The following is a 285,393-nucleotide window of genomic DNA, read 5'->3' as shown; positions in this document are numbered from 1 at the left end:
CATATATATTTATATATAATGCGCGCGTGTGTGTGTGCGTGTGTGTGTGTGTGTGTGTGTGTGTGTGTGTGTAGAGAATAAAGCATGTGTCTAGATTTGTTTTCTTATGTAGGGTTTAAGGTCTGTGTCCAGATTTATTTTTTTCCAATACTAGGGATTAAAACCAAGAGCACTCTACCACTGAGCTATATTCACCAGCCTTTTTAATTTTTATTTTACTTTATTTTTGAGATAGAATCTCACTAAGTTGCTGAGTCTGACCTCAAACTTGTGATTCTTCTACCTTGGCCTCCCATATTACTAGGATTACAGGCATGCAGTGTCACATCTGGTCCCGGTTCATTTTTTTTTTTTTAATTCTTAATTCTTTTTTTTTTTTTAATATTTATTTTTTAGTTATCGGTGGACACAACATCTTTGTATGTGGTGCTGAGGATCGAACCCGGGCCGCACGCATTCCAGGCAAGCGCGCTACCGCTTGAGCCACATCCCAGCCCCCCCCCCCCCCCCCCCCCCCCCCCCGTTCATTTTTTGGCACGTTTGGATATCCAGTTTTTCCAGTACTACCGGTTGAACAGACTATTTTTGCTCCATTTTAGTGCCTTTGCTTTTTGGTCAAAGGTCAATCGACAGCCAGATGCTATGGTACATACTTGTAATCTCAGCAACTTGGGAGGCTGAGACAGGAGGATCCCAAGTTCATGGCCAGCCTCAGCAATTTAGTGAGGCCTTAATCAACTTAGCAAAACCCTGTCTCAAAATTAAAAATAATAATAATGTATATTTAATTTCCAGTACCTTGACTATATGTATATAAATCTATTTCTGGACTCTCAATTCGATTCCATTGGTCTATTTGTTCTTTTACCAACACCATTCTTGTCTAGATTTACAGGAAATCTTGAAAGTAAGTCCTCCTATATTTTCTCCAATATAGACTTGACTATTCTGGGTCTTTTTCTTCCCCATATAAATTTTAGAATAAGTTTGTCAGTATTAGCATAATGGCTTGTTAGGATCTCAATTGGGATTATGTTGAAATTACAAATCAAATTGGGCAGAACTGACATCTTGACAATATTGAGTGTTCCTGTCTATGAACATGGAATATTTCTGAATTTATTTAGTTCTTCCTAGAGATCATCATCAGAGTTTTGTAGTTTTCTTCATATATATCCCATACATATTTTATTAGATATATACCTAAGTATTTCTTTTGGGAGGTGATAATGTGAATGGTATTACAGATTTTAAATTTTGTTTTATTTTTGCAGGGCTTGGGATCAAATCTGGGGCCTCACAAGCTCTACCACTGAGTTGCATCCATAACCCTAATTGTAATGTTTTTCACTTCAAATTTCAGTTTTTCATTGCTGGTATGTAGACAAACACTTGACTTTTGTTTCTATGCATTTGTGGTGTAGGAGATTGAACCCTGGGCCTCATGCATGATAGACAAGCACTCTACCACTAAACTGCATCCCCAACCCAACAGTCGATCTTTTTTTTTGGGGGGGGCGGGGGTGTACCAGGGATTGAACTCAGGGGCATTCGACCACTGAGCCACATCCTTAGACCTATTTGTATTTTATTTAGAGACAGGTCTCATTGAGTTGCCTAGTACCTGGCTTTTGCTGAGGCTGGCTTTGAACTCCTGATCCTCCTGCCTCAGCCTCCTGAGCCACTGGGATTATAGGCATGGGCCACTTTGCCCAACTACCCAACAATTGACCTTTTTATATTAACTTTGTATCCTGAAAATTTGTTATAATTACTTATCAGTTCCAGGATCTTTTTTTTTTTTTTTTTAGTTTTTTCAGATTTTTTACATAGACAATCATGTTATCCATGAACAAAGGCAGTTTTATTTCTTCTTTTCCCAATCTGAAAACCTTTTATGTCTTTTCTTTTTTTTTTTTTGGCACTGGGGATTGAACTCAGGGGTACTTAATCACTGGACCACATCCCCAACCCTTTTTTGTATTTTATTTAGAGACAGGGTCTTGCTGAGTTGCTAAGTGCCTCGCTGTTGCTGAGGGTGGCTTTTAACTTATGATCCTCCTGTCTCAGCTTCCTGAGTGGCTGGGATCACAGGCATGCACCACCATGCCCATCTATGTCTTTTCTTACTACATTACTAGGACTTCCAGAATGAAGTTGGAAAGAAGCGGTGAGCGGGCTGGGGTTGTGGCTCAGTGGTAGAGCACTTGCCTAGCATATGAGGCACTGGGTTCGATTCTCAGCACTGCATATAAATAAATGAATTAAATAAAGGTTCATAAATAGCTAAAAAAAAAAAAGAAGAAGAAGAAGAAGAAGTGAGAGGAAGCACACTTGCCTGTTTCAGTTCTTAGTGGGAAGTTTCAAGTTCTCTTCATTAAGTATGATGTAATCTACAGGTTTTGTTGATTTTTTTTTAAATCCAGTTGAGCAAATTCTCCTTACCTCTCTATTCTTACTTTGATAAAAGTTTTTTTTTGTTTTGTTTTGTGTGTGTGTTTTACTGGGGACTGGGCCAGGGGTGCTCTATTACTGAGCTATATCACCAGACTCCCCCACCTTAAAATTTCCTTTTATTTTGAGACATTCTTGCTAAGTTGCCCAAGCTGGCCTCAAATTTGCAATCGTGTTGCCTCAGCTTCCTGAATAACTGGGATACAGGTATATACACACCTGTTTATTAAAGAGTTTTATCATGAATATTTTTCACTTATTTATTTTTATTTGGTGCTGAGGATCAAACCCAGGGTCCCACACGTGCAAGGTGAGTGCTCTACTGCTGAGCCACAACCCCAGCCCCTTATCATGAATATTTTTGAGATTTTTGTCAAATGCTTTTTCTGTATCCACTGACATAATCATTTCTTATTTAGCCTTTAAAACATTTTGCTGTTGTTAAGAATTGAACTCAGGACTTTGCACACACTAAACTTGCGCTTTACCACCAACCTATGCCCAGAGCCCCTTCTTTTATCTGTTGATATGATAGATTATATTAATTGATTTTCAGATGTTTAACCTGACTTACTTTGTCATGGTATTATATAATTGTTTTTTATACTGCTTTACTAATATTTAAATATTTAGTAAGGATTTTTGAATCTATGTTCATGAGATTGGTCTGGGGTTTTCTTTCTTTTTTTTTTTTGTTAAATATATTTTTATTTTTCAATTGTAGTTGGACACAATTGAAAAATAAAAATATATTTATTTATTTATTTGTTTACCATTTATTTATTTATTTGTTTGTTTATTTATTTTTATGTGGTCCTGAGGATCCAACCCAGGGTCTCGCACATGCTAGGCAAGCACTCTACTGCTGAGCCACAACCCCAGCCCCTGGTCTGTAGTTTTCTTATAACATCTTTGTGTGGTTTGATTTTAGGATAATACTGGCCTTATAGTATAAGTTAGAAATATTCCATCTACTTCTATCTTCTGGAAGAAATTATATGGAATTTATATATTTTATTTCTTGAATATTTGGCAGAATTCACCCATGAACCTATCTGGGCCTCACACTTTCTGTTTTAGGTTATTAATTATTGACTCAATTTTTTTTTCTTTTTTAGTGCTGGGGATTGAATTCAGGGTCTGGCATATGCTAAGGCACACATTCTAACACCGAACTATACACCCAACCTGACTTTAATACACCCAACTTTCTTTAATAGTTCCAGACTTATTCAAATAATCTATTTCTTCTGTGTAAATTTTGGTAGATCATGTCCTTCAAGAAACTGGCCCATTTCATCTAATATGTCAAATTTGTGAGCATAGAGTTGTTCATAGCATTCATTCATTATCCTTTTAATGGCCACTGATATTTAGTGATATTCCTGTTTCTTTTTGAAATTAGTAATCTGAGTCTACTGTCTCTTTTCTTAGTTAGACTGGCTAGAAGTTTATCAAATGTATTAATTTTTAAAGGAAATTGCTTACATTTTCTCTATTGATTTCCATTTTTAATTTCATTTACTTATGCTCTAATATTATTATTTTATTTCTACTTATTTTATTTTAAATTTATTTTTTATTTTTTGGAACTGGGGATTGAACTCAGAGGCACTCAACCACTAAGCCACATCCCCAGCCCTTTTGGTATTTTATTTAGATACAGGGTCTCACTGGGTTGCTTAGCACCTTCTTTTGCTGAAGCTGGCTTTGAATTTGTGATCCTCCAGCCTCAGCCTCCCAAAATGCTGAGATTTTAGCCATGCGCCACTGTGCCTGGGTCTTCTCCTTATTTTAGATTCAATTTGCTCTTCTTAGCTTCTCCATACTTTCCAGATACACCCAGATTTGGTGAACTACCTGAAGGTAACCAGTCTCAAACACGCTTATCCCATTATCAACCCTGAAAATTTACTTGTCCTTTGAGATAAAAATATAATGTGTTATACTTTCCAGTAGTGCCACTGTATTTTGTCTTCTAATAAAATATTATTGTAGTATTTTTTCACAAAAATTCTAAACTAAAATTATGCAGCTTGTTAGAGTGTGGGAATAAGATGTAAAGGTTAAATTAAAATCTATAGCCAGACATGGTGGAGCATGCTTGTAATCCCAGCAATTCAGAGGGTTGAGGAAGGAGGATCACAAATTCGAGGCCAGTCTCAGCAATTTAGCAAGACTTTGTCTCAAAATAAAAATTAAAAGGGGCTGGGAGCCATGGTGGTACATGCCTGTAGTACCAGTGGCTCCAGAGGCTGAGGCAGGAGGATCATGAGTTCAAAACCATCGCTAGCAGAACGAAGTGCTAAGCAACTCCTTGAGAACCTGTCTCTAAATAAAATACAAAATAGGGCTGTGGATGGACTTAGTGGTCCAGGGCCCTGAGTTCAATCCCTGGTACCCCTCACCCCCCAAAAATAAGGATTGGGGATGTAGCTCAGTGGCAAAGTACCCTTGAGTTCAATACCTAGTACCAAATATACATATATATATATAAACATACATACATACATACACACATATAATAATATATGTATATATATGCACACATATGCATATATATAATAAATACACACACATATATATATATATATATATATATATATATATATATATATATAATGGTTTTTTTTTTCCTTTTTTTCCCCTATGCAGTACTGCAAAATTGATTGAACCCAAGACCTTGTGCCTGCTAGGCAAGCATTTTACCACTGAGCTATATCCTAACAAACTGTGCTATTTTTATAATTGCACAGTTTTTGTAGATTTTGTCTTATTTTCAAATTCCAGCTTATCATTATGAGGTCACAGAAATATACTGAAATGTTAACAATGTTTAAAAAATAGAAAAGTACAGTCAGTTGTGGTAGTATGTATACTTGTAATCCCAGCAACTCAGGAGGCTAAGGCCGGAGAATCATTAGTTCAAAGCCAGCCTCACCAACTTAGGTGAGGCTCTATGCAATTTAGTGAGACCCTGTCTAAATAAAACATAAAAAGAAATGGGGATATGGCTCAGTGGTAAAGCACCCCTGGATTCAATTCCCAGTACCAAAAAAGAAAAAAAGAAAAGCACGGGTGTTGGAAATGATTTTTAAGATTGTATTTTATATCGTTTTATCTGTTTTTGCAAGTAGTCTTCATGTTGGAGATACTTCTAACTAGGCACTGTGGCACTGTGGCACAGGCAATCCAGCTGCTCAGGAGCCTGAGGCACAAGTGCAGGAGTGCAGGAGTTGGAGCCTGGCCTGGGCAACATGACAAGGCCCCAACTCAAAAAAGAAAAGAAGAAGAAGGAGAAAAATAAGGAAGGGGAGGAGGAGAAGGGGGCAGAGAAGGAGGGAAAGGGGAAGGAGAAGAAGAAAGCAACAATTTTTTTTTTCTGGGGCACTCCCTGGTTGGAGGGTGATATTTGTAATAAGATACAGTACATTTCCTCTGTATGTTAATTAGATGGGATAATAGAATTTATAATTCACCATGTTCTTTGCAACGTTATGCCTTTTCACAAATAAATTAGTTTACAGACAGGAAGTGGTTATTTGACATTTTGACATCAACTCATTTTGCAAGGCTTAGACAACTAAACATCGTTTAAAACAAAATATTCATTTATATTGCATCTGTGTCTATCGTTAGTTGGTTATCTCTCAGTTTTTGAGGTATATTATTTTAATTATTCCATGCATTAATATGCTTGCAACACACAATTCTTCAGAAGGGTGAATACCAAAAGGCTTTCAATGTTGAGAATAGAAATCTACAAGCACTGGTGGGAGCCAAAACCTGTAGAATCATGATAAAATTGTGTCATATCTAAAATAACAATTGAACCAGACTTAGCAACACATTTTCCACAAAGGAAATATTGTTAGGTGCAAAATAATTGCATATGTTGTTTTATGCAACACTGCATTTACTAAAAGTATTGAAGGGCTGGGGATGTGGCTCAGTGGTAGAGCTCTTGCCTAGTCATGTGGGAGGACCTGGGTTCAACAACCAATACTGCAAAAATAAAAAAGTAAGTAAATAAAAAAAATAGAACTGTTGAAAAGAAAACTATGTATGATTTTAAAACTTAAATTGATTTTTTTCTCACTCTTATTTTTTGGAATACTGGGTATTGAACTCAGGGGTACTTTTTACCCTTGAGCTAAATCCCCAACTTTTTTTTTTTTAGTTGTACTTGGACACAATATCTTTATTTTATTTATTTTTATGTGGTGCTGAGGATCAAACCCAGGGCTTCACATGTGCTAGGCGAGCGCTCTACCACTGAGCCACAACCCCAGCCCCCCCAAACTTCTTTTTATTTTTTATTTTAATATATGGTCTTGCTAAGTTGCTGAGGCTGACCTTATTACTTACAATCCTCCTGCCTCAGCCTCTGAAGTTGCTGGGATGACAATGCCTTACTCTGCCTGGTTTGTCTGAATCTAGAAAGAAGTACTACTTTGTGAAGCAATTTTTACAGTTTTGTTATCTACCAGCTAAAAATTTTTATATATTACTGTCACTTCTTGTCTTCCACATTCTATTGTCCTAAATGTACTGTTTTCTGATTTGTATTTATGTGCAGATACAATCGATTTTGGAATAAAAATAAACCTACAGTTAAAAAAATGATCTGCTCTTTCTTTTTTAGTTTCCTACCTAGATGATTGATTTTGTCTTTCTTCTTTTCAATGTATGTACTTGATACTATAAATCTCCTTCTAAGCACTGCTTTTGATGCATCCCACTTTTTTAATATATATATATTTATTTTTAGTAGTATATGTATACCTATAATCCCAGTGACTTTTAAACATAATATTTATTTATTTTTATGTAGTGCTGAGGATCAAACCCAGGACCTCGCACATGAGAGATGAGCACTCTACCACTAAGCCACAACTCTATTTTTTTTTTTTTAGTTTTAGATGGACACAATGTCTATATTTTTATTTATTTTTTTATGTGGTGGTGAGGATCGAACCCAGGGCCTCACGCATGTAAGGCAAGCGCTCTACCACTGAGCCACAACCCCAGCCCCATCCCAAGTTTTTTGATAAGTGTATTTTCATTTCATTTAGTTCAAAACATTTAAAAATTTCTCCTTTGACTCATGTGTTATTTAGAAGTGTGTTATTTAATCTCCAAGTACGTTGGGATTTTTCTACCTATCTTCCTAAATTTCTTGTCTAGATTCATTCCATATGATCTGAGAGTAGATATTGTATAGTTCTATTCTCTTAAATCTGTTAAAGATGTATTTAATGGCCCAGAATGCGGTTTATCTTGTTGAAATCCTTGTGACATCTTTTTTTTGGAGGGGGAGGGGGTACTGAGGATTGAACTCAGGGGCACTTAACCACTGAGTCACATCCCCAGCTCTATTTTATTTAGAGACAGGGTCTCATTGAGTTGCTTAGCACCTTGCTGTTGCTAAGGCCAGCTTTGAACTCAAGATACTTCTGCCTCAACCTCCTGAGCCATTGGGATCACAGGTGTGCGCCACCATGCCTAGCAAAATCCTTGTGATCTTGAGAAGAACATCTAACAACTTGCTGTTGTTGGAAGTAGTCTATAGATGTCAATTATATCCAGTTTATTGATGGTGCTGTATCCTTATTGATTTTTTCGCTGCTGGATATGTCTATTTAATACAGGGCTGTTCATGTCTCCAATTATAGCCTCTGCTTCATCTAGTTCTCCTTACAGTTCTATCATTTTTTACCTTACATTTGATGCTCTGTTGTTAGGCATATAGACATCAAGGATTGTTTTATTTTCTTGACTCCTTTATCAATGTGTAATGTTGTCTTTATAACTTTTCTTGTTTTGAAGTCTGTTCTGTGTTAATTTTTGCATAAATGTGATATACCTACTTTATGTCTTATATTTAAAATGGGTTTCTTGGACTAGGGGTGTAACTCAGTGGTAAAATGCTTGCCTTATAGGTGTGAGACCCTGGGTTCTATCCCCAACACTGCATAAATAAATATATAAATGAAAATAAACAAAGTAGGTTTCTTGCAAATAACATATTTGTGTCTTGTTTTTCATTTTCTTTTCTTTTTTTGTACCAGAGATTGAATCCAGGGCTACTTAACCACTGAGCCACATCCTCAGCCCTTTTTACTTTATATTTTGAGACAAGGTCTCACCAAGTTCCTTTCAGCCTCATTAAATTGCTGAGGCTGGCCTTCATCTTGTGATCCTCTTGTCTCAGCCTCTGGTGTTGCTAGGATTACAGGCCTGTGCCACCACATCCAGTTTTTGGATCCACTCTGATAATCTGTCTTTTTTTTTTTTTTTTTTGGTACTGGGGATCAATCTCAGGGACACTTGAACCCTGAGCCACATCTCCACCCCTATTTTGTACTTTATTTAGAGACAGGGTCTCACTGAGTTTCTTAGCACCTGGTTTTTGCCTGAGTCTGACTTTGAACTCGTGATCCTCCTGTCTCAGCCTCCCAAACTGCTAGGACCGCATGGAATGTACCACTGCACCTGACTAATTATCTGTCTTTTAATTAGTGTATTTAGACCATTGATGTTTAAAATGATTATTGGTATAATGGGATATAGCATTTGTTACTGTTTTCTATTTATTGCCTTATTTTTTGTTCCTATATTTTTCTTCTTACAAAGTAGTTATTATAGTGGCAACAAGTTCTCTCAGTTTTTCTTTGTCTGAGAAAGTCTTTGTTTCTCCTTGGCTTTTCAAGGGTAAGTTAGCAGGGTACAGAATTCTAGGTTGGTGTGGACTTTTTCCTGTCAACTTTTTTTTTTTTTTGGTACCAGGGATTGAATCCAGGGGTGCCTAACCACTAAGCCACATCCTCAGTCCTTTTTTTATTTATTTACTTATTTATTTAAATTTTGAGACAGGGTCTTGCTAAGTTGCTGAGTCTGGCTTTGAATTTGAGATCCTCCTGCTTTATTCTCCTGAACCACTGGGATTACAGGCATATGCATAAACCACTGCACCTGGCAGTGGGATAGGTTGCTAAGAGATCAAAGAACCACCCCCCCCACCCCCCCACCCCCCACCCCCCCCCCACCCCCCCCCCCCCCCCCCCCCCCCGCCTCCAGTACATGGCATGAGGCTTTATTGAGAAATGCTCATGGGGAATGCTCAAGGGTGTCAGTCTGAATAGCACCCCTGTCCAGCACGGTGCTTGGGCATACAGTGCCTCCTCTCCTTCATGGTGTTTTGGCCAGTGGCAGCCAGCTGGATGAGGGACACACATTCTTTCCACTGTGACTTCAGTTCCCTGCCCATCACCACTGAGAGAGGGGTTTTATATTCTAGGCTGGAGAAGCAGTGACATCATCAGCATTAACTTGCTTAGTTTTCTTGTGTGACCAGCATCCCAAGGAGCTACTATTCCAGTGTGCACGCAAGAAAGTAGCTTTCTACAGATAACACTAACTCGCCCTAGACCCCAGTGTGCATGAGCAGAAACCAGTGTTCTTCAAGATAGTATGTATCTTGGTAACTGGTCCACTCTCATACACATTGATCCCTTAACTTGGTGTTTTAGCCAGCTTTTTCACTACTGTGACTAAAAGACCCAACCAGAACAATTGTAGAGGAGGAAAAGTTTATTTTGGGGCTCATGGTTTCAGAGGTTTCAGTCCATAGGAGGCCAGGTCCATTTCTCAGGGCTGGAGGTGAGGCTGAACATCATGGTGGAAGAGTGTGGTGGAGGGAAGCAGCTCACATGATGAACAGGAAGCAGAAAGAGAAAGAGAGACTCTATTCACCAAATACAAAATACATACCCCAAGCCACATCCCCAGTGCCCACCTCCTCCGGCCACACCATACCCTCCTTTAATTCCATTCAGTTAATCCCCACCAGGAGATTCATTCACTGATTGGGTTAAGAGTCTCACAACCCAATCATTTGTCCTCTAAACCTTATTGCATCATCGGACACATGAGCTTTTGGGGGACACCTAATATCTAAACCATAACATTTGGTTAGGTTTTGGGGAACATAAAAGGGGCATTCAAGAACATGATGTTTTATTCTCCCTGTTTTCTTTAAGGGTGATGCATACATCTTAAGGTTCAGAGATTCTTTCCACAACCATGTTCACTGTTCTAATACCATCAAAAGTATTCCTAAGGGCTGGGGTTGTGGCTCAGTGGTAGAGCGCTTGCCTGGCATGCATGAGGCATCTGGGTTCGATTCTCAGCACCACATACAAATAAATAAAATAAAGGTCCATCAACAACTTAAAATTTTTTTTTTTAAAAAGTATTCCTCATTTCTGTTATAGCGTTTTGTTTTGCTTTTGCTACTGAGGATTGAACCCAAACATGTTTTACCGCTGAGCTACATTCCCAACCCTTTTCAATTTTTTAATTTTAATTTTTATTTTGAGGTAGGGGATGTCAATAAATTGTCCATGCTGGACTCAAACTTGCAGTCCTCCTGCCTCAACCTCCAGAGTAGCTGGAATTATAGGCATGTACCACCAAGCCTTGTTGGCCCTTCCTTTCTTTAGTTCCATGGCAAATAACATTTGTCATCTGACCAACATGAAACCTAGAATTAAAATGCAGAAAAGTAATGTGTCCTGTTTGCAAAGGAAATGCAGGTGCTGGCCCCAGGAAGTCAGGGTTCATTAACATATTCTGGGAGCTCTAGCGAGGAAGACCCCACCCAGCATGTGAACTTCCTGCCCATTGTTTCACTATACCCCATTTTTTTCCTAAAGGAATGCTCTTTCCTAAAGGAAAGATTTTTTTATTCTTTTATGGTGCTGGGAATTGAACCCAGGACCTCACACGTGCTAGACCAGTGCTCTACCGCTGAGCTACATCCCCAGCCCTGTTTGTTTCCTTTTTTATTTTGAGACAGGGTCTCATTAAGTTGCTCAAGCTAGAGTAAAACTTGGGATCCTCCTGACTCAGCTTCTCAAGTAGGTGGAAAGGTGAGATTATAGGCACATGCTACCACCCCAGAATAAAATAGATTTGAAATGTAAAACCTCTTCTAACTTAACTTCTTCCGGACTGAACTTGAATAAGATGGATTCCTGTCCCCATCTTCTCTCGCTCAAGTTTCTGGTTGAGAAGAGGGCAACACCAAAAAATAAATAAGCAAATAAATAAAATAAAAAATAATAAAATAGATAAGTATGTATACATATATATACACACACATTTTATTTTTTAAATTTTTAAAATTATAGTTGAGCATATTTTATTTGTTTATTTTTATATGGTGCTGAGGATCAAACCCAGTGCCTCACACATGCTAGGCAAGTGCTCTACCCCTGAGCCACAACCCCAGCCACACAAATTTTATATGTACAGAATATATACATATAATTTAAAATTTTTGTGTGTGTGATTCTGAAGGTTTAACCCAAGGATGCTCTGAGTTATATACCTCACCTGTTTTTGGGAGGCAGGAGGATGGCAAGTTTAAGGTTAGCCTGCTCAATTTAGCAAGATGCTGTCTCAAAAATTAAAAAATAAAAAGTGCTGGAGAGGTAGCTTGGTGGCAAACTAATTCTGGGTTGAATCCCCAGTACCACACACACACAAAAAAATTATTTCACTTAAGATTTTAGCTTTGGTTTATGGATTATTTAGAAATGCATTGTTTAGTTTGCAAATATTTGGATTTTTTTCCATCTGTATTTCTGTTATTTGTTTAAAATTTTTTTGTTTAACAAATATGTTTTAGTTGTTGATGGACCTTTATTTTTATTTATTTATATGTAGTGCTGAAAATCAAACCAAGTGCCTCATCCCTCGGTTATTTATTTTTAATTTAATTCCATCATTGGCATAGATTATATTTTCTAATATTTCAATTTGTTTTTAATTTGCCAAGGCCCTGAATGTGGTCTATTTGGTGAATGACCCATGTGTAATTGAGAAGAATGTGTATCATGCTATTGTTGGGTAGAGTGTCCTACAAATGTAAATTAGGTCAAGTTGGTGGATAGGGCTGTTCAAATGTTTTATATGGTTAATAATTTTCAGCTCTATTAGTTTTGTTTCATGTATTTAAAGCTCTGTTTAAAAACTATATATGCTCTGCGGGGTGTGGCAGCACAAGCCTATAATCCCAGTGACTCAGGAGGCTATGGCAGGAGGCTAAGAAAGGGCTGAGGGTGTAGCTCAGTGGTAGAGCACTTACTTAGCATGTGTGAGGCCCTGGGTTCAATATCTAGTACCACCAAACACACACACACACACACACACACACATACTCACATATATAGTCCATTAAATTATATATGTAAAGTACTGGGCGCAGTGGTGCATATCTCTAATCCCAGCAATTTGCAAGACTGAGGCAGGAGTATTGCAAATTCAAGGCCAGCCTGGGCAACTAAGTGAGACCTTGTCTAAAAAAAAAAAAAGAATGACTGCACAATGGTAAAGCACCACTGTGTTCAATCCCCAGCATGGGGGCAAAAAAAAAGGAGGGGCATTACAGGGCTCCTGGAAGGAGCTGCTCTGTTACAAAGATACATAAGTTACAAATAACAGAAAAGAGAGGACCTTATTATAGACCCTAAAGACATTAAAAAGAAAGACAAGGAAGGAATACTACAAACATAAATAGCCATAAATTTGACAACTTAGATGAAATTAACAAACCTCTTAACACACACAAATTGCCAGCCTCACTCCAAAAGAAATAGAGGCCAGCCTTGGTCTTGGCAACTTGCCAAGACCTTGTCTCAAAATAAAAAGGGCTGGTGAAGTAGCTCAGTGGAGCACCCTGGGTTCAATCCCCAGTACCAAAAAAATAATTTATATGTAATATATGTGTATACACACATATGTGAATTAGTGTTTGTCACACAGAGGCAGTGGAGACCTCCACTTAGAGTTCCCAAGCTCTTGATATATTGCAGAGAAGAATTTAAGGACACTTCAGCTTTTAGCCAAGAGGAAGAGCTTTATTAGAGTGTGAAAGGTGAAGGCAGCATTCTCAGAGCAGATTGCCAGCTATGCTCCCTCTATCTAGAGAGTGACAATTGCTTTTGGGATCTTTTCTTTTAAAGGAAACTCTGTGAGAGGTAGGCATAGGAAGGTAGGTGGGAACCACAGCCTGGTGACCACAGGAGATTGGTGGTGGCCTTGTCTTCTCCAAGATCTTTAGGTTGGCATTATCTCTTCTATCTAGATCAAAGAATGTGCCTATATTATAGATATTTAAAAAAAAAATTCAACTCCCTAGATTTGATCTATTCTGAAAATACATTGTGTAGGCTAACTGAGTGCTTGAGCTCTGATCAAAACGAAGCACTTTTCACAGATGGGTGAATCTGCAGTAACTCTAGGACTTGTCGATTTCTCGGAAATTTGGGAGTGACGGGTCTGCAGGAAAATATAGATCTGGGGAGTAAATCTGTTCATGGGCTTTTGGATTTAGAGCTACACTCTTGTTTTCCTTCCCTGTTGTCTATTTTCTACCTACTTTTATTCCTTCTATCCTACCTCAGCATTCACATATAAATAAATCTGGAGGAATACACTCTAAATTATTAACAGTGGTTACTAAGGGCTCTTAATTCTCTGTTAAATAATTCTATAATTTGAAGTGTTTTATAATGTACACATATTATTTTTAAAAGCCGAAAATATAAAGGTATGTTTTAAAGGAAGGGGAGATGACTGCGTCTGTGAATGTGTCCCCTCACCCAGCAAAGGGCAAAGTGTTCTCTGGTCCACCTTGGAAAGATGTCAGCCGAGCTCTGCCTGTCCCTCTCCCACCAAGCTCTCGGCTCACAGCCCACACTCCCTGCGTCTGTGGCCTCACCAGGCCTTCCTTCCTCACCTGCCATCTGGCTGTGGGCCCAGGCACCTGGGAGAGAAACAACTTTCTGAAGTCACCATGTGGACTGCCAACCCAGCAGGCTTTCCATGATGTCACTTGGCTTTGCTGATCAAATGTCACCCCTTTTATCTTCAGGATATATGTCAGATGTATCCCATTTTACAGACCCTTATTTCTCAGGACATTCCCCTTTCTTGTCACTGAGCCAATTCTTGCATGTCTCTTAGGGGACAATATCTCTGACTGCAAAAGGCCTCGCCTAGCACCCCTCACCCCACTCACTGCACAAAGCTCATCACCCTGTTGAGCGCCTGGCCCCACGCTGACTGCAGATGCTAGAAAAGCCTGGGCTATGTCCACTTGCCTCGCCTATTGACTCACTGACATGCAGAGATCACCAATTTTTCCTCCTTACAGCCATATCTGCCAGTATGTAGCTCCCAGGTAAATCATTTTAATCATGTCATTCCCCAGCTTAAGAACCAGCAATGACTTCCTGGTACCTCCTGAATCAAGTCTATGCTCTTCCTCTTGACATTCAGTGTTCTTCAAACCTGACCTTGCTCTCCCTGTTTTATAGTAACCTTTCTCCAAGAAGGACTTGCCTCTGCAGCCAAGACCTTTTCTGTGCTTTCCACATATCATTTCCACTTCCCTGCCTTTGGCCAAAACATCCCCTGCATATCCGGAAATCACCCCACCCATGACTCTATGTCACCCAAGAGGCCAAATTGTATTCTAGCTACTGTTCAAAGTCCAACTCTTCTCTCCAGTTTCTGGACATCAAGTACACAAGTCCATTCGGGCTGCTATAACAAAATAGACTAGGTAGTTTAGAAACAAGAGTTTTTTTTTTTTTTTTTTGGTAGTGGTGGGGATCAAACCCAGGGTCTTTTTTTGCGGGGTGGGGTGGGGGCGGGTGCCAGGGATTGAACTCAGGGGCACTTAACCACTGAGTCACATCCCTAGCCTTATTTTGTATTTTATTTAGAGACAGGGTCTCACTGAGTTGCTTAGCACCTGGCTTTTGCTGAGGCTGGCTTTGAACTTGAGATTCTTCTGCCTAAGGGCTACTGGGATTACAGGCATGCACCACTATGCCTGGCTAAACCCATTCCAGAATTAAAATCTTTGTGGTTTAGTGTAAAATTTGCTCTCAGTTTTATAAAATTTAAGATTAAGAATCATGGGCTGGGGAGGGGAGGGGGGATAGTAGAGGATAGGAAAGGCAGCAGAATACAACAGACACTAGTATGGCAATATGTAAATCAATGGAAGTATAACTGATGTGATTCTGCAATCTGTATAAGGGGTAAAAATGGGAGTTCATAACCCACTTGAATCAAAGTGTGAAATATGATATATCAAGAACTATGTAATGTTTTGAACAACCAACAATAAAAATTAAAAAAAAAATAAAATTAAATTAAAAAAAAAAAGAATCATGGGCTGGGGATGTGGCTCAAGCGGTAGCGCGCTCGCCTGGCATGCGTGCGGCCCAGGTTCGATCCTCAGCACCACATACAAACAAAGATGCTGTGTCCGCCGATAACTAAAAAATAAATATTACAAAATTCAAAAATAAAAAAAATGAAGAATACTGCACAATCATAAGAATGAGCACAGGGCTGAGGTTATGGCTCAGTGGTAGAGCGTTTGCCTAGCAGGTGTGAAGCCCTAGGTTCAATCCTCAGCACCACATAAAAACAAACAAACAAATTAATTAATTAAAGGTATTATGTCAATCTGGGAGTCCAGTAGTGGTGCCTCTGGGGACACAAGGGGAGATTTGATGGAAGAGGCACCATTTCAGCCTTGGCATTTGGACTTGGGAAGATGGACAATGGAGTCTCTCTCTCTCTCTCTCTCTCTCTCTCTCTCTCTCTCTCTAATACTAGGGATGGAACCCAGGGCCGCATTACCACTGAGCTAAATCCCCAGCTCTTTTTATTTATTTATTTGTTTTTGGTTCTGAGGAATGAACCCAGGAGTGCTTTACCACTGAACCACATCCCCAGCCCTTTAATTTTTTTTTTTTTTTTTTTAATTTTGAGACAGTTGCTCAGGCTTCATTAAGTTGCTGAGGCTGGCTTTGGACTTGCAATCCTCCTGCTTCAGCCTCCCTACCTGCTGGGATTACAGATGCTGCCACCACATCCAGCCCCTTTTTATTTTTTATTTTGAGACAAGATCGCAATAAATTGGTAAGGCTGGCCTGGAACTTGTGAACTTTAAACAAAGTATAAAGTAGGGTTTGGTTGAAACATTTTAGTCTGCAGTGAATATTCATGTCCATTTCCGTTTGGAATTTCAGAGGCTCTTTGGAGTTAAGTGGGGCCATGTGACTAGTTGTGGCTAATGGGCTATAAGCAGAGGGATTGTGTCATTGTCTGGCCAAGTGGTGTAAGGGCCATATGCATCCTCCAGCCCTGCCTTCTGCTGCCACAGTGATCTGAGAGTTAAGGAGATGTCATTAGCCTAGATCCCTGAGCCTGGCATGGAAGGAGGCTGCCCAGGAGAGGCGCCGTGGATCTTTGTGAAGTGCAAAATAAAAATTTGTGGATTAAGACACTGAGATTTGGGGTTATCACCATGACACAACCTACCCTATCTTAACACAAGGGGCACTTGTATTAGGTGCTTCTAGTAGATTATATGGTACATTAGATAATGCCAAGGTGTCATTGCCAATTTTGGTTGGGCATGATGATGGTGGTTAAGTGAGAAAATATTCCACACTGGCGGATGTATAACTGAAGAACATAGGGATGGAATGGCAGGCAGTCTGGATTTGTGTGTTGCCGCAGTCTGTCTGGCTGCAGCAAAATAACCGGGGGGTGACGAACAACTTGTGAACGTTGATACAGCAGGAGTAGGAGCCGTTTATTGCAGGACAGGAGCAGTATTTATACATTCCACACAGCTTATCTAATTAGCATAAACTAGATACATCAGTCAACCAATAAGGAATCTCCACACTTAATGGCTTGTTTTTGTTACTTCTCAAACCACTCCCTCTGGCATTTTGCCAGGCACCATCCAGACTTGTTTACAGACTCTAACATTCCCCTGGCAAAATGCCAGGTGTTATTTTTGACTTGTTTACAGACTCTAACATTTCCCCCTTTTGTTTAATTTAAATAAGGACCATAGTGGTTTTTACAGAAACACCATAAATAACCTGCCACAAACAGAAAGGGAGGATACAAAATGCCACAATACCAAGCCAATTGATGGCTCCATGCAAGAAGCCCTTGGAAAAATTATACCAGCAATGACACCATTTGTAAAGATACCGAGTTACAATTTGTTATAGATTACAGTTTGTTGTCTCAGTCCAGGTAAAGCAGTGTCTCAATAGATTAACTCACAGTCCAGGTAAATCACAGTCCAGGTAAGTTCTGCAGGCAGCTAGCTTAAATCACAGTCCAGGTAAGTTCTGCAGGCAGCTAGCTTAATCCGAAGTCTCGTCCGGTTCTCAGCTGAAATCTCAGTCCGGTTCTCAGCAACACGGGAAATTTTTCCATCCTCGTCCTCACCGGCACTGGGACGAAGGCAGGAACTCCGGATGGCTAAAGAAAATCCTGTAGTATTCTACTAAGAAAACAACCTTCTGAACAATTTAGTACATTATATCAAGGTTTTTTTGCATTTGAAATAAGCATTAATAGTGCTCATTACTCATCAGCTTCCAGGTGTGGGAGAACCATTGTAGCTTAGTTATTGGCATTGAAAATGACCAAACATCAGGGACACCAGTAGCGTCTTCTGCTGGCTGTAGTGCCTGGACAGCCCCAGATGGCCCTGGGGAGTGTCCCGGACTCAAACTGCTACTGGGCACAGGGAGCAAGAGCCTGTGCCTCCAGGTCAGGTCTAGATTTGGGCTCGCGGCAGTGGAAGAGCCAGCTCCCCGGCCAGGAGGCGGGGAAGGGCCAGTCGCGGCCGCCTCTTGGAAAATCCTTGCTGCGCTGTGACCGGCTTGCACACTCGGCAGCCGCCTCTCCACTTCACGCACCCTCCGGTAACGAAAAGTATTTAGTAATAGCCTTTTGCTGCAACTTTTTTCCTGATAATCCTTCTTCTTCTGAACTTTCTTTTTCTTTCTGACTAGAGTTCCTGGGCTCTTATCAACACATGCCCTAACTATTCTTGGTTCCACTGGGGTGCCTTCTTCCCTTAGTAATTTACTTTTCACCCCTTCCATATTTTCATCACAAAGACAATACAATACACTGAGACAAAACAAGACACAAACATACTGTATCAATCTTCTCCATTTTCTCGAAATGGTCATTTTTTCCTCTCGCCCTATCTGCCTAGGGACGAGCAGATTTGCTCCCGTCCTATCTATGGACGGGCAGCATTTTTCGTCACTTACCCCCGAGTGTCCCGGGGCTCCCCGTAACGGGCCACCATCTGCAGAAGGCCGGCTGGCTGCAAAATAACCGGGGGGTGACGAATAACTTGTGTACGTTGATACAGCAGGAGTAGGAGCCGTTTATTGCAGGACAGGAGCAGTATTTATACATTCCACACAGCTTATCTAATTAGCATAAACTAGATACATCAGTCAACCAATAAGGAATCTCCACACTTAATGGCTTGTTTTTGTTACTTCTCAAACCACTCCCTCTGGCATTTTGCCAGGCACCATCCAGACTTGTTTACAGACTCTAACATTCCCCTGGCAAAATGCCAGGTGTTATTTTTGACTTGTTTACAGACTCTAACAGTGTGTGTGTGTGTGTTTCTGGTGACACAACCCAGGGTCTTACACCTGTCAGGCAAGGTCTGCACTGAGCTATACCCCCAGCCCACAGAGATAAATTTTTGTCTACTAATTGTCAGCCCTGGGCCAGGACTCCTAGGTATGCCATGTCGTTTTATCCTCTAAGGAACACTGTGAGGAAGGATCACCAACTTCCTTTCACAGATGCATTTAACTGAGCTCAGGGATTAGGCTATGTGCCTGACTCCTACTGAATCACAAAGCCAGCCTCAAAGGCCCAGGATTATGTGGTTGCCCCAAGTTGATCCAATGGCTTCTTCATAATTATTCTTTTGAAGGCCTGCCTAGTGGCCCATTTTATTGATGTAGGATAATTTACTGTAATTTACTAACTGCTGTCCTGTTTCTGAATCTTTGGGTTCTTTCTAGTCCTTTGCTTTCATTGATAGCTCTGCAAGGCAACTTCAGATTCAGAGATTTTTGATTCTATTGAATTATTCCCTTACCCAGGTAGGCTATTTTGTGCGCACACACAATCATTAAAGCAGTTTATTCCTGGTGAAGTAGTTTTTGTGAAAGGGCTGATCTGGCCAACAGGATTAGAAACTGCAGAAATATTCAGGGAGTGAGTGGTGAGGATAGGCCTGGGCAGGGCAGATAGGAGGGGCAGGAAGTGAGGGCCAGGCCAGTCTGGAAGTCAGTTCACATTTCCCTAATGCTTTCCTGGCTCACGCTGTTTGGGGTTTGAGGTAAAAGAGGGATTAGGCTAACTAGTCCAGCATCCCTTCTTTGTCCTGATACCCAGCCCCATCCCTGGAGCCCCCCTCCATCTTTAAGAGAGGGTTGATACAGGACACCAACCCTCAGAATCTTCCCTAAGTGAAATGGGTAGAACAGAAGACTGAGGTCCACACACCCTCGGTCCTTCCCCAGTCCTCCCTTTCCCTAAGGCCAAGATTTCCCCACTGATTTGTGAATGCAAATGGCCTGTGGATCTGGTTAAAAGCAAGTTCTTATCCATCAGTTCTGGAGCAGGGCTTGAGATCCTGCATTTCTAGCAAACTCCCTAGGGGTGGAGATGCTTCTGGTCCTTGGTCCCACTGAGCAGCCATGCACTAAAGGTTCTGGCCCAGGTTCCTGCCTGGCCCACAGCCTGAGCTCCAGGTACTGTTTCAGAATTGAGATAAAAATTTAGAAGGAAGTGTAAGCCTTGGCAGGGGCAGGAACTTGTCTCCAAAATCAAGGCAGCATTTGTTTTGCTAAATCCAGCTCTCATGAGCTGGTTTTGCAAGAACAAGCCCAGCAAGAGGCTGAGGCCCAGAGAACCTCTGGGGTGTCCAGGGCTGCAGAGTCTGCCTGTGAGAGGGGACTGGGGACACCCTGGGCCTGAGTCCTCGGCAGGCCTGTCTCAAAGACTGGCTGACCAGTACTTAGAGGTGGGGAATGGGGGGTCTGGCAAGCTCTGGGGACAGGGCCAACCCTGTGGGGAAAATGCAGCTGCTGTGTGTGGGAGGTGGGCACTTGGGACCGCTCTCCTGAAGGCCGAATCAGCACTCCGACCTTTTGCCCAGGCCAGCCTTGGGAGGGGTCAGTTGGGGAGAGGCAGCAAGTAAATATAGATCCAGGGAAGGAAGCCAGGCAGCCCAGCCCTGCACTGACCTCTTGCTGAAGGCTGGGGAGGGCAAAGAGGGAGCAGATTCCAGCCCCCTAAGCAGCCCCCTAGAATTGTAGGAAGCAGTTGGAGCCTGTAAAAGGGCCCCAGGTGAGGCCAAGTGAAAGCTGCTCAAGAGATGCTATTCTGGGGCTGGGGATGTGGCTCAGGGGGAGAGTGCTTGCCTAGCATGCAAGAGGCCCTGGATTGGACCCCTAGCACTGAAAGTGAGAGTAGGGAGGGAGAGAGAGAGAGAGAGAGAGAGAGACACACACACACACACACACACACACACACACACACACGCTGACCTTGTGAGGCCTTCAGCAAGCCCCATTTCCTCTCAGGGCCTTAGTGTTCTTTCGTGATTTCTCAAAAGTGCTGTCCAATTTGTTGAATGGAAAAACAAACAAACACAAAAACAACTGGTCAAAGGGATTTGGGGGCTGGAGTTGTGGCTTCATGGCAGAGTGCTCGTCTAGCACATGTGAGGCACTGGGTTCGATCTCAGCACCACATAAGAAAATAAATAAAATAAAGGTGTTGTGTTATGTCTATCTCAACTAAAAAAAAATTAAAAAGGGGGCGATGCTGGGGTTGTGGCTCAGTGGTAAAGTGATCGCTTAGCACACGTGAGGCACTGGGTTCAATCCTTGGCACCACATAAAAATAAAATAAAGATATTGTGTCCACCTAAAACTTAAAAAAAAAAAAAAAAAGGACTTGGGGCCGGGCGTGGTGCCACATGCCTGTACTCCCAGCAGCTCAGGAGGCTGAGGCAGGAGGATGGCAAGTTCAAAGCCAGCCTCAGCAAAAGCGAGGCACTTAGCAACTCAGGGCTGGGGATGTGGCTCAAAAAGGGACATGGGGATCAACAAGGGGCAAAGGGTAAGAAGGCCGCCCAGTGTGTAAATTCATCTCCCCTTAACTCTCCCACTCACTCTCAGGGTGCAGGCGCTCGTCAGGCTCAGGCTACCCCCAGCCTGGCTCTCCTTGCCCCACACCATGCCTGCCATGTCTGCCTGGCCCAGTGAGACGCCCCGGGCTCTTGTTTCTGGGAAGGGAATTCAGGCGAGGCAGCTGCTCCAACACAGACGCATTTATTGGCAAAACCTATTCCCAAGCCTGGTGGAGGGAAGGGCACTAGCTCCTTGGTGATGTTCAAGGGGCAGGGGGAGGGAAGAGGTGGGATGTTCCAATCAGAGTAACCATCCCAGCAGCTCCCATCGAGGCCAGGCTCTGCGCTGCTAAGCAGGGTTTTACTTCTACTGTCTAATCCTTTAACACCCCTACAGGTAGGCACCATGAATGTCCCCTTTATACAGATGAGAAAACTGAGGCATGGTGCCATGAGGTGGTGAGTGGCAGGTGGTGGCTATCAGGGTCACCCTGAGAGCCTTCTGTTGGGAGCCTCCAGCAGCCTCTCTGCCAGCAGATTCTCCGTGTCTCCATTTCTCATCACTTGATGTTCTTTCAACTCTTTTTTATATTTTTGTTTTGTTAAAAAAAATATTTTGCCCATGTTCTAGAAAAGACACTGTCTCCTACCCCATAGGATCAAATCTGGGTTCTCCCCAAGACTTGGTTTGGATAAGGTTAGACAGAGTGGGTCTCTAAAGGGAGACAGAGGTGTGTATATGAAGCCAAAATACAATGAAAGCTCTGAGAAAATATACAGTTAATAAGTTACAAACCTCCCTCCCCTCCCTGACTCTACCATACCCTCCCTACCTCCCTCTATCCCCTATCCAAATCTAGAATAGACTATTATTGTTCCACGACCCCCAACCCAGGGCAGGGTCTTGTCTCAGTCTCCCCTGTGTCCACCGGGCCCAGGCCCTCAGTTAATGTGTGTGGAGTGAATGAAGGAGCACTTTGTGGGAAGGAGCAAGCACCTAGGAGACCCCAGTCCAGGCCTTCCCTGGAGCTCACCTGTACCCTCACCAGGACACCTCTCTGGTCCTTGAGAAGAGGGTCTCAGGTAGGGCTGGGACAGGAAGGGGAGGGATAAGTCAGCCTATAACATGGGTATTATTATGAATGTACCCACTTTACAGAAGAGGAAGCAGAGGCTAGAGGGGTCAAGGGACCTGCCCAAAGTCACAAAGCCAGCCAGCAAAAACCTGAACCACCCCCAACATCCCATCTTTGTTACTACCCACATCTGTACTTTGAAGAGACGGGGCTCAGACCTAAATCTTCTAGCACGTGAGGATCCCCACGTGGCCATGTGGCAGCAGGAGGGACTATTGGCTGGATCCCCTGATGTGGGCCTCCTGGCCATCTCCAGGCAGAAAAACCAGTGTAGTTTTGTGGACGGTTTCCTAGGTACCTCCTCCCTCCCCACCCACAGGCTTGTGTCATGAGATGCCTCTGGACTTCTGCTTTCCCTGAGAGGGTGGAGAAGTGGAATGGTTGCAGGGGTCTGGGCCTGGACCTGCCTGTCACACAGGCATGGGCACCTCGTCGTATTCATCTCGACCTTCCTCTTCATCAAAGGTCACCTTGGCGTCATTGGCATCCAGCTGAAGCAGAGAGGAAGGAGAAAGGGTGAGAAGCCCCAGGCCTGAGCAGGTACTTAAAGGCCCCTCTGCATTTACCAAAGGGTCTGGTTGTCCTTGAAGATTGGACAACTTGTGTGTCCCCCCCCACACATCTCTAGGGTTGTCTGAATGAGTGGTTTCCAAAGGACAAGGAGCCCTGGGGATCAGGTACCCCAGCTGGGAGGGACCTGGAGAGGGTGAACAGAAACCTCTTTACCACTGCAGCCCCACAGTGACCCGAATCACATCATGGAGGAAGTCTATTCATGAAACTCTGTCCCAAATGATTTGGAAGGCTTGAGGACTAATGGCTCAGGGGCTGAGGCAGTTCATGTAACACACAGCCCATGTTCCTTTTAACATTTCCACCAGCCCTCTCCTCTCCTTATTTCGCCATTCATAGCAGAGGCACAGAAAAATGAGGCCACTTGCTCCAGATGATGTTAGGACACAGCAGGCCAGGATTCAGACATTGTCCCCAGGCCCAGACCTTAAACATCATGCTTTCCTGCCTCTCCTAGCTTCAAGATCCACCTTCATATTCTTCCAGGCCTTTTGCTGTCCCCTACCTGTCCCCAGTCTGGAGTCCTGCCCCAGCCTCTGGCCTCCCAGGATGCACTTGTCTGTGCCCTCCCTCCAGCCCAAGGCCCAGACCGCCACTCACACACTGGAGCTCCAGCTTGCTGAAGATGCAGGGCAGCAGGAAGTGCCGCAGGGGCACAGTGAGGATGAGGATGAAGGGCAGGGCCAGTGACGCAGAGGTGGACTTCACCGCCCACAGCCCTGCCAGGCAGAGGATCTGGATGCAGGTGAACATGTGCATACGCCAGGTCCTCACCTGCAGGGAGGCTGGGGTCAGTGCCTGCCCTGCTCCAGCAACCCCACCCCACCCAGGCTGCGCAGCCATCAGGGCCCTGTACCCGCTTGACGAAGGGCACGTCCGGGTGGTACTTGGGAGGCTTGCATAGAAGCAAGATGCGGTCAAAGAGCTGGATGCCGCTGAGGGACGTGACCCCCATGTACAGGAAGATGCCAAACAGCACGGCCAGGGGGATGCGGGACAGGATGGGCTCCATGAGGATGGACAAGCCTGTGGGGAGGACCACACACTCTCAGCCATAGGTCACCCAGAGGACCAGCACCCCTATTTGGGGTAACATGTGGGCCTTTTCTGTGGGTCTTCTTAATAGGTATTATTCCCATTTTTCAAATGAAGAAACAAGTTCAGAGAGGTTACCAACCCACCTAAGGCCACACAACTAGCAAGGAATCAAACTCCTACTTGCCTGCCTTAAGTCCACACTTTTTTGGGGGACGGTACTGGGGGTTGAACTCAGGGGCACTTGACCACTGAGCCACATCCCTAGCCCTGTTTTGTATTTTTTTAGAGACAGGAGCTCACTGAGTTGCATAGTGCCTCACTTTTGCTGAGGCTGGCTTTGGACTCATGACCTTCCTGCCTCAGCCTCCCAAGCAGCGGGGGTGTGCGCCATGTCACACGGCTGGCCCACACTCTTAACCTAGTGGGATTTACTGAGTTCAGAGAAACCCATTCTCCTCACCCCACCCCAGAATATCTCCACCACTCTCCACCTATCCAAATCCTAACCCTCTTCCAACTTTGCTTCCTTTAAAAAACTTCCTGGGGCTCTAGCTGGAGCTCAGTGGTGAGTGTGTGTCTAGTACCAAAAAAAAAAAAAAAAAAAAAGAGAGAGAGAGAGAAGAAGAAGGAGGAGGAGGAGGAGGAGGAGGAGGAGGAGAGGAGGAGGAGGAGGAAGAGGAAGGAGGAGGAGGAAAGAAAGAAACTTCCCTATCTTCTCCAGTGACTATGGCACTATTGCCCACATTAAGCCCAGATGAACTAGTCTTCTCTGAACTCAGATGGAGCCCAGTGACCCTTTGTCTTCTGCCCTTTGTCCCTGGAACATCACCCCTTGTGCTAGTCATGAAACAGCTGAGCTGGAAGAGAGCTCAGAGAGCTCAGCATCTAATGAATTCCCTAACTGTACAGATGGGGAAACTGAGGCTCAGAGACCAGGAGGAGTACTGAGTCAGCAGCAGGGCAGGGCAGGGCAGGAACTCACAGCTCACTAAGCTTCTGTAGGGCGAGCCCAGGGAGTGGTCTACAGAAGCCTCAGGGCGGAGCCCCTTCCTCCCCTGCTCAGAAGCCCAGCCCAGTGTGTCGGCACTGCAGGAATTTCCTCTAGGTTTCCCTCCTGAGTCGTTGATTCTGGGAGAGGTGGGCAGTGCATGTGTGGGGACCTGGCTTCAGGGTGAACAGAGCTAGAGGGAACCTCGGATCCTTGGGGCAGGGACTGGGAGCAGGGTGGGGGGGGGGCAGGATGATGGAGGGCGGGACCAGCCCTCACTCACCCACAAGCACAGACACCAGGAGCCCGCTGATCCTCTGCTCCTTGACCTCCTGGATCTGGGCTGCAGCCCCTGGCGCGCTGGCCTTGCCCATGACGGTAAGGGCGTTGGCATGGGTGACTGAACGCACCGTGGTGGCACTGAGCCAGGGCATCCCAAAAAGGGCGGCCACTCCACCCATGCCCACAACTAGCAGCAGGTCCAGGTGAAAGCCGGAGCCCTTTATCATCTTGCGCTCGGGTTTGCTGACAATCAACCTGGGGGAGCGGGGAGGTCTGGTCAGCCCCTATCTCCTTTGCCCGCTCCTTCCTTCCCTACGGTGGGGTCTCTCTGCACCCCAGTTTTCCCTGCTGTCCTTGTCTCTCTTTGAGTTCTTCGCTCCCTCCCTCTGGTTCATCTTGAGAATCTAGACTCTGGGAGTAGAAATGTCTTCAGAACACCCAAAGGTAGATTTGCTAAAGCTTAAAAAGCTTTGATTTCAGGGGTTTTTGCCTGTATGGGCCCTTTCTGAGAGTCAGCACCAATTTCATAGTTCTCATTTTCGCATTGTCATAAAAAGGGGCCTGAAAATTATGTAACTTCAGGAGCCACAAAACCACAGTCCAATACTCTTACTAGTGGGGTCACCTGCATGCTCAAAGCCTGCCCCCTTTCTCTGCCTCGGACCCTCCCAGGCCCAGCTCCCATCCAGGCTCTTACGTGGTGATCTGAGACTCAAGGAATATGAGGATGAAGACCAGCAGGGCAGGCAGGGCAGAGGCGAACATCATCCAGATGGGGAACTCGGAGTATAAGCCCAGTGGGTGGATGACCCAGCCTCGGGCTGAGGAGTTGGACACTTTGAGGCCATCAGGCACTGAGAGTTTCTGTGGGAGGAGGAAGCTGGTGAGAATACCAGGGGCTGGGGGATGGGGAGAGAAGGGGATAGCTGGAGTCAAGGTCCTGGGGGCCAGGGAGTTGAGTGGGGTGCTTGGGAATGTACTTATCTTGAGCACTTACTCTGTACCCAGTCACTGCACTAAGTTGCTCCCAATTTTATGGATGAGGAAACAGGATCCAAGAGGTTATGTAGCTTGCCCCATATCACAGAGCTATTCAGCAGCAAGAGCTGAGTTTTATATCCAGGTCTGCCTGGCTCAAAGTAGGCACTTTTCTACTGCCTGAACTAAGGAGTAAAGAGGGTGATCTGTTGGGCTAAGGGGTCCTTTGGACTGTAGGAAGAGAATGGGGTTCCCAGGGGAGGCAGGAAAGAGTAGAGGTAGTTCTAAATGGGGACAGCTGATCTGGGGAGGGGCATACATGAGGAAGGAAATGAGAAGGGAGCTGTCAGAGGGGAGGAATAGGAGGAGGGGTCACCTGGGTGTAGGTTATGCCGGTGAAGTAATCCACCAGGACCATGAGGAGGATGGAGATGGGAACCCCAAAGTCCCCGATGATCCGACGCAGCTAGAGACAGATAAAGGGACCAGTGATCAGCATCCAGTTGCTCCCCACTTCCTGCCTCCCACTTGTCTTCCCTCTTGTGCCATATTTATTCAGGGAATCCCAAGGGATCTATCAATATCTAATGGCCTTTCCTCAACTCAATTATATCTTCCTCTGGTTCAGCCCTCCCCCCCATGGTCACCCCCCACACACTCCACCAAGAACTTTCCCTGGTTCCTTGCCGGGACATGCAGAGGGACCATGGGCTTGCCTGCAGGGTGAAACCCTGGCATGGGGGCCAGGGAGGCCTGGAATTGGGGATGGGTAAGAAGGGGAGTTAAGGATAGGGGCTGGGGGTGGCAGGGGGACTTTGGCTTGAGACAAGGTAGTGTAACAAGGACAGGGAGGGAGGGTGTGCTGACCTTGCCAGGGAAGTAGGAGCTGTTCTTGAACTTGCGTAGAGTCATGGCAAAGAAGAAGGTGCCAGCCATGAGCACAAGGGAGAAGAGGGCTGTGTTGGGCAGGGCCACCTGAGGTTTGGACTTTACTATTACGGGCGGTTCATACTGGTCCTTCAGCGGGTGGTCCTGGAAAATCTACAACAGAAAACCAAGACATTCTGCTCCCTCCCAGCCTTGGCTTGGGACGAAAAGTAGCAGCCAAATCTACCAGCCCTATCATCCATCTATCCATCATCTATCCATCCATCCATCATCCATGTATCTATCCATCCATCCATCCATCCATCCATGCACCATCTATCCACCTTCCTCTTCAATTGATGTAGTAACAGAGGGGATTCTACAGCTTGGTTTTCAGGGATGAACACCAGGTTAGGCTTGGGCAGATGTGGGCCATGAAGGCAATTAGTGTATGTGTGTGCAGACAAGCTTTCCCAGGTCTTGGAGGACACAAGAAGCCCGGAGGGTAAGAACAAGTAATCCGGGCACAGTGGCGCACACCTGTAATCCCAGCAGCTCAGGAGGCTGAATCAGGATCACAAGTTCAAAGCCAAGCTCAGCAATTTAGTGAGGCAAAAAAACCACTCAATGAGATCCTGTCTGTACATAAAATACAAAAAATAAGGCTGGGGATATGGTTCAGTGGTCGAGTGCCCTTGGGTTCAATCCCTGGTACTTCCAAAAAAATTTTAAAAAGGGGGCTGGGATAAGCTCAGGGGTAGAGCACATGCCTAGCATGTATGAAGCCCTGGATTCAATTTCCAGCACTGTGATAAATTAATTAATAAAACAGGCTGAAAAGACCTGGAAAATAGAAAGATCCACCAATCAGTAGAATCAAGGGGAGACATATAGCAGAGTGAAACCCTCCATATAACGTGCAGATGCAGAAGCAGGTGTGGTGACAGAGGCAAGGTAAGGAGCACAGTGTGCCCCTGGGTTCTTGAGTGCTAGTGTGTGTGTGTGTGGGGGGGGGGTCAGGGCCTCACTGTGCACGCACATGCTGTTTCCCACACAGCCTCGCTCACACACTGGCCCACTAGTCACATTGTGTGTGGTCATGAACATGGACATGGGTCCATAGAAGCGCCTTTTCACATGTAGCCACTCTGCAGAGTTAGCAAAAACACCGAGTCCCAGGCAGCAGGTATGTGGTCACCGTCAGCAGATGAGTGAACACACAGACGTGTATGATCTCACACTCATGCACTGTCACACGGTTATGCACACAGGTGGAACACGGCCACACAACACTGTACAGATGACACACACAGTCACTTCTCATAGACCGTCTTGAGTGGTGTTAATAACAGCACAGACCCACACCTTGATCAGCTTGGAGAAGGTCTCGTAGATGAAGATGAGGGAGATGAGGAAGGAGAAGATCTCCTGAGTATAGCGGGTGATGAAGCGCACCAGGAAGCTGCCCTCGAAGGCTACCACCAGCACCACCAGCAGGATAAGCCAGAAGCCGATCCAGGCACGGCCCACGATGTACTCCATGTTATGGTTCTCGCAGAACTGCAGGGTGGTCAGAGGACACCGAGTCAAACCAAGAAGGCTCAGGCACAGGTGCATCAGGCAGGTGGGGCCAGGGTCAGGGTCAGAGAGTTACCGAGAAGAAGGCTTCCTCAAACACCAGCAGGGGTCCTGAGAAGCCAACCACCAGCAGCGGCTGAGCCCCCAGGAGGGCAAAGATAATGCCCTGCACCGCAGTAGAGATGAGCAGTTCCGACACCCCTATCTGGTTCTGGGTCTTTTCTCCTGTGGGGAAAGGTCAAAGTAGGGTCAAGGTCAAGATGTTATTTCCAGGGACCACAAGAGCAGGTCATAGCCAGGCTGATGCAGGGGTCCAGAGGGTCAGATCAGATCACAAGTCAGGGCTGAAGCAGAGGCAAGAGGGTCAGAGAGGAGAGTTAGGAGGACAGTAATTGGTACTGACCCAGGAGGCCACCAAAGGTGATGGCAGGTGACAGGGCAGCAAAGTAGATGAAGATGACAGCAGCCAGGACCTGGGGGCTGAGTGCATCTGTGATGTCACTCAGGTAGAGGGGGTAGCGGCGCCGGATGTCCCGCACCAGGCCCCCAAAGAGCCGGCCTGTGCGCTGCAGAGGGTCATCTGGGCCACCAGGGACCCCTGGGCCCCCATTCAAGCCTGTGGTAGAAGATAGAAACATGATTAGAGGGGAGTCAGTGGGAATGGGGTGGCCACAGAGGCTGGGAAGCAGGGGCAAGAAGTGAGAGAGGGTGTCTTATGGGAAGGGGGCAGGCTGTGCCAGGATGTCTGAGGGCTGTTGGGGGCTCAGGAAGCTTTGGCCTGGGCAGGACACTACCTAGGTCCTTGTAGAAGTTGGGGTCTGGCTTGGCAGTGCTGGACAGGTAGCGTCTCCGAAGCAGCTCCCTCTGCACAGGCACCAGGCTGAGCAAGGCCTGCTCAGAGGGGGCATCCGTGGGAGGCAGCACCAGGCTGCAGTCCAGAAAGCCCTCCAGGGAGTGCACCAGCTCCCTCCGGCTCTGGGCGAGGTAGGCATCTGTGCGGAACACCTGGGGGCAGGAGAGAGGATCAGGGTGGCCCAGACCTGCTGAGCAAAAAGATCTAGGAGTCTGCCTACAACAACCAGAATCCTCTCATCCAGCTCCATTGCTAGGATCTGCTCTTCCTGCCCCTCCACCCCTATCACCCAGTAAGGAAGGGCCCTGGGGATACAGAGACTCTGGGTAGGGAAAGGGGAAGAATCTAAGGCAAACCTGGGGGGATAGACAGTAGACCTGGCCAGCACAAGCCAGAATGACCAGGTAGAGCTGGGTCAGAGTGGGTCAGACTAGACTAGACTAACCAGGCCAGGCCAGACCAGAAACAGTCCAGACTAAGCACACCTTAGGGTCTGTCTTGGCAGTGCTGGACAGGACTCCCCTGGCCAGCTGGAATAGAAGTGGCTGAATGAGACCCAATGAGCCAAATAGAACCTAACAGAAGTCAGCTGGGCCAGTCCAGCAAGAGAACGAACGTCCAGCCTTGGCTATCACCTACTCCCTGGCTCCCCCAGCCCTCATAGACCCCTCCTCACCCTTTCTGACATGAGGGTGGCAGCAGCCCGGCCAAGCTGAATATAGTCGGTGTAATAGGGCTTGGGGCCCAGCAACACAAAGAGGAAGCGCACAGGCACAGAAGGGTCGATGGCGTCCAGCTCCATGGCTTCTTGCAGCCGGACAAAGCCCAGCACTGGCTGCTTCAAGAAGTCGGCGCGGCCTGTGGGGGGACCAGGTGGTCAGACCAGGCTGAGGGGCACAAGGTGCATGTACCCAGGATAGGAGGCTGTTAGGTCTAGGCTCAGGGAAAGGCAGGCTGGGCCAGGACAGGAGACAGCAGCTGTGGGTGTTGAGGGCTGAGGAGCTCTTACCCACTAGCACCAGGGTAGCCTCGGAACCCGGGGGGATCTTTTCCAGAATTCCAGATGGTGAGGAACCTTCTGTGCTCTGCTCTCCCTGTAGGAAGGAGGGTGGTAAGGAGAGTCCTTAGGCTGCTCTGGACCCAGGAGACCTGAGCGTTCAGCCCCTTCCTCTGCTCCCCACTCTCACTTCCTACCACAGCCCAGCTCCAAGGAACTTTCCAGCTTTCCTATGCACCCCTGGTGCAGGCTCACCTGTTCACAGAAGAGCTGTGTCTCTAGCGAGGGCTGTTGGGAGAGCAGAGGCTGAGAAGGCTCCCCAGAGCGTAACAGGACTGCGGGCTTCACCCCTCCCAGGTCCTCCAGGTCTCGGGCATGGCTGTAGGACATACAGGGGGCGTGGGCTCCGTAAGTTGTTCAGGTTGGGCTATCAACACACTAGAGACTAGGGGTGGTAGGGAGCAAAGGTAGACATCAAGTAGAACTCTCCAGCAACCAGAGCAGAGAGACCCTGGCGTGGGAGAAGCTCCAGGAGGCTGGAGAACCCCCTCTCACAGAACACTGTGAATGTAAGTGGGTGGCCTCTGCTTGGAATGTCAGGACAAAAGAAAGGACAGCAAAGAACCTCAAGGGTCTAACTCTGAGCACAGTGGCAGGGCCACCCCTTGTGAGGTGCCAGAGGTGGGAGTTGTGATGGAGGAAAAGTGGGGTCCTGCCTGGTGGGGACGGGGCCCCTTGGAGCAGGGGACATGGGGCCACTGGGCGAGAAGTCCAGGCCCTGGAAGGTAAGGGCACCTGTGTTTGAGCAGCAGGGTCCGGAGCAGTTCCTCTCTGTCCTCAGGCCGGATCTGCTCCTCGTAGATAAAGCTATCCAGCAGCTGGTTGGCCACTCCAGCCAGGGAAGTCTCCTTCAGGTCCAGGAGGACAGTACCTGCAGGCAGTGGGGGATGAGCAGGCAGCTGGACTGTGGCCCCCCCAACAAGCCTCCCATGCAAGGGTCAGGGGGGCCCAGTAGGGCTCACTCTTGGCAAAGATTTTCTGCAGTTCCAGGAGACTCCAGAAGGTATGGTAAGACAGGTGCCGGCGGCCCCAGACCCCATTCTGCCCCAGGTTTTCCTCCAGTAGCATCCAGCGCGCTGCCTCCATCCATTGTAGCTCCTGGTTCTTCTCATCCATCACTAGTTCGTGAAGCTCCACGTACACCTGCGGCCCATGGGCCTGAGTTAGTCCATCAGGCCACGGGCAGGATCAACGGGAGCATGAGACCCCAAGGCCCAGTGGGTACCCAGAAGCTCCGGGAAGATTCTAGTACGAGGCCCAGGGCCCCGGAGGGTTCAGGGCCAGACCCTGAGCTCAGAGTATGGGGACAGCAAAGGGCCCTATAGGTCTGGTCCATGCTGCTGGCTCTAGTCCCACGTTTCTCCCTAGGCCCTTACTCCAGCTTAGAAGGGGCTTGGAGAACCTCTGGATCCTTAGAGAACCTCTAGGGGTACTAGAGTGGCCACTTGGGGGAGAAAGAGAAAATTAGGGCCTGGGGGCTGAGGATGAAGGGATCTGGGGGAGCCAGTGGTGTGGTTTCCTGTCTCCAAGGCTTGCATGAATATGACTCAGCATGTCCTTGAGGCTAGGTGGCCACTTTCAGGGCCATAGCAGAGGGCAGGCCCAAGTTCCTAACCAGCGGGACAGCCTGGCAGCCAGCAGGGACTCGGGGCCTGAGCGGAGGAGAACATGTATTTAATTCTTTGTGTCCCCACCAACCCAGCCAGGACCTAAGGGCCCCAGGCCTCACCCCTCAGCCGCCAGGTCTCTGTCCAGGGAGCTTCAGGAAAGGAACCCTGATCTCCCTCTTTGTGGGGGTGTCCCCTTCCCTTCCCCATTTTCCAGAACCCCACTCCTCTGCCTGTTTGTGGGGTCTCCCTAGCCTGAGCTGCCTCTGTCCTCCATAGTGGGTCCCAAAGGCAGTCTAGTAAAGAACTGGGGAGGCTGCGTCCTCACCTCGTGGGTGCCCGGGCCTGTGGGGACGTGGGTGTAGTCTGTGGCTGTTGGCAGTGGCTCCTCGGGGAGAGCTGAAAACCAGAACCCAGAGGCTGGTGAGCCCTGCCTGGCCATCTCCCTCCCTCACCCCTCCAGGCCCTGCCGTACCACCCGCTGTGAGCTGGGGAGACCCAGGCCCACTTCACTGCCCATGGATGGGACCCTAGTGTCTCCACTCCACGCTTGCTACTCAATGCGATGTGGCTCCCCATGCCTGGTCGGGGCCCAGCTTGGCTCTGTCACTCCCCACCTGAATCTTGTTGAGGATCCCTAGAGCAGGATAGACCCAGGGGCTCCTCCCTCCCCTCCCACCTCTGGGACTAGACTCCTTTTCCTCTTCCCATATGTCTCAACCAGCCAGCTGGGTAGAGTCCCAAAGGACACCAAGTTGGGGTGAGCCCCTTATATCCCTCCCTTCCACCCCACCCTAGCCCTTGTTCTCCAGCGGGGCCTCTTAACTTTAATACCAATTGCCTGCACTTAAGTCCTGTTGACAGTAAACAGGTCCCCGCCTGGGGCTCCCCACCAAAGACCTTGGACAGACCAAGGAGGGTGGTGTGGGCTCCTAGGGTCTCTCTGCTCAGGGGATCCCCACTGCACCCTCCATTTCTCAGGCTCTCCAACCCCCAAGACAGAACGATGTTCCCCAAATGGGCCCAACACCAGGCCTAAAGCTGGCATTGGATAGGTCTGGGTGGCCGGGGGGTTCGTGCCCTTGTCCCAGATAGGCCTGGCTGCTCTCTGACATGTGAAAGGGCACTGCGACGGGTGACTGGCCCTGCCCCCCCCCCGTCCGCCCCCAGTCACCTCCTATGATCATTTCAAACAAAGTGCTGTTTATCCTTCAATCAACCAGGATTGTGGGGAGAGCCGGCCTGGGGCTGGGGAGGTGGGGTGGGGCTGTGGAGAAGAGGGGAGAACGAGTTCCTCCGCTGTCCCTGCTGGGGCTCAGCCCTTCATCCTGGCAGAGGGCAGGAGAAGGACTCACCTTCTGGCTCCTCCACCTGCTGCACGGGGATGCCTGGGTCCTCATATTCCTCCTGCTCTAGTATCTCCTCCAGCACTTCTTCATAGTCCTCCTGTGGGAAGCGGCTCTCAAGACTGGGCTGCCACGAGGGCCCCTCAAAACCACCTGAAGGCAAAGGCCAGGGCTGGCCTCCCAGAGGAGGAGCCCTGCGGATGCCAGGAGAGACCTACCTGTGAGTCCCCCATGGTGCTGTCCTGAGTGTCCACTTGTCAACGTGATCTGAGCCCCCAGCATAACCCGCACTGCGGGTCCCTGCAGGGGAAGGGCACAGGCTGAGTGAGGCCCAGGGCATCCTGAGGTCACCCCATTTTTCTCAGTAGGTGCATAGCAGGGGTAGGAGATTGCAGGTGGTGGGAGACAGTGGGATCCGAGGAAGGAAGCAGAGGTGGGGCGTTGGGAGGAGCTGGGTCTCCAGGGCAGGCAGGGCTGGGGACCGGCATCACAGGGAAGAAGAGCCTGCCTGGCATCAGTCTCAGCGTGTTTGGGAAGAGGGGGTAAGAGTTCAAGCCCAGCTCCAGCCTCCTGCGCTAGCCCTCACCTGGCTTCTCTTCCTGCCTGTCCCCAGCACTCCGCCAACGCCTGGGCACCACCTGACCCCTTTGCAGAGGGCTTGGCTCCCCTGAGGGTCTCCACGTCAACCCCTCTTCTCCCAGAGATGGCTGCTTCCCACAGGGCAGGAGGTGGCAGCGCCTTTGGAGTGGCCCACAGAGCCTGAAGGATGTGAACCTGCTTCTCTCCCCACCCCCATCCTAAGTTTTGGATTTAATTTAATTAATTAATTTATTTTGTGCAGGAGATTGAATCCAGGAGAACTTTGCCTCACCCCTAGTCCTTTATATTTTTAATTTAGAGGCAAGATCTCACTAAGTTGCTGAGGGTCTTGCAAAATTAATAAGGCTGGCCTCGAATTTGAGATCCTCCTGCCTCAGCGCCCCGAGTTGCTGCGATTACAGGTGTGCTCTTGCTGCACCCAGCTTTACCTTAGATTAGGGTTTGTTTTGTTTTGTCTTTCAGTACTGGGAATCCATCCAGGGCCTCACATGTGCTAGTTAAGCAATTTACTGCTGAGCTACATCCACAGCCCTCTTATTGTTATTTATTTATTTTTTTAAAATTTTTGAGACAGGGTCTCACTGAGTCTCCCAGAGTGGCCTCAAACTTGTGATCCTCCTACCTCAGATTCCTTGGGTAGCTAGGTTACAGGTACACTCTACCAGACCTGTAATTTCCCCACCCCATCTTGAACCCTCTCTTGCCCACTCTCCACCTAGCTTATTGGCCTCCCTATGGTTTCTAGAACTCGTCAAGCCCTTTTCTGACCCAGGACCTTTGCACATCCAGTTTCCCACATTCTGAATGCACCTGCTGCCAACACCTTCGCCCTTCTCACATTTCAGATCAAATGCCACCTCTTCAGAGGCTCTCCCTGACCTCCCTCTAACATTCATTAACCCAGTCTGGTATTTTCCAGTTCTTTGATTTATTTATATATACATTGCATGACAAAGGGAAGCCACATGAGTGCAAAGACCCTGGATGTCTCAAACCCATGAAGTCCCCCACTCCCAGCAGAGTGGTTGCCACATAGAAGGTGCTCAATAAATATTTGTTGAATGACTATGGTGATGGCTCCCCACTGCAGGCTTGGGGCTCAAGGTCTGAGGAGCCAAAATGACCAGGAACCATCCAGGAGGCTGCTGAGCCCTGGGCCTCAGTTTCTTCAGAGAGTCCCCGATGGAGAGGAAGTTATGTCCACGGGGAATGTGAGGACAGGTCCTCGGGGAGGGCAGGGGTCATCTATGATGGCCTAAAACTGGGTACAGAGGGGCCTCCTCTGCTGCTCTCACCCACTGCAACACAGAACACTGGAGCCACAGGCGTTTGGGTCGGGGTCCACAAATGTGGCCACTCTGCTGAGTGCTGGGGACGGAGAAGAACAAGGCTACTCTCAGGAAGCTTCCAGCCCTAGCTAGACGGAAAACCAGGAACACAGGGCCACCTAGATGACGTCCCAGAAATGGACCCAAGTTAGGAGGCCAACTGTGCTGGACGCCAGCCCTCTGGCTGTGTGGCAGGAGGGAGAGCAGGACCCCGGGCGGCGGGGGGGGCATGTATGGTGGCGGGGGGGGGGGGGGGGGGGAGATCTGGACGCACAGGTGGGGTTTGATGGGCTCAGAAGCGGGAGGACAAGCCCAAGTATGAGAGTGTCTGGGGCACAGAGACAGAGGCAGGGCTGCACAGGGGGCCTCGAGCAAGTCAGGCAGGGGGTTCCTTCCGAAAGATCTGCACAGGTACAGCATCTGCCTAGCTGGTGAGAGGCCCATTCTCAGCACCACAAAGAAAGAAAGAAAAAAGGGGGGAAAAGAAAAGAAAGAAAGGCAGAGACACCCCTCTGACAAAGGGGTGGTCCTGCAGTCCTGGGGAATAGAGAGAGGCACGGCTGAGGCCCCTCAAACTGAGAGATGAGAGGCGTTCCTGCCTTGGGGTAACAACTGTCAGTCACAGGAGCATCCCAAGCCTGGGAGTAGGGCCACCCCGCTTAAGGATGCTCCTGGAGGGCTCTGTCACACAGCTGCCCTGTCTTCCCGCTCCTCTACCCCTTACTCTTCCTCGCCCATTTTTATTCTCTCTTTCTTCTCTGGTCTCGCTCGCACAGTCTCTTCAGCCTCAGATCCTGAGTGACCTCAAGAGCATCTGAGCCTTAGGTGCCAAAAGTCCCCCTGGTGGGGCTGGGACCGGGACCTTGGTTTCCCAGCCAAGGGATGGGATGGTCAGAGCCAGAGATTCTGGAGGTCAGGGCAGCCTGTGCTCAATGGACAGACCTCTCTCTGGGCTGTAGGCTTGGAGGGGCTTCCCACCCTGGCGCTGAGAATTCAGTCAATGACAGGAGGGGAGAACGGTGGTGCCGGGAGCCCAGCTGGGGCCTCAGAGGGTGCATCCAGAGCCAGATTGCTACCCCTGCCTGGCCCAGCTGCCCCCAGCTGCAGGCCTCCTGCTTGGTGCTGATAACCGCCCCTTCCCCCTTCAGCACTGCTCTGGGTTTGGAAGTGTGCCAAATACCTGCCTGGTGGGCCAGCCAGCCAGGGCCAGGCCAGATAAGGGTGAGCTGGGCATCTGGAACCCAGGAGGGGGAACACAGCTGGGGAGAGGCCGGGGGTGACAGATGACAGGGACAGCTTGTGTAATCAAACCCACACGGCACAGACAGCTGAACTGCTTAAACTCCCATAATCCCAGACCTCTCTGTGAGGTGGGTAATGTCAGTAGCCCCTTTTCACAGATGGGGAAAGCTGAGGTCCAGAGGGGCTGGCCTGCTTTAGTGGCCCAGCAGGCTGGCCCCAGGAGCAGGATCGAGCCCTGGCCTATCTGACTTCTGCTACATCTCTAACCATTATGCTGAGTTGCCTCCCAGAAAAGAGCTCTTAGTTGGTTTCTCATCAGTAGTTAAGAGTACAGATTCTGCAGTCGAATGACCTGTGTTTCTATCCCAGCCCTACAGTTTACTAACTGTGTGACCTTGGGCAAATGACTCAACTTCTCTGTGCTTCAGTTTTTTTCATCTGTAAAATGGGACTGATAGTAATGATACCTATTTGATAGACCCATTGTGCTCATTAAGTTCATGAGGCATTTAGCACTGTGCCTGGCACATAAAGTCTCTGTATCAGTGTTGGCTGTCATTATCCCTGCCACCGCGAACAAGGTCAGACTTACCAACTCCATCCCCTTCTGATTCCCCTTCACTCCCTGTGGAATCTGCCTGAGCTCAGTGTTTTGCAATCTGCAGGTCCTGGGGAGGATTTCTCCTTTCCTCCCAAATATTCTCCAGGCTGGAAACATTGCCAGGACCCCCAGATAGACCCCAGGAAGTGTCCCAAATGGGAAGAAGTGCTGACCATCATCTTATCTCCCAGGTGGGATGTGGTGTGGCCTGGGAACCCCCATACTTGCAGGAAAGAGGGGTCTGGGGTAAGTGAGGTCAAAGTTTGTGGGATCCGAGGGGCAGGTAAATAGGAACCTGCCAGGACCCAGCCCTGAGAGGTCAGCTCTGTGCCTTGACACACACATTAGCCACACACACACCTGTGTTCCTGAGGCCACCTGCAGCCCCACTCCCCTGCCGCAGGTGCTGCTGGGCCTGCGCCCTGGGGGGGCAGCATGCACCTCATGGCATTCCCATCCTACCCTCCTGCACCTCCCTTTGGGCACAGATTCAGCTGTCCACTTACACAGACCCTCAGGACAGGACCACCCGAGCCCCTTCCTGTCCAGCCTACCTGCTTAGGAGCCTCAGGTCCTTCAGCAAAGCCCTGCAGCTGCCGGTGCCCTCTGTGACCAGCTGAGCTCACAGCTGCTCGAATAGCACCGGGCCACACTCTGGCGCCCAGGGGCAGCTCCCAAACCCCTGACTCATGCCCCCGCCTCCTAATCTGCCCGCCCCACAGCTGGAGCCCCTTCCCACCCCCTGACCTGCTCCCACCCGGTGCCCCATAAACAGAGTTATCTTTCACCCACATCTGGACAGCTGTGCGTCGGGTTCACCCCACCCCAGCCTGGCCAGCCCCAAGGCCTCCCATGGGGCTCCTGGCCCCTAGGATTCTCCTGTGTCTTCCTCTGTGGACTGAAGGATGGTGGCTGGGTTCTCAGGGCTCTTGTCCTCTGCCCTCTGGATCTCTCTGGCTTGCTTGGTCCTCCTGCGCTCCCACCCAGGCCTCTGCTCTGGCCCCCAAATGCAAGCGCCCTTCTCTCTCCATCTTGGCGTCCTCCCTCAGGACCTTCACTCTGCAGCCTTCCCTAGGCACCTGCCGAGCGCTCAGGGGCAGGCTGCCTCCTCCCCTTCTTCTCCAACCACCTCCTCTCAAGACCCCGGCTGGCTCCCGGGAGCTGGCCTCTGGGTGCTCAGACACTGACACTCAGTCAACCTGAAGCAACGTCAGGTCGACAAAAAACACCGTCCCATCCACACACCAAGTTCAAGTTCCAAGCTGACAAAGCCCCAATGTCTGGGCACACTGGCTCCTCTGTGGGCAGCCCAGCCCAGGCCCTGGGGCCAGAGCACCTGCATTCTTGGCCCCACTGGGCCTCTGCCCCCACATCCAGGGGGCAGTCTCTCTGTTTCTGGGAGGGTGACCTTGCCAGAGTACCCGTCCCCGACTGAAAGATGAGTTCAGATGGGCTGGGAAAAAAAGGCTTAAGCACACACAGATGGGTGCTGTGGACACTGGGCATGAGGGAGGAGTCTGCCCCAGCCTGGCTCTGACAGTGACAGGCCGTGGGAACTCCAGACAGTCCCTGGCTTCGGTTTCCTCATCTACCAAGTGTGAGTGTTGAAGACACCCTAATCAAGGCTCAAACAATAGAAACTCAGAGACAGGGACAGAGAGACAGGCACAGCCCAACAATTCCAGAACCTTCACTGGTCTCGCCCACGAGCCTGCTCCTGGCTGAGTCCTGGTACAGAGCTAAAGGGCAGTGACCCGGATGGAGCCAGACCGCTCCAGTGTGTTGAGCGCTTCAATGCAGGGACCATGCCGGGTTCACCGCAGCCACGCTTTCTCCCCAACTGCCCGGTCCACAGGGGAGGGAACTAAAAGGACCAAGAGGTCAAGTGGCTTCTCTTGAGCAGAGTGACCAGTGGACCATGCAGGCACCGTGTCAGCTCTCCACCTGCCTCATCTCGCTGAAGTCCTGCAGGCCCACGGTGGGGACACCGTCTATTATATGTTTGCTTCTTACAGATGAAGGCAGCCAGGGCGGAGAGAGGCGACTTGCCCAAGGCCTCTGGCCGGGGCAGCTGGAGATCTGCCTGCTCTCCCTCTTGGCCTGCGGAGCCGAGGCTGAGCCTAGGCAGGAGAGGAGGGCTCAGTGGCACTTCAGTGAATTGTCCTGTGCCAGGGGGCTTGGTTACAAGGTGTCCACTTAGCCCTGTGACCCCTGAGGGCAGATCCATCTCATATTCGTGCATCTCTTCTTCAGTGTCCAGTGGGTGACTCTCGGCTGCTGTCCTCAGGTCCTCTGCAAAGCTGTGCTCAACAGGAGCAACTGCCTCGGCCACCCCCTGAAGGAGGAAGGGAGGGTCTGCGGCATGGTGGGCCCCGGTGTGCAGGGCATGGCCATCCAGATCATGTGGGGTGTGGTGGCCCAGGCCAAGAGGCTAAACGGAATGGGGTCGGGCAAGGGCTATGTCCCTGGATCTATTGTCTTCTAAACATATGGCTTCCTGGGTCCCCCTGGGCTGGGGATCCAGAACCCCTAGGATTTTGCATTAAAGGGAAATGGCCCAAAGTTGGGCCATTTGGAACTGCTGGGGCAGGAAGCTCTGTCACCTGGCTGTGTGACGTTGGCTGGCCACATCCTCTCTCTGGTCTTCCTTTTCTTCTCTGGGCTATTGGTACCAAATGGGATGACAAATGGGAAGGAGATTGAAAGCTCAGCTTCATGGGCTGGGATTGTGGCTCAGCGGTAGAGCGCTCGCCTAGTACGGGCGGGACCCGGGTTTGATTCTCAGCACCACCTAAAAAAATAAAGACATTGTGTTGTGTCTATCTATACCTACAAAATAAATATTTAAAAAAGAAAAAGAAAGCACAGCTTCTGTCCATGCAGGTAAGAGCCTGGAGATGCCAGGCAGCAGCTGCACAGCGCCATCCTCAAGAGCTTCTGTCCAGTAAGAAGAATGTTTGGCAACACATAATAACCACCCAGGGGGCTGGGGCTCAGGTAGAGCGCTCATCTAGCACGTGCAAGGCCCTGGGTTCGATCCCCATAACCACATAAAAATAAATAAAATAGGGCTGGGGTTGTAGCTCAGGGGTAGAGTGCTCACCTAGCACGTGCAAGGCCCTGGGTTCGATCCTCAGCACCACATATAAAAAAAATAAATAAAGGTATTGTTTCCAACTACAACTAAAAATAAATAAATATTTTAAAAAATAAATAAATAAATAAAGATATTGTGTCCAACTACAATTAAAAAAATAAATAAATAACTGCTGGGTGAGGTGGTGCGTGCCTGTAATTCCAGCAACTCAGAAGGCTGAGGCAGGAGGATTGCAAGTTTGAGGTCAGCCTCAGCAACTTAGTAAAACCCTGTATTAAAATTAAAAGTATATATATTTGGTTGGATGTAGCTCAATTATAGAGAGGCCCTGATTTCAATCCCTATTTCAATCCCCAGCTCTACAAAAAAAAATATATTTTTTTAAATTAAAATAACCAGTGTGCTGACAGGGATGTGGAGAAAGTAGGGGCTGAGGAACAAGCAATCGGGAAGTAGGAGATGTCCCCAGAGAATCACCTCAGCTGAACTTTGAAGAAATTCCTCAGGGGAAGAGGGAGTAAGGCCTCCCTGGTGGTGCAGGGACCAAAGGTGTGACAGACGTGCAGCCACTGGGCTTGAATGGAAGAGGGCAGAGCACACACACTTAGGAATGGACGGTCATCATTGCAGCTGAGTTGACGAGGGGTCTGGAAGGGCCACTCCAGTCCTCCTCCAGACCCCTGTGCCCCATCACCTGCCTCGCCAGCACCCTCAGGGACCTGAGGATATGGTGGGAGGAAGGAGGCTTCTGTCTGTCTGAGGATAGTCAAGCAGAATGGTGCAGAGATAATTCCCCCTGCGCATCCTTCCAGAGACACCAACCGGAAGTTCCTCAATGTCCCCTGAGAGCTGAGGAAGAGGATGGTGGGGAAGGGAGGTTCTTGCAGGGTCTGGAAGAATGGAAGGGTTTTCCCCAAGTGGCAAGGGGAAGGGCTGTGGGGTCAGGACAGCTCCCTGGAGCTCTGCGAGGTGAGGTGTCCTGGGACACAGGGTCTGCTCAAGGATCTCGTGGTGGGTCTGGGAGCTCTTGAGCCCGACACTTGCCTTCTCGGTTGTTCTCTGTTCTCTTGGCTTCTGGATCTTCTCATCCTGAGACATCCTTCTTTTCTAAACTTGCTGGGCCTAGGTTTTGCATCCTGACTAGGACATCTGCCTGCCCCACCCCAGCCCTGGCGACAGAGGGCTCAGCTCAGAGCCCCCTGCATTATCACCCCTCTGTGCTCTACCAGGTGCTCCATGATCTTGCCTCTCTCCTTCAGGGACCATCAGCTCCAAGGACAGGAGCCCTCAAATCGGGCCTGGGGCTCTGGCAGTGCTTGCTAGTTGCTAGGTGTTTGTTGACTTGAATGGAATCAATGCAGAAATGGGTTCCTGCCTCCCAGCTAAAAGCACAGATGAGACAACTAATATTTGAGGAAGGCCATATGAGTGACACTTTGACAAACCCAGCCTCCCCTCCGTTCAATCTCAGTCCATTCCACCGGGTCCACCTGTTTCTATCTTCTTTCCCTCTGCCCTTCACTAGCTCCCGCCTTTCCTGATTACCCCAGGAGTTTCCTGCTTCCTGGATTCACTTAGGTCCCAACAGGGCAGCTGCCACACAGCTCACGGCCCTTTAGAAACATCAGTTGAGCCAGGCGTGGTGGTGCTCATCTGTAATCCCAGCAACTCAGGAGGCTGAAGAAAGAGGATTGCAAGTTCAAGGCCACCCTCAGCAACTTAGCAGGACCCTAAGCAAGACCCTGTCTCGAAAAATATAAAGGGCTGGGATATGGTTCAGTGGTAAAGCACCCCTGTGTTCAATCCCAGTACCAAAAAATAAAAAATTAGAAAAATATAAATCATATGACATCACTCCTGTAAGATCCGTTGTGACTTCCCAGTGTATGTGACGTTCACTCCCTACTCAGGGCTCTGCCTGTCCTCTGTTGGCCTCCCTCTTGCTGGTCCCTAAGTGCACAGGTCTTTCCTGCCTGGATGTTCCTCCCAACCTCCCTTTGGCTGCTTCTTCTCACCACTCAGGTCTCAGGTCGAACGTCACCCTCACAAAAGGCCTCCTTTGGCCACCCAATTGGACATAATCCTAGCCACTCCATTGCTGTGTGTCAGGAAAATCAGAATGTTCCGTGTGTGAGAGAAAACTCAAAATCTTAGCAGATTAAGCAAGATAGAAATTTATTTCTCTCTGATTTAAAAGTCTGCAGGTAGTTGGTCTTGGGATGCAGGAGTGTTCTGCAGTTCCTTCGATCTTGTGACAGCTTCAGCAAGGGCCTTTCTCCTCATGGTCCAGCATGACTGCCTGAGCTTCAGCCACCATCTCTGCATTCCAGCTAGCAGGAAGGAGAAAGGAGGAAAGAGGGATTTGTCCTCTGTCTTTAAGGGCATTTCCTGAGTTGCTTCTGCTTCTACTCCATTGATCAGAACTTAGTTAGATGGCTGCACTTTGCTTCAAGGGAGCCTGGGAAATTTTTAGTTTTATTCTGGGAAGTCTCTGGGAATCAAACTCAGGGCCTCGCACATGCCATGCAAGTGTTCTACCACTAAGCTACACCCCAGCCCTGTCATCTGCTAATTTATCTTTTACTTACCAGCAGATCTCTGGTCATTTATTTGTTCACTATTACCTTTCTCTCTTTTTTTTTTTTTCTTTGTGGTGCTGGGGATTGAACCCAGGGCCTTGTGCATGCAAGGCAAGCACTCTACCCACTGAGCTATATCCCCAACCTCTCATTCTCCTTCTCTTTCTCCTTCTCCTTCTCCGTCTCCTTCTTCTTCTTCTCCCATCTTTGAACCCAGGGGCGCTTAACCACTGAGCCACAACCCCAGTCCCCATTTTTTTTAGTTTATTTAGAGACAGGATCTTGATGAGTTACTTAGGGGCTTGCTAAATTGCTGAGGTTGGCCTCAAACTCTCTATCCTCCTGTCTCAGCCTCCAGAGCCACTAGGATTACAGATGTGCACCACAGCACCTGGCTACTATTATCTTTTGCTACTAGAGCATAAGCTCCATGAGGACAGGTTCTTTGCTATGCTTGTCCAGAACTGCACATCCAGTGCCTAGGCACAGAGCCCAGCAAAAAGTAGTCCTTAGGCCCATTGAGATAGCTTGAGCCTGTAGTTCCAGCTACTTGGGCTGAGGCAGGAGGATCACCTGTCCAGGAGTTTGAAGCCAGCCTGGGCTCTAGAGCAAGATCCTATCTCTTTAAAAAAAAATAAAAAAAAAAAAATATATATATATATATAAAGAATTCAGAGCCTAATTTACATATATACATATGTAAATTACACATATGTAAATTAGGCTCTGAATTCTTAATGATTAAATGACAATGATTTGAGAAATACATTCTCAAATTCTGCTTTGAGAATGGGTTCAGAGAGAGTATTCAGAGGGTAATTTGTACTCAGAATACTAGAGTAACTAGTCTAAGGTCAGACAGTTGGGCAATAAGGTCAAGATTCAAACTGCTCTCTCTGACTCCGGTGCTCATTCAGTTCTTTCCACTTCACAGGCTGCTCCTCCAATCTCAGCTCCACCCTGGATCATGTTAGAAGCCAGGAAATGGTCACCAGCAAAGTGCCAGTGCCTTGTCCCTTGGAAATTCCATGCCAGGTTCTCACTTCGTGCATGCCCCTAGCCTCTAAGGGGTCAGTGTGATTCATGGATGGTTGGGAAAAGTTTCTGTAACCTTGCTAATCCATGGTGAGATGACACAGAGAACTCACAAAACAAACCTAACACAGTGGCACATGCCTGTAATCCGGGCTACTCAGGAGGTAGAGGTGAGAGTATCACTTGAGTCCATAGTTTGAGACCATGAGAGGGTAACATATTAAGACCCATCTCAGAAAGAAAGAAAGAAACTCCTATTGGAATTAAGCACTGGACCAGGTTTGGAACTTTACATGAGCTGATAGGTTTCTTTCTTTGAGACAAGGAAAAAGTGTCTAATTCATCAGGTTTCCCTTTTTAACCTTGACTTCTAGGAGACTTAGCCTCAGACTGTACCCAGCTTTGCCCACTTTTGGCCCAGGCAGCTGGGGACGGGCCTGAGTGTGAGGGGGGACCACACCTGAAAGATCTGATATGGGGCAGAGAATTTGTGGGGGTGGGGAGGAGAGCCTGGGGGGAGGGACCTATAGCTGGGCCTAGCAGGATAGGGGTGACCTGGTGACCAGGATCTGCATTGCAAAACCTGCTCCCCTTCTGAGCTCTTTCTCATCTCTGCCCTTCCCAGCTCCCTGCTGTGGTCTCCACATTAAGTCCCAATTCCTCCTCTGGCCTGGCGGTGAGGTTGCTCTTGGTCCCCAGTCCTGCCCTGCCAATCCAATCTCCTCTTTACCAGGTTCACTTTTAAATTGAGTTCAGTCCCTTCTGTAGCTCAGCCACCTCCCCTTCTGTGACTCAGCCCCAGTGCAAGTTACGGGGCCCTCCTCTTAGAGTCCACTGAAATCTGCGGGGAGCCCCACCGCAGTCCTCCTTCTGTTCCTCTGGGTCCCCATGGCCTGCCCATGAGTCAGTAGGCTTCAGAGCAACCACCAAGTGGTGGGAGCTCAGAACTAGATGTGGAAGGGACAGACGCTGGTTTGCACTGGCTGTCTAATGCCCACCAGAAAGTGCCTTGTACCCTAGGCCTGTGCCTTGGAAATACTTAGAACCACCGAGCCACCTCCTCTGCTGTGGGGACCAAATGTCCTCCCCAGGAAGAATCCTGATGCCAGGGCCCAGGGTGAGGAGGTGCCATCTAGAAGGGCACACTTGGATCTCCTGGCAATGCTTTCTTTTGTACAGGGATTGGACCAAGGAGCGCTTAACCACTGAGTCGCATCCCCAGCCCTTTTTATTTTTTATTTAGAGACAGGGTCTCGCTAAGTAGCTGAGGCTGGCTTTGAACTTGCAATCCTCCTGCCTCAGTCTCCCAAAGCCACTGGGATTATTGGCACCATGGCGCTTGGCTTCCCTGGCAACCCTTGCTGTGCAAAGGGAGCCCTGGCATTAAAGAATGCCTCTCCCCACATGCACTTCATTTAAAACCAATCAAACACTGTTAAAATATGTACCGTTGCAGCAGAGATTCCACATGACACCTTAGAGCATGACCCAGGTGATGGGTCAGGCCCAGGTCCCCAGCTCCCTGGCCAGGTCTGGGCAGTGAAGAGAGAGGGCAGGTGGGGGGGAGCAGGCTTGCAGGGAAGAATGGGCTCCTGGTGTGTCCATTTCTCCCAGTGTGAGTCTACATAGCAAGATAGCTGCTGGGGCAGCTGAGGACAGAGGAAGGACTTGCAGGAGCTCAGTGTCCATCTCTCCAGTCTTGCCTCTTCTTTTCTCTCCCACCAATCTCCTGGGTTCCCTCTCAGTGACTGACCCACCTGCCTCAGGGCAGGCGGGTCCCTGTCAGTCCAGGCCTCCCCATGAGGTCTCTTTCCTTGCTGGGAAACCTTTCTTTCTGCCTCTGCTAGAGAAGGAGAGAGATGGTTCCCCAGAAAAGGACACACCCTGACTTGAGAGAGAGGGCCCCTCCCTGGGGATCAGCGGCAGACCCTCTTGTCCCTTCTATCTGCTGAGCCAGATGTTTGGGGCCCCAGCCTGACAGCTGATGGCAGAGTCTGTCACAACCCTGGACTATGGGTGTGTCCCCTACCATTAGTATGTTTTGGGGGGTGTGGTTGAGCCAATGACTCTGAACAGTTCTTGCATCTGAACTAACTGTGTGACCTTGAATAAGTTCCCAGAGGTCTCTAAAGTCTCAAGTTTTTCACTCCTGGAGAGTAGAACAGCGCGTGGGAAGCCCTTGGCCCAGCACCAGGCACATGGGGACGCTTGATGAATAATAGCTATTGACACTTTTAGGAGAAAACCTCAGTCAGCATAGGGGTCTCCTATAGGAGCCCTCCATCGCCATATGCTAGACCCTGAGACCAGTGACCTCTGCCGCCTCATGATACTTCCAGAAGGGAGAGAAGGGAGATGCCCAAAGCCTGATTGAAAGGAAGGGAGAAACAGGGTTTCTGGGTCTAGAACCCCTCCCCCGCCCATCCCGGCTTCTCCTCTTTTGTGAACTGTCTCAAAGAGGAGGCCTGGAGCTGCCCATGCCCAATCCCAGCAGGGAGGTTGAGCTCTAGGGAGACTTTGCAGGGAAACCGCCATTCCATCTGTGTGGCTCAGTCTCTGTGGGATGGGGGAGGCCGATCAGACTCCAGCAGACTTGCCTCAGTGACTCAACTGTCCCTCTAAGGGCCTGGAAGGGGCTAGAGGACCCCCAAGTGCAAGCTCCTCCTCCCTCAGGTCCCTTGTTTCTTTTTGAACAGATCTTAGAACAGCCAATCAGGACCCAGAGCCTCAGGCGGGTCCCTGCCTGGGTTCATTTCAGTTAGCTCCTGCCCAGTGGTGCTGACGGGCCCTGGGAGGGTGGGGTGGGGAGTAGAGCACGTTGTCTTCAGGCCCAGGTCCCTATCACAGGACCCAATGCTGTCAGCTGTGAGACTTGAGATGTCCTGCCTTGGATAAAAAAAAAAAAAATACTGAGTCCCACAACAACCTGGGAGAGGAGGTGGGGCGAGGTTTCCAGTCCGTGCCTCTGTGTATTCTGTAGAAATAGGAGGAATGGGATTTCCTCGCCTCCACTTTGAGAGGATGGGGAGTTCCTTCATGTATTCCTCCATGGAGTCAATCCACAGTCGTTGATCTTGCACCCTCATGTACTGGGCACCACATGGGGAAGGACAAAAGTCAGAAACCCCGGCTGAGGGGCAGGGAGCCTGGGGAGGGGGCCTAGGGGAGCAAGCACACAGTCCTGGGCCTGTGCAGAGGAAGGCAGCAGCCCAGGGCCGTGGGGGCCACGAGCCACATCTCCCTTTGACCAGGAAACCCCAGGAGGGAGCAGGGTTTCCCTCCGGTGACTTAGCAGAGAGGTAAACAGTGTCGCAGGTGCACTGGGGAGGGATGAGTGGCAGCTCGGTAGCTCCTGCCATCCCTTCTCCTCCCTCTCAAAAGGCAGAGCCTGGAGAGCAGCTGCTGTGTTTGGCAGCCCCTGCTGGATGGACACCTTCACCTTCAGCCTCATCTGCCCAGCAGGCCCCCTCCAGGGTGTCCAGTCACAGCTGGGCTCCTCTCTGCAGGAGGCCATGGCTCAAGCCAACTTCCGCCAACACCCAGAGTGGCTCTCTAATGTATTCCAATGCAAAGGAAATGAGATTCCCAGGACACTCATGGATTCTCCATCCTGGGATAGGAAAAAGAAAGTGAGGATGGAACTCAAATATCTACTTGGTCCCAGGAAGCAAGGGAGCGGCCCAGGATGGCAGGGGAAGGACCGAGAAGGCCAGGTTGACCCGAGACCATTTTCTCATCAGGGAGAGGAGAGTTAGGCGACCTGACATAAACCAGGCGCAAGAAGTAGCGGGACCCACAGACAGGGCGCCCAGAGGAGGAAACATGCTTGTCCCCAGGGACAGGCTCCTGCAGGAGCCCAGGGACATGAGATGAAGGTAAAAAAACAAGCAAGAACAGAAGTGTTGCCTCTACTTGGTGGCATTGAATTCCTTCTCAACTGTACTGTAAAGACAGTTTAGATCATTAGAAGTTAACCACTGCAAAAAAGAAAAAAAAAAGTCTTTAGCTTTTTTTTATCATTTCATTTCTTTATTTATATTTATAATATGAAAAAATTGTATTTGTGTACATTTTACCAATTGTGTAGGTGTTTAGAGTGTTTAGAAAAATCAGCTGTTATTTCATTATAGAGTGTCAGTGAAGCAGATTCTCTGGAACCCAGGTAACTGAATTCCAGTCTCAACTCTAATACCTACCAACTGTGTAACCCTAGGCAAGTTACTTCACCTCTCTGGTCCTCAGTCTCAGCTGTACAAGGGGAACCAGGCAGAAACCATAAAACATTTTTCATAGTATTGTGAGGATTGAATAAAGAATGCATGTAAGGTTCTTTAGACAGTGCCTGGCATGTAGTAAAGGTGATACAATATTTTTATTGTCACTTTTCTTCTGGACTGGGGATTGAACCAGTGAAATACATCTGTAGCCCTTTTTATTTTTTTTTATTTTGAGGCAGGGCCTCCATCTGTTGGCTAGGCTGGCCTTGAACTTGTGATCCTCCTCAACCTCCTAAGTAGCTGGAATTCCTTTATTGTCATTGTTTGGGTAATCCATGTTTTAAATGTTTGGAAAAATTTGTCAAATTTCTAAGTGTTAATTTTTATTTTGGGGAATATTAGAGAGATATGGATTGTTTAAAAAGCTATCAAGATTCAAAAAATTGGGGCTGGGGATGTGGCTCAAGCGGTAGCACGCTCGCCTGGTGTGCCTGCGGCCCGGGTTCGATCCTCAGCACCACATACAAACAAAGATGTTGTGTCCGCCAAAAACTAAAATAAATAAATAAATATTTAAAAAAAAAAAAAAAAGATTCAAAAAATTCATAAGGTTAATAAATTGGACATGAAACCAAGTTCAGGTAGCAGTGAAGATTTCTCTTCACTCAGCAAACGCCCTGGGATATTGAAAAATGTAATAAATCCTCTCCCCTCCCCCAGCACCTGTCAACTTGTCTATAATGACACCACCTGTCCTCTAGGGGGCGTAGGCTGTTCCTTGCCCCTCGGCATCCCACAGCCCATAAATGAGCGAAAGTACAACCAGACAGTGTTAACCCCAGAGCTCCTCCACTTCATAGCTCAACTCCTCAGAAACTACTGGTCTCCTCTTCCTCGCCTCTCCTTCCGTCCTCGGTCCTAGGCAACTGGCTCCTCTTTCCCCCCTTTCCAAGAATAATCTGCTAGTTGCCATATCCCCTCCATGCTTCCCAGGTCTGCAGCTGGGTTCTCTGTTGCATCTGACCTATGCAGAGTCTCCCTTCTTAGAAATACCTGTGCCCGTTTCCCCTCCTCTATCTTCTTGGCTTGCTCATCTTCCTCATGTTGGTGTTCTCCAAAGCTCCTCCTCCCTGAGCTATCCCTTCACATATCCTCATAACCACCGTACCCTGTCTTAGCCAACTACACCCCAATCCACCCATTGCTCAAGCCAGCAAACTGCAAGTCACTGCAGAATTTCTGGCCTCCCTGGACAATCATCATGGAACCATCCATTGGCTTCCTTATACCTGGATGACCTTTTGAAGCCCAAATTAGAGCTGGTCACTTCCTGCTGATGTTCAATTCATTTAGCTTCAAACTTAGAGCTTCATTCTTCCTCCTCACTTCTTCCCTTCTTTATTAACTTACAAAACTACATGTAGATCCTATACAATTAGCACAGAGCATGGCATATAGCAGATGTTCAATAAATATTTGTAGAATATGGATGTTGAAAAATAATGATAAGAAGATGGGAGCCGGGTACAATGGTGCATGCCTGTAATCCCAGCAACTAGGGAGGCTGAGACAGGAGGGTTGCAAGTTTGAGGCCAACCTCAGCAACTTAGCAAGGCCCTAAGCAACTTAGTGACACTCTGTCTCAAAATAAAAAATAAAAAGAGCTGGGAATGTGGCTCAGTGGTTAAGCACCCCGAGTTCAATCCCTGGTACAAAAAAAAAAAAAGATGGGAAGAATGTATCACGTAGTTCTCAATGGCTCACACTAGAACAATTTGAACAACAAAACAAAGTAGTGCCAGATAATAAAATGACAACAATTTAGTTCAACAATCTTAGTTGGCACTCTTTTTGATTCTAGAATTGGGCAGCGTTTCATTCCTTAAGATAGGATAAATGTTCCAATGGGCCAAATAGAGGAGATTGGTTTTATTGATGTGGAAAGGCTGAAGAAAGCAGAAACAGGGGAATAAAAAGTGGAGTGACCATTTCAAAGTGACTTTCCTTGTAAGATAGGGACAGGAAGAGAGAACAATAGAAAAATAAGTAATTGCTTAACATAACATTATATACTTTTTGTAGAGATTTAAAAATGTAAGGATTGGCCTGGGTAGTGGTAGAGAGCTTGCTTAGTGTGTGTGAAGCACTGGGTTCAATTCTCAGCACAACATATAAATAAATAAAATATAGGTCCACCGACAACTAAAATTAAAAAAAATGTAAGGATTAAAGACGGAGGAGAGTGTCTATGATCTGTCTGTCTATATCTATCATCTGTATCTATCATCTGGTAACAATCATCATTGTTACCGTGCCAATCAAAACTAACCTATTGGGGAAATTTGACTGTTATTTCTTTCATTCTGATTTCTTGGAAGGTCAGGTAAGCAGCCTAGTTTCAGCTTGGTGATGTGGAACTTGATCATGAGCAACTCCATTTTGATTTTTATGCAGATCTGTTGGGCCTAATGAATGAGTTTAGGCCAACCCAATGGCCTCTTGTAGTTTTTTTCTTTCTTCTCTTGAGTTGCTGGGGATTGAATCCAGGGCTTGTGCATGCCAGGCCAGCTCTCTGCCTCTGAGCTATATTCCCAGTCCCTGTTGTAATTTTTATTTAACACCAACACTAGTGTTGGATTATACCCCAACGTGCAAAATAAATATTAATGAGTCCATACTGATATATTTAAGTGATTGGATGAATTAATAAAAGGGAGCAAAGAGACAAATATCTCATGTAGAAGAATTCCAAAGAATATGCACAGATACCCTCAAGGATGGGAAGCATAACTCCCTATTCATTAAGGATATCTGCACCTAGAGTTCAGTTTGAAAAGTTGTAGGGGGGGCAAGTGGCACTACGGTGACAATAACTAGCTCAGCCCGAAGGCTGGGTCAGCTTCCTTCATCATAAGTTATGTTGATGGTATTTCTCTTGATGTGATGGCACAACTCTGTGATCTTTTTTCCTTCTCCTCCCTACCCCCTCCTCTTCCCCTTAGTGGTGCTGGGGATTGTGCTGTATCACTGAGCTACATCCCCAGTGCGTCTGAGGCAGGATCTCCCCAAGTTGCCAAGGCTGGCATCCTTCCTCAGCTTCCCGAGTAACTGGACTACAGATGTGAGTGGCTGCGCCTGGGCTCTGGGCTCTGTGATCTTTCTCCTCAGAACACATAACCCCAGTCTAATCATTAGAGAAACATCAGACAAATTCCACTAGAGCTGTGTGATGTTCGGTTCTAGGTCCACTTGGCAAGTTGACAGTATCCCATTATTCAAACGCTACTCTAGGTGTTGCACGGGAGGTACTTGAGATTGGCATCTATAATCCACTTCAAGTACAGGGAATTATCCTTGATATTCGGGGTGGCCCTTGTCCAAGCAGTTACCAGGTCTTAAGAATAAAACAGGGTTTTCCCCGAGGAAGATGCAATTCTGCCAGGTTCTAGCTTGCTGGCCTGCCCTGAGGATTTTATACTTGCCTAACCAGCCCCCACAGTTGAGTAAAACTGCCTCCTTGGCAATAAAGGAGTCAATCTCAATAGAAGGACAGATGATAGATATAGACAGACAGATCAGAGACATTCTCTTCTTCCTTACTTCTCATTCTATCCACTGCCCAAAGCAGCCAAACTTCTCAAATTTCTCTCCTATCTCATTTTTGGAATTTGGTACTGAAGATTGAACCCAGAGGTGCTCTATCACTGAGCTAAATCACCAGCCCTTTTTATTATTATTATTATTATTTTTAATCTTGGGACAGGATCTCCCTGAATTGAGAAGACTGGCCTCACATTTGTGATCTTCTTGCCTTAGCCCCTCTTCCCAGTAGCTGGGATTACTTGAGATTATAGGTGTGCACCCCCCTCCCTTCATATCTCTCAACGAGTAATCTGTTAGTTGTCAAATCTAATGGACAGTCCCCAGAGTTGCATAACTTTAGAAAATTAATTAATGTAAAAATCCACATTAACAAAGAGTAAAAATCACACATCGATCTCAGAAATAGAAAAAGCATTAATAAAAATAATCACTTGGGGCTGGGGATGTGGCTCAAGCAGTAGCGCGCTCGCCTGGCATGCGTGCAGCCCGGGTTCGATCCTCAGCACCACATACTAGCAAAGATGTGTTGTGTCCGCCGATAACTAAAAAATAAAAAATATTAAAAAAGTTCTTTCTAAAAAAAAAAATAAAATAAAAAATAATCACTCATTAATGATTAACACTTAGAGCAAACTAAGACTAGAAGGGAACTTCTATAACCTGTTAAGGGCTATCTATAAAAACCTACAGCACTGGGCACGGTGGTGCCTGCCTGTGATCCCAGCAACTCAAGAGGTTGATGCAAGAAGATCGCAAGTTCAATACCAGTCTGGGAAATGCAGTAAGACCTTGTCTGATAAAGAAAAATAAAGATGATAGGAGGAGGAGGAGGAGGAGGAGGAAGACGAAAAGGAAAGGGAAGAGGAAGGAAGGGGAGAGGGGAGGGAGAGAAAAAGGAAGAAGATGAGGAGGGGAAGAGAAAGATGAAGAAAAGAGTTGAGGGTGTAACACAGTGGTACAGCACTTGCCTCTCATGCACAAAGCCCTGAATTCCATTCCCAGAATGGCAAACACACACACACACACACACACACACACACACACATATGTGTATGTATATGCAGATAAACACATATATTACCAAACATCACATAATATTGAAATGTGTCCTTCTGAGGTGGGACATAGGACAAAGATCCTCACTATTGGGGGTGGGGGGAACAAACCTGTTATTTGAAATGACCCAATTGTATAGGAAAATCCAAATGAAACTTTGTTATGGTTTGGATATGAGGTATCCCCAAAAGCTCTTGTTAATGCAGAAATATTCAGAGATATAATGATTAGATTATAAGAGCTGAGACCTAATCAATCCATCCAGGATGTACTGACTGGGGGGTAATGATAGGTAGGAGGGGCATGGCTGGAGGAGGTGGGTCACCGGGTTGTGCCCTGGAAGGGTCCCTCTTCCCTGTGGCCCATCCCATTCCACTATGTGCCTCCTCCTCCCCACCCCACCCCACCCCATCCCCGCATGCATATGTCTGTCTGTCTGTCTGTCTGTCTATCTGTCTCTCTCTCTCTCTCTCTCTCTCTCTCTCTCTCATTGGCTGCCATGAGGCAGCTTCACCTTGGCCCCAGAGCAATGGAGACCACCATCTATGGACTGAGACTCTGATAGTGGATTATAGATGTCTAAATTGTTCTTTTCCTTTTTTTTTTCATTTTTTATTTGTTCTTTTTAGTTAATGACAGTAGAATCCATTTTGATATAATTATACAAGCATGGAATAGATCTTAGTCTAATCCAGGACCCAGTGCCTCTCCTACCCTCCCCTTTCTTTCCCTCCCCCTGCTCCCTTCCCCCTATTGATCTTTCTGCCATTTATCCATAATTATTGTTTTTCTTTTACTTAATGTCTTTTGGATGTACATGATGGTGGGATTCACTGTGGTGTATTCACATATGTACACAGGAAAGTTTTGCCATCCATTCCACTGTCTTTCCTTTTCCTGTCCCCCTCCCTTCCCTTCATTCCCCTTTGTCCAATCCACTGAACTTCTATTCTCCCTCCCCAGTTATTGTGTGTTAGCATCCATATATCAGAGAAAACATTTGACCTTTGGTTTTTGAAATTGGTTTATTTCACATAGCATGATATTCTCCAGATCCATCCATTTACCAGCAACTGTCATAAAGTCATTCATCTGTAATATTCCATTGTGTATATATGACACATTTCCTTTACCCATTCACCTGTTGAAGGGCACCTAGGTTGGCTCCATAGCTTTGGTATTGTGAATTGTGCTGCTATAAACATTGATGTGGCTGTGTCACTGTAGTATGCTGATTTTAAATACTTTGGATATATACCAAGGAGTGGGATAACTAGGTCAAATTGTGGTTCCATTTGTAGTTTTTTTGAGGAATCTCTGTTTCAATCAGCTTTTTCATCCTTGTGACTAGAAGACCCGATCAGAACAATTGTAGAGGAAGAAAAGTTTATTTGTAGGCTCACAGTTTGGGAGGTCTCAGTCCCTTGACAGCTGGCTCCATTCCTTCAGGTCTGAGGTGAGGCGGAACCTCATGGCAGGAGAATATGGTGGAGGAAAACAGCTCAGATGATGATCAGAATCAAAGAGAGAGAGAGAGAGAGAGAGAGAGAGAGAGAGAGAGAGAGAGAGAGAGAGAGAAAGAGAGAGAATCTCCATTGCCAGAGAGAAAAATATACACAAAGCCACACCCCAAAGGCCCCACCTCCTCCAGCCACACCCCACTTGCCTTCAATTACCACTCAAATAATCCTATCAGGTGATTAATTCACTGATTGGGTTGAGGCTTTCATAATCCAGTCATTACTCCTCTAAACCTTCTTGCATGAGTTTTTGGGGGACATGTCTATCCAAACTATATCAATCTAAAATATAACAATCTCCATATTGGTGGGAGGGAAAGGGAGAGAAAAGGGAAATTGCATGGAAATGGAAGGAGATCCTCATTGTTATACAAAATTACATATAAGAGGTTGTGAGGGGAATGGGAAAAAAAACAAGGAGAGAAATGAATTACAGTAGATGGGGTAGAGAGAGAAGATGGGAGGGGAGGGGAGGGGGGATAGTAGAAGATAGGAAAGGTAGCAGAATACAACAGTTACTAATATGGCATTATGTTAACCGATGTGATTCTGCAATCTGTATTTGGGGTAAAAATGGGAGTTCATAACCCACTTGAATCTAATGTATGAAATATGATATGTCAAGAGCTTTGTAAGGTTTTGAACAACCAATAAAAAAAATAAACAATCTCCATATTGCTTTCCAGAGTCTAAATTGTTTTTGTTGGGTATTTTGGTCAAAGAGATACAAAAGCTGATGAAAACAAACCTTCAGATAAATTACTTGAACTTACAGAAATGTTTAGTAAATTAGCAAAGTCAGTTTAAAAATTAATTACAGAAAAAGACAAACAACTCAATTAAAAATGGTCCAAAGAGTTGAACAGAGTTTCTCCAAAGAAGATGTACAAATAGCCAGTAAGCTTATGAAAAGATATTCAACTACATCATCAGCCATGAGGGAAATGCAAATAAAAACCACAATAAAGGTTTGAGAGGGGCTGGGGATGTGGCTCAAGCGGTAGCGCGCTCACCTGGCATGCGTGCGGCCCGGGTTCGATCCTCAGCACCACATACAAACAAAGATGTTGTGTCCGCCGAGAACTAAAAAAAAATAAATAAATATTAAAAAAAAAAAAAAAAAAGGTTTGAGGCCAATCTCAGCAACTTAGCAAGACCCTGTCTCAAATTTAAAAAAAAAAAGTGGTGGGGATATGGCTCAGTGGGAGAGTGCCCCTGGGTTCAGTCCCCAGCACCCACCCCCCACCCCCCACCCCCACCCCCACCCCTGTCACAAATCTACAATCACCCTGAAAAGAAATCCTGTACCTGTCATACCCCATAGGCTACCACTATTCTACTTTCTATCTCTATAGATTTGTCTCTTCTGGACATTTTATATAAATGAAATCATACAATCTAAGATTTTTTTTTTTGGTGACGGCTTTTAACTTAGCATATTTCCCAGATTCACCCATGTGTAGTGCGCATTAGTACTTCATTCATTTTCACTGCACATGCCGTTGTATGACTATAATACACTTTGTTTATCCATTAATCAGCTGATGGACTTTCGTGAACTGGTATAATGCTATAGATTATGGATTGTGATGAGTTATTCCTGAAGGGTTTGAGTCTCTGGTTTCCATACCAACCCCAGTCATGGTTTGGGGGCAAGTGCCCATTCCATTGCCATCAGGCACCACATCAACAGGGCCCCAGTGAATCCCCTGAGTTCCAGACATACTCTTCCTTGCTCCTATTACAGAGCAGAAATCTTATCTCCTCATGAGAATCAGGGTCTATTGCCAATGGAATAACTCCTTTCTCTGACAACCTGCATGCACAACATGATCATGAGAAAGCTTTAGGCTCAGAGGAATCCTTAGTGAGTGTCCTGGTAGAAACATTTCCTCCATGCACCTGTGGGAATCGTGATCACTAGTTTACCAAAGAATGAAATCATGAGTGGGAAATACAAATCCCAGTGTATCCCTGGGAATGGTGGTGAGAGGACCTTTCTGATTGCAATTCCGGGGTTCTTAGAATCATGTGTTTTAGCTATTGTGGGCACGGCAGCACCACAAAATGACCTCTAGTTCACAGTGAATACTGCCTCCTTTTTTTTTTTTTTGGTACCAGGGATTGAGCTCAGGGTCACTTGGACACTGAGCCACATTCCCAGCCCTATTTTTTGTATTTTTATTAGAGACGGGGGTCTCACTGAGTTGCTTAGCACCTCGCTATTGATGAGGCTGGTTTTGAACTCGCAATCTTCCTGTCTCAGCCTCCTGAGCCACTGGGATCACAGGCGTACCCCACCGTGCCAAGCAGGGCATCTTTAAGGACAATACAGAACCCCAACTCCAGATACATGGGTAGGGCCCATGTATCTTATAGTCATGTGTCACATCTCCTTTATTATAAAGTGAGTTTTTTACTCCAACATGGGCTTACCAGACACTCCCCAAAGCATCTTTATAAATCAAAATTAGAATCTGCTGGGTTATAAGTGCTTAGGTAGCCGGGACATTTACATCTTGACCTAGACATGAAATCCTCTCTTATTGGGGACTTCACTCAAAACCAGCAGCCTTTTACATTACCTGATAAATAAGTGGAAGCAGTATTTTCATGTGTGGCATATGCTGTCTCCAAAATCTGAAGGGACCCACCTCTGCCTTAGTGGCAGTAAGTACCTGGTGGTGCCAGACCACAGGAACCCTTCAAATTTTACAAAGTCCCTTGAGTCTTCGTAGGATTTATTCTTGTTAGCGCATCCAGAGTGTGTGTTACTTCCTGCTCTCCAGGTTTGATTAACTCAGTGTCACCAATACAGTAGATCAGTGTGATGTTCTGTGGAATACCAAAGTGATCAAGGTCCTGTTAGACTATATTGTGACAGAAGGCAGAGAGTTAATCCCTGGGTAATTATTGTAAACTCCTACTGTTGTCTGTTCCCAGGGGAAGGGAACTGCTTCTAATCTTCCTTCACCAAATTAAGGGCACTTACTAAATGGCAGGGGCTATGTCGGTTTGTTCTAAGAAACCTTTCACGTCTGCCTCGGCAGCTCTGTTGGGGCCACTGATTGCTTATGTTCACCTCACCTGCAATGATTCATCTGGTTTTTGCAAGAGTCAGAATGGCAAGCTAAATGGAGATATTGTAGGGACCACTGCTCCTGTATCCTAATCACCTGAGAGGCTCAACTATTTTTGATTTACTATCATAGTAGGAAGAGGGATTAATTTCCTCTGGGCCTTTCCTACTCTTATTTTAGAAAACCAACTGAGAGTTCTGCTAGCTGCAAAATACATCAGTTCCAGTGATGTATTCCAGGACCAGGAAATAGCTACCAGGTTGGTCTTTGGGTCAGGTCTCCTTTGATCACCTGGTCTCTGTGATACATCCTATTCTAATATATGTCTGTGATGGCATTTTGGGTCCCCTATATCAGTGTCAGCTCACAATATCTAAAGGCTTTCAAGATCTGAGTATTTCCCTTGATCCAGTGTTTTCGTCAGCTTTTTCGCTGCTGTGACTAAAAGACCTCATCAGAACAATTGTAGAGGAGGAAACATTCGCTTAGGTGCTCACAGTTTCAGAGGTCTCAGTCCATACCTGGCTGGCTCCATTCCTTAGGGCTCAAGGTGAGGCTGAACATCATGGTAGAAGAAAATGGCAGAGGGAAGCAGCTCATGTGATGATCAGGAAGCAGAGAGAGAGTCCACTCACAAATATATACCCCAAGGCCCACTCAGTGACCCACCTCCTCCAGCCACACCCCACCTGCATTCAGTTACTACTCAGTTAATCCGTCACAGAATTAATTCACTGACTGGGTTAAGGCTCTCATTACTCAATCATTTCTCCTCTAAACCTTCTTGCATTGTCTCACATATGAGATTTTGGGGGACATCTCACATCCAAACCATAACACTCAGGGTACAGTTTTTCTGATAAATGACTGTTAGTCAGTACCTTAGGGAGAAGAGGGCACAGGCACACAGCACATTTCCTGAGTAAGCTATAGGGAAGGAAAAGTGGGATAATAACTATGAAATAAACTCATTGTTTTTCTTTTTTTGCAGTGCTGAGGATGAAATCGATGGCCATGTGCCTGCTAGGTAGCATCCTACCACATCTCTAGTCCCTATGATATAAACTTGTTGTGGCTTAGGAAGAGTCTCCTTGAATCAATGAGCTCTGCATCTGAAAAATGGTCTGGGAACCAGGTAAAGGATTGGGATCTTCCTGTGTGGTGGCTGACAACAGCTTCCTGCTCTCTCCTTCTTGCTTGTTTTTGGTTATATAAGAAATAACCTCATTTGCTGTCCAGCTGTCTAAGAATGCCATGGTCTCCTGGCCATCAAAGCAGATCCTTGCTAACCGGTCTGGTCTTTCTGCACATTGTGGTAATTATGTCTGTCTTGCCTCAGATGACTCAGTGTGTCACCTGGCTCCTGTTCTAGATGCCCATCATACTCACTGATTCCAGGAAGCCCAGTTCCTCAGAAGTTTCCACTACTATCAATTCGGGCCAGAAGAGGGTAGCTACTATGGACCTGCAAAGATGTCAGTGGCCCTCCACCAACTACTACATTTCTTAGCACATTTTTGAAGTGAATATTTCTGAACCCTCATGAGGAACACAGTTAGATTAGAGGGTTCTCTGCCCTTCTATGGTAATAACTTCATTCGGGCATGCTCACCTCTCTGAACCTTTTGTCCTCTTCCCCAGTATTCCACTAAGGAAATTCTAACCTCTCCTTCTCATTAGCTGTCACCCATGTTTTCCCCAAACTTTTTAGATCTTTCTCAGTGGCACATGGCACATTACAACTGGCTTCCGATATCTTGCCAAGCCTTTAAAATGTTAAATCCTTAGTCATGATAGAGTATCCCACATCAATAAACTCCCCCTTATTCATCCGGTATTCCATTCCCTGACTTCAGTCCCTTCCCAAGCATGTTTTCCCAATTTCTGCTAGTACATGTTAGCCAGCTCCTATAGCTCTTTTGGTGGATAATATACTTCTTCCCACAGCTGTGATAGTACTTCCACACTTGGTCCATGATGAGACTTGACCAGAATGATTACTCTAGTATCATGAAGAGGAGCCAGGGTCAGGCTTTGAAGAAGGCAAGTATCATCTTGTGAGGCATCTGTCTCAGAATGTGGCATGTTATCAGACAAGGGAAAGCTACTTTTCCACCAAGGGTGAGAGGCCATTTATGCCAGCCCAAAGAATTGAGGATAATCTGGGGATTCCAGAGTGGATATGCACACACTGGGTCTCAGGATCCTACTCCTTTCCTATCAGAGCCCTGATCTGCTGGGGCTTCACATATAAAACTCTGCTACTTTCACATCAGATTGTGAGACTGATTTTCAGCATGGTCTCTCCTGCATAAGGTGCAGGAGATAAGAGCTTCCTTTATCGATGCCTTGGAGACCTTCTGGCTTTTACACTGTACCCTGAGTTGATGGTTGGCTGATTCAAAACTGCCTTATTTTCTTTTAGCATGTTGATAGCAAGTAACAGCAACCAGCCAATATCACAATCCTTTAATTACTATTTCCCTCTTATATCTCAAATACTGGAGCTGGGGCTGAGGACAGAGCTCAGTTGGTAGAGTGCTTGCCTTGCATGCACAAGGCCAAGGGTTTGATCCCCAGCACCAAAAAACAAAACAAACAAATCAAATACTAGAGCTATTACACAGGCAGTGCCTCTCAGTTTACCATCCCAATTCACCACAATGAGAACTTAGTATTCACAATGATGGTACTCCAGAGGGCATTAGTACCCCACTTACCTCAACAATGGAATACTTGTTGCCATCTGGATGGTGCATCATGCAGTTCCAGAATTCTATCCTGGGGATCTTCTTTCTAGGACAACTTTAGATACCAACTGTGTTGGTTTGGGACTCTCCCTCTGAGCCCAGAAGCACCTGAGCCAAGGATTCAAAGAGGTGATGCTAGGAACACCCAGCCAGTGAGTGGAATGTAACAGGAAGGGAGGAAGGCTCATAAAGGATGTGTTATCAAGCAAGTGAAGAATGTGGGCAACCGGTGCCTTGTCCTGTGGGAAAATTCAGGGTCACCAGCCATTCATGGGTTGCCTGTGGGTCACTGCGCATGGAAGCCTCGTGGATAGAGACTTCTGGTGTCTGGGAATGGCTAGTGGACATTTCCTCTGGCCAACTGTCCAGGGACAGTGTGACTCTCTTTCCCACTCAAGCCCACACAGCACCTGAGATGGGTGCGACCTGACAAGACATTAATCAACCTGCTGACTGTAAGACATCAAGAAGCAAGACATCGCCCTTGAAACCTTATCCCCGCCTTTGATGTACCCTCCTAAATAAACTGCTGGCGCCATTTTCTTTTTTTCTAGTTCAAGAACCCTTGTGGACTAGATCTATCAGAGCTTCACTATTTGTAAATATATTTCTGAGTGTCTATGTTTTATTATTTGTTAGTTATCTGAGATATTAATATTTAAGGTGGCTTGGACTCTTCTGGGCAGAAGAAGAACCCCCCAGTGAAACGTTGACTGTAGCCCCCTCCATAATTCAGGGAGTAAGTAATAACATGAGCCACAGAACCATCCTACCAGAGGGATGAGAAACCTTAGTTATCTATTCACCAATTCCCACAAGTTATTGGCTGAGGGTTGCTATGGATGGGAATACAATTCCCCTGAACTTTCAGCTCACCCAGCTGGCCCAGCAGACTCCAGTAGCCAGACAGAGCCCTCAGGTAGAGAATAACAGGTTCTGGCAGTGGAAATTCATCCAGTATACCCAAGAGCTTAGCGAATGAGAGGGCACAGACAGCATCTACTACACCAAAGGAGGAATCCTTTCACCAGGAGATACAATGATGGTTCCACTAAACTGGAAATTAAGACTCACCTGGTGCAGGCAAAAAAAGGGGGTTCCTTTCTAGGGTGACAGATTCCAAATATGAAGAGGACTATGTATGAGCTATATAATGAAGACAGAGAACCCAGAGGATTCTCTGATTTACCTCTTCCTACTTCCATGTCTAAAAGTTAAAGTTAAGAAAAAGTATAGCACTCTAATTCAGATTCTTTAAGAATGAAGGTTTTTAGATGGGTAGGGTGGTGCATATCTGTAATCCTAGCTATTTGGGAGGCCCATGCAGGAGTAAGTTCAAAGCCAGCCTGGTCAATTTAACAAGACCCTGTCTCAAAATTAAAATAAATAAATAAATAAACAGGGCTGGGGATGTGGCTCAGTGATAAAGCACCATGGGTTCATTCCCCAGTACCAGAAAGAAAGGGGTCAGGGGAAGAAAGCTAAGAAGAAAGGAAGAAAGGAAGGAAGAAGACAGTATCAACAGAATAAGAAGGCAATCCACAGAACGGGATGAAATATTTGCAAATAATATCATATAAGGAATCAATATCCAGAATATATAGAGAACTCCTAAAACTCAACAGCAAAAACACAAGCAACCCAATTCAAAAACACAGGTAATGTTTGAATCCTAGAACAAGTTGAACAGAGGAGTGAGGCAGGTGAGAGAACAATATGGAGGCCAAGGGCTGCAGAGAAGCCAGACTATGCCTTCATTCTCCCACCTCCTAGTAAAAGCTGCAACCAGTTTTTCAGCCCCCACCCCCACCCCACGCCCGGCCTTGCGCAGGATCAATGACCCATTCAGAGGGATAAAGGCACTGTGCAGCAATGCCGGTAGCCAAAGGGTTAACGCTTAGGCCAGCTGGCCCTGGGAGTGGTGTGAGAGAGGTGGCTGCTAACCCCTCCAGTTGCCTTGGCACCACTGTGGACACCAGCTCTACTGCTGGGAACCTCCACAAGGCCCCAGGGCCTTAGCTGACAGTATCCCCGCCATCTCTGTCCTATTGGTTCCAAGCGCTGGTCTTAGTTGGTTTATTCTAGGTTCTCATTCTCCATCCCACACCCCAGAGGAGATGGCTTTGCCAGACTGATGCACACAAATCCTTCCCGGACATATATAGATAGACACGCAGTGTCTCTGCTCCTTAGCCTCCTCCTGCGTTAGCACCTTAGGGCCACCTGCACTCTGAATGCAGCCGGAGCCTCAGAATGCTAACGCTGAGTGAGTGGGGGTGGGGTGGGATTAGGTACAGGTGGTGAGCACCTACATTCCCCAGGCGACAAGGGGTAATCAAAGAGAGACACCAACGATCACGCGTCAGAAATAAGGGAGTAGGGGCTTCGGAGCTCAGAAACGCGAAGAGCAGTCCGGGCCTCGATTGTGGAGGTGGAGGACAGGCCCCTCTGTTCCTGCGGGCAATTTCGGCCTCTTGCGAGGACCCCCTCCGCTCTCCCAGGGGCCCCAGCCCTTCCCCCTTCCCCCAGACCCTGCACCCTCTGCGGATTGGTCCCCGGTCTGCTGGGGGGCGGAGCCCGATGGCCCTGACGTCACCGGCCGAGGGGGGCGGGCGGCTGGGGGAGGGGGTGACGGGCCCCGGCTCAGCACCTCGGAGAGCTCCCTCCCCGGCCTTGTTTTGCTCCAGAATCGCCGCCGGGGGAGGGAGCAAGGGGACCCGGCACCCGGCGTAAAGGCACAGGGATGGCGGTGAAGGGGTCGATGGGCCCTGGTGGACAGAGGGCCCAGCCGTGATCTGGCGAGGGGGCCGGGGAGCCGGGAGGGGTGGGGGGGCAGCGGGCGGCGGCATCAGTGTCCGCACATCTGGATGGAAGCGAGCCTTGTCCAGACCACCATGGCTCTGGGGCTATCCTCCAAGAAAGCGTCTTCCCGCAACGTGGCCGTGGAGCGTAGGAACCTGATCACCGTGTGCAGGTGGGCGCCGCTGGCGGGCGGGGGTGGTGTGTCAGGGAGAGGGGTTGGGGCCAGCTGCGGAACCCTGGGCTGAGCATGCTGGAGGGAGGGTGCCCAGCAGCCACGGAGAAAAGGGGGGGATGCAAAGGAACGTGTCCTCTGTTTCTCCCAAGCCCAGAGCCTGGAGGGCTGTGGGAAGTCTGGTCCTTATCCTTTTAGGCCAATCCAGGCCTATTCCCAGCCTGGGGCCTGGCGGGGTGAGGGGTGTTTAATTGGCACTGCAGCTTCCTGTGAGAACCAGGAAGTGACATTGTGTGTGAGGGGGAGGGGTGGAGATGGCTGGCTCCTCTTCTGGGAGTGGGGAGCAGGGTGGGCAGTGGGGAACCCATGGGGGGAAAGAATGCCCTCCAAGTACCCTCATTGCCACCCCTGTCAGCCTGGCCTTTCCCAGGCAGGGGTTTCCTGGGAGACCTCCTAATGCTAGACCCTGGAGTAAGGATGGTGCCCTCCTCCGGCTCTGGGCAGCCCTAGCCTGTGATAGTCAACTGGGCATGTGGGCAAAGGCCCTGAACCTGTCCAGTAAAGGGTGAGGGGCACTGCTCTGCTGTAAGAAGAACCCAGGGCCTATCCACAGAAACCTGGGTCCCTGGGTTCAAGGGGAGGAAATTGGGAGGTCAGAAGCATTGGTTCCTGAGGGTGGGGCTATGGCAGGTTTGGGAAAATTCTTCTGATTTCTTGGGGCCAAGGAAGCAATCCTTCCCACTTCAACCCTGCAGTGTGACTCACCCTCCCTCTCTTAACCCTGAAGCCAGCAAAATGGCCAGCCACTCAGTCTCTCCCTGGTCCCCCACCTGCACATCCCTTCTGGGATCTCCATGCCAGCTGCCTTCTCCATCTGCAGTCTCCTCTGCCTGATGCCCACCAGGTGTTCCCCTCTCAGGGCAGGGTGCTCCTGAGTGCAGGACTGGGTTGTCTTCCCTTGCCACCTCACCTGCCTGCACATGGCCTCAGCCCTTTTTCTCCCAGGAGTCAGCGTCCACCTGATGCCCTTGCTTCTGGCTCCCAAAGCTGTTTCCAGGTTCCTGAGCACACATCCAGTCACATTGCATCTGTCCCACTCCATCACATCCCTAGTGACTTGCACAGAGCTGTGCACATCAGACCTCTGTAAAGATGCCTGGAATGTAATGGAAAAAAGGAATGCAGCAATGACCCAGCCCAAAGCATGAGCTGCCGCCTCCACCCTTATTCCCCAAATCTTGTCTGTGTGGTATAAAGTGAAGATTTCTGTCTTTGAGGCTAGATGGACCTACGATCATGTTTTTACCTCAAGTATTAGCTTTGCAACCTTGGAAATGACTCCCGACCACTCTGGGCCTTGGGTCCCTCATCATACCCATTTTAGATATAAAAGCCATACCAAAAAATGGTAATGGCCTAGTATATAGAAGCCTAGCCCAGTGCCTGGCACAGAGAATCAGTCCTGTCCTGATGCCACTTTTCATGTTCCTCTCTTGGCTTTTGACCTCCTAGGTTCCTCTCCTTTCTCTTGCCTATCAGGTGAGCTGGGCCCCTTGAGTGCATGGGAAAAGGAACGAACTCCCCTTGGCCTAGACTAGAGACGCAGAGGTTCAGGTAGACTGGAGGTAGCTTAGAGCTGGGGGATAAGGTTAAAATTTGGGGGACTAGGGACATGAAAAAGGCTCAGAAACCTTGGGGGACCCCTGCTGCCTTTTCACTGTCACATGGTTCACCTCCGCCTCCCAGAACGGCTCCCTTTAGCAGGCAGCAGTCTCCCCTGGGCCCTGGCCTCCCTGTCTCCATGGCAACTTGCAGTCACTGCACCTCCTAAGAGGGAACACACCATGGGATTCCCTGGGGGCGATGACCAGCTCTGCAGCACCCCTGAGGACAGATGGTAGATGGCTGCCATACTGAGCCAGCCCTAGGCCCCTGTCAAGGTGTGACCCAGATGACCCAGAGAAATCAAATTGAGAGGGGTGCATAATGAAACCCAGATAACTTCCTGAACACAGGATTCCTCCCAGCAGGGCCAGCCTTCCATTAGTGGCCCAGCTCTCATCACCCCTGCCCAGCAGCTTGTGCACACTTACCCTCCCCCATCCCTGCCTGGGATCTGAACCAAAATTAAATGAGGCAAGAACTAGTATTCCTGTTTTCACCCAACCAAATAGGATTTGAACTGAGCAGGACGACCCCCTCTAATGTGACTCAACACTGACCTGGCTCTGATCTCAAGCCAGACCCATTCTAAGCCTAAAGGGAAAATGAGGGACACAGGCTTGGCAATGCCATTGGCTTGAAAGCCTCAGAGGCCAATGCTCCAGAACTGGAGGGTTGCAGAGTGGAGGGCTGAGGAGTCAGAAGCTGTTCAGGTCCTCAGTAATTGTGACAAGCCGCCAGGAGGCCACAAGACATAGCAGAAATAACAAGAGCTTTGGAATCAGACATACCTGCTTGACTCCTCATTTGGCACATTACAGAACTTGATTAACAAAGATGAAAGGAGGGTTCCAAGGATGTTCCATATCCCTCGACACCCCACCCCTTCTCTGCCCCCCATAACAGGGAGATAATGGGATGCTAGAAGCCATGTCCTTACCCCTGCTCCACTCCACTGCAGGGGTGGCAGGTGGAGACTGTAGGGCAGGGACTGCAGAGGGAGCAGGAAGCACCCAGCAGCACTGGGGAGCGGGATGGGGGCTGCCTGGCTCCAGGCCCTCAGACTCACTATCTTCCCTTGGTTCCCTGCCTCCCTAAGAAGCCAATGTCTGGGCCCCCATTCCCCTTTCAAGGATCTGCTGCCAATGTCCCCTCCCACCCAATGTGCATTTCAGACCCATACCCTGCACCTCCCTCTACCCTGCTCTGCACTGTCTAGTTCTGGGCAGCTGGTATGTGGGTGACAAAGCCAGGAAGGAAACATGGGGAGGAGGACATCTGTGGGTTGAGAGCCCACCTGGCCACCCATGCACGCCCATGCTCCATGTGCATATGCCAACTCACATGCCCAGGCACAGGTGACTGGCCTCATCCCCTGAGGAATGGAAGGTTGCTCTAGCAACAACAGAAGACAGCTCAGGACAGGGTCACAAACCAGTTTCTGACTCCTGGTCAACCCTCAGCCCACACACAAGAGAATACAACTCTGAGGGTAGTCCAGAAGGAAGGGGTTGGGGACAGCCTCCTAGCTCTTGGTGCCTCATCTTTCTACCTATTGTTTCATCCCCTCTCATACCTTGTTCCTGAAGCTTCCTTTCTCTGGCTGTCACCTCTCCTGTCACCCACTTTGTCAGTCTCCTACCTGTCATCCCCCCCACACACATCTGCTACCCTCTCACACCACATGCCATGGCAAACCTATGGTCCTCCTAGTCTCACCTGCCTCCCCACAATATCCATGCCCTTCATGACCTCTTCTCTGCCAGTCACTCCCTCTCTGCCTGACACCTTTCCTCTACCACCATCACCCTATCTTCTCACCTGACCCCCCACTGCCCCGTCTCCCTACCCCCAACCAGGTTCTCTGTGAAAACCCTGCTGGAGAAGTACACAGCAGAGCCCATCGATGACTCATCTGAGGAGTTTGTTAATTTTGCAGCCATTTTGGAGCAGATCCTCAGCCACCGTTTCAAAGGTGGGCCTGAGTTCCTGCCCCTCATTCCCCAGCCCTTCCAACTTCCAGCCTTTAGCTTCTAGGCACCCCACTCTGATATCCTCCATGGATTTCTGAACCCTATTACTGACCCTGGCCCCCAATTCTGGGCCATATACAGCTCATGTGCACAGCTGGGGAAAGGAGCAGGGCTTCTGCCATCACTGTGCATGCAGCTATGTGCTGGCATGCCCTTTGTGTGCACGTGTGTGTGCACATACGTTTGGGGAGGTGGGATATGTGGGCGTGGCTTCTTACACTGATGCATGTAAGTGCCTCATTGTGTGGATCCTCTCCAAATTCCCTGGTTTTGCTGAGCCCCCTCCCTGCCCTGGCTCAGCCTGTGCCCCAGCAGGTCCAGTGAGCTGGTTCAGCTCAGATGGGCAGCGGGGCTTCTGGGATTATATCCGGTTGGCCTGCAGCAAAGTGCCCAACAACTGTGTGAGCAGCATCGAGAACATGGAAAACATCAGTACTGCCCGAGCCAAGGTGAGGGGCCTGAGGTGGGCAGGGCCAAGGCAACTAATTCCTGCTCTGGACACAGTGTGCCTGCCTGCTCCTTGATCTTTACCCCTTGCCCAAAGCACTGGGGAGAAGGGCCACACCTGATGCTGGACATATGGGTCCCTCTGGGACAAGTAAATGTGAGCATGTTTGCAGGGTCGGGCATGGATCCGGGTAGCACTGATGGAGAAGCGCTTGTCAGAATATATCACCACAGCCCTGCGGGACGTCCGGACTACCAGGTCAGACCCATAGGCAGCTTGGACCATAAGTCCCAGTGTGCCCATTTATAGTTGCCTGAACATAAGTTCCAGCAACAACCTTTAGTACTTGGACTCCAAGTCCCAGCATGCACTGAGACTTGTAGTCCCAATGGGACTTTTTCCAGACCTCTCTGGGTCAACCTTAGCACCATCACCAACACTTCCAGGTCACATTTTATTGCCCATTATTTGCCTTTATTTCCAGTGCCTCCCCCGCATGCATAGCTCTACTCTTGGACACAATTCTGAACAAGCCTCAACCATGGTCTGTTTTACTCCTTGGCCCTGTGCCATGACCTGTGACCCTGTGCCCATGGCCCTACTGAGCGTGAAGTTCTTCAAACAATGCAGCAGCTCTATACTTACTTCCCAAGAACACACAGACCCTATGTGGGGAGCTTTAATCCCTAAACTGAAGGTTCCCAGAGACTGGGTTCCTGGGGCAGGGGAACAAGGCAGAATGTGCTTGTGCAGGAAGGTTTGTGGGACACTGTCTGGGTACAGCCCTGGGCATGTACCTCCACCTGTCACATGGCCACACTCAATTTACGTTTTTACTACAATCTATCCCTATCATTTCAGAGTGATTCATTTTTTGAGTACCTACTGTATGCCAAGCATAAAATGCTTAAGATTTAAAGGATCAGGTGACCAAGTACTTGGTGGGGATTAGTTACCTGAGAGGATGGAGAAGTCTTTTCTTAGAGAACACATTCCATTAAGCTGGGACACCGGCACTAGCCCCAAGGAGCCCCAGTCTGAGGGGAAGACAAGACCCCCCCCCAGTACTGAGCAGGAAGTTTGTAGTAAACCCGATAAATCCTGGGAGCGGGGCTCCTCGGTCTAGCTGTACCTGCAGTCCCTCCCGGCTCCTCACAGGCGGTTCTATGACTCCGGAGCCATCATGCTGCGGGAGGAGGCCACTCTCCTCACCGGGATGCTGATAGGACTGAGCGTCATCGACTTCAGGTGGGTCGTGGGGTCTGCATGGTGGTAGGGGGGCAAGGGGACTGTTTTCCTCCAAAATGTTCGCATTCCCGTTCCCTCCCCCAACTCTGGCTCTTCCGCCCCAGCTTCTGTCTAAAGGGCGAAGTTCTGGACGGGAAGACTCCCGTGGTCATCGATTACACGCCCTATTTAAAGTTCACCCAGAGGTGAGCGCCCATTATTGAGGTGGGTACTCTGCTGGCGGACAGGAGGCGGGGCACAGCATCATCCTAGTCCACACCCCGGTGGGTATAGGACGAGGCTGGGGCAGTGCAGGGCTGGCCCTACCCACTGCTCCCTCCCGCAAGCTACGACTACCTGACGGACGAGGAGGAGCGGCACAGCGCTGAGAGCAGCACGAGCGAGGACAACTCCCCCGAACACCCCTACCTGCCGCTCGTCACTGACGAGGACAGCTGGTACAACAAGTGGCACAAGATGGAGCAGAAATTCCGCATCGTCTATGCGCAGAAGGTGCGCGACGCGTGGCTTGGGGCGAGGGAGCTGCCCGAGGTGGAGCTACCGGGTGAGCAGGGCCAGGGCAGTAGCTGGGACCGGCTTGGCTCAGGCCGTGCCGTCGCCCCACAGGGCTACCTGGAGGAGCTGGTGCGACTGCGCGAGTCGCAGCTGAAGGACCTGGAGGCGGAGAATCGGCGGCTGTTGCTGCAGCTGGAGGAGGCTGCGGCGCAGAACCAGCGCGAGAAGCGGGAGCTCGAAGGCGTGATCCTTGAGCTGCAGGAGCAGCTGTGAGCGCGGCCGCCTGTCCTGGCCCCTGATCCCCGACACATCATCCCGGTGAACCCCATCACCAGCCCCACTGGCTAGCATCACCTTTCCTGACACCAGCGTTCCAACTCACCTGCATCAGTTCACAGATGTCATCACCTCTGCCCTGAGATTTGGGCAATATCTTCCAAACATTATCCTCAACATAAGAGCCAGTGACCTCCCACAGTCCCCCTCAATTCCCCACATCAGCTAGAGTGGCCATCCTACATTAATGCTGGGACCCCAACATTTACTCACAGGACCTCTGTTACTCAGAGACCTTCAACGTGATTGTTATCATTCCCACTGTTTAACACCCGGATCTGAATCGTAGGTCCTCTAATGCTGCACGCCGGAGACCCCTACCTCACCCCTATGGATCCCCATAAAGATTTTTGTAACTTTTCTTCCCTAATCGTGACCCTTCAGCACCATCTCCTATGACTTACTATTCTCTACTGTCCCCCACACCACACACACACACACCATCCCAACTTACTCCTACAACTCCATTCCAACAACCACTAGTGCCATCTCCATGCTTGCCTGGGTCTGCCCCAGTGACCCCAACATTGTTTCCACCTTTTTGCTACTCAGGTTTCCTTCCTATCCCCTGCTCGAACCCCTTCCCTGCTGAGTCTCCCTTCCCTATTTCTGCTCCCTTTCTCAGCCAGGCCTGACCCCCCTCCCCCTCCCAGGACAGGTCTGATCCCTGGTGACCACGCCCCCCTGACCCAGGCTTCCAAGGAACTCACAACACCCCTGGTCAGCCAGTGGCCCTCGCTGGGAACACTCAATGGGGCTGAGGGAACCAGCAAATCCAAGCTCTACAGGAGGTAAGTCCCAAGTAGGCTTAGCTTGGGGCTGAGTGCTGGGCCCCCAGGAAAGAATGGCCTGGGGCTGTAGGCCTCTGCCAGCACCATCTCTCTCTGCTCTACTACAGACACAGCTACATGAGCACCGAACCGCTGTCAGCTGAGGCCAGTCTGAGCTCTGACTCCCAGCGCCTAGGAGAGGGCAAGCGGGACGAAGAGCCCTGGGGCCCCATCGGTGAGCCCCCCACCCTGGCATTCAGCACCCCTCCAGGAAGGGCCTCAGCTGTCTGCAGTCAGGCCCTGGCCAAGCCCCTCATACTCTCAGCCCTTCTTGAGCATTTAGGACAGCCGTGAAGAGCTTGGTTTGGGGTGTCAGACAGAACCCAATGCAAATCCTGGCCATGCCTCCCCTAAGCTGTGAAAACTTAGCCAGTCACTTTATATTGCTGAGCCCTGTTCCCACCTGTCCAATGGCAATGTTGGTAAAAATGATCACCATTGTTGGCTTATGGCGAGGGCTCAATGGCTTTTTGATATGACAGCCTCATGGGGCTTACAAATTCTTGGGGAATCCCTCAGCCTAATTTACTCTTATGCACACTGTGAACTGCTTGCCTGACCATTGTTTCCCCCTTTTCTTTGGCTGCCAGGAAGCTCAGAGCCAAATTAGTGGCTCCCTTCGAGCGAATACCCAGGACTTCAACGCATGCGTTGTGTTGCCCTCACCCCTGGCTTCATCTTGTTTTTCCCATCCTAGCTCTCCCTGTGCTGGACTTCCTGTCTTTTTTATAACCACACTGTATTGGATGACCCTAGATCTTCTTTGAGACAAGGCAGGCTGTGGACATGTAACCCACCACACTGTGTTTGTGATTGTCTGTGTGTCTGTCTCCCCCACCAGACTGTGAGCTCCTTGAGGGCAGGGACCACGTCTCTCCGTTCTCTGTATCCCCAGTGCTTGGAACAGAGCGACTGCTCACTGCATGATTAATAAAGGGATAAAAAGAGAACGAACCTCAGGGGGAGAGAGACATAAACTGATGATTACAATACAGTGTCCCCAGCATGGTGCATGACAGAAACAGGTGCTTAATCAAGGTTTAATTGAAAATGACAAATGCTCCAGAAGAGATCAAGAAAGTCTCAGTGGGTGACCTGAGGGCTGTCCCTTCACTGCCCACCCTGCATTCCCCTCTCCCAACTCACACACAAGCAGAATGGTTGGTCCCACCTCACCCGCCCTTTCTTCCCAGGAAAGGACCCCACGCCCTCCATGCTGGGCCTCTGCGGCTCCCTGGCCTCCATCCCCAGCTGCAAGTCCCTGGCGAGCTTCAAATCCAACGAGTGCCTGGTGAGCGACAGTCCCGAGGGCAGTCCAGCACTGAGCCCCAGCTGAGAAGCGGCATGGGCAATCCAGCCCCACCTGCCAGGGGCCATGGACACCTGCCACTTTTCCTTGAATCCCCCCAGTCCAGGCTGCCCTTCCAGAGAATGCTGCCCACCCAGCCAGGGGTCTCTGAGGAAAAGATAACCAACCCCTGCTTCTTGCCTGTTTTAGCTTCCTGCCCAAGGAGGCCGGGGCTGTAAAGGGAAGCAGTGGGGGCGGGAGGCAGGAAGACCAAGGCCACAGGGAGTACTGGGGAAGCCACTCCATTCTTCTGGTGGTCCTGAGGCCTAGCTGAATCCCTCTGGACTCTCCTTCGCTCATCTCCCACTCTCAAGAGCTGACGGCCCAGCCTTGGCGACCCTGCTGCCCTGCCTCTCTAGTCTGTCCTTATGTACCCTCTGGAGTCACTCCTTCCTCGTCCCCACATGGGGGTTCTGGGGGGATCAGGCAAATAAAAACCAGAGGACTGAGGGTGGCCTCATCTGTGGGGGGGGGGGGTCTGGGATAGGGCCCCATGCCAAGTTCAGAAAGCAGTAGAGCCAGTGCCAGGCCTGTAACAAGGCAAGGCTCACTGTTAGCAGAACCAACTTGTTTCTGTATGACATGTTGTAAGTAATGAAGTCTGCCCAGGGCAGGATCAAGACCTGAAAATGCCACTTCAACCTGACTTTCTTTTATTATTTTGGTACAAGGGATAAACCCAGGGGCACTTAACCACACCCAGGCCTTTTTAAAAAAATTCTGAGACAAGGTCTGGCTAAATTGCTTAGGGCCTTGCTAATTTGCTGAGGCTGGCTGTGAACTTGCAATCCTCCTGCCTCTGCCTTCTGAGTTGCTGGAATTACAGGCATGTACCACTGTGCTTGGCCAACTGATCTCTTTAAAATCTTTTGTTGTTGCTGTTTTTAGTAGTTTTAGATGGACAGCATGCCTTTGTTTATTTTTATGTGAGGCTAAGGATCAAACTCAGTCCCTCACACGTGATAGGCAAGCACTCAACCCCTGAGCTACAGCCCAAGCCCAACCTGACCTCTTTTAATACCTGCTCATCACCAGAAGAGATAGAACCCTCTGGGGACAGGATAAGAGTCAGCCCTGGGGAGTGTTTCCATGCCACAGATCCAACCATTTCAGCTTTATCCCAAAGTTGCAAACGTGTCCATTAGCCAGAACCTGGCAGTTAAGAAACTGCCTGTCTTTCCCTGTCACCTAAGTGTGCTTTTGGGGAGATATCTCTCTCTTCTAACACACTGGGTCCACACTGAAGGGACCTCACGACCACAATGTCAACTTGTCACCTCCCTCAATTTTGGGTCTTCAACTTGACCCTCCCTAAGTTAAGGAGGGCTTCTTCATGGGTGCCACTCTGGTCAGTCAAAGCCAGCATCAGGATCCCTCCTAGGCCACTCCCCCCATGCCTGGCCGCAGCAGACAGAAGCACCACACAGAAGTTCATCATTTTTAGACAGCATGAAGAGGCAGGGAAACACTTAGCTCAGGGCTTCTTGGCTCCTGGAGGCCCAGCTACAGCAAACACAAAGCAAACACAAGAGGCAGGCAAAGAACAGATTTGGTCTTGAACTTGGGGGTGGGAAAGTGATGATCCTGGAAAGGGGGAGCAACAGGAATCTAGCTGGGTCTAAGGAAGGCCTGGATGGCCCAGGGTTGGGGGACAGCCCTACCTGGGGCTCTTGGTTGGGAGAAAAGGGAAACGAGGCCCGTCCCCTGAGTGCTGAGGAAAAGGCACTTGACTCAGTCTCCTCCTGCCCCCGATCCACGGGAAGAGCTAGACAGTCCATCTCCTGGCCCCATTTAATGGCCCAGAGGCTTTTCTCGGTTGAGCCTCTGGAAGAAGCTTTTGCCAAACTCGTAAGTGCTGATCATGATAGCACAGGAGGGGGCAGCCTTGATGATCCTCGGGAGGAAGCCTAAAACAAGAAGGAAGGCCCAGGTCAGGGGTCAGGGTTCCAGACAAACAGATGCAGGCTCACACAGACAGATACCCACCTGCAAAGAGTCCCTTGGTGCCTGATTCTGCCCGTATCCTCTGAAGCAGCAGCCAGGTGGAGTCAACGCGCGGGGGCTTCACTGCAAATTCAAGGCCGATTCAGCACGATCAACTTGGGCCCCTGCCCGCCCCTCACTCCACTTGCCTGGCAGCTCACCTCTTACAGCTTCTACAGCTCCCAGCGCTACCTGCCGCTGTGTCTTCACCACATCAAAGGGTAGAGTCAAGACGGCAGCCACCTGGTAGGGTGAGAAGAGGGCTAGCTCATCCCCATTCCCATGACCCCTATCCTTGGCACACTGGTGGCTCCTGGAGAGGGATAAAGGCCTTCTAGGTATGCCTAAGGACCCTGATGTAATGTACTGCTGGTGAGGACTCTTCTCCTGGGCATCTCCATCAACCCTCAAGTGCCCCCAGGGATACCTCCATTGGCCTCAAACCTAGTCCAGTCAACTCACCGTCCCTGAGATGCCGCCAGCTACGAAGCTGATGCCCACAGATGTCTGGTCCTTTGGTCTGGGCCCATTCAGCCATCTCTTCACCAGCTCATAGTTGAACCAGTACAGAGCTTGGGAAGTGGGGGGCACTCATAAGAGGTGAGGAGGCCACAACATTCCAGGACTCCCATACCCCACTCCCTATACTCCTGGATGCCTACCTGAGAAGGGTACATCTCGAAGGGCTGTAGGGCCCCAGCCCAGCCACAATGAGCGCCAGCCACCCTGAGCCACCGCAGCCCGGACACAGGTACCTAGCTCACGGTATGATACGTGCTGAGCCTGCAGCTTTGTCCGTACAAGTTCCAAGGGACTGATCACTGTCACAGTGCCCACTGCAGGGGGTGGACAGTGCAAAGAGTTCAGATTTCAGGTCCCATATGGTAGTTCCCACTGCTGACCTAGGACCGGGGGTCTAAAACATCCCCCCACCCTCAAGGTGGCAGTTTAGGCCTGGGAACTGGGACTGACTGGGCTCAGGTACAGGCAGGGACAGAGGGAGATCAAGGGCATAGGCCTATGCTCACAGCGAGCCAGTGCACCAGCAACCATAGGTGCATAGAGGTCAGAAGTCAGGGCTTGCCCACAGAGGAAGGTCTTGAGTTGATCATAGGCAGTGAAGTAGACGGCAGTAGCTGGCACAGTCATCACCCTAGGGATGTGGACAGAGGTAAGCTAGGACTCCCAAAGGCTCCCAAGCATCCCCTGCCCCAGCCAGCCAGCCAACAGAGAGAGAGAGCAAGGGATCAACAGGCACCAAAGGAAGGGAATACCCAGGACTTGGCTACTTACAAGGTGGCTGGGAGGCCACTCCACAGGGTCCTGGTGCCCTCATGCCTCACAATCTTCACAAAAGCATCCTAGCCACATGGGCACCAGAAAAAAGGGGAAAGAACAGACATGAACAAAGCCTGAGATGGGCTGACCAGGCTGGGCCCTGGCCTAATGCCCTCAGCCTCTGCTCACAGCCCTGAGAAGTAGTTAGTCCCTCAGGTCTCCATACCTACAGCCTACCAGTTAGCTCCAGGTGGACCCCAATTCCCCCTTCAAAACCTTTTGGGGGCTGGGGTTGTATATCAGTGGTAGAGCACTTGCCTAGCATGTGTGAGGCACTGGGTTCGATCCTCAGCACTATGTATGAACAAATTAATAAAATAAAGGTCCATCAACAACTAATAAATAAATAAATAATAACAATAATAAAGCCTTTGGAAGTTTAGGAATATGGCTTAGTGGTAGGGCACTTGCCTAACGTGGGCAGAGCCCTGGGTTTGACCCCAATACAGGAAAACAAAACGAAACAAAAACCTCAGAGGCACTAATTCCTCTGGGAAGCCCTTCCCAAAATGAACTGGCTGCCTCTACGTGCCTTGCAATATCATTCTTCCCTGCTCCTCACCAGAGTGCCAGTGAAGCGGGTAGGATCACGAAACCAGGTGGTACAGCGGGTACCATTTGGGCATAGGTACAGGGGCTCCAGGACACCATTGCAGTATAGGAGACACTTCCCTGTGGATGGGAGAGAGGAAGGTGCTGGGGAAGGGGAAGAGGTATTAGGATGACAGGGCCCTGGAACCTTGCAGGGAGGTGGTGAGTCCCCATCCTTGGTAGGCCAATTGAGGCTGGAATCCCTGCATGGATGTTCTTATATAGGACAGAGGGCAAGGGGACATAATCTGAAGGTAGTGCTAGCTCATGACTAGGGGGCCCACAATTTACCTGAGGACACTGGGACACTCCCTCCCTTAACCCTCCCATGCTCCTTGTGGCTTAGGGCACTCACATTTGGTGTAGGAAAGGCTCCAGAGTCTGGAGGGACGTGTCAGCTCTAAAATACAAGGCAGCCCCTCAAGTCAAGAGAGCTACCCACCCACCTAAAGGACCCCATTTCGGGGAGATCCTCACTTTGTCCAGACCCCCACCCCTCCATTTGGCATCATGGTCAGGTACTCACCATTGGCTACTGAGGGGCGCTGAGACTGCAAGCGGACCTTCACCACATCCAAGGGTGTCGCTGGGGGAGAAGGCTCCTTTCAGGACCCCACCATTTCACCCTCCCCCAGAACAAAGGTGCCACCTTTGGTTTTTGGTCTACCCCAATCCCCATCTGCTCACATCCCATCTTCCCAGGTCTTACTGAAGAGAGAGGTGACCACAGCCCCAGCCCCTGAGGCCACCATTTGTTGGAAAGGGCTAATGCCCCCCAGGTCCTGGTCAGCCATCTTGTTGTTTCAATCCTGAAAAACAAACTGCAGTCACATGGAGCACCAACTTGGCTGGGAGTATGGCTCAATGGTAGAACACTTGCTTACCATGTAGAGGGAGGCTGGGTCCTATCCACCCAACAGAAACCAAAAGTTTTTAAAAATGGAATACCAAGCCTCACGGGGAGGGGTAGCCATGAGGCAGCTCTTTGGGATTTTAACTGATGCTCACCCCTATAGTGCACCCAAGCAATTGCCTCAATAATCCTCACAATAATCTTCCCAAACAGCTGGGGTCAGTCTCATTTTGCTAACGTGGAAACTAAGGCTCAGGCAAGACAGGTGACCTATCCAAGGTTACTCCAGCACTTCAGGAGTGGTCAGTTAATGGAAATTATGGCCCAATGCCATTTCCTCACCCACACCACACATGCTTACTGTGCACTTAAGTGCAGACACCGGGTTTGGCCCTAGCGGCCCAAAGATCAAAACTACTGAGCTGCTTGCTCCCTCTGGACCCGGCTACAGCACCCAGTCCCGGGGGTGGGCACCTGCGCCCCTCGAGTTATTGGGCGAAGAAAAGTGGGGCTGGGCATCAAAGGAAATGTGTAAACAAATCTGATGTCGTCGAGAAAGGTCCATCCGCCTTTCCCCCGACTGCTGGCTGGGGTGCCTGGCACTCCCCCCACACTCTGCATTCCGGGGCCGCACAGAGCAGGCCCTAAGACCTGGATAAGAAACATTTCCTCTGCCTCTCTCCCCGGAATACGAGATGGGGACAGCAGAGAGGTCACAGGCAGGGTCGAGGAGAAAGACCTGTTCCCGACCCTCCGGGACCTGCCCCCTCCCAGCGTTGGGTAAGAGGGCCCAGTGGCCCGCGACTCAGCGTTCCCAGCCTGGAATCAGTCCAGAGGGACCCCCCGACATCCCACTCCCGCTTCGGATCCCAGCCGGCCCCCAGCTTCGGCCCGCCCACCTGGCTCCAAGCCGGTGCTCGCGCGGCGCGGCGCCTGGGGCCCATCGGGCCCACAGCGGCTCCGCGGCCGGTGCTGGGTGCGCGCGCGCTAGCCCGCCTCGCACAGGGCGGACTAGGAAACTGGTCTAGCTGACCCCGCCCCCGAACAGCTTCTAAGCCCCGCCTTCGTGGGCCAACCGGTCTCCTACCGGGAGTGCTCCAGGTCCCACCCACTCGCTTTCTCTTGCCCCACCTGCCGTAGTCCCGCCTCTGCGCCGCTGTCTCGCGGGCTTATTCCATCCTTGCCCAGCGCTCCTTGAAGCCTGAGGGTCAAGGTCGCTGTCTCCACGTCGCTCTTGACCAGGCTGCTGCACCGCACTTGACGCGTGTTTTCACAAGCCCCACCTCGCCTACATCCCTGTGGATCACTGCGCCGGGAATCTCAGCGCTCGCAGCAACTTTCCAGACGGCGTGGGTATCGTACGGTTCGCCTCTTCGGTGTCCTCATCAGTTCTTCGAGGTCGCTAGGAAATACACCAGTTCATAGGCAAACGTTGGCCAGTCTACGCCCTGCTGAAGTTTTACCATTTTATGGCGATAGTGTCTGGCAGGAATTAGCATCGCCCTTTTTACCGATAGTGAAACGCGGCTGCAACTCCGAAACTGCTTTATGAACTGCAGAGCACTTGCGAGTGTGCAGATAAGTTAGAGCCATAACCCGGGCCAGGCGTCCTGGACACTGGGAAAGTTGACCCGGGTGCCGGGAGACCTGGGTTCCATCCCCCTGAGACTTTGGGCAAGTTTCAACAACGGGTTGGCTCAGGAATTCCTGGAGCACACGGTGAAAGCATTGAGTCGGGGAGTAAGGAACTGACAGTATTTGTGCTGGGTTATTTTCCCATAGTCTTCCAAGGCTCAAAAAACTTTTTTTGAATTAGGCTGCACCATTTTACAGGTTAAACTGAGGTTCAAAGTTAAGAGCCCGGAATTCGAACCTTCAGGAACTTTTCCCCTTGCACCCGGCTGCCTCCCCAGGTGAGGCGGGCTTAAATCCAGTGCTGACGTTTCTGATCCAGTTTCTCAGCGAGAACCTTTTCTCCTGCACAGCCCCGCACCTTTGACGCCACCTCCACTTCACCTTTAAAACTTTTGAGTCATATGATTTTTTTTGTCCTAACACACACACACACACACACACACAAAACCGAGTTCGGAGTAAGCCTGTGCCTTTAAGGAGGATAGGCGGTGATTTTGACGTCACTACCTTCCCCGCCCCTTAGGCTCCAACTGGTCGGGACCGGAGCTGGAGCCTCCCAGCCGGCCAGGTTAGCACGTGGATGCCAAGGGGCCAACCATAAGCTTTCCCGGAGAAAAGGCCTTGCGGCTCTCCACTGCTCAAAACTCCCAGTTAACAGGGCGGAGAGCTTGCAATCCGATGAAGTAGTCGGGTAACTGAAGAGTCCAAGGGAAGTCGCCCTTTCCATTCCCTTCCCACCTCAAGCTGGGAAATGACATAAAATCACTTCAAAGATCCAGCCCCCATCAAGGTCCTATACGACCTCAAAGTTAATGGTTTACCCAACAGTTTCACAGCCAACAGCGAAAAAATTATTCTTCCTGTTTCACAGAAAAGGAAACTAATACTTTCCTAATGTGAGATAGAACCCAGACCCTCCTCCACAAAAACACACTCTTCCATTTTACAGACGAGAAAACGGAGTCCCTGGAGGTCACTCAAAAAAAAAAAAAAAAAAAGTAAAAGAAAAGAAAAAAGAAAAAGAAAGTTCTCAGTTAGGTGGATCTACTCCCCCAGCACCACTAGGGGAGTAGATCTGAGCACGTGTGTGCGTGGGTGGGAAGGCAGGTCCTGGTTTCCAATGTCTCACTACCTTCTTCAGTGGTTGTGAAGCAAGATTTAAAGTTAGGTAGTCAGTGTAGTAAGATCTAAAATGGAGGCCATGTTGAGAATGAATTCTGGGAAATGCAGGACAACTCATGGAATGTTAATGAAGTCCAGGAAAAAGCCCAAGGCTAGAGCCCATCCCAAAGAAGTGTTAATGAACCGCCCCCAGCAAACTTGAAGATGCTAACTCCGAAGTCCTTCCTGCCCAGATTACTTCTTTGGCCCACCTGTGTCCCAGCCTTCAGGCCTTCCCACCTACATTCCATCACTGAAAGAACTATAAAAAGGGGAAACAACCGAACTTCCACGGATTCCATCTCTTGGGTCCCCTTCTTCCTCCCGGAGAAGTCTTTTCTGCTGTCCTTTAATAAACTTCTAATTTCTACTCTGCTTCTCTGGTGTTATTCTTCAACATCGGGGAAGCAAAGACTCATCACCGGTCAACAGCGGTAACAGTTTAGCAAGTATCTTAATCTCTGTAAACCTTAGTTTCCCCTTTTTGAAGTAAGCTGATAATAATGATGTGCTTACCTCAAAGGGATTATGTATTTAATGAGTTAATACCTATGAAGGGATTGAACTCAGGGTCTCTTCAGGCTAGACAAGCACACTACCACTGAGCTACAATCCCAACCCCTGTGAAGTCTCTTTTTTTTTTTTTAGAATTTTAATATTTATTCTTTAGTTTACAGCGGACACATCTTTGTTTATGTGGTGCTGAGGATCAAACTTGGGCCGCACACATGCCAGGGGAGCGAGCTACCGCTTGAGCCACATCCCCAGCCCCCCTATGAAGTCTTTAGAGTCCTGAGTAACATAGGCCACACACAAATCAATAATTACTATTACCACTACTGTTATTAATTGCTCCCCCCCACCACCACCTGTAACACATCAAGTTCCCTGAGGTTCTGGTCCCGTCTCTGCCTCCTGATGTGGAAGTGTGGATAACAAGAGTGGGGGCTGGGGATGTGGCTCAAGCGGTAGCGCGCTCGCCTGGCATGCGTGCGGCCCGGGTTCGATCCTCAGCACCACATACAAACAAAGATGTTGTGTCTGCCGAAAACTAATAAATAAATATTTAAAAAAAAAAAAAAAAAAAAGAAATGGTTCTGTGCCAGGCAAGGTGACAGATGCCTATTATCCCAGCAGTTCAGGAGGCTGAGACAGGAGAATTGCGAATTCAAAGCCAGCCTCAGCAAATTAGCAAGGCCTAAGTAACTCAGCCAGACCCTGTCTCCAAATAAAATATTAAAAAAGGGCTGGGGATGTGTCTCAGTGGTTAAGCACCGCTGGGTTCAATTCCCAGTAGCCCTCCCCCACAAAAAAGAGAAAAGAAATGGTTCTGTAGACCCTACTAGGGGCTCAGAGCTGAGTAGATCACAGTTCCTAGAAGTTCTGTAGCCCTGGCTAGACATGCCTGCACAGAGGAGCAAGCCTGGAGGCCTGAGGAGGGGTAATCAATAGCTTGGCTATGTCAGCCAGGGACAAACTGATCATGTGCCCAGTGGTCCCCCTCAGGCAGCATATGACCCTATGTGGCCATCAGCATCCTCTTCTTACAGATTAAAAGGCAAAACTCCTTTCAACTGCAAAAGGGGAGAACATAGCAGCTGCAGGATGACTGTAAAGACTGACAGATAAGGGCTGGGGATATAGCTCAGTTGGTAGAGTGCTTGCCTCACAAGCACAAGGCCCTGGGTTCAATCCTCAGTACTACAAAAAAAAAAAAAAAAAAGACTGACAGATAAATGCTGCCTGACACCCAAGGAACTGATTTATTATGAGACTGAATTCTTCTAGGGTAAGCCCTGGGGCAGGGGAAGTGTCCCCTCCAGCTCCTCTCACCCCCAAGGCCTAAGAGAGGGTGAATGTATGAAGTTTACAACTCAGTCTCAAATGGTTTAGCCAGTTACATGGGAGACTGAGGCAGGAGGATTGCAAGTTCCCTGCCAATGTGGACAATTTAGAAAGATCAAGACCGTGCCTCAAAAAAAAAAAGCACACACCGGTAGGTAATCACAGCTACTCAGAAGGCCTAGGCAAAAGGATTACAAGGTCAACCTCAGCAATTTAGTGAGGCCCTAAGCAATTTAGCAAGACTCTGTCTCAAAATTTTAAAATTAATTAATTAATTTTAATTTTAAATTAATTAATTTTAAAGCAGTTGTGGGTGTGGCTCAATGATAAAGCACTCCTGAGTTAAATCCCAGTACCAAAAATAGATAGAGGGCTGGGGTTGTGGCTCAGAGGTAAAGTTTTTACGCTCACCTACCATGCATGAGGCACTGGATTCAATCCTCAGCACCACATAAAAAAATAAAATATTGTGTCCACCTATAACTAAAACAATAAATATTTTTTTAAAAAATAGATAGATAAATGGGACTGGGAGCAATAGTGCATACCTGTAATCCCAGTGGCTTGGGAGGCTGAGACAGGAGGATTGCAACTTCAAGGCCAGCTTCAACAATTTAGCAAGGCTCTAAGCAACTTAGTGAGACCCTGTTTCAAAATAAAAAATAGAAAAGGGCTGAGATGTAGCTTCAGTGGTAAAGCGCCCTGGGTTATAAGTCCTCAGTATCAAATAAATAAATACAATAAACAAGACTGGATATGTAACTCAGTGGTAGAACACTCCTGGATTTAATCCCCAGGACCTAAAAGGAAAGAAAAAAAAATAGGCTGGTAAGCAGGTGGTGTTATGTGTTGGTGGAATGGGTACCTAGCATGTGGAAAGTCTTGGATTTGATACCCAGCTCTGAAAACAAACAAACAAAAATAAATGTTGTTGGACGTGTTGGCACATGTCTGTAATCTCAGGGGCTCAGGAGGCTGAACCAGGAGGATTGCAAGTTCAAAGTCAGCCTCAGCAAAATCGAGGTGCTAAGCAACTCAGTGAGACCCTGTCTCTAAATAAAATATAAATAAGGCTGGGGATGTGGCTGAGTGGCCAAGTGCCCCTGAGTTCAATCCCCGAAACTCCAAAAATAAATAAATAGGTAAATAAATAAATGTAATTGCCTGGACCATGTCAGCTGGGAAAAGTCCTCTCTGCCTTCCCCTCCCCAAAATCTGAGAAGGTGGGTTGGGAGTTTCTGGACACCAGAAGGGCCCTAGCTAAGATCTTCCAGAATTGCCCCACAGCCTGACTCCCAGAGCTCTGCTCAGCTGGAGGAAAGCACCTCTGTTTTGGAAGACAGTTTTTGACCAGGCGTTACTATCAAATTCAAAATGCTTGAACCTTTGACTGGGCCAGGACCCTTCTAAGAGTTTTTCTCTAGACATCTGCTTGCACAATTGTGAAATGAAATACAAACTTGGCCTTCTTTGTTGAAGCCACGTTTTTAACAGCAGAATGTCCCTAGGGAGGGAACTGCTAAGTGCCTGACAGCATCTCCATATGATGAATACCATACACTTGGGAAGGAAGGCAGATCTCTATATCATGGTGTAAAACAATCTCAAAGATAAACAGCAGAGCTCTGGACAGTTGCTCCCAACAGGAGCACCACTGCCCCCTAGGGGATATTTTTGAAAAATTTGAGGCTATTGCCATTTTTGGTTGTCCCGAGGTCAGGACTTCTGGCATTTGATAGATGGCAGGTCAGGGGTACTCAATGTCCTATAAAGTGAAGGATGTTCTAACACAGCAAGGAATTTCAACAACAAGGACAGATCTCTCAATTTTTCTCTGTCTTTCTGGACAATTACAGGCATGAGAAACATGTTCATAATTATCAGACCTGGAAGACAACTCTGTTTTACCACATTTTTAAAAAATAGGGTTGTTTTTTTTTTTTAGGGGCTGGGATTGTGGCTCAGCTGTAGAGCACTCACCTAGCATGTGGGAGGTCCTGGGTTCGATCCTCAGCACCACATAAAAATAAATAAATAAAATAAAGATATTGTGTCCAGTTACCAAAAAAAAAAAAAAATATATATATATATATATATATATATATATATATATATATATATATATAAATAGGTTTTTTTTTTTGCCTGGCGCAGTGGCTCATGCCTGTAATCCCAGCAGCTTGGGAGACTGAGGCAGGAGGATTGAGAGTTCAAAGCCACCCTCAGTAACTTAGTGAGACCCTGTCTCAAAATGGAAAAAAAAAAAAAAAAAAAGCTGGGAAGGTAGCTCAGTGGTAAAGTGCCCCTGGATTCAAGCTCCAGTAAAACATAAAAATAAAATGAAAAGAATAATACTCCTGGCCCTACTTCCTCCCTGGGCTGCTGAGGTTTAAATGGAGAGGTGTGGGGTGGGAAAGGTGGTCTGTGACGGGAAGATGCCCTGGGAGGCCAGTTCCTCCTGCGGCGGCCTCTTCTCCGTCCTTCTTTGTGTTCTGGAGATGATGCTGAGCTATCTGGGAAGGGTAGTTTCTTCACTTAGACCCTGGCCCATTGCTTCAGAGACAAGTCACCAGGTTAACCAGAGGAACCCTTTGATGTCCTAAGAAAGAATGCTTGTTTTTAATGTGCCAGTTTACAAGATTTCCTCACATCCATTATCCTGTTTGAACTTCACATGACTGTGTGAAGGGTGTGCTGGGTTATTGTGTTACCCATTTTACAGATGAGGAAACTGAGGAGTTAAGTGGCCGCTCCAAGTCCCTCAAGTTGCTGTCTCCTGACACCTCCAGGAACTGCCTAGAGAAGGGGCCAGAAGTTCAGGTGGGTTGGAAGAGCTGTGGGCAGGATCCGGGCTGCCAGCTGAGCCGTTGTCAGCATCCAGCAGAGTCTGGTGACATGTGTGAAAGCTCTGGGATCTGACTAACTTGAACTTAGATATTGACACCACCACCTCCTGGTTGGGTGACTTGGGACAAGACTCTTAGCATCTGGCTCATGTGTGAGATGGAGCTAATGCTGTGTGGTGTCACTGTAAGGTCTCAGCACAGACATTCAAAACAGAGTGCAGATCTTGTTCTCTCGGCTCCTGCCTCCTGCCCTACCCTCCTGAACTCCCAGCTCTAACAGCCAGTGAGTCCACAGTGGCCACAGCCCAAGCTGTTCTTCGTTTCCATGTCCCCAGCTGTCCACATACTGCCCTTGGTGACGGGGGGCTCCATCTTCAAGAGTCCAAGAGCAATTCAGAGGCCATTCACTGAAGGCTAGGTGGTATGTAGTGGTGGAGCACTTGTCCAGCATGTGCGAGGCCCTAGGTTCCATCCCCAGCATCAAAAGCAAAACAAAACCTCAGAGACCAGTTGATGACAAGACCCCAAATCCTCAAGTTCAGAAAAGCACAGGGTGGGGAAAGGTACTCCATATACCCACAGACTCAACACCCTGGTCAGACCACCGAGCAGGGCTCAGGCCCTGCAAGTCTTCCAGGCTCAGTGGTCATCCTGTCCCAGAGGAAGGTCATGGGATCCTTAGGTGTGAGCCAAAGGACACCATCGGGAGCAACTGGAGATAATTTAGAGTACCTGAGTGCTTGTGTTTTGTTTGTTTGGGAAGTCTTATTTTTCACTTTAGTAGGATCAGAGTCTATCTGAATAATTTTGCCAGGCATGGTAGTGCACACCTGTAATCCCAGTGGCTTGGGAGGCTGAGACAGGAAGATCATGAGTTCAAAGACAGTCTCAGCAAAAGTGAGGCCCTAAGCAACTCAGTGATACCCTGTCTCTAAATAAAATACAAAAAGGGGCTGGAGATATGGCTTGGTGTTTAAGCGCCACTGGGTTCAATCTCCAATACCAAAAAAAAAAAAAAAAAGATTTTATATCATTAATTTTGTAAAGTTTAATTGGGAAAAAATTCCCTTGTCCTTGAATACATACAATTTGCTTGTGAAATTCTTTCAGAGAGACGTAATGGAGAAGGAAATAACAGTTTATTGAGGAATTATTATGTGCTCGGCCTTTTACATAGCAACTGTCCCACATTTGATCCTCCTGCACACCTTGGTGTTACCCCATTCCCCAGGTGAAGACATTTAGGATCAGAGCCCAGGTCATCCAGCTGGTGAGAGGCAGAGCTGAAGCTGGGCTAGTAGGCCGGGAAGATATCTGTCTGTCTGATCCCAGTCTACTTCCATGCTTGTGGGAATCTTATCTATTGAGTGAGGAAGGACAAAAACGCTGCTTTGGGTTATAGTTCTTGGCATACCCAAAAATTGAACCCAGGAGTGCTTCATCATTCAGCCACATCCCCAGTCCTTACACTTTGTTAAAAAACAAAACAGTGAGTAAAAAGGAAACAAAACAGGGAAGTGACCTGCCCACCGTCACTGGGCAAGTTCTTGGACTGTGCTGGTACAGGAATGTGGTGCTGCTAAATTTATCCAGCACCTCTGTTCCCAAATACCCTGCCACAGCCTAGGAACCAGCCTGGTCCTGCTTCCCCTCCCCACCCCCACCCACAGCTGGGGCCCCACCCCCCAGCTCTGGTTTCCCTTTCCTCCTTAAGAGGGACACTCTTGTGCAATGGGACTTCCCCTGCCCCACCTGTGAGCTGAGGACTCATCCTCTGCCCCTGCTGTCTCTACCTGACTGTCCTGTGGGTCAGCTGGACAGAAAGATGGAGCCAAAGGGGAAGAGGGGGTCACCCCTGGCTAGGGAGCTTCTGGAGACCTGGGTACAAAGCCCATCCCCATCTCTGGGGATTGAACCCAGGGGCGCTTTACCACTGAGCTACACCCCTAGCCCTTTTGATTTTTTATTTTGGGACAGGCTGGCCTCAAATTTGCGATCATCCTGCCTCGGGATCCTCCTGTAATTACAGGTGTGCACTCCATGCCGGGCTGCCCTGCTGGCTCTATCTTAAACTAAAAAATCCCTGCTTCTTTAGAGCGTTTGCAGTAAGTGTTAGGTCGGTGGCAGCGACTTGGTGGCGACTTAGTGGCAACTTAAAACAAAGCAGCCCGGGCTGCACTTTGGTTGCTACCTGCCCAGCCTGATCTGACAGTAGGCAAAACATTTTCTTAAGCCTACCACTCCCATTTGATCTTTACAATGAAAGAAGCAATCCCGGGAATCTGCATTGCATCTTAAATTTGAGGATGAAGAAGTTGAGAGGGACCTGGGCCTAGAACTAGGTCAGGTTATATAATTTGCATGGTCCAGAGTAGATGAAAATATGGGGTCCCTTGAAAGAAAATTATTTAATAATTCAGGACGGAGGGTGTAGCTCAGTGGTAGAACACTTGCCTGGTGCCTGTGAGGTCCTGAGTTCTACCTCCAGCACCACTAAAAATAATTTCAAGAACTGGACAAGAGAGCATTCAACCAAGCATAGGCCCCTCTCAGTACCAGGTTGGTCCTGGTTGCATGCATCCTGTGAAGCAGGCCCTGCCTCAACCCAGAACCCTGGCCTGGGCACTTTATACCTCATGAGTCTTCCAGGCCTTGGCCTGAGCCTGTCTGAGGCTCAGTTTCCTCTCCTGTAAAGTGGGGGAGCACTGAGCACTAATGTCCCTTCCAGTATAGCTTTTTGGAACAGTTGAATATCTTCTGCCCACAGCTTCTGGGACTCTCTCTCCCCCTCCTCTACCCTTGAGAAATCCAAAAATCCAAAAAGGCTGTGTGACTCTCTCTGGGCTTCTGTGGAGGGGGAGGGGTCTCCTCAGCAAATAGGACTTCTGGGTGACTCATCTACCCCTGGAGTCTGCGGGATGCACAGCCCAGCAGGTGGCTGGTCAGGTGCACCAGGAGGGCAGATGATGAGAGGAGGGGCCTCAGGAACTGGGGCAATAATTGCTCACAAGGTGACTCAGGCAGGAAGGGGCAGAGGAGGTGGGGGTGGGGAAGGCAGCTGTTTTTGTAACCTCTCTCCAACCTTAGCCTTCCAGAGTGGCCAAATTTAGCATATAAAGACACAATGTGGGGGCTGGGGCTGGGGCTCAGTGGTACAGCACTTGCCTTGCATGTGTGAGGTACTGTGTTCGATCCTCAGCACCACATAAAAAGAAAGAAAGAAAGAAAAAAAAAAAGACACGAGGTGGGGGGCTGGGTTGTGGCTCAGGGGTAGAAGGCTTGCCTAGCTCCTGTTGTTATGGGGCCTTCTGAAAATCTAAGGCAACAGGAAGACTCCCTTTTCAAACCTTGATTCTTGCAATCAAGTCAGAAAGATTTCAGACATATTGTAACAGGGGTTCACTTTATGCTTTGACTATATGCCTTGTTGCTTTGAAACTTACATTTTTTTTTTCATTTTCCAAGTCTTCTTCTCCCTGAAACTTCTCCTCCGTCAACTTCTTTTCCCTGATCTTCTCCTTCCTGATCTCTCCTCCCAAATCTCATTTTCTCTTAATCACTTCTTTAAAAAAAACCCTGTTCCTGCTGATGGGCAGAATCACAGCCTTTGGGACAGGAGTCCCCTGTAGTTCTCCTTTGCTAGCAAAGAATAAATCGTCCTTTTCCTTTTTCTCAAAACCGTGTCCTCATTATTGAATTGGCATCGGGGACAAGGACCGAGCTTTCAGCAACAATGTCGCTCAGTAATAGGAATGGTGGACACAATGCCTTTATTTTTATTTATTTATTTTTATGTGGTGCCGAGGATCAAACCCAGTGCTTCACCTGTGCCAGGTGAGTGCTCTACCACTGATCCACAAACCCCGCCCCATACCTCTTGACTTTTGACTGACAGCAGTGTGACATCAGACTTCCACTGTCATGGAAACACTAGGTGACCTTGGCTCTTGCTGACTGGTTCTAATGGATTCTTAACCATATATTCTTAAAGATTTTAAGGTTAGGAGGAACTATCCTTATCTCCCAGAATTTTAGGATTTGTTCACAAAAGTCTCCTTCAGGGCAACTTGGGTCCCTTTTATCCAGATTATTTTGAGCCTGCATTTCTCCTGGGTGAACAGGTAGTTTGCTAAGGAATGTGACATATCCTGTCCACTGAGGCCAGGCAGGGCTGCAGGCAAATTGCTTCTTGGAAAAGAAAGCAGGAGGGGGGGTCAGGACAGCGGGCCCATTTTATGGAATTATTCGCTGAACCTCATGTTCCCACCATTCACGTCTGCCTGTCCCCTAACACTGTTACTTATGCAGCTTCGCTCCAGGGCAGGGCTAGTAAGTGGGGCAGCAGGAATGCAAATGGACCACAACATATTTGTAACCTCTTTCTTTTGTCATTTTTGCAGTGCTGGGGATGGAACCCAGGGCCTCACACATGCGAAACATACACCCTACCATGAACTCCACCCCAGCTCATATTTGTAACTTCTTAAGCAAAAAGGGGAGGGAAGCAGAAGCCACAAAGCAAAGACTGATAAATAGATTTCAGATGATAAAACACCACAAGAGATTAATGACAGACTGGGAGGAAATATCTGCAACATATGTAATATCTAGAATAAATAGACATGGTAGCACATGCCTATAATCTCAGCAACTCAGGAGGCTGAGGCAGAAGGATTGCAAGTTCAAGGCCAGCCTGGGCAATTTAGCAAGATCCCATCTTTAGCAAGCCCTCTTGGACTTCAAAGGCACAGTTGACTTTCCTGAGTCTTGAATCTCCCTGACCACACTAAAAATTTAGGATGAGGGCTGAGAGGTGTAGCTCAGTGGTAGAAAAATTTCTTAGCGTGCTTGAGGCCCTGGATTTCACCTCCAGCACCAGAGAAAGAAAAAAAAAAGAAAGAAAAAAGAAAAAGATGGTTATAATAACAAAGACAGAGGATTAAACAGAAGTTAGTGAGGATGAGGAGAAATTGAAACTCTGATACATTGCTCATGAGAATGAAACAGTGGTATAGCTATTTTGGAAAACATGCTGGAGTTACTCAAAATGTTAACATAGAATTACTATATGACCCAGTAATTCTACTTCTAGGTATTCACCCAAGAGAAACAAAAACATGCCTATACAAAAACTTGAATAGCAATAGTCACAGCAGCACTCTTCATGTTAGCCAAAAAGTGGCAACAACCCAGTGTTCATCAGTTTGAGGTAGGTGGGCTATAGGGACAGACAGAGAAAGAAAGAGACCCTTACTACAGGGCGATCCGGATCTATGAGCATGACCAGCCATGCTGTCTCTTTAGATAAATGAACAAAACCTTCATTGTATATGCTTGTACCAGCTCAACTAAAACAAACAAAAAATAATAATCAATTTAAATGTCACCAGGAGTAAAGACCTACACAATGTGCTCACAACTGATTTATGACTAGACTGCTTAACCAGAAAGACACATTCTGAACCCCAAATGATTAACAAAGGATTTGATTTTCACAAAAGGTTGCCTGGGAACCTGCAATTTCTTCCTTTTCTTTCTTTCTTTCTTTCTTTTTTTTTGTTTTGGTACTGGGGACTGAACTCAGGGAGACTCAACCACTGAGCCACACCCCCAGCCCTATTTTGTATTTTATTTAGAGACAGAGTCTCACTGAGTTGCTTAGCACTTCGCTGTAGCTGAGGCTGGCTTTGAACTTGGGATCCTCCTGCCTCAGCTTCCCGAGCTGCTGGGATTATAGGTGTACACCACCATGCCCAGCTAACCAACAGTTTTCTTCCCAGAAAACTCCTGTATATTATCAGAAAGCTCATCCTTGGGGTGTCACTCCTCTGAGAAGCAAAGGGTATCCCCACCTTGCCTTTGGGGTATGTACACCTTTGCTTTGCTGTCCTTTAACAAATCTTTGCTTGTACATTGCTTTTGACATGTTCTGAATTTTTTTTTTTAGCAGTGAAGTCAAAATACCTGCCCAGGGGCTGGGGTTGTGGCTCATTAGCAGAGTGCTTGCCTTGCACATGTAGGGCACTGGGTTGGATCCTCAGCACCACATTAAAAATAAAACAAAACAAAACAAAAACAAACAAACAAAAAAAACCTGCCTAGGCTGAGTTGAGGTCCCACTGCCTGTTTGAAGACATCTCCTTGGAACCCACCCTGTCCAGTGACAAACTGATGAGTGATTAAACAAATTTTGGTATATTTATATAATAGAATATTTTTTGGCAATAAAAAGGAACAACGTACTCAGATGTGCTATGATACACTTTAAAAGAAGCCAGTCACAGTTCACATATTGTGAATTTTTATTTCTATCAAATATCCCAAATAGGCAAATCTATAGATCTAGAGAGTAGATTAGTGGTTTCCCAGTGCTAGAGAGGGGTGGAGGGAATAGGGAGTGATTACTAATGGCACAAAGCTACCTTTGGCTAGATGAAAATGGTCTGAAATTGATTGTGGTAATGGTTGCACCACTCTGTTTATATGCTAAAACCACTGAATTGTCATTTTTTTTCAGTCCTAAAGATTGAACCCAGGGTCACTCTACCACTGAACTACACTTCCAACCCTTTTTATTTTTATTTTTTAATTTTTAAAATATTATTTTAGTTGTAGATGGACATATTTATTTATTTATTATTTATTTATTTTTATGTGGTGCTGAGGGTTGAACCCAGGACCTCACTCATGTGAGCTACAACCCCAGTCGCCCCAGCCCTTTTTATTTTTGAGACAGGATTTTTCTAAATTTCCCAGGCTGGTTAAATTTAAGATTGTCCTGCCTCAGCCTCCCAAATCTCTAGGATTTCAGGCAAGTGCCACCACACCTGCCAAGTTTACCTTCCATATGGCTGACAACTCTCTATTATGAAAATGGATATGGGGCTGGGGATGTGGCTCAAGCGGTAGCGCACTTGCCTGGCATGCGTGTGGCCCGGGTTCGATCCTCAGCACCACATACAAAACAAAGATGTTGTATCCGCCGATAACCAAAAAATAAAATAAATATTAAAAAAATTAAAAAAAAAAAAAAAAGAAAAAGAAAATGGATGCCTGAAAGGACTTTTACCCAAAAGGAGGAGAACTGATGCCAGGTTTCAAGGCGTTTGAGGACAAGATAACTGCCTTGCTTTCGGGCAGCGTTGCAGGCTGTGAACTGAACACTTTAAGACCTGGTGCAGGAGAACCCCAGGGCCTTGACTCACATCAATCAGCCCACACTGCCAGTGTGCTGCGGGAGCCCTCTTCCAAGATGCCCTTCTAATCACTAAGCCCGCAAAGTGGGCTACTACCCAAGTTCCCTGTCTCTAAATAAAATACAAAATACAATGTTCATAGAATAACATCTTTTCAATATTTTGCAAATCTAGGTGTGTGTAAGTACAACCTGGTGTTTGCACAACAGCGAAATCAGTCAATGACGCTTCTCAAACAGCATCTTTGCTGTTAAGCAACACATGACTATGTATCATTTTAAAGCAGTTGTTTTAATTAAACAGCCAGATCCAGGTGTGGTGGCTTAGGCTATAATTCCAAGAACTTGGGAGGTTGAGGCAGGAGGGTTGCAAGTTCAAGAATAACCTGGACAACTTAGTGAGACCCTGTCTCAAAATAAAAAATAAAAGGGCTATGAATGTAGCTCAGTGGTAAAGCACCCCTGGTTTCAATGTCCAGTACCACTAATAAACTAATTTATTAAATTAAATGGGCTGGGGATGTATGTGGTAGAGTTCTGGCTTAGCATGTGGGAGGCCCAGTACTACCACCCCACCAAATTATAGAACCTTATGTATCGTATTGCTTCACTTATATTTAATGGAAAAAACCCAAACCCAACTTTTTCTGTGGATGCAAAAGACACTCTATCACCAAACTGACAACAGGAGTCCCTGTGGAAGGCAGAGGGATAGGATTAATCAGGGAGGGGCATAGGCATATCAAAAAGCCTTTTTGGTGCATTTATACTGAATTATGGATTTCCAACAAACAAACAAAACAAGAAAAAAAGAGAGAGAAGGAGGAGAAGAGAGTAAAGAGAAGGGTATGGGAGGAGAAGAAAGGGGCAGAGGGGAGAAGGGAGGTAAGAAGATTTAAAACCCCCAAAGGACAGAGGCTGGCTCCATGCTCAGCCCTCCCTACCTCTGGCCACCCAGGACTGCCCTCTCCACACTGAAGTCAAAGCAAATACAGTGCCCACCTTGGAGCCAGACAGAAGGCCAGGACATTCGGGTTAGAGGTGAGGCAGTGCCCTAGTTAGAGGTGGTTGCAATCTAAGCCCGTTGCAGCAGCCAAGGTCCTGCGCAACAGTAGACAGAAAGGAGAACTGACGGGGTTGCAGGGCATCTAGAGGTCGCAGACAGGCAGCACTGGTTTGTCCAAGGACCAGGGAACTTGGGTAGTAGATGTGGAGGAAAGAGTATGTTTGTGGGGATTTCAGGCAGTGATTCATTTCCTCATGAGCAAATGTGAAAGGAGCAAAGGTTGAGGTACTAAGGCTCAGGCTAGCCCAGGTGGGACTGTGCCAGGAAAGATGGAAGCATCCTGGAAACCACAAGACTGGCCAAAGAAAACTGGGGAGGCCCCAGGGAAGGGACAAATAGGGACCTGCCCCTTGATGTTACATTCTTATGGTCCTGGAAGTTTGCTTCTTTTCAGTCTCCTTGTTCACAAAAGGATTCTCCATCTTTGAAAGCAAAAAGCAGTGGAAGAGGTTCCTGATTGGAACAGTGTAAGGATGCTGGAGGTATTCTTGGGGACTGTGGAAGATGTTCCACAGTTCCATGGTATGTTCCCCTGTACTCTCTCACTGAAGTGCCTTCTTTTTTTTTTTTTTTTTTTTTTTTTGAGAAAAAGGAAAAAGAAGGTCTATTACTTTGCTAGCAAAGGAGAAGCAGAGGGGACTCCTGTCCCAAAAGGCTGTGATTCTCCATTGCCTCCATTTGACAAATCCTTAGTAAATCTTTTCCACACATCCTTACCACAGTAATCAGAGTAAGTGCATGTTTCAAACTTCTGAATGCTTGAAGCTAATACCTCAACTGTTAATTACTGTCCTTTAAGACTGATGGCCTTAAAGTATCAGTCATGACTCTTTGCCCCCATAATCAACATTTCTAAGATGCAAGACTTCTATGTTATTCAATCTGATTTTTGCAATTTTCCCCACTGAACGCTTCCAATGTTTGCTAAACTCAAGGAAACAACATTTATAAACTAAATCTTCTTTTTTTTTGAGAGAGAATTTTTTTAATATTTATTTTTTAGTTCTCGGCGGACACAACATCTTTGTTTGTATGTGGTGCTGAGGATCGAACCCCGGCCGCACGCACGCCAGGCGAGCGCGCTACCGCTTGAGCCACATCCCCAGCCCCTAAACTAAATCTTCTGATCTTCCCTCAGAAAGGGGGAAGATGGAGACATACTGCAAAGTGGACATACTTGTGCTAAGGATTGAGCTCAGGGCATTATGTGCTAGGCAAGCCCTGTACCACTGAATTACACCCCAGGCCTGCCTTGATATTTCTTTTTTTTTAATATTTATTTTTTGGTTGTAACTGAACACAATATCTTCATTTTATTTATTTATTTTTATGTGGTGCTGAGGATTGAACCCAGGGCCTCCATGTGCTAGGCAAGTGCTCTACCACTGAGCCACAATCCCAGCCCCTGCCTTGATATTTCAATAATCTATGGTTGCTGGGAAATCAGAAAACAGCATTTGTTAAAGGTGTATGAAATAAGCTGGGCATGGTACTATATACCTGTAATTGGAGTGACACAGGCCAGTCAGGGCAATTTAGCAAGATCCTGTCTCAAAAAAATAAAAAGGGCTGAGGACATAGCTCAGTTAGAGCACTGTCTAACGTGTCAAACCCAGGGTTTAATCCCCAAACTGTAGTGTGGTTTTGTGGGGGATTTCATTATTATGTAAATAAATACATGAGAAGCTCTGATTGAGGAAAACTTTGGCTCTTTCAAGGAGGAAATTTGTGATTCTCTAGAATAAGGCTTTTCAACCTCAGCACTATCCACATGCTGGACAGGATGATTCTTTGTTGTGTGGGGTTGTAGGATATTTGATAGGATCCTTGACCTCTGCCACATCAGTTGCCAGCATCCCTCACTTCCAAGTGGTGACAATCCAGAATGTCTCCAGACACTGCCAAATGTCCCTGGTGGGCAAAACTGTCCTATTTGAGAATCATTGCTTTGAAGATTAGACTCTTTTTTTTAAAATTTATTTTTTAATTGTAGGTGGACACAATATCTTTATTTTATATTTATGTGGTGCTGAGGATCGAACCCAGTGCCTCACGCATGCTAGGCGAGCGCACTACCTCTGAGCCACAACCCCAGCCCCAAAGATTAGACTCTTGATGTTTTTTCAGTGGCTTTAGAATTCTGTTTTTTCCTGCTTCTATGTAGTTGTGATTAATAGGTTCATTTATTGATTTGCATTCTACCATTTCATGAAAAATAGAATGAAAAGCATGTGTGTGTGTGTGTGTGTTTGTGTGTGTGTGTGTGTTTCAGTGGAAGCAGAAGATATATTCCTTGGCTTTGGGATGCACAAGAAGGAAATCTAGACAAATATATCAAAAGGGTAAAGAATTGTTCTATATCCTTAGCAGGAATATTATCCATTTTCTGGGCCCTCTATAGTTTTCAGCTAAGAAACCCGCCACACAATTCCACAACTCTGCCACTCCTTCCTTGCCAAAGTCCCACTTCACCTGAATTTGGCTATTTGTCCCCCTACCCCAGCCTGGCTCTCAGCTCAAGCTCTTTGTTCAGCCTGCAGAGCTTTCCTTTCACTCTGCGAAAGCAATAACTGCCCTTCCTCCAAGACCCAGCATCAAGCTTTCCCTGGCCCATCTCCCATCACCCATCTCTGCCTGGCCCAGGCCCTTTGGCACTGAGCAATCTGGCTCCTGTCCAGGCTAATCTGCACTGCCTGGTAAATCTTCTCCCTTCACCCACCATTTCAATTCCTAGAAGGCAGAGAATAAGCTGAAACTAGAAGCTACTTGAACATCCCCCAACCCCCAGACCAGCTCTGTGCCAGGCACTCACAGCTCCTCAAGCCCCTTGCCTTGAACGCGGCATTCAAATTCTGCCCAAGGTTGCCCTTCCCATCTGGTTTCCTAATCTCTTCCCGACACCCCCCCCCCACCCAAGTCTAACCACTTCTCCATCCCAAACCCCACTTCCATTTAAAGTCCTCCAAGACTCAGCTGATCGTGGCGCTCCCAAGGTGGACTTAAATCTTTCTTCCCCGCCTTCAGCCAACCTTCTCCCTTGGGGAAGAAAGGCCAGGGGGCTGTTTATCTTTGTCTTCACAACTATTCCTCAACTTCCTTCGTCACGGGACTACCTACATTTAATCAAAGTTTGTTGAATGGAACAGGGAGCAAATGAACAAATATCCGCGATCCAGAAGCAAATATCCTGTTAATGACCCTGAAGGAATCCCTTCAGAGACAGCCCTTTTGGTTGTCAATGTCCCTAGACACGCGATGACCGTCTCTAACAGAAACTCTCTTAAGCGCCTGCAGGAGGAGAAAAGGCGGCGAAGCGAGCAGAGGCTGCCCAGCCGAGGCGGGCCATGTGTCATATGATTCTACAATCACATGATCCCTAGAAATGGGGTGTGAGGAAGGAGAGGAAAGGGGGAGGAGAGTGAATTGAGTAGAAAAGAAACAGCATTCCAGGATGGCCCCGCCTCTACGTCGAGAGATAACCAATGGGAACGTGGCAGCCCGCATTCCTGGCCAATGGAAACTGAGATGGGCGGGTCATCACGCAAGAAGGGCCGTAGTCGGTGAGCTGAGCCGCCGGGGCTACCCAGAGTGCGCGGACCCCGACGCAGGTAGGAGGGCGGCGGCGAAGACCTCTCCCCTGCTCACACCAGAGGTCTGGCTAAGGAGTGTGCACTTGGGGTTCCTCAGAAATCTCATCCCGGAAACAAGAGTAGACCCGCTCATAGAAACTCTTTTGGGGATTTCTGGGTTTTTCTTTTTTGGGGGGTGGAGGGTAATTGCAGAGATCCCCATTAGAAGGGGGCTCTTTCTTTCCCCCAAATGCCGGGAAGCTGCAGCCCTTTCCCTCAAAGCAAGGAGCAGCCCCTCTTTGAGCCAGCTCCACCCTTTACAGCAGGTGCCTGCTCTTTTCCCTTCTGATGATGGTGGGTGGTCCCCTGCGGCGGCTAGAAGTGGGTAGACCCGCCTCCGATCCCGGAGCTGCGAGGGGCTGGAAGTGGGTCTCGGGAGTGGGGATTGAACTCATGGGTTGCGTCTGCCTTACTTCCTCTCTTGGGTGCTGAAACAAGCCAACTTCCGCCTCTCCCCGCCACTTTTTCCTACCCCTTAGCAGCTGAGTTGGCTCACCTTTTGGGAAATTTCACTCCCCTTGGCACTGGAAGTTGGGGGGTGCCACCTAGTGGAAGATTACGGAGTTAGGGGTTTGATGAGGCGCCTGTCCTCTGGCTGATTTAGCTGTGTGGAGTGGGAGTCAGAGAGGCCGCCGCTGGAATCCTAAAGGGTATTGGGCCTCCCTTCGCAGTCCCTGGTTTTGTGTGTCGAGCATGTAAGTTTTTTTGTGTGTACTCGTTTAAAGTAATACACTATATTCCCTAACCTCCGGATAAAAAGGAAGGAAAATACAGATCAGTCACTAGGGTGCCAGATTCACTTCTGCAGATTGGCATCCCTTCTGGCCAGCGCATAGTGACAGTATCCTGAAGGTTGAGATTAGACGTCCAAGGAGCAGGTGGGGCTGTCTGTAGATGCTTTGCCTGAGACCTGTGGGGCAAGGAGAGAGGGTGAAAGGACTAGCCTTCTGCATCCTGATTTGGCCCAGAGATGACCTTTTAGGGATGTTGAGTTTGAGTGGCTGGGTGGGATTTCCTGCCTCCACCTCTGCCCTGTGTCCACACATAGACGTTGGGAATTGAGGCACACAAACAGGGAGCAACTTCTGAGGCCTGCACTATCCGTCCATGGCAATTCTAGAAATAAGACCCAAGAGTGATTTCCAGGCAATTCCTGTATCCCACCTCCCCATTCTGTCCTGCCTGGTCCACTTGCCCAAGAAACACTTCTGTCCCTTTGGCTCTGCTAGTACCTCAGATTTTTATTCCCCCTGGGGCTTGGGTTTCAGTCCTAGGTAGTATTAGGGGTGCCACTTGTGATATTAACCCATGTCTCAAATGCTCTGGAGCCCTCAAAGCCTGTTATCACCATGACATGTTACATGGCACGGATTTGTTACTTAGCATCATTGAGTTTCAGTTTCCTCCGTTGAAAAGTGAAGGTAAGGGGCTGGGGTTGTGGCTCAGGGGAGAAGTGCTTGCCTGGCATGCATGGGGCACTGGGTTCAATCCTCAGCACCACATAAAAATTAAATAGGGGTATTGTGTCCACCTACAACTAAAGAATAATTTTTTTTTTTTTTAAAGAAAGAAAAGTGAAGGTAATCACCACTATTTTGGATGGTTGTTGCAAAGAAATGAAGATAGCTGTGACTGGCTTCCTAGAGGGTCTCAGGATATTTTGCTCCCCTAGGCAGGGTAACATCACTCCACTGCCCCATGGAGCTGGTTGAGCCAATTGGGGGAAGACTTGTTAGGGAAGTGAGAGGCTGCTGCCCCAGAGACTGAAGGCTCAGTTCCTCCCGCTGACTCAGATGGGCAGCCCATGAGCAGGCAAGGTCTTTACAAATGCAACTGAGTTTTGCTTCCAGGGTGGGGGTTGGGATGTGTTTGGGGAGTTCAAAAGGGCCATGGTGGTGGTGGGGGCTCAAAGCACAGTTGTCTCAAAGGCTGATTCAGCCTCTTACCTGAGTGGAGAGGGGACAGTTATGGGCAGGTGGTGACTGTCCTCTGGGAAGGCAGTCCAGACTCCACTGGCCACCATACTTCCTTTTTCACAACTTTCTCAACCCTGTGGTTTCCCAAGTGATCATGTAACTGTTCCACTCTAACCAGGTGCAGGTGGAGCAGACCTTAGGCAAGAAGGCAGCTGGAGGGGTTGGCTGAAGAAGGGGAGCCCTGATTTACCCTAGCAAGAACAGAGAGCCACAAAAACCACACACCTTCCTGACTTTCATAAGCCTGAATCAACACACCCATAGAGACTCAGGTGTCAGTCCATGGCTGGGGAAAGAGATCCATACATACACTCACGTCAACATGGAGCTCATATAGACACATGCTCATGATAGGCATGCGCTGGTGTATGTGTGACACCCATATAAGACACATGTAGGAAGCTCTCAAGTTACATCTTTCTTCCTGCTTGAACAGGAGAAGCTCAGCAAGTCTCAGCATTGGACCTTGGCTTGGGGAATGGTGAATGGCCTCAGAATTGAAGATGGTATGGGCTTAATTAAGTTGGGTGCCAAACACTCCTTGGTATTTTGCAGGCAGACCATGTGGATCCTGGTGAGCTGGGTCACATTAGTAGCAGGGCTGGTGGCTGGAACACAGTGCCCAGATGGTCAGTTCTGTCCTATAGCCTGCTGCCTGGACCCAGGAGGAGCCAGCTACAGCTGTTGCAGTCCTGTTCCAGTGAGTGCCCTTTAAGCCAGGCAAGAGTTGGTAGCCTAGATTTTCCCAAGGGTGATCCTGGATTGGCTGGAGAAGGAGGCTAGGCCCAGGTCCTTTGATTTATCCCCTCCCCTCTTTTTCTAGGAAAAATGGCCTACAACATTGAGCAGGCCTCTAAGCAGCACCTGCCAGACCCATGCCCACTGCCCTGCTGGCTACTCCTGCATCATCACCATCACAGGCACTTCCAGTTGCTGCCCTTTCCCCAAGGTGAGTGTGTCACTGGCTCCAAGGAGGGGTTTAGATCTGCATTTACTTTTCCTGTACCTTCCTGTCCCGAGATAAAGGACCTTGCCCATGCAAGCTTCTCTGTGTCTCATAGGCTGTGTCATGTGGGGATGGCAGCCACTGCTGCCCCTGGGGCTTCCACTGCAGTGCTGATGGGCAATCCTGTTTCCGAAGACCAGGTATGGCAGGGGTGCTGATGGAGGGCAGGTGGTGGGCAACATTATCCTGGTGTGCCCAGAAGCCCAGCCATCTGGGTGGCCCTGATTCCTGCCCTCGTGTCCTTATTTGTGTGGTATTTGTATTAAGCAAACCTGTGCTCTGGACAGAGGGGCAGCTCTAGGAGGGGACAGGAGAAAATGCAGGATTCCTAGGATTGTGGGGTTGGGTCCCACTGGACTGAGTTAATGCCAACTAACTTTTAGTAGATTCTCTGCTTCCAGTCATCTTTCTGAGGCAGGGACTGGCTTGTCTGAGAAGTGGGCTAGGGGATCCTGGGAGATCATTAGAACTCCAGTGCCAATCCCGAGGTCCCCTGTAGCTGGGCCTGCAGGCCCTGGTGCCACCGACTTCTTGAGTGATGGGGGAATACCTTCACCAACTGGATTGGTAGAATCCTGGATCATCCTGTCCACAGATAACAACCTCTTGGGTGCTGTCCAGTGCCCTGGTAGCCAGTTCGAATGCCCTGACTCCTCCACGTGCTGCATTATGCTTGATGGCTCCTGGGGATGCTGCCCAATGCCCCAGGTACAGGTTTGGAGAGATGGAGGTGAATGGAAGGTGGTGGGGGCAGAGCTAGGGGCGGGGATTGAGGGAAAAAGATGGAATCAGGACCATCTCTTCTCAGGCTTCTTGCTGCGAAGACAGAGTACACTGCTGTCCTCATGGTGCATCCTGTGACCTGGTTCATACTCGCTGCATCACACCCACAGGCACCCACCCCCTGGCAAAGAAGATCCCTGCGAAAAGGACTAAGGGGGAAGGTGAGGAGGTGGGAGAGCATAGGACTGGGATTGCGGGCAGCTGGGAAAAAGTTCTCCTTCACCCTCGTTTCCCTCCTCATACCTTGCTCTTCTTCTAGCAGCTTTGCCCAACTCTATTTTGTGCCCTGATGCACAGTCCCAATGCCCTGATGATTCTACCTGCTGTGAGCTGCCCAGTCGGAAGTATGGCTGCTGTCCAATGCCCAATGTGAGTAAGGGGCTAGAGCCAGCTTGGCTGTGTGCCCATGGCCAACTGGCCTGGACAGTGCTTTACAGGGGCTCCAGGGGCTGAGGCTGGTTGACTGGTGATGAGAGCCTGGCTGACTCAGGACTTGTGCTGCCCCCTAGTGGGGAATTGGAGCAGTGCCAGCTGTCAGCCTGAATACTTGTGCTTCCCTGAGACTAGAAGTCAGTCACTAGACTTACCCCTGTCCCCACCCAGGCCATCTGCTGCTCTGACCATCTGCACTGCTGCCCCCAGGACACTGTGTGTGACCTGATCCAGAGTAAGTGCCTCTCCAAAGAGAATGCTGTGGACCTTCTGACCAAGATGCCAGCACACACAGGTACCAGAGGCAAATCATAGACCCCATTCCATCTGCACTATGAGGGCTCTCCTCTAAGTTATTTTAGGAACAGAAGTGGGGGTCAGTGCTGATGGACGCAGAGAGGGACCAGGCAGCTGTAGCCCCCTTTCCTCCACACTGGCCTTGCCTTTGGTTCACTGTGGGGTGGCATAAACTGTACCCTCCATCCTTAACATCTGCTTCTAGATGTGGAGCCCGCAAAGTGTGGTGCACCCTGAGGGTCCCTAGTGCCACTGCTGATTTGTTCTCTGCCTACCTCACAGTGCAGGAGGTGAAGTGTGACATGGAGGTGAGCTGCCCAGATGGCTATACCTGCTGCCGCCTCCAGTCAGGGGCTTGGGGCTGCTGCCCTTTTACACAGGTACTTGGGAGCAGTGGGTGGGCTGGGTTGAACAGAGATGGCAGCTGGCTAGACTCCTGTGCCCACTGGCCCTTCTCCATCCACCCTAGGCTGTATGCTGTGAGGACCACATACATTGCTGCCCAGCAGGCTTTAAGTGTTACACAGAGAAGGGAACATGTGAACAGGGGACCCTCCAAGTGCCCTGGATGGAGAAGGTCCCAGCCCATCTCAGCCTGCCAGATCCACCATCCTTGAAGACTGATGTTCCCTGTGATAACTTCACCAGCTGTCCCTCCTCCAATACCTGCTGCAGACTTTCTTCTGGGGAGTGGGGCTGCTGTCCTATCCCAGAGGTGCATGGGTAGGGGAGAGCACTGGGGGGACAGCATCATGGTCTGGGCAGGTGGGTGACCAGAATCCTGTTACTTGCTCTTCTATACCCTGCCGAGCCCACAGTGGCACCCAACTTTGTGATTTGTCTCCAGCTGTAGGAGCTATGAGCAGGAGAGGTGGGCCCTGCAGAGCTGCTTCCTATAATATCTTTTTCTGCCCATAATCCAGGCTGTCTGCTGCTTAGACCATCTGCACTGCTGCCCCGAGGGCTACACATGTACAGCCGAGGGACAGTGCCAATGGGGGAATAAGATAATAGCTGGACTGGAGAAGGTGCCTACACGCCAGTCTTCTCTGTCCCACTCAAGAGACATCGGCTGTGACCAGCACACCAGCTGTCCCGTGGGGCAGACCTGTTGCCCAAGCCTAAGTGGGGGTTGGGCCTGCTGCCAGTTGCCCCACGTGAGTGCCCACCTGCCTGTTATAGGATGAGGATGCTAAGTCCAGTGGGGTGGGGGGAACCACAGCAGTGTGATGCCATTTTGTCACCCAGGCTGTGTGCTGTGAGGATCGCCAGCATTGCTGCCCAGCGGGGTATACCTGCAACGTGAAGGCCAGAACCTGTGAGAAGGAAGTGGATTCTTCCTACCCTGCTGCCCGCCTGGCCCTCGGCTCTACTGTGGATGTGAGGGATGTGGCCTGTGGAGGAGGACGCTTCTGTCATGATAACCAGACCTGCTGCCCATATAAACGAGGGAGCTGGGCCTGCTGTCCCTATCGCCAGGTCAGTGCCACCCCTGACCCTGGGGCTAGATATGGGTGAAGGCTAGGTTCTGTTTTGTCCAACTCTCTCATCCTCCTCTGACCATCCAGGGTGTCTGCTGTGCCGATCGTCGTCACTGTTGTCCCGCTGGCTTCCACTGTGGGGCTAAGGGAACCAAGTGTTTGCGCAGGAACACCCAGCGCTGGGACACCCCTCGCTGGGATACCCCTTTAAGGGGCCCATCCCCGAGACAGCTGCTGTGAAGAGGGGCTGAGGACTGGAGACACACCACAGCCCTTGAGACCCCACTCAGAGGGTACCTGCTCAGGCCTTCCCAGCACCTCTTCCCTTCAAATTCTCCCTGCCCCGCCCCCCCCCCCCCCATTCTCAGTTTCCTCATCACCATGGGAGGTGGGGCCTCAATCTAGTCTTCCTATCAGAAAGGAGCTGTGGCAAATGCCACGTTACAAACTGCCATCCTCTATCCCAATTTCTGTGGACTCTGTGGCCAGGTGCTCTCCCCTATCCACAGGTGTATGTGTGCTTTTGTGTGTGAGTGTGTGTGTGTGTGTGTGTACCCAGGTGCACACGCCTCCAATAAAGTTTGTACACTTTCTTAACAGTGTCTGATTTGGCCACCCTGCCTGCCCTCCCTAGGGGACCCCTGAACAGGGGTGCTCCTCCAGGACCAGCATTCCCCCTCCCCCATAAAAAGTCACACAAGGCCTTAACCTCACCAGTTTTATATTTGCTCTTGCCCACAGCGGCCCCATCACATTACCCCCCCAGTCCCCAGGGCTGCCCCAGCCACCAGCCCTGTAACATGTAACCCAGAGGCTAGTCAGCAAGCAGCACCCCCTCCCAACCCAGGGGTACACAGAATGCCCCTCCCTTCCCAGCCCTCACACTAGCAGCCAAGGCCAGGTCGCCCCTCCTGCTCTCCATAGAGCTTTCTATGTACAACCACGTTTATACAGGCACTGCTTCCCCCCCAGCCCTCCTCCCCAGCCCCTCCCAATGGGAGGCCTGACCCTTCCCACCTCCCTAGGCTTGGAGGCAAAGCCTGGGTCCCTTCCCAAAACATTACCCAGCACATACCACGGCCGGCTCCGCAGGCCCCTGGGCACCCTTCCGGGCTAAGAGTGAGTGCCCCAGCAGCTCCCCGGGGCGCGCAGCCTGGGGACCGGGTGGGGCGGGAGCGGCGGGGGCAGGCCCGGAGGCGGCGCTACTTGACGTTGAACACCATTAGCGGCCGCTCCTCCCGCCGCTGCCAGGGGCTCTTCTTGTCGCCGGTCTCGTCGCCCACTTCTGCCCCCAGCTCGTCCTCCGGGCTGGTGAGCGAGTCTCGTCGCAGCTCGCTGGCGCTGCTGCGGGAACTGTCCCCACGGCTGCGGCCCCGACCTCGGGGCACGGTGGCCGCCCGGCCCTCGGGAGCCGCCACCTCGTCCAGCAGCGGCGTCAGCGAGTTGTCCTCCGGGGAGCAGAGGCCAGTGCGGCTCTCGCTGCTGCTGGGCTCCGTGTCCTCGCTGAGCGCCAGGCGCGGGGGTGCGGGGGGCGGCGGCGGGGCGGCGGGCGGGGCGCGCTCCCGCTCCTCCCGCGGGGGTCGCCGGCGCGCGGGCCGCGCTTCGTGCACGTCTACGCCGGAGTCCAGGCTGGCGTCGGTGCTGCGGCCCCCGCCTCCCGCCTGCAGGTCGATGTAGGAGTGGCGCACCTGTGAGTTGGAGCGCCCATCCAGGGACACGAACCAGGCGCGCGGATGAGGCTTCACGCCCAGTTCCAGCAGCTTCTTCTCGGTCAGCGCCTGCAGCTCCCCGTTGAGCTGCGCCATGGTGGACTCGTTGAACAGCACCGGGATAGTGACGGAGCCGCTGACGGGCGCCGAGCGCCCGCCCCCCCAGCCCTCGCCGCTGCCACCACCGCCGCCCTCGCCCCCAGCGCCCGAGTGGCCCTGCATCAGCGGGCGCTGGGGGTCGGGCTGGGGAAAAGGGCGCGCCGGGCCGGAGGCTGAACCCTCTGGCGGGGCGGGCTCATCGCCCACTCCTGCGGCCCCAGCCTCGCCGCCGAGGCGCACGTAGTGTGCAGGGATCACCAGGGTGGGCATGACGTTGCGGTAGACATTGTCCTTAAGATGGTCGATGGAGCCACAGAAAATGAGCTGCCCCGCCTGGCTGAGCGACGGCGGCCGCGCCAGCTGGTCCACCGACTGCGAGAGCAGGAAGTCGGGGGTCTTGCTTTCGGCCGCCCCCTTGTGGCCCAGGTAATGGTCGAAAGGCGGCGGCGGCGGCGAGGGCGGCTCGTGCAGGAAGGCGGCGGCCCCCGTGGGCCCCCGCCGGTACTCCTCCAGGCCGGGCTCCAGTCCGCCAGGCCCCTCGACGGAGCGGGCGCCCTTGAGCCCGACACCCTCACCCCCGCGGGCACCCGGAGGCTCCGCGGCGGGGCGGCTGGCGGAGCGCGGCTTGGCACGGAAGAAGTCGTCTCGGGAAGCGGCCAAGTCCCTGGAGCTAGAGAAGGCCGAGTGCAGGGGTCCTGGAGGTGGGGCCTCGGGGTCCCCCGACGAGGCGGGCTCCAGGGGTCCTCCACAGATGAGGTGGAGCTGGGACATCGAGGTGGCCTGGTCTCGTTTGTTACCGTCAGAAGGTCCGGAGAGCTGCAGCTTGCGGTGCTGTTGCCTTGGCTTCAAGCATCGCCTCCTGGAGAGGGAGACTGCGACCCTCAGGAAAGACCGAGGGTGAGGGCCAGAGTGGCTGCCTAAACCATGCTGTTGCAGACCGAGGGGTGAAGATAGTTGGAGGACTGGGGCTCGCGCCTGGTGCGTTCAGGAGAGATGGGGGGTCGGCAGGAAAGGGCCTCAGAGAGGTTGTGGAAGGGTTAAGGGTGCAGTGGGAGGCCATCCAGCAGCTGAGGTCCATCTGGGAAACTACATTCTGAGACCCTGGAAGGGCACCTAAGCCAACTAGGAGTGTGCCTGGAGTACCCTGGATATAAGAGCTGGGTTGGTAGGAGCAGCCGCAGAGCAGATTGTCTCTAGAGGGGTCTGGCCTGCAGATCCTACCACTTGTCCCCCCACTCCTCTTAAGCTGCTAGACTTTCTGGTCTTTACTTTTGCACATGCAGTCCTTTCCTGATGGCACTGCAAGGATCAGAATTGTTGGTGCATCTTTGGGCCCCCAGTGCCCAGCACAAGACCAGGCATACAGCAGGCCTCAGATAAAAGGAGGTGGAGGTCCCCCATACACTCACCGGCAATAATAGATGAGCAGACACAGCAGAATGAGCACCAGCAGGGCCAGGGCTGCCAGGATGGTGAGCAGGAAGATGGTATGGTAGGTGCCAATGTCCTGGATGCCTGACGTGATAGTGACCAGCCCTGTGCCAGACAGGGGCTTAGTGTTCAGGTGTGGATGCCCTTTCTGCCTTTCATAAAATGTCCACTCTTCCATCCTTCCCTTCCACCACTGTCCCCTGCCCCAATGCCCCACCACTCTCACCAGCCGTGGGGGAGGCCATAGCAGCCACCCAGTACCCCAACTGGGGGGAGATGAAGGTCCAGTAGAGCTGCCGGCCTTCCTTCCTGATCACACCAGTGCCATTGCGTACCCACAGTCCTGGGAGAGGCATGGTCTCATCAAACTCAATGTCCCTCCACCAACCGCCACCTAAGTCCAATTTTCCTTCCCCAAACTCCAGCACCTGAAGCTCCCTGAGACACTTACCACTCTTGGGGTCAAACCTCCAAGCTGGTATGCTGGTGCCCACAGCCAGGGCACGAGGCTCTGAGGGCACTGGCAGGGACAGGTGAATGGGACCTGAGAGCGGTACCTCTGTCCCATTGCCTGTCAGCAGGTGCACACTCACAGCAGCCAGGGGCATCAGCTCCAGCCAGGAGCCATTGCCTGAGGGAAGAGGACACAGGGCTGAGGTCTAACTCCTGGGGAGGGGAGGGAGTCCCTGCTATACCAGGTACCTAGCATACCTGAGCTGGAGGCCTCGGTGCCCAGGAAGGCAGGGAAAGCCCGCATTTCCTGCTGGGTGCTGGCAGGTGTGAGCGAGGCCCAGAGCTGGCTGTAGGTGGAGCTGACAGGCAGGCGGGCAGCCCGGCGCTGGAACTGCACCCAGGGCTGGGATCGGGCTCCTGGATGGAGAGAGGGACTGCAGTGGCCTATCCAGGGACCAGGGCAAAAAGCAAATATCTAAGAAGGGGGCCGTGGGGTCGGGCCAATTGGGAAGGCCAGGGATGACTTGGAGAGAATTGGGCAGTCCAAATGTTAACCTGGAAGAGATGTGGACCTGAAACCTCCAATCCTGTCTATGTGACCCTCAGCAAGTTACTTGCTGTCCTTGAAACACTGTTTCCTTATAAACCAATAAAATGATGACATTTAAAATGATGTCCTCAGGGAATTAATGTCTCCTTAATGGCAGGTACCAGGCCAGTTCCTGGAATGCAAAGATGAATGTGGCCAGCTTCCCTGTCTTCAGGTTCACAGTCTAGTGTGGTACTGCCCTTTAGGTACCATTGGAACTTTCTACCATGATGAATGATGATGATGACCATTACTATACCCACTAGACGCACATGGCTATTAAGCATTTGAAATGTGGTTAATGTAACTGAGGAAGTGGATCTATTTTTAATTTGTAAGGAGTTGAGGAATTTTTAATTTTGGTTATTTCAATTTAAATAGACACAGATAGTAGCTACTTCATTAGACAGGTGTGTGTGTGTGTGTGTGTGTGTGTGTGTGTGTGTCTGTTGGGGTGAAGGGAATAGACATAAACAGAATTCCAATACTGTATGGTTATAGATAACATTTATTAAGCTTTAAAATATACTGGGCACTGTTCTAAGCTGGATACTATAGTAATCCCTGTAATTAGCATAACAGCCCCTGAGATAGGTTGCCTTTATTATCAATTCTATTTCATAGATATGCAATGGAGGCAGAAGTTTGATAACTTACTCTAAGTCACCATCCATGATCCCAGAATGATGCCTCAGCTCTGGCACCAGGACCCACCCTCTCACCCCCACTCCATCCTGCCTCTTTATTAACTGCTGGGGGCTTCTGACCAGCCCAGCACTGGGAAGGCATGGAATGGAGTCTTGCAGGACAAGTGAGACTCTGCCAGAAAAGTGGGAAAGGACTTCCAGGAGGACTGGCAGGAGAAAGCTCTGCAGCCTGAGGCAGTGGCTGCCTGTCCTGGTGGGTGCTGCCAGCTCTGGGAAGGGTCTGGGCTTCTGCTAAAAGCAGTGAGCACTATGGGAGAGCTGTAGCTCTGGGCAGCAACGTCCATCTGGCATTTTAGAAACCTCCAGGGGATATTTAGAAGCCTCTGGTGCAGGGTCAGAGTGAATACGATAGCCAAGAGTAATTTGCCAACAAGGGTGCAAGCTAAGAATTTTAACTGGGGAGGGTCTTCTCCCACTCCCAAACCCACTGTTGCTCTCTAGTGGTAGCTGGATGGAATCTACCCTCAGCATGGCCAGGCCAGAACCTTTTCCAAACCCTCACTGTCCCCTTCTGCCACATCACCCTGATGACTTGGCCAGGTCTTACACTCAGCAAGCGTCTCTCCTTGCTTTCTACTCCTGAGCCCAGAGTCCCACTGCTTCCTCCACCGAGTGCTCTGGTCCACTTGGCTCTATGCAGGTTAGGGCCTTCTCTGAATCCAGCTGCCTCTCTCCACTGCCCTATTAGTTCTGCAACCATTCCAAGGTTTGTAATGAGGTTTGTCTTTCTACTTGTCTGTGACTTTTTAAGGCAGGGACTTAAGTCTGTGACTTTTTAATGTTCTTTCTTACCATTGTGCCCCTGAACCAGCCACCATGCCTGGCACAGTGCAGATGCTGAAGTATTTAAGTGAGTGAGATTGAAAGCCTGTGGGTAGACAAGGACCACTTCAGGATAGCTCCAGGCCTTGCACTTGATCGGTGGTCAATACCTGTGGAAGGACCCTCTCATGGCCTCCTCACAGCCAGACACCCAGTAAGTGCAAAAATACATGATAATAAAGGTGGCAGGGAAGTAGGAGTAGAGAGAGAATAGAAACCACGAGAAGCCCCAACAGACTATAAACATTTATTGAATACCTTCTGTGGTTTTTTTTTTTTTTTTTTTGCATACTTAATGTATTTATTTATTTGGTACTAGGGATTGAATCTAGGTGTGCTCTACCACTGAGCTATATCACCAGCCCTTTTTAATTTTTATTTTGAAACAGGGTCTCACCAGGCTGAGGCAGGCCTTGAACTTATTATTCTCCTGCTTCAGCCTCCAAAGTCACTGGGATTACAGGCTTGAGTCACTGGATTCAGCACAATTGATGTTACTTACTCCTTGCCTCAATTTGATTAAGACATTATGCTTCCACATATTACACATGAACAAAGAATGGCTTAGAGAGGCTTGGGTGACTTGCCCAAGTGCACCCAGCTAATATGTGTTCAAGGAGATATTTTTTGCACACAGATCAGGGGGAAAGAAGTGGAGTTGGTGTGGGATGGAAGGGTGGGGCTTACCAGGAGAGCCTAGGAGGATGTGCACAAGGTCCTCATAGAGGATGAGGGTGGCTGGCCGCTCGGGGAGCAGGTAGAGGCTGACAGATGCATACACTGCAAGAGGGGTGGCCCGTGAGCTCCAGAAAAACACACACCCCCTTCCAGGCACCCCCACACACCCAAATCCCAGTGGTTTCATCCTCCCTCACCCCATTCTGCATACCCCAGCCCAGGGAGCAGCTGCTGGAAAGCCTGTCCCCTCCACCCCCGAGGGCTATTTTGGGAAGGGGCTGATGGAGGATCAGCTGCTGCCCCCCTCCCAACTCCACCTGCCCCTCCACTCACGGGGCAGCTTGTCAACACGCCAGGGCACAGAGTTGGTGAGGAAGCCAGGGCGGGCAGCAGTGACCAGTACCCAGGTGCCCAAGCGGTAACTGAGAGGTAATGTGGCCACGCCCTCTGAGTCTGTGGTGCCGGCAGCCAGCAAGGTCCGGTTCCCAAACACATCCACGGAGGCCCGGGCCAAGGGCACCAGCTCCCCGCTCACATACACCTGCACCTTGATCAGGATCTCTGTGGGCAAGATGGGGTGAGGGGAGTGAGGAGCCGAGAGGGAGGATGAGAACTAGGGGAAGCCTCAAGATCAAAGGAATGGGCTGGGGATGTGGCTCAAGCGGTAGCGCGCTTGCCTGGCATGCGCGAGGTGCTGGGTTCGATCCTTAGCACCACATACTAATAAAATGAAGATTTGTGTCCACCGAAAACTAAAAAATAAATAAATATTTTTTTAAAAAAAGATCAAAGGAATGGGCTGCTGGTTATGATGCCAGACCAGTATTATAATGAAAGCCAGAGTTTATTTACTTTTGTAGCGCTGGGGATGGAATTCAGGGCTTCCCTTGCACACCAGGCAAGAGGTACACTGAGCCATAGCCAGCAAGTATGGAGTGCTATTATTTAAGCCTAAATGAAGTCTGGGAAGTAGGTGGTGCTATTACTGTATTTCATCAAGTCTAACCCATGCAGCCTTTCACATTTTAATATTTCTGAACTTGAGGTTTATCTGTGATTGATGATGTCATCATTAAAATTGACAGCATTTTTCCTTTCTTTCTTTCTTTTTTCAGTACTGGGAATTGAACCCAGTATTGCTCTGCCACTAAGCTATATCTCCCTGTCATTTTAACATTTTATTTTGAGAAATTGTCTTGCTGAGTTACTGGAGTAGGCCTGGAACTTGTGATTCTCCTGCTTCAGGCTCTAAAGTTGCTGGGATTACAGGCAAGTACCCAGTGAAAAATAATGATGCATCTTACAGTCAATGATGTGTTAAATTCGATAAAATATGCCCTTTCCCCATTTTACAGCTAAACTGAGACTCAAAGAGTTTAGATATATAGACTACAGTTGAGAAATCTGGGATCCAAACCTGGTAGTCATCACTAGGACATAAATTCTTAGCTATTTGACCCTATTGAGGACAGGAAGGGAAATGAGTGCTGAGAAAGGATGAATTCAAGGAGGAGGGGCCTATAGATAGAGATAGATGAGGTCAAGTTTGAAAGGGAGGATGGGGGCCAGTGTGGTGGCCAACACCTGTAATCCCAGTGTCTCAGGAGGCTGAGGCAGGAGGATTGCGTTTTCAAAGCCAGCCTCAGCAACTTAGGGAGGTCCTAAGTAACTCAGTGAGGCCCTGTCTCTAAATAAAATACAAAAGAAGACTGGGGATATGGCTCAATAGTTAAGTGCCCCTGGATTCACTCCCCAATACCAAAAAGAAAAAAAAAAGAAAGGGAGGATGAAAGCTGGGTTGGAATTTGAGTTCTCAAAGAAGAAAAATTGAGGGGCTGGGGATGTGGCTCAAGCAGTAGCGTGCTCGCCTGGCATGCGTGCGGCCCGGGTTCGATCCTTAGCACCACATACAAACAAAAGATGTTGTGTCCGCCGAAAAACTAAAAAATAAATATTAAAAAAATTCTCTCTCTCCCCCTCTCTCTTTAAAAAAAAAAAGAAGAAAAATTGAGAAGGGGACACTAAGGAATTGGACATTCCCATCATTCCCCTCCTTCCCAGAAACCTTTGCACAAGTCTCATTTCCTTCAAATTTAGGGATACACTCTAACCCCTAAGCCTGAACAAGTATCTCCTGACCCCTCCCCTTCATGTCTATAGCTGGTCAGTGACAGTCAGTCACCATGGCAACGCCCTCATTCCTCCCAGGAGATCAGGCAGGGAGCTGGGGCCCTAGCAAGGGGAAGGCAATCTGGAGGGCCCACCAGACTCAAAGAAAACTGATAGGCAGGGAACTGGGATGGAAAGACCTTCTTCTGGTTTCCAGGGCTGCCTCTGCCCCAAGTCCCAGAATAGCCAGGCTGGGCTGGCCTGCAGAGATCCTAAACTCCACTGGCATGATGGGACCCGAGTTTTCCCATGGATTCTCAGGCAGGCTCTTGGATCCACAGCCCATCTACCCTATCGGCTTCCCTTCAGGAAGGCCTTACACGTGGAGCCTGACACTCAACAGTGACAGGTGTTTTATCTCAGGCTTCCAGTCCAGGGCCAGGACCACGCCTGCTGGTGGCATCCCATCCAGCTGTTCACCAGAGCCCACCTCCCTCTCCCCTCCCAGGCCAGAACACAACCCTGTAGGGTGGGGCACACACTCAGCCCACTCTGGTCTCCCCCAACACACAGTAGGAATTCTGAGAAGCTAGAAGGGCCTGGCTACTATCCTGGCTGGGAGCAGCTGGACAGAGCAGCTGGGAATAAGGGACCCAGCAGCCTTAAAAATGGTCACTTGAAGGAATGCCTTGGGCTCAAGGGCTCAAGAGTCTCAGAAGAGGTGAGGGGACTGGGGACACAAAATAGGGGTGGGCAGGTAAAGCCTGAGGAGATATCAGTGCCAAGCTGGGGGTGGGGCAGATGTGGAGCAGATTCCCTTCCCTCAACCTGGGCTCCCAGCCAGCTGCCTGAGAACCCCCTAGCTAGTCTCTATTTCCACCAATTCCCTGGGCTCTCTCCCCTGGGGCGTAGGGCCTTGACAGAGGGACTTTCTAAGAAACTAGGAACTCCTTCTACCTGGCAAAGCCTCCTGTCCTTCCTGGGAAATCAGGGGAGACTGAGGCAGAAGGAGTCCTTCCCCATTCCTCAAAGCCTAACATTCCATACAATGTCTGCTTCTCAGCTTCAGCCCTGCCTCGTTCCAGTAGGAAATGCGACCTCCTCCCTTCATCCGGATCCCACTTCCCTCAACCAGACCCCCCACCCTGCCTTTCCTGCTAGCTTCTTGAAGGTGGTGGTGGGGGTTGAGGAGCAGAGAAGACGGTTTCAGGCAGAGATGGGGCCATCAGACAGAGGAGGCAAGTGCAGTATGGGGTGATGGTGCAGGAGGCTGGGAGGTGGGCGCAGGGCTGGGGTGGATGGAGACAGAAGCACCCAGGCATCGGTGTGGAGTCCTAGTCTCTCCCGCTGCAGGAACCGGCCCCACCCCCACCTCACACACCCACCTTGGCTGGGTAAGGCGCTGGGAGGGTCTCTTCCATTGGGAAGGAGAGGTGAGGTGAGGAGGGGGTGATCCGGGAGCGGGAAGAGGACAGGAGTGGCAGGACGCGGGCTGGATGGAGACCCAGGCACCTGCCTTCCCAGCTGGCACTCAGCATGGCTCCGCGACCACAGCCCAGCCATGCGCCTTGAGTTGAGAATCACAATGTACTCCTTTTCTCAGAGCCCACCAACTGCAGCCTCACCTTCATCATGGGAAAATCAGCTCTTATTTGTGCACCCCAAATTCTAAACCTGGGGGGCCGGCTGGAAGCTGTCAGGCTCCCTGGGCGAAGAACCCCATTAGAGCAGTCGATCCCGCCCACAGCCTCACCCACTCCCCCTTTTCCCCTCCCCCCTTCAAGCTCAGCTCTAGGCGCCCAGCCCCCGTCCGGGCCCAGGGTGGCAGTCGATGCCAGCGCCCCCACCCAGCCGGGGTCTAAAGTGAGGAACCTGCGGGGGGCTGCGGAACCAGTGCCCGCCCCAGCCCGCCCCTGGGCGGGTGTCTTCTGTAGACAATGGCTCAGGCAGCAGCGCCTCGAGGACCAGGAGGGAGAAAAACAAGTCGGGAGGGGGTTGGCGGCGCCAAGCCTGGGTACCCCCGCCCTCCGCATTGTGTCTCCCGGAGACCCCCGCTCCGGACAGTCTCTCCCCCACCCATCACATTCCCCCAAAAGCGCCGACCCTAGGTCCCCTTAGCTCCCCCCCCCACTCCAATTCAGTGAACAGAATGCACCCCAATTCACGAGCACCGCGAAGAGGGGCTGGCGGGCTGGGACCGGATCCGGGGTCGCAGGCCCGCGATCACTGCCCCTCCCGATCGAGACTCACCCTGCGGACTGGGGGGCTCCGGCTGCGACTTGCCGGGAGCCCGGGAGGCGCCGCCGAGCAGTAGCCCCAGCAGCGGCAGCAGCCGCGCGAGGACGCTGGGGCCACTCGGCGGCGGCATCGCGGGGCTCGGCTCGGCCCGGCCCTAGCGGTCCATAGCTCCCGCCTGGCCCATCTCGGCCGGCCCCGCTCAGCCCCAGCTCTGCGCCGCGCCGCGCCGCGCCGCGCCGCTTCGGCTCCCGCTCCGGCTGCGGCGCCCTCTCAGCGCGATTGTCTCCGCCCGGAGCTGCCGTCAGCGCCCCCTGCAGGCCTCTCCTGGTACCGCGGGCCTGCGGGCACCGCCCCCTTGCGGCCCAGGCTCCGCCCGCCACCTCAACACGGCCCGTCTGCTGCCCACCCCATCCTTCCAGAATCTGAGCAGCCAGGGAGTGTTGAGTGTTGAGTCCAATTAAGGGAGTCTTGGGGTTCGTGAAACTTGGTGCAAAATTGGAATGGTTATTGCTTGCTTTCAAAGGGGTACGGTCATGATTGTCTCAAAAAGGTGTTAAGAATTCCCTGCCACTTCTCTCCTCAGACACTCAGAGTGTTATGCAGGTTGGACTCTCTAAAATTCTGAATTACTCAGATCTGGGGACGCATCTAGCCTCAGCCTCTTATTAAGTCACTTGAGAGTTAATTTAGCGTTATGGTCCTCAGTCATTGTTTGTCATGGGAATTGTAATCATCTACTTGATAGGGTTGTTGTAACAATTAAATGAGATGATGATGTAGAATCCAGCACAAACCTATCAGGAGCAGGTGTGCAATAAATGGGGCTGTGGTTGGCCTAGAATAAGGAGGGGGCTCACCTTCCCTTAGGTGATAAGACCCATTCCAGGGTAGACACCCTAGCTAGAAAGTTCTTCCAGCTTTTTTCTCCGAGAATCATCTGTTGGTCCCACTAGCTCTGGCCTCAAGAATGACAGCCTGGATCTTTTCTTTCTTCGCCAGTCATTACACCCCACATTTGAAGAGTAGGCCCAGCCAACCTTTCTTTTCTCTCAGTTCATTATTTCCAGCTGTCAACATCACTCAGCTTCTGCTCTGTATCATCAAATCCTCATCTAACTTGATGCTGAAACCCTCTCTTGGTTGACACTGGCTAGTCACCTTCTGTTTAGCACAACATGGTGCCCAGGAGGGGACTGGATACTCAAGGCAAAGACCTTGTTCCCCAAAGGACAGCAGGCTTCCCTCCTGGTTAGGTCCACTGGATATTTATCCTTCTCCTCTTTTTTTCCTTCTCCTCCCTCCTTGCTTCTTCTCTTCCTCCTCCTCTTTATCTTTTTTTTTTTCCCTTCACTACTAGGGATTGAATCTAAAAGCACTCAACCACTGAGTTACATCCCTAACCCTTTTTATTTATTTTTAAATATATATGTATTTTTTAGTTGTTGATGGGCCTTTATTTTATTCGTTTATTTATATGTAGTGCAGAGAATTGAACCCAGTGCCTCACATATGTGAGGCAAGCACTCTCTGACTGAGCCACAACCTCAGCCCTGTTTATTTATTTTGAGACAAGGTCTTGCTAATTTGCTGAATCTGGCCTTGAACTTGTGATCTTCTTTCCTTAGCTTCCTGAGTCACTGGGATTACAGGTGTGCACCAGCAGCTCTATTTCTTTCAACAGAAATTTCCATCTAACCAGATTCCCAGTCTTATTCTTATGTAATCATGTTTTTTGGAACCAAAACACAGGATTTAGCACTCTTCCTTGGTGAATTTCATCTTGTTGGTTTCAACCCAACTTTACAATCTGTCAAGGCTGCCTTGAATCTACTTCAGTCACCCATTGTATTGGCGCCCCCTTTCTCCCCTTCACCCCAGCCAGCAACCATCTGCAGGGTGAAAAGTGGCTTCCTCTGCCTCCATGCAAGGAACTCATGACAATGCCAGACAGCCCAGGGCCACAGTGGAGCTTTGAGACACCATCATAGAGATTTAGACCATCAGGTCTCAATCCGAGTCTGTATGATCCAGCTCACGTTTCTGTCTTGTCTCTAAGGACTAATGCCAAAAGCTTTGCTGGATATAAGTTGTTTGGGGCCATCCAATTGTGGTGATGAAGGGGAAGTTTGGCTGGTGTTAACTATCATGGCTTAATCTTTTCTCAGATGTTCACAGTCACTCAACTAGAAACCTGTCCTGGAACTTCTCATGCATGGAGTTCAAATTATTCTTCTTAGAATTTACCACTTATCCCTTTGGTAAAATCAAATATCAGCCCTTGTGAGGTAAGTCTGTTCATCAATGGCTTCCCCCATCACTTAGCATCAAGTCCAAAGTTCAACCCATGGCCGCAAGCTGTGCCTACCTGCCTGCCCTTCCCTACCTCTCTGATCTCCTCTCCTGGACCTTTCACCCAGCTGTCCTCCTTACTTTTGTTGGAACACACACAATCTGCTCCTGAAGGCCTTCTCACTGGCTGCTCTTTCTGCCAGAACACCATCTCCATGTCACATGAATTATTCATCCCTCTCTGCTCACCTCATCAAAGACACCTTCCCTGACCATTCTCCTGAAGATGGCAGCTCCTCTCAACCCCCACGGGTGTTCTATCACTATTTCCTTTCCTTTATTTTCACCCATAGCACTGACCACCACTGACATATTTATCTATTTTTTTTTCTCTCTTTCTGTTTATGTGTGTGGTACTTGGATTAAACCCAGGGGTGCTCTACTACTGAAGTAATCCCAGACTTTTTATTTTATCTTTTTGAGACAGGATCTTGCTAAATTGCTAAGGCTGTCCTTGAACTTGCAATCCTTCTGCCTCAGCCTCCCAAGTGGCTGGGATTACAGGCATGTGCCACCTTGCCCAACTGTATTTATTTCTTGCTTTATTTTTTGGGGGGGAGGGTACTGGGGATTGAACTCAGGGGTACTCAACCACTAAGCCACATCCTCAGCCCATTTTTGTGTTTGATTTAGAGACAGGGTCTCATGGAGTTGCTTAGCATCTCGCTTTTGCTAAGACTGGCTTTGAATTCTTGAGCCTCCTCCCTCAGCCTCCCAAGCTGCTGGGATCACAGGCATGCACCACTGCGCCTGGCTTCTTGCTTTATTCTTTCTCCACTTGAATTCCAGCACTGGAATAGTCCAAGGCACATGGTAGGTAGGTGCTCAATATTTATGGAACACATGAATCAGTTGGAAAATTGTCTACCACTCCTCACCCCCTTATTAACAGAAGACCCTTCTTGTCAGTGGGGAGGAAGGAACAGCATCAGGGTGGTAGTAGCAAGGTTTGGGGGTAGGTACAATCCTTGCTGTCCTCCTTTGGTGTGACACTGCCCTCCTCAGGCTGAGAGCTCTATCAGCCTCCCTCTGCCCTCCTCACTCTGAACACAGTTTTACAGGCTTTTTTTTTTTTTTTTTTTTTAGGGGTGGAGAGAGGCCAGGAGATCATGTTATTTTCCCCAAGCCTCAGAGCATTTTAGATTTCTCTCTTCAAAATCATGAAAAATATTCTGTTTAAATCTGCCCACCAGGCACCCAGCCTTCCTTCTCTGCCTCTCCCAACCCCCACTCACACATACACCTGCAAACACCCTTACCCTCCTCCAGTTTGCCTGGAGGCCCTGCCACCCCATCTCTCTCATATCTGCTGCCCCCACTCTGATCCTTGACAGTAATTTGTAACATGTGCCCTGGCAGAGACACTCTCGCTCAGACTTCTATCAGCTCTGGTCCCCAGAGAGATATGCAAATATCTCTCCACTTCCCCTCTTTCTTTGACCCAAGAGGAGACAGCTCACTAGGTTTTGGGGGTCAATGTCTTTATTAGGCAACATGAAAGGAGGTGATCCTACTCTGTTGGAAGAGGAGGGACACCAAAAGGCCAACGTGGAACAGCTCCAACCCGTAGAGGTCAGACCTAGGGAGCAAGCTGTAGATGAGGCAAAGCAGGCACCACACACAGTCAGAACAGCACTGGGCTGGGCTTCACTCCTCTTCATCTTCTTCCAGGGGTGGCCGATTTCGCTTGAAGAAGCCAGCCTGGGGGTTCACAGGGGTTGGAGTCAGGAGTTAGAGATGATCCCTATGCCTCAAAGTGTCAGTAAGAAAATGTGCTGGGCTCCAGCAGCCACAGATATTTTCCCTGGACCAGCACAGTACCTGAGCCCCACTGCACACAGCTGGAAACCTTTCCCTATTTAGAGACAAGGCAGGCAACTAATAGTTGGGTTTCTGAAAAAAAATTTTTTTTTCTCCCCTGATTTTTTCTTTTTCTTTCTTTGATTTCTTTTCTTTTGGAGTATTTAGGATCAACTCAGGGCCTCAAGCATGCTAGGCAAGTGCTCTAGCCCTGAGCCACACCTCAGCCCTTTTACAAATTTTATTTTTATTTTTTTGTTGTTTACTTGTAGATGAACACAATACCATAATTTATTTATTTACATATTTTTATGTGGTGTTGAAGATCGAACCCAGTGCCTCACATATGCTAGGCAAGTGCTCTACCACTGAGCCACAACCCCAGCCCCACAAATTTTATTTTTGAGACAGGGTTTCACTAAGTTGCTGAGGCTGGCCTCAACCTTGCTATCCTCTTGCCTCAGCCTCCTGAGTTGCTGGGATTACAAGGTTGTGCCTCCATGTCCAACTCTGATTTTGTCTTAGATATTGAAGTTTGTCTCTAACTGACTCAAGCATGTCATGATATGTGATGATTACAGGTTTAATGTGTGCTTTCCCTAAAAGCGCCACATCTTCCTAGGGCTTGGGCACTATTCTCCAGGAGCAGAGCAATGAGTGATCCTCCAGGGCCTCCTAAGAAGCAAGGGGCAGGGACAGGACCATTCCTTTGTTCTCTCACCTCACTAGGGGAAGGGAAGGACAGAACTGGAGGAAGTTAACCCTATCCACAGCCGCCAGGAATTCTAGAAGGCTCTTCCTCAAAGGGTCTAAAGGCCTTAGAATTTCAGTTGCCACCCCTTCTAGGAGTTTATGCCCTGAAGAGGTCCTCAGAGAATGACATTCCAATAGTAAAGATGTACACAGGACAGGCCTGGTCTTTCCCTGCCTCCTAGTTTGTGCCCACCTGGGGACTCTACCACCCTTTACATCTTACCTTCCACATGGCCAGGACCAGAATGGTGAGCAGCAGCAGGCCACCCAGAGCTCCCACCAGTACCCACCAGATGGGAATGGGCCGCTCCTCCAGAGCCCGAAACAGCTGTGTCTGCACCTGGGGACAAAACTGGTGTCTCCTCAGACTCTTTTTATTATTATTACTATTAATTTATTTATTTATATGTGGTGCTGAGAATCAAACCCAGTGTCTCACACTTGCTGGATGAGCGCTCTACCGCTGAGCCACAACCCCAGCCCTCTCCTCAGACTCTTGACATCCACCTTTTCAAAGATTCACACCTGGGGCCTTTTAACCGCGCCCCACCCCCAGCCAAGCCATCACCTCCCCGTACCACCCCTCAGCTCCAGGGAGACCCTGCCCCCACGCTGGCTGGGCACCGACACAGGAATACCAATGGGTCTTGCAGGCCTCATCTCCCCGTGGTCCCCTCTCGCTCACCAGGGCTTCTCCGCTGGGCAGGCTGAGCGCAGGCACCGCGTAGGGAAGGGAAGAGACGTTGAACCACGCGTGCGACTGCAGCACAAACTGATCCAGCGGCCTCTACCAAGGGTGGGGGTAAAAGGCACTTGCACAAGCCACAGGACGCCTCTGGGCGGCGGAGTCCTCTCTGGGAATACCGCCCTCACCCCCGGAGCGAAACCTCGTCCTCTCCCTTTCCCCGCCCCCGAGGCTCCGCCTCCCCTGTCCCCGCCCCCGAAGCCCCTCCTCTCTCCCTACAAACTCGGGTCCCGCCTCCACAAGGCCCTGCCCACCCGCGCCCAACCCCACCTGGCGGAGGCTGGGCAGCGACAGCAGGGCCAGCACCGTGACGGTGGCTCGTTGCCCGCGCGCCATCTCCTGCAGCTCACACTGCACCACTGTACAGGACGCCGACTCGCAGCTCTGAGAGGATGTGTCATCAGTCCCCAGCCCCTCCTGGCCCTTGTCCCCTGCCCCTCACCCCAGGGTCCCAACACAGAGAGGACCAGGAGGGTCAGGAAGCTCAGGCCTTCCCCTCGGGAAGGGCCTCAGGTTAGAGCTTCGGATGGTGTCTCTACATGCAGTTTGCTCGACAGCCCGGAAACGCAGGGACAAGGCTGGAAGGAGGAGGCCATCACACAGCCTTCAATACCCAGAATGTTTGCAACGTTGCTTTGGCAATTTTTTAATGTACTGGGAAGTTTAACTGCAAGTGTCCCCCAGCCCACTCCAGATACCAGCCCGGCATCATCTTTCCTGTTCCCTTGAAGTACTTTATGGGTCCCAGGGGGGCTCTTCCTGCCTCCTATCCCCTCTGGCTCCTGGGCCCAGGCAGGCCCCAGCCAGAGACCACAGGGTGCTCACCACCAGAACTGGATCCTGTTCTCCCGGCTGCTTGAGCCCTGGCAAGAAGGCCTGTCTGCGGTCCCGCTTGCGATGGACTGGTTGAGTGGGAGAAGGGCTGGGCGTGGGCAGCCTCCAGTCCAGCTGGGGAGGCAAGGGAGCTATCAATTCCCCCGTGGTTTGTGTCCCCAACCTCAGAGACTGTGGTTGTTGGTCGGAGAATTCCCTCAGGTCTTTCACCCACCCAGTTCTCACCTTGAGGGGGTTGGGAGAAGGTTGTGAGGAGCACCGAAGGTCCCCCTGGGGCTGTATATTCAGGATGTAGAGGAGGTCTGAGGGCTGGGACTGGCCAGGGAGGTGGATACTGAGGTGGAGGCCATTTGCAGTACCAGGACCCTTGTTATGGAGCTTTGGGGTGGGGTGTGACAGTAGGATGAGCAGGGAGTTCAGCATATCACCCACAGCCCTTAGAACCCTCTCACCCTAGCCTGGGTCCCAGATGCTCCTTCCTACCTCATAAGTGTGTTCCACTTTGGGGATCCAGCTGTCCAAGCTATTCTGTTCTCTGTCACTTTCTTCAGCTGCCACCACGAGAGAGGCTGGGAAGGAGTTCCTGTAGGTGCCCAAGCCTCCAGAGTGAGTTTGATCCCCTGGAGGGTCTTTGGGGAACCCTCAATGGCCCCCTAAATTTACTCCTTTGTGTTTTTGTCTTTGAGGTGCTGCAGATAGAACCCAGAGCCCCACACTTGCTAAGCATGCACTCTGTCACTGAGCTGCATCCCAGCTCCTCACCTGAACTTTAGAGCCCTTCCACCATCTCCCCTTTCCAGTCTTGGCTGCTCACCCTTGCAGTTCCACTCTGGCCTCTGCCCGGACTGGCACATCCAGCAGCACAACCTTGCTGTTTGGATTCTGGCTGTTCTTGCTGGAGGGGAAGGGTGAGAAGAGGCAGGTCAGGTAGACTAGCCCAGCGACTCTCTGGGGTGCAGCCAGAATTTCAGAGGGCTCAGAGAGAGCTAATTTCCCAAACAGCATGCTACACTGTAGATAGGCCTGGGCAGGTGTGGAGGGGTGTCCTCTAGGGCTCCAAGACTCAGAAACAAGTCCCTGAGGAAGAAAGGGAACAGGGAAATGCAAGACAGACACCACTGAAGACCTTTCTGTAAGAAAGTGTCCCTGCATGGGGGGGAAAGTGGGGGAAAGGAGGGCTTCCCAGTCTAGTACCTCCTTATCTGCAGCTGGAAGGACACATACTCTCCAGCTTCTTCTAGGTTTTCCACACTCACCAACATTGTGATTCCTATCTGAGAGATGCAGAGGACCAAAGTCACTGCCAAGATGTCCACTCCACCCTGCGCAGCCCTGCTCTGAATATGGCCTCCAGCCCACCCACGCCAAAATTAGCATTATTATCTCCATTTTACCCAGAAGCCCACTTGGAGAGGGAAAGTCACTCACCCAGGAACATGCTGATAGGGAGTATGAGACAAGGATTCCAGCCCAGAGCTACCTGACTCCAAACTCAGTGTCCCCTCCCCGCTGTCTGCGCATGCCTCGGAGGCCTCACCCGGGTGTTGTTCTTCATGGGGTTTCCCAGCTCGCACAGCACCATTTTGGTCTCATTCTCCTTCTTCTGGTTGCAGATGAGCCTCCTAAAGCCCTTTTTGGAGCAGTTGGGAGGCATAGGTGGGTTACAGAGCATCCCATGTGTATCTGGCACTTTCTTGGCAAACTGTGAGACTTATGTGCCAAGATGGGGGGCAGGATTCTAGTTTCTGTATTGCTGTGCACTTTATTACATTTTAAAGTGAATTTTCATTTTGAACATTAAAAAGAACACAGACTAGTACATAGAGTAGAGCCCCATTGTTATAAAATACATCAGCAGGATGGAAAACAGATAACCATGTAAGTACCTGCCAATGTTGGAGTGAAAGACTGGAAGGAAATCAAGAAGATATTCCTGTTAACATTTAGTTCCTGAGCCTTATTGGGTGTTTTATAATAGCCTTCAATTTTGTGTCATTAGCAAGTTTTTCTCTTCTATATATATATATATATATATATATATATATTTATATTTAAAAGTAAGTCATCTTTTACAGCAAAAGGTAAGCGAAATAGGAGCTCTCCTGTGGGAGTTGAGAGTCACCCTCCAGGTCCCTGGCAATGCCACAGGGTGGGGGACTCACCTCAATGTTGCTGAGAGCCTGCATGTAGTGGGCGCCTGGGGGCAGGTGCACCGCCAGCTCTGCCTCATAAGCCCCCTCGCCCTCATTGCCTGCGTTCACCTGCAGCTCCAGCACATTATCAGCCCCAAATAGGAGTGGGGAGCCCATCCTGTGGGGGGAAATGGGTGAAGTCAGGAAGGCTCAGTCCAAATACAGAGTCTGGGAGGAGGAGCCAGGACCCAGGTGGGAAACAGGTTTCGTGGGACAAAGGGGCAGGGTTAGAGTGGGAGGTTCCCTCACACCATGGCAGTGAGCCAAAGCTGGGGCACACACAGATCATCTTCTCCACAGTCCAGGATGATGCGGGTCTAGAAAGGACACAGCAGGGTTTATGGATCAGCTAGAGGTGCTTGAGATTTTGGGGTTTGGTGGTTTACATCAGGGTTAGGAAGACAAGAATAGGCTTGGGATTCATGTCAGAGCTCAGGGAGTGAGACAACCTGAGATGAGGAACGTGGAGATCTCAAGTCTTTGGGGTTGATACAAGCTCTAGGGCTTGGTGGTGATGTCAGGGTTTATGAGTTTACATTAGAGTTTAGGGGATATTGAGATTTGGGCGGTTCATTAGGGTTTAGAGGTGACATCACGGTTTTGGGATTCACATTTCAACTTGTGTACTAACCTTAATCCTGATTTCCTGTCAGGAATCTTGCACCTCCCTTGCCTCCCCTCTGCCCCACCCACCTGCTCCTGGACATGTGTGTCTCCGTGTAGCACAAGAGCAGGGGCTACTCCAGTCTTCTCGAGTGGCAGGGACACGTTGAGGCTGAGCACAATAGGACTCAGCTTATCCCGGAAATCTGTCTCATCCTAAGAGGAGGTCAAGAGTTGGACAATCCTGCTACTTGTACATATTGCCTTCCCTGGCCAGTAGGGACCATGTCCTACTGACCATTTCTGTACCCACAGCACCCATCCCGGTGCCCCAAGGCTGGATGAATAAGTCTGGTGGGTAAGCTTGGCACACCCAGCCCCATCAGTCCCTGGCCTGGACATACTCGAAGGAAGGCTCTAATGGTGTGGCAGATGGGGCTGTGCCTTCCACTCAGATCGAGGCTCAGAGTGATGGCCGCCTGTTGAGAGTCCAGCAGTAGCACCCGCCGGCTATGGCGGGGCTTCTGCCGGTCCAGCTGCAGATCAGCATTTATATCTGGCAGGGCAAACAATAAGGATCAGGATCTCCCTGGCCAGCCTCTGGGAAGCCCAGACCTGCTTCCCTCCAACCTCCTCCATGACACTCACACAGCTTCTGAGGAATGTTGTGCCCAGTGGCGCCCACACACATCTGGATGTTGAAGCTACAAAGACATGAGTTGGTTCAGGGGCTAGAGCCTCTCCGAGGTCCTGGATCCTGCCCGGCCCATGCCCTCCACCACCTCACCAGCTCACTGGTGTTTTGGTCTGTTCCAGAACACAATTCTTCACAGCAGGATTCAGTGAGTCTTGCACCAGCAGCTGGACAGTGGTCCTCACTACCGGCTGAGCTCTGATGGGATCAGGGGAAGCCTGCTATTGTGACCCTTCCTGACGTGGCCTCCTCTGATCATATGGGCCTTCCCCACCCCGCTGTTGGACCAGTGCTCACCTGTATACAGCCACCTTGCTGGCCTCATAGGCTCCCACCAGCAAGTCTGTAGACATTGGGAGAGGAGTCAGAAGGGGCAATTAGAGAGAGTGTAGCGTTCTCATGTCATCTTCCCAGAGGTGCCTCATACCATCTCCCCCACGGAAGGCTTGACTGGCTCCACCCCCGCAGGCATCCCAGAGCCCTTGCTGCACTAGGTCAGGCATTGGCCCCCAGCTATATCTGTCAGCACTTCTGGCAAATGCCATAAGGCCTTCCTTGTCTTGCTGGAGGCAGTTCAGGGGCACCTGGGTATCCATTGTCATCGATGTCCATGGCACCTCGCAAGGAGAAGCCAAAGCCAGAGCCTGTGGGGAAGGGGCTGTCCAGGACCTGGGCAGGGCGTGAGCTCAGCCCCTCACTTTGACCCAGGAAAATCAGCACTTGGCCTTGACCACTAGGACCCCCATAGGGGGCAGCCACTGCAACATCTGGAAGGAGTAAGAGAAAGGAAATGTTTGTCATTCAATCACCCTAGAGACTCTGTAAAACCTTCCTGAGCTTCTTCTGTGGGCAGACCGGAAGAGTCAAGAAAGCTACAAAGTCTGGGGCAAGGAGGTGGCTGCACTGTCTTCTGGGAGTTTGCAATCTGACAGGAGAGAGACCAGTCAAGTAGAATTGTTATCAAAATAGTAAAAGCCCTTACTATCTACAGAGGAGAAAATATTGACAATATTTCCTTTCATTCTGAAAATCTAGCATTATTACTTCTACTTTATTTTATTTTTATATTTTTTAGTTGTAGGTGGACACAATTCCTTTATTTTATTTTTATGTGGTGCTGAGGATCGAACCCAGTGCCTCACATGTACTAGGCGAGCGCTCTACCACTGAGCCACAACCGCAGCCCCTATTACTTCTATTTTAGATGCAAAAACTGAATTCCAGAAGACTAAATAACTGAGACTTATTAATATTGGTCCCTCTTCCTTGATGGACCCTTTTTTTTTCTATTTTTTTATTCCACTTTCACCATGCAAACTTGGAGCCACATCACCACCAGCTTTTATCACTATTTTTTTTTTTTCTGCTATGGAGGATGGAGCCTCAGGCCTTGGGCATGTAAGGTAAGTGCTCTATCACTGAGCTACAACCCCAGCACACTAATATTTTCATTGTAAAATAACCTTATAAAGTTCTTTGGATAGGCACAATGGCACCTGCCTGTAATCCCAATGACTTGAGAGGCTGAGGCAGAAGGATCACAAACTTTGAGGCCAGCCTCAGCAACTTAGCAAGACCCAATCTCAAAATAAAATAAAAATAAAAAAGGCTGGGGATGTAGCTCAGTGGTAGAATGCCCCCTAGGTTCAATCCTTAGTACTGACCAAAAAAGAAGTCTTGGCACAAGTTAAGAATTAAGGTCTTGGGGCTGGGGATATAGTCAGTTGGTAGAGTGCTTGCATGCACAAGACTCTGGATTCAATCCCCAGCAGTGCAAAAAAAAAAAAGAAAGAATGAATGAATTAAGGACTTTGCTATATGTGTTACAACTATCTTTTCTTTGTCTTCTAATTTGGTTTATGATATGTTTTCTGTATAGCAGCTCTTTACTTTTAAATACCATTGTTGCTTTTCCTAATCAAACTACACAGAATTCATCCAGATAAGAGCACCCTAACCACAGCCTATCCTCATGCTGTGGTCCCCTCTCTCTCCTGATCCCTCTCTCCCTCCTCTCATTTCCTGAGCATTTTATCTTCCTTGTTATATCCTTGGTCTTGTTGCCCTGTTGCCAGTTTTCACTTTGGATTCCACTTTGGGCTAATTCAGATTGGGCATCATGAATTCCAGATCTCCAGCCTTCACTGGGACCTCGAGGCTCAAGGCCTCACAGCAGTCTGAAGAGTTTTCTACTCAGCACCTATTTTGAAACTGCTTCATTCTGACAAGCTACCTGCACCCACTTCCTTCAGTAGGTGATCTCATCTTTACTTCATAAAGAGGAGCAGTGTAACTGTTGTCTTATAAATTTACACCTACTTTCTCTCCCTCTCCTCATATGATCCTTGAATAGGTGCTCCTCCTTGACCCTGCCTCTCAGGGACCTTCTTCTGGCTTATCCCTAAGTTTCCTCATAAGACCATTTTCCTTCACATTCAGCATACTCCCTATTCTTCTGAATTGAAATAATCTTCCCTTGACTTCCCTCCTTTCCATGATCATCCTTTTGCTTTTTGCTTTCTTAAGTCAAACTGGTTGAAAGAGTCTTCTATACTGCCTGCCTCCAATTCTTCACCTTTATTCATATCTTGCCCCATGGTATTCTAACTTCTGTCCCTACCCCACCCTTGATTGATTCTTGTTAGTCTCACCAGTGACCTCCTTCTTGATAATGCCCATGGGATACTTCCCCAGACCATCTAACTGTACCTTTCAACAGCATAGGCAGCCAGTGATCCTATCCTTCCTCCTGCTTAAAGCATTCTCTTCCTTGGAGAGAATTCTAGGTCATTGGATCTCAAGGTTCTCCTTCTATCTCCTCTGGATACTCTGTTTCTGTTTCTTTCTGATTCACCTCCTCTGGGTATCCCCTAAATGCTCCTACTCCTGAGGGCTCTGTCCTGGGCCTCTTCTCATTTCACAGGCTAGACCTGAACTGTTCTTCCCAAGTATCTACCTCTCAATCAGTCCTCTCTCCTAGAAGTCGGGGAAACCATGTCCAAGGATTCCCTGGACATTTCCACCTAATGGTCCCAAGCCCTTCAAGAGGTATGGACCTCCTTTCTCCTCCAGACCTGTGCCATGGCCTGAGTTCCAGGCAGTGAAGAGCACCACCAACGCACCCAACTCCTCTCTCTCCCTTACCCCATCTCACAACCCATCAAGTCCTAGTAATCTAATTCCTAATTATCTATGAAGTCACCCTCATCTCTAACTTCACTGCCAAATTCTGCTGTCCAGGTGGTCATCTGTCCTGGATTAGGGAAAATCCATTCTAATTGATTCCCTTTAATTCTCCTATCTGCTCCCACTCAGCAGCTGGGTTTTGAAACCACATTTAGGATAGTGTCACTCCTTGCTTGAGCCTTTCCTGGCTCCTGCTGCCCAGAGATCGAGTCCAGCTTTTTATGATGGCTGTCAACCCCCCTGCAGCAAGTGGGGTTCCTCTCTTCCCTACCATTGTAGCCATCCCGGTTGAGGTCGCCCAAGGGTGCAATAGCAGAGCCAAATCGCCCATAGAGCTGTGTGCCGGTCAGCAGGAGGCTGGGGGCACCCAGAGCGTGGGGGCCTCGGGGTTGCAGGTACAAGTAAACGCGTCCCACCTCTGCCAGCTTGCGGTCAGCCCGGCTCTCCATGTACAGTGGAGCGCCCACCAGCAGGTCGTGCCTCCTGCGAGCCAGATGGATGATTAGGATTCTAGAGAGGAGGGCCAAATCTCACCCACCCTCTTTCTCCTCCTTCCCTAGGTAGTCACAGGAAAGGAAGGGCTGAGAAAAGAAGAGATGGAGGCTAGCTTCGGCCTCTGTTAATTGGGGACCCAACTGGATAGGGGTGGGGCTCTCCTCCTCACCCGTCTGCATTAACATCAGTGACGACCACAGAATGCCCGAAATAAGAAGCCACCTGCAAGATGGGGAGCACCTTAGTTCGTGCCTCCAGACTCAACACCCTCTGTTAGACATCTGCCCTCATATCCCATGAAATATTTGGGGTCTCAGCTCCAGGGCCTCTGCCACTCCAGCTGGGACGTGGCACCCACCTGCTCTCCATGCAATCGGTGCAGCGTCTGGTAATAGGAGTCCAAAATTTCCACCTGCACGTAGAACGCAATGGAGCCCATTATTCCTGCTTCCTTGGAAGCCTCCAGCTCCCACTGAGAAGGGGCAGGAGGTTTGGGGGCGCAAGGAAGTTGTCAGCATGAGGATTGTCAGGTTCTGAATGTGGAGTGGCAGGGCAGGGGGCACTCACCGCTCCCAAGGTAGAGCTCCAAGTGGGGGCACCGAAGACATACTCTGGGGAGTCCAGGGAATGAGATCTTCAGAACCTATCTACCCCTCCCCTCCCGCATTCCGCACCCAGGGGAGATTCGGGTAGATGCTCCTCCCTGTGGGCTCCCCAGCCCCGGCCCCTAAGTGGATTTCTTGCCTGTAGTGTTCAGATCCCCGTCGAACTCTCCCACTGCTACCGAGTACCCTGAGAACAGCACACGTTAGTGTTTTCAGAAGCGTTAAGCAGGGAGGGAAACCGGAGACAAAGAAGGAGGGAACTCAGAAGCCACCAAGTTCAAACCCTGCGTTGTGTAAACGGGAAAACTGAAGCCATCAAAAGGCTAAGTAAACCTTGCTCGAGGCTTCACTGTGAGTGCAAGGAGGAAAAGGAGAGATGGGGTGCATCAGAGTTGAGAAAAGGGCTGGGCGGGGAGAATGGCTGAGAACTGAGCTGGGGAGCCTCTGTTCTGGGGCTGGCCAGCTAGGATTGGAGGCTCAGGCAGAGAGGATCTGACAGCTGAGGTGGGCGGTAACTCTTAGAATGCTGGGAAGCCCAGAGGGGAGGTGGCAGGTTTACCCCGATAGCCGTCGAAGTACTCTGGTTTGCTAGAGTCGTAGGTAAAGCTCTGGGTAGGAACGTTCCACAAAAGAGTGCCTGGACGGTAACTCGAGATGATATCGGCAATTGGAGCCCGGGCCAGAAGACCTAACAGTGGGGGACAGGAGGTGTGTGTGACCCAGTGCAGGGGAGACCAGGCGAGAAGGGAGAGTTGGTATCGCTGGGCACTTACCTAAGAAAAAATAGCCGCCAGGAGCCCCAAGCACCAGCTCTCCTGCCTGAAAGGGAAGCACTGAACGTGAGAGGGGGTCCTGTTCGGGGATGCCCCACATCACTTTTGGTCCCTACTTGCCTGGGTTACCACGGAGCTGAAGCCCGCTTCACAGTATCGCTTGTCTCCGTCTAGAGAAGGCGAGGAAAAGGGATCAGCAAAGGGGCGGAAGATGAAGGATACTCTCCAACCTGAAGCCTGGAGGGAGCCGAGTGCCGCAGGGACCCAGCCTTGGGGAGCGGTGTGGAGGCGTGGCTTTGATCAGAAGGGGCGGGGCCAGGAGTTGAGCCGACGCCTGATTGAAAGAAGGACCTGGGAACAGGACCTAGGGAGCTGTCCGCTTAAGGGCCCAGCTAAAGGGCAGCGAGTGGGAGGAGCCAAAACGAAGGGCGGAGCTTACTAAAAAAATTTTCTACATAAACCCGGCTCATGGTATTGGACCGACAGGGTGAGTACTCCGCGCGGCCCCCGCCTTGCAGTTGAACCACGACGCAGCCACCAACGGGCGTCTTTTCAGCTTGTTGAGTCTTTTCTAGGACGTTCCAGTGTTGCCAGGGGGCGCAGGCCTGGAGCAGGGCCACAGTATAGTGGAGAATGGCATGAGATTCAGGCTACCCCACGTGTCCCTGTTCCCCGCCCCCGACGGCTCCTGGTGTCCTGTCTGCAGCGCCTACCACAATTACGTCTTTCCAGCTGACCACCGACGCCCCAAGTCCTTGCCGGGCCTTGAAGGTTTGGAGAGTTTGGGAGCCAATATTTCGGGTCTCATCATCTGGAGGGCACAAGGAGGAATGGGGCGTTGAAGCCTTGGTCATTCATGTCTCTCTGGTCCTTCATTTTACCTCCATTCCAGGGACTCACTGAAATTGAAGGACAGCGGGGAGCACTGGCCACCCGCAGCATTCCAGGGGCACAGGAACACGCCGCCAGTTTCCTCCTGGTTTGGGCCCAGGTTCCGCGGGGCGCCCACTACGATGGCCACTCTGTAGAAAAGCTGGATGAGCGTGGAGCAAATTTCTGCATATCCTGCCTGGTAGCCCGCCCTGGGAGCAGTGCTGGGAAGGCCGTGTGGCCCGGGGAACACTGGACCATCTTTCCTCACCGATCTTCATTTTATGGACAGTGAAATGGACTTTCAGGAAGGGAATTCACATGCCTATTGTAACCCAGTGAGCTGGACTAAAACCATTTGGTTTGATTTGAACACCAAATGGTGTTTTTCTTCTGCTGAAAAAGCACTCTAGAAGGCTGATCACTGTCTCCACCCTCCTACTACCAACAAAAACCAGAGGTTCACATGCTTCCTGGAATGCCTATTTAGACTGTCACTAGATCCCTTCTTGAGAATTGTTTTTTTGTTTTTTTTTTTTTAGTTGTAGATGGACACAATATATTTATTTGTTTTTATAAGGTGCTGAGGATCGAACCCAGTGCCTCACAGGTGCAAGGCAAGCTCCCTACCACTGAGCTACAACCCCAGCCCTTTAAGACTTGGTTTTAATGGTGAAGAATGAGAGAAGCTAAAGTGGGATATGGGTGCTGATAGAGCTGAGGATCTAGGTTTAGATGACTGTTCTGCCTTATGTAAACAGGGATAACACCAATTAATTCTGTCAAGAGTAAATGTGGGCTGGGGAAACAGCTCAGTTGGTAGAGTGCTTGCCTCGCATGCACAAGGCCCTGGGTTCAGTCCTCAGCAGCCCCCCCCACACACACACATAGTAAATATAATAAATGTATGGGGGAAACTAGGTGCAGTGTGATTCCTGCGACTCAGGAGGCTTTGAGGAATTCTAAGTTTGATGCCAGGCCAGGCAACTTAGCAAGATCCTTTCTCAAAATAAAAAATAGAGCTGGGATGTAGCTTAATGGTAAAGCAACCTGCATTTAATCTCCAATAAAAAAAAAATTATAAAGGGTATTTAGCATGGTCCCAGTCAAGCACTTTTGAAAAAAAATGCATGCTTCTCATTGATCACACTCTTTGAATGCAAGCCACCTTCAGAAGAGGACCTGACTTTAGGTGAAGTAATTGTCTTTAGCAGAGGAAATCCCCCAAATGACTGTTACTTGAAGGCTATCTGCCATTACCAGTCTCCAAAACTGGATAATCCAGTGTCAGCCACAATAAGTCATATAGCTACAGAGACTGATTATAAAGTCTGATCAATACTAAGAAGCACTTCATTGCTTCTTTTCAAATATCTACAATTTGTATGGGGAGGAGGGATATATTTTAGGATGTGTGCTGCCCCCGCCTTTTGGTCCTGAAGATTAAACCCAGGAGTGTGTTACCATACCCTTTTAAGTGTTTTGAGACAGGGGTCTTGCTTAGGTCCTCACTAAGTTGCCAAGGTTGGCCTGGGACTTACAATCCTCCTGCTTCTGCCCTGAGTTGCTGGGATTACAGGCATGCACCTTTGTGCCTGGTACTCCTTTATGCTTTTTGATGGGATGAGGATAAAGTGTCATACAATTGACACTTAAGGAAAAAATAAGGAATTATCTTTTGTCTTCTTTTTATTTTATTTTTTTTTTAATATTTATTTTTTAGTTATCGGCGGATACAACATCTTCATTTTTTTGTATGTGGTGCTGAGGATCGAACCCGGGCCACATGCATGCCAGGCGAGCGCGCTACCGCTTGAGCCACATCCCCAGCCCTCTTTTGTCTTCTTGCTGTAGTTTCAGTGCCCATCTCTCCATTGGTACTCCTCCCTGACATCCTCACCTGAACCAGTATCTCCCCAGCATTCCTGACAAGAGCTCAACCCAAATAAACTCCAGAATCCTCAACTACTGTCACAAATGGGGAACTAGAAGCCCACAGAAGCAGTGTAAGTGTGTGTATGTATGCGGGGGGGGGGGGGTCCTTTCTCACCACTACCCAACTCCCCCCAAGGCTCACCTTCCATGGTTGTCCTTGTGAAAGTCCAGTGAAAATCCGAAGTGGCTGTTATTGGGGCCTGTATAGAAAGTGAGTCCCACAGGGTCCAAGTTCAAGGCCAAGGCTGTTGGGACAGCACTAGGTCCCAAGAGCAGTAGTGCCCACTCCAGAAGCCAGAAGGCATGTAGTGAACACAAAGCTCTGGCCATCCTTCTCCCACAACCTCCTGAGCAGAAATGGGCAGCTCTTTCCTCTTTCTTTCAATTTCCACCACAGGAAGTCTTCTTATCAAACTAGAACCCAAAGTAATGTGCTGAGCAGCAGGCAGAGCAAAAGGGCTATAGCTCCTGGATCATATAATCTTTAGGATTACTAGGAAGGGGATGAGGCCATCCTGGGGGGTAGGAGCTTATGGTGGGAAGCCATGACTCCTCCCTTTTCCTGTGGGCAGCAGCATATCAACTCCTGTAGTTTCAGCCTCCCCACTATGTCTCTTTGAATATTCACCCCACCTCTCATAACAACACATTAGTATAAAGCAACTGATTGGGATAGTGTAACTGTGAACTAATAGGCCTGTAAAACTATATTCTAGCTCATAATTCTACAGCTACCCCTTCTCCCCCATCCATCTGGTTACTCTGCTGTGGCACTTTGTGACTTAGCCAGAGGTAGGGGGAGTAAGGAAGCTGCTGTCCTCTGATAAGACCTGAGGCTGCCATCTTTTTGGATAAGGCACTTATCCACTTCCTCCTTCTAGGGCTTTAGGCAGCCTCATTCAGCCATATTGAGAGATTCTATTGCAGCAGCTTCCTCGCTCCTTCTCCATCTTAAGCTAAGTCATAGTGTAGCTATAGCAGTGCAGCCAGTGCTGGGGAAAGGTCTTGTCTTAAGGGGCAAGGAGATGGAGAAAAGGTGGAGTCAGTACAGGGCATTACGGATCACAGGCTTTGGGATTATGCACCACTTGTTCAGTTGGAAGCAGGCCTTCACTCCTTGGGTGACAGAACTTTTGTCCAACTATCAAGACTTGATTCTTGGGCTGGGGATGTGGCTCAAGTGGTAACGCGCTCGCCTGGCATGCGCGGGGCGCTGGGTTTGATTTTCAGCACCACATAAAAATAAAGATGTTGTGTCCACCGAAAACTGAAAAATAAATATTAAAAAAAAAAAGACTTGATTCTTATTGGGGTCCATTGCCTAGAGGAAGCCTCCCTGACTCTTCAGGCTGGCACCCTAGGCTAACACACATGGGCACAGCACTGACACACTGGTTAGGTGTGGTTTGTTCCCTGGATTGTGTACGTGAGTCCCACAGGTTCCTTTCTGTAGCTCCAGGGCCTAGCCAAGAGCCTATCATGTAGTAGATCTTGCTGCAACACTGAACAGAAGCATGCATTGAGAGCAGAAGATGAAAACATAGGTTGACAAGTGGAAAGTTTTGAGCGGAAAGGCAGTCATTTTCTATGGAAGAGGATGGGAAGATTAAGAGTGCCAGTCTTACTGGCATTGCATGCCTTGCCAAAAGGCAGGTTCTCAGGAAGGCAATTTGAGAGGTCTGCTAGGAGTAAAGGAAAATCCATAGCCACATCCTCCCTTTTTTTTTTTTAAAACAAGCACTCTACTGACTAAGCTATATTCTCAGCCCTGATCTGTAATCTTTTTTTAAAAAATATTTTATTTACATTTTAGTTTTCGGCAGACACAACATCTTTGTTTGTATGTGGTGCTGAGGATCGAACCCGGGCCACACCCATGCCAGGCGAGCGCGCTACCGCTTGAGCCACATCCCCAGCCCCAGCCACATCCTCCTTTTGATCTATATTTTCTGATCAAACTCAGCCACCCTGTGCCATCCTGAAGTCCCTTCAGCTCCTCCCTTCCTCTTGTACTTCATCTCAGCACACAGCTAAAAATCCTGTCCCTGACTAGGCTAAAAGATCCTTGAACTTTAGTCAGGGCCTTCTTCATTGCTGAATTCCCAGTGTCAAATTACAAGGCATGCAATTTGTTAGAATGAATACTTAACCCAGTCTTTTTTTTTAGTTGTAGATGAACACGATACCTTTACTTGTTTATTTTCAGGTAGTGCTGAAGATTAAATCCAGTGCCAGGTTTGAACTCAGTCCCTCCCATGTGCTAGGCAAACGCTCTATCATTGAGCCACAACCCCAGCCCTTCACCCAGTGTTTTATTTATCCCCACCCTCTCACTGTCCTCAACTGAGTGGTTACTGTATTACTGGTGTATTCTGTGTAGCCCAATACTAACTCACATTTCATTCAAGTTTTCAAATGTACTTACTCTGTTCAAAGCTCTGAGTTTATAAGGTATATAAAGATAACCTTCAAGATCCTACATTTAATCTAGAGGGAGTTAAGATATTGAACACATATAACTGCTGCAGAGGGATAACAAGTATGTCTCATTAGGAAAAGAATGTTTCTCACAACAATCCTATGAAATAGGTACTATTACAACAATTTATTATAAACACAAAATCTATGACACAAGGGAGTTTTAAGTGAATTGCCAAATTTTTCAAAGTGAATGGGTAACAAAACTAGGATTCAAACACAGGTTTGAATTGATATTCCAGCATAAGGAATGACATAAGAAAAGGGAGAAGGAACACAGAGGTCAATTACAAGAAAGGAAGGGCAAATAATGGATTCTGGACAGAGTGCTTAAAAGTGTAGACTTGGGCATGAGGGTGGAAAGGAGGATGGAGCTCAAATCACTGGAGATCCTCTAATGCCTATTAGATTTGCAGGGGATGGAGAACATAAGATCTTTTCAGTCAGGGAAATAAGAGATCCAATGATCAATTGTGCTCTAATTTGGAAGACTGTACTAGCTGCCTGTGGAGAGAAAGAACTGGTAAAGGAAGGATTTAGTGGGAAAATCAGATAGGTAGGGATTGCAATTCTGTTCTGGGTTATAGGTGATGAGGTCTGGACCAGGGTACTGGGGGGAAGAATGAGAGTGATCAGAAATTAGACTCAATAGGTGGTTGCGGTCCAGCGTGGTGGCACAGGCCTATAATCCTAGCAGCAGGAGAGTTCAAAGCCAGCCTCAGCAACTGTGAAGCACTAAACAACTCAGTGGGACTCTGTCTCTAAATACAAAATAGGGGTGGGGATTTGGCTTAGTGGTTGAGTGCCCCTGAGTTCAATATCTGGCACCCCCCCCCACACACACACACAAAAGCTGGTTGTGGTAGGGAGGTGTCAAAAGCAATTCAAAGTTTGGGTGTTTGACTGGCTTGTTAGGACAGTGTTACCACTAATTTTGAAAACCCAAAGAGGATCAGATTTAGGAAAGTAGAGGAGTTGATTTTCAATATGGATTGTGTTTTTTTGGTGTCAGAGTTGGGTTGATCTCCCATCTAAAGGTGAGCAGAATGCTGACACCTTGTTCTCACTTCCCAACCTACCAGCCAGTCTTAGAATCCCTCAGTGAATTCATAATTCTGTTAAGGTTTCATTTAGCTAGGAATTATTAAAATAACCTCAACTGCTTCAATCATGTGCTTGCTTGGCACTGAGCAAGGTGATGTGGAGGTTAAAGAAACTTTTTTTTGGTAGTAATAGGGATTGAACCAGGGGCGCTTCATCACTGAGCTACAACTCCAGCCTTCTTTATTTTTTAAGACAGGGTTTTGCTCAAGCAGGCCTCAAATTTACAGTCCTCCTGTCTCAGCCTCCCCAGTAGCTTGGACTACTAAAGGCATGTGCCACTGTGCCTGGTTTACAAAATTTTTTTCAAATCTTTTTTAATGTTCCCTTGTATAATCTTCAGTTAACAGTATTTTACTTTGCTCACCTCTTTCTTGAGTATATTTTAAAAAAAAATGTTTACTATTACCCACCATAGTGGTGCACACCTATAATCCTAGCTCTTTGGAAAGCAGGAAGACCCTAAGTTTGAGATCAACCTAAGCAACTTAAAGAGACTCTGCCTCTAAATAGGTAGATAGATAGATAGAAGAATCAGCCCGCCATCCCAGAGTTCACAATCTTACTAGGAAGCAGTGAACATAATATCATTTTATGTTCATAGAAGAACCACACGGATTCTGAAACACCAGTTAGTTTTAGGAAGGCCAGCCAGGAAAATGCTGTAATAATTCAGATTTGGGTTGATAAGGGTGACATGAGGGTATTTCTGGCAAATGAAAATGGAAATGGTTGACAAGGCCTGACTTAGTCCTCAAGAGTATAGAAGAGGAGTCGAGGTGGTTGAGGCCTTATCAGAGCAAGGCAGCTGCACATACTTACACACCACACTTTATACAGGTCAGTTTGCCTCTTTTGCTTGTCACCTTCTTTGTTCTCAGAAATTTACTTTTTTCTTTTTTTTTTTTACAGTACTAGGGATTGAACCAGGGGTGCTCTACCATTGAGCTACATCCTAGGATCTTGCTAAGTTGCTGAGGATGGCCTAGAACTTGTCATCCTCCTGCCTTACCCTTCCCAATTAGCTGGGATTACACATATGTGCCCCTTTGTGATTTTTTTTTGACATGGATGAGTAGGGTTTTGTCTCAGTAACAATTTGGGCTTGTTTTCTTAAACAAGTGGAATGGCTCAAACATTGTAGTGGTATTAAAAAGGTTGAAAATGGTAATTCAAGCCCAGTTATACAGAACTTCAACAGGAGACCGAAAGCCAAGCAGATGACTATTGTAATCCTACTGCCCTTAAATTAACCCCAGATTCTAAAAGGTTGGAAGTTCCATGTCAATTTAGTGAGCATCTCCACATTCTATGTATTCTACTATACAAAGATTACAGAGCTAAAATGAGGGGGAAAAAAAAAAGAATAGAAGAAAAGCCATGTGGCAAAAAGGGAGCAGAAAGGTACACATTCCAAATCATCTACTTAAGACTAAGAAAAACCTCACTACTAGTCTTCTTCCCAGGGCTATCTTTCCCCTCTCCTTGGACAAACCTGAACTTTCAGAAACACAATTCCAAATACCTCAAATTGATTCACAAGAAACTATCCTTTGGGGTTGGAGTTGTGGCTCAGCAGTAGAGCGCTCGTCTAGCATGTGCGAGGCCCTGGGTTTGATCCTCAGCACCACATAAAAATAAAAAAGAAACTATCCTTTAATATTTTCAAATAAGGTGTTATTTATAAACCCAAACTCCAACCATTCCCAACTTGATTAGATGGGGCAACAATCACGACAGACTCTGCTAGTTTCCACAAATCATTGGTTTATTAGAAAGCTCCTTTCCCTCATTTTACAGCATATATAGCTCTATCATATGTGATAAAGTTAAATACAATCTGTTATGCTTGTAAGTAAGGATAGGTTATTTTGTTTTTCCTTTTTTTTAGGTTTTTAAAATCACTATTCTGGAAGTTAAAGAAAACTGCCCCCAGGAAGGCAGAGAGGTGGCCAGAGTATGGCTCAATCTACAGGCTAAAGGGAAGCAGCACAAAAAATGTTAATACTGTATTATTTAAATATTTACATGGGCTGAAAGCAAAGAAAAATGAATCCCTTCACTTCAAACAGATGATTTCATTTTTCCAGTGCTAGCTATCCAAAAAGTGATATTTCTGAATCAGATGAGGAGCACTGAGGAGGCAAGAAGGGGTGTTCAGCCAAGAGTCTTTGTTTGTCTAGCACTTGCTTCTCATTAGCTCAAAGCCTTTTTCTTTTGGGAATTTGAGAAGAAAGGCAGGAGCAGAGTCTTGGCCCAGGTAAATATGGTTTGTTTTTTCTGTCAGGTGACCACTCAACAAATTCTAGCCACAGGAATTGGTAAGGAAATGCCAGAGGAAATCACTAACTACACCAAAGGAGATGGGACCTGCAATACAAGCAAGCACCTTTGGGTGTGTTAATTAGAGCTGAGAGCCTGGGTGAAAGGCAAGAAGAGGGGGAAATGGGGCTGAGGCGCAATTCCTCTGGTCAGTGTCGTGGGAGAGACAGAAATAGGAACCTCTACTGCTGAAACTGAGCTGGGTAGAAGGCCTGGAACTATGAAGCAAAAGGTATCTATAAATGTGTTCACCTCCCAACAAAAGGAGAAAACTGTCCCAACTCTATTACTCTCTGGTCTACTTCTACTTCAGTTTCTAGCCAACCCAAAAGGCACATTAAAAAAAAAAAATGTCAGAGGGGCTAAGTTCTAGGAAGGCAAATGGTGTGCCTGGAATAAGCTACCCAGGGAAACCCAGGAATTCCCCCCAGATAATCAATGAATCTCACTGCTTCCAGAGAATCAAGCTGCATCTCACCCTTCCTCTGCAGGGACCACCTGTTTCTCTGTGTAAAACAACAAAGAACAAGAGGGAGACCATCACAACTGAGCATCCCTCTGACACCCGCAGCTGACTGCTGCCCATTAACTCAAAAATCCCAGTGCTGGGGGCACCACTTAATGCAAATTACCTAACATTTTGTCCCAGCAAAAAATGTTTTTGACATTTTTATAGTTCATAACTTCAAAAAATACATGAGCTTGATAAAATATACATGCTTAGTCATTTTTGTATCTAGCAGAAAACAAATACTTTATTTTTTTTGTTGTTTTCATTTTATAACCTTTAAAGTTTCTTAATTCAACTAGGGCAAACATATTTACACAAAGCCACCAGAACAAGGATCACTTAAAGAGCTGGATGTAAAAAATATTATTGCAGTATACTACAAATATGGAACCTTTTTATATGAGCTACAAAAAGCAGCATTTTACGTTTATAGAGTTCAGTGCAATTTTTACATTAAAAAATCCTATAAATTAAGAAGGAAACATCAACACAACAGAAGAAAATATACCCTTCAGACACATGAGCTCCTCTCTGGGGAAGCACACGGGCGACTATGTTCCGCATAGCTTCAATTCATGATAGGATCTTCTTTTCTGAGATATGCAGATGCCTTTTCTGGGATGAGGGATTTGAGTAGTGCCAAATGTGTGGCTGTTTGGGTGGAAAGTGGATCAAATGGCAGCCTGAGTTGCATCTGGTTCCAGGTCAGACTCCGTTTCCACCTCACCTGGGATAACATGTCACTAGGGGATAGTCAAAGACACTGCCCAAAGGTACCCAGGGAAACTGGGAAAGTGCTCCAAGGTCTGGTGCTATAGGAAGCAAGCTGGATTCCACAGGATCTGGTAGATCTTTCACTGTTGGAGAGACCGCTTGGCCTTCCTCTGTGGCACTGAGAAGGCAGGACCAGATGGGCCCACGGCAAGTGCTTTGGTGACAACCCACCAGAGAGGAGGAAAATGTTTTAAAATTTATAGAAGGGAAGAGCACAGGATAAAAAGTAGAGAGAGTAGGGAACTATTTAAATTTGACATTTTGGAGACATTGCTGCAAAGGGTTGGGTAGCACTTACTGGTGTTTCCTAGCTTAGAAACACAGGAGAGGGAGGGACAAATAGAAAGGAGGAAGGGGGGCGGGTAAATCCCTGATAATAACCCAAAGCAAACCTCAAATCTAAACCCATCCCTGCAAGCCAAAACAATTCTTTGGCTGTCAGACACTGCCCATCCCAGCTTTTGCTTGCTGGTATTAATGGCTCAACACCCCCAAGGGAAGAATCCTGGGTCACCTTCCCTGGCCCTACATATACTCCCATCCCCCAATTCATGTGCCATGGCTGGGGGGGTGCTGCAGGTCCTGACCTGAGAAGATGGGGTGAAGTAGTGGGTGAAGGTGGAGGGCAGTAGCAGCTGCTGCAGCAGGCCGTGGGGCAAGAAGGGTAGGATAGAGGGCAGCATGTGGGACAGGGTGGAAGGTGAAGGGTCCAGGATGAATGGCTGAGGCAGGAATGATGTGGATGGGATGGCTAGCAAGAAAGGTGGCAGGGTGGCCAGGGATGATTGAGTGAGTGAGGTGGGACAAAGAAATTGGGGTCAGATGGGGCTGAGGAATATGATGCACTTGGGCAAGTGGCTGGGGATGAGGGTGGGGGTGAATGCCAATGGCGGCAGCAGCAGCAGCAGCATGATGTTGTAGGATGGCATGCTGAACAGTTGTGATGGAGGTGGCAGAGGCTGTGGCTGGCTGCTGAATGTGGATGGGCTGCAGGGCTGGAGTTGCTGGAGCCATGGCTGCGGAGGCTGGAAAGGCCTTTACTTGCTTGGCCAGAAGCTGCTGCTGGATGTGTTGCTGTGCAGCCTGCTGGAGCTTGCTGTACTTCTCCATCTCCTCAGGTGTGAAGGTGATGGGCTGGCTCTCCAGGGGGGCCAGGGAAGCATCCTCAGCCCCATCTGTTGACTCAATACTAGGTTCCCCACTGGGAGGTGCATAACTGGGAAAGTGCTCAAGGTCTGGTGCTATAGGCAGCAAGCTGGATTCCACAGGACCTGGCTGACTGCCACTATCCAGGGACTCTAAGGTGTCCCCATCACTGGGGTCAGGGAGGTAGTTACGGGAGATGGTTGGGTCCCCAGAGTAGCAGTCAGAGTGTGTTGGGGTACCTAGTGGAGCCACAGCTTGATCAGCAGTAGCTTCTTCAGACTTTGGCTCTTCTGGGGGTGGGTCTGATAAAGGGCCAGCTGTTTCCTCTGAGGGGAACTGATGCCCAAAGGGTGCATCACTACTCCCTGAGGGCCCTTCTTCCGTCTCCGACTGTTCTTGTTCTTCTCCCCTTTCCAAGCCAGACTCTTCACATTTCTTGTTGTTAGGCTTTCGGGTAGCTGGGAGCTTCCCTATTAGTGGAAGAACAGGCTTATTGCCAAGAGAAGGGGGAAGCTTGGGCCCGAAGTAACCTTGTGGTGGGTCCTTGAGCTTGAGCCCAGCTTTACTGGGGGTGGCCTGCACCTCCTCACTCATACTGGGTTTCCTCTCCACTTTCCTAGACTGGATCTTCTCCAACAGCAGTTTGGCAGTGACAGAGTTCTTGTCTTCAGGACTGCAGTCACTTTCTGACCCCCTTCCTGTGCCAGTGTTGCTATTCTGGGAGGGTGGGCCTGTCCCTTTATTGTCATCTCCCCTGCCATCATCTTTTTTCCCAGGACCTTCACTCCGCCCTGATCGAAAATAGTGGGGGGACTGAGAGCGATAGATCTTTGAGCGAATGAAGTCCCGACGACCAGAACGCCTTTCCTCAGGACTCTCATGACCCCACGATCCCTTTCTGGAGCCTGATCTCTGGGAAGGGCTCCTGGTACTACGGCTGCGATCCCGACTATAGCTCCGGCTCCTCTGCCAGCTATGGGCTGTGGTGCTGCGACTTCTCCTCTTGCTCCGACTGCGACTACAACTGCTGCTACGGCTGCGGTCCCGGGATCTTGAGCGCTCTCTGGTATGACTCCGAGAACGACTTCGAGACTGGCTGCAACTGAGGCTATAGTCATCATCAGAAGATGAATATTTGTGTCGTTTGGATCGGTGCTTGGAGCTGGCATAATCTGAGTCATCTGAGTCATGAGAGCGCTTAGAGTGTCTTCGTGATCGGTCACTATAGTCACTATAACTGTCATCAGAGTAACTGTGCTGTCTACTATAGCAGCTCTGGTCTGAAGAAGCATCTGAACTACTTGTGTAAGAGCGTCTGGAAGAACGGTGTGAGGAATGGTGCCGGCCAGACCGTGAGCGGCTTCGGGAATGCTCACTGCCCGAGTCTTCCTCCTCCTCTTCCTCCTCCTCCTCCTCACTATACTGGGATGGAGACTTTGGGTGCTGCCTGCGTAATGAAGCATCATCACTATCCTCATCTCCACTACTGGGTCGGCTCCGATGGCTAGATCGGTTGCTCCGTTTGGTGCCAGCTCTCCGCTGGCAGGATGAAGCTGGTGGTTCACCTTTGTGTTTCCTCCCACCATGATCCTGGGAACTGCTACCACCCCCACCTTCATCTTTTTTGCTACTGCTCCCTTCTTCAGCAGGGAGGGATCTCCTCTGGGAGTCATCTTGGGCGCGTCGCCGTCTTCTTGGTGGTGCAGGGCTACCACTTCCAGGAGGTTCTGGTTTGGGTCCTCGTTCAGAATCTGCTGGGGCTGATGACTTATTCTTCTTTCGTTTTCGTTTCTTACGCTTCTTAGACTTCTCCCCAGACTCTGCCTTAGAGCTTTTTTCTTCTGTGTCAGCCTTGTGTTTCCGTTTGTGTTTGCTGGACTTTTTGTGTTTCTTTTTCTTTTTGTGTCGGTGGGACTTCCCAGATCGTTCTTTCTTGCTAGGAAGGCTTTTCCCTATATCTTCAGTCTCTGACCCATGGCTGCCCCCAGGCTCCTGTTTGTTCAGGCTGCTACAGGCAGGCCCTGAAGCAGGTACTTCCATTCTGCCTCCTGATGAATGTACTACATTCTCTCCCACTTCCTTGCTTTTATTTGGCTCACCAGGATCAAGGCCTTGGAGCTGGTCCTTTGAGGATCCTCCCATATCCTTCGGTTTTTCTGTCCCTTTACCCCTGGTATCTTTGTTCCTTGAAAGTTTAAAGTCAAAGTATAAAGGGTTACAACTGTAGGAAATGGATGGTTCGGCCTTGGTGAAAATTAATAGTTCTGATGGCCACTGGAGGGCAGTGCTTTCATCTTTGCTCAAAACTGGGAAAAAGGGGCCAGTAGGATGTTTGGGTCTTTCCTGGCTTTCTTTCCCAGCTGGGGTGTCCTGACAGGTTTCTTTAGAAGGATTAGACTCACACATTTGGATCTCTGAAGACTTTTGACTTTGACTTTCTAAACTCTGCTCACTTATATCCCCTCCTGTGGTCTTTTTTGTGTCAGGTTTGCTTCCAGGCTCTGAGGGCTCAGTCACAGTGGCTTCCTTCTGCTGCTCAAAGACTTCACTAACTGCCTTTTCTGCTCCTTGGCTTGCTGTCACCTTAACACAGCCTTTAGGCTTGGGAGAATTACTTTTTTTGCTTTCTGGGGCATTCTTTGAGTGTGTAGTAGTATCACCTTCCATTTGTTCACTGGCTCTCATAAAGAGTAAGAAGGGAAAATTAGGTTTTACTTTGCAGTGCGCTGGGGGAATATAGTGGTAATACTCTGGCTCTGTACCTCCAGTTCCTTCCTCTCGCTTCATCCTTTTTAACTTGGATAATGTTGAGGCAAGAGACCCTCCATCCTGAGGGTCTTCATCTTCTTTTTTACCATCAAGATTACCGCTACCATCAGCATCTCCCACCTTTTGCAGTCCTTGGTCAGAACCCTTCTCATCAGATTTTGTTCCATCTTCAGAGGGCCCTTCCTCTGCATGATCCTTGAAAACAGATGCTATTGATTCAAGTTTAACAGGAGCCTTCTTGGCAAAGGAAAATGACACTCCCAATTTTTGCAATGGGGTCCCCAAATTATTCTTAAGGCCAAAGCTGATGCCTTGAGAGGATGACCCAGAAGCTTGTGCCAGTCCAGTGGGATTAGTGATCTGTACTGCAGTGAAGGGGCCTCCTTTATCTGTGGAGAATTCAGATCCCAAGCTACAAGTAGCAGTGGTACCTGTGCCACTGTTTGTAGTTGATTCATCCTTGTCTTCATCTCCACCTTCTTCATCTACAGCCACCGTGGTTGGTCTAAACATAGGACCACTTCCAGGTGCACTGCACAATGGTTTAAAAAAGTGAGAAAAAAAACCAAAAACAGGTTTAAGGGTACATTTTATATATCTTATAACGTACTCATCTTTTATGTTCTACCATTCATCACAGGTAGGTCTCAAAGACACTAAGAGGTGGCCATTCTGTATCGCTGTGCTAATGAAGGAAGCTGCTCAGTGGAAGTTAAGCAACATCTCACTCTATTAACCAACCAACCTAAATTCCCAGGGCCAGCCAGTTACTGCTGTTTTTTCTTAAGCTGTCTATATTACAAAAAAATAAGGCTTATCTCAAGTACCCCATCATTAACATCTTGTGTAGTCTATCGCAACCTGCTTCTGATCATATTTATTACTATTATTATTTTACCCATTGGTATGCTAGGAAGTGTACAGCTATATATAACTCTATCCACAAGGTTATATTTCATTCAGCTAAAGAAAAAAAAAAATAAATGCTATGCATGGTGCCAAATACCTGTAATCCCAGAGACTCAGGAGGCTAATGCAAAAGAACTATAAGTTCAAGGCCAGTCTCAGCAACTTAGTGAAGCCCTAAGTATTGTACAAACACCCCATCTCAAAAAATAAAAAATAAAAAAATAAAAAGCTCAGTGGTAAGTTAATTGAATCCTCAGTACCAAAAAACAAAAGCAAAAACAAAAACAAATTTCTCAGATTTCATTTTTCAAAAAATGGGCATATTCTGTATTAAACATAGAAACTTCTACCATGATACTTCTACCATAGGTTGTTATGTCTGTTTTTGAAGCAAATAGCCTGTGTATATATCCTGGGCACTACATCCAAACATTTGCTTTGGTTTTATATATAATAATAGTACCTCCTCATCCATGGGGAAAGTTTCAAAACCCCACAGTGGATGCCTGAAATTGTAGGTACTTAACCACACATGTGCATGTACGCACATACGCTTTTTTAAAAAAATTACCTTTTTAGTTGTAGATGGACACAATACCTTCATCTTATTTATTTTATGTGGTGCTGAGGATCAAACCCAGTGCCTCACACATTTTAGGCAAGAGCTCTACTGCTGAGCCACAACCCCAGCCCCAATACACACACACACACACACACACATTCTCATCTATAATGAAGTTTAGTTTATAAATTAGGCACAGTAGGAGATCAACAACAACAATAAAATAGAATAGTTATAATAAGATAATAATAAAAGTTATATGTATTTAGTCTCTGTCTAGTGGGCATACAGCATCTGAAGCATGAATATGTTGAACAAAGGGATGTTTCATGTCCCCAGCAGGACAGACTGGGACAGCTTGAGATTTCATCACACTACTCAGAATAGCACACAATTTTAAAAAAACTTACAAATTCTTTATTTCTGGAATTTCAAATTAATACTTTCAGACCACAGCTGAGTGTGGATAACTGAAACTATAGAAAGTAATACTACAGGGGCTACTGTATTTTCTGGGTACTCAGAACAATGGCCACATTGCTATCAAGCACTCTTCAGCTTTGACAACAGGTACAGTGAGAAGTCTTAAGAGTAGGATTCTAGGGCTAGATTGTGGCTCAATGGTAGAGCTCTCGCCTAGCACATGTGAGGCCTTGGGTTCGATTCTCAGTACCACATAAAAATAAATAAATAAAGTGTGTGTGTGTGTGTGTGTGTGTGTGTGTATTCAAAAGAGTAGTATTCTAGGGACTGGGGTTGTGGCTTAGCAGTAGAGTGCTTGCCTAGCATGGGTGAGGCCCTGGGTTTGATCCTCAGCACCACATAAAAATAAATAAGTTAATTAAAGATATTGTGTCCAACTACGACTAAAAAATAAATATTAAAAAAAGAGTAGCATTCTAAACTGCCTATATTGCCTAAATTTCACCATGTGTGGACTATCCAGTATTCTTTGAATTCCAAACTCAAGAACTAAATAGAATTATATATCCATTTAGATAAAAACCCTTGTTATATGACCAGCAGCTACTAAGTGTCCTCAACTCAGTTACCAAAAACATTCAGATGATGTGGTGGTATCTCTTGCTACATGAACTGTTGCTATTGGAAAATGGGAACCCAACAGATTTGGATAGTAAGAGATATGCTATGTTATAAAGCCTACCCCACAGAAACAAACTACCTATACTATACAGCACAAAACTCTCAAACTGAAAAAAAATATTTGTTTTGATTTTTTTGTCTTTGCCATGTTTAAAAAAAATTTTTGGATGCTGACGGACCTTTATTTTATTCATTTATTTATATTTATATGTATATTATTTATACAGCTAAAGACACATACTAGGCAAGCGCACTACCACTGAGCCATAACCCTAGACTCTAGTCTTTGCCGTTATTTCAATAACTACTATGGGGTCATGCATTATTTCTAGTATGAAGAAATATCTGATGATGGATCAAATATATATATTTTTAATTCTCTTGAAACTACTTGGTCTTTTTTTTTCTTTTCATGGTGCTGTGGATCAAACCCAGGGCATTGCACATGCTGGGCAAGTACTCTGCCACTGCACCTCCAGCCCTACTTAGTCATCTATTAAGTATTCATTTAAAAAACTGGGAACAAAAAAAAACTGGGAACTAAAAGTTACCTTTAAAGAAAAAGATGCCCTGAACTTTGGTGTACAATTTTTTTTTCTTTTTTTGTGGTAATGGGGCTTGATCTGAGGGGTGCTCTACACTGAGCTCTATTCCTAGTCCTTTTTATTTTATTTTTTAAAAATAATTTTTATTTATTTTTATTGTTTAGTTTTCGGCGGACACAACATCTTTGTGTGTTATGTGGTGCTGAGGATCGAACCCGGGCCGCACGCATACCAGGCGAGCGCGCTACCGCTTGAGCCACATCCCCAGCTCCCTCCTTTTTATTTTTTATCTTGAGACATGGTCTTGCTAAATTGCCCAGGTTGGCCTTGAACTTGTAATTCTCCTGCCTCAGCCTCCCAGGTAACTGGGATCACAGGTATGTGCCATCATTACACCTGGCATAGTGTATCTATTTTAAGGAGGCACCATTGCAACAATCCCAAGCTTTCTTTTGTGTTTACTACATAAAGAGTTGCCAGTTGGGGCTGGGGTTGTGGCTCAGTGGTAGAGCACTTGCCTAGCGTGTGTGAGGCACTGGGTTTGATTCTTAGCACCTTTTATTTATTCTCATAAATAAATAAAGTGAAGGTCCACTGACAATTTAAAAAAAAAATATATATATATATATTTAAAAAAGAGTTGCCAATCAGGCATGGTGGCACTTGTCTGTAATCCCAGTGACTTGGGAAGATTGTAAATTTGATGCCAGCCTCTGCAACTTAGAGACCTTGTCTCATAGTAAAATAATAAAAAGGGCTGGGGATATAGCTCAGTGGCCCTGGGTTCAATCCCCAGTACAAAACAAACAAACAAACAAACAAACAAAAAAACCAAAAAAAAGTAAAAGGAGGTACAGAATCATTTTATAGGCAGTTTAACTCAATATTAGAGATTGCAGGCTAATTCTGTTAAAAACTTATACTATATATATTCTCTCCCTTCCTTCTTCCTCCAGAATGCAAGTCAATAAGAAGGAGGTGTGTGTGTTTGTGTGTGGGTGTGGGTACAATATAAAACTAGTAAATCCAGTGGGGATGAAGTTCAGTGGTAGAGTATTTGCCTAGCATGTGCAAGGCCCTGGGTTTGATCTCTAGCAAACAAACAAACAAACAAAAAAACAACTTGAAGACTGGGTCTCCAGAATCTAATTGTTCTATCCTAGGTGAGGTAGTCTTCTTAAGGCTAAATTCCAGACAAAAATTTGATAATGAATAAGAACCATAAAAGAACATTAAAAACAACACTCAAAGGGGCAGGACCTTATAGAGAAATAAACTGATGGAATTCTGTAGGTTTCAGAGTACTAACTATATAGTAATGACAACCCTTAAATGTGTGCCCTAACATTTTTTCCTATAAAAAGAGGAATATTGGAAAATGTGAATAGTAGTAGTGGCATCATTTACTGATTTACTGTGCCTCTTAGATGTGCCAGGCACTCTTTTTTTTTTTTTTGCGGGGGGGTGGGGGGGGGTACCTGGGATTGAGCCCAGAGGTGCTTAACCACTGAGCCACATCCCCAAACCATTTTTATATTTTATTTTGAGACAGGGTCTCACTGGGTTACTTAGGGCTTCACTAAGTTGCTGAGGCTGGCTTTGAACTCACCATCCTCCTGCCTAAGCCTCCAGGATTACAGGCATGCACCACCCATCAGCATGCCAGGCACTCTTTTTAAGTGCTTACAACTGTGAGAAGTAAATTGTTACTATCTTCATTCTACAAATAGAGAAATTAAAGCACAGAGAGTTTAGATACAAGTTGAATAAGTCACACAGATAGTAAATAGAATATGGCCTGAAAAGAACATATAATCAATAAGGTTCTACTGAAAATCTTAAGGCTAATACTTTAAAGTATAATCTTAAAATCTATTAACTTAAAATCTTAAGGACTGTAATTATCTGTAGAGCACTCTGAAAGAAAATTTCCTTACCATTCAGCTTGTTTTCTTTGCTCTGCCAACTCATGGAGCCGCCGAAGGGCTTTTTCTTGTTTCTTCTCATCCTTGCGAGATCTTGAAGAGACATTTCGGGCAAACTCTCTCTGTTTGAGATCTTTTAATCTCTGGGTTAATGGAAAGAAAGAAACAGAAGGTGGTGATTTAAGAGTAACTGAAAGCAAAGCCTTTAGAAATTTACCGTAAACCAATGCTTATAGTACTAGTGCAGAATACGTCATTAGACTCTCTTATCATACTGAAAACATAATAGCAGATTACTTTGTGTATGACACTTGGACTATCTGCATTTCTAATTAGTACAGCATGTTATTTGCTTTATTGGGCAATATAAAATTATTTCAGTAGCAATGAGGAAATTTATAATATTGGGAAGAAAGAAAAGGGACTATTTAATCACCTGCTCTTCCAGGATGCAAAACTAGACAAACAGAACATGAGATAAATTGCAGTAACACAGGTCAAAGAGAACAGAAAGGGTTTAGGCTATTACAGAAAATCGCTCAAGGTGCAAGATCTTAAAAAGCAATGTACAGCTTACATAGGGAGGTTATTTGAATCAGAACAAATAGAAAACATATTTTTATTTCACCATAAAAGGTGTTATCTCTTTTCAGCACAATTGGAGATTTCTTGGTAACTATTAAACAAACCCAAGAGAGGTCTTCTAATGCTAGCATGTTCAGAGCTCACCAGTCTGACCAATTTCAACTGGTCAGTCTGTTGAAATTAGAGAGTAATATGTATAGCTTTTCATTCCTTCATGACCCTGAGAGGAATATCCAGGGGGTGGGGAGGGAAAATAGAGATAAGTCAAAAATTTTATTACTTAAAATCCAGATAACAGAATGGTCTTTTATTTTCAGAAGCTACTATACAATTTTCCTTAAAACAAAAGAAACAGCAACAACCAAAAAAGAACAGTGCCATGACACACTGGTGACAGAGTCCAGACATATCTATCTGTAATGAAGACAGAACTAAAATTATTTTCAACACCTTAGACAATATTAAAAAACAAACAAGATAAAACATACTCATTAGCTTATGCTTTTACAATAGCATTGAGAAAAGGAATTTGACCCAATATAAAGTGGACATTGCTTTGTGGAAAGGCATGATGTTCAACAGACAAAGGAGTTTTCTTACCTAATATTTATGAAATGTATTTTGAATCTTTTTTAATTGGGAGGAGGAAGGGTAGAAAGACACACACAAAAAAAGATATACAGCTAAAGACACTAGTAGAAAAACTCACTCTTGTGATCTGGGCTCCCAAATTAGAAGGATTTGCTTTCAATACATCAGCTGAAAATGTCACATCACAAAGAAAAAAAAGTAAAAAATAAAACAAGAGTAGAAGAGAAAAAAAAAAATAAAGCAAGCATTACTACACAAGCTCTCTTAGTCAAGTCTACAAACTTATACTGAACAATCAAGGACAAAGCCGTCAACTCTAAAAGGGCTGGGGAAAGGGGAAGCACCTACACAACATATATAGGTGTACATACACACAGACTGACACAGCAAACCCACCTAGATAAATGAAATTATCTATTTTTTCAAGAAAAATGCTTACAAACTTTGAAAAAGACCAATGCTATCTAAAAGCCATTGGTCTTATTTTCATTTATCTTTATTTTGGGGAAATTCAAATAACCTACAACTGGCAAAACTATTACTGAGTTGTGCTGCCCACTATAATATGGAGGATCAACTATTTTAAGATGTTTACTTAAAATAGTAAAATACTGGGAGATTCATGTTTAGAATTCTAGTTTCCTCCTTATGATGGAGATGGGTCAGACAGAAAGGATCCATCAGCCTATTATATCTTTATTTTAGGCTACAAACCTAGTTTTTTAATTCTCCAAATAGGTTTCCCAGCTCAAATTTAAATAGAATGTGTATTTTTCTCTTATCTGCTGTCTTTTCCTAAGCCTCTTCATAAACCTGAAAAGTCTCTTCATGCCCAGTCATTCCCTTCTTTCTTAAAAATATTTCATCACTCTTAGGAGGCACTTATTAACCTACAGGGCACTGTCCAAAAGGACGATTTTTTGTAAAAAGTCTGAAGCCTCCAGGTTGAGTCAGAAATCAGGCTTTTCAATCATTTAGGTCCACATCATCCTGAAGACATCCTACCTCAAATCCCTGGTGCAAGCATACAGATGAAGGCATGGATGGAAAAAAAATGGGATGATGCCAATAAAATAAAATCTAAATTGCCTAGGCTCCCTCTAGGCAAATATATCTTGGTACTCTATAAGGTACAGCAAACGCTCCCATGTCACCTTTACAAACTTTATAGTCAAATCTGGACTCTCAAAAGCAGAACTGGGAACCCCAAATTTTACCCCAATCTTAAGATGGAATTCAGCAAACACTCCCAAACCCAATATGTACATTTGAGGTTTCTCAGGAAACAACATTCTGATGATAATAATGGAAAGCCATGCATTAACGCTCATATTTTCTTTTACCTAACTCCAAGTCTCTCCTTCTTACTGAAGTCCCTCATAAGAAGACTGAACTGTTAGCACTTTGTCATAACTCCAATCTAGCAACAGAGTTATTCATTCCTGTCTTTCAGAAAGACAGTATGGTAAAGCTTCAGAGTTAGAAAGACTTGGTTCAATTACTAATTATGGATAAAGCGATTTCACTCCTTGTAGCTCCAATTCTCTTGTTATAAAAACAGGGCTATCCATCAATAGATTTACAAGATTAAATGTAAAAATAAATGTAAAGCATTTAATAAGTCACAACTGTTCAACACTGCTTTTTCCTTTATGTTGGATAGGATTATAACCTTTATAATCAACCCTGCAGTGCACAGAGCAGAATTAAATCTATAGAAGGGATCTGGCAAATGTCTAGTGGATAATGTGATTTTTTTCCCCCAATAAAATTTCTATTATTTATAGAAGAGGTTGATATGAAATATTCTCACATTTCTAGTAGTGACATAATCAAATTATATAATATATTCTTCCAGCTATCACTCATATAAGAATTAAATTTCTTTGAGAAACAAAAACCTGCAGAGAAAAGACCTTAACAAATTCTTTATATATATATATATATATATATATATTTATATATATATATATATATATATATATATTTATATATATTTTATATGTAAATGGACCTTGATTTTATTTATATGCGGTACTGAGACTCGAACCCAGGGCTTCACACATGCTAGGCAAGTGCTCTACCACTGAGCCATAACCTCAGCCCCCTTAACAAATTCTTCACAAATGATCCAGGATTCAGTACTTTAAGTACCAACAAATTAATTGTGGCTCTTTGGGTTAAAGACATCTTCAAATGAAAATGATATTCCAGGTCTTAGGCTGGCAGAAAAAATGTCTCAAGACACCAGTTTCTGCTCTACTAACTCAGAACAGATTTTATGAGGAAAATGTGAATCTGGTAAATGTCAATGTGGGTACAAATTTACAGAAAAGGCTAGCCCAGTAGCCATGTACTTTTCTTTAATTGCAAATTTCATGAACAGAAGCATTCTGCCTCATAACGTCTACTAAACCAGAGAAACTATGGTAATCGGGCTTCATAGCAGATCATCTTTAAAATACCCCTTAAGAAATATGACATTTTACCACTGAGCTATATCCCAGTATTATCTTCTTTGAGACAGGTTCTCAATAAATTGCTTAGGGCCTTGCTAAGTTGCTGAAGCTGGCATCAAACTTGTTGTTCTCCTGCTTCAGCCTCCCCCAAATATGGCTTCTTTCTATTGTGTTTCTAGAACTTTTAAGACAGTTATTACTTTGTCAATCGAAAGGAGCAGCACTGTTCCTTCTAAATTGTGTATGAACTGGGAATAAATGAGACAAAAATATTTCTGCACATAATTTCCCTAACAATATAGTAAGAGTCTGCCCAAAAGAGTGACTTTTTATAAAAGTCTTTTATTAATCTTTTTTTGTATCTTCTGGTGCTTTCTTCTATCAAAACTAAATTTGATGTTTATATTTGATTGAATATACTTAACTAGGAATAAGTTCAATTATTATTCTCAAGTATTTAAAGTCTACTAATTAATTAATTATCTGCAGTACTGAGGATTGAACCCAGTGGCACCCTATCACTGAGATACAGCCCTAGCCCTTTTTATTTTGAGAAAGGGTCTTGCTAAATTGCTGAAGTTGTTTTCAAACTTGCAACTCTCCTATTTCAGCCTTAAGTTGTTTTCAAACTTGCAACTCTCCTATTTCAGCCTTCTAAGTACCTGGGATTACAAGTGTGCACTGTTGCACCCAGCTTCTACCATCTAAATTTAAAGAAAACAACAAAACAAAACAAAAAACCAAAGTTCCCATGTGAAAGGTATTTTAGGTATCATAAAGCAGGCACAATTTAAAGTTCAATAGTCTATGCCACTAAAAATCCTGTGTTCTGTATTTACTCAGCTCTACAGAAAAAGCCTGATTTTGTCTCTTTAGCATTAAAATATTATTCACGGTTTGTTTCTCTGACCAGACAGTAACAAGTCTCCCAGAACAAGGACCAAGGCTGTCCTAACACTGCAATGTCCAGACTGTTTGTTTGACCAAAAAAAAAAAAAAGAGAGATGCTCAATAAATATTTATCAAATTGGTTTGATTTTTGTTTTCTTTCTTTCATTCACTCATTCACCCATTCATTAGCACTGGGGATTGAACCCAGGGACACTCTATCACCGAGCAACATACCCAGTTCTTTTTATTTTTTATTTTGAGATAGGGTCTCACTAAGTTGCTGAAGCTGGCTTTGACTTGTGACACTCCTGCTTCAGCCTCCTGACGCACTGGGATAACAAGCATGTACCACTGCACCCAGCAAGCATATTCAAGGTTTATATATGTTGTAAGCAGTGAGTTATTCCTTTTTATTGACAAAATAATATTTCCTTGTATGGGTATACTATAGTTTATTTATTCATCAACTGATGCATGGATTTGGGGTTGTTTCTATGTTTGGCTATTACGAATAATGCTGTTATGAACACTATTGAACAAGTGTTTGTGTAGACATGTTTTCATTTCTCTTGGATAAAATTGGTCATATGGTAATTCTAGGTTTTAATATTTTCAGTAAGTATCAATCTGTTTTCCAGAAGGGCTGCACCACCTTATTATTTCATTAGCAATATAGGAGGGTTCAACCTTCTCCAAAACCTCTCCTAAACTGGTTAATTATATCTTGCCTTTTTTGGGGGTAGAATGGGGTTGAGAAAGAAACTCAGGGCTCATATATGTTAAGTATGTGCTCTACCACTGAACTATATCCCCAGCTTTGTGTCTTTTTTAAAATTTTAGACATGCCAGTGGGTGTGAAATGGTAGCTCATTGTGTTTTTGTGAGTTTAAGTATAGACTATGTCCCTCCAGATCATACCTGGAGACAAATATTTGCCCTGTATGTAAAATTTGAAGAAACATAATTTATAAAGGATACTTGGGTTCAAAAAAAATATAAGAGCAGCATCTCAGTTCAGAGTTCTCTTTATAGTACGGTCATTCACAAACTTGTATTTATCTTTAATCTTGCTTTAATCTTTCAGACTACAATAGAACACAACAGCCTAATCCCAGAATTTCCAAACTACAGTCTATCACTATGATGAACTTAAGATTACAGGGCAGAAAACAGGTTGAAATGGCACAACATGAAAAAGGTTGAATCATTTTTATTTATATTGGGATTGTGTGGCAAGATGAAGAACAATTAGAAATACACAAGAGGATGCCTATTTACCTGAAATATTAGTTCCTGAAGGATATAAGATTAACACTACTCATAAAAGCATAACATTTCCCTAAGTAGACATAAGATTTTTTTTCCCTTAATTAGGGTGTGATTGCTGGGTTTAAGTAGACTAATTCCAAAGTTAAGCATAGGGTATGAGTACATAAGATTTAAAAGGTGAAAAGGCTGAAAATATGCTCAATTTATAGAAAACTGATAAAACGATTCAATGTTCTATCAAGCAAAATAGTCCCAAAGAAAATAGCATCTATAGTAATACTAAGCACAAGTGAATTTAAAATTTTCATCTTCCTGCCAGAGGTTAGTAAAACAAAACAACAGTATGTTCAAGTTCTGAGATGGATTCCTCTCTTCATATTTGTTTGTTTTTCTCTCTCCCACTCTTTACCCAATGCTAGAGATGAAATCCAGTGCCTCACACATGCTAGGCAAGTGTTCTATCACTGAGCTATGCCCACAGCCCTTTTTTGTTTCTCAAAGCATAGCTTCAAAAGTGAACTGTGTTGTTTAAGTCAACATTTATGAACCTCTGGGATTCCTAAGTTCTGTGATTTTCCAATAATTACTTTATTTTTTTGAAGGATACACATTCTAGGAACACCCAAAATACAGAGCACCTAAAGAATAACTTCAGGAGTATCTGATCTTGGTGGTTTTAAAAATTCTTTTAAGTGTGATGGTCTCTTAATTTTAGCTCTTAGGAGTATCTTATCTTGCCTTTTTTATTTACTTCTGTGTTCTTCCTTCACTGAATATCAAAACAACACTTAAAAAAAAAAGGTTACATTTCTTCAAAACTGCAGTGGTTTGGCAGAAGTACAACTTGCTTTGATGTGCCTATTTGTCCTGATGCTATATGCATGAAGCATATAGAGAATCAAATGCTGGAAAATATCTTGAGAGACAAATATCCAATAACTAAATGGTAAAACCACAAGTGGAAAGTGACCACTCCAAATTTTAATGAAGTCTTTGTGAAGTCCAAAAATGATCATTCCTTCTATCATCAAGAATTTCTCAGAATACATTTAAATTCAGAACCTATTTTATTTTTGAGCAATGAGGGAAATTCTAAAATTCTTTTGTCTTTTGTAATATATACTACCGGGTACTGAAATAGTCAACTAACAATAAGTAATTATCAAAAAGCAGCAACAAGTTGAGACAAGTTAACTAAATAATGTATTAATACATTCCATCCTACAACTCAGAGTAGAGAAATCACTGGTTACTGTTAATGCCTTCATTCATGTTAGTTCAGTTATTTAAAGCTTAGAAAACTAGTACTATTATTCACAGCTAAAACAGACCTTGGTAGTAAATAAGATTTCAGTCTTTTCAGAATGTGTAAAAAGTACAGGGGTTTTCATACTAAGATTATTTTAGCAGAAAAAAAAGGCAAGCTGAAAACATTCTTTCCTGACTGAGATTCTGATTCCTTCTACAAGTTAAAGGGATTTCTGAAACCTCTTTACAATGTGTTTTGACAAGTGATCACTGAAATAGCAAGGAAGCTGGTTCCAACACCATCAGTAAGGGCACAACTCTTCAATGTGCTACTTCCCCAAGAGTCAGTCAGAACTCATGGGGGTGGGGGTAATAGGCCTGGGTCAGAAACTCAAGTGTTCAGAGGGGTATGGCAGATAACATAATGGGTCAGTCACATAGATGGATGTATGAGAAAAGATGAAAACCAGAGCTAATTGTACAATGAACAAAGAGACAACTTTAATTAATGGTTATGTTGAAATGTAGGCCCAAAGTCAGATATTTCAATTTTTCTCAAGATAAGCCAAAGCCTGAATTATGTAAACTCTCCTGAATAAAGTTTGTTTGTTTTTTAAATAAAGAGATAGGGTCTTGCTATATTGTGCACACTGGCCCTCAACTGCTAGCCTCAAGTGATCTTTCTACCTCAGCCTCTCAAGTAGCTAGAACTACAGATATGCACCACTGTGACCTGCTTCGATTTTTTTTTAAAACATTGGGAACCAATTAAAATTAACGAGGGAAAAATAACACCATGAAGACCAGACAAAGTACATGGGTGAGACAATTTGTGATCTGCTTATGTACCTGAAGGACCCTTAGTGGCACAAATAGAAGATAAAATTAGAAGAATTAAAAAAGAAAGAAAAGAAAAACAAGCAAACAAACAAACAAAAGACGACTCCTGAAAAGGTAACAAGGGACCAAGAAAGGGGGGAAAAGGCATTGACTATTATTATTATCATTTTCCCAGTACTGGGGATTGAATCCAAGGCCTTATACATGGCTAGCACTCTACTACTGAACTACATCTCTTGCCTTTTTATTTATTTTATTTTGGGGAGCATGGGAGTACTAGGGGCAATTTACCACTGAGTTACATCCCTGACCCTTTTTTAGGGGGAGGGAGGAGTACTAGGGATTGAACTCAGGGGCACTTCGCCACTGAGCTACATCCCCAGCCCTGTTTTGTTATGTTATTTAGAGACAGGGTCTCACTGAGTCCCTTAGCACCTCACTTTCGCAGAGGCTGGCTTTGAACTCGCAATCCTCCTGCCTCAGCCTCCTGAGCCACTGGGATTATAAGTGTGCACCACTGTGCCCAGCTCCCTGACAATTTTTATTTTTTCTTTTGACACAGGGACTTATTAAGTTGCTGAGTCTGGCCTTGAATTGGCAGTCCTCCTACCTTCCAGTCCCAAGTTGCTGGTATCATAAGCATGTGCCCCCATACCTGGCTCCAGCCTTTAAAAAAAAAAAAAAATATATATATATATATATATATATAATTTTTTTTTTTGGTACTCGGGGTTGAACTCAGGGGCACTTGACCACTGAGCCACATTCCCAGTCCTATTTTGTATTTTATTTAGAGAAAAGGTCTCACGGACTTGTGCACCTTGCAGTTCCTGAGGCTGTCTTTGAACTCACAATCCTCCCAGCCCAGCCTCTAGAGCTGCTGGGATTAGAGGCATGGGCCACTGAACCTGGCTAAAAAATTTTTTTGAGACAGTAACTTGTAAAGCTACCCAGAGTGGCCTCAACTTCAGATCCTCCTGCCTCAGCTTCCTGAGTCACTGGGATTATAGGGATGTGTCACTGTGCCCAGCTCCAGACAAGTATTTTTAAAAAACATACAAATGATTAAAAAGATTAAGGATGGGAATGGAAAAATCTTTAGTTTCAATTTAACTCAAAATAAAGCCAAGAGAGGTAAGAGATGATCAACTTAATGTTCACTGAGTACACATTAGAACTTATAAAATAGCTTCAAAAAATGGGTTATCTTTTGAGGAAGTGTAGGGACTATCTTTGGAGATTTCAAAATGTAATAAAACTGATCACTTGAAAACTAATGTTAAACTACTGAGAAGAGCCAAAATGTTCTGCTAGTTTTTACATTTATGAAGATTAAGATGGGTCTTTTTCTTCTTCTTTTTTTTTAAGTTGTTGATAGACCTTTATTTTATTTATTTATATGTGGTGCTGAGAATGGAAGCCAGTGTTTCACACATGCCAGGCAAGGGCGCTACTACTGAGCCACAGCCTCCCTAAGCTGGGTCTCAAAATTTTTACATTAATAACTTCATAAGACCTTAGAAAATTTGAGAAAAACTAGTAGAGGGAGAGGCATATGACACCTTCCCTCACCATAAATAAGGGCAACTATGTAGCTTTTTTTTTTTGAGGGATTATTTGAGCTTAGTAAAGGTAAGGGTATTTTCAGGTCCTGCATATACTAGTAGTTTACCACTTAAAGGTCATTTCTTTGAAAAACTTCAATAGTCAAAATTTGATGGAAGATGCAAACTAAGGATTACTAATGTGGGGTAAAGTACTTACCTATTATCTCAGATTCATAATAATCCTGTGTGCCTTCCTGGAAGACAAGACAGGGTGTCTTTATGATTTTAGAGCATGAATTTGGGAAAATGGTAGGCCCATTTGTACACTGAGTTCATGTCCATGAAAGAGGAATGAAAAATACCCTATCTCTTATTAGGGGTTATTTAATTGTGTTATACAAAGGTCAATTAAAGGTTCCTTAGAAATTCAAAGTGAAGAAAAGAATTGCATAAAAATTTAGTACCGGTCTTAATGTTGATAAATTTACAACATCCTATTTCAAGATTCTACCATTTGCAGTAAGATAGCAATATGAAGAAAGGTTTTGAAAAGGCCTACATTTCAACCAAATGAATAACACTCCATCAAAAACAAAACAAAAAATAAACTTAAAGTACATCTGTTCTTTTAATAGTTAAGATGAGTTTTTGATTAAGGTGAAGAAATGAATTCATGTGCTCATTAATCATATAAGCTAAAGATTTTTCCCAGACCAGGGATCACAGACACTGTTTCAGCGGATAGGTATAGTTCATTTCTCAATGAGAAATTCTTTCTTTCTTTCTTTTTTTTTAAGGTTTTTTTTTTTTTTTTTGTAGTTGTAGATGGACAGCATTGCCTTTATTTTATTTGTTTATTTTTAATGCAGTGCTGAGGATTGAACCCAGCGTCTCACAAGGCAAGTGCTCTGCCACTGAGCTACAGCCTCAGCCCTCTATGAGAAATTCTTAATTTTATATTTTGATTTTGATTATGATCTAAACAAGTAATCAGTGAATATTTTGGGTTACTTTGATGAGCACTTCATAAATGTTTACAACATCATTAGGGATGTAAAATGATGATATGTTTGTACTAAGCAAAGGCCAAATGATATTACAATATTACATGTATCTGAATGTTTTCAGTAGTTCTAACAGTATAGGGCTTTTTAATCTCAGCACTATTGATTGCCATTTTGGTCCAGGTAATTGTTTGTTTCAGTGGGCTTTCCTATGCATTGTAAGAATGGCCTTTACTCACTTCATGTCAATAACACTACCCCACTAGTTGTGACAACCAAAAATGTCTATAGAGATTGCCAAGTGCTCCTGGGGGACAAAATCTCCCCAGGTTGAGAACTACTGCAACAGAGAACAGTGGTGAAAGAACTGAGTTAATACAATGTGAGCAGGAGAGTAAACAGGTGGATTTAATAAACCAAAGCTATCAACAATTTTCTACCTCACTCAGGATGGGAGCAACACTACTAAAACATTATCATAAGTCAATTAAATTAAGGTCCACAGGAATTTTATTAGTGCTATACTATAGTTCAGATTTAATTTGTAAATCTGTTTTGGTCAAATTTTTCCCTGTAAAAAGCAACTAAAAAAAAAGACTTCACTTAAAAAAAAAAAAATAATAATGATTTTTCTATATAGTATTCAAGTTTGAGTTACACTTCCCCTGGTTTACTTCTAGCTGAAACTTTACTCAAAAGACTTCCTATCAACTAGAAGTATAATCCTTCTATATGTTCTTTTTATGCCTTAAGTATCATCTGGGGCCTTTTAATATATCACAGACACTTTTTTTTTAAATGTTTTTTATAGTAGATGGACACAATACCTTTATTTCATTTTTATGTGGTGTTGAGGATCGAACCTAGTGCCTCACACATGCTAGGCAAGCACTCTACCAACTGAGCTATATCCCCAGCCCTCACAGACACTTCTTAACCCAAGAAATTCTCAAGAGCCCAAAAAGGTAGGCAAGTACCTCTGTCTTTGTTAATACTATCAAAAATGATAACTTGAAAATTGGAAATTACAAACACAGTGAAAAACTGGAAAAGTTACTGATAAATAGTATTCAAACTGGGCATGGGGGCACACACCTGTAATCACAGTAGCTCAGGAGGCTGAGATAAGAAGATCACAAGTTCAAAACCAGCCTTCTCAAGCACAGCTGACAGTATATTAAAAGCAATATCCCAAAGGAGTGTAATAAATTGAAAAGCTGCCTTGAATATAATTTTATCTAGAAGAATCTTAACTTGATTATACATGATTAAATATTGAAAGGATTGTTGCAAAAAAAAAAAAGGCCATCACAACCAGCTTACAAACTCTCCTTGTCACAGTAAAACTTGGTCAAAGCTTGTCTTTTGTGCATGGCAATCTTCATCTTCCACTGGTTACATGGAAGATGAAGGAAAAGCTAAAAAATAAATAAATTAAAAAGAAATTTTTTTGCGGGTTCAACAGTTCCAGCTTAAAGACACAAAATTATAAGTCTAACAAATACAAATATTATATCCCACAAAGTCCTAGCAAGTCATGCAAAGTCCTACAAAATCAAAAGGCTCAAAATTCTTTAATGAGCCAGATTTGTCCTACAGATCCTAAAAATTCTTTTCCCCTTTCTAAACTTCCCATGGGAATTACTGCCAGAAATTAATCAGGTACAAGTTTCTTTTCTAACTCAATAAAAGCAAAAGAATGCAAAGAAAGAATGATTAATTTCTCAACTCTTTCAACGTGCAGCATTAGAGATGTTCTTTGTTTATTTTAAAAGTTAGATAGCAGCTAATTTTATTTTCCTTCTCAAGATTTATCCACCTTCCAAGGTAGTGAATAACAAAACAACTTACTGGTAGAAAACAATAGTGAATAAAACATAAACTCTTAGATTCACAGGTTAAAAAGACCACAGCTTAGAATAACTCTTTTAAATTTAACAAAGGGAGAAATGGAAACAAAGCTTCTGGCAATCCTAACTGAATTACCAAATTAAATAAAAATTTAGAAATTCCTTAAAGCCACAAATACATAAGGTTTATGAAACTCACAATTCTTCATTATACTTAACATAGGGGTGGGGAGTGGCAGGGACAGGAAGGGGGTGTCTATGTCAGGACTTCTGCTACTGAGAAAAATCAAGTATGTCAGATGACTTCATATAAAGATTGGAAGACCAGAAACTACAGTCACCAGGTTTTTTGGGTACACTCAAAAAATTCAAAAGTGATAGCAAGAGATAAAGTATCCTTAGCCTTGTTAGGAAATAATTATCCCTCACCTGCTTGTGTGCATGATCATAGGAGTTAATGTGGTTGTCAAATTCCTGATGTTTCTGATACTGTTTATCACAGAGTTCACAGTAAAAGTTGGCTCTGAGGTCTTCCAAGGCTTTGGCAATTGCCTTCTCTTTGTCGACATAATCCTGTAAGAACCAGAAAATAACAAAAAATAAACTTGGTAGAACCTAAAAGGAATGTTACAGTCTTATCTAGCAGAGAGAGCTTTCATAAAATTTAGTGGTACTAGTAAAAGCTGGATGAAACACAAGTAGCAATTTGGTGAGGCAATTTGTTTGTGGTTGAACTAACAGTTAATTTCAAATAAAAAATCTAAGAGTGTAATTTTACTTTCCCTTTGGCAATATGGTAGACAAAATACTCTGAACAGTCCTACTCCATCACTGGCTAAAAACCAACAGATTCAATATAAAACAATATTTATTTATTTAGTACTGAGTTGAACCCAGGGGTGCTTAACCACTAAGGTACATCCCCAGCCCCCTTTTTAATTTTTAGGTACTAGAGATTTAACCCAGGGGTGCTTTAACACCGAGCTATATCCCCAGCCCTTTTTGTTTTTATTTTGACACAGGGTCTCACTAAGTTGCTTAGGGCCTGGCTGAATTGCTAAGGCTGGCCTTTAATTTGTGATAGTCCTGTCTCAGCCTCCCAAACTTCTGGGATTAGAGGCGTGCCTGGCTCATTTTCTATTTTGAGACAGGGTCTTGTTAAATTGCTGAGGTTGGTCTTGAACTTGCAATCCTACTGCCTCAGCCTCCTCAATCAGTGGGATTACAGGTGTGAGCCACCATTCCTGGCTTACAACAATTTTAAGGCATTGCTGGAAACATAGGAAGAAAAGTAAATCACGAAAAGGAACCATAGGAGAAAATAAAACTAAACTATGAACTGAAATTGAAACCTGAGTTCCTTAGGACATGTGAATGACACGAGGATTTGGGATTTGAACAAGATGAGGTACGAGAACATTCATTAAACAGAAGAACATGGGATGGAGAAATTCCAGGATCATAGAAAATTTTGAATAAGAATGTTCCAGTGATATTTTTCATCACACACACACACACTCACAAGTCCATCAACCGATGAACAAGTAATTGTCACACTTTCATAAAATATCATAATATAATTTTGCCATAGAAATTACTGATGATACATGCTATAACATGGAAGAACCTTGAAAACACAGATAAATGAAAGAAATCAGACACCAAAACATATTGTACAACTCCATATATTTGAAATACTCAAATTATATTAAAGTAGATTAAATGGTTACTAAGGGAATGGGGAAGGAAGGAAGAACAAATGGCTGAAAGGTACAAGGGTTTCTTTTTGGGGTAACATAAATGTGCCAGAATTAGTGGTGATGGATACACAACATTGTGAATATGCTAAAAATCATTAAACTATATTACTATAAAATGGTTAATTGGTCAATATGGTGTTGTATGAATTTTATCAATAACAACAACAAAATCTACCTTAAAAAATGCAAGATAATAATAAACCAAAATTCAGGATAGTGCTTTAAAGGAGGAAAAAAAGGAATGTAATTATATAGTTAATGATAATGCTTTTTTTCTAAATTAACTAGAAGACAAACAATTGCTTATAGTTTTTCTTTGTATCTTACACATATTTAAAAAAATACCTTGTCAATATTTAATGAAATAATAAGGTGCTAAATGGATCTACAGTTTTTTTGTTGTTGTTGTTTGTTTGTTTTGTTTTTTCTGTTAAAGGCCAAATAGCTATCCAGCTTGAAAAGTATACAACTTTTGAGTCCAGCATAATAGAGAATGTCTGTCATTCAGAACCACTGGGGATGTTGAAGCAGGAGGATTATAAGTTCAAGGTCAACTGGGCAACTTAGTGACCCTGTCTCAAAAAAACAACCACCACCAAAACAAAAACAAAAACAAAAAACAAACAAGCAAAAAAAAAAAACCCCAAGAGCTGGGGATATAGCCCAATGGCAGAGGGTTCCATCTCTAGTATGGGGTGGGGGGGTGGGGGGTGGAATTTTAAACAGGTGCAATGAGATGTGCCAGTTGTCCCAACTATTCTAGAGTGGGAGGTGGGAAGATCACATGTGCCCAGGAGTTAAAATCAGCCTGGGCAACACAGTGAGACAACATCTCAAAAAATACATAAAAAATGAAAATGTGTATATTTCAGACAATTCACCAAATATCTCTGGCTTTTTCTATTATTTCAAATAATTTACTTATTCAACCAATATAGAGTACTTAAATGCCAAGCACAGTATTGAATATAGTGTTTTTATTTGCAAGCCAATAGACACAGTCTCTCCTCAAAGCCCTTTCTGACCAGTATAATAATAATAAGTGAATGTACAAAAATTTATAATTATAAAAGAGGATGTTACAAGAGAATAAGGTAGAAAGGAGAATTGTTTAAATTGGTTGACTAGTAAAGATGTCTAATGAGGGTAATATTGAAGCTAAAAAGGATAAAAACGAACTCTGAAAGAAGATGAAACATGGTATCATGACAATTCTTGGCTATAGACAGTGCAGAAAGAAAAACAGGGTCCAAGTCTGGACCTGAAGAATGCCATATCCAAAGTTCAGGCAGAAAAAGGAGACAATAAGAGAATTTACACAGAAGCAACAATAAAGATTAAAAAGAGAAATTCACAAAAGTATCAACTTTTAAAACTAAAGGAGCTGGGTATGGTGGCACACACCTGTAATCCTAGAGACTTGGTTTGAGGCCAGTCTAGGCAACTTAGTGAGACCCTGTCTCAAAATAAAAAATGAAAAGGAAGTGGGACTGTAGCTCAGTGGTAAAGCACATCTGAGCCCCAGTTACACCCACACATACACATACATAGAAAAAGAAAGGAATGTGATACTTTCATGTCTTAGGCATGTAATAAACCTCATGTTTTCCCTTTTATGAAAAGAAAATGTTTTAAATAGACATAATGGCCCATTGTATTGAATGCTGCCAACAAACAGAATAGGAAAAAAATATTGAAAAGGTCTTTTGGATTTAACAGAGGTATTTAGTGGTCTTGAATAAAGTAGCTCAGTAAAAAGTACAAAAGCCATTGAAGAGTGAATACAGAGCAACAGGGAGAAGAAAATGGGGAGGGAAGGAAGTTGGAAGGGGGGAGATTTCACCATATTATAATTCCAGATAAAATAAAACATACAAAAATTTAACATATAGCGGAGTTCAAATACAACAAGTGGACAGTCCCCTAGTTACATGATGATAAGGTCTCAGGAGCCTACAAAAATCTCAGATATGAAGGATTGGTCTCATCCTTAAAATGAGGACCAGAAACACAGCACTCTCCTTGAAATCATTAAGAAATTTGCCATTGCTTTTCTAGTGGTATCTAGCTTGCCATTTATTTTTCATTTAAGTGATATTTTCCCCAACATTTTATTATGGAAATTGTCAAACATACAGAAAAGTTGAAAGAACTATGCTATGAATACACATTAGGATTATGTAAATATGTTTTTTAAAAAGCTTTGAGAGTTGATGCCTCTTTAAAAACTGTTAAAATTTTATTTTTTTTAAATTAGTTGCTGAAGACAATACAATGATCTTGACATATCAGACATTTGATTCAAATAGGGTATGAATTCTCATTTTTCCACGTGTACATATTGCAGGATCACATTGTTTATACATCCATGTGTATACATACAGCAATCCTAGTGTCAGTTGTATTCTGCTGCCCTCCCTATCTCCCCTCCCCTAAAATTTTATTCTTTTCTCCATTTTACCGTTTTTTATTGTTTAAATAATGCCCTGCTCTTGCTGTTTTTTCATTTATTCCTGCCTTTTTGAATATTTTAGATATTCTTATGCTTTTTTCAAAATCTATCTGCAATACTTTATATGTGTTTTATTTAGTTTTTTGGTACTAGGGATTGAACCCAGGGGCACTTAACAGCCAAACCACATCTCCAGCCTTTTAATTTTTTTTTGAGTCACTAAGTTTCTCACTAAGTTGCTTAGGGCCTCTGAATTGCTGAGACTGGCTTTGAACTCAAGATCCTCCTGCTTAGCCTCCCAAGTCACTGGGATTATAGGCATGAGCCACCACGCCTGGCTACTTAATAGTGTTTTTATAGTTAGTTGCTTCTCCTGACTTTCTCACCATGGTTTGTCTTCTTTTGTGGTTTGTAATTTTGATTGCCATCCCATTCTCTGTAGGAGTTCCTCACATCCTGGATTTTAGAAGGAGTCACTTCCATATATACCTTGTCCAGAGCCTTCACTGGATATGGACTGATTTTAGAAAGCTAATATCTAAGCCAAGAATTCCTGCTGTGAATGAAAAATGTAAATTCCTTAAGGTCTACAAGTGACTTAAGTGTGAAATTCTAACTTCTTATATAGGACTCTTTCCATTTCTACCCTGATAGGGACATCTAGAAAAAAATAAACTTTGCTTTTTTTTTTTTTTAATATTTTTTAGTTGTTGATGGACCTTTATTTTATTTATTTGTATGTGATACTGAGAATCGAACCTAGTGCCTCACACATGCTAGGCAAGCGTGTTACCACTGAGCCACAACCCCAGTCCCTGCTTTTTTCCTTTTACATTTTAAATACGTAATTTACCTTCAATTAATTATTTGAGGTTGTGAAATTATTGTTATGTTCCAAAATTAATGTTATGTTCCATATGAAAAGGTTGGAACCAAAAGGTTCCACTTATCTTAGAACCTTTTATTGAGCTGGGTGGGGGTAGCTCAGGGGTAAAGTGCTTGCCTAAAGTGTACAGTGTATACAAGACACTGTGTTTAATACTCAACATTAGCACCACCACTACCCCCCAAAAAGCCTCCTCTTATTGAAAAGTTTATTCTTTTCCCTACCTTCTTTGTTTAGTTAGTAGCAAAATATGTAAGAGTGTGCATCTTGGTTATTTTTTCTGTTCCATTAGCCTATCCCTGTGCCAAGATCATACTATCTTACTTATCATAGCTTTATGAAGACTTTTATGACTGGTAGAGCAAGTCCTTCTATCTTACATAGTTGTTTATGACTGCTTTGACTATTCTTGGCTTTTGGCAGTTCCATATAAATTTTAGAATCAGCCTATCAAGTTCCAACAAAATCCCATTGGGAATTTCATTGTGTATTACACAATGAAATATATGAGGAATTATATATGAAGAATTTTTTTTTGGAAAACAACATCTTTACAACACTGAATTGGCTACCACAAACAAATCACTTTAAATTGAAATTTCATTCAATTGTTCTTAAATAACTTTCAATAATGTTGCATGTAGACTTTTTGCTGTTAAGCCTTTCACATCTCAATAGATGTATTCCTAAGAACTTTATCATATGTATGAATTTTTGTGGTACTGGGCACTGAATCCAGGGTCTCACACATGCTAGGCAAGTGCTCCACCATGAGTTACACCTTTAGCATTAACATGGCATTTAAGGATATACATATTTGCTATCCTGTGTCATACTGCTCTAGTTTATCGTACAAGTTTTAATATATAATACTTTTTTATCTTTCAGTCCAAAATATTTACCAACTTCTACTGTGATTTCTTTTCTAAAGGATATGTAAAGATGTGATTTAATTTCCAAGCACAGGACTTTCCTTATCTTTTCATTGATCACTTTGTGGCTTGATAACTGTTCAAGCAAATGTTCCATGTTTTATATTTCTCATTTTTTTGATTGAGTTCATAAGTATATACTTAACTGTATATAATGATTAAGTAAAATTTGTTGTTTGTTCAAGTCTTGTGAATGTTGTTGATTTTTCCCCACTACTATCACACGAGAGCCATGTTAAAATCTCCCTATAATGTTTGATACAACATTTCTCTTTATAGTTCTCTCATTTTTGTTTATTTCCAGTATTAGGGGTTGAACACAGTGCTCTACCTTGAGCTGCACTGTCAGTCCTTATTTTTTATTTTGAGACATGGTCTTCCTAAGTTGCTCAGGCTGGCTTCAACCTTGACTTCAAATGTATTATGCCTGGGATAATTAATAGCATAAGATAAGATAATAGAGAATGCCCCAAATATATCAGTAGTTATAAATTAAATATAGTCAAACTCAGGCAGGATGTCAGGCACATGCCTGTAACTTCAGCTACTTGGGAGGCTAAGGCAAGAGGATCACAAATTTGAGGCCAGCATTGGCCTGTCTCAAGATAAAAAATAAAAAAGGGCCAGGGATGTAGCTCAATGGTAGAGCAACCCTTAGTTCAATACCCAGTATCAAAGCGGGGGAGAAAAAAAGTTTAACTTTTTTTTTTCTTTTTAAATTCCAAAACTCAACTACACCATTGACCAATTGACATTTGGCAATATCCAATAAATTGCAATCTGCAGGCATCACTATATTTTGAATAACGTTTCTTGTCTTCAGACAGGTTTAGAAACCATTGGACTAAATAAATATCCAACAAAAAGACAAAGATTATTAAACTTAATTTAAAAAAATCCAATTATATGCTGTTTACTAATGATGTACCTGAAACCTTACAGAGGTGGATGTTAAAGAAATGGAAATACAAATACACACACCATACAAATTAAACAGAGCCAGTTGTAGCTTTTGTCAGCAAAACAGACATTATCACTAGAATTCACTTCACTGGTAAGATAAACACTGTTAACATCAAAATACACAAATCAAAAACTGACAGTCAGCTGGATGGGCACAGTGGCACACATCTGTAATCCCAAGGGCATGGGAAGCTGAGGCAGGAGGATCTCGAGTCATGCTAGGCAAGTGCTCTACCACTGAACTATATATCCCCAACCCTCTTTACTTGTTTATTTTGTGACAGGTTCTCCCTAAATTGCCCAAACTTTCAATCCCACAGCCCCAGCCACCTGAGTCACTGAGATTACAGGCATGTGTCATCATGCCTGGCAAAATAACAGATCTTTGATTTTTAAGGCTGACAATAAATTCTAATGACCACTGGCTGAAATATATTACTCCTTTCCTTCTTCCACACTACTTTAAAGAAGTCAAGATCCTAGATTAAATTTATGGGCAGTTCAAAGTAGTTGTGAGACCTTATAAGCTCTCATAAATTCCTGGGTAACGATAACTCACACAGCTGATGGGCTATAGTTTTGCTTCTTGAACTCCTCCTTTTTATGGTAGAACAGATTTTTAAAACTAAATCACATTTCTTTTTCATCTTAAATATCACGAGCAAAATAAGTTTCCATATGATAATCTTAGTTAAGTCTGTTTTATATCTTCTAATTTACCTATTTTATGAAAGAGACTTAGTGCACTATAATGACTTAAAAGGAATGATCCCTGATCAGGCTTTTCCACCCCCTTGGTATTGGGGATTGAACCAAGGGGTGCTTTACCACTGAGCTACCACCTTAGCCCTTTATTTTTAATTTTGAGAAAGGGTTTTGCTAAATTGCTGAGGCTGGCCTCACCTTGCAATCCTCTTGCCTTAGCCTACCGAGCTGCTAGGATTACAGGCATGTGCCACTGTGCCCAGCCTGACCTGGTCAGCTTTTTGAAAGCTAACTTACAACATGTTCTGAACTAGTTTTATATATAACTAGGTCCTTATAAAAGGAAAATACCGAAAGAATAAAATTCAACTTGATACTTACACAGGGCATAATAAATCAGTGCTTTAGAATTGAGTTTAATTAGCAATGAACAAAAAAATTTCTCAACTAGTTATTTTAAAATTTATCTTGTTCATTTAAGAGACAGAGAAAAGGAAAACCTTATCCATTGGCATCAAGCTTTCAAAGTACTTTTCTTTTTTCTTTCCTGGTGGTACTACGGATTGAACCCAGTGCATTGAACATTTTAGGCAAATTTTCTAACACTGAGCTACATTCCCAGTCCTTTCACTAACAATTTTACCTCTGCTACTGCTTGATTATATGTGTACCAGGTACTGTGTTTTCAAGTACTAACTAGTAAGGCATGGTAGCACATGCAACCTGGTAGGGTTAGACAGGCAGATTACAAGTTTGAGGTCAGCCTCAGTAACTAAGACTCTGTCTCAAAATTATAAATAAAAAGTACTAGGGATGTAGCTCAGTGGTAAAGCACACCTGGGTTCATTCGCCAGTACAAAAATCAAAAAACAAAACTAAATCAGTAACTAATGTAATCTTACCAACAGACTTATGAGGTAGTAGTAGTATCTTTATAATTTTTACAGAGGCAATAAACAGGAAAATAACAGAAACCTGAGAACTACTACTAGTCACCACCAAATGTAAATAAATACTGTCATCAAGAGAGATCTATTTCACCAAAAATGAGTATCTCTTTTACAGCGTGAAGACCAATGACACAAGAATGACTTCATTTAGTTACCTTGTACTTTTGTCTTAGTTCTTCTGTGTCTTCTTTTTCTACTTCTAAGACACGGCGGCGTTCGGTAGCATCTTCGGCATAATCGAGCTTGACAAAAGAGATAAAAATTAGTTTTTTTTCCTAAAGTATCCTAAGATTAGCTATGAAAAAGTTATTTGCGGGCTGGGGTTGTGGCTCAGTGGTACAGCATTCGCCTAGCATGCTGGGTTCGATCCTCAGCACCACATAAAAATAAGTAAATATGTGTCCAAATACAATTAAAAAAAATAAGTATTAAAAAAGAAAGAAAAAGTTATTTGTACTACAATGTTTGAAAATAAAAACTTATGAATTTTGCTCAGCTACCTCATGCTTTATTGTCACCCCACAGAGAAAATAGCATACAAAAGAATTCATTAATCTGGGGCTGTGGCTGTGGCTCAGTGGTGGATCACTTGCCTAGCTCGTGTGAGGCACTGGGTTAAATTCTCAACACCACATATAAACAAATAAATGAATAGGGATCCATCAATAACTAATAAAAATTAGAAAAAAAAAAAAAGAATTCATTAATCCTTTCATGATGGTGGCTCCCCCAACAGGCACATTTGTTGATGATAATTGACTGCAGTTTTCTGCTACCAAAGAATTAAGGGTAAATTAATAAAATATTTGAGGCAATTAAAAAAGCAGGTATTGCCAGGCACAGTGGTACAAGCCTGTAATCCCAGCATCTTGGGAGGCTGAGGCAGGAGGATTTCGAGTTCAAATGCAGCCTCAGAAATTTAGTGAGGCCCTCTACAACTCATTGAGACCCTGTCTCTAAATAAAATAAAAAAGGGCTGGGGATGTGACTCAGTGGTAAAGCGCCTCTGGATTCAATCCCCAGTAACAAAAAAAGAAAAATCCCAGGCATCACAGATGATACCTATACACAACTCTACAAGGGGAAGTTTTCTACCCCGCAAATATTTAAAAAATTAACACTGTCTATTGAAATAAGCACTAGGTCTGGGTCTAAGTCTGATCTTGCCTCGCTGTATAATCCTGGGCAAGCCACTCTTTATGCCCCAGTTAAAACAGTGACATTATTTACATCCTATTTGCTTCGAAAATAGTACTAAATTAGACTGTAAAAAATAGTTTTAACTGTCCAAGGGAAATTATTAAAACTATATTCCATCTGGTTGGGTATAGTAGCAAACGCCTATAATCCCAGCAGCTCAGGAGGCTGAGGCAGGAGGATCATGAGTTCAAAGCCAGCCTCAGCAACTTAGCAAGGCCCTAACCAATTTACAAGACCATAAAAAATGAGGGGCTGGGGTTGTGGCTCAGTGGCAGAGCGCTTGCCTCGCACATGTGAGGCATTCGGTTCGATCCTCAGTAGCACATAAAAATGAATAAACAAAATAAAGCTATTGTGTCCATGTATAACTAAAAAATATTAAAATATGTATATATAAAAATGGGGCTGGGGATATAGCTCAGCTGGGAGTGTTCTTGCCTCTCACACACAAGGCCCAGGGTTCAATCCCCAGCATCACAAATATATATATATATATATATATATATATATATATGTGTGTGTGTGTGTGTGTGTGTATACATACATATATATATAAATGGCTGGGGATGTGGCTCAGTGGTTAAGTGCCCCCTGAGTTCAATCCGCGATCCCCCCCCAAAAAAAAATCTATATTCCATCACATAAGCATGCTCTATTGGCATTTAAATTTAGAGTTAACTCAATTTTAAACATCCATTAAATTAGTGGTTAATGAGATCAATTTACCTCCATTTCCATTCGACCCATGCCCATGACATCATACTTGACAACAATTGGAATGGGATCTGTTCTTCCTGTAACAGGAACACATAATAAAGGTAAGACACAAAGCTAAGCCAACAGCTCACTTTACACATTAGGTTTGGGTGGTTAGAGATCTTGCCTTGGAGTGCAGAGACCAGAAAGCTACAGTGAACCAAATACAAGCCATTCTCACAGCTTACATCCAAAACTTCCTGTCCTAGTTTAAACCCAACTAACCACTTTGGTTGATCTTCCAGTTGGAGACAACTCCACATTACTATGGCAAAATTAAAATAGTAAGTAATGCAAACCAATTCTAAGCAATGGCACCAGGAGGTTTAAAATTTAAAACATTAGAAGTTCTTTTTTGAAACAATCCCAGAATAACTTCCCACCAAAAATCACTTTACCCTGTCCACTAATATCTCCCCTTACTTAAAACTGGTAATAACTCATCTGATAATCTAAAATAGTCAAAGTAATATTTTTAAACATGATATAGTAAAATTCTATAATTACAAGTCAGTATGGGTTTGTTTTGTTTTCGAAAGATGCTTACAATTTTAAATGGGGCTGTGAAAATTTTTTAGTTTTAATCTGGTGCTTGAGGTCCCATTTCCCCAAGTGGATTTAATACCAGCTGTGGTCAACAGTAAGCTGTGAAAAGGACTAGTTGCGAAGAAAATTGACTTTAAACTAATTGATCTATGCTGGAGATTTTTTTTTTATAAATATATATTTAATCCACTCATAACCAGCCAAACAAAGCAAAATGGGGCAGACAAGCACTTTACTACCACAGCTGTTTTACATCACAACTTGCGCTGTTCATTGTGATGTAAGCCCACTGAAAAGAGGACTTACCTTATCCGTTGTACACCTTTAGTAAAAAAACACAATGTTTACTTCCCTCATCATTTCACTCAGGCTGGTGTAAACAATTGTTTTTTGTTTTTGTTGTTGCTGTTGTTGTTTTGTTATATATACATATATATTATACCTTTGGGCTAAAAACTGAGTTTTGTCAGGCTAAATCTGAAGTAATGGAAAAAAAAATTTTTTTAAATTTGATGATCATGACTGGCTTGGGTCCTGCAGAAAAAAGAAGAAACCATTTTCAAAATGAAATGACTAGCAACCACTTGTATCCAGTTGCTCCATATTTGTGGGATTTAATTTTTGTCCTAAAAACAAATTCAGAAGTTTACCTACTTAGTACCACAATCCCATTATTGTTTTTAAACAATAAATAGGGAGATAATTAGGAATAATTACTATAGTTTAAAAAACTGCTTAAGTCAATAAATAACATCTTATGTCAGGGGAAAAAACGAAAACCCCAAAAACTTCTAGAATAAAGTCTTCTTTTAGATACTAATGAAAATGCACTACTACCTTATGCCCAATGGTATAATAAATAAGCAGTGACTGCAATCTTTAGCAAAAGGACCAAATTAAAGACAGGTTATAAAAATGACTTCCTAAGTGCAATATCACTTTCATAACGTCTCAATCAGGGATTTACTGGTAAAAACAAATGGTCCAATGACAGAATTGAAAAGAAATTTATTTTTGTTTCTTTTTTGATCTATCAGAATTTGTTTTTTAAGAATCAAAATATTTTTGGTACAAATTCATCACCTCTGTAAACCCCTGTTTATAAACTCTGCATTAGTACTTTTGCCTTCTAAGGCAGTCAAAGTTTGTTTTAATTTATTTATAAATTGCAGTAGCCAAGTGCTAGTGCCCATTACATTGGGGGGGAAATCAAGTTTTTGACAGTATTAGAATTTAATGTGTAACTGATTTTTTTTTTTTTTTTGGCAGTTCTAACACAGATACATTCCTTCTTAACATTACCCTTTAATGAACAAGGATCAGACAAGTTGCATAAGGAAAGGAAAGGAAAATGAAAAAGACCAAGCAGAAGGATGAAGGCTACAACAGAGAAAGTAAGCCTAACATATTGGTGCACTGATGACAAAAGGAGTAATTCAGTCTGAAAATAAAAAATTACCACTGCTAAGTTTACCATCACCACAACAAGTCCAGGATCATAATGCTGTAAAAAAGAAACACCATTTGTTAGGAAGAAACCATTAGGGTAGGAAACAGGCCTTCTAGCAGGCAGACAGGATAGTGTAAAGTACCATTTGGGCTTTGTCCCTCCCCCAATTTCAGCTGAGGACAGAGGAAGGACATTTTGTGCTGTAACAGCTGTTTTCATACTGGTCAGACAAGGGTGTGAGATTTTTGTACTGCTACTTGAGAACATGAACACTCTCCTTTTCAGTAATGCAAGAGTTGGGGGATGGGGTGGAGGTGCCAGTCAGTTTAAAGGGAGAAAATTAGCTATAGCTTCCAATCTCTCATTTAACTATTCGTTCTACTAATGATGGGATTACCAAATGGGGAACATATGGGATTTTTCCATAAAGAAATCACATCAAAGACCAGGTCAGATCAACTGGACAGTGATCAACTCATTTGCTTCACTAAAAGAAGGTTTGGGGAAGAGTATGGGGAACAAGGGTTGGGTTTCAAGACCTCTCTGAAAATATATAACAATTAAGAGGTCCAGAAAACAATCTTGTATATTCAATGCTTGGAGAATGTTGTGAATTTTTCTTATAACCGAATAAAACTCTTTAAGTGGTTCTCCCCTTTGTTTCCTGCTAATGAAGACTTCCCAGGCCACCCAACATTCATCTTTCTCCAAGCAACAAAGCAACCCTTTGAAGGAGAGCTTCAGAGAAACTACAGTAAAAAAATAGCATTAAAGCAGGGCACCTTGCTGCATGCCTTAAGCCTCACTACTAGAAGGCTGAGATGGGAGGATCACCAGTTCCAGGCCAGCTAGCTGGGCAATTTAGTGAGACCCTTGTCTCAAAAAAAAAAAAAAAAAAAAAAAAGGCACCAGAAGAGCCATAAAATTTACAATTACCCCATTCAGAGTTAACTCACAGAAAATAAAAAGTTTGGCTTTCAAAGCAATCTGAGGGCCAAGTACTAGTTTCTTAACATTATTAAAGAGGCTATAGGCCATGGAAAAATCACAATGGGAAAAGACACTAAATAATACAGACAGAAAGAGGCTGCACCAAGTTTAAAACAAACAAACTTAATTATTAATTTTGCTATCAATAATAATTTGCAGTGATAATTTTTCAAAAGATAGGTAGCAGACTATCTGGTAATATGTGTTCTCTACAAAACTCGAAGTTTTTTTTTGGTATGGGGATTGAACCTAAAGGCACTTAATCACTGATTGATATCGCCAGTCTTTTTTTTTTTTTTTTTTTTGAGACAGGCCTTGCTAAATTGCTGAGGCTGGCCTTGAATGGTGTGATCCTCCTGTTTCAGCCTCCTGAGTCACTGGGATTACAAAGTGCTCTACCATTGAGTCCTACTTGTCTATACACTAAAAGGTCATTTTATTTCTATCATAGTAGAAATAAACGCTCTTATTATATAACAGGTCTTATTAAAATGCAAATGCATTAAGATTTATAACCGGAGTGAACAAGATAAAATACAAAGTTGGGCATGGTGGTGTATCCCTGCTGTCAAGCTACTTGGGAGGCTTGAGCAGGAGGACTGCTTGAGTGCAGTTCAAGGACAGCCTAGGCAACATGAGACCCTGTCTCAAAAACCAACCAACCAAGCTGGGCATGGTGGTGAATGCCTATAATTTCAGTGACTCAGGAGGCTGCAAGTTTGAGGCCAGCCTTGGCAAACTTTGAGAAATCCTAAGCAACTTAGCAGGACCCTGCCTCCAAAAAAAAAAAAAAGGCTGAGGATGTTCCTCAGTGGTTAAATGCCCCTATGTTCAATCCCTGGTACCAAAGAACAAAAACTAACCAACCGAAAACCTCAACAACAAAAAAAATATAAAAACTCATTGATTACCTATAGCCACCTTGTCTCTGAGAATAAATCCTTAAGAATTCATTGTGAATTTAAAATATTTAAGGATATACAAATCTACAAAGCTAGCCCAAAGAACTGGATTATAGAAAAACACTTTCTTTTAGAGAAACACTATATTTAAAGGGACATACTCTAGGAAGAAAATATTTAAAAAGCAATCATATTCTGGTAATTAGCCACACTTCAGAAAGAGAAGACATATACATGACTTCCCTATAGAAATAAAGAAGTATTTAAAATGATTATTCAAATGATTGATCTGTCTATAGATAGATGTAAGAAAACCACTATTTCTGTTGCTGTTATAAAGATTCATTCAACGCAAATATTTACTGCAAATATTTTATTAACTCTTACTACACTCCAGGCACTGTTCAAGGCACTGGGCATAAAACAGTGATAAAGATGTTATGCCTCCTGAATTACCTATAATTAGACAAAATAATCCTCTTTTAACATGTGAAGGGAATAAAATAGAACATTTGTGGACCTAATGCACAAGCAGGTCACAGAGCTTTGAAATGTCTAAAAAGTTAGTGAACATGGTAGTGCACACCTGGAATCCCAAAGACTAGTGAGACTAAAGCAGGAGGATAGCAAGCTCAAGAGGAGTCTGGGCAATTGAGACCCTGTCGAAAAATAAAAAACTAAAAAGGGCTGGGGATGTAGTTCAGTGGTAAAGTGCCCTGGTATCAGTCTGCTTTAATAAGGGTAAGGACTAAAGATTGACCCTAATAGGCTAGGTGCAATGGCATACACCTGTAATCGCAACAGCTCAGAAGACTGAAGGATCATGAGTTCAAAGCCAGCCTCAGCAAAAGTGAGGTTGCAAAGCAACTCAGTGAGACCCTGTCTCTAAAACAAATACAAAAAAGAGCTGGGGATGTGGCTCAGTGGTCAAGTGCCCCTGAGTTCAATCCCCGGTAACCCCCACCCTGCCAAAAGAAAAAAGATTGACACTAACAAAGCAGAAGTAAACATAAAAGTCAATGCAGTGGAGCCAGGTGCTTGCCTGTAATCCCAGAGGCTCAGGAAGCTAAGGCAGGAGGATTCAATCCCTAGTACCAAAAAACAAACAAACAAAGTGACTACTTTCAGAATCATTTAGGTATTTTTCTTTGTAACTGTAGCATATTCTTTATAGTACATCTCAGGAAACACTAAACAGAAATATCAAGCAAGATTATAAGGTTTATATAAGAACAAACACTTTCTTTTTTTTTTTTTTTTAACTTTTTTAGTTGAACAACTTTGTTTTACTTATTTATTTATTTTATGTGGTGCAGAGGATCAAACCCAATGCCTCACAGAAGCAAGGCAAACGCTCTACCACTGAGCCACAACCTCAGCCCCTAAAAACAAACACTTTCTACTTGAAACACAGTTCTAATTATCCAGTACTACAAAAGCTAACTATAATCTTCCCATGTCCTACAAAACAACCAGAGATTAATTTGATTTTTCCCATGCAAATGTTTTGTAAGTTACAGAAGTTTAACTGTGACCTTAAGAAATCTCCATTTGATACTTTACAGAATTATCACAGCTGACTTTCCAGAATAAACAGTTTAATTTTAATCATAAAACCATAACGTTAATAAACAGGAACAAAGGTGAGGCAAAGGCAGAAGGGTTATGGAATCAGAAAGTCTGGAAAGGATATTTCAACCAGGGAAAATGAGATCCTCAAGCCCTTGGAAGAAGTAATAAAGAACTATGAGGTACTTTCCATTCAAGAGTAATGAAGAGTACTTTCACCCGAGATAAAATTATTTGAACTAAATTTATATTGACTTGTTGAAGGCCGTCTCATGCTAACCATTATACTATACTAATTTTTAAAAATAAATAATTTGGGGGCAGGCGATTTAGCTCAGTTGGTAGAGTGTTTGCCTAACATGCACAAGGCCACCGGTTCAATCCCCAGCACCACAAAAACAAAACCAGAAACAAAAATAAATAATTTTGGAGCTGGGCACAGTGGCATACCCCTGAAATCTTAGCTACTCAGGAGACTGGGGCAGGAGGATTGCAAATTTGAGGTCAGCGTAAGCAATTTAGTGAGACAATGTCTCAAAAAAAAAAAAAGGAAAAAGCGCTGGGGATGTAGCTAAAAGGAATTAGGATAGCATCTTTGAGTTTGACCACCAATACTGAAAAAAAAAAAAGTTTAAAGAATGAAATGGGGTAACACTTCTATTGAGTTACTTATGTTTGCATACTAATACCTGACACACTATGTGGGGCAAAGTAACATTTACTCAAAAAGCATTTGTTGACTCAGAATGAACATGTTCAAGGTGGGTTTAAACTTACTCAGGGATCTTGCATGGTGGCATATGCCTGTAACTCCAGCGGCTTGGGAGGCCAAGGCAGGAGGATTTCAAGTTCAAAGCCAGCCTTAGCAAAAGCAAGGCGCTAAGCAACTCAGTGAGACCCTGTCTCTAAATAAAATACAAAATAGGACTGGGGATGTGGCTCCGTGGTTGAGTGCTCCCGTGTTCAATCCCTAGTACCCCACCCCACCCCGCAAAAAACAAAACAAAACAAAACAAAAAAAACACTCGGGTGTAAATATTCCATCATTGTGGTGCTTTTTTGCTTACCACCACAAGACACTCATGACTCAATTCTTTTGTAATCAAGAAATTATTTTACTAAGTAGAACCTATGACTATATTATACAGGTCTCCATCTTAAAAAGTATGCAAACTGTTCTAAATTAAATACTTGAGTTTTGCGTCCACTGTTCATTAGCAACTTGTTCAATTTATCTTATCTGTCCCTTAGCAGTCAAGGGGCAGAAGGCATCACTTTGAGAGGGTAGGGACCCTGGGGACTGAACCCAGGGATACTCTACCACTGAGTTACATCCCCAGCACTTTTCATTTTGAAACAGGGTCATCTCACTAAGGTGCCCAAAACAGCCTCAAATTTGTGATCCTTCTGCCTCAGCCCCCTGAGTCTCTAGGATTACCAGCATGCACCATCTTGCTCAGTTGGCCATCAAATGTTTAAGGAAAAAAAAAAAAAGGAGATTCCTTAAGATCACAGTTAAACTTCTGTACCTTATAAAACATCTGCACTGGAAAAATCAAATTGATCTCTCAATGGTAGAGAGCTTGTTAGCATATGTGCAAGGACTTGGATTCAATCCCAGCACCAAAGCTCTATAGAAATGTTACCCCATTTCATTTTTTCAAAAAGAAAAAAAATTAAGGAAAAAGAAAACTGGATAAAGAACTTATACTTAATATCTAATAATAAAATATTATAAAAATCTGAATTAGAAAGAGTCCACATGGCTGGGGATATAGCTCAGTGGTAGTGTGTATGTTTGGCATGCATGAGGACCTGGGTTCAATCCTCAGTGAAGGAAGGAAGGACAGGAGGGAAGATGAAAGGGAGAGAAGGAGAAGGGAAGTTCACTTAGTTGCTATAACCCATTTCAGGGATGGGAACACCTTAATTCATCCCTCATAACAGTGTTTTCAGAAAATTAGGACAAATGGTCTATTAAATTATGGAAACAGCTGGGCACAGTGACACATGCCTGTAATCCTAGCGACTTAGAGGCTGAGGCAGGAGGATCACAAGTTTGAGGTCAGCCTCAGCAACTTACCAAGATCCTGTCTTGAAATATAAAATAAAAGGGCTTAGGACATGGGCTGTGTTGTGGCTCAGTGGTTGAATGCTTGCTTCACATGCATGAGACACTGGGTTCAATCCTCAGTACCACATTAAAAATAAATAAATAAATAAAATAAAGATTTTTTAAAGGGGGGGAGGGGCTTAGGATATAGCTCAGTAGTTAAGTGTCCCTGGTTTCAATCCCCAGCACCAATTATTTAGTTAGTTAATTCTGGGGACATTTTTCCTCTTAAAAAAAAAAAAAAACCAGCCCCAAGTGAAAATTAATTGCTGCTTAAAGTACCTAGAGTGCACTCCAATGTACATGTAGGTGGACCAAAAATTACTGGTGGACTTCCAATCTATGTGGATATCTCTTAACTAAAGAATTCCAAAAGAATGTACTTATGAAGAGTGATAGCCCTGGAACTCAGAGGATGTGAACTACAATTCTATCATTAAATGGGCATGTGACATTAGCTATGTTTGTTTCATGATCCAAAAATAAAGGAGTTAGATTTAATAGTCTACAGGGTTTACTTTCTTTTTTTTTTTTTGATAAGTGGTGACAGAAGCCAAGGCCTTGCACATGCTAGGTAGTGCTCTATCACCAAGCTACACACCTACCCTTTTAATTTTTTTGATACAGAGTTGCATCTAATTACCCAGGCTGTCCTAGAACTTATGATCCTCCTGCTTCAGCCTACTAAGATTGGATTCTAGGTATGTACAAACAACTATACTTGGTTGGTTCACTTCAATTCCAAAATTGAAGGGTAGAAAATATTTAGGGGAGTTATATAGATGGTGGCAAGTCAATAATCCAATGCCTTCTTAGAATTATCTTATGACTGACTCAGTGGTCCCTTACCACACTGAGAATTTTTTTATTCCAGGATCACTCTGTAACTGAAAAGACTTTCCGACTTCCTTTAAACTGCTCTTTCTTTACCTTTCACAGTACCCTCCCCCCACCACAATTCATTTCATCTTTTAACTCCTTCCAGAAAGGAGTCAGGTCCCAGGTAGAACCTAAATAAGGCTGGGCTCCAAATTCTATTTCCTAATAGGAGACAATATCTAAATAGGTCGGTGACTTTTTACAACCAGAGCTTGAGTCTGAGCAGCCCTCTCTACAAAAAATGCAGATATGCCCACTTTCCGAACTGGCACACAGATCAAAAGAGACAACAAATGGAAGATGGTTTATAAACTACAAATCACTATATAGAATGCTGTTAAGCTTTCTAAGAACGCCATCTCAAGATTTCAGGAAAAAAAAAAGTAAAATATTCCTTTTATTTCCAATTTTGTTTTTGTTTTGGGGGGTACTAGAAAATGTTTACCACTCATCTACATCCTCAGCCATTTTCATTTTTATTTTGAGGCAAGGATCTCATTAAATTGCTGAAGGCCTTACTAAATTGCTCAGGCTGGCTTTGAACTTTGATCTTCCTGCCTAGGCCTCCTGAGTCACTAATATACTTTTGATGAGTGAAAGAATCATCTACCCTACTTGCTATAATAAAGGTAATTTTGTTAAAAAGCTCATTTTATTCATATGATCCACAGCAATGTTTTTCTAGCTATGGTTTATTCTATTTGCTTTACAATTTTTAGGAGGATTTTTTTATTTACTTGTTTATGGTACCGGGGACTGAATCCACTGAGCCACATCCGGGCTCCTCTTTATTTTTTATGTTGAGACAGAGTCTTGTGACAGAGTCAATGACCTAAATTGCTTAGGGCATTGTTAAATTGCTGAGGGTGGCTTTGGATTTGTGATCCTCATGCCTCAGCTTCCTGAGTGCTGGGATTATGGGCATGTATCATTCATTGCATCTATCACATTTCCCAATCTCTGAAGTGGCATTATTTCTCACACTGTATGTTGGAGAGGAAAAATAAGACACAGGTATATAAAACATTTATGCCATCATATTTAATTCCTGAAGCATCTCCCAAATCTTTTTAAAATTATGGGTGGGGCTGTGGTTGTAGTTTATTGGTAAAACACCTGGCTAGCAAGCTTGAGACCCTGAGTTTGATCTCTAACATCACAGAAAAGGGGAGCAGGTTAAAAAACAAAAACAAGGAGTTGTGGTTGTGGCTCACTGGTAGAGCGCTTGGCTAGCACGTGTGAGGCACTGGGTTCAATCCTTAGCACTGCATAGAAATAAATAAAATAAAATAAAGGCATTCTGTTCATCTACAACTAAAAAAAAAAGGCTGGGTGCGGTGGTGCACACCTGTAATCCCAGCACTTGGGAGGCTGAGGCAGGAGGATTGAAAGTTCAAAGCAAGCCTCAGCAAGAGTGAGGCACTAAGCAACTCAGTGAGACTCTGTCTCTAAATAAAATACAAAATGGAGTTGGGGATGTGGCTCAGTGGTCAAGTGTCCCCGAATTCAATCTCCAGTACTATACCAAACCAAACCAAACCAAAAATAAAACAACCTGTGTGCTTAACAAGATCACACTGCTTACTAACTGCAGAGCTGGAATTTAAACCCAGATCAGATTTCAAAGAAGCTTACAAAGTAGTAACCCAAGGTGGGTAAAACATAGGACTGGTAAGGTACACTTACATTATTTTAAACTTCGGGTCAACATTTATCAACTAGGAAGTTTCACAGCCATCAGGATTTCTGATTTCCTTTAAAATATTCAGAAGATCTGACATTGAGACATTTCTATGTGGCATCAGCAAGAGCTGAATGGCAATGACTCCTCTCCAATCATAGCATATCTCACACTACTTCCTATAGTCTTAGTTGGCATCAACTGCATATATAATAACCCTGGCCCCAATTCTTACTTCAAGGTCTACATTCTTTGCTCCCTCCTTCTAAGCTTCCGCTGGATTTTTTCCTGTTAACTCCCATTTGGTAGCTACCTCCTTTATAGGTTTTAGAAGGTTTACTAGGAGCAGAAAGATAGGAGTTAAAACTAATGAAACTACATTTATAAATGAAAGATATTGTTTTGTTCTGTTTTCTAGGCATATGTGTCCCATTATTTTGATTTTGGTGGTAATTTTTAAATTACCACCTTTTTAAGCTTGCTTTTTTTTTTTTTTGGCAGTAATGGGAGTTGAACCCAGGGGCACTCTACCTCTGAATACAACCCCAGCTCTCCTCGCCCCTCTACAAGTTTATCCAGCATAAAATAATCCCCTTCAACTTCACTGAGGTAGCTGACCATGTCCACAACCCAATCCGCCTCTAAACTGGAATTCAGTTGCTGACCCCGCCCCAGCGTTTTTATTGGCACCAGAGGGCACAGCACTCTGTCTATGGGTATCTCTGTGGGCCTCCCCTCTCGTGAGTCTTGCAGGCTGCTTGCCCTCCAGACCTTTGGGGCAAAGCCTACCAGTCTCTGGTCAGCTATGACGTATAGTAGCAGGTACAATCTCAGGCAGCAAAAAGAGTTAATTGCAGAGATATGGATGCCCTCATTGACAAGGTACCAGTAGAAATGTCTCCAGGCAAACTGTTTCTTCACAAAGTCTCAAGACTTGAAGACTGCATGGCCTTCAAAACATGAAGGTTGGGCACATTCTCATCTGCCAGTTCCAGGTGCTTGGGCATGTAGACATCCTTCTTGGCTATCATCACTCCCTCCTTAAAAAAAGTTCATAGATGGCAATCTGATTCTTCTTGGGCAACAGCATCCTGGAGGCTTCAGGGTCAGAGGGCGAGGCTGGAAAGGAGGGGGTATGTGTGGCCAGCTCTTTTTATTTTAAGACAGGGTCTGGCCAAATTGCTGAGGCTGGCCTCAAACTTGTGATCCTCTTGCCTCAGCCTCCAGAGTCACTAGGATTATAGGTGTGTGCTACTATGCCCAGCAATTTTTTTTAATGAAGTTGGTCTCTTATAAGAAACTTTTTACTTTGCATTATCATCTTCACATTTTGATCTACTTTAAAATAACAAGTTATTGAAGAATGAAGAGATTCCACCAACATACACATACTTGTGTTCCATACATCTACTAACAAGCATATTTCAAATGAGTTCACAGAAAAATCCGTAGATAATTATTTAGATATGAAACCGTTGCTTGCTTCGTCATCCTCACAATCTGATATTTTTCCACGGGTTATATCATTAGAGAAATAAATTGAAATTCCAAGTTAAATTGTTTGATATGCCCTCCCACCCGCCCGCCCCCTCAGTACTAGGGATTGAATCCAGGGGCATTCGATCATTGAGTTACATCCCCAGTCCTTTTAATTTTTTATTTTGAGACAGGGCCTTGCTGAGTTGCTGAGATGGGTCTCAAACTTTTGATCTTTCTGTCTCAACCTCCTGAGATGCTTCGATTACAGGCATAGGCCACCTACTGCATGTCTTTAACTTTACCATTATGTTATTCATTATACTGTATTGTATTTATTTGTTACATTTATCTTCCTTTTAAATGTAAGCAGATAGAGGTTATATCTTAATCATCTGAACACTCAGTACAGATCTGGTATATTCTATGAATTCAATAAACATGCAGAAATAAAAAACATGAAAGTAATGAGAAAACACAAACGTAGTAATTATCATTCTTTAGGAACTTAAGAGTCCAGTGAGGATAAGAGACAAATAAATAAAATTCATATAATATGAAATATTAAAAATCCCACAAGATTCAAGTATTAGAGAAGACCAAATAGGAAAAAGCTGGGGATTGAACCCATGGGCCTTATACATGCGAGCCAAGTAGTCTAACCATCGAGCTATATCCCTGGCCCAATATTTGCTTTTTTCCTAGAGACCAATTACCATCCCTAAAAATTTGGCCAAGGTTCTTACCACTCATTTAGCATCAAGTTTCGAGTGAATTTATAGTCATCATGAAAAATAAACATGGGACCTCCTTAAGTGGCCTATAAAATATGTAACATTTAGAGTCATCTCCAATTTTTTTATTTTTTGTGATACTGGAAATTGAACCCAGGGGCACTTTACCACTAAGCTACAGCCCTAGCCCCTTTTTAAGATTTTGTTTTGAGACAACTGGCCTTAAACTTGAGATGTTACTGCCTCAGCCTCCTGCGTCTATAATCATGAGTTGCTGGTATTATAAGTGTGTACAACTGCACTCAGCTTCATTTATCTATTTATTTTTGGGCAGAATGGCTACCATATATTTAATTCTGTAGTACAATACTGGTATTTCTCACCACTTCATATCTGTTCAGGAGACTGTAGTGAGCCTATACCTACCTACAGTTTAGGTTTATGATAGCATATTGATTAAAAGCATAGGTTTTAACATCTTGACAACACCACTTACCTGTTACCAAGCTGTTGAGCAAATTATTGCTCAGAATGTCAACTTCCTCATCTGTAAAATGGAAATTATGTCTACTTCAAAGAAAATTTAAGTGAGAAAATCCATGGGTAAGCACTTGGTAAATGCTTACCAAAAGTTAGCTATGCTAAAGGATTGACAATAAAAACTCAGTGAACAGGGGCTTGCTATTCAGACACAAGCATGAATTGACTACACACTGTGCTTCAGAGCTGATTTGTTTTTATCCTCCTTAATATCTACACCTTCTTTGCATTTCTATTGGTATCACCCTATTCTAAATCTTTATCAGCTCATACCCAGACCTCTTTAAATCACCCATCTTCATCCTCAAACATACTTTGACTAGATAGTATTTTACTTCCACAACAAACGTCTGGTTGGTATAATAAAGAGCTTTGAAGACTTTTCTTTTTTTTTAAATTTTTTTTTTTTAATATTTATTTTTTAGTTCTCGGCGGACACAACATCTTTCTTTGTATGTGGTGCTGAGGATCGAACCCGGGCCGCACGCATGCCAGGCGAGTGCGCTACCGCTTGAGCCACATCCCCAGCCCCTTGAAGACTTTTCTAATCATTCCTTCTTTTGAGCCCTTATGGAATTTACTATTAAGACTTTCCTCCTTTTTCTTCTAAAATAAATATGCAACCTATTTAATTTCTTACCAGTGACTGTCTCTTCAAAGTAATTACTCTATCTTAATAATGTCCAATTTACTTCTTTTAACTGATTCACTCTTTTCTTTTTTATTTTTATTTTTATTGTTGGTTGTAATGATTCACTCTTTTCTAAAAATAGGTATTAGTAAAACAATATATTTGTTCTAATCTTCATTTGAAATGCTTGTGTTTTCTGATTACTTTGCCATGAATTTAATATTTTTTAACTTAACCACTGAACCACATCCCAGTCCCTTTTATATTTTGAGAGAGGGTCTTGCTAAGTTGCTGAGGCTGGCTTTGAACTCACAATCCTCCTGCCTCAGCCTCCCAAGTCGCTAGGAGGCGTGTGCCACCTCACCTGATCCCAATCCCTTTCTGTTTAAGCCCTAAACTCAAACTTACTGTAGACTGCCAATTCTAATTTTATTAACTACCTGGACTTCATCTCTTTTATCTATATTAATTAAATTCTACTTAGAATATCAAAGGCTTTCTCACAACCCGTACTTCACTAAATCTGATTGTGAACTTCTAAAATTATGCTTGCCTTCAGAAAGGAATAGAGGCTATTATAACTTAGCTACACACTCCCTGGACTAGATGAGTTCTGCATAAGTATGCCTTTCTGACAATCCATATTGCAGTTCTGGGACCTACATTTGTTGTTCTCCCCCAATCCACTCATTCTCAGTATTAGACCTTTCTGAGAAAGGAAAAGGCATAAAAATAACATTGATTTCAAAGTCAGACTTAAAACTGAATGGCAGAGACTCAGTAGCTACATGATATTTCCAAAACTGTTTCACTTTACAAAATAAGCATATTAATACCTATTTCATTAAATGGGAAAATAAGAATCATCTAGATTCTAGATCAATATTTGGTCCATAATGTGCACTTTTTTTTCCCCAAAAGCAAACACAAATTTCAAAAGGAAAATACAGTAAAAGGCCAACTTTTCTTTATGCAAAGGCTCTATCCAGAAAAATGTATCTATGTCACTGTAATATTAAAAGAAAACTATTTTTTCACAAACAAAATTTTTTTTCCTAAGTTTGTGAAGCTGGGGATACAGTTCAGTGGTAGAACACTTGCCTAACATGTGTGAGGTCCTGGGTTTAATATCCAGCACTGCTCAAAAAATAAATAGCTGGGCGCAGTGGCACATGCCTATAATCCTAGCAGCTTGGGAGGCAGCGAGTTCAAAGCCAGCCAGTGAGGCGCTAAGAAACACCCTGTTTCTAAATAAAACTACAAAATGGGGCTGGGGATATGGCTCAGTGGGTGAGTGCCCTGAGTTCAATCCCTGGTACCAAATAAATAAATAAATAAGCAAGCAAGCTGGGTGCTGTGGCATATGCTAATAATTCCAGCTACATGGGAGACTGAGGCAGGAGGATCTCAAATTTGGGGCCAGCCTGAGCAACTTAGTAAGACCCTGTCTCAAAATAAAATAAAAAGGGCTGGGTTTGTAGCTCAGCCTGGTTGAACACTTGCCCTATGTGTGAAGGCCCTGGTTTTGATCCCAGCACTACAAAACAAAAAACAAACAAAATAATAATAAATAAAAATTTTGAAAAGAAGTCAGTGAAGTTTTGTTTGCTTTTTGGTTGTTGTGGTTGTTGTTGTACGTGTGTGTATGTGGTGCTAGAGATCAAACCCAAGGTCTCACACTTGCTAGTTAAGTACTCTACCACCAACTACATACCCCTATCCCCAAGTTAGTGAAGTTTTAGAAATCAACATTCCGACATCATGACAAAGTCTAAACTATAACACTACATATTTCTATTCTATTGTACTGAAGTTTTGTTTTCCTTTGGTAATAAAATGTAGTATGAACACTAATGCTGGCCTTACCTACTACTTTCACCATTTATTCCCTAAGAACTAGAGAAGGAAGGGAGTATACATACATAAAACCAAAGAAACACCCCCAACTCTACTCTGCTCTGATATTTTCAACTCTAGGTCTTCCCTAAGACAATTTTATATATTGTTTTGAACAGTAAATACAAGTACATGATATTTAAAAACTTACAGTAAAAAGCAATTCAGTTCCCCTTCACTGAGTCTGCCCTTACAAAACTTTTTCCTGGCATGATCAAGTAAATACAAATATAATTCCCACAGAATTAACCCTTTTAATTTTTCATGTTAGAATGCCTCAGTTTGGGGCTGGGGATGTGGCTCAAGCAGTAGTGCGCTCGCCTGGCATGTGTGCAGCCCGGGTTCAATCCTCAGCACCACATACAAATAAATATGTTGTGTCCGCCGAAAACTGAAAAATAAATATTAAAAATTCTCTCTCTCTCTAAAAAAAAAAAAAAAAGAATGCCTCAGTTTTAATGCCCAAACTATTAAGATGTTCTCTCTCAGGGCTGGGGTTGTAGCTCAGTGGCGCCTGCCCTGAATGTGTGAGGCACTGGGTTTGATCCTCAGCACCACATAAAAATAAATAAATAAAATAAAGATATTGTATCTAACCTACAACTAAAAATATATTTTTTTTTAAAAAAAAAAGAATGTTCTCTCAACATATTTTTCAGCCAGCCAATGACTGCAGCCAAGAGTGCAGCTACCTGAAGCATAAGTTTTGGAGTACAACATCACATGCCTGGTTTGTAGATCATCTACTGGATTTGTGAGTCTAAGCAAGTTACTTCTTTTTTGTTTGTTTTTGAGACAGATTCTCCCTAAATTACTCAGGCTGGCCTTGAATTTGTGATCCCCTGACTCAGTCTCCCATTTTTAAAAATTTATTTATTTTGGAGGGTACTGGGGATCGAACCCAACGACACTCAACTACTGAGCCATATCCCCATCCCACCATTTTTTATTTTTTGTATTTTATTTACAGTCAGGGTCTCACTGAGTTGCTTAGTGTCTTGCTAAATTGCTGAGACTGCCTTTGAACTCCTGATCCTCCTGCCTCTGCCTCCTGGACCACTGGGATTATAGGTGTGTGCCATGGTGCCCAGCTCAGTCTCCCAAATTGCTGGGATTATAAGAATATGTATGCTACCACACCTGGCTCAACCAATGATTTTAGATAGTAAAATTTTTATGTTTAAAATGAATTAAAATAATACAATTCAGAAAAAGATGCATGAAAAGTCTGGCAACACATTCCAAATAAATAAGAACTTTGGAAAAGCTACTTCAGTACAAACAAAAGAGATGTACATGCTACTGCTCAGAAATTAACTGTGTATTAAAAACCATATAAACTATTTGGTAATCAGACAGAAATAAGTTTAAGTATCTTATATTCTGGACTAGGGATATGGTTCAGTGTTAAAGTGCTTGCCTAACATGAGTAAAGCCCTGGACCCAATCTCCAGTTTCCGAATACTTATGATCCCAATAAAAAAAAAATTGTTTTAAAAAGCATTTTATAGGGCTGGGGATGTGGCTCAAGCGGTAACGAGATCGCCTGGCATGCGTGAAGCCCGGGTTCGATCCTCAGCACCACATACAAAGATGTTGTGTAGGCCGAAAACTAAAAAATAAATATTAAAAAAATTCTCTCTCTCTCTCTCTCTCATTCACTCTCTCTTAAAAAAAAAAAGCATTTTATATCCCAATTAATTTTTAATACACTTTTAAATTTTATTTTTGAGACAGGGTCATGCTATAGTGCCCAATCTGGCCTCAAACTCCTGGGCTCAAGAGATTTTCTTGTCTCAGCCCCCTGAGTGGCTGATCTATAGGCATGCACCACTGTACTTAGCTTTAAATCATAATGAGCTTTAAAACTTCATGAAGAGACAGTTTCCTGTGTTTCAGAAAATAGTTAAATTTGGGGATTGGTGTGTAGTTCATTTAAAATAATGGAATGGGCTGAAAATATGGCTCAGTGGTAGAGCACTTGCCTAGCAAGCATGCATGAGGCCCTGGGTTTGATCCCCAGTAATGTACAAAAAAAACATAATTACATAAATTCAGAACATAATGGGCAACAGGTTCTCAAGTAAAACTTTCATATAGAGAGTGCATTTAAATATCTATGATCATTTAACACATATGGTAGTTTACTATATTATGCACTGTTCTGTACCTTGCTTTTCCTCTCAATGCTATCCTTGGAAATTATTCTATACATATTTAGTATGTACTAAATTACTCCAATCTTTTTAAACCCATATGGTTTCCCTTAATACCATTTTATTATTCTATTTCTTCAAATCTAAAATGCCATTAATCATAAAACATTTTATGTGCCCCTAAAAAAGAAATTAAAAAGGTGCTGATTGTAACTATAACATCATTAACAAAATGCATCTGATTTTAGTTTTATTAAAATATGGGGAAAATCTTAGTATCAATAAAATATGGTAGACTGTTTCTAATCTTTTGTTATTATAATCAGTGATATGAATAACCTCAATCATATGTTATTTTGTACAGTACAGAATACATTCAGATAGATGGTTATAAATAGAATTACTGGATTCAAGGATACCTGCATTCTAATTTTTTTTCTTTTGCAGGGGGCGGTAAGGGGGCAGTACCAGGGATTAAATTCAGATGCACTCAACCACTGAGCCACATCCCCAGATATTTTGTATTTTTTATTAGAGACAGTGTCTCTCTAAGTTGCTTAGCACCTGGCTTTTGCTGAGGCTGGTTTTGAACTCACTGTTCTCTTGCCTCAACCTCCAGAGTCACTGGGTTTACAGGCATGTGCCACCATGCCCAACCTAAAACTTTTTTTCTCCCCCCTGCTTGTTAACCTTTAAGCCATCCAAACTGTTCTCAGTAATGGTTTTGCCAATTTATATTCTCATGGTTATAATGCAATTAGCTGTTTTTCCATATCTAATTAGGTTATTTTTTTTTTTGCCTTTTTTAGTCCAAGTAAAAAAATGGTATCTCATAGTTTAATATGCACAGCTCTTATTAAGAAAACGGTTTGAGGGCCAGGTGCATGGTGCACACCTGTAATCCGAGTGACTTGGGAGGCTGAAGCAGGAGGATCATGAATTCAAAGCCAGCTTCAGCAAAAGTGAGGTGCTAAGCAACTCAGTGAGACCCTGTCTTTAAATAACATACAAAGTAGGGCTGAGATTGTGGCTCAGTGGCTGAGTGCTCCCAAGTTCAATTCCCAGTACCTGAGAGATGGGGCAGGGCGGGGCGGGGGTGGGAGGAGGTTGAGGGTATTTTTATGTTTTAAAGTCATCTTCATGGCTTTTCTATATACAGTGTTTTTATTTCCCCTTTTCTATTTAGATAATTAATCTTTCATACTAATAAATACATAAAAGAAATCTGTCCTATGTCTATACTGAAATATTACAGATATTTCCCCAAATTTATTTGTTTTTAGGCTTTATTTATGATGAAGTATAGCCAAATATCTCATCCATTTGGTGGGGGTGGGTACTGGGTATTGAACCCTGCAGAGCTTAACTACTGAGCCCCATACATTCTCAGCCATTTTTATTTTCTATTTTGAGATAGGGTCTTGCTAAATTGATAATAAGGCTAGCCTTGACATTATGATCCTCCTGCTTTAGTCTTCCAAGTATCTGGGATTACAGCTCTGTAAGATAACAGATAAATATAAAAGAGCTGAGTGCAGTGCTGGGATTACAGCACTGCACTCAGCTCTGTTATCTTTTTCTATGTTTTAGGTTAAATTTAGAAAAGTATTCCTTACTCAAATATTATTTTAAAAATAATATTTCTCCCATTGAGCCATCCTAATAATTTTATGATTTTATTTTTTTAAATCTTTTCTGCGTCTGAGGCTGGGGGCATAGCTCAAATGGTATACCACTTGCCTAGCATGTACAAGATCCTGGGTTCAAGCCCAAGTAGTACACAAATATTTATTCACCTGAAATCTAATTTGGGGTAAAGTATGACAATGAGAATATGATTTTAGATCCTGGGTTCAAGCCCAAGTAGTGCACAAATTTTTATTCACCTGAAATCTAATTTGGGGTAAAGTATGACAATGAGAATATGACTTTTTCTCTAGATTGTTATCCAGTTGTCCCAGCAGCACTGTTAAGTGATTGAGGTTCTTTTTAGATGTAAGTCAGAGATTCAAAAGCAGAGATGACTAGTGAGCTCCTCGGACTCAGTATGACAGGAGCTGATAAGGGATTTAGGAGCCCTAAAACCTATACAACATTAAAAGCACAGATCCTATAGTCAAATATCTAACACATACAATGTATATTAATTATTACTGTTGTTAAGTCTGGGAAAGAGAGAAAAGAAGACACAAGTATCCCTATTTATGATTTTTATACATTTAGTTCTGATTAAGACTTAAAAATGGATTTTCTCTAATTCACTTAAAATACTTAAATATGGTAGGACATAGTGGTGCACACATATAATCCCAGCTACCCAGGAGGTTGGGGCAGGAAGAATGAAAGTTCAAGGCCAATTTAGGCAACTTAGTAAAACATTGTCTCAAAATGAAATAAAAAGGGCTGAGGATGTAGCTCAGTGGTAGAATACATGCCTAGCATGAATAAGGCCCTGGGTTCAAACACTAGGAGGAAAAATATCCAAATCTAAATATGCTCTATACAATAGAGATGGTAACAGTAAGCATTTACATAGCATATTACAGTTTTCATAAAGTGATTTCACTTACATAAATTTACTACATCCTCATAACCATGACTAAGAAAAGATGGGCAGAGTTAATTTCCATTTATCACTGAGGGAAATAATCCACTGATGATAGCTTTTCCCTTTACTTAAAGGAAATGGCAACACAGCACAAAACTCAAACCCAGATCTTATGTTTCCAAATGTCGTTATCATACTGCCTTTATTCCTTGTTATCAATTGTTTTTACACAAAATAAATGAGAATCCTTACTCAAGGAGCTTGAAGCAATATGTCCATCAAAAATTCAGACTGATCGCATGCTTAATTCTACACATGACATGAGTCCACAGAATTATAAAACATGGTTCTTTGCTTGAAGAATCCTTCCAAGACCTACACGTTAAAAAGGCAAGTCTTGGGGCTGGGGTTGTGGCTCAGTGGTAGAGCGCTCACCTAGCACGTGTGAGGTCCTGGGTTCGATCCTCAGCACCACATAAAAATAAATAAATAAAATAAGATGATATTGTGTCCAACTAAAAAAAAATATTTTTTTAAAAGGGAAAGTCTTGGGGTCCTAGAAAATGAGGGGCGGGAACCCCATCTTATCTACTTTATCCATGCCTTATATTACTCACAGCCAGCACAACTAAGACATTTTATTAGCTCAGTATATTTATTGGTTATCTAAATGTATTGACTGAACCCCTTTATAGGCTAAATAATGAAAATAGTATCAGACCTCAATCATTTTTTCCCAAGAGCTGAACTGTTGTTTATGACCAAAGAATCAGTCAAATCATCAAATAGATCTTAGCAATAACACAACAAAGGAAGTTTGGGCAACATTTCTGAATTACACCTACAGACTAAACTTATTTCACAACAAAATAAAGATTTTTGAGCTACATTCCATTACATTTCAAAGCTGCATTTCAAAGGTTTAAAACAATTTCCAGAACCGAATCCAGTTCAACTGGTACAAAATACAACTATCATTCACTATTGCTTCATTTCCAGTTAAAAACATCCTTCTGCCTCTACAATAAGCAACTGTCCATAATATTTCTCATTAACAGTTTTCTTTGTGTTATTTCCTTCAGATGATACCTTGTCAACATATTTTTATACATAACTTTTATCTTTTAATACTATCATCTATGATACACAATAAAAGTTCTTTTTCCAAAAAAACTTTTCAATTATTTTAATAAATACAAAGGGAGAACAAAAGGTAGTTAAATATGAAAATTCAAATACAAAAATAAACCCAGTGCAATTTATATCCTGGAACAAGAAACTTCATTCCAGAGTTAACACGTTTTATTATTCCCCACTCTATCCAGTGACAAGATAGCTACACTAGAGCGCCAAGGACTAACACTGTAAAAGTCTTGTAAAAGTCAAAATAATTTTTAAACTTGACAAAGAAGCCTAATGAGACCAGGTTTAAATTTCAGTGGATGGTTGCATGTTAAACATGTTAAGAGTTTCAAATAAAAAGGAGAATTCAAAGTTGACAATAATCTAGTGAAAATAAAGAACTTACAAAGTGGGCTGGGGATGTAGCTCAGTGATACAGCGCTTTCTTGGCATGTATGAGGCCCTGGATTCAACCCCAGCATGTGAGTGTGCTCACGTGTGCACAAACACACACACAAACTTACAAAGCTTGAACCTAAAAATTACATACAGTGATCAGTCTAGAAATTACCAAAGAAGCATTATCATTTTCTCTATAGTAATAGGGCTTTCTTCAGTGGGTATTTATAGCAAAGTTTTTTTTTGGGGGGGGGGAAGATGTCATAAAATACCTAAATGCCATAATGTGGTTATGTTCTAGGTTAAATCATGTATGAATTACAGAAACAGCTATGTAAGAGAAACAGTATAAGACCTGATAGTGTTAAATCTGACACTAGGAAGTAAAAATTTATTTACAAAACAAACACTGCCCTTAATATTAGAAACATTCTTTCCAAGGATAAAGACATGTACTAACCATTTAAACAAGCTTCACAAAACAATATGAATATACTTAACACTACTAACCTATATACTTGAAAATGGTTAAGCTATAGGGATGGTGGTGCAGCTCAATGGTAGAACAAGGTCCTGGGGTTCAGTTCCCAGAGTCAAAAAAAAGAAAAGAAAAATGAGTAAGGTGGCAGACTTCATGTGTTTTTTACCATAATTAAAAAGGAGGACGTTTTTTCCAAAAGGCTTCAAAATATAAAGTGTTCCTTTAGATTTTAAATGAATAGATGTATGAGCTATTAAGTGCTTACCATATGCCCATTACTAAGGAGACAGAAAATACAAATAAAGCCTAATTTCTCTTTTCAAGGTGCTCATAGTTAATAGAGAACCAAAATTCAAAGGAGTTCTTAAATAATTATTATTATTTTGGATCATCTATCAATTTACCCATCTTTTTTTTTTTTTTTTTTTTTTTGGTCTGTTTATTTTGAACCCAGGAGCACTTTACCACGGAGCTACATCTCCAATCTTTTTCTTCCTTCCTTCCTTCCTTCCTTTCTTTTTTTTTTTTTGAGACAGGGTCTCAGAAAGTTGCGGAGACTGGCCTGGAACTTGTGATCCTTCTGCCTCAGTGTTCTCAGTTGCTGGGATTAAAGATTAGAGGCATTGCCTATTACACCCAGCTATCTATCCTTTCTTAAAGATACACATACAAATTAATAAACACACACACTCACACATACTCCACCACCAGGCTCTAGTGGTACTCTAATCTATTATGTACCAGAGTCTTATTTATAGGACACCTATAAAAACTTTGTTGTTCAATTTGGGTAAAAGTGTTTGATTCTCAACGTTAAAAATTCTGGGATTCAAACAGATCTGCTCACTTCTATGAGATGTCCCCATCTTGTGTGCCTAAACAAAGATAGCAGCAATCAACAAGCTCCTGAGCATCCTCAATTAGGAAGAGATGTTTCAAACTGGAAGAAAAGATCACATCTAGTCTTCTGACCCTCTTCTAAGCAATCACCTCCACTCAAATGAACCTAACACAACTACTATATAACTGGGACAAAGTCTATCAAAAATCCATCTCTATTTCACTCCTGATTACTCCATCTCTCTTCTGGACTCTGATAAAATCTGTGGTCTATGCCATACAAATTCACAGTCAGAGTATTCTTTGTATTGTCTGCAGAGTTTTCTGCCACTTGGAAAACAAGTTATGGTAATCAAACCTCTCTCACCACAAGAAAAGATTAATACTTAGTAATAAATATTCAATAAAAATATATTTGTTGAGCCTAAGGATCACCACTGAATAGAATTTACAGAAGTAGAATCTTAAAAGCAAAGGTTTTAATGTTTGAAACATCTTGTTTCATTCTCTGTCCTCTTATTTCTCTTAACATGCTTAACTGATAACACTCCTGTATTCAAATGGTGAAAATCTGTTTTCAAAATTCAAAGGAGTTAAATCAACATTAGCATACCTAACTCCAAACATCCTTTCTATAATGAGCCTCTCCATAATCAGATGCAGAAGTATAACGATTCCCCTCATTTCTGAGGTAGCATCCATATTACATGTGTATCAAACAATAGCTAATGAATCTGAGAGAACTAAAAAGTAAATGCAGGTGGATGTTTTTTCCAATTAACAACTCAAAAGCAGAAATATTAGTATTTTGTCTTCAAATAACTAGTATAGTTTAAAAGAAAACTAAATGCAATAGAAACCTTAATCCAAACATTTTTCAGGCCTGATCTGAACCTGAGAAGTGACCTCTCTGCTTAGAAAGCCCTACAATTTTCATTCTAGTTCATGTAGGTTAATTTTTTATCTACACCACTACATGGATTCTAATCACAGAGCTAAAGAGCCATAGTAACTACAAGCTTCAGACAGACTTGGGAAGGACAAAAGTTAAAACCCTGTGTTGAATTCTATTTATAATACTGAAGCCAGGTGTAACTCTGATACTATTTATTATTTTTATTTCACCAACCTACCACCTCCATTTAAAAATTTTTGTTGTTGTTTTTGAACAAGTTGAGCCGCACACAATATGTTTGACCTGAAAGTTTTAATGACACAGCAGCTTGCTTCTGCAAATTACTAGCACATGTGGAGGATATACAGAAACTTATAATACAATCATAGGAAAAATGGACTATTCTAGTGGGGGAAAAGTGGGAAGAAAACCCCAAACACTTTTTTAAGAAGACAACAAATATATTCAGATACAAGATTTGCATCAGAAACATTGTTTTGGTAAATTTAAAAAACTTACCCTGAAGAGATTTTCCCAATCCCTGGCCCAGCTTCCACCCATGTTTCTGGAGTAAGCGGTGTCCAATATTATCCTGACAGACAGAACAGAGAGACAAACCAAAAATATTCCAATAATATATTCTTCCCTTCCTAGTGACATTTAAACAGGTGATGAGCAAGAGGTAATTCTACATATATGCATGCAAAAAAGGTGCTGATAACAGGGTAAATGTGCCCAATAAAAGGGACATTAATGTAAAAGAAATGCTGGCTAGTATTTTAAATGGGAAGAACATATTGGGTAAGGGTCCTTTTGGATAGTGTGCTGGGCAACTTTTGTACATAACACTTAAAAAGGGGAAGGGAAAAGGGGGAAGAATACATTTATGAAGTTTTAAAACTAACATTAAAAAGCATAAAATCAAGGTACTTATACAATCATATCCACCACCTAGACAGCACAACTTTAAGATTTTTCTTTAAAAAAAAAAATCTACATTGTGTTTAGTTATTTTGTTTATGTGTCAGGCTTTCAAGAAACAAAGTAAGCTGTAAGTGTAAGACTACCCCACCAGTAGAAATGAAAAAAACAATCAGCAAATCCAGGCTAGACTTGATTGGTGTTTTAAATATATATAATATAAAATATAAATATTTAACTAGCATGCAGCCAATATTAAACTGAAAAAACAGTGAGGTTAGTAAAACAAGAAATTAAATTGATTAAACAAAAATAAAATGAGCTCAAGCACAGACTGAGTGATGCATTTCAACATGTAGTCTAACAAAAATGCTAAGATGTTAGAATGAAACAGGCCTAGCAATAAGTTAACAGTAAAGAACCATTAGTGCATGTAGGGGGGAAAAAACCAACATACATAATGTCTCATCTTCCTAGGAGAAATCAGAAAAGGTATTTCAACGTAAACTGTATAAAAAGATCCCAGAAACAACAATTAAGTGTCAGCTTTTGCCTAAAGGATCAAGGTATCAGAAACTTCTACAGCCTTCTGTCCAATTCTCTGCTTTTTACAGTTATTATAAAGTACTCAGATAAAACTAAACAACCACTAACTGTACCAAAAAAAAAAAAATGATGCTGCTCATTCAAAAACAACAACAACAAAACACTTAAAAATTATAAACCCAGGGCTAGTGATATAGCTGGTGGTATAATACTTGGCCTAGCATGCATAAGTCCTTGGGCTCAATCACTATACTGCATGTATGTATATATGTATCTATGTATGTATGTGTGTATGTACACCTATATGTATACACAAAATGTTCAACATGCATTTAATTTATGATATTAATCTAGTATTGCCATTTGGAAATAACCATATGTTAATAAAATCTATTTACAAATCTAAAAAAAATCACAAATCTTTCACTAAAACTAAACATTTCATATTAAACTGCTGCTTTCCCAGTTCCAAATGCAAATGATAAAATGCTTTTTGGAGTCACAGGGGGAAGAAAAACATTATACATACATATAAAACAAGTGTGGTTCACAAAAGGGCACTAGAAATTATTTTTACTAAGAATTAGAAAACACTATATGGTATGTGTAATCCCAAGAGATGACTTTCACATTAAACAATCAACCTGTTACAGCTTCTGTTCTACCCTGTATGACCTGGAAATGCATCTTCTATCCCAGTACTAAGTGTGTCTAAGTATTTACTAACTTTATTATTTAAAAAAAAAAAAAAAATTAAGCACTGAGAATGTAGCTCAGTGGTAAAATGTTTGCCTAGCATGCACAAGGTCAATCCCCAGACCACAAAAAAATTAAAATTAAAAAATAATAAAAATCTCAATAATAAGTAATTCTAGCAGAAAATGGAAAGGTAAAGAGGCCCTTATGGTTTTAACATGGAAACAAACTTACCTGCATATAAAAATCTTTATTTCATATCATAATTTTTATAACTGAAAACTCTAGAAAGAATATAAGGATAGTAGAATGACTACAGTTCTGTAATTGGTTAAATTATTATTTAATCTATTACTAGATAAGCGCTATTAACTATATTTGGCACTAAGGCTTGGGCATTAATGCTGACAAAAATTGTTGCCCTCCCATTTGTTGTTTTGTTGTTGTTTTGTGTTTTTTTTTAAAGAAAAAAAAATTTGGCTAAGTGGAGATGAGACATTATGCTGACTGTATTATATTATGAATGCACTAAAATAAACAGACAGATGAAGCAGTATGCTATTTCCAAAAGCAGTGCAAGTGGAGTGAAAGCATTTCCATACGAACCTGGCTTTAAAACTGGGCTGTCAAAAGAACAGTTAAATGTAACACAAAGTAAGAAACTGTCCGATCACTAATGGTCGTTTTTTTTTTTTTTTGTCTTGTTTTCAATTCACTGCTTGCAAGTAATGTATTTATTAAAGAAGAGTGAAAGCATAAGTAAATTCACGAGTCAAGACCAGCTGAGAGATTCAAGAGCAGCATGTTGTGACTGACAACAGTGAAAGGAAAAGCAAATGTTAAAGGGAGAGGGAGAAAAAAGAAAAAATTAAAGTTATACACATTAGCACCACTTTTACAAAACCACTCAAGAGGATGGCTGTCATTTTCTAAAAAAAAAAAAAAAAAAAACCTACTGATACAAAATGATAATGACATTTATCTTCTAAAACTTAGGTTAAAACTTAAAAAAAAAATTAAATCTATTTTCCCAAGTATGAATAGGAAATGAAATGTTCAGGGCTATATTAAAATATTTAACCTGCCATCTTAAGTTCTTAATCCTTCTGATTAAAATAAAGGCAACAGAAAGAGACACATCTCCCAGAACCTCCTCACCAATCTCCTAGAGTAAATTAATACAGCAAACCTGGACCTTTCTTATCATTTTAAACTACCTGCTTTTGGAGGGGGAAAAAGCAGTTCTGGGACTCTCCAGAAAAAGCTACTATTCAGTATAGTTCCTTTCTTTAAAAAAACAAACAAAAAAAAGTTTTATAAACACTTGTTAAAATCTAATGGGAGTCAAGTGTGGTAGCCCATGCCTGTAATTCCAGCAGCTGTGGAGGCTGAGGCAGGAGGATCGCAAGTTCAAAGCCAGCCTCAGCAACTTGGCAAGGCCCCAAGAAACTCTTAGAGAGAAGCTGTCTCAAAATAGAAAATAAAAAGGACTGGGGATGTGGCTCAGTGGTTAAGCACCTCTAGGTTCACTCCCTGGTACCAAAAAAACAAAAACAAAAACCAAATGCGATAAGAATATAGGTAGTACAAGGAGCACACAGCAGAAAAACTTATGAGGTACAACAAAGCAGACTTGTCTACCTCTGAAATGATCAAAACTTTCACTGTCAAAAAAACAAGGGACTTGGGGGTTGGGGTTGTGGCTCAGTGGTGGAGCGCTCACCTAACATGTGCAAGGCCTTGGGTTCATCCTCAGTACCACATAGAAATAAATAAATAAATTAAATAAAGGCATTGTGTCCAAATACAACTAAAAAATATTTTAAAATATTAAAAAAAAAAAAAAACACAAGGGACTTGGGCTGGGGTTGTAGCTCAGTGGCGGAGCACCTGCCTCGCACGTGTGAGGCACTGGGTTGATCCTCAGCACCACATAAAAATAAAATAAAGATGTTGTATTCATTACTAAAAATAATATTTAAAAAAAAAAAAAAACAACCAAGGGACTCTGCCAGGCCTGGTGGTACAAGTGAGGCTGAGGCAGGAGGACTGGAAGTTCAAAGCCAGCCTCAGCAACTTATCGAGATCCTGTCTCAAAATAAAAAATGTAAAGGGCTGGGGATGTGGCTCAGCGGTTAAGTTCCCAGGGTTCAATTTCTGGTATCCCACAAAAATAAATTTTAAAAAAGGGAGTCAATCACCAACCTACAGAAAGTAATATATTCTTGGGCTGGGGATGTGGCTCAAGTGGTAACACACTCGCCTGGCATGTGCGGGGCACTGGGTTCAATCCTCATCACCACATAAAAATAAAATAAAGATGTTGTATCCACCGAAAACTGAAAAATAAATATTAAAAAAAGTAATATATTCTTCCTATTTAGAGATATGATTTTGCTAATTATTCCTGGATGCTATTTATAACAGTAAATTGACATAAATAACTTATAACTCCAACAGGTAATCTAGATAGAATTCAATATATACTGAATTTACCTCTAAAATAATAACTATAAGGAAAAAATTTTTTTAAATGAACTCTTTACTATTTCAGTCACTATAATAGTGACTAAAAACCAGCCAAGAATGACGGTACATGCCTATAGCACCAGCTACTAGAGAGGCTGAGGTAGGAGGATCACTTCAGCCCAAGAATTCAAGACCAATCTAGGCAACATGACAAGATGGGGTCTCAAAAAAAAAAATAGTTTTTATTCGTTTTAATTTATTAACAAAGTTGCAAGGAAATCCAAATTTTAAGATAATTAATATGTCAACAGTATTTTGCCCAAGGGTGATAAGCAAAAAGTTGGTTTTCCACATGATTCACAGAGAGTTCCCACACACCACCTATTTGTTACATACTGTTCTCAAGATTCAAAATGGTGGCTATGTGGCATGCTTTTGGGTTGGAAATAAAGTTCTTCTAATTGTGGTTAAAAAATAAAGCTGAACTGAAAAGCCAATGTTTTTTTCACCAAAATTACTTCAGTTGGCTTATTTTTTCCCCCTCAATTTAAATGTACGATTAAAATGCTGTACTTTGAAGCTGGGTGTGGTGGCCACATGATTGTAGTCCCAGTGACTTGAGAGACTGAGGCAGGAGGATTACAAGTTCGAGGCCAGCCTCGGCAACCTAATAAGGCACTAAGCAACTGAGCAAGACCCTGTCTCAAAATTAAAAATAAAAAAGGTTGGCACAGTGGCACATGCCTGTAATGCCAGTGACTCAGGAGGCTGAGGCAGGAGAATCGAGTTCAAAGTCAGCCTTAGCAATGGCGAGGTGCTGAGCAACTCAGTGAGAGACTCTGTTTCTAAATAAACTACAAATTAGGGCTGGGAAAGTGGCTCAGTGGTTTAATGCCCCTGAGTTCAATCTCTGGTTACCCTTCTCCTATTGCCGCTGCCAAAAAATATATAAAAAAAAATAAAAAGGGTTGAAGATATAGCTCAGTAGTAAACACCCCTTGGTTTCATTCACAGTACCAGGGAAAAAAAGCTGTAAAACTTCCATATTTCCAACCTTTGTTCTTCTCTATTATGTGAGAAGAGAGGTACAACTTTTAAATGGGAAGATCTTTGAAAGCAACAAATGTGTATCATAAAAACCTATGAATATGGGCTGGGAATGTGGCTCAAGTGGTAGCACGCTCACCTAGCATGTGTGAGGCACTGGATTCGATTCTCAGCACCACATAAAAATAAAATAAAGATGTTGTGTCCACCTAAAACTAAAGAATAAATATTAAAAAAAAAAAACTATGAATATGCTGAAAACAACATCAGCAATTAAAAAAAAAAAAAAAAAAACACTTGCCAGGTATGATAGTGCATACCTATAATTCCAGCTACTTTGGAGGCTTATGAAAGGAGGATGGCAAATTAGAAGCCAGCCTGGGCAACACTTAGCAAGCTCAGTCTCAAAATAAAATTTAAAAAGCAAGATGGGTGGAGGGAGAAGCTCAGTGGTAGCGCTTACCTAGCATGCCTGAGGCCATGGGTTTGATCCCCATAAAGGGGATAGAAAGGGGAATATTCATTAACTATTTGTATTTCTCAACATTTTAATTTATTAATTATCAAGCAGAAAAATTTCCCAGGAAGTTCTCTCTGCTCCATGTAGTTTTATACCACCACAGTAATAAGGACTATTTTTGCAAAAGTACCACCAACATGTATGATACGTGCCTGCCAAATCAAAGATAAAATTTTACTGTATTGTATGGGGCTGAATCCAAATTTTTATACAAGGAAACACAGTATTATATTTCAGGAGAAAGTTATGCTACAGGCATATAAGTGACTAGATGAATTTCACAATGAATTTTCTTTTAGTTGACAGCCACATTCAATTTACACACTTTAGCATATTTATTTTCAATAGTGACAAAAATAGCAAGTCTCTTGAGTGGATTGTAAGCTTTGCTGATTGTGTATCAAAGACTGTGTAAGCAAGAACCAAATGCTACTAGGTGAACCCATGCAAACAACAGGTTGTAAAAATTCCCAAAACAAAACAAAAAAAATCTATAGCTCACTACAGATGACACAATGAAGACTAGAGAGAAAAGCCATATAGTAATGCTACACCATTCAGCTCCAAGAAGCACATTTATAGTGCAGTCCACATATGGTCACTGCTAAATGTCAAATCAGCAGTCTTATAGAGTTACAGTTTGGAACTAGTGGAGTCCACAGATCTAAACAGATAATGCAACATGACAAAAATCCAACTATACATATACTTCTAAATCCCTAGACAAGCAAACTAAACATCAGCAACTAGAATTTGAAGTGACACTAATTTTTAAAATCTACTCAATCAACCTGACAACTATTAAGCCAGGATTTTAATCAGTAAGATAGAGCAAAAACCAATTAATGCTTATTGGTAGTTGCACTTCCAACTGCAACAATGACTGCATACTTTAAGTCTATAATGTAGGTATCTTGCCACCTATATAATTTAACATCATTCCCCCATCTGATTTCTCACATCTTCAAATTATAGTCATAAGGACCAGACATCCTAAATCATACCAACCAATTCTTCAAAGTATGATGCAATCCTAACTTGATCTATGACTTTAGATAAAATTTTGTTTTCTAAATATTGTAAGTACATGGAGGTTATAATTATAATGGCTGGGATCTAAAAATCATAAAGCAATAATGGCTTTTTAAAATTCAAGTTCAAAAGAGATTTTATAATAAGGATAAAAGTTAATACTTTGCACTTTTACTTTAATTCAAATAATCAAGTTGTCTAGCAATTCTTTCATAATTTTCTTAGAAAAGTGTTTCACCCTTGACCAGAAATTTCATCAAAGGATATTTGGTTGGTTGAAATAAAGAAAGGAAAATAGAACTTTACAGTAGATATTAAATACTTAACAAAAGTTAAATTTTCATGTGTTTTTAACTGAAATACTTGTATCATCTCACTAAGAAATCTAACTTCAGAAGTTCACTAAAAATATAATGCATTATTACATCTTCAAATCTCATTTCCCATCTTGCTAGTTTGCATCAAATTCACCCTATTACAAAACAAAAAGACCTTAATCCTATACTCACAATAACCCTTCAACGGGCATATTCTTGGCACAAACCTGTGCAGAGACTTCCACGGTTACCAGCTGCTGCAGATTACCTTTGTTAAAAAAAAAAAATGACTAGACCTTTAGCTCCTGCAATGATCTGTAGACTCCCAAAGCTGCATATTTCCAGCCACTTTTGAGTTGCATGCTGTAGCAAAACAGTCAGCACCTCTCAATAGATATTGCTGCAGAGAAAGATTTTAATTCAGCAGAGTCTCTTTCTGTGTTAGAAGCAATGACATTTCCCCCTAAGAACAAAAATAGCTCAATATAGCCAGCCAGCCATATAACGCAATATATACTTATTATTTAGTGGGAATTCCTTAGGTAATAGGGGATTTTTTTCTTGGGGGAGAAAAAGTGGGGGAAAACTACCTACTACTTTGATGCCAATCACGGGAGTTTCTTTTAAAATTTAAGTTTTACACCCAAATGATTAGGTAGCTTATCTTGTGAATCCCATTTCTACCTAACCCAATATAGGCCATGAAGCTGTTAACTACTACTTAACTTAAATAATGCATATATGTGTTTCCAGGAGTAAATTTTCATTAGAAACATACTTATTAGTATAATATACACCTTTGAACGTGTTTATTTACTAAAAAAAATAAATAAATATACAGTCTGAGTACTATACTACTTGCTACTTTAAATGGAGAAGATAATAGTATTTAATAAATGACATATATATATATATTAGTTCTCCTCCTCATTGAGATTTCTCAACAATGATTACTCAAACTGTCGTCTTCTCCTTCTTTTTTTCTTTTTCTTTTTTAGTTGTTGTTGGACCTTTATTTTATTTGCTTATTTATATGTGGTGCTGGGAATCGAAAACAGTGCCTCACACATATGAGGCAAGGGCTCTACTGCTGAGCTACAACTCCAGCCCTTTCGACTCTCTTCTGACAGTGCTCTCCCTATGATGTGTGCTAGAAAAAAATCCTGGACATTGTGAGGCAAAGTAGCATTAGCCTTATGTGCCACAGAAATAAGTTTTGTGGCCCCAAAAGAAAGCTTTTATTATAAAACGTATCACTTAATGCTTTTTAATACTTTGTTGAGTATAATAATAATAAATACTAGGCTGCAAATTCAGCCTAGTATTTAAATATAAATTTCCTGCTACTGCCAAGTCAGAATACTTAGAATTATAGTTTATATAAGTATATTAACCAACTATACACCTTATAGACTATGGTACTGGGCTTTTCTGCTGACAGTTTGTTCTTGAACTTTGACCCCAAAAAACCACATTTATTAAATTTAAAAAATTATTTCTCAAGTACAAGATACTGATCATGGCTACTGATTTCATTATAAAATTCTGCCTCATGATAAGTCCCAAAATGATACTGAGCAAGGCATAAAGTGAGTTTTAACTTAGCAAAGTGGGCTTGGCAATTTATCCTTATGTCAAAACTCAAGACTGGACTTTCAGCACATCAGATGTGACTTCTCCCTCTGCAGCATTATCACATGCGTCATCAATTACTGCCATGCCTAAGTCTAGCATCATGCCAGCACATTAAGACAGAAGATACTATACGCAGTGTTCACTGGACCAGAAGGACAGAAATAAGAAGGGGAGGTGGGGGAGAAAGAAACCCTAGAGAAGAAATTAAAAAAAGGCAGACCGTGCAATACAAACCAGATCATGGCTGCTTAGCTAATATGGGCCAACTGCTGTGGAAGAAAAATGTCGAACACCCCAAGTTGTGTAAATTTCTGTAAACATCTAAACACACACACACAAACACACACAACACCAACCTAATTAGGAACATAAATATATGTTGATCCTTTACTATGTTACAATTTCAAAAAAGCTAAAATTATAAGTATTTGTACTCTGTACTCACTAAATTGAATTTTTTTCTTAAGGGAAAAGAAGCTAGTGTTTCTTAAAGGGAGAGAAGGGGTTTGTCTTGACTACTATAAAGATTAAGATTCCCTCTTTGGTGATTTTTCTCCAATCAGGTTTTTCAAATGACTCAATGAAGCCCTTATTAATTATGTACACTTAAGCACAAATATTAAATGCTGACAATAATGACATTTAGACATTGTAACAACAGACTGTGTTATTTTAAAATATGGGTTTTTCAAAATAAAAATAATATTAAAAAATCAAGATTTCTTTTTAAATTAAGAGAAAGGGAAAATAAATCTCCTTGTTCTACGAGTTGGTATCATTAATGCCCCAAACTAAGCAGTGTGGAAAAATATAATTAACTTTTGACCAACAACAACAACAAAAAAGAGAGACATAATTAAAGCTACAGAAACCATGTTTATCATGTTTCACTAAAGTCTGATAAAAAAATATATTATTTCTTAACCATTTCTAATCACTTCACATATGACTGGGCACCCAAGAAAGGTATTAAAGGATCAAAATACATTTTACTCCTTTATTTAATTTATAAAAACACTAAGCTTGAACTTTCTATCTTTATCAGAATATCAATATGGGCCAAAATAATATTTTTCCATTGAAATTCCAATTTGTTTTTCCATGTTTTGGACTAATTTCCCAATGTATTAAAAATATCAAATCACATCCCAAACTCATTTGATTACTGCAGGGCATGCAAGAAAATATCTCTAACTAACTATACTATCAGTTATTAATAAGCTTAACTTCACTCACATCAAGTGTCACACGAACACTACCTAACTAACTGGCTAAGACCCAAAATTTAGCACTGATCATCTTACCGATTCTATAGGCTTGTCAAGTGATGCTTGTTCAATTTCCAAATGTCCTTCTTCATATTGATCAAAGTGATTACCCTGAAAAAAAAAAAAAAAACAAAAAACAAGACTACAGTTATTTTACAAAAGCAATAAATATCAAAATTGTTAATAAGCTAATCAAATGAGGGGTTATTTTAAGCTTTAAGCTTTTCATTCTCAGTCAACTACAAAAAAAATCACAAATTCAGACTCCCCGCCCCCGCCCAGTACTGGGGATTCCAGGGACATTCTACCATTGAGCCACATCCCTGGCCCTTTTTATTTTGATAAAGGGTCTTGCTAAATTGCTGACTGGCCTCAAATACTTCAGATCCTCCTGCCTCAGCCTCCAGAGTAGCTGGGAGCACTTACAGGAGCACTTCATCACATTCAGCACAAATTTAGACTTAAAAAAAAAAAAAAAAATCTATCAACAACTAGGAGCTGAAGTATAGCTCAGTGATAGAGTGCTTGTCTAGCAGGTACAAGGTCCTGAGTTTGATCCTTAGCACAGAAAAGAAAAGAAAAGCAACTTATTACATTAGGTAACTAACGCAAAATGAAATTTTTAAAAAGGGTTGGGGAGACTGGGGGCTCAATGGTAGAATGCTTGCCTAGCACACCAGCAGGCCCTGGGTTCAATACCCAGAATTCCCCACCCCCAAAACAGGGATGGGGCTATACCTTGGTGGTCAAGCAATCCTGGGCTCAATTCTCAGTACCAAAAAAAAAAAAAAGAAAAGAAAACAAAAATAGGAAGAAAAGGAAATGAACATCTTCTAGGAAAAGTCAAGATCATCCTTGCCCTGTCACACAAAATTACTCATTTTTTCCAAACAGATGATGAATCATTAGCAAAATCTTACAAGCTTAAAGTTGTTTTAGAAAATACCACAGGTAACAAACTATAATCAACAAATAACAGATACTTAAATTTCTAAAGACAGCTAATTAGATTTCCAAATTATTCTGGATCTATGAGCTACTAATCAGGATAAATAATATAGTTTGCGTCTAGAAAAAGACACACATTTATAATTAATTGATCTTCAACAAAGTACAAAGACAAATTAATGAAGAAAAATAGCATTATTATTATAGATAATAATAATTATCTATAATTTCAATAGATGGTGCTAGAACTAGGTATCTACATGCGGGGAAAAAAATCAATTTAGCTGGCTGGGGTTGTGGCTCAGAGGTAGAGGTGCTTGCCTCACACAATGTGTGTGTGTATACACACACACACACACACACACAATTTTCTTTATCCATTCATCTGTTGAAGTTGTACCTAGGTTAGTTCCATAGCTTAGATATTGTGCACTGAGATGCTATAAACATTGATGTGACTGCATCACGAGAGAATACTGATTTTAAGTTTTTTGGGTATATACCAACTGGTGGGATAACTGGGTCAAATGGTGACAAACCATAATTTAAAAAATTAATGTGGGCTGGGAATGTAGTTCAGTGATAGTATGTTTGCCTAGCATGTGAGAGGCCCTGGAATCAATACCCATTAAAAAGAAAAAAAAAAAAAAAAACTGGGCACTGTGGCATACCTATAATCCCAGCAGCCAGGGAGGCTGAGGCAAGAGGATTGCAAGTTTAAAGTCAGCCTCAAAGTCCTAAAGCAATTCAGCAAGACTCGTCTCTAAATAAAACATAATAAAGGGCTGGGGATGTGGCTCACTGGTTAAGCACCACTGGGTTCAATTCCTGGTACAAAAAAAAAAAAAATGCTTTGTAGACCTAAATATAAAACCTAAAATGGCAAAAGATTCCAGCTGGGTGCAGTTATACAAACCTCCAGAGGGTGAAACAGGAGGATTTAAAGTTCAAGGTCAGTCTGAACAACATAGTAAGGCCCTAAACAACTTAGTGAGACTCTGTCTCAAAATAAAAATAGTTGGGGATGTGACTCAGGGATAAAACACATCTGGGTTCAATACATAGTACCCCCCACCCCGAAGAAAACATATAGGAGAATATGTTTGTGACCTCAGGCTAGACAAAGATTTCTAAGACACAACACAAAAGCACACTATATGAAAGAAAAACAGGGGCTGAAGGTGCAACTCATTGGTAAGAGTGTGTGCTTAGCCCATACAGAGGTCCCCAGTTCAATTCCCAGCATTCACATATACAAGACCATCTGAAAAATCTACAATTTATGACATACAACATTTTGGAAAAAGTAGAACTATGAAACCACTGATATAAGGAGGCTCTTAGTGGGGTAGGGAGGAGAAGCATGGGAGGAATAGATGGAAGAATAGATGAATTCTAGATAGGGAAGAGGGGTGGGAGGGGAAGGGAGAGGGCAGGGGATTAGCAAAGATGGTGGAATGTGATAGACATCATTATTCAAAACACGTATGAAGACAGAATTGGGTGTCAACATACTTTATATACGAACAGATATGAAAAATTGTGTTATATGTAATATGAATTGTAATGCAATAAGAATTGTAATGCATTCTGCTGTCATTTTTTAATCAATAAAAAAAAAGATTTACTAAAAGATTAGTGGTTCCTAAGGGGTTGTGGGGAAGAAGGAATGAACAGGTGGAGCACAGGAGATTTTTAGGAAAGCGGAACTATCCTCTATGATACTATATAATGGTGTGCACATGTCATTTGTACAAACCCATAGAACTACAAAATCAAAAGTAAACCCTAAAGTAGACCATGTATTTTGACTGCTAATGAAGTATCCATACTTATTCACTTATTGTAACAAATGTACAAATGTACTGTAACACATGTGCAGGATGACTGGGGAGGAGAGGCACTGTCTGTAAAGGAGAGACTGGATATATGAGAACTCTACTTTTCCTTCAACTTTGCTGTGAATCTTTAAAAACTGCTTGAAAAAATAGTTTATGTATTTAATTTAAAAAATAAATAAAAACGAGAATAAACTCATATTCAACATTTCTAAAGCATTTCTTCCAAACAATATTTAAATTTTAAAATGTACCATAAAACTGACAGGTAACCAATTGACAAAAATGGCTACTTCTAAGAAATGAAATGGAGAAAGAAACCCTCATTTTTTTTTTTTTTTACTTGTTACAATGTAGCCTGAACATTTAACAATATCTATAATTATTTTCCTTACTAGGGATTGAACCCAAGGGTGCTTTACCACTCAGCTATGTCCTCAGTCCTTTTTATTTTTTTAAGACAGGGTCTCCCTAAATTGCTTAGGGCCTTGCTAAATTGCTGAGGATGGTCTTGAATTTGAGATCCTCCCTCCTGCCTCAGCCTCCAAAATTACAGGGATTACAGGCATATGCCATGGCGCTCAGATATTATTTGTATTTCATTATTATTATTTGTGTTTAATAATATACCTTTATAAGTGGGGAATCACAATGTTCCAAAGTTAAAGACACTTCTAGCACAGTTTCCTCACTTGTGACAAGAAGCTATTCCAAAAGGTAACATATCTAGATGTATGATTAAGCTTCAGTCTAACAAAATGTTTGAACAAGAACATTTGGGCTGGGGATATAGCTCAGTTGGTAGAGTACTTGCCTCACATGCAAGCCCTGGGTTCAATCCCTAGCACCACGGGGGTGGGGTGGGGGGAACATTTCACACACACACAAAACACAACAACTTAAGAGGCCCAATTTCTAGAGCACAAATCACCTTAAAAGATTGAAAATATGAGGGGTTAGGGTAAGAGCAAAAATATGAAAGTACTGAGTCTTTACAATGACATATAACATTCTGGAAAAGGTAGAACTATGAAACCACTGATATAAAGAGGCTGACTTAACTTAAAAAAAAAAAAAAAAACCTGTACAAAATAACAATCCCATCAATATGTACAACTATAATGCATCAATAGAAAATGTGGGGGGAAAACCACTACAAACATCATCTTTTCATTGTGTTTATATAAAAAGGATGTGTTCTGCCAAGAAAAATGGCATATGCCCATAATCCCAACGACTCAGGAGGCTGAGAGAAGAACCAAAAGTCCAAGGTTGCTGGGCACGGTGGCACATGCCTGTAATCCCAGTGGCTCGGGAGGCTGAGGCAGGAGAATCAAGAGTTCAAAGCCAGCCTCAGCAAAAGCAAGGTACTAAGCAATTCAGTGAGACCCTGTCTCTAGATAAAATACAAAATATGGCTGAGAAGTGGTTCAGTGGTCCAGTACTCCTGAGTTTAAGCCCCAGTACCAGGGCAGGGGGTGTCCAAGGCCAACCTCAGCAATTCATTGAGACCCTATCTCAAAACATTCCTATAATCCCAGCATCTTGGGAGCCTGAGGCAGGAGGATTGCAAGTTCACCAGCCTCAGTAATTTAGTGAGGCCCAAAGCAGCTTTGTGAGATCCTATTTCAAAATAAAATATGGGGCCAGGGCTGTAGTTCCGTGGCAGAAGATTTGCCTAGCATGTGTGAGGCACTGGGTTTGATCCTAAGCACCACATTAAAAATAAACAAATAAAATAAAGGCATACTGAGGCTGGAGTTATGGCTCAGCAGTAGAGTGCTTGCCTAGCACGTGTGAGGCCCTGGGTTCAATCCTCAGCACCACATAAGAAAATAAATAAATAAAATAAAGGTATTGTGTTCAACTACAACTAAAAAAATAAATATTAAAAAAATTTAAAAAGGCATTTTTAAATTTATTATTTGTGTCCATCTATAATTTCAAATTAAAAATAAAATAAAATATTTAAAAAATGGCTGGGGATGAGCAGCCCTGGGCATTTTTTAATTTATTTTTCTATCCATCTATAACTACAAATTAAAATATATATATATATATACATAAAAAAGGGCTGGGAATGAGCAGCCCTGGGGGTTCAATACCTGGTACAAAAAAAAAGAAATAAAAATGGTTGAGGCTGTAGCTCAGGGGTAAAGTGCTCCTGTTTCTATGCCTAGTACCTCCCCACTCAAAAATGAAGAAAGAGGGCTGGGGTTGTGGCTCAGTGGTTGAGTGCTCACCTAGCACACATGAGGCACTGGGTTTGATCCTCAGCACCACATAAAAATGAAATAAGGATATTATGTGTCTACCCACAGCTAAAAAATAAATATTTTTTAAAACTGAATAAAGAGGGGCTGGGGCTTGCCTTGCACATGTGAGGCACTGGGTTCAATCCTCAGCACCACATAAAAATAAATAAACATAATAAAGATATTGTGTCCCTCTATAACTAAAAATAAAATGAATAAAGACATGTTATTATTGTAACCCAACACATAGCATTCAGTAATTTTTCTGCCATCTACTAGTAATTGTCTTGATACAAGGCATATAAATAAAGAAAGAATACCTAGAAGGAATCATGGTTTATGGTAAACAGAATTATAATATGATAAGTACCACAGCAGAGGGGTAAACAGAACGTTGGAGGAATACAGATTAGTAGCGTCTGGCAAGACTGGGAAATGGAAATGAGCTAGAGCTCAGCCAGAGTGGGAGCTAAGGAGAAATATGCAGTCTGTCCCATAGGGGGAATGGTAGAGTACCAATCCTACCAAAGGCTGCCTTCATAGAGTACGAATTTATTCTCTGAGCTATATTTATTCTATGTGGTAGTTGCAGATATTAAGAGAAAGAATAGTATGATTACTAGATGAGCAAAGATAGAAGAAAAAAAGAGTAAGAGAGCAATATGATTTTTCATTAAAAACTGTTTAATAGAGGACTAGGGAGATAGCAAGAGAAAGAGGTCCTATGTTCAATCCCCAGCACCAATAAACAAACAAAAAATGTTTATTAAGGATTGGGGGTAGGTAACGGAAAACTTCTGGAGAACATAAAAGACAGTGTAATGTCGGGAGCTGGCACATAGGAAATGAGCACCCCTTAGCCTTGAGTGATGAGATGTGGCAAGCCAGCCATGGGCTTTGTGTATGTGAACTATGAGCATTGAGTGCACAAAGTGGACTGAACTGACATTGCCCCTCCATCTGGGTAGGCCTTGCTCTGGTCCTTCTACTTGCTCGGCCATGATCCCCACACAGCTCATGAGATGGGTATAGATTCCCTGATGTCAGTCAATCTGCTGACAGCAAACATCATGAAGCTAGACTCAACCCCCTGAAACCTGACCCCTTGCCTCATTTGAACGACTTATCCAAGGACCCCTAAGATCAGAGGAGCCATCACAGTACCCAAAGAAAAAGGTATTTCTCTGTCTCTATGTGATTATTTCATGCAGCCCAGTTCACCTGGAGTGACCTTGAGGGTTAATCGTGGAACATGACAGTGGAGATTTGGAGAGGATTGCCTTAAAGATTAAAATAGCTCTATCCAAAAAAACAAAAGGAATTAAAGAGTTGTGGTGGCCTACACCTATAGTCCCAGCTTCTAAGGAGTCTGAAGCAGGAGAATGACTTTAGTACAGGAGTTTGATGTAAGCCTGGGCACCACAGTAAGATCAGGCCTCAAAAAAAGGTGGGGAGGGGCTGGGGATGTGGCTCAAGCGGTAGCGCACTCGCCTGGCATGCGTGCGGCCCGGGTTCGATCCTCAGCACCACATACAAAGAAAGATGTTGTGTCCACCAAAAACTAAAAAATAAATATTAAAAATGGCTCTCTCTCGCTCTCTCTCACTCTTTTAAAAAAAAAAAAAAAAAGGTGGGGGGTTGGGGGGGGTGGAATCTGTCACAACCTAGAGGAGCTTAAAGACACATAACAACTAAAAAAAATGAAGTATCCTGTATGGGATCCTGGAACAGAATATGGTCATTAGGGAACACCAAGGAAATCTGAATAAAATTTGGAACTCTGTTAATGATAATTTATCACTATTAGTTCATTAGTATGGTAACTAATGTACTAAACTACATAAATCTTAGTAATAGGAGAAACTGGGTATAGGGTATGAGACGTACATGGGAATTCTCCATACTGTCTTAGCAATTTTTCTGTAAATCTGAAACTGTCCTTAAATAAAGATTTACATATTAGGGACTGGGGATGTGGCTCAAGCGGTAGCGCGCTCGATCCTCAGCACCACATACGAACAAAGATGTTGTGTCCACCGAAAATTTTTAAAAAATAAATAAATAAAAATTACCTCTCTCTCTCTTTAAAAGAAAAAAAAGATTTACATACTAAAAAAAAAGGTTTTGGAATGGTCAGTACCACTACACACACACACACACACACTCAGCTTCTTTTAGGTTTGTATAATACCTTCAAGAAATCTTTACCTAATAAATTTGTGAAATACTCAGTGTAGTATTTGGCAATCAGCTGCTGAATTCAGGATTTTTTTTTTTTGGAGGGGGTGGGGGGTGGTGGTGGTGATGCTAGGGATTAAATCCAGGGCCTTATGCGTGGGAGGCAAGCACTCTACCAACTGAAGTATATCCCCAGCCCCCAGGATCATTTTTACCATTCCTATTTTATAATAAGAAAACTGATACAGCTGGCTCATGCCTGTAATCATAGTGACTTGAAGGCTAAAGTAGGAGGATCACAAATTCAAGGTCAGCCTTGGCAATTTACCAACACCCTGTCTCAAACTAAAAAAGTAGGCTGAGGGTAGGGGCTGGGGTTGTGGCTCAGTGGCAGAGCACTTGCCTAGCTTGCATGAGGTACTGGGTTCAATTCTCAGCACCACATAAAAAAATAAACAAGTAAAATAAAGGCATTCTGTCCATCTACAACTACAAAAAAATTAAAAAAAGAAAAAAAGTAGGCTGAGGTTGTGGCTCAGTGGTAAGAGTGCTGGCCTCATATGTGTGAGGCAGTGTGTTCAATTCTCAGCATCACATGTAAATAAATGAATAAAATGAGGTTCACTGACAACTAAAAAAACTATTTTTAGTTCCATATTTCCACCACTGTATTATACACAAAGAATTAAAAAATTTAAAAAAACCTCCACAATTCTAAAACAATATTCTCTATAGAAGGCAGAATTAGTGAAAATCTTTTGCTTATCATAAAAGACAAAGACTAGATTGACAAAGTATTATAGATTAGAGGAGACAAAGGAGAAATAACTAAATGTAATCAATGTGAAATCCCGAGTAGGATCCTAAAATAGAAAAAGGATATTATTATAAAAACTGCTAAAATAATACCTGTGTTACTAATACTCTGCCATGTTAATTTCCTAGTTTAGGTAATTTTATTACGGTGATTATGTGGATATTTTAGTAAGAAAAGATGAGCAAGCAGTATACCAGAATTCTCTGTACAATTTTTACAACTATTCTACAAATCTAAAATAATTTTAAAGTAAAAAAAAAAAATTTCAAAGTTATGGAATAATCTCCAAGACATACTGTCAAAATATAAATATCTAAGTGCTAAAAACAATGTGCCTGCATGCTATCCTTTAAGAAGGAAGAATAGAAAATGCTTGTATGTGTAGCTGTGAAAAGAACACCCATGTAATTGGAGTGGTCATTTTTGACAGGTGATTTACTTTTCACTCTTTTTAATGTTATGCTAGAAAATCAAAAAGAAGAGGAAGAAAGAAAAATAAGATGTAATTTTTAACTCTCAGGATACAAACTACAATAGTAATAATCGTGATCAAAGGTGGAGTGATAATAATAGATATTTTATTTCTTGTCTCCTCTCCTGCCTTCAAATTTTTTTCAAATCATTCTTTCCAAAAATAGTCAGTATGATACCTGATTACTTTGAAGGCCTTAACAGATTTGGAAAAGTATTTTTTACTGCTTGCCACCACTTTCAAAACCTCATTAAATCTATCAAATCCCTTTAGGGCTAGATGATCATATAATGTATCATACAAACCAGGGAGGGCACTTTGAGAATAAAAAGGAAATAAATATTATTCTAGGACAAAAAATATAAACCAGAACATATGGTCATCCTAGTAAAATTAATAGATCCTATGTCCATAGAGCATTACTAAAATTTAGTTTTAATAATAATTGGTTGGGTTGGGCATGGTGGTGCACACCTGTAATCCCAGCAACTTGGAAGGCTGAGGCAGGAGGATGGTGAGTTCAAATCCAGTCTCAGCAACTTAGTGAGGCCCTAAGCAATTCAGCAAGGCCCTAAGCAACTGAGCAAGATCCTATCTCTAATAAAATATTTTAAAAGGGCTAGGAGGGCTAGGGATATAGCTCAATTGGTAGGTACAGCACCACCAATAAAAGAGGGGGGAGCTGGGAGCCAGGCGTGATGGCACACTTGTGCTTGTAAACCCAGCAGCTTGAGAGGCTGAGGCAGGAGAATCATGAGTTCAAAGCGAGCCTCAGCAAAAAGCAAGGTGCTAAGCAACTCAGTGAGACCCTGACTCTAAATCAAATACAAAAAGGGCTGGGAATGTGGCTCAGTAGTCAAGTGTCCCTCAGTTCAATCCCTGGTACCCACCCCCCAAATACATACACACACATACACACACACACACATACGTATGTGTGTGTGTGTGGGTATATATATATATATATATATATTTTTTTTTTTTTAAATGGGCCAGGCATGGTGGTGCATGCCTGTAATCCTAGGGACTTGGGAGGCTGAGGCAGGAGGATGGCAAGTTAAAGGCCAATGCCAGTAATTTAGTTAGACTCTGTCTCAAAATAAAATAAATACGTAAACAAATAGAACCAGGGATGTAGCTCAGTGGTAAAACACCCCAGCGTTCAATCCCCAGTATCCAAAAAAAAAAAAAAAAGAAAGAAAGAAATTGTAAGTGTACATATGCATATACGTATACCCACTGACCTTCCCTCAAAAGCCTCCATTTATGCTAGCTCTAATTACAAATAAATAAAATATGGGATTGGGTGTGTGGGTCAGTGGTAGAACTTGCCTAGCATGTGTGAAGCCCTAGGTTCTATTCCCAGTAAGCAAAAACAAGAATATAGCCAGGCTCACCTGTAATCCCAGCAGTTTGGGAGTCTGAGACAGGAAAATCGTGAGTTCAAAGCCAGGCTCAGCAATGATGAGGTGCTAAGCAAATCAGTGAGACCCTGTCTCTATATAAACTACAAAATAGGGGGCTGGGGATGTGGCTCAAGCAGTAGCGCACCGCCTGGCATGCGTGCGGCCCAGGTTCGATCCTTAGCACCACATACAAAGAAAGATGTTGTGTCTGCCGAAAAACTAATAAATAAATAATATTTTAAAAAATTAAAATAAAATAAGATACAAAATAGGGCTGGGGATGTGGCTCAGTGGTCAAGTGCCCCTAAGTTCAATCCCCAGTACCAAAAACAATAAAAACAAAAATCCAAGAAAATAGAACCTGGCTGACCTGCCCTGTGTATCATGAAAATACACAGTAGCTCTAGTTTCTTACAGGTCAAGGATTCTGCTTCCAAATGTGAGACAAGTGTGAAAATAAATTTAGCTTTGATGATAATTTAAATATAGACAGGGATTGCCCTATCAATATAAGTAGAATCTTATTTGTTAACTGATGATGATTTTGGCGTCCACATAATCCCACAGCTGTGTCTTTCCCGGGTAACTTGACCATTGAGCTATATTCACAGCTCTTTTCATTTTATTTTGAGACAAGGTCTTACTAAATTGCCCAGGATGCCCTTGAACCTGTGATCCTCCTGCCTCAGCCCCCTGAGTCTTTGATATTACAGGCTTGTGCCACCACACCTGGTGTCAATTTGTTTGGTTTATATTTTTATTAAATTCAAAAATTTGGGGGGCTGGGGTTGTGGCTCAGTGGTAGAGCACTCATCTCACACGCGCGGGACCCTGGGTTCAATCCTCAGCACCACGTAAAAAATAAATGAGTGAAATAAAGGTATTGTGAATAAATATTATTATTATTTTTTTTTTGCTTATGGCCTTTTATTTGGATTCTTGACTCAAGTCCTACAAATGTCAAGAGTAGGCCTGCTTATAGGAATGGGGAATGGGGAGTGGGAGTGATAAAAGTTCCAGGATGGAGTAAGCCAGTCTGATGTACTCATTGTAATTGAATTCCACATTATTTTTCTGGTAATAGATATGGAAGCCAGGGTCGCTTTACAACTGAGCTACATCCCAGCCCTTATTTTTAAATTTGAAACAGTCTTGCTAAGTTCCTTAGGCTGCCCTTGAATTTACGATCCTCCTGCTTTGGCCTCCAAAGTATCTGGGACTACAGGCTTGTGTCACCTTGCCTGGCTCAACAATTCTTAAAGCATTTAGAAAGGTGAGAAATAATAGTTAGGAATTCCTCTAGAACCCACAGTAATGCTGCATTGTTTCTTTTCACTGGCTGATATGATAGATTCTCTATTCAGACACTTTGACCAAAATTCCACAATGGTCCACAGAAGAACACATGTATTTACAATATGTCACACAGAAAGAAACAACTAAAAGGTGATTATTGTAATTATTAAAACAAATTCAAATTCTAACTATCCATAACACAACCTTCATACTTGAAATATCCCTCAACTCACTTTATAAGATACCACAGCAACTAACAGTTCAACCTAGATAATCCACCACACAGCAGAGAGTCCCTAGGTCTGAACATTTTTCTCAGATTCTACTAAGCTTCTCTCCTATGACTTCCTTTAAAAAAAAAAAAAAAGGAACACTTTTATTTCAGACATGCAAGAAAAGCTATTTCAGAATTTACTAATTCAAAGCATGTAGCTATATACATGTAACAAAAGAAGCAACATCTTATTACAGCTCAGCACAGAGCATCTAAAGCAAACAGGCTAAATGCCTGTCTTTATTTACTCATCAATTAAAATATAAAACCAACTTCTATGTGTCTAATTGTGACTCAATACAAGAAAAATGAGGAAAACACGAAAGACTTTGCATTCCAAGAGTTCTTAAGTCCAGGGAAGTAAGAAATTATTAGAAGTATAAAATAGGAGAGGTAAAACAACACAGTGATTAAAGGCTGAGACCAGTCCAAAATTACTGAAGTTCTTTTGATTTGCTAGTTGTGTGACCCTGGATAAGTTTTTAATTTGTAAAATGGGAGTAACAATAGAATCTACTCTATGGGGTTAGTGGGGATTACATGAGATAATAGTGCATAACTTACTGCCGAACACAGAGTAAATACTCTGTGCTGTATCAGGTGCTACTATTACTAATAAAAGTATTATTACTCAAATAAGACCAAAATGTTGTAATAGCACAGAAAATGAAGCAACTAACTCTGCCTAGGGAAGATATCAATGTCAGAGATAAAAAAAAAAAAAAAAGACTCCATTTGATGTTAAGTTTAAAAACAATTATTTAACAGCTGTACAGATACTGAAGGTATCATATTACCCTCACTTTATGAGGGTAAATGTGAAAATTTAGAAGAAATGAACAAATTCCTAGGAATGTACAACTATCAAAATTAAGGTAAGAGCTTGGTCCAATACCACAGCAGCCACTGTTTTATAGGTGGCATTTAGTACTTGCCATAGAAAGTATGCTGTGACCCCTGTAAAAAGGAACTAAGCCCTAACCCCATGTGGTGGTACAGCATGCACTGTGATGCAAAAGGATGTGGGCCCCACCTGCATGCCTGGCTTGGGTGGCTCTGACAGTGCCATCTGCTAGCTGGGTGATGGCAGGTATATTATGAAGCGGGGCTAGTGGCACTTAGGCAGCAGGGACAGGATGTTCCATCCCTGTGTGTAATTCTCTGCCATGCCTCCTGTCTCTACACTGTCTCGCTCATTCTCCCCGAGACTGCTGCCCAGGGCCTCCCACCAAACCCCTTTCCCAGCCAGAAGATGGCTGCTCTCGGTCAGTGACTGCTTAGCCAGACCCTGGTGCTTTCACTTGTCAGAAGAGCCAGCCTGATTTCCTTATCTGTGAAATGGGAATAAAGGACATCTCAGAAAAAAAAAAAAAAAAAAAAAAAGGATGTGGGCCCGTACCCAGTAGAGGGCTGTTGTAGTTCAGAGATGGCCTCGGTCCCCTAGCGCCTAATGTGAGGTGTCTTGGTAGGTATTGGCCTCTGCTCTCATACTTGGATTAATGCTGTCTCATGGGAGTGAACAAATTCTCACTCTTGTGGGACAGCACTAGTTACCAAGAGAACGGCTCATTTGCCTCATTTGCATAACCCTTGAATAAGTAGGAATTTGCTAGAGAGAAGAGCATTCTTGACAACATATGCAAAATAAGAGCATATGCAAAAGCAAGAATAATCAAAGAGCCTAAACATGTCCAGGTAACAATAAAAATCCCAGGATACAGACAACAAGGAGAAAAAAGAAGAAATCAAGTACAGTTGTTATAATGGCATCAGATAGTTTTAAGCCAGATTAGTGAGTTTGGATCTTACACTTATGATATCAGGAACCACAAAGAAAGTCGCATCTTAAGAGAGAAAAGGTTCAAATCTGAGTTTACTAACTGTGTAGACTAAATTTCTCTAAGACTCAGCTTTTTCATCAGTAAAATGGGGGATACCACCACCACCACCATCTAGTTTGGAGGGTATCTTGGATTAGATAAATATCCTAAAATTCCTTGGTACTAGAGCTGGAATGAAATACATAATCCACAAATAGTAGCTGATATTACTCTGATACTGTTCTGTTCTCACCAGATAACAGAGCAGTCAATTTTTTACATCATAATAGTCAGGGGTAAGTTTATAATATCCTCTAGCTTGAACTGTCAAGTTCAAGTAGAAGTATCAAACTCCTTTCCAATTGACTCTGTGTTCTTGCTGTGATGGTTGGGGTTTTTGTTTGTTTTGTCTCTTTCTTTCTTTGGTTTTGATGATGCTGGGGATTGAACCCAGGTTCTCTGTATATGCTAGGCAAGGCACTCTACCACTGAACTATTACCCCAGCCCCAATCTATGCTTTTTCTGGAAACAAATGATCAAACTGGACTGCTTTGGTCTGTTTTTTCTTTTTTCTTCCTGTGGTGCAGGGGATTGAACCCAGGGCCTTGTGCAGGCAAGGCGAGCACTCTACTAACTGAGCTATATCCCCAGCCCTGTTTTCTATCTTTTTATGATGCCAAGCTAACAAATGGACACGCAATAATTTTGGGGAAATTAAATGGGATTGTCTGATAGACCTACACATGGTGAAAATGTCAACAAGAAGCCATAAACAATCAATTAATTTTATTACATAAGATATTTTTAAAACAACAACAAAAAATCATCTTTAAAGACAATTATACCAGTCGGGCACCGTGGCAAATGCCTGTAGCCGCTCAGGAGGCTGAGGCAAGAGGATCGTGAGTTCAAAGCCAGCCTCAGCAAAAGTGAGGCGCTAAGCAATTCAGTGAGACTCTGTCTCTTTATAAAATTCAAAAATATAGGGCTGGGGATGTGGCTCAGTGGTCGAGTGCCCGAGTTCAATCTCCAATACCAAAAAAAAGACAAGTATACCAACTACTTCTTACCAGTTAATTAATTGACAGATAACTCTACCTCACATGAGAAACAATGCTTTGCAAACTGATATGGTACCAACACTCATCTCCTTCAAGAGAGGCCAAGCTACACAGTGCAGCAGAAAGAAAATACAATAGAAATCAGAAGATTGGAGTTTAAAACTCAGCTCTAGAGCCAGGATTGTAGCTCTACTAGTAAAGTGCCTGCCTGATATGCACAAGGCCCTGGGTCAGATCCCCAGACCCACAAGAGAAAAAAAAAAAAAAACACAAAAAACTGGATGCAGTAATCCCAGCTACTCCAGAGGCTGAGGCAAGAGGATCACAGGTTCAAGCTGGAGGAAAGTCTAGGCGACTTAGCAAGACCCTGTCTTCGGGGACACCAGACATCTATTTGCTCTCTCAAAGCCATTTCTGCACCAACCATGGCGACCTTCGTGGAGCTCAGCACCAAAGCCAAGATGCCCATTTTGGGTCTGGGCACCTGGAAGTCTTCCCCAAACAAAGTCAAAGAAGCCGTGAAGGTGGCCATTGATGTAGGATATCGCCACATAGACTGTGCCTACATCTATCAGAATGAGAATGAGGTGGGAGAAGCCATCCAAGAGAAAATCCAAGAGAAGGTGGTGAAGCGGGAGGACCTCTTTATTGTGAGCAAGTTGTGGTGCACCTTCTTTGAGAGGAAGCTTGTGAAGGAAGCCTGTCGGAAGACCCTCAAGGATCTGAAACTGGACTATCTGGATGTCTATCTTATTCATTGGCCCCAGGGATTTCAGGCTGGGAAGGACTTATTCCCCAAAGATGATAAAGGCAACAACCTCATCAGTAAAGAAACATTCTTGGATGCCTGGGAGGTCATGGAGGAGCTGGTGGATGAGGGGTTGGTGAAAGCTCTTGGTGTTTCCAACTTCAACCACTTCCAGATTGAAAAGATCTTGAATAAGCCTGGACTCAAATATAAACCAGTGACTAACCAGGTCGAGTGTCATCCATACCTCACCCTGGAGAAACTGATCCAATATTGCCATTCTAAGGGCATCACTGTCACAGCCTACAGCCCCCTGGGCTCTCCAGATAGACCTTGGGCTAAACCAGAAAACCCTTCACTATTGGAGGACCCTAAGATCAAGAAGATTGCTGCAAGGCACAAAAAATCCCCGGCCCAGGTTCTGATCCAGAGGAATGTGGTGGTGATCCCCAAGTCTGTGACCCCAGAACGTATTCTCGAGAACTTTCAGGTCTTTGACTTCAAATTGAGTGATGAGGAGATGGCTACCTTACTCAGCTTCAACAGAAACTGGAGGATCTGTGTCCCGGCTGACCAGGATAATTTGCCGGACTACCCCTACAATGCCGATTACTGAAGCTGAATCTCCTGATGAGACACCTGGTGGATTCTTTCTCTTCATGAAGTGGGATTTGCTCTCCCTGAGGCCCATTTTAACTAAATTTATATGAAATTATATTGTGCTTGATCTTGTCAGAATCTAGGCAACATTTAAAAAAAAAAGTTTATTAGTGCATTATAATTGTACATAATGGGATTTTTTAATGCTCTAATTGTCCATGCACGCAACATTAATTGCTCAATCTCCTTCCCAGAACCTTCTTTCCATCTCCTCCTCCCTCCCCCTAAGCAAGGTTTTATTTAGATCCATATGTTGAACCAGGGAAAGACTTATACAGGGAAGTATGACTCAGATGAGCAAATGACTATTTCTTCCACTTATTTGATCTGAACAAATGTTTGTTAAACTACAGGGTCTCTGCTACCATTGAGGATGCAAAAATAAAAATAATTAAAAAATAATGAAAGTAATACCTAATATTGCAAAACAAAAGAAACAAAACAAATAAAATTCAGCTCGGCACCAGATAAACTATATACCTGGGCCTCAATTTTCTCATCCATAAAATGGAAATACTATTTTATTTAATTCCCTAAATTACTAGAATAATCAGAAAAGAATGAAATAAAGGCGCTTCTTAAGCCATGACAGTATACAAGTATACAATATTATCATTATCATCTCCAGGTTAAATGATCTGATAACGTCCTGGTGCCTCAGTTCTTTAACTTCCTTTCCTACAACTATCCTGTCTTCCATTGTACCTTAGTTATTCACTTTCATGGTCATAAACAATAATTTCAACATTGTACTATCCAACCACCACCAACTTCTATCTTCCCAGCTCATTTTCTCTGGTATAATCACACAAACAAGTCCCTCTAACAAGTCTTAAGTCCCATCAGAACCTAAAATATATTGATCCTACCAACTTTTCACCTTCTCACCATTACTACCACCATCTCCCACAACCCCAAAGTCTTCATTCATTACCCTACCAAGCTTAAAATCAGATGGTCCATTATTATTATTACTTCTCTGTATATATCCTCAATTCATGGGGCTCCATTCACATTAACTTTGGTGAACAGAGACTGGTTATCAAGACCTTTAATTGTATGGATATAGCATATCCAACAAAACTAAATATCAATTAATCTTGATATAAGAAAGCAGGAATTTTAATGTCTATCCATTAATAAAAACATCTTAAATTACTAGTGCATTCCTGCTTAAAGTACTAAAATAAAACTTACTTTGCAGCCCTAGCTTTTGCTTTGTCCTCCCCTCTCCCTTTTTTCCAGTTCTGGAGATCCAACCCAGGGCCTTACACATAGTAGACAAGTAAAATACCACTGAGCTATATCCTCAGCTCCTACTTGTTTTCTTCTGCCCTGGCTATTTTCTCCAAATAAATGTTCTCCCATTATTTTCCTTTGCAAAGATGCAATTCCATCCTTCAAGATCCAGTTTAAACTAGCTTCTCCATAAAAGCATGTCTAATCATCCCACTTTAAAGATTCTTTCCTTAGGAGTTTTGCATTTACTAACTGTACAATTCATTTGTTAATCATGTCAATCTTAAGAATAACAAACTAAACATCATCATTACTTTTCCTACCCCTTGATCTAGAAGTCCTTGAGGAAGTGGGGAGACACTTCTTAAATAACTCCTCCCCACAGACATACACACACTTTTTAGTGCAATCACTTTTTTCTTCTTTTCCTGGTAATTCTAGAAATTAAACCCAGGGCCTTATACATGGAGTCAAGCACTCTACCTCTTAGTTATGCCCCCAGTCCCAAATATTTTTTATTTAACCAAGCTTTCAGAAATTGGTCTATATTCTAGAAATTATTCTCAAGGTAAATATCTCTTGGGGCTGGGGATGTGGCTCAAGCGGTAGCGAGCTTGCCTGGCATGCGTGCAGCCCGGGTTCGATCCTCAGCACCACATACAAACAAAGATGTTGTGTCTGCCGAAAACTAATAAATAAATATTAAAAAAAAAAAAAAGGTAAACATCTCTTGCACAGGTGATACCCTAAAGCAATATTAAGCGAATTAATATTTCAACCATTTTTGCCCTTTAAGATACCTCATAATTTTACTTATAACTAAAATAAAATTATTGGACCACAGCCAAAAAATCTGCAAGCATCTTCTTTAACTTCTATAGTCAAGACCTGGTATAATGGGTTAGGGGTGTGGTTCAGTGGTATAGTCTAGTCAGAATGTGTGAAGCTCTGGGTTTAATCCTTAGCGTGAGCGTGCGCGCGCACACACACACACACAAAATTTGTAAAGATGTAAAGTAGCCAGACACTATGGTGTACACCTATAATTCCAGCAACCCAGGAGGCTGGAGCATCACAAATTTGAAGTCAGCCTCAGAAACTTAGTGAGGTCCCAAGCAACTTGGTGAAACCCTGTCTCAAAATTAAAAATTAAAAAGGGCCAGAAATGGGGCTGGGGATGTGGCTCAAGTGGTAGCGCGCTTGCCTGGCATGCGTGCGGCCCGGGTTCGATCCTCAGCACCACATACAAACAAAGCTGTTGTGTCTGCCGAGAACTAAAAAATAAATATTAAAAAAAATTTCTCTCTCTCTCTCTCTCTCTCTCCCACTCTCTCTTTAAAAAAAAAAAAAAAAAAAAAGGCCAGAAATGTAGCTCAGTGGTAAATTGCTCCTGAGTTCAATCCCAAGTACCAAAAAACAAAACAAACAAATTAATTTCTCAATTTTGATCAGCACTGTCTACAAAATGATTAAACAAAAATTAAGCTTTGCTTCCCTCATTAACTCTGGAAAAATAATGTTATATGACCCAAAAGATGTGTTCACTTTTCCTACTATCATTATTAAAATGTCAGAAGACATGACCACTTTTTCTTATTATAACTTTTAAATTGGAGAGCCATTTTGTATTTCAATTCTATAAAACACTAAAATGAATTGTAATTCCTCTTTGAAATCAATGTAATTGCCAAAGAATGACAAATTAATGACAACTAATAATTGGAACCTCATGAAATGAGACCAAATGTAATATTATAAAGATTTTCTGGTAGCTTTAGTGACTTGCAATGCAGAATTTACCTTCCTCGAGATGTCATAAGAAAAGAATAATTAAGGAAAGTAATAGGAATCTCCTGTATTGCTCTCTAACAACTTTAATTCCTTACTATCTATAACATTTATTCAAACACTGTGTGCTACAAATCTACCTACAATGCGAGAACAACTTTAGGTATGTTCTCTTCTATTCATTCCTAAATTAGGTAAAAGACAGCACTCGATTGCCTGGCACATGTGAGACCCTGGGTTCGATCCTCAGCGCCACATAAAAATGAATAAACATAGCTCAGTTGGAAGAGTGCTTGTCTCTCAAGCCCAAGGCCCTGGGTTCAATCCCCAGCACCAAAAAAAAAAAAAAAAAATGAATAAACAAAATAAAGATATTGTGTCCATGTATAACTATAAATAAATAAATAAATACACACACACAAAAAAAAAAACATTTGGGCTGGGGTTGTGGCTCAGTGGTAGCGTACTTGCCTAGCATGCATGAGGCACTGGGTTCAATTCTCAGCACCACATACAAATAAATAAAGGTCCATCAACAACTAAAAAATATTTAAAAAAAAAATACTAAACATTTGTTTAAAATTCAAAAAAAATCACTTAATATAAGCATGTCAATACAGTATATTCCTTTTTTGAACTTGGGCATATTTAACTTTTTGTACTAACACTATGCATTAAAACAAATATGGTTAGACTTCCACAGTTAAATGGACAATTCATTTTTTATAAATGGAAAATCATTTCAACATCTTCTGGTATTCACTGCAATATCAAATCAATGACTTCTTTCAGTATTTGTGGTGGTAATTCTTTTGGTAATTATCATGAATCTGCTTTCACTAATTCTAAATGGCAATGCTAATATGAAAAGGATTAATGCCGGGCTGGGGATACAGCTCAGTTGGTGAGTTCTTGCCTCTCTGCCTCAAATGCAAAGCCCTGGGTTCAATCCCTAGCACCACCAAAAAAAGAAAAAAGAAAGAAAGAAAGAAACGAAAAGAAAAGAAAAAAAGGATTAATGCCAGACATACAAGCAAAAGTACCAGACTGTTTCAAAGGAGGTACTTAATAGAATTCAAGAACTGGATTGGTGCACGTCTGTAATCAAAGTGGCCCAGGAAGCTGAGACAGGTATATCAAAAGTTCAAAGCCAACCTCAGCAACTTACTAAGACCCGGTCTCAAAATAAAAAATAAAAAGGTCTGGGGATGTGACTCAGTAGTTAGGTGCCCCTGGGTTCAACTCCTAATATTTAAAACAAAACAAAAAAATACCTGGAGATAGATTATATATATATATATATATATATATATATATATATATATCTCAAGCTAGAACCCATTTTCATTAATAAAATATTAGAAACTGATTAAGTCATAAGAACAAAGACAAAACCTCTACATAAATTTCAGATCCATAATTCAAAATCTCATGAATTTCTGCTACTTCCTTTCAGAAAACTTTTTTTTTTCCCTTTCTTTGCATTGCTGGGGATCAAACCCAGGGCCTCACACATGCTCTTATCATGAGCTATACCTTTTAGCTCCTAAAAGAATTTTATCAGTAGGGAGGATAGGAAGGGCAGCAGAATAGAATAGACATTATGATTCCATGTATGTATTATATGTCAAAATACACTCTGCTGTCATGTATGACTAAAAAAAATAAAAATAAATTGTATGGTTAAAAAAAAAAAGAATTTTATCATGAGACTGGGAGTATAACTCAATGATGGAGCATGTGCTTAGCAAACTCAAGGCCCTGGAGTAAATTCCTGGCACCAAAAATAATAATTTTTTTCATGATGGGCATGGTGGTATAGACCTGTAATCCCAGCAACTCAGGAGGCTTAGGCAGGAAGATCACAAGACTGGCCTAGGCCACTTAGCAAAACTCGGTCTCAGACAAAAAATTAAAAATACAAAAATTTTTTTGCAAACCCAGAAGAAATCACTTGAGAATGTATCTCAGATATAAAGCAGCATAATCACAATGGCTAATTACATATGTTTTTTATATTTTTAAGTCAAATATTTTCATGTTCACTATATAACATATCATTAAGACCTAAGAAAATGTGATAAAAGAATCCCTCTGCAGAGTATTCTAATGAGAACTGTACTTGAAAAAATACAATAGGGACTTCTGTTTTTCTATATTTTTGACTGTACAAGAACAGCCCTGAGATACTAATCAACAGTATATTTGTACAAATATGCTTCTTAATGGCCTCTCATGCCTAAGTACACGAGAAGCCTACAATCACAGTTCTTCACAACCCCAATATAACCACCCCACAAAAAAAAACAAAAAAAACTTATGTCTCTGTGGTATTGATATGTCCCACATGTTCAAGTGTTTTCTACTTTTAACTACATACCATTCACTCTAGTTTTTTAATGAAACGCTTCACAAATTTATGCATCATCCTTGAGCAGGGCCATGCTAATCTTCTCTGTATCATTCCAATTTTAGTATATGTGCTGCCAAAGCGAACACCTCTTCACTCAGGGAACCTTCCCTATGTTGATCTTTGGTCACTCTTGAATATATTATCCAATAATATTATCATTTTGCATATATTAATAATCATACCGATTTATCATCAGCATTTTGAAACTGGTATTTTATTGGTTCCAATCCTTGCGACCTATCATACTATGGGATTGGAAACAGAAATGATTTTGTCTAAGTTTCAGTATCCTGAGCAAAGCTAATACTGATTTTTATAGCTTGTGGCATTTCTTCCAAATGAGGAAAAGAGACACAGGAAATGATTAAAACACTCGCCCATATGTCATCTCTGGCATCCCTGCTTTAGAATGCCAATTCTATTCCATAGAACCACACAATGTACTAATCGGCTTCTGTGACCTAAGTATCTTAAAAGTATGAACCTCTTCATTTAATGTTTCAACTAAGAAAAATCTGAAGGTCATATCCTAGAATCATATGAAACATAATAAGGGGACAGGAGGTATAGCAGTATTAGCTTGCACAAGGCTGGGTTTGACTGCCAGCACTTAAAAATTTAAAAAGACAAACAAGAAGGAATTCTACAAATAAAACATTAACTTGCTTGTTGCTATTTAACATTATGATCACTTATATGAATTCTAAAAATTTCTTGGGCAACTTTTACTTGTTTTTTGGGAGGAGGGATTTAATCTGGGTACAACCTCAGTACTTTTATCTTTTATTTACAGAGGGTCTCTCTAAATTGCTTAGGATCTTACTAAATTGCTGAAGCTGACCTCAAATTTGTGATCCTCCTGCTGCAGCATTCCAAGTCTCTGAGATTACGGGTGTGTGCCACCATGCTTGGCCTCATTGATCAATTACTGTCATTAAAACCCTAAAGAAGCTGGGTGTGGTGATGCAAGCCTGTAATATCAGTGACTGAGACAGGAGGATTGAGAGTTCAAAGCCAGCCTTAGCAAAAGCGAGGCACTAAGCAACTCAGTGCAACCCTGTCTCTAAATAAAAAATACAAAATAGGGCTGCTGCATATGTGGCTCAGTGGTTGAGTGCCCCTGCGTTCAATCCCCAGTACAAAAAAAAAAAAAAATCTAAAAAGACTAAGAACAACAACTAATAGTCCTCTGCAAGTAAACATACTAAAGAACATTTCTTCACTAGCATTCAGCTGCATCACCATTAATGGCTGCACAATAAAAAACAATAAAATATAAAACACCACACACCAGCCCCCAACCTGTGCTGGAGATTCAACCCAGGGCCTTGCAAATGGTAGGCAATTGCTCTACCAAAGCACTGTATCTTAATAGCATCTTACAGCTATATAACAACGTAGATCAAAACTTTCTTGGGGCCAGGGTTGTAATTCAATGGTAGAGTACTTGCTTCACATGTGTGAGGCACTGTGTTCAATCCTCAATACCATAAATAAATAAATAGATAGATAGATAGATAAATAAATAAGGTATTATGTACAACTACAAAAAATAAATTTTATAAATAAATGATATTGAGTCCATCTACAACTAAAAAATTAAAAAAAAACTTTCTTTAATGGATCTGAAATTCAAAACGGTGACTACATTTGTATCTTAAATTACAATATGTATTTTCCATTAGTTTGTGTAACACTTTGATCTGTAAATAAATGTCTTATTTGGTAAACACAGGTAGAAGTCCCATCTCATTCAGAAACTGAAGTCAGATTCTTAAAGAAATAGTTGAAACTCTTAAAAACATAAAAAAAAAAAAGTCAGCCTAGATAACACAGATTTCCAAAGATAAAATACCACTTTAAAAAGCTAAGAGAGGGGCTGGGGTTGTGGCTCAGAGGTAGAGTGCTCGCCTCGCACGTGCGAGACCCTGGGTTCGATCCTCAGCACCACATAAGAATAAATAAGTGAAATAAAGGTATTGTTTCCAACTACAACTAATAAATAAATAAAAAACTAAGGGGGGGGGGCTGGGTTTGTGGCTCAGTGGTAGAGTGCTTGCCCAGCACATGTGAGGCACTGTTTTTTTGTTTTTGTTGATATTGTTGTTGTTGTTAAATATTTTATTTCTTAGTTGTAGTTGGAACACAACACTTTTATTTTATTTATTTTATTTTTATGTGGTGCTGAGGATCGAACCCAGGGCCTCGAACATACTAAGCCAGCACTCTACTACTGCGCTACAACCCCAGACCAAGGCACTGGGTTTGATCCTCAGTGCCACATAAAAATAGATAGATAGATAGATAGATAGATAGGTGGGTGGGTGGATAAATGAAGTGAGGGTGTTGTGTCCTAGGGGAGGATACAGTGTGGCTCAGTGGTAGAAAACTTGCCTAGTAGGCATGAGGCCCTGGGTCTGATCCCAGCACCACAAAAATATATAAATGAATAAATAAATATATCAAATCAACTTTTAAAAAGTTAGTCAAGGGGCTGGAAGTATAGCTCAATGGTAGAGCACCTGCCTACTATGGACAAGGCCCTGAGGCTTGATTCCTAGCAAGGGGATAACCTAGACAAAACTAAACTAAAATAGTTAACAATATATCCTTGACACGGTGTAACTTATCACTGTCAAGAAGCCTCCCTAAAAGCCTCTGGCAGATCAAAAAGAAACAGATCTGGACAAAACAGAACAGAGTAAAAACTGTAATTGTATCACCTTTCTAAAAGCTCACTTATACTTTGTGACCTATAAGTTTATCCTCCACATTTGATGACTCATGTACAGCTATATAAAATATGTAATTGCCAGCAGAGATAATTTGAGCACAGGAGTCAAAAAGTCATTCTGAATCCAGGTTTTGCCATTTAATGGATGTATTATACACATCTGTTTCCTTAACTTTCTGTGCCTCAGCTATTTCACCTGAAAATAGAAGTAATACTACATTGTAGGGTTATTGTGAAGAGTATGACAACACACATAAGCCTCATAGAAAAGTATCTGGGGTTTGTTTTGTTTTGGGGTATTCCCCAATACCCATCTAGGGAGGCTTCTTGACAGTGATAAGAACTTAAGAACTTAAGGAGCTACCTATATCCCCAACCCTTTTCACTTTGTGATAGGGTTTCACTAAGTTGTTTAGGACCTCTCCAAGTTGCTGAGACTGGCTTTGATCCTCCTGTCTCAGCCTCTCAAGTCACTGAGATTACAAACATGCACCACACCAGGCACCTCTGTATTATTACAATAGTTACCAAATTTAAAAAATGTATATCACTGGTAACAATTACTGCCTATATTCATAAATGCTTCAAATGGCATACAAGTTAAGCCTCTCACTATATTAGACAAAATACCTTTGGGCTGAGGTGTAGCTCAGTGGTACAGCCCTTGCCTAGTACCCCTGAGGTCTTGTGTGTGACCTCAGCACCAAAAAAAAAAAAAAAAAAAAGAAAGAAAGAAAAATTGAAACTTTAGATGTTCACAAAAGTCTAATAATAAGCCCAACTATTTTAGAGATAACATTCAAACGCTCTAAAATTTGCACTTCAAAGTAAATTGGTAAAGAGTGAAATTCTAAAATCTCAAATTATATTTCCAAATTAAAGGAAAAAGAGAGAGAGAGAGAGAGAGAATCATTTGGAACTTACCAGAGAAGATGAACAGAGAAATTTCCAATGCTATGAGATCTGCTTAAAGCAACAAGACCTATTCACTGTGTTTGGAAACCTACCATGGGTTTGTTTTCAAGTGTAGCCAGTGGTTTAACCTCATTTATCACTTAAACCTTAAAAAGAGGCCACTTTTAATCTTGAATAATCTGAACTTGAAAAATGTTACAGATACATTATTTGCAGGAGCATTCTATTACATTTCATTTCTCTCCAATAACTTTAAATCAAAGGACATCATTAATAAAAGTCAATCTATATATTTCCCTTTAGTAAACCATCCAAAAAAAAAATACCACACTGTTTTCACATCACTACCTCACTCTCATGCAGTGTTCTACCACTGAGCTACACCCCCCAGCCTCTAAGTATTTTTAAATGAATGCTTTATAGAAATGTTAGCATAATACTTATAAAACAGGCAGGGAATGTAACTCATGCTTAGCATGTGCAAAGCCCTCCCTGGGTTAGCTACCAATCACCACCAAAAGGAGGAGGGGGGCGGTCATAAAAGTTTTTAACATCTTATAATTGTCTAAAAGGTTTCCATTCCCAATACTCTTATTTACCCCAAATGCTGGAACATACGAATTTTAAAAAACAAAATTTTCCTGGATGACCCAACACAGCAAGAGTGGGTTATTTCAACATAAAAGCAGAAAATTAAATCATATATATCTTCAAATGACCACTAAACAACTAAAATCAGGTCCTACAGTAACCCCCTCAGAAGAGATTCATCTCAGAAACTGGATATTGAAAAGGTACAGTATAACCTCAATTTTTTTTGGTGTGTGTGTGTGTGTGTGTGTGTGTATAACAGCATTCACATCCTGCTTTCTACAGTTTCAAAATCTTCATTCAAGGTCCTGCAAACCCTGTTTGATAAGCCAGCTGAAATTCTGTGTTTGACAGCCATTTTTCCTCAAAACTTAAAACTGTCCATATTATGTTTTCAATTTTATTAGGAATTCTCTTTTTTTTTTTTTTTTTTGGTGCTGGGGATTGAACCCAGGGCCTTGTGCATGCAAAGCAAGCACTCTACCAACTGAGCTATGTCCCCAGTCCTGGAATTTTTTTTTCTAAAAGGCATTTGAAAGTTTTCATTATCAATATGTCTCCTTAGAAATTACCAAAAAAGGTTTCACACATTGCAGCCCAATCATGTTTTCTGGTGCGTGCTTTAAAAAAAAAAAAAAAAAGTATTTCTGGGGCTGGGGTTGTGGCTCAGCCCTAGAGCGCTCTCCTAGAATGTGCAAGGCCCTGGGTTGCATCCTCAGCACCACATAAAAGTAAATAAATAAAGGTACTGTGTCCAATTACAACTAAAAAATACATTTTTTTAAAAAGTCTTTCTCAGGGGTCAAATGGCTAGTACAAACTGCTTCAAACTTCAGTGGACCTCCGTGATATTCTTACAATATCCTGAGGTTCTGTATTGTGCTGCAGCTATACAGCAGACACAAGGCTTTTCAACACCCCCAGATCCCTTAATGCTGCAAAACTTCTCATGGCCCTCTATATACTACACTGTCAACAGCGTTGGTTTTAAACTGTTAAGCTGCTTTACCTGTTTATTTACCAACCCAATCATCTCAAGGAATTCCAAACCTTCAAACTGCTCTCTGAAACACATTTAGAGTATCCCCGTGTTGCTTTGAGGAAGATCTGCAGCGGGATTAAAAACTTGAGTTCTGAGGTTCATCCCCTGACCCAAATTGCTATTGCCAGGATATGCGGTAGTAATGCAGTGGTTTCTTTGGGACTCTGAGGACGTATTTTACCTAGAAATAGCCAATTTCTACAAAATCTTTCAGTCTCTGATATTTCTGCAGTAACAATGCCCAGCAGCTATGTATTTTAAACAGCCAAAAGACGAGCTTTCTATTCAAGCTCCCCCACCGCCCAATAAAACTTGCCATCACAAGGGTATTTTTCCATACCAACGTCTGGGGGGGGTCAAAATCAAGCTTTTGGCACTTGTTATCACACACTTGGAAAAGCCATTATCATTATGCTTCTTACAAATCTCCTTTGGAGGTAGGATTTGCAGTTAAGCTTACAGCGGTCCACATTCCTATAACTTATTGTTTTCCAAGCCCAAATAACGGCCTAATAACAACATCAGCATCAATACCCGGAGAAATGTCCATGTTTGACTAACAAAAAAAGCGGATAATAGCTAAAGTACCCTTTTCCTGGATAAGAGAAAAGGAAAATCAAGACAATAGAAGGATGTATTTATCGCAGTAAAGAAAAAGCGGAGAATAACCCCAAGAAGATCCGTGTGAGCAAAACCTGGCAGGCGTTGAAAGCCCTGGCCTCGGCAACACTCACCCCAAGCCTTTCCAACCCCATCCAACCCTCTTTTCCCCTGGGAGCCTGTCCAGCGCCTGCACAGGACCGTCATCCGACGAAAACACAGCCCCCCACAAAAGCGCCCGGCTGGGGTTCCGAAACGCAAAGCCAAACCTGGGTTTAAAAGATAGGAGAATGGAAGTAAGAGGAGATGCGGCCTCGGCTCAAGCTGAGAGGCCCCTTGAGAAATCCGAGGCAGAAGAGTGAGGCGGTTCGCCAGCCCGACCAGAGCCCACAAGGAAAGCGGGCCGGGAAACAGGAGCTAAGGAGGTTCCGGGATCCGCCAGAGGCTTCCCCGGATCCTCGGCGAGGCCCGTGTTTACCTGAAAGTCTCGGTCCTCGTTAAAGCGGGAGAAGCGATCCGCCATTTTGCCGCCTTCACTCCTCTCAGGACAACGCTCTCCGGTTCGCTCCTTCCCTCCCGCGACGCCCGCCCCCCTCCCTCGTTCCCCGCCTCCTCCCACGCCCACCGGGCGCGCGCAGCCTGGGGAGTGAGCGAGCGAAAATGCGCGTCCTGACGAGAGCTGCGTCAGCGCACGCGTCTCCCAGCCCCGGAGGCGGAACCTTCCTTCAAGTCCCCGCTCCGCGAACCCCCAGAGCAACTCTGGGGCCGCGCTTGCGCCCTCGCGCCCGAAAGACGGAAGCACTTCCGGAGGGAAAGGTCAGAAAGGCAAGGTGCGGCTCAGTTTGGATGTTTTGCTTTTGCTCTTTCTCGAGTTGTCTTTTCTCATCGTTGTTTTTCTATGTACGCAGAAGTCTGTCTTCCTTTATTCACCAAATGGCAGCATCATGTATGACTGGAAATGCAGACTTTAGAACCAGTTTCTTTTTAAGTGTATTTTTTTTAACTGACATAATACTCGTACTTATTATAGGGTACTTACAGTTCGATACATGTAGACAATGTGTAATGAACAAATCGCGGTAATTGGCCTATTTAGTTTCCAATCTTTTTTCACCCTGAAGACGAAAGAGGAAGAGTCCCTTCTCTCATAGGGCTTACATTCCAGCGAGAGAAGTCAAGTAACTAGTAAAATAATTGCATAACTGAACATTAACGACGGTCAAAAGTAACTGGGTGCAGTAGTGAGAAGGACCACCTTAAAACGACCTTGGTCCTAAGGCACAGCAAGGGGCTCGCAGCCTTGGGGCAGAGGGAACACTAGACTTGACAGCCCAAGGCTGCAAAGAGCTTGACATTTTCCAGAAATCCTTAGAGAGAAGTATTTCTCAAGGGACTGAAGTTGATCCAAATCAATTAAAGCTCTCTGGGTTTCAGTTTACTTTGTGTGCGCTGGGGATTGAATCCAGAGCCTGGCGGGAGTACTGGGGATTGAACCCAGGGGTGTTTTACCACTGAGCTACGTCCCCAGCCCTTTTTTTTTTTTTTTTTTTTTGAGACAGTTGCCTCTTGTTAAATTGCTGAGGCGGGTCTCCAACTTGTGATCCTCCTACCTCAGCCTCGGAAATCACTGGGATTAGGGATATGTCGCCCTGCTCTGCCATGCAAGCTTTTTATAAACTGTGAAAATCGAATTTAGTAATTAATCTCTACTGTGCCTGCCCAGTGTTGATTTTCTGTGGGTTAAGAATCAGTTTTTCAGCCGGGCATGGTGGCACATGCCTGTAATCCCAGTGGCTCGGGAAGCTGAGGTAGGAGGATTGCGAGTTCAAAGCCTGCCTCAGCAATGGTGAGGCACTAAACAACTCAGTTAGACCCTGTTTCTACATAAAATACAAAAAAAAAAAAAAAAAAGGGATGAGGATGTGGCTCCGTGTGGCTCAGTGTTCAAGTATCCCTGAGTTCAATCCCCAGTATTAAAAAAAAAAAAAAAAAAAGTTTTTCCATCCTATGCCCTTTCTGAGGACCTCACCCAGTCCTCCAGCATCCGTAGCAGGACTTCCCTGATTTTGAAAAGAATAGTTGTCAGAAATAACACAATGGAAAAATGGCGAGCTGGGGATACAGCTCAGTTGATAGAGTGCTTGGGTCACATGCACAAGGCTCCGGATTCAGCATGTGAATCCAGAAAGAAAAGGAAAGAAAAAGAAAAATGGCCCCTACTCTACCCTGAAAGAGTCAAGTGGAATGTAATTTTTCAGAGGAAGAGTGTATATCCTTCACCCTTTTGTTACCCTCAGCCCACACACAACTTCCAGCCCTTGCAGAATACAGTGTAAATTCCCTGTCTAAGGGGAAGCAAGGAAAATAAATGGTGTAAAGAGACTTTAGGGTAATTGATGAGGTTGAATCACATGTATACACACCACACATTTACCTCCTCTCTCCACACCCCACTAAAATAACAAATGAATGAAAACAGCATAAACTCTCACGGACAAAGAGCCCTGGAGAAGGATCAATATCAGACAAGATTTGTCAATAATATTTTGGAAACTGTAGAACATAGGTAAGTAAATGGCTTTAGTAGAGTGGAGAAAACTAAGTGATGGAGTGCAGGATGCCAGGAAAGTTGATTAACACTGAGGAGTATGAACAAAGCCTAGTTATTGGAAGCACCTGGTACCCACTGATGGTGAGGGTCTGGATGGGGGTGAAAGCAGAGGGTTGGTTCCAAGGCAGGCTGGGGAGCAGTTAGACTCTAAATCCCTTTTACCATCTAGGTAGCAGCTGGAGAGTTTTCTCATGGAAAGACTGAACCAGGTAGGCTCTGGATCTTAGCATACCTGGCACAACTAAAGAGGAAACAGCTGCTGAAATGGGAGGATTTGGCAAAGGCCAACAGTCTGGTCAGAGTCAGAATTTCTCCCAGCTAAGAGATCATAGGAACCTTCTCTAGGAAATTGTTTTAGGGAAGAAAGATCTTCATGTATCCACAATAGACGGTGGGAGTAGTCCTCCCCAACATGAAGATCAGGTTCGTGCTCAAGTACCCTGCAGAGAAGTGCATCTTTCAGGAATCCCCATTCATACAGAGCTTCCACTCAGCTTTTTTTTTTTTAGGAGAGAGAGAATTTTTTTTAATATTTATTTTTCAGTTTTCTGTGGACACAATATCTTTTTTTTAATTTTTTTAATATTTATTTTTTAGTGGACACATCTTTATTTTATTTTTATGTGGTGCTGAGGATCGAACCTAGCGTCTTGTGTATGCTAGGTGAGTGCGTTACTGCTTGAGCCACATCCCCAGCCCCTCCACTCAGCTGCTTTTTAGTCCCTCCCTCTTATGTATAAAATCAGAATTACCAGACATCTGAAGGGAACCTGTACTAGGAAAGAGACCACACACACACAGAAAATAATGAAAAGAGATGAAGAAATCATAAAAAGAATTACAATAACCATGGAGACAAAAGATGGCATCAGAGAGCTGGGGATATAGTTTCAGTTGGTAGAGTGCTTGGCTCGAATGCACAAGGCCCTGGGTTCAATCCCCAGCACTGCCTCCTACCCCCCCCCCAAAAAAAAAAAAGATGGCATCAGAGAACAGGGAACACATCAAAGAGCATGAAATGTCAGAAAAAAAAAAAGTATTCAGGCCAGATGCAATGGTGCACACCTGTAATAGCAATGGCTCAGGAGGCTGAGGCAGGAGGATCGTGAATTCAAAGCCAGCCTCAGCAAAATCCAGGTACTTAGCAACTCAGTGAAACCCTGTCTCTAAATAAAATACAAAAATGGCCTTGGGATGGGACTCAGTGGTCAAGTCCAAAAAACAAAAAAACAAAACTAAACTAAACTAAAACTCAATAGCTGATGTTGTATCTTTTTCTCAGGAGGTACATAGTATCAATTTATCCCCATCTTGATAATGTTGAGTTTCATTTCTTGTCTAAAGGGTTTTCAGTTCAATTGCTACATTGTAAAGGATAATACTTTGAAACCATGTAAATATCTTTTTTTTTTCTTTTTTCTTTTTTTTCCGTTAACGGGGATTGAACTCAGGGGCTCAGCACTGAGCCACATCCCCAGTCCTATTTTGTATTTTATTTAGAGACAAGGTCTCACTGAGCTACTTAGTGCCTGGCTTTTGCTGAGGCTGGCTTTGAATGTGCAGTCCTCCTGTCTCAGCCTCCCGAGCAGCTGGAATTAAGGTGTGCACCACCATGCCCAGCTTATTTTTCAACTACCTTTCACTCAATGGTTTTATCATCCACATATGACCTTTGCCTGAATCCTTTATTACAAACAATAGTTACAAAATTCTATCATCTCTAATTCTATCATTTCTCTTACATTTACAACAGGAATTTTATAAAGAAGAGTTTTCTCCTCTCTTCTTCACCCTTTTAGGATATCACTATAGTTTTGTGACTGCTGCTGCTGCTACTGCTGCTTCTGCTTCAGTTTTATAAACCAATGTAATCGTTACTCATTTTGATGTTTAAATGGTACCATATTTGCCAAGGGAAAGCGTGTGTGTGTGAGTGTGTGTATGTGTGTGTGTGTGTCTGACTGCCAATTGGAACCAAGGGGCACTTTACCATTGAGTTAGATCCCCAACCTTTTTATTTTTTAGTTTGAGACAGGCATCTCTCTCAGTAAGTTGCCCAGACTGGCCTTGAATTTGTGAACCTCCTGCCTCAGCCTCCTGAGTCACTAAGATTACAGGCCTGCACCACCACATTTAATCACCACAACCATTTTGTGGACAATGATGTAGAGGCTCCAACAGGTAGAATCACTTGACCAGGGTCACACAGTAGTCAGTGAAGAGCTAGAACCAGAACCCTGTGTCCTTCTCATTTTACCACTGATTCTCTCTTCCTCCTTCCTTTCCTTCCCCCTTGATACTGGGGATTGAACCCAGGGTTGCTCTACCACTGAGCTACATCCCAGTCCTTTTTATTTTTTGCGATGGAATCTTGCTAAGTTGCTGAGGATCTTGCTAAGTTGTTGAGGCTGGCCTCAAACTTGTGATCCTCATGCTTGCCTTCTGAGTCACTGGGACTACAGGCATTTGCTAATGCACCTGGTATTTTCTTTTCTTTTGAGACAAAGTCTTGTTATTTTGCCCAGGCTTGCCTCAAATTCCTGGGCTCAAGTGATTCTCCTGTCTCAGCCTCCTGAGTAGCTGGGACACATGTCACTGCACCCAACTTTCACCACTGCCTCTCTTAAACTAATAACATAGTTTATAGATATTACAGCATTTTTGTCCCAAAATGATGCAAAGAGGTGATAGCATAATTATCCTCATTGGGCAGATAGAGAGGCAAAGCTCAGAGAGGTCAAGTAATTTGTTCAAATATGGTCTGTTTATAATAATAAAGGAAGTTAGAGAGACTGTCTTTGCTATACTTGCAAGATGCCCAATGGATAACTAAAAGTAGGATAAATCTTGTCAGCTCTTTCTTCATTTTGTATCTGTCTCCTTTATTACCTTATATTTGTGACCTGCTCAGTTATATAGATAGGCATATTAATTATTTAAGATATATTCATCTAAAAGTTGGTAAGGATGCAGCTTGGTTGTACAGTGCTCATCTACCATGCACAAGGCCCTGGGATCAATCTCCAGTACAGAGAGAGAGACAGCTTGATAGATGTATATATGTATATAATGCATGTCTTATGAAGCCTAAATTTATTTAATCTATTTCATTCCCCTTCAAGATTGAGACAAGATTTGTAGGAACATTTACAGCATCCTGTTTCAGATCCCTGGATGATACATGGAAGTCTGCAGTCACTACCCTACACCTTCTTGGAACAGCGCAGCCTTGCAGGAGCATAACACATGATGAGACTGTCCCGGGACCCAAACAAGGAGCAAGTGACTCATGAGAACCGGATTTCCTCTTTCCAGGATCACAGGTCTGATAGATAAACATCCTGAGCATCAAATGAAGATTGCCCCCTCCACTGATAAAGACTTTTCTGGAGCCATCTGGCAGAACCAGAACTGAGATAATGATCAACCAGACCACAGTTTGACCAAGATGGCTTAATTATGCATACTTCTTATCCCCTGCCCTAATTCTTCCTCATTTTAAGCCTGCAGCTCATGTCAACACTCCAAACACAGGGCTGAGATGCTTGATCTCACTTTGCCTTGCCAATATAGCCATATTGATTAAGGTTCCTCTCCTGATTTTCACCATGAACTTTTTCTGTTTGGTGTTTGGGGCCATTACCTGACCTGATTTTTTTTTTTTTTTAAACCAGAGATTGAAGCCAGGGGCACCTAACCACTGAGCCCTTTTTTTTAATATTTTAATTAATTAGAGACAGGGTCTTGCTAAGTTGCTTAGAGCCTTGCTAAATTGCTGAGACTAGCTTAGAACCCACAATTCCCTTGCCTCGGCCTCCCAAGCTGCTGGGATTACCGGTGTGCACCACAGCACCTGTCTCTGAATCTACTCTATCAGAACCTCTGGTCTAGGACTTCATTGTAGTCATCAATTTCATCTCCAGTAACAGGAACATAACTGTGTGAAAAGGGATGGAATTAAAGCAGTAGAGGAGAGGAGCATTTTCAAAAGAAAGAAAGCACTGCTGCTACACAGCCCCACCACCACCCTGCAATAGAGGGCCAGGATGCTAGACTTGCTTCTTGGAGGGCATTCTTTATCATATCCATTCCCTTATTCATTAAATATACACCATGTGCCTAGTCTGAATCTGCCCATCCTGGGTGCTAGAGGCACTGAGCTTAACAGAGAAAGTCCCTGTTCTCATCTAGTTCATGTTCTAGCCTGGGGAGCCGGTGAGGAAACAGACAGAACACAAAGAAAAAACAAGATCATTTCAGGCAGATAAGTGTTTAAGAAAAAATAATAACACTGGATGATGTAAGAGAAAAGAACTGGATGGGGCTACTTTAAATTCAGCAAGTCAGGTGAGACCTCAGGAGGAGGTGACATTTGAGCTGAGAACTGGGAGTTATAAACTGGGGCAGAGTATTCCAGGCTTAGGCACCGCCAGAGACAGAGGCAGGGATGGTCACTCAGGGCTCTATACTCAGAATGGTCCCATACTCCGAAGGATCTCTTGCTTGGTTTAATACTCTGCTGTTGCTTCCTGGAAATTATTATTTTTTTAATCTTTATTTTTATTTATTTATTTTTATGTGGTCCTGAGGATCGAACCCAGGGTCTCATGCATGAGAAGCAAGTGCTCTACCATGAGCCACGACCCCAGCCCCTGGAAATTCTTAATTATTTTTTTAAACAAAGGGCCCACATTTTCATCATTTACTAGGTGCCAGTCCTGGTTAGAGGCACTGAAAGAAGTGGGGGAAGCAGATCCCCCAACTGCTGGGGATTGAACCCTGAGGTACTCTTCCACTGAGCCATATCCCCAACATCTCTCCCCCACACTTTTATAATTATTTTGAGACAGGCTTGCTAAGTTACTTAAGGCCTCACTAAGTAGCTAAGGCTGACCTTGAACTTTTGATCCTCCTGTCTCTATCTCCCCAGTCACTAGAATGACAGCCAAATACCACCAGCCCACCTGGGACCATATTGAAGTTCCTGTAAAGAGTTGGAGCATACTCTATGCCTGAGGGACATTTTTGACAGATTTAGAGAAAAGAAGCAGTGTGATCCTATTTATATTTCAAGAGCTCCATTAATACCTCTGTGTCCAGTAAGGATTATGAGGGATCAAGGCCATGTTATGTAAGCTATCACATATGTTGGCATAAAATTGTAATATTACCTTAATATATTTTTAGCATCTGTAGGGTTATTTTGATAGCTCCCTTTCCACTGATATTAATTTTCATATTCTTGCTTTTTTCTTGATTAGACTTGTTTATTTTTTATCAAATTTTAGCTGTATTAGTTCTTCTCTATTTCATATATTTCTGTCCCTGCTCTTATTTTTTCTTCCTACTATATAACTTGAAAATAATTTGATTGTTATTCTAGCTTCTTTCTGATACAAGTACTTTAAGTCATAAATGTTCATCTGAGTACTGTTTCATCCTACAGAAGCTTTTATTACTCAGTTCAAAGCACTTTTTATTTACTTTTCTTGTGCTTTCTTCTGAGATACTTGTAAGTGTGCCATTTAATTTTGAAATAGTTGACATGTGGGGGTGGGTTTCTATTTAGCTTAAGGTAATTGATTTCTAATGTAATAAAACATGCAGGAAACGCAGTCTGCATGATTTCAAATTTTAAAAAAGTAATGGAAATGCTTTTTATATTGATTGCATTGGTTACATATATGTCAAAACAGATCAAATTGCATACTTCAAATATGTGCATTTTGTTGTACTTCAATTTTACCTCAATAAAGCTACAGCAAAAAAAAAAATGGAAATAAGGGAAGATCATACAAGAAAAGCAGTAATGAGATGATACACAGTGATGCCTTGGACTAATGTGGTGGCAATAGAAATAGAAAGCAACATTTTTGGTTTTTGTTTTATTTTCAGTCCTGGGGAGTGTGTGCTAGCCAAGCACTCTGTCACTGAGCTGTATCCCCTACGTATAATAAATAATGTATATTTTGAAGATGACTTGGCAGGAAGATAATGGATTAGATGTTGGGAATGAGAGAAAGGATGAAAAGGAATGAAAAATGGCTTCCAGGGGCTGGGGATGTGGCTCAAGTGGTAGCACGCTCGCCAGGCATGAGTGCGGCCCGGGTTCCATCCTCAGCACCACATACAAAGATGTTGTGTCTGCCGAAAAACTAAAAAAATAAATAAATATTAAAAAAAAAGATCTATGCATGTTTTTTTTTAAAAAATAAATAAATAAATAAAATAAAAATAATTCTCCCATGAATTACTTATTCATGACATTGCTATTTTTCAATGTATCTTTATTCTTTTTTTTAAATGTATTTATATGTGGTGCTGAGAATCGAACCCAGGGCCTCACACATGCTAGGCAAATACTCTACCACTGAGCCACAACCCCAGCCCCAACATTGCTATTTTTCTATGGGGTGGTTTTGTCTTTTTCTTGTCAATTTGTAATATCATTTTGTATAGTACAGCTGTAAACCCATGGTTTGCCATCAATATTAAATTTCTTTTTATAAATCTACTGTTTTTCAAATGACAGTGTTTATGTTCTATTTTTCCATCTAAAAAATATTTTAACTTTTACATAGTCTATTATAGTTTCTGGGGTTTCAGTCTTGTTTAATATTTTACCATGCTTGTTTTACATAGGTGAACGCCTAGATTTTAAATATATATATTTGTAGATGTACATGATACCCTTATTTATTTATTTTTATGTGGTGCTGAGGATGGAACCCAGTGCTTCACACATGCTAGCCAAGTGCTCTACCACTGAGCTAAAACCCTAGTTCAGACTTCTGGATTTTCATAAAATTCTTTTAATTTATTACTTAAATTTAAAATTCTAATCAGCCAGACAGAGTGGCCCACACTTGTCTCTCAGCAATTCAGGAGATTTAGACAACACTGGACCGGAAATTAATTTGGTAGGTGAGGTCTTAGCATATGAGAGGGAGAGGGTTGAAGAGGAATCCTGTTTGGAATCTTGGGGGCTGAAAGAGGCTCCAAGTTGGAGCATTCATATTCTTTCATGTCTTTCAAGTTAGGTGTGCAAACAGGTCCCAGGGCTGCCATAGTAATGCATGTGCTGCCACCTACTGTCGTACGGAGGCAATGTAGTTGCCTTCAGCCTCCTCCTTGGCCCCAGAGATAGATCTCTGACATGGGGTGAATAAATCCTAACTCCCTCTCCTGGCAGCCTCCAGCTCTGGGTAGGAGGTCCTGGGGGAGCCAACAGGGGTTTAGTACAGTGGTGTGGAAGAAGAGGGGTCTTATCCTGCATCATCAAATGTCTGGTTAGATACCAAAAACTTAATCTCCCCTGTCCCCACAACACCCTCTGATTTGATAGGTTTTTAAGCGACTGATAAAGTATTCCTGCATTTTCTGAGATGATCATCTGCTATAGAAGACATGAATCAATACCCACCTAAACCATGCAAGAGAAGTCCCAAGATGCTGCCACTCATAGGAGAATCAGTTCTGGTTCTCAGGCAGGAAAGCTCAACAGCGAAGGGCTGGTGGGAATATAGTAGGATTAGAGATAATCCTCCAGGCAGTCTTTGGAGAGTGGCCCCAACTTGGATCACAAGGAAGAAGGAACACATCAAACAGAATGAGGAGGATGGAAGGACTTCCGCTTCCAGTAATGATAAGTTATTCACTAACTTTCCCACTGAAAACAAATTCAAATGCTAGATAAGGGATTTTTTTTTTTTTTACAAAACAAAACAAAGTCCTCCCTAACAATATCACAGATATATGATAAGAGAGATGAGGGGACTGGGGGGATAACTTAGTAGGTAGCGTGCTTGCCTCACATGCACAAGGCCGTGGGTTCAATCCCCAGCACCAAAAAAAAAAAAAAGAGAGAGAGAGAGAGAGAGAGATGAATTTCCAGGCCAAAACCTAAAAGAAAGTGGGACCATAGAAAAACATTGGAAAGTAGAATAGAAAAAATTACACAGAATGCAGAATAAAAGGGGTGGGAGGAGGAAGGGGGCTGGGTTATACCTGAGTGGTAAAGTGCTTGCCTAGCACATGTGAGGCTCTGCTCAATCCTTAGCACCACGGAAAAATAAATAAAATAAAGGTATTGTGTCCATCTACAACTGAAAAAAAGATACTTTAAAAAAAAAGAAGAAAGTTTGAGAGATGTGGAAGATACATTGAAAAGAAGTGAAATAGTTTAATCAGCGTTCTAGATGGAAAGAACAACAGGATGTGACAAACTCAAGATTTTGAAAATATAATGGCTGGGCTGGGGATGTGGCTCAAGCGGTAGCGTGCTCGCCTGGCATTCGTGGGAAGCTGGGTTCAATCCTCAGCACCACATAAAAATAAAATAAAGATGTTGTGTCCACCGAAAACTAAAAAATAAATATTAAAAAATTCTCTCTCTCTCTCTCTCAAAAGACAAAAGAAAGAAAGAAAGAAAATATAATGGCTGAGAAGTTTTCAGTAATGATGAAGTATCTTTCCACAGTTCTAGAAATACAGACAATCACAAACAAGATAAATAAAATAGCCGGGCATGGTGGTACATACCTGTAAATCCCAACAACTTAGGAGGCTGAGACTGGAGGATCTCAATTCAAGGCCAGCCTTGACAACTTAGTGGACTCTGTCTCAAGGCCAGGAATGAAACTCAGTGGTAGAACAACTTCAGATTCAATCCCCACTACCACCAAAAAAAAAAAAAAAAAAAGAGAGAGAGAAAATGATTTTCTTTTTAAAAAAATATATATTCATTTTAGTTGTAAATGGACCTTTACTTTGTCTATATATGGTGTTGAGACTCAAACCCAGGGCCTCACACATGCTAGGCAAGTAAGTGCTCTACCACTAAGCTATCACCCCAACCCCAAGAATGAATTTTCAAACAAGTAAAAACCAAGAAAGTTTATCACCAGTCTCACTGAAAGAGCCTCACTGAAAGGAATTCTAAATGATTCCATTCTGGTAGAAGGGAAGTGATAGCATATGGAAGGTCCAAGATGCCAGAAGGGATGAAGACATGCATACAAGTGTTCATAGCAGAATTATTAATAACAGGCAAAAATTAGAAGCAACCCAAATGCCTATCAACAGATGAATACATAGTCAAAATTATATATATGTAAAATCTCCAATAAATAGTATTCAACTATAAGAAGGAATGAAGTACACGTTACCACATGGATGGACACTGAAAATATTCAGTGAAAGAAGTCAGATAGGCCAGGTGTGGTAGCACATTCCTATAATCCCAGCAGCTCGGGAGGCTCAGGTAGGAGGATCACAAGTTCAAAGCTAGCCGCAGTCCATAGTGAGGCACTAAGCAACTCAGTGAGACACTGTCTCTAAATAAAGTACAAAAAAAAGGCTGGGGATATGGCTCAGTGGTTGAGAACCCCTGAGTTCAATCCCCAGTACCAAAAACAAAAAAAAAAGAAGTCCGATAGGGACTGGGGTAGGAGTTCAGTGGTAGAGTGAGTACCTGTTTGGCCTACACAAAGTCCAGGGTTCAGTCCCTAGCACACCCACATGCACACATAACCATACACGAAAGGTAACATTGTATAATTCTTTTTATATGAAATGTCCATAATCACAAGTCCATAGATTCAGAAGGCATATTAGTGGGTGCTAAGGGGTAGGAGGAGGAGGGAGTAATGGGGATTGACAGATAGTAGATACAGGATTTTTGGTGGGGAGTGATGAAATGTTATAGAATTAGGTAGTGGTGGGCTGGGATTGTGGCTCAATGGTAGAGCGCATGCCTAGCATGTGTCAGGCACTGGGTTCAATTCTCAGCACTGCATATAAATAAGTGAATAAAATAAAGGTCTATCAATGTCTAAAAAAGACGAAGAAGAGTAGTAGTGGTGATCATTGTACAACTTTGTGAATATACTAAAAACCACCATGTTATACACTCATCATAGTGAATTATATCTCAGCAAATAAACTATTTTAAAAGAAAAAAACAAGAGTAATAAATCTAGTAATAAATCTAAACAAACACCAAGTAAATAATAATAATTTCCAAGTAATATTTAATTTAATTTATTTATTTATTGTCACTAGAGATAGAACTAGGGGCACTTAACACTGAGTCACATCCCCACCCCTTTTTATTTTTTATTTTGAGACAAATTACTTAGAGCCTCACTTAGTTGCTGAGGCTGGCCTAGAACTTGCCATATTCCTGCCTCAGCCTCCCAAGCCTCTAGGATCACAGGTGTGCGCCACCACACCTGTCCAGTGAGATTTTAAAAAGAAAGAGAGTGGACAACATAAATGATAAAGGAAGTCCAGGAAAATGAGGGACAGAGGTCAAGGAACTTTCCAGGAAAAGAAGCCAGATAGGGCTGGGTGCAGTGATGCAGGCCTGTAATCCCAGCAACTAGAGAGGCAGAGGCAGGAGGACTGCAATTTCAAGATCAGCCTCACTCAGCAACTTAGAGAGGCCCTAAGCAATTCAGCAAGACCTTGTCTCAAAGCAAATAAATAAAGTGTTGGGGATGTAGTTCAGTGGTTAAGCAGCTCTGGGTTAAATCCACAGTATAAAACAAAAAAGAAGAAGCAGCAGCCGTCAGACAGGGACTGGGAGAGAGCCGTGGCTGAGCCAGAGTCTTTTCACCACACTATGAGACACCTGATTAGAAATACAGCAGATGAGAACCAGACACCATCTGGAGCTAAGACTCAGATTTGACATCCTAGGCCTGCCTGTGACAATGGAATTCAGGAGAAGTCAGGTTGTCCAAGAGTGTGAAGGAGATAGGAACCTTGACACACACCCCAACTGGCATGTGGAAATGGAACCAGCAAGGAGTAGAGCAGAGGCTTCCAACAAGGAGCCATTAGCAGACCACCAGCATCACCACCACATGCCCCAGGGCTCTCCAGACCTCTCTGAGGCTTAGCTTCTAAGCAGACAAGCTAAGATGACCCACCTTCCTTGTATTCATGTCATTGTGTAATCCTCTCCCTTTGACATGGGCAAGACCCACAACTTGCTTCTCTAACCAGCAGAATATGGCCAAGGCAAAGAAAAATCATTTCTCACTTTCCTATGTCGTGTAGACCTCACTGTTTTTAGCTGTCTCCCTCCAGAGATTCTCCTTGCTGGTTTGGTGCAACAAATAGACAATACTAGTACCCAGGTACTTCATCCAACACTAATGTAGGCATTGCTGTGGAGATACATGTGGTATAAAATATCCACAATCAGTTGACTTTAAAGATTATCCTCAGCTCGCCGGACACAGTGGCTCTCACCTGTAATCCCAGCGACTCAGGGGGCTGAGGCAGGAGGATCACAAGTTCAAAGTCAGCCTCAGCAACTCAGCAAGTCCCTAAACAATTTAGGTAAACCCTGTCTCAAAATTAAAGAAATAAAATGGGCTGGGGATATAGCTCAGTTGGTAGAGTGTTTTCCTTGCATGCACAAGGCCCTGGGTTCGATCCCCAGCACCAAAAAACAAAACAAAATTAAAGAAAATAAAAATATCTGAGGATGTGGCTCAGTGGTTAGGTACCCCTGGGTTCAATTTCTGATATATATATTAAAAAAATTATCCTCAGTAATATGGGTGGGCCTCATCCAATCAGTTGAAAATCTTTAAGAACAAAACTAAAGGTTCCCTCTTGGAAAAGTCACTTTCTGACCTTTTACGGCCTTCGGTGAGACAGCTGTCCTAACCTACCTTCCCTTAAAATAAGTCATAAGCCCTTTATTTGACAGGTATCCTGTCCTGTAGCTAAGAGGGCATATCATATAGACATACAAGAAAGAACCTGAAAAACCAGGTCTTGCCAAATCTCCACTTCCCAGGTTAATACTATTAGATCATACCTATTTTTGTGGGGGGCAGGATGGGATGCTGGTGATTGGAACCCAGGGGTGCTTTATCACTGAGCTACATCCTTAGCCCTTTTGATGTTTTTTTTTTTTTTTTTTTTTGAGATAAGTTTTCACTAAATTACCCAGGCTGGCCTTGAATTTGTGATCCTCCTGCCTCAGGCTCCTGAGTCACTGGGATTACAGGTGTGCACCACCATACCCAGCTAGAATTTACTTCCTTTTGTGTTTCTCCACAAATACCCATCCTTCCATCAGCCTCAGCACAAAAGTGTACAGTTTTCCCCTAGGTCTTTTGGTCTTTCTTTTTTTTTTTTAATATTTATTTATTTATTCATTTTAGTTTTCGGCGGATACAACGTCTTTGTTTGTATGTGGTGCTGAGGATCGAACCCGGGCCGCACGCATGCCAGGCGAGCGCGCTACCGCTTGAGCCACATCCCCAGCGGTCTTTCGGTCTTTCGAAGTTTTTCTTGTCATATAAAACTTTGGTTAAATTAATAGATTATGCTTTTCTCTCATTGTCTGTCTTTTGTGACAGGGGTCTCAGCCATGAACCTTACCATGGATGAAGAAAATGTATTACTTCTTTTTCCCTTACATGAACAACAAACCAATAAATGTTAGCACTGATTTTCTATCAGGGCTGAAGTTGTGGCTCAGCAGTAGAGCGCTCTCCTAGCATGTGTGAGGCCCTGGGTTCGATCCTCAGCACCACATAAAAATAAATAAATAAAATAAAGGTATTATGTCCAACTACAACTAAAAAAAAAATGTTTTTTTTTTTTTTTTTAAGGAATTATCTATCAGTGGTTCAAAAATCAGAAACAGAGGTAGGAAGGTCTTCGGGTTAAGGGTGTAAGTCAGTGGTAGATGACTTTTCCAGAATGTAAGAAAACTTGGGTTTGATTCCCAGCATCCCCTTCTCTCGCAAAAAATCCACACACACACACACACACACATACACACACACATACAACGTAGGAAGGTCGCCCTATCTCAGGTAAGGGGAAATGGTCTTAATTATTTCAGAGAAACAGTGGCTTGCTTGGTCTTCCATCTGTGTCACATTAGCAGGTGACTTAAAACTCTCTGTGACTCGGTTTCCTCATCTGTAAAATAATGTAAGAACAACATCTGCCACATAGCACAGCCATCAGATTGTCAGCTGCTATTATTACTTAATTCTACCTGCAGTCCTATGACACCAAAGGATTATGAAGTGGAATAAATTAAATATAATACATGTTTAACTACCCCAACTATAGATAAATAAAGATGAACCAATAGGCAATCAGACTTAGGGCTTGCTCAATTGGCATAGGCTTCTGAACTCTCATTAAGGGATTTCAAGTGTGCAATCTTTCAGGGGTGTCTAGGGAGTGGGAAAGACCACAACTGGTGCAGAACATCCCTGTGCACAATCTGGTCACTTGCTTCCTGTATCACCCAGCAATGCTTCCTCTTGCTGCTGTCCCCAGGACCCCAGGTCCAGCAGAGGGCACTGTGGCTTCAAAATGCAATTTTCAACCACTTCTTTCTCTAATTAGGCAGCAAGGAGAAAGGAAGGAGGATACCCGCCAGAGGCCCTGGGCCACCCTCCCATCAAACCCTTTGTCCCAACTAGTCCCTTTCTCAGTAACCACATCACCCATGGTTGGAGGATATTCTGAACCTCACTCTGTTTTGAGAAGGGTTTTCTGAAGTTCCCAACCCTGCGGATACCTTCTTTGAACCACAGAAACTTCATTTCAGCTGTGAATCATCCAGGCCTTATGCTTTTCTGTTCCTTTTTCCAAATTCCATGGCAGTACAGCTGTGATCCTCTATGTTACCCTACAAAGAGCCTTTGCCAGCCACCCACAACCTTCTCCTCTCAAACCTATTCAAGCTTCTCCAGACAAAACTTACCCCACAGGGTTGGGGATATAGCTCAGTTGGTAGAGTACTTGCCTTACATGCACAAAGCTCTGGGTAAATCCCCCCCCCCACACACACACACACACACAGGGGAAAAACAAAACAAAACAAAATAAAACCTCACCCCACCCATTGAGCTAGAGGGCTGAGGAGTACTTCTTTCATTCAGTCTTTCAGCAAACAGTTGTTTGGGGCCAAGGTTACCATCCTGCAGAGATGAAGACATGATGTTAACTTCATGGAGCACCTAATGTGTACCAGGCAGTGTTCTAAGCCCTTCATACAATCCCCAAAACAACTCTGCGAAAGTTGTTAGGCCTATTTTATAGACAGGACAGTTAAGGCACAAGTGGTGAAGGTCACACAATTAATGGCTAAATCAATATTCAAACCCAAGCAGTCTGGTTCTAAAAACTGGGTTTCTGCACCCTTCCCCCATTACCACCACTGGGGATTGAACCCAGGGGTGCTTTACCATTGAGTTACATCCCAGTCTTTCTTTTCTTTTCCTTTCTTCATTCTTTCCTTCCTTTCCATTCCCCTCCATCCCTCCCTCACTCTTTCCCTCTTTCCTTCTAGGGTCTCACTAAATTGCCCAGGCTGGCCTTGAACTTGTGATCCTCTTGCCTCAGCCTCTCAGATTACTGGGATTACAGGCATGTCGGCTTATGCCTCCCTACCCAGCTTCAAAATAAGATACTTTTACAAAGGGTTATCTTAATATAAAATAGTTTGAGCCAGGTGCCATGGTGATGCCTGTAATCCCAATGGTTTAGGAGGCTGAGACAGGAGAATCTTGAGTTCAAAGCCAGCCTCAGCAATGGTGAGGCACTAAGCAACTCAGTGAGACCCTGTCTCTAAATAAAATACAAAATTGGGCAGGGGATGTGGTTCAGTGATTGAGTGCCCCTGAGTTCAATCCCCGGTACCAAGAGAAAAAAAAATGGCTGGGAATGTGGCTCAGAGGTTAAGTGCCCCTGGTTTCAATCCCTGGTACCAAAACAAACAAACAAATAAATAAAACCAGAGAGAGAGAGAGTGTGCCTTATGTTCTGAAAGCGAGAACTAAGTGGCATAGGTGCCCAGAGGTGGGAACTTCTTGGGAAGGGTGTGTTGGTGGCAGCAGGTTCTAGGTGAATTTCCAGATGAATCTAAGATTCTGTACTTAGGAGAAGAGCACTAGGAACAGCAAAGGAGAGGGATTAAGTCCAGCCTGTGGACCTCAGATCACAGGGGTCTTGACGGCAGGCTGAAAGGAGGGGCTCTAGGGTCAGCCAGATGGAACTCCAATGCCTCAGTTTGGGAGGGATAGACTGTGGGAACTGCCAGCTCCAGTGAGGATGGGACAGAGACAAACATCAAATGGCAGAGTCCCTGCCTCCTTCTGCCTCTGCCTTTCCCCTTCCTGTCCCAGTCCTCCCACCTGTATGTTCCCCAAGGGGAGGACTGTGGGAGGACAGTTCTCAGGAGAATTTCCTGCATTTTGCTCAACTGCTTCCTGCCCAGAGCTCCTGACCCTTGACCCCCATTACATTCCTTCCTCCCAGGGGAGTTAGGTGGCCAGGAGGGCTTCATGAGTCCAGAGACCCCCAGTTCCTCCACTAGCTGAGGAAAATAAGATTCCAGGACTCTGGATTCCCAGTCTGCCAGGATTCTTTTGAGATACTGGAACCCAGGCCTTGCAGTGAAACTCCTGGGGACAGATTTTGGAGGAGGAAATGGGACAGGCTGGGACCTTAGCTCCAGAGGTCCTTCTTTCCTTTTGGCCAGTTCACCTCTTCTCACTCACCTCTTCTTGTGAGCTCACATCCCTTCTTTTATTTATGGGGCACTCTTCCAGGATAGAGGTTGGAGATTTCTGAAGGAAAAGGAGGTCATTACATTTTACAGAAAATAATCCTGAGTGACTCCTTTCCTAGAACCCCCTGGAGAAACCCAAACCCCATTTTTAGAGTGGATCTGCAGTTTTCTCCCTGGTTCTGAGATGTGAGATCAGACGCCAAGGCCTCAAGTTGTTCTCTCCCCCCCCCCCTCTCTCTCTCTCTCTCTCTCTCTCTCTCTCTCTCTCTCTTTCTTGCCAAGGACAGAACTTAGGGTCTAGTGCTTGCTAAGCAAGTTCTCAGGCACTGAGCTAAATCCCCAACCCCCAAGGGCTTGCACTTTGAGAGCCCATCTGAGGTTGGCAAAGAAGCCATAATCTTTCTTTTTAGTTTCCTAACCCTAAGCCACACCCTTATTTGCATGAGGAGTGTACAATCAATACCATATCAGCTCACCAGGAACTTCCAGCTGAGCCTCCAAGTAAGCCCAGCTCTATTCCTCTTACAAATCCTAAAGACACCCCCCCCCCCCCCCCCCCCGAGATGCCCCTCAGTACCACCATCCCAACCAGAACCCCAGACTCCAGCAAACTTGCTCCACCCACCTCTGGCCCTCTAAAGTCAGGGAAGAATTTCCTCAGAGGATGGAATAAGATCTCTTCCAGAGGTGTTCAATCTGGGTCCTTGGGGCAAAGGAAGGCCCTGTGAATGTAGGGAGTACAGATCTAGCTAGAAGTCCCCTCTACTAGCTGGCTCTAGAGTGCTCGCTGTACCAAGGGCTCTCCCTGATGGAGACAGGAGAAGGGAGGCAGAACCCTAATGCAGATCAAAGGCTCAAGCGTGATCCCCCTCCTGATCTTTCTTTCTTTTTCTTTTTTTGTTGTTGGGTACTGGGACTCAACCAAGGACACTTTACCACTGAGTTACATCCCCAGGCCTCAAACTCACCAACTCCAAATTTGCCCAGCTCGCCTACCCTTCTATGCCGCTCTGGGACCAGACACTGAATAGTGGATTTAGCGTGAGCCTAAAAGGGGCTCTGGGATCCTATCTCTTTTTCATTTTCCAAGTTTGCCCAACCCTACCATTGCCTGTCTGGTGCTGAATGGGGGTGTGTGGGGGGGTCTTCATCCCCAGTCCTACACTGAGGTCCCTCTGAAAGATGGAGAAGTTCAAATTGCACCTTCAAGGGTCAGGTCAGCCAGAAGACACCTAATCTGACTTAATCCTAGGCAGAGCCACCAGGCTCCCCATCTACCCCTGCCCCTGCTCAAAATGTCTCTTCCCCCAGGTCTCTACCTTCCTACTCATCCAAAAGCTAGGCCTGATTTGGAGAGGGGGTAACCGGTGGGAAGAAGGGAAGGAAGAGGCAGAGGGGATCCCCCAGCCAGGGTAACCCCAGTTTCACCCCTCCCCCCAGCCCTACCCCAGCGCCCTTGGTTTGGCCCCTGGGGTGCCTGGTTCTTTGGAGAACTGCAAAGAAGCCGACAGAGGAATTGGAGAGTTGGGGGTGGGGCCATGAAGAGGAAGGAGAGAGGAGGGGGCAGGGAGCCCTGGCTGGGAGGCTTCGAAAGGTTGAAGGCTGGGTTTAGAAGGTGAGGACAGGCGTCCCTCTCAGCCCCGTGGGGGGATATGCAAAGAATTGCTAATTGCAACTAAACGAGGCCTCGGCGGGGGCAGGGGCAGCCCAGGCTGTCAGGGGCTACCGCCTCTTTGAGTGCCCGGGTAAGGCCAGGCCAGCCCGCTCTTCTCATGTAAAGCAGCTTTTTGTCTGGGGGAGCCAGGGCTGGGGCCAGGGGCTGGGGAAGGGGCCCAAGCCATTAGCAAGTTTCTTGTTCCCCAGAAAGGGAGAAGGGTACCAGGGCTTCCTCAGAGTGAGAACGCCCCCTCCTTCTCCCCTCGCAAGCTTTTTATGTGGGGGTTGATGGGGTGCTGCCCAGCAGGAGGGGGTAGGCCTGGGATCCCAGCACCCCCCTTGCCGGGCTGTGGGAAAAAATCTAGCACAAAGAAGGGGGCTGGCCCAGTGAGTTTGGAGACGGGGAAGCTCTGATCCAGGGATGCCCTGAGGTTGGAGTACCCAGGACTAGAGCCCCTTCTCCCCAGAGACTGTCTGCAGTGGCCAGCAGCATCTTATCTTGTCATCTGGACCCATTTCAGATTTGGAAACCCTGCCTAACCTATGTGCTATGAAGTAGGGTCTTGAGGACCTAAGCCTCTCCCCCAAGGAGCCTAACCAGAGCCAGGAGAAGGAGTCTAGCCTCTGGGGAAATCCTTGATCTAAATTTAGGGACCTAAGAATAATGCATCCCTGGGGATCAAGCGGTAGTGCGCTCCCCTGGCGAGCTTGCGGCGCAGCCCGGCCCGGCCTGGCTCGATCCTCAGCACCACATACAAACAAAGATGTTGTGTCTGCCGATAACTAAAAAAATAAATATTAAAAAAATTCAAAAAAAAAAAAAAAGAATAATGCATCTGTCTTGGCACTGCTACATGCCTGTACTTCCAGCTACTCTGGAGGCTGAGGCAGGAGGATGACCTGAACTCAGAAGTTCAAGGCCAGTCTAGCTCATATATATATATATACACACACACAAAAAAAAAAAAAAAAAAAAAAAAGAGGCAGGGAAGCACCAGAAGCAAGTGGCTCAGTGGTAGAATACTTGCCTAGCGTGCATAAAGCCCTGGGTTCAATCCTCAACTGTGCCAAAATAATAATAACAATAAGGTTTCCAGACCCCAGGGTCAAATACCCTTTTAAAAAACTGAGAATCCTTTCCAGCTACTGGGAAGGCTGAGGCAAGAGAATCACAAGTTCAAGGCCAGTTTTAACAATCTAGTGAGACCTTGTCACAAAATAAAAAAATTTTAAAAGGCTGGGGATGTAGCTCAGGGTATAGCCCTTGCCTAGCAAGTGTGAGGCACTGGGTTCAAGCCTTAGCACCATGTACAAATAAAATAAAGACATTCTGTCCATCTATAACTACAAAAACCAATTTTTAAAAATTATTTCGAAGATAAAAGAGTTGCCAAGTGCCCTACATAGGACAGCCCCGGGTCCTCAATGCATGTCTTTCCTTTCCCAGAACATCCATCAACAGGATAGCTGTACATATACATCCAGAGATAGTATCTTGGTGCCTCACATTTGTACAATGCTTTACAATCTCCAGAAAGCACACGTCATCACTTCACAATATGCTATCTAATAAATGGAACTTTTTTTTCTTTCATATTTGACTGGTGATAACAAAAATCTGAGATTCCAAGTCCACAGTATTTGTTCCATTCCCAGCATGACCTCAAAATTCCCATCTCACAGATTAGACAAGTGGAGCCCAGGGCTAGAGTGAAACCAGCCCTGGACCATCAAGGACCGTCCAAGATACCAGGCAGACAGGTAAAATAACTGGGGAAGTCAGTTCTTTTCTTTCTAGATATGTCTCTTCCTTTTCCTTCCCACCTCTATTTTGAGGTCCCCATAGTCTATCTCCCTATTCCCACGTGTTGCCCTGGCTGGGCCCCTGTATAAGGAAGTGGAGGATACTGACCCCTGCCTGCCAGACACCCAGGGACTCCCAGTCCCAGAGGGCCTTTGGCCAAGGGGTTCTGGCATTGGGCCAGTGCCTTTCTCACTGCCCAGCTCCCTCCCCACAGGCCCCTAATCCATCTCCCCCAGCAGGAAGCCCTTAAGCTGCCTTTTCAGCGGCCTTCCCCAGCCCGCTGTGGGCTCTGTGCCTTTCTATACCACCCTTGGCAGGAGCTGTGTTCTACAAGCTGGGGAGAGCCACCCCCATGAAGAGGTCATCCTGCCTCAGGCTGCTTCCAGCTCCAGCAGCCTCTCCTCCCTGGTCTCCTCCCCAGGATTCCCCCTCTAGTAGGCAGCCTGGGCATCCCTGGGCACTGACAGCCTTGGCTAACTCACACTGAAGTCCAGGACTGGGTCCAGGTGGGGTAAGAGGGCTAGGGGGACTATGGGCAGGAGGCCAGGGTCTGGGGAAGTGTGGCGGGCAGAAGGAGGCCCCCTCTGGCTCTTTGCCATCTGTCCTTTTGGCTGGTCTCTCCATCTTTCCTCTGATTCCAGACCCTGCCCCCAACTCCCCAAGCCCATTCATGTCCTCAAACCCAGTTAGGCAGCCCAGACTGAGAACTGGGATAGTGTGGCCCTTGGAAGAAAGAGAGGCCACACAGAGTGGTTGAGAGTTGAGGGCCAGGATCTTTTTTTCTCTGTTCCAGGGCTGTATTTGGGCAATTGCTCATCACTCTTGGGTGGAGACCTCAAGGCTTGGATCTTTCTTGGAAAGGCTTGATTTGGAGCTCCCAATCCCATAGTTCCAGAAACTCTCCTCTGACTGGTTCTTATTTTTAGCGTGGAAAATATGGTTCTTGTAAGGCCTGGTCCCTACCCTGCTCTCACCCTTTCTCTTCCCCTCCCTCTCCAGAAAAAAAATCTCCCTACCTAGGCCCCTACTCCCCAGCCCAAATCCCAGCCCGGCCTCCTAGTCCAGCTCCAGGAAAGCAGCCTTTTGCTGGCGAGGAGTGGTTAGAGAAGAGTTGGGGGTGTGCTGGGAGGTCTGTTTGTAGTTCAGATTCTTCTCATTCCAGGCTCAGCAGGCTTTCTCTAAGGGAAGGGCCTGGAATAGGGAGGCGGTCCTTGGGGCACCAGCTGCAGGGAAGGAAAGCTTCCTGGGGAGAGGAGAGAAGTGTGTTCTCTTCTGCTCCCAATGACCCCCTAGGTAGAACCCTAGGCCCCCAATCCATCCTCAGAGGCCCCCAGAAGCTAGCTCAGCATTGCATTCCCTCCTAGCAAGTGGAGGTATTCAGCATTGAGACCTTGATCTCTTCCTTCTCATCCTAAGGAGTCCTTTTCTCTCCTTGGGAATGCTAGAAATTTTTAGAAGAATTGGGGGTGGGGGTCTAAAGAACATTGCCTGGAGCATAACCTTGTTAGCCTCAGCTTCCAAGAGGTGCATCTACCTGTCCCCTAAGCTGAAATTACCTGTGGTTTTTTACTTCAGCCCAACGTTAGCATATTTGTCTTCCCTACTGCCAACCCCTAGGCCATGGAATTTCTCAAAGGGTTAATCAATCAGAGTGACCAGGCTTGTGAGGGTTAGCAACCTGATACCTCCTAGGCCCTAGGTCTTAGAAGTCTAACACCCGCGCCAAGACCCTGGAAAACCTCCTTCTCCAGCTGCCTCTACCTGATCTAGGAAGAGTAGGAAAAACAAACACTAAGCATTCACTAAGTGAAGTGAACACTTTGTCTGATCCTCATGATCCTTTGAGAGAGAAGATTAAATCCCCATCATATTGATGAAGAGTCTGATCTTCAGAAAGTTTGAGTGACCTGTCCAAAGGAACATAGTAAGGAAGCAACATCTGTGGAGTTCAAGTCCAATCCAGTTCAAGTCCAGCACAGCATAGCACCCCAAAACTATATGCTTGCCAGCCTCAAGTCCTGCGCAGGCCTCTAAATTGACCTCTGGCTGATATTCTGCTTCCAGGTTACAAAGCAGCATGTACTGACCTAAGTTTCCCTTCCCAAATCACATTTCCCACTTAATCATTACTTCAGAGGGAAGAGGACAGATTTATTATGCCCATTCTGCAGATAGGGCTTTGATAGTCAAAGAAGCAAAATGACTCACTGTAGGTTAGAGAGCTAGAAAGTACTAGAAAGTACTAAGGCCAGGACCCACAAATTCAAGTGTCCCATGTCCATCTCATGGGTTCTTATCATGATGTCAAATTTGTTTTTCTTTTTTTTTTTTTTTTAATTTTTTTTTTTAATATTTATTTTTTAGTTTTCGGCAGACACAACATCTTTGTTTGTATGTGGTGCTGAGGATCAAACCCGGGCCGCACGCATGCCAGACGAGTGTGCTACCGCTTAAGCCACATCCCCAGCCCTCAAATTTGTTTTTCATTTCATTTCTTCTCAGATTGGATACCAGAACATACTTTCAATTAAATGCTATTTCAAGGAACTAGATAATCTTGTCAAAACTGGAGACTAGAAATTTGGACCCTAGAAACCTGACTAGATCATTTTTCTTCCTCAGAGGGTAGCTTTCCCATCCCAAAATGGGAGTGTAAGGTGGGGCAAAACATTCAGGAGGGAAGTAGGACTGGCTGCCCAGAAGGGGAAGGGTATTTAAATCTCTAGACTACCCAGCCTAGGGAACTTTAGAATTTGTCTATTTACAGACAGTATTGATTCCTTTAACAAGTTTTTGTCTTCTTTTTCTGGTACTGGGGATGGAACCCAGGGGTACTTTACCACTGAACTATATCCCCAACCCTTTTTAACATTTTGAAACAGAATCCAAAGGCTCTGCCCAGGCTGGCCTTGAACTTGCAATCCTCCTGCTTTAGTCTCTGAGTTTCTAGATTTAGAAGCATGTGCAAAGACATAGAGAATGAAAGTACCAAGTAGCCATCTAGTTCATGGCAAAGTCAGGATTTAGAATAAACCAAAACCATTCAAGGTATTTTCTGCAGAAGATTTGACACAGGTGCTCTGGACCAAATTGTATCCTCACAAAATTCATCCAAACCTCTAACCCCTAATGTGACTGTATTTGGAGACAGGCTTTTCAGGAGGTAATTAAATGAAGTCCTAAGGATGGGGTCCTAACAACCAAGAACCTCTGACCTTACAAAAGGAAGAGACAGCCAGGTGTCCTGGGATTTGCCTTCAATCCCAGCAACTCAGGAGGCTGAGGTGGGAGGAACACAAGTTTGGGATTAGCCTCAGAAATTTAGTGGGACCCTAAGTAGCTTGGGTTGCTATAACAAAATATCATAGTCAGGTCGCTTAAATGATAGAAATTTATTTTCTTATAGTTCTGGATGCTAAAAGTCCCAGATCAGGGTACCAGAATAGCTGGGTCTTAGATATGGGTCATAGAGGACTCTCTTCCTGGCTTGCAGATGGCTACCTTCTCTCGTGCTCATGTGGACTTTTCTTGGTGTGTGCATGTTGGGAGGGAAAGAAAAATTTTCTATCTCTTCCTTTTTTTTTTAAGTACTGGGGACACAGGGGTGCTCTATCACTGAGCTTATCACTGGGGAGCCCTAAGCAACTTGGTGAGAACCTGTCCCAAAATAAAAAATAAAAAGGAGTTAGGTGTGGTGACGCACACCTATAATCCCAGTGACCCAGGAGACTGAGGCAGGAAGATTCCAAGTTCGCGGCCAACCTCAGCAATTTAACAAGGCCCCAAGCAACTTAGCAAGACCCTGTCTCAAAATAAAAAATAAAAAGGGCTGGGAATGTGGGTTAGGGTTACATACCCCTGGGAATAATAATAATAATAATAATAATAATAATAATAATAATAATAATAATAATAGCTGGGAATGTGGCTTAGTGGTTTGGTATTCTTGGGCTCTATCCCTGGTACCCCCCCAAAAAAGAATAAGAAAATTGTTGGATGAACTGGAGGTGAAGACTTGATAAGAAGCCATAGAAATGATCCTTCAACTGGGGTTTCTACCTTTTCCACAAGCAGCTAGACAGACTCAGGAGGCTGCCACTCACTGGCACTAAGTCAAGGACAGGGTCCATTGGCTGCCCTTAGGCATTAGTGCCACTGCTGCTACTGCCGTCACAAAGACCAAACAATGAGGTGCTATTAGAGGAAACCCCATCTCCAGGGCCTTATCTGCCAGAGCAGCAGGAGCATGGCCTCAGTTCCCTTCCACCTTCCAAAGAGCAAATGACTACACTTTATATCCACAGCTCTATCTGCAAAGGAGGCTGGGAATTGAGGTTTTCGGCTTCCAACCTCTGTATTAGAGGAAGGAGGTGGGAATGGATGCTAAGGGCCAATCAATCTGGTCCACCACAAAAGGAAGTGTGGTAAAAATTAAACCTGGAAAGATACATTAGGGTTAGAGGTTGAAGGACTTTTAATGAGTTGAAGTGGGGGGAACAGAGCAGGACTGGGCAGCTGCCAAGAGTAACCAAGGCTATGAAAGCTAATTGAAAGGTCTGGGAAGCAGATATGTCTAGAGTGTGCAGACGAGTTAGCAGGAGTGCTCCAGGAATCTGTATTCCCAACAGATGCACCCAGTTGCCCACCCTGCAGTATCCCTTCTCTGCATGCATGCAGACTCCAGGCTTCCAGAAACCTAGTGTTGGGGCAGAAGCTGTGATGGAGCAGTCTGAGCTCTGAAAAGGTTAGATTAGTGCTGGGCACATACTGAATTACCCTCTTCCTCTTGCGAGTGCTAGTCCTACATTTGGATGCTGAACCCTAAAAATGCTAGCAAAGTAGAGATTCAGGAAAAGGGAGTTCTGCCTAGAACCCGGGAGTCCAGGGATTGAAAGCCCCATGGTCCCATGGAGAAGGACTAGGTTGAAGTAAGACGATAATGCCCAAGAGCCTTTCCTTGAATCCCTTTTACTCTGTTCTCCATTTTGACTCCACTGGGGTTGCAGATCTTTCAGATCCTATTTCCATGGTAGGGGTTTGGTTAGAGAAGGTCTTAAACCTTGAGGGGGTTAAGGGTTTGAAAGAGAAGGAGAAAATGAAATAGAAGGGATAAGAGAGGAGAGGACACTTCTACACAAAAATACCTTGAGTACCCACAGGAACCCATCCTCCTCAGGAAATCACACTGAACCTCAGAACAAAAGAATCTATTAAAATACATTTTTTTCCCTTTTTCCTTCACAATCATTGTCTTTTCTTGGCTCTTACCACCAGTTTGGAAGGGGAAAATCACAGATAGATGAAAAATCCCTGCCTGGATGCTCAGCGGCCACATCCTAGCCCTGCGTCTCAGGGAGAAGGTCACCCTAAACCAGAGTAAGGCAGAATCTGCTTGGGCCAGGGCTGCCTGTGTGAGGGGTTTCCCTCTTTCCCAGGGGTACTCTCCTACCCAGTTCCTGAGACCCTGGGCCCCTTTCAGAAGTGTCATTGGCCAGACAGCCAGGGTCCTCCTGGCTTCCTCCCCTGGGCAAGTCCTCTCAGAGCAAGAGCAGGTTTTCAGGTTGGGGGAGGGGTCGGTCCCCCAGTTAGCCCCACAAAACAAAGTCCAGGGAAGGAGGAGGAGGGGGCGAGGGTGGGGGTGGTGGGAGAGCCAGGTCCTTGCTAGTAAATCAAAGTTGGTTTCCCAGATGGAGCTGCAGCCGCTTTGATTTCTCAAGTCGCCCCTCCCCCTCTGCTGCCTCCCCTCACCCCCAGCTCCAGGGTTTCAATTCCTCCCTGAAAAGCAGAGGGGCCTCCTTTCAAACCAGCCCAGCTCCTCCAACTCCCAACAACAGCATAAGTTACAGGAAAGAGAAAGGGGAGGGGGTGAGGTGGCCCAGCCTGGAGGGAAGGGAGAGAAATTCTGGGAGAAACCAAGGGGAGAAGGACAGAGTGGAAAGAGAATGAGTTAGGAGATGAGGTGTGGCCAACCTATCCTGACCCTCCCTCCCCAGTGGGCACCCCCGTCCCCCACTGAGGGCCCCATCATGTCTACAGATCTGATTCCAATGTTCCCATGTTCCCATTCCTCTTCTCTTGACTTTAGGTTCTAAAAGGTTCTGAGAGGTAAAAAACCTAACTCATTCATTCCTAGGGACCTGTATTTCCTGGTCTAGAAAGCAGAGTCACCTCTAGTACCTAACTAATCAAACCCAGCTATGATCTTTCAGCCCCCTTTTCCCCAGTTTGCTCTGAGTAACCCACACCTTGCTCTAGCTCAGCCTAAGGCTTGGACTGATTAAAGCCCTTAATTAATAGATCACCTAGTATATATGTTTAATTCTTTATAGCCCGTCTTGCCTTCTAGAGACCCTGGGGAAGAGTGCAGGAGAGATAAGGGGCAGCTATATTCTGCCAAGTCCCCCTTAGCCTGTGCCCCCAATGCCAGGGCAGTCTAAGAACTTGACAGGATTTAGGTAAAGTGATTGAAGGAACCAACAATGGGCAGGAGGTAAAGCTCAGGAGTCCAAGATCTGATTATTCTGTGGCCAGTTTCTAAGGGCCATTTCTTTGAGAGCAACATGGAGAAGGTAATTCAGGGAGAGGGAATTTAGTATCTCACACAAAAGTAGATTACAGATTTTCATGGCCAGGCTCAGGGTGGAAACAGATTCCCCTAAAGCAGAATATGTCTGTCAGGGTAGGGCTTAGCCTCTTAGGTGCTAAAGGCTCAAACCTGCTTGCCACAAAGTATCTAGGATTTACCTCTTCAGAGTAGAATATTTTGGGTTAGAAAATAAAACCTTCTCCAGGCATAGTGGCACATGCCTGCAATCCCAGCAACTCAGGAAGCTGAGGCAGGAGGATTGCAAGTTTGAGCCTGCCTCAGAAACTTAGCAAGACCTAGTCTCAAAATAAAATAAAATAAAGGACCAGATGATGTAGCTCAGTGGAAAAGCACCCCTGGTTTCAATCCCCAGTAATAAAATAAAATAAAATAAGCAAAACCTTCAAGGATCTTAAAGAATCTGAAAGTATGTTCTTGCTCCCCTCTTACCAATCCCTAGATGCACATAGCCCTTCCACCTGGAGGGAAGGAGAACACTGACCCAGGATTAAAGGAGACATAGCCAGGTGCAGTGGTGCACACCTGTAATCCCAGTGGCTCAGGAGGCTGAGGCAGGAGGATCACAAGTTCAAATCCAGCCTCAAAGCCAGCCTCAGCAAAAGCCAGGAGCTAAGCAACTTAATGAGACCATGTCTCTAAATAAAATACAAAATAGGGCTGGGGATGTGGCTCAGTGTCCCTTAATTCAATCTCTAGTACCCCCCCAAAAAAAAAAAGGAGACGGAGAAGGGAAGGATCCTCTGCCAGGGATTCTTGGGGAAGGGGTGATTCCCTGGAGAATGGTCATACCAGGAATGATCACTTAGCTATGCAGAGAGATGATTCCTCTGGAAAGAATGACCTTGAGAGGAAAAGCAGCAAGGAGACTATGAAGATATGTGCAAGTGCTTCAGCTCTTCCCAGTACCAAGGTAAAAAAACAGACCAAGACAGGAGGATTTTGGAGGGAGCGGGGAGCCCTGGGTAGTGCCCTTAGGTTTCCTAGCTGAGCTTCTCTGTGCTCTCTTCTGCTAAGCATGCCTGAGGCATGTTGAATATTACTGATTGGCCATCATTCACTCATCAATGACTCACAGCCTTTTCAGCTTGTTTGGGAGGCCTGAAGCAAGGACAGTTTCAATGATCCAAACATAATAGTCTTCATAGCCTCCTACATCTGACTCAAAGGTCAAAATCAATCAATGGCTCTATGATCCTCTTTTACAGATAAGAGAGCTGAAGCAAAGGAAGGCAAAATGACTTGCCTAAGGTTCCTTGGCCCTATGGGGTGAAGCCAGGCTTGGTCTCAGATCTTCTGAGCCCCAGACCAGGTTTCTTTCCTTTCCACCAGCTATTCTCCTCTCCCATCAGGTTGAGATTTTTACTCCAACAAACCCCTCCTTCCATTTATATCACAGAAGGGAGCATGCATCAGATTTACAGTGGGAAATTACATTTGATGTCATATTCATAAATTGAGATGATTGGGGACACCTAGGTTCCCAATCCATAGCAGAAGCCCAAGACCAAATAAAAATGTTCCTTAGGGGCCTGGTGCCGTGGCACACACCTATAATCCCAGTGGCTCAGGAAGCTGAGACAGGAGGATCACATGTTCAAAGCCAGCCTCAGCAAAAGCAAGGGACTAAGGAACTCAGTGAGACCCTGTCTCTAAATAAAATACAAAATAGGGCTGGGGATGTGGCTCAGTGGCTGAGGGTCCCTGAGTGCAGTCACTGGTACCTGCTCCCAAAAAATGTTCCTTAGGAGAGGAATCGCAGAATGTAGCCCCCCAAACTATAGGCTCCATGAAGCTGGAGTCTGAGTTTCTGAAGATCATCTGCTTTATATATAGTAGGTGAGTACAAAGAATACTATTTAATAACCTTTTCCCCTAGTGTCAGGTCAAGTGAAAATTATTCCATAACTTAAACAAAGAAAATTAAAATTCTGACTTGAGACTCTCAAATGCAGGAAAAATAAGTCTGGTGACATTTACATGTTGGTTAGAATTTCTTCTGGTTTGACTGCTCCTCACTCTCCCTCCGCGGCCTCATACCCCATAAAGTTTGGCATCCCCCAAAGCTTTGATCTTTTCCTACAATCCATTCTCTCTAGATGATCTAAGCCACTCCCAAAGCTCCAATCATAGCTTTTTTTTTTTTTTAAAGAGAGAGAGAATTTTTTTTTTAATATTTATTTTTTAGTTTTCGGCAGACACAACATATTTGTTTGTATGTGGTGCTGGGGATCGAACCCGGACCGCACGCATGCTAGGCGAGCGTGCTACCACTTGAGCCACATCCCCAGCCCCTCCAATCGTAGCTTAATGGTACCAGATCTAAATTTAGGCCAGATCTCTTTCATGGGCACTGGATTGAAATACTCACCTATGCTGGGCACCATGGCGCACATCTTTGATGCCAGTGGCTCTGGAGGCTGAGGCAGGAGGGTAGCAAGTTCAAAGCCAGCTGCCAGCTTCAGCAACTTAGTAAGGTCCTAAGCAACTTAGTGAGACCCTGTCTCCCAATAAAAAATAAAAAGGGCTGAGGATGTGGCTCAGTGGTTAAGCACCCCTGGGTTCAATCCTTGGTCTGAAAAGGAAAAAAAAAAAGAAAGAAATACCCATCTGCCTCTTGACACTTTCTCTTATATGTACCATGAGCTCAGCCTGGCTTAAGTATGCTCATCATCTGTCCTTTGCCTGAGTTTCTTAGCTTGGTTATTAGCATTAGGGCACCTAGATCAGAAACCTTGGTTAGTTTCCTCTCTTATTCTTTCTCCGCCTATTTATTACTCCCACATGTCTGTTCTCAGCTCTCAGTTTCTGCCCTCACTATTTCTTTCCTGATGGCCTTTTTTTTTTTTTTGCAGTACTGGGGTGGAGTCCCGGGCCACTCTACCACTATGCCACATATACAGCCCCCCCCTTTGTGTGTGTGTGTGTGTGTGTGTACTGGGGACTGAAGTCAGGGACACTCAACCACTGAGCCACATCCCCAGCCCTATTTTGTATTTTATTTAGAGACAGGGTCTCACTGAGTTCCTCAGCTGTTTCTGAGGCTGGCTTTGAAACCACCATCTTGCTGTCTTGAATGTCCTAAACTACTGGGATTACAGACATGAACCATCATGTGACTGTGCCACCACACCTGGCTTGTTAAAATTTTTATTTATCTATTTATTTTTTGAGATAGGGTCTCAGTAAGTTGCTCTGGCTAGCCTTTAATTTGCTAGCCTTATGCCTCAGCTGCCTGAGTGGCTGGGCTTACCTATAAGTCCACCAGGCCCAGATGTGGTAATACAACCTCCTTCTAATCCCTTCCCTCTACACTTCCTAACCTCTGGTGACCAGTATTCTACTTTCTACTTCTGCAAAATCAACTCTTTTAGTTTCTACATGTGTGAGAACCTGTGGTTTGTCCTTCTGTGTCTTCCTGCATGGTCTCTTGTGCTCCACCCCTACTGGGCACTCTGGCTCCCTCCCACTCATGTTCCTCAGAGCTGCCTACATGCACTACAACTGAAGTGTGTCACTTCCCTTCTGTAGCCTCTGTAGTATATCCTTGTCTCCTTGAGCTCAGCCTGTATGCAAGGGACCTAATTTCCCTGCATACCTGAAGCTTCCTCTGCCATCACTCCCCCAAATGCACGTGGGGCTCTAATGGCCAAAGTAGTGTGCCCTGCCAATTCCATCTATTTCGGTACTTTCTTATACACATGGATCTGTTCCTTGTGTCTGGAATGCCTATCCCTATCTGTCTGCTTACATGACTGTTTCCTCATTAGATTGTGAGTTCCTATTTCCACATTCAAAAACACCTGTAAGTCTGATCCCTGCTGGCTGTTTTACTTCAACCTACTTCACTCCTCACTTCAACCACACAGACTTTCCTCTCCCACCCTGATGGACTCAGTCAGACTTCCTTCCCCATTATACTTTCATAGGACCAGACACCTTCCTTTCATAACTTTGAATTTTTACATTTATGTATACTGTGTCATAAATGTCAGTCTCTGCCCCCTGGAACATAAGCTCCTCAGAAACAAGGGTTGGGTCTGCCTAGGCCAGGAAACCTCTTGAAGAGTGGCAGCTGCACTAATTGCGTTTAAGTAGCTGTCGGGTGCCCACCTTACCCTCCAGAAAGAAAGAGAGAGAAAGATGCACCTCAAACAGACATGGGGTGTGTGGAGAGGGCTTACCTCGGTGTAGAAAAATCTCGGTGGAACCTCCAATATGTTACCACTGTTGGCCAGTGATGAGTCCTTGCTTCCCCGATGTTGAAGAATCACACCAGAAAAGCAGGAGGCAAGGTCAGAGTAGAAATTAGAAGTTTATTAAAGGACAGCAGAAAAGACTTCTCCCGGAGGAAGAAGGGGACCCAAGAATCCGTTGAAGGGCAAATGTGTTCCCCTTTTTATAGGTTTGGTGATGGAATGTAAGGGGGAAGGGTTGGGACACAGGTGGGCCAAACAGGTAATCTGGGCAGGAAGGACTTCATTATCACTTTTTTTGGGATGGGCTTATCACTTCTTTGGGATGGGCTTATCTCTAAATCTGTTGGGGGCTGTTTCCTGGGTTCCATTAACATTTCTTTGGGGTGGACTTTGGCCTAGGGCTTTTCTGGGACTTCAGTAACATTCCATGAGTTGTCCTGCGTTTCTGGAATCATTGTCAGCATGGCCTCCATTTTAGATTTCACTCGGTATTAAACCCGATTTACCTAACTACACTGACTACCTAATTTTAAATCTGGCTTCAGTAGCTCACAAATCCTACTGACTCCTAAGGCTGAGGCAAGAGGATCACAAATTCAAGGCCAGCCTCAGCAATTTAGAGAGATCCTGTCTCAAAATAAAAAATAAGGGCTGGGGTTGTGGCTCAGTGGTAGAGCGCTTGTCTAGCACATGCGTGCGAGGCCCTGGGTTCTATACTTAGCACCAAATAAATAAATAAAAATAAAGGTATTGTGTCCAACTACAACTAAAAATTAATAATAATAAAATATTTTTTTAAAAAGGTCTGGGGGTGTGGTTCAGTGGTAAAACACTCCTCAGCTCAATCCCATTTATCTTGAAAAAAAAAGTGTTGAGGGCTCACGCTGTAGCTCAGTGGTAGATCTGCTTAGCAGGCTGGAGGCCCTGGATTTGATCTCCAGCACCCAAGAGGGGGAGTGGGAGAGTGAGCTGAGAAATGTAAGGTCCACTGAGTGAAAGTCCTTGCTGGGCTGGGTGTGCACACCTATAATACCAGCTGCTTGGAAGGCCTAAATAGGAGGATCTCCAGTTAGAGGGCAGCCTCAGCAAGTTAGGGAGACCCTGTCTCAAAATTTAAAAAATAAATACATAAAACAGATTGGGGATGTAGTCCAGAGGTAAAGTGCCCTTAGGTTTAATCCCCAGTACCAGAAAGGAAAAAAAAGAAAGAAAGAAAAGAAAAGAAAGTCCTTTATTTCTATTTTCCAGCTCCAGCTCTCCCTCTGCCTGAGGTGGTCAGGGAAATGAAAACTGTCACTTAGGCCTGGCCCTAGGGCAGGAAAACCAGTTTGTCATGGTAGGAAATTGGAGATGCTGCGCTCACATTGGAGGCTTGTTTTCAATTTCATATCAAACTGTGAGCTTAGTGAGTGGGGTGAAGGAGCCTGTCTTAATCATTTTTGTTTCCAGGGCTCAGCTCCAAGGCATGGTACCAGCTGTAAAGATGCAGTGAAGCAAACTAGACAGGGAGGTCTGAAGAATCAGCAACCCAGGCTTGGATTGGGCTCTGTAGAGCAAAGAAATTCCAACTTTTCCATCTCCAGGCTGCTGTAGAGCACGAATGACAGGATGAGTCGGTGAAATGCACAGCGAAAAGTCCTATGCCTTTAATTTTGGAGGAAAACACTCTAACTAGAGGAGGAAAAAAAATAACTTCTTCAGCATACAATAAGAGGTATTTTCAAGTTGTAAAGAACCTTAAAATCTTTATATTGATGAAGAAAAAAATATATATCCTGTGAAATCCAGCTCTCTTTTTATCCATCCATCTCCTTATAGTTTTCTTTTCTTCTCCCCACCCTTCTTTTTTTCTTTCTTTTCTTTTCTTTCTTTTTTTTTTTAAGCAATCTTTTTCTAGATTGGAACAGGAAACAGCTTTCCAGGCTGGGAGGATTTGGCCCATACTAAGAAGCAAAGGGGCTTTCTAAACTCAATTTTCTTTCTTCTTTTAAATTCCCCCTTCCCTTTCCTTCCGACAGACAACAGAAATAATTGATCCATCATTCAGTACTAGACCCAAAAGATTTACATGCAAATTCCCCTCTGGGCCCCAGACTTTCCTCTCAAACTTAAAATCCTAGAAGTGGGGAGCAATGCAAACTAGAAGCTAACCTCCTGGCCACCTCCCACCCCCCAACCAGGTGAGAGGGAGGAGGGAATAATCCTCCCCAGCCCCCAGCCCCCAGCCTCCTCCCTAGTGACACACGCCACCCCTTTCTGTTGCGGAATCACTTAAGGTTCGAGTAAAACTCCCCTTTCTCTCTGGAGACGATCTCTGGAAGCTTTTAGGAGGCGGAGCAGAGGTGGGGAGGGAGAAGGAAAATTCCCCCAAACGTTCGCCAGGCCTAAGAGAGTCGTTTCTTCACTCAAAACTGCCCATCACCCCCCACCCCCAACCATTAACTTTCGATTAAGACCTTCTCCTTATGGCAACTAAACTTTACTTAGCATAATTAAGATTTGCCTCGGAAGAAGGGGGAGATTGAAGCTGCTAGCTCCCGGCCATTCTCCTTCACCTCGGCTCCCCAACCCCCAACCCTCTAGCTCCCGGCCTCGGAGTTCTTGAGTTTTCTCACTTTGAGGTGCCACCGAACACAAAGAACCATAATGGGCTCCTTTGTGCTCGCTGCGGGGCAATTACGCCCTGGAGTCCGGGCCCCTTTAAGAGCCTCTTAAAGAGACAGGCTCTCATTTTTTCAGAGGGTTATTTAAGGGTGTGTGTAGGGGGAGGGGCGAGGCGCACTCTTTTGGGTCTAGTAGGGTGAAGTGAAACTTTTGCCCGGGCTCCATGAGAAGTCTGAGAGAAGTCTTTGTAAATTGTTAGCTTTTTTTTTTTTTTTTTTTTTTTTTTAAACAAAAAGTCCTTAATAGAGCTGGGATGTAGCTCAGTGGCAAAGCATCTGCCTTGCATTCGCAAAGCCCTGGGTTCGACCCCAAGTTTCAAAAAAAAAAAATGTCCTTAATAGAAGTTTTTCAACTTGAGAATTTTCATTTGATTAGAAAAATCGGACTGAAATAGGTGGATTTGAGAAGCGGGAGGCAGGGGCAAGGATTTAAAGAACCCCTACCCAGCAGAGTGCCTGGGCTCCCAGCAAGCTGAGTAATCCAGCTTTGAGACGCTGGAGTCTAGCAGCTCTGGGGAATGTGTTTCTCCGGATCTGGCCGCGGCGACTCCGGAGAAATCCCGGGCTGGGCAAATAGCCCTTAATGTAATAATAGCTTGTCTCTTTAAAAAGCAAAAAGAGGGGGGGTAAGTTTTGTTGGCATCTGGTTTCTGATCTCATTATGTTGTGGTGGACCAATCCAGCCCTCGGGGCTGGTCCTTGGGTTTAAATCTGATTGGCGGAGAGCACATTTTGGGACGGTGCTTAGAACTCGACGGGGCGGTTTCAAGTATCCCTTTTTTGGGGGGCTGAAGAGAGGGCGGGGCCGCCAGCGGGGGCCCCCTTGAAACCGACTAATTGGGATCGGAGAGGCCGAGGTGAGGACTGGAGGAGGCACAAAGGAGTCGCTGGGTGGAGAAGGGAGGGGAGAGGGGGAACTGAGAGGCGAGAGGAGGAGGAAGAGGAGGAGAGAGGGCAGCGGCGCACGGTGTCTCCGGCGGCTCAGTCCGACCGCGACGAGCTAGCGGGCAGGCGCGCCGCCCCCTCCCCCGCCCGGCCTCCCCAACTCTGCGACCACGAGCAAAGTTTGCAAAGAGGCGCGGGAGGCGGCGGCCGCAGCTAGGCGGCAGCTGGGAAGGCGCGCGGTCTCGGGGTTGGGGGCGGGGGCGGGGGGCTGCCCAGGAGCTGGGTGGGGGGCGGCGGCCAGCATGCGGCCCCGCAGCGCCCTGCCCCGCCTGCTGCTGCCGCTGCTGCTCCTTCCCGCCGCCGGGCCTGCCCAATTCCATGGGGAGAAGGGCATCTCCATCCCGGACCACGGCTTCTGCCAGCCCATCTCCATCCCGCTGTGCACGGACATCGCCTACAACCAGACCATCATGCCCAACCTTCTGGGCCATACGAACCAGGAGGACGCAGGCCTGGAGGTGCACCAGTTCTATCCATTGGTGAAGGTGCAGTGCTCTCCCGAGCTGCGCTTCTTTCTATGCTCTATGTACGCACCCGTGTGCACAGTACTGGAGCAGGCCATTCCGCCGTGCCGCTCTATCTGCGAGCGCGCGCGTCAGGGCTGCGAGGCGCTCATGAACAAGTTCGGTTTCCAGTGGCCCGAGCGTCTGCGCTGCGAGCACTTCCCGCGCCACGGCGCGGAGCAGATCTGCGTGGGCCAGAACCACTCCGAAGACGGAGCGCCAGCGTTGCTCACCACCGCGCCGCCGCCGGGTCTGCAGCCTGGCGCTGGTGGCACCCCGGGAGGCCCCGGCGGAGGCGGCGCGCCCCCACGCTACGCCACGCTGGAGCACCCTTTCCACTGCCCGCGTGTGCTCAAGGTGCCGTCTTATCTCAGCTACAAGTTTCTGGGTGAGCGCGATTGTGCTGCTCCCTGCGAACCCGCGCGGCCCGACGGCTCCATGTTCTTCTCGCAGGAGGAGACGCGTTTCGCACGCCTCTGGATCCTCACTTGGTCGGTGCTGTGTTGTGCCTCCACCTTCTTCACTGTCACCACCTACCTGGTGGACATGCAGCGCTTCCGCTATCCAGAGCGTCCTATCATTTTTCTGTCGGGCTGCTACACTATGGTGTCGGTGGCCTATATCGCAGGCTTCGTCCTCCAGGAGCGTGTGGTATGCAACGAGCGCTTCTCTGAAGACGGTTACCGCACGGTGGTGCAGGGCACTAAGAAGGAGGGCTGCACCATCCTCTTCATGATGCTTTATTTCTTCAGTATGGCCAGCTCCATCTGGTGGGTCATCCTGTCGCTTACCTGGTTCCTGGCAGCGGGCATGAAGTGGGGCCACGAGGCCATAGAAGCCAACTCGCAGTACTTCCACCTGGCGGCCTGGGCCGTGCCGGCCGTCAAGACCATCACCATCTTGGCTATGGGCCAGATCGACGGCGACCTGCTGAGCGGCGTGTGCTTCGTGGGCCTCAATAGCTTGGACCCGCTGCGGGGCTTCGTGCTGGCACCACTCTTCGTGTACCTGTTCATTGGCACATCCTTCCTCCTGGCCGGCTTCGTGTCGCTCTTCCGCATCCGCACCATCATGAAGCACGATGGCACCAAGACGGAGAAGCTGGAGCGGCTCATGGTGCGCATCGGCGTCTTCTCTGTGCTCTACACGGTGCCAGCCACCATCGTCATAGCCTGCTACTTCTACGAGCAGGCCTTCCGCGAGCACTGGGAGCGCTCGTGGGTGAGCCAGCACTGCAAGAGCTTGGCCATCCCGTGCCCGGCGCACTACACGCCGCGCATGTCGCCCGACTTCACGGTCTACATGATTAAATACCTCATGACTCTCATCGTGGGCATCACGTCGGGCTTCTGGATCTGGTCCGGCAAGACTCTGCATTCGTGGAGGAAGTTCTACACGCGTCTCACCAACAGCCGACATGGCGAAACCACCGTGTGAGCGAGGGCGCGCGGCTACCCTGCACCTCCGGGATGGGATGGCACTGTGCTTTCCTTCTGCGGCGAGGCGGGGGAGGGGGGAGGGCTCCCTACGGACTCCTATTTTATTTTTTTAAATAAAGAACAATGGAAACCATTTCTTTTCTAGGTCGCTTTTTAAAGAGAACTCTGCCCAACACCCCCACCGGGTTTGTAATTAAAACTGTAAATAGCCTTTGTAAATTAATTATATATTTTCTATTTAAAAGAAAAAAAAAAAAGGAGAGAGAAAAAAAAAAAAAAACAATGGAGCCGGCGCCAAGGCTGAAGATTGGGGTGGGAACCTGGGGGAGGTCTCTCCTTTCTTAAGTGCCCTTTTAAAGCCGTCCGGTATCTACTCTGGTTCAAAATTTTTGGTGATTTGGCAGGGCTGGGCCTGCTGGGAGAGGCACCTAGCCTGAGCGCTGTTTTTGTTGGCTGTGAGGAGTTGGGAGTTAGTTCCATTTAACTTCTATAAAAGCCAAATTTGCGAGCCTCCTCGCTGACGCTGGGCCTGTAGAAGCTGTTGGATTATTTTTTTAAAGATTTGGATTCGTCTTTATTTCGTTTTATTTTTCCTTCTTTTCTTTCCCTCTTCATTTGTCCTGACTCCTTCACTAGATATTTGGAAACTTCCCAGTCGAGATGAAGACGTGGGAAAAAAAAAAAACAAAAAAAACGAGGATGGTGTGGGGGAGAGGGCGGGGATCTGGGGAGGTATGGCCTCCACCGCCCTGGCCCACTCTTTCTGTCTTTGACTTTTCTTCGTTTCCGCTCGCTACCCTAAGCGTCCAAAATAGGCAGAATATGCTTTGTGGGCTATGTTTTAACCGTCCCCCCACTACACACATACACAAACCACTTCGATTTCTGATCCTCTGCCTGAATTTTTAGAGGTACCATGAGCCTTTGAACATTTATTTGCAAATTCTGGGATTTTGAGATTTTGCAGCCTTCCCCTTATTTCCTGGTGGTCTGCTGGCCCCCAACCAAAAAACTGGTATTCAGGTTAGCAGATTGCAGGTTGGTTTGTGTATGTGTTTTGTTTGTTTGTTTGTTTTGTTTTGTTGTTGGGAGCTATTTTTCTCTTTCTTATTTCCACAAAGCAATAAAAATGGGTTAGGTTGGGGGGAGGGAATGGGTGGACTGATGGGATGGGATTCTTAGTTTTCTTTTGACAAAAGACTGGTTTCTTTTAAAACTTGTCCAAAAAAAGAAAAAAAAAGTGGGTATCTTTGCTTTAGAAGGCTGTGGGCAGGCTCTTTGTGGCTGTGGGGGTGGGGTTGAGTGTTTACTGGACATTCTATATCACAAGATTGATAGAATGTTTATAACAGATGTTTCTTATCTTCCTCCTACCCCCTCCCAAATAAAAGTCAAGACTTTTTTTAAGTTAGCTGCCTGAGAAGTGATGTATAAAATATCTTTGACTGCTGGTATGAGAATTCCAGTTTCCAACACACATCAATTTCCTCAACTATTTGGAATATTTTAGAATTTTAATTCCAAAGGATTGATTTGAAGACAATTATGCCACGTAACTCATTTTTTTGCCATCTCATGTGTCTTGATAATAGTGCAAATTAAAAGCTAATAATCATAATAATAAAGTGCATTTAATTATCTTCAAGAGATCTAGCCCTTTAATTGTATTTAACAGGGTTGTAACATTTTATTAGTTTAACCAAACCACACCTCCCTCCTCCTTCCCTGTCTCCCTCACCTAGTTAGTTGGGGGTGGTGCAGAGAAGTGAGCTTGGAGCCCAAGATCTAGCTTTTTTGTTTTTAGCTAAATGGTTATGGGAGGAAAGGTACCTTATCATCTTTTGTTGGCTGACTTTGGGACAAGGGAGAAAGTAAGTTGGAACCCCTGCTTTGAAATGTTTGACTGTGTTAGCTTATGTTGGGGGAGGGGAACTGGAAATGTTTGGTGGTAATTGAAGTCATGTGGGGCTTTGTTTGGAATTGTATGAAGTCTAGGGATTTCAATAGATTCCCCCCCCCAAAAAAAAATACATAGTCTCCCCCGCCAAAATCATTTGTGCCAGTGGCTAGTTCAAATTCAGTTTTTATCAATTGCTAATGAGTGTGAAGGTAAACATGAGGTTCCCTTAATCATTGGTGGGCAGGGGGAGGTGTCACCACTCCTGCGCTCCATTTGTTCCAAGTCTAAAGGACCCCCCCCCCAAATGCTGAAGGAAAGCGTTTAATTACAAACAAATTGTTGAGTGTCTTTCCTGGTAATAATGGTAAGAGCTTGGGGAATTGGATAGGATTTTGCTGTGCTGGGGACTGAGCCCACTGGGAAGAGAAGCCCTGATGATTTCCTAACCTCTGGTCTCTGTTGAAGATTTTGGGAGAGCTTCCCCCACCCCTAAATCCCCCAGGGTCTTAGCTCTGTTTGCTTTGGGTACATTTGTCCTGGATCCTCACAATGATGGCAGGAAGAGATGGTGGACTAGTAACAATCACCCTTTCCTTCCCAGAGCAGGGGGTGGTGGGAAGGAAAGAACTCAGGTAGAGCTGGTTCTTCTTTCTTGCCTCTGCCCCCACATCCTACGTCAAGGTCTCCTGCCAATGTAGAACAGGGTCTAAGAAAACTGACAAAATAGGTTTTATGACTGGAGAAGAAGATGAATTATAAGATAATTGCCTCTTTTGGAAAGAACAGATCTTGAAGATGCCTTTTTCTTCTCTAAGGGGGAAGTCATGGACTGAATTAGCTTATAGAAAGCAGTGGGGGAACCCTCCCATCACCTCACACCAGTTTCTTTGATAAGATAACTTGGAGGAAGGGCAGCTTTAGACCACAGTGTGGGAAATTTAGGCTAGGGAGAGGAGAAAGGGTCTTGGAGGGAAAACCAAAGGTAAACCTTCTGAATTCAATGCTGCACCAGGAGAGTGGGGTCTCTACCCCATTGTTTGGAAAACACAGTTAAAACCCAGGGCCTAGAGGTCTGCTTTTGTAGATTTTCTATAGGTCTCAGGATAGATAGGAACTGGTTTCCACATCCTAAGTGGATTGATTCCTCCTTCTGGGAGAGTGAGGTTTTGTGTTTGGTGGAGAGTGAGGGCTAAGGAGGGACTCCCCTCCCCCCACTTGAGGCCCTGGGCAGGTACTTTTTACCTGTTCTTCCACAATCACCCCCATCCCACAAGCCAGCTGTCTAGTTCAGATAGTTATTCAGACTCCCCCTTCTTATTGATCTGACTTTTGCTTTTCCTACCCCAGCCTTCCTTCCTGAAAAGTTTTCTATTGTTAAAAATTCTTTGTCCTTTTAGAGGATCCTTTAAGAGCCAGTTCAGAATGGGCCACCAAAATTTTCCAAGACAAAATTCTTCTGTATATCCCCCCAAAATGAATTCTGGTGTTGCCTCAGTGGGACCTGGAGATGCCAACTTTAGATTATTCTAGAAGCTGCCAACTTCTAGATGATGATGATGATGATGATGATGATGATGATTAAGGGCATTGGAATCCTGATTTGGGCTGGATTCTGGAAGAGTTGTCCTGGGTGCTGTGGTGCACACAGTGGGAAGCCCAGCCTGAGCTCCTGCCACTTCAGAGATGAGTTTTCCCTTCTGTAGTCTCTGCCCACTGGAGCAGCATCCTTCCTCTAGATCACCTTTCTCATCTCTAAATTTAAACTTCAGGGTCCCTGACTTTCTGGGAATCTAAAATATCTTTGGAACTCTAACTGCAATTAAAGGGGGAGTGGGGCTGGGATTGTGGCTCAGCGGTAGAGCACTCGCCTAGCATGCACGAGGCCCTGGGTTCCATCCTCAGCACCACATAAAAATAAATAAATAAATGAAATAAAGGCATTGTGTCCAACTACAACTAAAATATAATAAATATATATTTTTTTAATTTTTAAAAAGGCCAGATTCACATGAACACATTATTTTGCATAAAAGTTTAGGAAGCTTCTATACCACCTGGCTGTGCCTTCTCCCCACCTACTCTGACCCCCAAGCTAGTCCCACAGTTTCTAATTACCTCTGTGACAAAAAGGGGATCAGAGAGAGGAAACTATTGTGACTAAAAACAAGGATCATCCCTAAGCCAGATTATTCACTCAATGGAATCATATTCCTCACTCAGGTAACAAATTATCAAGATGCAGCAGGATTGGGGCTGGGGATGTGGCTCAAGCGGTAGCACGCTAGCCTGGCATGCATGCGGCCCAGGTTGGATCCTCAGCACCACATACAAAACAAAGATGTTGTGTCCGCCGATAACTAAAAAAAAAAAAAAAAGCAGGATGGAATGAATGTGCAATGCATTTGTGCCTGAGGGGGAGAAAAAAGAGGAATACAGAGCCAGATAAACCAACCATATTTGGAGAGAGCCTGGGCATGAGGCAGGACCTGCAGGGAGCACTTGTGCAAATTTCCTAATCTCTGAGTCCCAAGACCTCATTGGTACCTGCCAGGCAAGATTGTGGTGAGGGGGCTGGGGTTGTGGCTCAGTGATAGAGCACTTGCCTACCATGTGTGAGGCACTGGGTTCGGATCCTCAGCACCGCATATACATAAATAAATAAAATAAAGATCTATCAATAACTAATGAAAATATTTTTTTAAAAAAAGATTGTGGTGAGGATTAAGTTGGGCCCTGCACAGACAGAATCAGTGCATAGTAGAAGTTCAATAAATTGTAGAAACCATGTCCAGTGACCCACGAGGCTGAGGCAGGAGGATCACAAGTCTGAGGCCAACCCAAGCAACTTAACAGTACCCTGTCTCAAAATTTGGGGGATGTAGCTCAGAGATAAATTTTTCCCGAGTTCAATCCCCAGTACTACTACTACTATTTCTACTACTACTAATAATAATAATAGGAAAAGAAAAAAAAAAGAAAATGGGGGCTGGGGATGTGGCTTAGTGGTAGATACCTCTGGGTTCAACCCCCGGTACCACAAAACAAATAAGTAAATAAATTCTAACAGTTTTCCAACTACTTAGGATAAATTCCTGAAAAGCAGAATCACTGGATCAAAGGATACTCTTTTTTTTTTTTTTTTTTTTTTTTTTTGAGGGCTTTGTAACCTATTGTAACCATTAGTTTTAACAGAGTAGAATGTTTCCTGTGTTCCTAAAGTTTTTTCTCTGACTCTGGATGCCAGCCCAGGGTCTCAAAATCTCCTCAGGGTGGTGGTAGGCAGCATTTGTCTCCCTCTTTTTCCTCTGATTAGGACAGAAATGTCTTACTCGCCTGAGTGACCAGACGCACACGCTGGTGGGCCTCACCAACAGGCTTTGAAGCTGGCTAATTAGAGCTAGGACTGTCACAGCTGGCTTCCCCTGCGCCTCCCCCTGCCCCTCCTGCCCATCCCTAGCCTCACAGCCTGAGAGGCCTCCCCAGCTGCCTTGCCTTCCCCTGCAGTCTTGTGGCTCCTCTAAGCCATCTGGGAAGGCCCCAGAATTTGAGTCCCTAAAGGACTGAGGCAAAGCAACAAGATGAACAAGAAGTGACTTGGGACAGGGAATAAGCTCATGGACTGTTGGGTTTGCCAGTGGCCCAGGAAGTCCTCGCCTCAGTGCCAGTGAGGGCTGGAGAGGAGCCGGCCCAGGCTGGGGGCTGAGTCCTGGGCCCTTTGTTTGGACGCCAAAGCTTTCTCAAGGCTCCAGCCTCCCAACCTGGCCCTTATAATTAGCCCCAATCAGAGTGTTTATGTAGGGGCCTAGTGCGGAACTCAGAGCCCCGTGATTTCATTCCAAACCTACAGGGAGGAAAGGGAGGGAAAGGGATTTGTATGGGGGCAAGCAAAAGGGAGGATAGAAAAGATATGAAGGAGACCTAGATGAGGGAGAGAGGAGGAGATCTGAGAGGGGAAGACAATCACGTTCCCTTCCACCATGGCAGGGGTCAAGACCACCCCACCCCCAAAGTAGCTGACACCCCAGCTCCTGTCCCTGGGCCAGGTCTGCCTGCCTTCTGGGCAGGCTCTGTGGGTGGGTGGGCTTATGCCAATCGGAAATGGCTTGTATATAATTAACCAACTAATCACCACTTCAGCCCTGTGGAAGGGGAGGGTACAGACCAAAGCCATGGCTCCCCCAGCAAATTCCTGTCTCCCCATTTACCTTCCTCTCCCTGGGGCTTGAGTGAGCCAGATTCTGCAGCTGCTTAGGTTAGTAGAGTCAAGGGTGGCAGGAAAGGATTCAGGAAGGGAGGTGGGTATTCTTATCTCAGGCCTCCTGGGGAAATGTGACAGAAGAGAGTGGACAGGCTGTGGCTGGTGGGGACAGTGGAAACTTGGGTGGGAAGGCTGGAGTGAGGATTCCCAGTCATTGTTCCCACGTGGCACTGGGTGTGTCCCAAATTCAATTAGCATTTCTCTCTGGTCTAGTCCTCCCTAGGAACTCTCTGGGGTAGATGTGGCTTGTAGAGGATTCTGTGTACAGGGTTTAGTGTCCTGTGCCAAGGGGGTTGAGGGCACAGTGTGGAGTCTGAGCTCATAAAACCCTTGCTTCAAATTCTGCCAGGCCAGACCAGGCTAGAGGATACAGCTCTTACCTAGCAGGCAGGAGGCCCTGGGTTCAATCTCTAGCATAGAAAGAATGAAAGAAGCTGGGCCTGGTGGCGCACACCTGTAAGCCACTGGGAAGTGGCTCAGGAGGCTGAGACAGGAGAATCACAAGTTCAAAGCCAGCCTCAGCAATGGCGAGGCACTAAGCCACTCAGTGAGACCCTGTCTCTAAATAAAATAAAAAATAAAATACATGGCTCAGTGGTCATGTGCCCCTGAGTTCAGTCCCCAGCACTACTTTTACCCTAAAAATGAAGGAAGGAAGGAAGGAAGGAAGGAAGGAAGGAAGGAAGGAAGGAAGGAAGGAAGGAAGGAAGGAAGGAAGGAAGGAAAGGAAGGGAAAAGAAATCCTACCAGGCCTCCAGGGAACATCCAGACATTCCCTCCCTTAGCACATGAAACACCATCTGGATCTTACATTGCAGACCAACCAAGCTCCATAGCTTTGTACCACACTCTTCCTACGACCTGAGGTCCTTCCCTTCTTCTAGGCTACATATTAACTACCAACACCTCAGAACTTACCTCAGGTCAGATGGCCCCTCCACAAAGAGCTTTACCACTGTCCAATCCTCTGACACTCTTTGTCCCCACAAATGTGTTCTTATTTGTCACATCACATCACATTGTTATTTATTTACCTCCTTTCTTAAGTGTTCCCTCCTTGAGGTGTGTTTGGTGTGACTTTTATCTCTATATCTCAGAGGCCAGCAAGATGCCCAAGAGCCCAGCACAGTGGCACAAGCCTGCAATCCCAGCAGCTCAGGAGAATGAGGCAAGAGGATCACAAGTTCGAGGCCAACCTCAGTAACAGTGGGGCCCCCAAGCAACTTAGCGAGACTTTGTCTCAAAAAAGGGGGAAGGCATGAGATTTGGCTCAGTGATTAAGTACCCCTGGGTTTAATCCCTGGTACCAAGAAAAAAAAAAAAGTCCAACATCAGATTTTTGGAACCAGCTGCCTGGGCTAGAATCCTGCCTCAGCCACTTGCTAACTGCTGACCTTGAGCAAGTTAATGAAACTTTCTTTGCATCATCTGTAAATGGGAATTGCAATTTCCTTGCAACTAGAGTGAGTAATAAACAAACTAATTCAAGCAAAGTGCTTGAAATAGTGCCTGGCACATTGTAAGTACTTAATAAATGCCAGTTAAGCTTATTCATTCATGTGTTGGATCAGTGGATGTGAGTTTTTTAGAACTGAACCCAGGGTCTCTTGCATGCTAGGCAAGCACTCTGCCTATGAGTTAAATGCCTAGCCCTAGGATGTATATTTGGTACTTATGAATCAGACAGTTGCTAAATTCTAGAGCTGCATAAATCCAGTTTCTTCCTGCCCACATGCATTTGACAATCAAGTTTGTTGAATGAATGAGTGGATACATATTTATGTGGCTCTTGGGGCATTATCACATATTTTGTTAAGCAAACTCATCCAAATATTTGAGACTGTGCCCAGATCAAATACGGAAGTATTAGAGTTCATAATACACCACCCAAAAATATGACTATAGGATATCAAAATGTGCTACCCCAAAATGTACTGTTTTGTTTGAGACAGGGTTTTGCTAAATTGCTTAGACTGGCCTTGAATTTGCAATCTTCCTGCCTCAACCTTCCCAAGTCATTGGGATTACAAATGTATGCCTGGCTATACCAAAATGTACTTCTTTGTCATATTTTGAACTATTTATTCTGGAGAAACTACAGACACAGAAGTAAATCTGAGAAACTGTACTTTTATGAAATAAACCTATCTCTGTGAAGGAAATCTGTATTAGTAAAATATTTGAATCAGGCAGAGGGCTATTGGGACATAACTTTTATTACCTAAAAACTCACATCCACTGATCCAACACACGAATGAATAAGCTTAACTGGCATTTATTAAATACTTACTAAGAGATTTTATCTGCATAATAATACCACATATACTTACCATCAGTTCCTCCTCTTAGCCTCCCATCACTTGTGTCCTCACCCAAAAAGATTGGGCTGGGGATATAGCTCAGTTGGTAGAATGCTTGCCTTATACTGGGTTAGATCCCCAGCACCATAAAACAAAAACAAAAACAAAACCAAGGTCCTTTTTCTTTTTTGGAGTTCAGGGTACTACATAAACTTCAGTCATCTGACCTTCATGTTTAGTGGGACTTCCTTTTATATGTATGTAATTAAATATAATTTTTTTCCATTAATCTGTTTTATGTTCCATTTAATTCATAGCCCAGCCAAGGAACTTAGAAAGGTAGAGGGAAGGTATTTTTTGCTCCCTTATCAAATCATGCTAAATCTGTTTGAATCAGATCAAACAAGCAACAAAACTGGGGACAATCCTTTATGAACCTGCAGTATGTGATGGTGTTAAGAACAAGTGGAAAAATGTGGTCAGGATGGAGAATTCTGCACACCTCTGGCCCAATCTTCACTGCTGCTAATGAGAATGTTATAAAAATTTTTCTACAAGGCAGAATAATTATTCTCATCCAAATACACAATAAACATGTCAAATTTTCACTTAACTCATTAATTAATGAAGGAGCCAATTCAAGGGGGGACCCAAAAAGCAGAGATATATTTAGGTAATCGGGAAGGTTGAAATAAGAGCCAGGTGCTATGGTGTGTGCCTATAATCCCAGTGGCTAAGGAGGCTGGGGCAGGAGAATGGCAAGTTGGAGACCAGCCATATCAAATTAATGAGGCCCTAAGCAACTTAGCAAGATTCTATCTCCAAAAAATAAAAATAAAAAGGACTGTGATGTGGCTCAGTGGTTAAGCAAACCTGGATTCAATCCCCAGTACCCCCCCAAAAAAATTGTATTTAATTACATACATATAAAAGGAAGTCCCACTAAACATGAAGATCAGTATGTGCCCTGGATTCAGCTCCTAACACCTAAAAAAAAAAAAAAAAAAAGCGCTAAAATAAATTTGCTTAATAGATGCAAAACTACATACTATCAATAATCTTTTTTTAATTTTTTTTTGTTTTAGGTGGACACAATATCTTTATTTATTTTTATGTGGTGCTGAGGATCGAACCCAGTGCCTCGTGCATGCTAGGCAAGCACTCTACGGCTAAGCCACAATCCCAGCTGCCGCAGTCCGGCTGCCAGGTGCCATCCTGACTTGTTTACAGACCCTAACACCCAGCCTCTCAGTTTTTCTTGACAAGAAGTTAGGAGCTTAGGTTTCTCAACATGTCAAGTGCCACTCCTTCCAACCAAAGAGCTTTAGTTCCAGTAGGGAGCCCAACACCATCCAGAAAGCTGAAAATCCTCCAGTCATCCTCAGTCTTCCCATCTTTCCCTGCCCCTAGCATGTGAAACGCCATCTGGATCTTACATTTAAGGAGATTGAAACTTATCCTCCTTTGCCTTCTTCTTTCCCACCCCACAATCACATTCCCCTTCAATCATGTAGTCAACACATTCTCCCCTATGCATGGTCACCACCATTTATTGAATGCTGTCTATCAGACACTATGCATTCACAGCATCAGTTAATGTTCAAATTAACTTGAAATGAGTGTTCTCTTCACCTCTAATTACAACAAATTAAAGTTCATAGAAGTGTTGTTCCAAGGGCATCAGACTAGCAAAGGCCTTCAGACTTTTAACAACCATACCACAAGTACCAAATGAGGTAATTTCTCATGCCAACTGTAATGAATTGGGTAGCAATCTAGAGTACTGTGTTGAGATGGATTCTGAGGCATCCTCTTGGATGTAGTGGGAAATAGTGCTGGGATCTATTAGTGATGTCTGACATGGTCACAGAATTAAATAAATAAATGTAAGAATTTGAAATTAAGCCAGATATTTGTTAGGCTAGCTTATACTCGATAGTCTTGCACATCATCTGGTTTTTTTTTTTTTTTTTTTTTGTACCAGAGATTGAACTCAGGGGTGCTCAACCACTGAGACTGAGCCACATCCCCAGCCTCATTTTTTTATTTTATTTAGAGATATAATCTCACTGATTTGCTTAGTGCCTCACTTTTGCTGAGGCTAGCTTTGAACTCAACGATCTTCCTGCCTCAGCCTCAGCCTCCTGAGCAGTGGGGATTACAGGCATGCACCACCATGCCTGGCTCATCTGATCATTTTTTAACGATTGATGGTTGGTGGCAATGTTTCTGGATCATAATGCCAGTTTCCTAAGTCTTTGCTACTCAAAATGTGATTCCAAAAGCCTTGTGCCCCATCCCTTCCTTCAGACAGCACCATCATTTGGAAACTAGAAAAGCATATTATTTTCTAGAAAAGCATAATATTTGGTCTGACCTCAACCCTACAGAATCAGAAACTATGCTTTGACAAGTTTCACAAGGGATTTGTTTGCACATTCAAGTGTGAAGATACTAGTTCAGGGGACTTCTTTTTTCAACTGAACTTATCCCTTCCTCAGCAACCAGACTCATCTCCTTCCAGAAAGCTTCTAGTTCAGGCCAGCTAAGTATTCCTGACAGACCCTAATGCTCACCTAGCAGAACCAGGGACATTTATAGACTCAATTGAGGCCTGGGGATGTTAAGACATCCTTTCCCACGCTGGAAAAACCTTGCAGAATTCTTCAGCTTTTCCCATTAGAGGTGTGAGGGACTGTGGGTTTGCTGGCTGAACCTCTGCAGCTCATCACCTGTTTGGGGAGACTTCACAGAGCCTTTCTGGGGCCTCCAGAATCCAGCCTGAACTTTCTACCCCAACTTTTGAGATCTTTGCTTCTTCTCATATGGGCCCAGGGAGAGGTGAATGGTGCAGAGACGTAGTTGCTGAACATGGGAGCACAGCAGCTCATTCGACCACTACTTCAACCAGCGGGTGTTGAGCACTATTCTGTGCCTGCACTAGAGACGTGGTAGTAAATGTGTATGATGGCTGCTTTTTTTTTCCCCTCCTGGTGCTGGGGATTAAACTCTTCTTGTGTGCTAAACAAGCACTTTACCACTGAGCTACAACCCAGCCTCTGACCCCTGCTCTTCAGGACAGAGGGCATATAAACATATCATTTTTGTGATCATGTGATACAAAAGGTAGACATGGGAGTTGCTAGGAAAAAAGAGGAGGGAGGGACATTCCACTTGGAAGGAACAGCATGGCACAGACTTGAAAGAATGGAAGGACATGTCACAGGGAACAACAGGGAGAAGAGAGCCTGCCTGGGACATAGAACAAGTGTGGAGAAGAGTGTGGTAAGGCTGATGAGGGTGAAGATTTGAGCTGATCCCCAGCAAAATTTCAATCTCACGCTGGCTTCCTTGGCCTGCAACACTCCTGCCCACTCTCAATACAGGATCTCATTTCTATCCTACCGTGAGCCAATCAAATCCAGGAGACAGTTACATACACACACAACCCAGAGAACATGTCAAAGTCAAATATTAGCAGGTTTTGGATCTATGCCCTCTTTTTCAGTCAATGACTGACTGGAGTCAGATCTCCTTGTCTACACCAGTAGAAGGAATAATGTTCACTGAGGGGGTATAGCTCAGTTGGTAGAGGGCTTGCCTCATATGCACAAGGCCCTGGGTTCAATCCCCAACACCAAAAAAAAAAAAAAAAAAAAACCTGAATTAACTTCCTGGAAAAAGAAGGACTAAGAAAGACTTTTGGTATCCCTGAACTAAGATATGGTGAGAGCTACAAACTTGTTTACACATGTACATCAGATTTTATGCAACTGTACCTGTGTGTGTTTGGATATGCATGTCTGTGTGTACACATGTGCATGTCTCTCTCTCTCTTTTTTCTTTTTGGCAGTGCTGGGGATTGAACCCAGGGCATTGTGCATGCAAGGCAAACACTCTACCAACTGAGCCATATCCCCAGCCCCACATGTGCATATCTCTAAGGAAGGCATTGCATCAGTCATCTTGAAATCTCAGGAAATAGAATTCTCTGACAAGAGGGAGACATTGTTTCGTTTTTTCATCTAGAATTCATATGGGGTAAACTTCTTCCAGGAGTCAAAAAGTAAACTTGCTTTAGTACATCAAGTCCTTTGACACTCCTCTATTGACAGTTGGGGGTCTATGTCTCCTTGCCTTGAATCTGGACTACTTTGATTGAATATGGTTAAAGTGATACTATGTAACATCCACATCTGGGTCATGAAAGCCCATGCAGCCTCAGCCTTATTCCTTGTAATCCTCCCACTTCAATTTATGGGAGCTCACAAGTAAGAAGTTAGACTACCATGAGGCCACCATGCTGGAGAGGTCACAGATAGGTGCTCTGGCTAATAGATCTAACTGAGTTCAGACCCATTAACACATCAGACAGGTGGGTGAAACCACCCTGAATCCTCCAGATCAGCCCATACAACAGTTGAATATCATTGAGTGTCCTCAGCAACACCAGATAGAATGAAGAATCATCCAGCCAAGCCAGGTCCAAATTCCTGGTCCATAGAATTCTGAGATACAATTAAAATGATAATTATAAACTACTAAGTCTCAGAGAACTTTGTCATGGAGGAATAGATAACTAAAACAAATGGTATTAATAATTATTAAGTTTATGTATCTGGCACTGTTCTAAGGATTTGTCTTGTATTAACTCATTTTTTCCTCAGAAGAGGATAAAGAAGCCAGAGAAGTTAAGCAATTTTGTAAGGGTGATCTCTTGGGCTTGGACACAGGCAGTCTGATGCCAGAGCCCAGATTCTTTTTCTTTTTTCCCTTGCCATGCTAAGGATCAGACCCAGGACCTAAAACAAAAACAAAAACAGGATTTTGCACATGTTAGGCAAATGCTCTACCACTAAACTACATCCTCACTCCAAATCCTAGACTCTTTACCCTTACCTTAAACAATAGAATAGCAGGGATGAAAAAGATCTTAAAAACCACAGAATTGAACTCCTTTATATTATACATAAAGAGGAGGGGGGAATGGGAACAGGAAGGACAGTAGAATGAATCAGACATACTTTCTTATGTTCATATGTGAATACACGACTGGTGTAACTCCCCAACAGGTACAACCATAAGAATGGAATTTATACTCCATATATGTATAGTATGTCAAAATACATTCTGCTTTCATGTATAACTAAAACGAACAAAAAGAAGATGAAGAGAAAAAAAAAAACAGATCCAAGAGGATTAAATGAATAGCATCATGATTCACAGTCTGTGTTAAGTCAGAATCAGACCCTAAGTTTATTGACTTTCAGTTTACAGGAAAAATAGAATAGAACATTCTTCTATCTCAAAACCTCCTTCTTCTGGAACACCATACTTACTTCCTCATGTCCTGGGTTCACCATACCAGTAATCTTGGGTTTAATCTCTGCCATTTTGTACATCTACAGATAACTAGCTTCTCAGGACTAATGGATGTGTACACACACACACACACACACACACACAGATCCAGGTTCATCAGAGCTGGGTAGAATTCCTGCTGATCCCATATCAAGGATCAAAATTTTTGCTTCCAAAGATATCCATCTGGCTTAAGGTCCTGTGTGAGGAATTTCTCTTGTCTTTCTTCTTTTCCATTCTTTCCTTATGTCATTTAAAGTGGAAAAACTATATGACTCCATGTGGTAGGCAGCTTCAAAGTTGGCCTCCAGTGATCCCCGCTTCCTGGTATTCATGTGCTTGTGTAATCCCCTCCCTCTGTGGTAAAGGATTAGGCCTGCAACACCCACGTGAGTGAGCTTGGAAGCAGATTCCTTTCTCCCTGCTTGTCTGGTGAAGTCTTCAGATGAGACTGCAACCCCAGGTGGCAGCTTAACTGCATGAGATGCATTGGGCCAAGGGCACCTACCTAAGCTCCGCAGCATTTCATGACCCACAGAAAATGCAAGAAAATGTGGTGCAGTTTGTTTGTTGCTTGCTTTGTTTTTGTTACTTTTTGTAGTACTGGGATGGAACCCCAGGGTCTTTCTTCTGAATCCCAGGCAAATGCTTTCCACCTCAACCTCAACTCCTTTCTACTGTGTGTGTGTGGTGCTACGGATCAAATCCAGAGCCTTGTGTATGCAAGGCAAGTACTCTACCAACTGAGCTATATCCCCAGTCCCCTTTTTACTTTCTTATTGTGACATAGCATTGAAGAAAATGCATAAAGCACACTTTAATTTTAAATACAGATTAGTGAATTTTTACATGTGTCTAGACTCAAGTAAACACTACCTAAATCAAGATACAGGACATTTTCTTCCTGTATCCTTCCAGTGAGTATGGCTCTAGAGGTGACTCCCTGTTCTAACTTCTATCACCATCAATTAATGTTGCCTGTTATAGAACTTTTAGAATGGAATCATATAATATGCCCCCTTTTGTATCTAATATCTAAGGTCAGTTAGATTCATCTACCTGATGGAATCCTGACCACATAATTAATTAATTTTCTTTTTTGTATGTGTGTGGTGGTGGTTTAAACCAGGGTATTCTACCTCTGAGCTACACCTCCAGCCTTCCTTTTTTGTTTGTTTGTTTGTTTAGTCTTGCTACATTACTGGGGGTCCCAGGCTGGCCCCTGTCTTGTGACCTCCCTGTCTCAACCTGGAATTATAGGCATGTGTCACCATAACTGGTCTGGCCACATATTTTCTTCCTTCCTTCCTTCCTTCCTCCCTCCCTCCTTTCTTTCTTTCTTTCTTTCTTTCCTTCTTTCTTTCTCTATTTTTTTCATGTGGTACAGGGGAATACATCCAAGGCCTCATGCATGCTAAGCAAGCCTCTACCACTGAACTGTATCCCTAGCCCCTGCATAATTTCTTACAGTAAAAACTCCCCCACTAGCCAGGTGCAGTAGTGCATGCTTGTAATCCCAGTGACTCAGGAGGCTGATACAGAAGGATCACAAATTCAAGGCCAGCCTTGGCAACTTAACAAGACCCTGTGTAAAAACAAAAAAAAAGGGTTGGGGATGTAGTTCAGTGGCAAAGCACCCCTGGGTTCAATTGCCAGTACCAACCCACCAACCAACCAACCACCAACCAACAAAAACATCCTCTTCCCACTTCATGATCCAAGATTAGTTTCCTGAGCTGTTCCAATTTTAAATTGAATTCTCTTCCCTTTATTTCCCTTGCCTTTCTTCTTCCCTTTCTTTTTCTATCAGTATGTAGTAAGTACCTTTGCCTAGGTGCTAGGGAAATAGTGTGAGCAATACAGACTTGGTTCCTGCCCAGCTGCACGTGTGTGTGCACAGGGAAGAACCAGTAATCACAAGAGATCCAGATGAGTACAATGCAAGATGTACCAGGGATTCAATGAGAATTTGTTTGAGATGAGTCAAATCCCAATTTTATGAGCCATGGAACACTTCCTGGAGGAAAGGACACCTATGCTGAGACCTGAAGGGTGAATAGGGTTGTGAGCACTCACCTGTGAAAAAGTTGTAAAGCAGAAGAATAAAAGGATACTTTCAAGAAACTGCAAGAAGTTCAGAGAAGTTCTACTTGGCTGAAACACAGAGGCCAAAGTTGGGAAAAGTCTTTGGTAAGGCCAGGTGGGGCAAGATTTTGAAGAGCCATGTGAGCTCCATTAAGGAGTCTGTGTTAGTCAGCTTTCTGTTACTACAACAAATCCCTGAGATAATCAATTTATAAAGAGAAAAAGTTGGTAGAGCATGGTGGTACATGCCTATAATCCCAGAGATTCAGGAGGCTAAAGGAAGAGAATGGTAAATTTGAGGCCAACCCCAGCAACTTAGTGATACCCTGTCTCAAAATAAAAAAATGATAAAAAAAGGGCTGAAG

The 285,393-nt window shown here is 44.4% G+C and overlaps 9 protein-coding genes, 2 non-coding genes and 1 pseudogene across 31 annotated transcripts; 4 read left to right on the top strand and 8 right to left on the bottom strand.

Moving 5' to 3' along the window:
- Window positions 1-21,724: 21,724 nt before the first annotated feature.
- Window positions 21,725-38,302, bottom strand: Slc4a1 (solute carrier family 4 member 1 (Diego blood group)). Of its 4 annotated transcripts, none has more exons than XM_046442809.2 (20): window positions 38,167-38,302; window positions 34,060-34,141; window positions 33,851-33,941; window positions 32,824-32,894; window positions 31,851-32,046; window positions 31,624-31,759; window positions 31,084-31,207; window positions 30,841-30,925; window positions 30,508-30,689; window positions 29,773-29,983; window positions 29,382-29,594; window positions 29,055-29,203; window positions 28,766-28,960; window positions 27,401-27,574; window positions 26,910-26,999; window positions 26,253-26,419; window positions 25,557-25,810; window positions 24,104-24,273; window positions 23,848-24,021; window positions 21,725-23,165 (listed from the first exon to the last, which is right to left on the bottom strand). In XM_046442809.2, the coding sequence occupies exons 2-20, from the start codon at window positions 34,072-34,074 to the stop codon at window positions 23,085-23,087; spliced, it is 2,778 nt and encodes a 925-aa protein (XP_046298765.1). In that variant the 5' UTR covers window positions 34,075-34,141; window positions 38,167-38,302; the 3' UTR covers window positions 21,725-23,084. The 4 variants fall into 4 exon arrangements, with proteins under 4 accessions (XP_046298765.1, XP_046298766.1, XP_046298769.1 ...); XM_046442810.2 differs by having other exon boundaries at window positions 31,851-32,031; XM_046442813.2 differs by lacking the exons at window positions 33,851-33,941; window positions 34,060-34,141; window positions 38,167-38,302 and adding an exon at window positions 33,175-33,309.
- Window positions 38,303-63,367: 25,065 nt separating this feature from the next.
- Window positions 63,368-72,372, top strand: Rundc3a (RUN domain containing 3A). 6 transcript variants are annotated; one of them, XM_046442804.2, is made up of 11 exons: window positions 63,368-63,523; window positions 67,045-67,160; window positions 67,534-67,667; window positions 67,839-67,924; window positions 68,825-68,914; window positions 69,019-69,099; window positions 69,241-69,406; window positions 69,521-69,678; window positions 70,399-70,536; window positions 70,644-70,750; window positions 71,769-72,372. In XM_046442804.2, exons 1-11 carry the CDS (start codon window positions 63,417-63,419, stop codon window positions 71,909-71,911), a joined length of 1,326 nt encoding a protein of 441 aa, XP_046298760.1. In that variant the 5' UTR covers window positions 63,368-63,416; the 3' UTR covers window positions 71,912-72,372. The 6 variants fall into 6 exon arrangements, with proteins under 6 accessions (XP_046298760.1, XP_046298759.1, XP_046298764.1 ...); XM_046442803.2 differs by having other exon boundaries at window positions 67,531-67,667; XM_046442808.2 differs by having other exon boundaries at window positions 67,519-67,667.
- A 977-nt stretch (window positions 72,373-73,349) lies between these two features.
- Slc25a39 (solute carrier family 25 member 39) lies at window positions 73,350-77,715 on the bottom strand. Of its 4 annotated transcripts, none has more exons than XM_046442798.2 (12): window positions 77,588-77,715; window positions 76,545-76,644; window positions 76,362-76,421; window positions 76,191-76,235; window positions 75,807-75,940; window positions 75,200-75,267; window positions 74,935-75,059; window positions 74,569-74,742; window positions 74,369-74,478; window positions 74,068-74,149; window positions 73,910-73,990; window positions 73,350-73,830 (listed from the first exon to the last, which is right to left on the bottom strand). In XM_046442798.2, the coding sequence occupies exons 2-12, from the start codon at window positions 76,627-76,629 to the stop codon at window positions 73,715-73,717; spliced, it is 1,080 nt and encodes a 359-aa protein (XP_046298754.1). In that variant the 5' UTR covers window positions 76,630-76,644; window positions 77,588-77,715; the 3' UTR covers window positions 73,350-73,714. The 4 variants fall into 4 exon arrangements, with proteins under 4 accessions (XP_046298754.1, XP_046298755.1, XP_046298756.1 ...); XM_046442799.2 differs by having other exon boundaries at window positions 75,807-75,916; XM_046442800.2 differs by lacking the exon at window positions 76,191-76,235 and having other exon boundaries at window positions 75,807-75,916.
- An 18,211-nt stretch (window positions 77,716-95,926) lies between these two features.
- On the top strand, window positions 95,927-102,633 carry Grn (granulin precursor). 5 transcript variants are annotated; one of them, XM_046442793.2, is made up of 13 exons: window positions 95,927-96,044; window positions 98,597-98,741; window positions 98,865-98,990; window positions 99,103-99,187; window positions 99,643-99,755; window positions 99,856-99,991; window positions 100,090-100,199; window positions 100,434-100,557; window positions 100,842-100,939; window positions 101,029-101,274; window positions 101,483-101,716; window positions 101,808-102,038; window positions 102,128-102,633. In XM_046442793.2, the coding sequence occupies exons 2-13, from the start codon at window positions 98,604-98,606 to the stop codon at window positions 102,278-102,280; spliced, it is 1,794 nt and encodes a 597-aa protein (XP_046298749.1). In that variant the 5' UTR covers window positions 95,927-96,044; window positions 98,597-98,603; the 3' UTR covers window positions 102,281-102,633. The 5 variants fall into 5 exon arrangements, with proteins under 5 accessions (XP_046298749.1, XP_046298750.1, XP_046298753.1 ...); XM_046442794.2 differs by lacking the exon at window positions 95,927-96,044 and adding an exon at window positions 96,065-96,088; XM_046442797.2 differs by lacking the exon at window positions 95,927-96,044 and having other exon boundaries at window positions 100,093-100,199; window positions 100,473-100,557.
- A 386-nt stretch (window positions 102,634-103,019) lies between these two features.
- On the bottom strand, window positions 103,020-113,037 carry Fam171a2 (family with sequence similarity 171 member A2). Its single transcript, XM_046442791.2, has 8 exons — window positions 112,888-113,037; window positions 108,862-109,089; window positions 108,538-108,630; window positions 105,991-106,149; window positions 105,731-105,910; window positions 105,506-105,622; window positions 105,258-105,384; window positions 103,020-104,707 (listed from the first exon to the last, which is right to left on the bottom strand). The coding sequence occupies exons 1-8, from the start codon at window positions 113,003-113,005 to the stop codon at window positions 103,243-103,245; spliced, it is 2,487 nt and encodes an 828-aa protein (XP_046298747.1). The 5' UTR covers window positions 113,006-113,037; the 3' UTR covers window positions 103,020-103,242.
- A 3,651-nt stretch (window positions 113,038-116,688) lies between these two features.
- Itga2b (integrin subunit alpha 2b) lies at window positions 116,689-131,848 on the bottom strand. The gene is made up of 30 exons (XM_058578768.1): window positions 130,852-131,848; window positions 128,805-128,926; window positions 128,618-128,715; window positions 128,344-128,509; window positions 128,021-128,074; window positions 127,905-127,946; window positions 127,691-127,819; window positions 127,271-127,318; window positions 127,094-127,137; window positions 126,885-126,938; window positions 126,696-126,748; window positions 126,303-126,514; window positions 123,430-123,612; window positions 123,143-123,188; window positions 122,939-123,043; window positions 122,800-122,855; window positions 122,556-122,707; window positions 122,242-122,367; window positions 121,798-121,865; window positions 121,519-121,666; window positions 120,894-120,986; window positions 120,551-120,630; window positions 120,171-120,251; window positions 119,840-119,939; window positions 119,582-119,734; window positions 119,348-119,470; window positions 118,793-118,906; window positions 118,463-118,564; window positions 118,001-118,117; window positions 116,689-116,925 (listed from the first exon to the last, which is right to left on the bottom strand). Exons 1-30 carry the CDS (start codon window positions 131,037-131,039, stop codon window positions 116,872-116,874), a joined length of 3,111 nt encoding a protein of 1,036 aa, XP_058434751.1. The 5' UTR covers window positions 131,040-131,848; the 3' UTR covers window positions 116,689-116,871.
- Window positions 131,849-136,038: 4,190 nt separating this feature from the next.
- Window positions 136,039-231,723, bottom strand: Gpatch8 (G-patch domain containing 8). Of its 6 annotated transcripts, none has more exons than XM_046442787.2 (10): window positions 231,617-231,675; window positions 204,079-204,153; window positions 196,361-196,377; window positions 194,111-194,183; window positions 171,749-171,793; window positions 169,714-169,781; window positions 167,943-168,029; window positions 159,569-159,712; window positions 146,868-146,998; window positions 136,039-142,342 (listed from the first exon to the last, which is right to left on the bottom strand). In XM_046442787.2, exons 6-10 carry the CDS (start codon window positions 169,738-169,740, stop codon window positions 138,445-138,447), a joined length of 4,287 nt encoding a protein of 1,428 aa, XP_046298743.1. In that variant the 5' UTR covers window positions 169,741-169,781; window positions 171,749-171,793; window positions 194,111-194,183; window positions 196,361-196,377; window positions 204,079-204,153; window positions 231,617-231,675; the 3' UTR covers window positions 136,039-138,444. The 6 variants fall into 6 exon arrangements, with proteins under 6 accessions (XP_046298743.1, XP_058434750.1, XP_046298742.1 ...); XM_058578767.1 differs by lacking the exon at window positions 231,617-231,675 and adding an exon at window positions 203,009-203,043 and having other exon boundaries at window positions 204,079-204,159; XM_046442786.2 differs by lacking the exon at window positions 171,749-171,793.
- LOC131424130 (small ribosomal subunit protein eS10-like) lies at window positions 174,726-181,431 on the bottom strand (annotated as a pseudogene).
- On the top strand, window positions 218,791-219,922 carry LOC124091645 (aldo-keto reductase family 1 member B10-like). Its single transcript, XM_046442789.2, has one exon. It carries the CDS (start codon window positions 218,834-218,836, stop codon window positions 219,770-219,772), a length of 939 nt encoding a protein of 312 aa, XP_046298745.1. The 5' UTR covers window positions 218,791-218,833; the 3' UTR covers window positions 219,773-219,922.
- LOC124091720 (U6 spliceosomal RNA) lies at window positions 225,237-225,342 on the bottom strand. Its single transcript, XR_006851414.1, has one exon. It is a non-coding gene; the product is annotated as a U6 spliceosomal RNA (small nuclear RNA).
- Window positions 231,724-267,069: 35,346 nt separating the features above from the next.
- Fzd2 (frizzled class receptor 2) lies at window positions 267,070-270,769 on the top strand. Its single transcript, XM_046442891.2, has one exon. The coding sequence runs from the start codon at window positions 267,425-267,427 to the stop codon at window positions 269,120-269,122; it is 1,698 nt and encodes a 565-aa protein (XP_046298847.1). The 5' UTR covers window positions 267,070-267,424; the 3' UTR covers window positions 269,123-270,769.
- A 10,660-nt stretch (window positions 270,770-281,429) lies between these two features.
- On the bottom strand, window positions 281,430-281,502 carry Trnaa-ugc (transfer RNA alanine (anticodon UGC)). Its single transcript has one exon. It is a non-coding gene; the product is annotated as a tRNA-Ala (tRNA).
- Window positions 281,503-285,393: the final 3,891 nt, after the last annotated feature.

The sequence above is a fragment of the Marmota monax genome, unplaced genomic scaffold (genome assembly GCF_021218885.2).
Source record: "Marmota monax isolate L192 unplaced genomic scaffold, Marmota_monax_Labrador192_F-V1.1 WCK01_AAM20220418_F8-fsc00205, whole genome shotgun sequence".
NCBI classification, from domain to species: domain Eukaryota; kingdom Metazoa; phylum Chordata; class Mammalia; order Rodentia; family Sciuridae; genus Marmota; species Marmota monax.
Note: the sequence above shows the minus strand (reverse complement) of the source record. Positions and strands in the feature narration are given on the sequence as shown.

What these genes read in the sequence shown, in the direction of transcription:
- Slc25a39 (XM_046442798.2), bottom strand. Translation starts at nt 76,629, where the DNA reads ATGGCTGACCAGGACCTGGGGGGCATTAGCCCTTTCCAACAAATGGTG. An exon ending in CCCGCTTCACTGGCACTCTG is followed by an intron (nt 75,268 to 75,806) that starts GTGAGGAGCAGG and finishes CCATGTGGCTAG; the next exon opens with GATGCTTTTGTGAAGATTGT. An exon ending in AGCTGTAGAAGCTGTAAGAG is followed by an intron (nt 73,991 to 74,067) that starts GTGAGCTGCCAG and finishes TTGAATTTGCAG; the next exon opens with TGAAGCCCCCGCGCGTTGAC.
- Slc4a1 (XM_046442809.2), bottom strand. An exon ending in ACCCTGCTGCTCAAACACAG is followed by an intron (nt 31,208 to 31,623) that starts GTGCCCTTACCT and finishes TATGTCCTACAG; the next exon opens with CCATGCCCGAGACCTGGAGG. An exon ending in GCTCCTACTTCCCTGGCAAG is followed by an intron (nt 27,000 to 27,400) that starts GTCAGCACACCC and finishes ATCTGTCTCTAG; the next exon opens with CTGCGTCGGATCATCGGGGA.
- Fzd2 (XM_046442891.2), top strand. Translation starts at nt 267,425, where the DNA reads ATGCGGCCCCGCAGCGCCCTGCCCCGCCTGCTGCTGCCGCTGCTGCTC.
- LOC124091645 (XM_046442789.2), top strand. Translation starts at nt 218,834, where the DNA reads ATGGCGACCTTCGTGGAGCTCAGCACCAAAGCCAAGATGCCCATTTTG.
- Fam171a2 (XM_046442791.2), bottom strand. Translation starts at nt 113,005, where the DNA reads ATGCCGCCGCCGAGTGGCCCCAGCGTCCTCGCGCGGCTGCTGCCGCTG. An exon ending in GGAGCCCCCCAGTCCGCAGG is followed by an intron (nt 109,090 to 112,887) that starts GTGAGTCTCGAT and finishes TCTTGCCCACAG; the next exon opens with AGATCCTGATCAAGGTGCAG. An exon ending in TATGGCCTCCCCCACGGCTG is followed by an intron (nt 105,385 to 105,505) that starts GTGAGAGTGGTG and finishes TGTCTGGCACAG; the next exon opens with GGCTGGTCACTATCACGTCA.
- Grn (XM_046442793.2), top strand. Translation starts at nt 98,604, where the DNA reads ATGTGGATCCTGGTGAGCTGGGTCACATTAGTAGCAGGGCTGGTGGCT. An exon ending in GCTGTTGCAGTCCTGTTCCA is followed by an intron (nt 98,742 to 98,864) that starts GTGAGTGCCCTT and finishes CTCTTTTTCTAG; the next exon opens with GAAAAATGGCCTACAACATT. An exon ending in GCTGCTGTCCTATCCCAGAG is followed by an intron (nt 101,275 to 101,482) that starts GTGCATGGGTAG and finishes CCCATAATCCAG; the next exon opens with GCTGTCTGCTGCTTAGACCA.
- Itga2b (XM_058578768.1), bottom strand. Translation starts at nt 131,039, where the DNA reads ATGGCCAGAGCTTTGTGTTCACTACATGCCTTCTGGCTTCTGGAGTGG. An exon ending in CAACCGGGATGGCTACAATG is followed by an intron (nt 123,613 to 126,302) that starts GTAGGGAAGAGA and finishes TACTCCTTCCAG; the next exon opens with ATGTTGCAGTGGCTGCCCCC. An exon ending in GCCAGAGTGGAACTGCAAGG is followed by an intron (nt 119,940 to 120,170) that starts GTGAGCAGCCAA and finishes GGGCACCTACAG; the next exon opens with GAACTCCTTCCCAGCCTCTC.
- Rundc3a (XM_046442808.2), top strand. Translation starts at nt 63,417, where the DNA reads ATGGAAGCGAGCCTTGTCCAGACCACCATGGCTCTGGGGCTATCCTCC. An exon ending in CGGGACGTCCGGACTACCAG is followed by an intron (nt 67,925 to 68,824) that starts GTCAGACCCATA and finishes GGCTCCTCACAG; the next exon opens with GCGGTTCTATGACTCCGGAG. An exon ending in AGAGCCCTGGGGCCCCATCG is followed by an intron (nt 70,751 to 71,768) that starts GTGAGCCCCCCA and finishes CTTTCTTCCCAG; the next exon opens with GAAAGGACCCCACGCCCTCC.
- Gpatch8 (XM_046442785.2), bottom strand. Translation starts at nt 231,661, where the DNA reads ATGGCGGATCGCTTCTCCCGCTTTAACGAGGACCGAGACTTTCAG. An exon ending in TTGACAAGCCTATAGAATCG is followed by an intron (nt 194,184 to 204,078) that starts GTAAGATGATCA and finishes TCTGTCTGTCAG; the next exon opens with GATAATATTGGACACCGCTT. An exon ending in AACTAAGACAAAAGTACAAG is followed by an intron (nt 159,713 to 167,942) that starts GTAACTAAATGA and finishes TGGTTCTTACAG; the next exon opens with GATTATGTCGACAAAGAGAA.